Source organism: Pipistrellus hanaki (assembly GCF_964339955.1).
Source record: "Pipistrellus hanaki genome assembly, chromosome: 18".
In the NCBI taxonomy this organism is placed as follows: Eukaryota; Metazoa; Chordata; class Mammalia; order Chiroptera; family Vespertilionidae; genus Pipistrellus; species Pipistrellus hanaki.
In genome coordinates this window covers 6759411-7047768 of record NC_140520.1, presented here as the reverse complement: position 1 = coordinate 7047768, position 288358 = coordinate 6759411, and the positions used below count along the sequence as shown (strand labels likewise).

General features: G+C 42.7%; 1 protein-coding gene and 1 long non-coding RNA gene across 2 annotated transcripts; one reads left to right on the top strand and one right to left on the bottom strand.

Annotated features, from left to right (window-relative positions):
* Positions 1-84722: 84722 nt before the first annotated feature.
* Positions 84723-231232, bottom strand: COL11A1 (collagen type XI alpha 1 chain). Its single transcript, XM_084866080.1, has 67 exons — positions 230736-231232; positions 207764-207931; positions 205439-205652; positions 202092-202254; positions 189923-190051; positions 183524-183640; positions 182847-182939; positions 180480-180734; positions 178872-178934; positions 177456-177497; positions 176212-176274; positions 175462-175536; positions 174331-174417; positions 172154-172210; positions 168291-168344; positions 165684-165737; positions 165505-165558; positions 165175-165228; positions 163527-163580; positions 163365-163409; positions 161769-161822; positions 161029-161073; positions 160706-160759; positions 159968-160012; positions 157782-157835; positions 156534-156578; positions 155349-155402; positions 155224-155268; positions 148797-148850; positions 146857-146964; positions 145490-145543; positions 141495-141548; positions 141330-141374; positions 141140-141193; positions 140994-141038; positions 138038-138091; positions 134195-134248; positions 129728-129781; positions 127555-127662; positions 127072-127161; positions 126753-126806; positions 121048-121155; positions 119171-119278; positions 118084-118137; positions 116567-116620; positions 115971-116078; positions 113405-113458; positions 111667-111720; positions 110380-110433; positions 105628-105681; positions 104558-104665; positions 104270-104323; positions 103731-103784; positions 102798-102851; positions 100480-100533; positions 100201-100308; positions 99487-99540; positions 95608-95661; positions 94613-94720; positions 93822-93875; positions 93693-93728; positions 93539-93592; positions 92075-92324; positions 90768-90880; positions 88900-88968; positions 87500-87733; positions 84723-86418 (listed from the first exon to the last, which is right to left on the bottom strand). Exons 1-67 carry the CDS (start codon positions 230839-230841, stop codon positions 86272-86274), a joined length of 5424 nt encoding a protein of 1807 aa, XP_084722206.1. The 5' UTR covers positions 230842-231232; the 3' UTR covers positions 84723-86271.
* LOC311612817 lies at positions 229219-230716 on the top strand. The gene is made up of 3 exons (XR_014793358.1): positions 229219-229561; positions 229872-229904; positions 230258-230716. It is a non-coding gene; the product is annotated as an uncharacterized lncRNA (long non-coding RNA).
* Positions 231233-288358: the final 57126 nt, after the last annotated feature.

The following is a 288358-nucleotide window of genomic DNA, read 5'->3' as shown; positions in this document are numbered from 1 at the left end:
CTGAATAATCTCTGGAACTGCTGTCACCTTTGTGGCAATTTTTATGCATATTTTATCATTACATTGGTAATTTTATTTATGTCTATTTTAGGCTCTAGAATTCTCTGAATTTGTGCCTCCATCAATTTTATCCAATGAGTTTTCTACACTCAAACTTATCAAAATGGAATTTCCTAAAGCCATCCTTTCTTGCTATTCCGTATGTCACTAAATTATTTTCATTTATTAGGATTCATTATATTTTATGATATTTTGAGGAATTTGGTTAAAGGAGATCAAAGACAAAAATTTTCCTTTAAAAATAGTTAAGCATCTTATTTGTAACAACTTGACTTACAAAAACATATACAATGCAATTAATGTAAGTGGTGAATAGATTATACCTGAAGCTTTAATCCTAATAAAAAGCAATGTAAGGGAAATAGATGAATTCATTTTACACTGAAAAAAAAAATCTGCTTACTCAGGCCAAACCATAGGTCTTATTTAGATTGTTATTGAGAGGTCAGTGGGCTCTGCATAGAATTATTGCACTGAATGTGAGAAGCAATATTATAAGATGCAATTCTGATTATACAAACCATAATTAACATTGATGATGAATAAAAAGGGAAATTTTGGTTAGCTCTCTAATCAGGTCAATGCTAAGGCACATGTCCAAAAAACGCGCCAGGGAGTGTGAGACAAATGCCTGACAGAATCGTTTCAAATAATGCCTACTATTTCCGTGGTAAGTCAACACACAACACAAAGGCTAACTTGTTTTATTATATGTAAATACCAAACATGTAAAAGGGGTATTAAAAACTGTGCTTGATTAACATTGAAATGGGAAAAGAGCTTGGGGGTAAAGTCTATAATGTTGATATAAAATGGTAAGAATGACGTCTATGAAGCATTTTACTACATCCTTCTATTCTCTCAACACTTGGAGATGTGCCACACTGTTACTCTCGTGTTTATAAAGGAGAGGGCTAAGGCATAGAGCTTTAGGTAACTGGTCCCAGGCCACCCAGCTGCCTGTGGCGGAAACAAGATTTGAAGCATGGGCATCTGGCTCTAGGCTCCCCACTTTCCTCTCAGAGAATTTAGGATGGTCCTTTAGATAGTTTTTTTTTTTCTGTTCCTAAGCAACAGAGGATTCATTTCAAGCAGAGATGATTAATGCTTAATTAAGTGAGAAAGAGTTGGGGAAAGGATAGTCATTTACAAGTAGTTTATAGACAAACACAGATGAATCACATACCCCAGTGAGGGTGGACCTTTCGATGTCACTATGGGGCCACCATGGTTATGTCTGAGAAGCTACAAGAAATCAGACAGTTGTCGCGAGATTGGAGAATCGGGTAAGTGAGTCAGTACCTCTCCTCTTATAAAGAAGCAACAAAATCACCAACTGGAAGCCAAGAGTGTGAGGGGAACCTTTGACGGAAATCTGGTGACAGCCCTTAGGGCATAGGTGAAGAGCCTCTATAAATTCACGAAGAAAGACTGTGCCAATCAAACAGAGTGATTTTTAATATCATCTAATTGCATTTAATAGGTGAGCCAGTTATACCTCTTGAATTTTAGGAATTATTTAACTGGAGATCTTAATGGTTATTTTTCTGGTCATGGTAAAAGAAATTATGACTCATATTTAGAGTTTTTAAATATATTTGCATTTGATTAAGCAAATCAAAGATATGATGGGTGAAAAAGGGGATTTTGTAATGAGCCCTCACTTTTCACTGTTTTTATATAATCTCAGGAAAAGGATTCTCAACTTTGCTTACTTTGCAATCTGACAATTTAAAAAACAAACAAGAATCTGCTTTTAGAGAAGTGTGTGTAAAGGAGACGGAGGGAAGTACAAATGCAGCCCTATCCATGACACTTGTCTATCCTCTTGGATGGCTTGGGATGGAGAAGTGAATGCCCTAAGGCAGTGGTCGGCAAACTGCGGCTCTCGAGCCACATGCAGCTCTTTGGCCCCTTGAGTATGGCTCTTCCACAAAATACCACGTGCAGGCTCTCACATATAGTGCGATTGAAACTTCGTGGCCCATGCACAGAAGTCAGTTTTCGGCTCTTAAAAGAAATTTCAATCGTTGTTCTGTTGATATTTGGCTCTGTTGACTAATGAGTTTGCCGTCCACTGGTCTGTGGCCAAAGCCACTAAGGACGTGACTGTAGGAAGCCAGGCAGGCCACCAGCCAGGGTACCAGGTGACCATCAGTAACAGGAGGGAGGTGGGAATTGTCGGTAGTACCGCATAGGTCTCATGTCCATGGTGGGACATTTGGAGTGGGTGGTAGAGCGACGATAAAGATGGCAGTTGTTCTTTCCCCAAAAAAGGACCCATATCTGCCACTCAGGATGTTTTCTCCATAAATCTCATTTGTCAGAGATCTAACGTCCTGTGTTCTTCCTTCTACTACAGTAAAAAACAAAACAAAAACCCACCATTGTTCCCTCCTGGGTTTCTGTCTTCTCAACTATTGTATAACGTCAAATATATGTTCTTAGTAGCTTCTTTTCTTCAAGTCCCAGGAAATGAGGACATAGGCCATGGGCGGGTCCTCCTTTCAAATATTATATCTTCCTGCTAATTGCTTCCAGCCTGGCTGGACACACTCCCTGCAGGGCCTCTTGCCAGGGAAGAGGTGGACAGTGAATTTTCCAATTTCATTCTTCCCCGGGGCACTCCCATTAAGTGTGCCTAATGAACAAAAGCATGAGATTGTTAGTCATCGCCTGTTCCTCATCTTCCTAAAAACACAAACGCATTTTGGAACCTCCCTAGAGATTTTTTAATCAGGTAAAATTGGTTCCTTTCTTGCAGACATTCTACATATGATTAAAGCATGAAATGATTAAAGAATAGAGATTATGTTTGTTGTGTTTCATTTCAGCCTCATACTTTTTTTCTCTTAAGATTTCATATCAATTACTTACTTGTTGGTATATACAATTTTTTAATTTAAGTACAGAAGTTTGTACCATCTTTCTCTGTCATAATCACATTTGTGTTTAAAAATTTTAGATATCTTCTTAGTTTTGTTTTTAGTTAATATAGCAATTCTTAGTAGGTTGTTAAAAATATCATGAAGGCAACAGAAAGGAAGTGTATTAACTCAACACCCAGAGACCGTGTCCTACGGCTCCATATTTCAAGGTTTACTGGAACACACATACATGCATGCCTAGGTGGGTGTTTGTGTAGTAATAGGAATACATAGGTGTGTGATGTCATCAGTACACACAGACTCAGGTTGATGTTCACCAACGTTAAGTATCATGACTGATCTGATTGGTTTTGTGGACCAACCCAACTAACTGATAATGTAGAAAAGTTTTGCCCCAAATTGACTTCATCACCAAATGGTCTCTTTCATTAATCCTGACAATATTTCTCAGAATTCTTTAAGCACAAAATGTTAGGAAATGGGCTGTAGAAACTAGTTGTATCCAGTCACACAGGTTATGCTAATCAGCTTTCCGTGAGCTATCCAACAGGAATTTACTGGTTGCCTACGTGAGACCGGGCCATGGTTAGTGTCTCTCCAATAACTGAAGTAAATGATGAAGCAGCAATTGTAGATTTACTTAAATCATCTAAACCAGTGGTCGGCAAGCCACGGCTCGCGAGCCACATGTGGCTCTTTGGCCCCTTGAGTATGGCTCTTCCACAAAATACCATGGCCTGGGCAAGTCTATTTTGAAGAAGTGGCGTTAGAAGAAGTTTAAGTTTAAAAAAATGTGACTCTCAAAAGAAATTTCAATCATTGTACTGTTGGTATTTGGCTCTGTTGACTAATGAGTTTGCCGACCACTAATCTAAACGATGCACCATCGTTTCTTCAGCAATGTCCGTAGTAAGGCTGCTGGGATGTCGAGTACTGGACCCGCCCAGGTGTTTATCGGTAGCAAGTGTCACATAATCAGGCCCAAACCCTGGGGAAACACTGGGCAGACCTCTCCAGCAGGTGAAATTGGTGAGGGAGCCTTGGAGTGGATGCAGGAGAGAGTGGGAGAGTCCAGTTGCTAAATAACAACAACCAGACCAAAGTTCAGGAGTGAATGAAACAAAAATCAGGCAAATTTTTTATATAACTGGGTTGCTCTGGACTTAGTTTTCAGTGAAGAATTCTAGCTTCAATAGCATCCATAGCCACCAAGACCCTTTGTTTATAGGAAAACCAAATTGGCATCGGTTTGATTGTTCACTGTGTCCTCCTCCATTTAGTCTTTGAATTAATATTTATAGGCACACTGCAGAATAAAAGTGAGAATGATTGGACAGTTATTTGGGGCCAGGCATTGTGCTAAGCACTTTTGTTTACATTATCACATTATATTTTAATGCCATGCTACTGAGCATCATTAAGGATAAAGACTTAAGCTACTGATGGGTTTACAAGCAGCTATAAAGCTCGGTCTCAACTACCAAGAGGCCTATAATATGGTTGGAACGGGAGAATATTGACATAAAACCACAAATAATTCAGATTAGTCTCTGCAAAGTGCTGCAAGAATAGTAGTTAAGGAAACACCAGCAATGATAAGAGTTTAAAGTTGTAAATATTTGTCGAGTTTCAGGGAAGGATTCGAGGACCCGCTTCGTGTTTGCCTTAAGTGCTACAATATGTTCTCGTTTTCCCACCTGTCTCCTACCCCCCCGCCCCCCCCCCCCCCCCCCGGAATTTTCTGGAAATCCTTCTGAAAGTTGTTCTTTTGAAAAACAATGTTTTTCCTCTTCCACTAGTAAACCCATTGGTTTTACTCTTTTTAAACCCATTCAACTACCTTACTTCTTACACCCAGAGGAAGTGACTCAGAATGTAGAGATCGCACAGAGTCAGGACAGTGAACTTTCCATGCTTTCCCTATCTCGCTGATAATCTTGTTAGCACCTCTCTTAGTCTGAGTATTGCATTACATGGCATTTGTGTTTTACTTGGTTTTTAGTATCATAACACCAGGTTCCTTTCACTCTGGTTCCCCTGATCCCTAGAACAGTGGTCGGCAAACTGTGGCTCGTGAGCCACACGAGGCTCTTTGGCCCCTTGAGTGTGGCTCTTCCTCAGAATACCAGGGCCTGGGCGAGACTATTTTGAAGAAGTGGTGTTACAAGAAGTTTAAGTATAAAAAATGTGGCCCTCAAAAGGAATTTCAATTGTTGTCCTCTTGATATTTGGCTCTGTTGACTAGTGAGTTTGTCAGTCCAGGCACAGTCAGGAAGTAAATGGGCCACTTTCCTAGTAGAGTTGGCGACTGAGAGGGCAAGACATTATTCTACTCCTCTTTCTCGGCTGGTGATCTCAACTGCCTTTTCCTTACCCAGAGAGCTAGTTCTTGGATGTCTGAATGTTTGGAGATCTGGGGCCCTCATGTGCCCCCGACTGTCATTTGCTGTGAAAAGAGAGGCGTATTCCAGGAACAGTCAGCTAACCCAGGTACCAGCCAGAATGGGGGATCCATTCTTCCAGCTGGCTTCTGTGTATGGACGGAAAGTTACACTTCCTCATTTCTTCTGGAAATGGGCATGTTGATCAGGGAAGCAGAAGCTGGAAGGGATTGCAGAGACGTGTGTGTTTCAGGGTCCCTCATCTGATTCCAATCCAAATCTAACTTTTCATGCCAGGGGAGGCTTTTAATGACCCTCAGAGCCCATTGCTCCCACTCCTTCTGCCTGGCACGCACAGGTGTGAGCTTCCCTGTGGGGAGAGAATCATGACGTCACCGAGCATTATCGCTGTCCTGATTTCTAATAAAGAGGAGACTGGCATCAGGGAAATAATGGAGTCCTCACGAGAGATCACGCCAGACCTCAGAGCCATTACTCACCGCATCCCACTTGTTCAGCCACGACCTCCACGGCTCCTTTATGGCACCGAATTCTGAGCACCCATTACGCGGAGCATAATTGCAGCTGAGGGAAGCAGAATAGTATTAATCAGGGCTAATATCGCAGTGGACTCTGACCCACAAGAATAAATCTAATAAATGTGTAGGCTCCCCCCCGTCACATAACGAGTTCTTCCTCGTGTCATTGCTCAGGGGGGCAGTGGGAAACCGTAAGAGGAATGTTTAAGGCACTTAATGAGACGCAATAAATAATTGTATGGTTTTAATTTCCTAATCATGTGAATGCCCCAAATTAAGAGTATGCGTCAAGGTACATCCATGGAAGCCTGCCCGTCCCCCGTCCTCTGGAATAATGTGAGAAAAGAGGGAAAGCGAGAGAAATCAGATAAAATTGAGTAAAGAAAATGTTAGGCTGATGATCAGAGAAGCAATATCCAAATGATGAAATCAGCCGAATGGTGAAACAGCCTGTTAAGTGAAGTGGACAGAAGGACCGTCTCTGGGGCCATCAGGACAGACCACACTAGGCATGTTACCAGAGAGAGAAGCGCTCCGGCGGCTCGGCTAGAGAAACCTGGGCCAAGGAAGTCTCCGATTCCAAGCAGCCCCGGCCTCTGTCTGCCCCACCTTTTCCTGGCACCATTAATCATCGGTCCGGTGAGCTCAGATCAGGTCTGTGCCAATCCTCCTCTATGAATCAACCGATTTTAGTCACAGAAGTAGAAATACTTTCAGTAGATGCACCCACACATCCCCACACAGAACATCAAATAAGCAGGGACATAGTGAAACCAATTGATTAACAAGACCATGCTATCAATGAAAAAAAACAATCTTTTCAATGGTTTTGGCCTTTGAATGTGGTTGATCACTCTTTCCAGTGGCTCAATATGTGACTTAGTTTACCCAAATCTAAGAGACTGATTAAAGCCTCACATGAAATAATTTACTAAATATATTGTTGAAGATAATAGAAGAGGAGATATCCAAGAGGCAGGTTATTGTGGTTTTCTTTGGGGATCAAGACTGAGAACTGTAAGTGTACAATGAATCGGGTCTTCCTTTTCTCTTGTGTATTCTCTCATGGAATTTGTAGTCTTCATAATATGCATACATCATCTTACAAAGATATAAGAACAGATATCCAATCATGAATAAAAACTACAAAAGAATTCTTGGGGGAAAAAAAGACAAATACTTTAAAAAAGATCTATCCCCTCCTCAGAGAGTCCACTAGGAAGTCCATTTTCAGATATGACAATGTGGAAGCAAAATTGATTGTGAGCGATTATTTGAAATCAGAACTATCAGGATACCTTGACTTTTCTAATAAAAATAATTTAATTCACTAAGCTGAACATCCACATTAGCAGCCGACTTTAATACCTTTCAAGAATCTAAAACTTAGTTTGTCTTTGTAAGTATGTAACCGAGCCTCTCGAAGCATTTGTGTGTGTCTTTCTGTGTGGATATGCATCAAAGTGGTTAGCACTTTTCCATCTAACTCTCGTCATCATCATCATGTCTTTTGTCCAAGCAATGTGGCAAGCTACTGTCCAGGGTCATATTCATAAAGAGATCTAGATACCATAGAACAATAAATGCTTTCTATCACAGCAAAGTAGAATACTGGATCGTTTATGGGTCATCACCCTTTCATTTACTTCTAGGAGGTAAAACATACTGGGTTTAGCTCTTTCTAAAATTTCCCTTTTTCCCGTTGGACTTGGAGTTCAGGAAATCTTTGGAAATATCTAGGATGTAATAGGGGGAACTTCAGGAAGTACATTGAAAAGTCTGAGTGAAAGGAAGACTCCCTCATTGGATATTTTGTCGGAATCGCATCTGCTCATCTGGCACATCTGCCAGGTGCTTAATCGATGCTTCAGGATGAATAGAAACCAGGTGACTAGATTCTCTAATGAAGCCCTTAGATGTCAGGGAAGGAAGAAAGCCTTCGAGATGCAGGAAGACTTTTTCATTGTTGTTTTAACGTGGGATTGATCCCCAAAAGAGGGAAGAGAAAGCAGAAACAAGATGCTATTATGAGGAACTGGCAAGTCACACCGAAAACCTAAATTTCTCCCCACACACTCGAGACCATGTCCCATTCCTGGGTGCTCAGCTCCCTTCATAGATTCCGCAGTGCTGACATTCACTGTTTCCACTTAGCTTCCTGCTCTCTTCAACCTTCATTATCTGCTCTTGACTTTGTTCCCAAAGTGTTGACTGAAACTGTTGTCTATTCCTGAGGCTCTGGTGCTGGCCGTTCACTCCCCGCCTCCCCCCCAAATGGACTGTGCCTGGCTTTCATCACTTCTGGGTGATGCCATTGGGGAGATGGTGGTTTTCTTTCTGCCCCTTTCACTTCATCCTTACATGATTGCCCCCTTTCAAAACCTCACTGCCTACCATTCCACACCAAGGGAATTAACGGCATAGGTTAGAGGGCAGCGGCTGTGTGTCTCTGGAATCTAGAACACTTGAGAGAATAAGAAACGGCCAATATGTTTACCAATATGAGTAGGTGAACACTCCTACAATGTCCTGTTGTCATAGGCTCTTCTCTCTGAAGCTGCAGGCAAGGACATCACACCCTGCAGAGGGCTTCTGTGTTAGAAGCAGCGAGCCTAGCTCCGCTCCCTTTAGTGATTTGACACAAACGATAAAAATGTTCCTGCCTGTGCAGGCTTCCCCATACACATTCCCAGGGCAGGACAATGGCCAGGACTGTCACTCACCCTCTCACAACACAATGGCTCCCTCCAGTGTTCAACACTCAGCACATTGTTGGCAAGAGTTTGGGTGGCATTCCTACACCTGTACTTATGACTGGTACCCTGTCTGCATCAGTGTCTGCTGCTAGGAGTGAATTTTTTTTTTTTTTTAATTGTAGTGGTTAAAGTTATGTAGGTTTCAAGTGTATTGGAGTAATCAGTTTTTAAAACAGGAATTTTTTAAGGATCTCATGTTTTTTGATCTCTCTAGTACTAGAGATGATCTAACTTGTACTAGATATGATCTAACTAGTACTAGAGATGATCTAACTAGTACTAGAGATGCTGAGTTACCATTTTGTGTGTAGCTCAGGGTAATGCCATGGTTTCTTTGAGGAACACAGAGATGCCATAATCTCGTAGCCAAAAGATGCAGTAGGAGGGAGAATGAAGTCATCACAGGGTATCAAATCGGTTGAATTTTATTTTTCAACTTACTCTAATATTTCAAAGTGCTCACAAAGGCATTGGTTTAGAAAGTAACTGTTAGTGAGACCTCAACCTCACTTTCAATCCTTAGTGTCCACTGCAGCATTTTAGAGTTAACAAGCCTCAGCATGGAATGGAGGCACCTGTCACCTCCTCCTCAGGCCCGCTAACCCGGAGTGAGAAATGTATTCATGCCACATGGTCCTCCACCGGCTGCCTGGACATGGGTGAGGAACAGGTATGCTTTCGGGGTGTCCAATTTGACCAAAACACACCCCTCAGGGAGTCATTGGCCATCAGGTCAGCTCAGCGAGGATGAAAAGCTCAACTTTTTTGCTCACCACCAAGAATGTTGTATATCCCATTATCCTATAGTAGTGACTCAGTGAAGGTTGGTGAAGACACTGAACATCACTGCTAGGAAATTTCTTGGGGGAGATTGAAGAATCGCTGCATGTAATCTGAACACCAGACATCTGGTGTTCCATCACACAAGATGCTAGAATTATCTGGGATCTATGGTAATGATTTAATTGCCAATGACCAAAGTCCATTAAACCACCTACCAACAAACAAAGCAAAGGTATGGGTTCTCCTTAGCCAGGCATGGGTGAATCCAGGAGTTCAATGGGCTTTCTCAGGACCTTCTGCCTCTACTTAGTTTTACTCTCAATGACGGCAAGATGCAGTCTTCCACAAACATCACCTTTAGAACGTAAGATGTTTGAAGAAAAAGAAAAGCAATTTGATCCTGCTCACATTTGTATCCAACCTTCCAACATAGCGATCTGACTTATTTTGGTCAAGGCCTCAGCCACGAAAAAGCATCGTGTCTGAGAGGAGGAGGGTATCTGACTGAGCGTGTGGAATACAGGACCATCCCTATAAAAAGGAAGCCCAGGTAACTGCATTTTCCAGATTCCCTGCACTTGGTAGTAGCAACCAGGCAACTGAAATGCAGCCAATAGAATGTGATTAAGAGCAATGTCACTGCCTGCAGTCCATGCTTTGGATGTATCTGCAGCTGCACGCAGCCAGTTACCCTATTTCTCCAGCTGCTTACATCAGAAACCCAGGAGGCTGGGCACTTCCATGCCTATGTGACTCTCAGACATCCGGTTCCATTGTTTTCATTCCGCAGTAACTGTAAGGTGAAAAGATGGAGTTAAAGTCTTTATGCTGCATCTAAATGTGAAGTGATTCCTCTTTTGTCCTTGAAGAATAGTGTTCGCCTCAGCTTCACTGAGCACACTGTCCTTAGCAAAGATAATCCATCAGGCTAATGAGTATCTTCCATGTGTATTGTAGCAGGTGTGTCTTAGCCCATGCCAGTCACCCTTCACCATGGATAATCAATGACTTGCAGTGCACTGCTCACTGCATTGGATCTCAGAACACTGCACCACCTTCTGTAGGCAGTGCGCATGAGAAAATGCAATGTTGTTCAGCAGCTTTGAGTTCTCCATAGATTTCAAAGCCAGTTGTAAATATTGTTAATTATAAAGTCATGCTCAATGAATTTTCATGGTTTATCTGCCTCTTGTGGAGTGTGGCAATGGAGTGATTTTTTCTAGAAATTGATTTTTAATATGTGAAAGCGATTTAACGTGCCATGCAAAATGGTGAAATTCGTGCATATTGGCGTAGAAAGTGATCTTTTGGAAAAAGTTAAATAGTTAAACCGATATATGGGTATCAAGTAATTATTTTGCTATATTTTAAGAGTTTTTTTCATCATACTCTTGAGCCTCCCTCCCATCAGATATGAATATTGCATATCTTCACTCAGAGTGGTGTTTTACTTGGAGTGAATTTGTAAACTAGCAGTATACGCTCCTCTCAAGTGTTTTAGATTACAAAATAAAACTCCAAAACTGTATTGAAAAGATTAATAATGAAACTTAAGGTCAGAGCACTTGACTTCTAAGGCAAGGAGTGGCTGCTTTAATTTTGTCCCTGATATAAATATGAATCATCTTTATATCCATTCTGAGACAGCCCCAGGAATCTTCACCCATTAGACTTTTCTAGATTGGAGGAACTCCAGAGGGCAGGGAGAGGTTGGGGGTTGGATCCCTGGACAGGCCACATTCAGGAATCAGTCAATGAATGCCTAAAAAAGCGGGCAACAATTTGATGTTTTTTTTTTTTTTCTCTTCCTCTCTCTGCCTCGCTCTCTAAAATCCATCAATCATGAAAATTTAATGTGTGGAGAAGTAAAGCCTCTTAGAACTAGCAAACAGCACACTTCTCTGATGTGATACAAAAAATGGAAAACCTTCCCTTAATGAAAAAAAGATCAGAGGCCAATAATTGTCCTTATTGCACACGTGCAGCTGCCAGAACTGTAGTAATTATCACAAGGGGGAAGTGAACTGCCATCCGTGAGGACAACTGTGAACCTGACATGGAGACTGTCTGTGAAGTTCATGGCTGACCCGTGGTATCTCCACAGCCTCACAGAGGTGTTTGTGTATTCCCTCACCAAACCCCGGCCCCGTCCCCGGCTCCGGAAGCTGGCAGCGCTGGGCACCAGAGGAGAATCAGCAGTCACACGGGGTGACATGCCGTTGTCAGCATCGGAATAAAAACTTCACACCGAGAAGGAAGCATTCTTTGTGCAGAGGAAGATGAAAGAAAGCAAAACCATGCCATTTTCTCTGAAGGAGGCCGCAGTGTGTTCGGAAGTCTGAATGCAGGCACACAGAGCCGCACACAATACAGAAAACCGTATAGGAGAAGCATGCTTCCATTGTGATCCTTGAGTGATGTGGGGACTCGGGGAAGGAAGTCAGCACGCACCATGGAAGCGTTCCAGAATATTCCATGGGTAGATTACGAAATCCTTTCCCTGCTTTACCCGAAGAAGAAAAGGAATGCAGATGATGAGTGGGGGAGGCAGAACATAGCAAAGGTAAATGCTTGAAGTATTTTACTTTAATAGGTTTAATGGTTCTTAAAATTAACTCTGAGCTCTGAAATACTGCTTCCCAAACCGCTGGAAACGCCGGCTTCTCTCTGGAGTGGATCCAAGTGCAGATAGCAGCGAGGATAATACGCAGCCACACATCTTAGATGGAGCAAATAAATAAAACGAATGTTCGGAGAGAAGAGAGCCGGTGCTGTTAAATGCTGTGTAATTTCAAGCTCGCCGGCGAGAAGGACAAAGGCCAAGGGGAGGCCTGCGGAGAGTGGAGGAGGAAGAGGCCGGGCATTCACAGCCAGCAACCCCGTCTCCAGGCTCCTAGACTCATGGGAGGCAGGAGCTAACACCCCACGAGAAGTTTCAAGGTGAAGGGCCATCACACACGCTCTTCACTCCTCGGAATTTACTGTTGAAATAATTGAATAATAAAAAACAGAGAACACATCTGTGGTGCGAGAAATGATCACATTTCTTACAAGTTGTCCTTGTAGGCCAACGTGCCCATGTTGAAGACACGTGAAAAGCACCAGGGGAGCCCGGCAGGCATGGCTCAGGGATTAAGCGTTGACCTATGAACCAGGAGGTCAGGGTTCAATTCCCCGTCAGGGCACTTGTCTGGGTTGCGGGCTTGATCTCCAGTGTGGGGCGTGCAGGAGGCAGTCATCATTGACTCTCTCATTATTGATGTTTCTATCTCACTCTCACTCTCCCTCCCTCTCTGACATCAATAAAAATATCTTTTAAGAAACCCCAGCAATCTCACATTTCATTTTCCTGGAAACCAAAGCATGATTGTGATTTAATGAGTTATTTCTTTCAACCATTCTGCAGGGGAGTCTGGGAGTGCTCACATGTGGCATGCCGTGAAGTGACTCATCAGGCGCTGGTCTGTCCACGGCCGTCATAAAAGTCTCCCTGAGCTCAGTGTCTTGCTATGCATGCCATAGTCTCGTGTTTGTCAGTCACTGCAGCCGGTGTTTTAGTCCTGAGACAAGTGACTTGGGGCAAATTATTAATCCTTCCAGAGCATACGTCTTTCTCCATGTGACACTGTTTAATTATATCCCAAGGATATTTGAAGGATTAAAATAAACGCTACACTGTTTACGAATACACAAAGCCCTGTGATAGAAAAAGAGTTGTTATTGCCAGTCCTGCTTTTACCGATTCTACCACCAGTGAAAACGCCCTCAATGGCCCTGCCCCCTGCTCTACAGAATGCCTCTGGGTGGTCTCACATGTATGCACGTTCCCTGTGGCCAGGGAACTTTTAATGAGTTATTTCTCATTAAACCATGCCCATGTGACTTGGTTCTCCTGGTTTCCTATGGCAGCTGCTTCCTAGAAACATCCCTAGGGATCATTGTGAAGCCTCTGGATTCTGTGTGCAATGATGAGGAAGAACAATAAGTGTCCATTTCTCCTACCTTCCACTCCTGGGCAGGTAGGACATGGGGAAGGGGTCTCGTTTTCACAAAGAAATAGGCAGGCAGAGTCTCAGGAAATTCCTCCTCAGAACTGCTTCCTCGGCCCTTTTAATATTTTCTCCCATAGCATAAGCTGAGAATTCCCATATAGGAAAACAATAGGTGTAAAATTACTGTATTGAATTCCTCTTTCATATTATTGTGTGGACTTATAAAAATGAGGTGTGAATTAGTAACAGCCCAGAGAGCAGATAGCCTTGTTGCTTCATTGTGGTGGAAGTGTAAGGTTTGTTCATTAAGGAAGCTGCGGAGAAGCTTACATTTCAAATATCTCCAACAGGACATCCCCCGGAGCAGTAGCTTCAACTGCTTGATTGTACACTAGAATCGCTCTCCAAAACCTTGATGCAACATCACCCTTGAGGCCAATGAAACCAGAGAGAGAGGGTGGCATTCCAACAGGAGCTCACTCACACCCCTTACCCCCCGTACCTACCCCTAATTCTGCAATACGTCTTCGTATATACTGAGGAGTGTATACGAAGGCAAGCCCTCAGTGGGGACTACTCCATGGCAAAGTGTAATTATATGTTTCAGTATACTACCCTTCATACATCACTAAACCCTCTTCGGATTATCCTAAATGCATGAGCCATCTGTCTTCTGTTTTGACGGTAACAGATATACTATTAATTTCACTGCTGCGCTGCAATGACAAACACAAATATTAAGTGGAGGAGGAGGGGGAGAAGAGGAGGAGGACTGGGCATCTTCCTATATATAATAGTAAATCGCTATTTAATAAGTCTTAATGGAACTTATTTTCCTCTCTCATTGGCTGTGACTTCCATTTGAGAGCACTCTCTGGCCAATGGGGAACTAAGACTTGAAACAAACTTTCGAGCCCATCAAATCCAATTCACTCATTTTCTAGATGGAGAAAGTGGGCGGGACTTTGGTTCCCAACCATGGCTGCAGTGGTTGATAGGCATTTGGCAGATCCCATCCCCTAGCTCTGGCTCCTCCATGGCAACCAGAGCCTCTTAGGTGGTCTTTCTCCCACCTGTGACTGCAGTGAAGTAGACTCAACTGAGCAGGCAGAGCCTTCTGAGGTGAAATCATAGCTCCTGAAATTGCTCCATGATCTCCCTCTCTCTGCTCCTGGGATCTCAGAATCTCCTTTCCTGCGCCCTCTCCTCCACCTACGCCTACTTCGCTGTTACCTCTTAGGATTCCTATGTGTGTTGAGGTCTTTGCCCTGGGAAGCTCTCTCTGCAAACGTCTCCATGGATGACTCCTTTGGTGACAGGCGTTGTCACTTCACAGGGAGGACTTTCCTCGCCACTCATGTACAGCAGCAGCCTTCATGTGTGTTGCATATTCTTTCCCTGTATGCTGCGAAATTTTTAAAATCCACCCTCATAACAATTTTTTATAGACTGTATTGTATTTAGTCATTTATTTATTTATTTATTTTCTTTTACTCTATTCAAATGTAGGCTCAGTAAAAGGTGGGAATTTTACTTTGTTTTTCTGCCTTATTTATTACCAAATTCCTTGTGCCTACAAGAATCTTTGACACATAAGAGAGGGTAAATACGTGCTCGTTGAATGAATGCATGAGAGGATGAATGATTTATGGACTCCTGTTTGTATGATGGGATAGTCAATGCTGATAAGCGATTCGATAGTTTTATTGGGATATCCGTAAGCATACTCAGACTCTGAGAGTCCGTTTCTAATTTATTAGAGTTTCTGTTATCAGCAGATCAAGATGACTCCATGATGGATTTACTAGTAACCATGCATAATACCAAAGAACAACAACCCCAAATCCCCTGCTTTCCTATCGATTAAAAAAAAAATCAGCTGAAATACAGTCAAGCAAGAGAGGGTAGGACACACTGTCCAGTTGCTCGCCCATAGATGATACTGAACGTTCTGGCCATCACAGAGCAGGAGGGTAAATTGGCGTGGACTTGTGTTTTATGTCTCAGCCTCACCATTATGTGAATCTAATTAGGGTCCTGAGCTTGCTTTAGAAAGCGGTGCTAGAGGAGGAATTCTGTTGTTCTCTGGGAGAAAAGCTCAGGAATTCATGTGCTGCTTTTCACTAGGCAGACAGAGACCTAAGGGCTGCTGTTGCTCGCGCATTTCCTAGATTGGAGCGTCAGAGAACAGCATTCTGCTCAGAAGAAACAGCGATTAGTAAATATTAGATGCAAAGTGGCAGCTCCTGCCATCTGTGTACATATTTCCACTGCGTTCTGGAAAGAAACCCATTACCTAAAAGTGTTTACCAGTCCTCCTTGTACAGAGCTTGGATTTATCATATTTTTAAAATGTCACGAAAATCGTGTCTGCTTTTATCTGCCTTCCTGACAGCTCAGCGGAGTCCCGGAATTTTAGGAAGTGGGCCTTTTTCTTTCTTTCTTCGTCAATCTTTTTATTTTGATGCGATTTCAGGCTTGCAGAAAAGTTGCTAGAACAGGACAAACAATTCTGACTAGCCTTCAACCAGATTTCCTCAAAGTTGGCCTTTTGTCAGATTTGCTCTTGTTTCATCTTTTCTGCATTCTCATTTTCTCCTCTCTCAACTCGTGTGCAAATGTACACACACACACACACACACACACACACACACACACACGTTGTTTTCCAAATCCGTCAAATTGTAGACACACACTCACTTGCTTCTATTCAAATTTGTCCCTTTAATTGAGGCTTCCTAATCACGGTAGTGAGACGGGAGAAAAATCAAGGGCTAAAAAAAGGGTGTTTTCATGACACATTTAAAAAATAGGACAAATCCAAGCTCTACAGAAGGAGGATTTGTAAACACTTTAGATAATGGGTTTCTTTCCAGAACACAGTGGCAACAAGTACACAAATGGAAGAACGTGCCACTTTGCACAAAATATTTACTCAGAGCTTTCACAGCCGAGTACTATGCGGGAGGGCAGCTCAGTGATGTTCCTGTTCTTGTGTGTGCACGAAAGACATGGATGGAGTATTTTTTCCATGAAGATACACTTAATAAGGTTTCAGTCATGCTTCTGGAAAAAGCCCTGAGCCACCTTGCTCCCCAATTATACTGTCCTGTGTGGGCTCCCACTGGGTCATTGCTTATCCATTGGGTGAAATGATCGTCTGAAAACCATGCCAAGCCCAACTCTGAGTAAGAGAGAAGAACCACTTGCAGATGAGCCAAGTTTATGAGCTACCGGGCACCAGGAGGATCTCGTGTCTCCCTTTGCCTCGTACTCTGTTCCCTCTAACTGAGCTTTACCTGCCGCCAGATGGGCAAGAAGTTAGCCGAGACAGACCACCAAGATCCTGTACTTGATTCTGATCAGCTCCATTTGATACGAGTGTGTGGTTTTCTTATGTGCTGTGTGTCTCCCAAGAGCATCGCTAAAAATAACGATGGTAGACAACTTCTCCCAAGTTCCAGGTTTGTTTTTAGATGCCAACATATGGCCTCGACAGGCAAACAGTCCATTACTGTCACTAATGCTGAATAATTTTGTTTTATGTTTTAAAAAAGTACATCACATTTGAACTCGCATCAAATCCAAGTTGGTCAGAATTTAAGGCTGCACAAAACTGATGGGACCAGCATTGATTTCCTGGAACTACTGTTACCCCCAAACATGCTACTCTTCATATGTATTTCCTCGGATCTATAGCTTAAAATGATAGCTTACCCTTTTTAATAAAAGTGCTATTTTTTAAAAACCGTTTCAAAAATATCTGGGACTGAAGGTCAGGATGTGTAGGACCGCAGTGATAAAGAGAGCCCCTGACAGCAAACCAACAGTTAGTTCAGAATCACACGTGACACTGAACTAAATGACAACAAGTCAACATTTAGTTCAGCATCACGTGTGTGTGTGTCACATCTTTCAGAACCTGATGTTGACTGTACATGGTGAGAGGGCCGGAGGAGCTCCTTGGCAAAGACAATGGGTATCACTTCCAGGTACCAAATGAAGCCCTTCTTCATGGCACTGGAAACGGACAGTTGTCAATTTCCTTTCACTTGGTCCCTCCATGTGACTTCAGAAACCTCATTAGCTGTGGGCTCATAGAAAGGGCTGCTTTTTATAAGCCCCTAGACCAGTGGTCAGCAAACTCATTAGTCAACAGAGCCAAATATCAACAGGACAACGATTGAAATTTCTTTTGAGAACGAAACTTTTTAAACTTAAACTTCTTCTAACGCCACTTCTTCAAAATAGACTCACCCAGCCCATGGTATTTTGTGGAAGAGCCACACTCAAGGAGCCAAAGAGCCGCATGTGGCTCGCGAGCTGCAGTTTTGCCGACCATAGCTCTAGAAAATGTAAATGAATGAAATGTAATACATACTAATGGAGAGTACTATAAGAGGGTGTTGATAATTATCACATTTCGGTCTAGCAAGTAAAAGAATACACATTATTATGTGAGCGATTCCATGGAATAAAATAAAAAATGGTCCGGGGGCAGGAGGGAGAAAAATGACCTCAGAACAAGACACTGTGAAGTCATTTATTGACCAGACTTTTAAGAATATTGGTGATGTCACTAAAGCAAACAAGCACGTTACGTGGAAATGGGAGCAATAGGGACATAGAATTTCAAAACAGGTCCCATACAGGTAAAGGCCCTTGGACTGTTAACATGGACATATTCTTATGCCTTTAAATGGGACATAATTGTGTAACTAGAGTTTCTAGGATTGTCTTCTATTGTAGGAGAAGAGTAATGGTAAGAGGATGTTGATATTGGAAATACAAGGACAAAATCGAGGGCAGGAGTAGCACTGCGCTTTGGACTTCACTGTGTTGACATTGATAGTCTACTGTGTAAGCTGTTCATGAGTTTTTAAAGGGATCAGGATAATATAAAATTACAACCATAAAGTAGTACAGTAACCCTCCAAATTGCAGATGAAATTGGAATGGCCAATTTGATGTCATCAATGGCAATTAGTTGGGATTAATTATGTAACTTTTTGTAAAAAATCAATATGCTATTTTATAATCTCAAGATGAATACATTTATAATGTAGCCTACTACTTTAAGGTCAAGACTTAGCCGAGGCATTTAATTGGAAATGTTGGAACATGTACCTGGACACATTTGATGCAATATTGATCTTGAGCCCTTTAATTAGACATTTTTATTATATAACATAATTACACAATAGTATATCTTTCTAATTCTCTCAGGACATCGAATTTTACTTTTCCATTGGTCTCTCATTCTACAATTAATTTTTCCAACCACTTTTTAATTATTGTCTTGAAATATGAAAATAGTTTTCTGAAGACACTATTTAATATGAGCTATATAACTGTCCAGATTTTTGAGGCATTTGAAGCTCAGTCATAAAACAAGTGTTAAAATAAGCTGATATCCTAAAAATAATTGTTTCATGTTATTTTACTAGTACACTTGCCACTGACTTCATGCCCACATTTCCCCATGTTCTGACTGAAGAAGAACAGTATGTGGGTACTGTGTGAATAATTCAAGACATCCCAGTGTCTGAAGGGCCAGGGCTTTGCAGTGTTTATAGTCAGCCATTGCAATAGGGGACCCTCCCTTCTCAAGGTCAGGAATGGATTCACCTCTGAGGGCCATGCTCTCCTGTGCCAGTCACCTGCCCCTTGGAGCTTTGTGCTGTGGAACTCACCCTCATGTCCCAGGCACCTGGCCTGTCTTCAGGAGCGCCTGCTAAACTTTCTTCTCATGTTGCCTGACTTCAGGGTCCAAGCTGTCACCGTAGGTTAGATACCTGTACTGATCTGCAGCACCCGTCATCCCTCCAACCTACATTAAGAACCTGACTTTGCCCGGACAGTGTGGCTCAGGTTGAGCATTGACCCATGAACCAAGAGCTCAAGGTTTGATTCCCAGTCAGGACACATGCCAGGGTTACAGACTCAATCCCCAGTAGGGGGCGTGCTGGAGGCAGCAAATCAATGATTCTCTCTCATCATTGATGTTCCTATCTTTCTCTCACTCTCCCTTCATACATATACTAGAGGCCCAGTGCAGGAATTCATGCACCAGTGGGGTTCCTTGGCCTGGCCTGTGGAATCGGGCCACAACCAGTTCTCCAACATCTCCCGATGGGTCCCAGATTGTGAGAGGGTGCAGCCCAGGCCAAGAGAACCCACTGGTACATGATCAGGGCTGGGCAGGGATGCGGGAGGTTTGCCAGCTGGGGAAGGAGTGAAGGAAGGCTCCATGGCATGTCTGGCTCATCTTGCTCAGCTCTGATCTGCCAGACTCCAGCAGCAAGCTAACCTATCGGTTGGAGCATCTGCCCCCTGGTGGTCAGTGCACGTCATAGTGAGCGGTTGAGCGGCCTTAGCATATTTTTAGCATACTAAGCTTTGATTGGTTAAACAGCCCACTGGACTATCAGATACTTAGCATATTAGGATACACACATATATAGGACACACACACACACACACACACACACACACACACACACACACAAATGATTTCACAGCATTAGTAGATGCCAACTTTGGCTTCTGCCGAGATTTTTCTGGGTTAAATCTTAAAGGTGTTAATTCTCTGCTCTAGTGTCTCCCTTGCTCCTGCTTTTTTTTTTTTTTTTTTTTTTTTTTTTTTTTTTTTTACATAACCTCGTTGCAGACTATGACCAAGGTCTCTCCTGATCCCTACCATTCTTTGCCATCTTCTCTTTGCTGTGGAGATACTGATCTTATTCAAGCCAAACATCTGACTACTTGCCATCTTCTCTTTGCTGTGGAGATACTGATCTTATTCAAGCCAAACATCTGACTACTTGACCATCTCATCCATCTAATAAAAACAAATCTCTTTCTCAGTTTCTTCTCTGAATGTTTGAATAGGATATACAAATTTGATTGCTCAGTGCTCAGATGTACAACTATATCCATGTGTCTCTGTTCTTAATTTTCTTATTCCCATTTGCCATTTTTCAGAAATATAAATGGCATACTGAGTCAACCTTTATTGAATGACAATAATTTGCCCAGAACTGTGTCAGAACTGAGAGATTGAAAAGTATAAGATGTGACAGTGAAGTGACTAAATTATGAAATCTACATAGCAGAAATATACTTGGAATGGAAGGTATATAATCTATAATTATACCTAAACAAGTTGTAATATTTTACCAATGAAACAGAAGCTGTAGTTGTCAAAATTTATAGCAATGTCTATACAATTCATAAAAGTCAAAATAATTGAACTGTAATGTTTGGGGATGAAATAGCTTTGATATCAAATAGAAAAAATTGATTGGCAAAGTCACTATGCACTTGTTTTGCCGATCACCTGTGAAAGTGTAAAGATATTTCATACATTGAGGAACTAGTTTCTACATCTGAAGCTCATTTCATCCTCTTTAAGACAATCGGAGTGATGATAGTGTCTCTCGTTTCAATGCCATGTTCAAACTCAGTAAAAGTGATATTTTCTTACATTAGGTTTGAGGTTAGAAGATTCACACTCTTTTTTTTTTTTGCCATTGTTAGTACTTTAACAGTTTTATGAGTTGCATTTTTCATAGATAGCTCGCCATATATTTCACAACTTAGGTAGCTTGTTTTATTATTTGGTAAGTAAAAAAGATTTATAGTACTAGGGATCAAGTAAGAGGAACACTGTTACTTAAGATTCTGAAATAAACTCAAGTTAGGACACTCAACAGCAATGCCACACTCAATTCAATAAGCTTTTAAAAAATTTATCTTTATTGTTGAAAGTATTACAGATGTCCTCCCTCTTTTCTCTCACTGACCCCCTCCACCCTGCACCCACCCCTCCCAGGCCTTCCCCACACTATTGTCTGTGTCCGTGGGCTCTGCATACATGCATGTAAGTTCCCGGGTAATCTCACCCCACCCCTACCCCACCCCTTCCCTCTGAGATCCGTCCGTCTGTTCCATGCTTCTGTGTCTCTGAATCTATTTTGTTCCTCAGTTTATTCTGTTCATAAACTTGCAAGGTGTTTTTATGACCCAGACGATATAAATGCTGGCGTAATGGACTCCAAAGCACATTGAAATTGCTTAGAGAACAGCGAAGCTGGGGGAAATTTTCTTTGTAAAGCTTTTATAATTCTGGTGCACTCTCATATTTAATGGGTTTATTCTTCTGAGTGATAAACCAAATGACCCTGGCTGCTTCTGTTTCCCTGTTTCTAAGCTATAAATTCATTAGCTATGCCAGCCCATCTTCCTTTAGAAGCCTATCATTTTTAAAAAGCAGTGTAATTGCATTTATGTATGCTTTTAAGAAAGAAGAATACTTTACAATATTTATTTTACATGCATATAAAACTTAATAATAAACAAACTAAATATAGATTATTTTGTTGTCATATGATGAAACAGGGTGATTAAAATGCTGCGGACAATTTCACATGCTGAAAAACATACATTGTTAGTACATTTCCTGATATATCACATCCACCGTTCAGTAACAAATGCCAAGTCATGCCTAAAAGTAAGAAAGCGGAGACCTGAAGTGAGTTGAACACGGATGTGACATAGACTTTGTCATTGTCACACATTGGAAATAACGGAGATGAACATGTTGAGGTCTTCAATGGAAAAAGCAGGCAACGGGCAAGGAAAACAAACAAACAAACAAACAAACAAAAAACGGGGAGCACAAACAGAGGAGTTATTATGGAAGAACACATTGCAAATAGATGTTAAAAATAGAAATTGTAGATGCTATTTTGAGTTAGGTAAAAATTGCAGCACACAATTTGAAACTATGATGAAAATCATCAAAACAATGAAAACGATACTTATTGCTTTAACGAGCTAGTGAAATGAGTGAGTGTTTGGCACAGACGGGGATCAAAGGATAAAGCATAAGAGAGCTATAGCCTCGCCTGCTGGTAGGACCAATTCAGTGGGTCATGTTGTGTCTTCGATAATATGACATGATAAGGCCAGTGCAAGGATTAAAAATTCTGGGAAGTTTAAATGGGCTATATTCTGTGTGTGTGTGTGTGTGTGTGTGTGTGTGTGTGTGTTTCTCCAATTCCTTTCCAATTCATGTACTTTTCATCACCATAACAAATACCATTTCACAATAAGTATATAAACTTTTTATAATTTATATTTTATTGTTGACACTATTACAAATGTCCCCCATTTCCCACCTCCCTTTTGCCCACCTCTACACAGCCTTGCCCCCTCTGCCCTGGCCTTCACCACCCTGTTGTCTGTGTCCGTGTCCATGGCTGCGCAAGAATATATATATCCTTTGGCCAATCACTTTCTTTCAACCCAGTCCCCTCCTTCCTTGCCCTCCCCTCCGGCATCTGTCAGCCTGTTCCATGAGTCCATGCCTCCAGTTCTATTTTGGACAATAAATATTGTTGGTCATTTTCTAGAGAGACAGAAGGAGAAAGCTTTTGGGGCTTGTCATTGAGCAGGTCCCATCTGGTGCCTGTGTCATTCGCGTGGGCTCTGACCATCTTGTGAGTGACAGCACCTGCCCATCAGCCCTGTGAAGCCCACAGATGGGATCCGGCGTACCAGGCATGCTGCTGCCAGGTGCTGCTGTTAAGCCAGGGGTGGGGGGCCTTTTTCCTGCCAGGGGTCATTTGGGCATTTATCGCCTCATTGGCAGGCCATACACATTATCCACTTGAAAATTAGCCCAGTATGCTGAAACCAGTTTAGCTCAGTAGATAGAGGGTCCCAGATTTGATTCTGATCCAGGGCATGTACCTTGGTTGCGAGCACATTCCCAGGAGGAGGTGTGCAAGAGGCAGCTGATCGATGATTCTCTCTCAACAATGTTTCTAACTCTCTATTCCTCTCTCTTCCTCTCTGTAAAAAATCAATAAAATATATTTAAAAAAATAAAAAAATAAAAATTAGCCTGCTCTATTTGGCCAAACATTTAGTGAACTCACCCCTAATGCCTGGGCAGGGCCAGACCAAATGATTTCTTGGGCCTTAGACAGCCCGCGGGCCAGGTGTTCCCCACCTCTACTTTCAGTGTATACGTCCTCTTCACCAGCTAGCATGCTCCCCCCAAAAAAGAAGAACCGTTACTTAACTGAGAGGGAAGGAACTCAGTGCTCATTCTCCATGACAAGAAGATAGCTAGCGCCCCAAGGAAAAGCAAAGGCCCGTGGTTGGCCAAGAGAACATGCTAGAGAAGGTGTGACACAGTGTAGATAGATGACCATATAACTATCATCCATACTGAGACACGTGTTTGGGGAAACAGGAAGCCATTCGTGTGCCGGCTAACAGACACGGCTGGGGCACTGGGTCACCCTAATGTTCCAGTCTGTTGGAGGAGGCATTGTGCAGTGTTAAGGGTCTATAACCGGTGATAAGAGGCTGAGTACATTCAGATACTCGAGGTTCCTCAGTCCTCCACTTTGTATGTACACGTAGGATTCTTCAGACTCAAGTGTGTCGTGTCCTGTCCACCTCTCTGGCACACACATGCCGCACTTATGTCCACTCGAGTCCCCTGCTTTGTTTGCTTAAGGACTCCATCCACTTGACCCGGCAGAACCTCGGTCCCAATTTTTAGAAACCGAGGTTGTTGGGAATAGCAGAAGAGGTGGTCATTAGAGTCATTTCTGTCTCAGTGTTGTGTGTGCTCGTCCACAGCTTCCTGGAGAAATGGCAGGCACCACTCTTTGCTCGTTAATAGGTGAACAGAGAAGAAAAGGAGAGGGCCTGGAGAGAACCGTGAAGGCGTCTAATCCAGTGGTCGGCAAACTGCGGCTCGAGAGCCACATGCAGCTCTTTGGCCCCTTGAGTGTGGCTCTTCCACAAAATACCATGGCCTGGGCAAGTCTATGTTGAAGAAGTGGCTTTAGAAGAAGTTTAAGTTGAAAAAATGTGGCTCTCAAAAAGAAATGTCAATCGTTGTATTGTTGATATTTGGCTCTGTTGGCTAATGAGTTTGCTGACCACTGGTCTAATCTAATCTACTTTTCCTACAAAGCCCTTCCCCGGCCTACCTCCTGGCTACTCTGCACTTGCAGTTCAGTGTTCTGATGACACCAGACACCATGCAGGCAGTGAGGCCTCACATTCTCCTCTTCTCTTCAGATGTTGAGAACTTGACTTCTGTTATTTATGCCTGTACCTCCCCCTTTGAGGAGACCCGGAAATGAGCGTCAAACTCATCTCTGTGTCGCTTGATTTAAATCTGTTTTGTAATACTTCTTCTTCCTCCTGATGCTCAGCGTGATAATCCTGTTCAAATTGACTTCTTGTCATAAATGGTGCAAGGAAACATGGATCAGTTTAAAGTGCATTTTGCAGCTAAAAATAAATAAAATTCCCTGCTCACTCCTTGGCAGGAAGTTGCTGATTCTATGGACGGTGACATAAAATACAGCCTCCAAGACTTGCTCCATCAGCTTGAACTCCCACCACTTCACTCATCATGTGATCGTATTCCCTAAAAGTTTCCACGGCACCATTTTGGGCTCAGTTAATATTATTTTCTGGCATACACCCGGCACAATACTTGTCTTCATCAAAATTATATATATGCACGATATTTGTACTTGTAATTCTGCGAGAGAATTAACTCCCAAAGATAACTGCCATAAAGAATTATGGGCTAAATCAGGCATGCTAAAAATACCACTTTTCTTCTGAGGTTATGGATACACATGTCAAAACAACTGGCGGAAAGCGTGACGTCTCCGTCAATCATCCGGTTATGTTTGTCTGCGTGATGCCAAACAGCCAGCTTGATTGATAATTGTTCCCAACTGGCTAAATCGACTTATTGAGCCATTGGAAGAACAGTCATGAAGAACAAAGCTGATCATGTCGCAGCTCTGCTTAAAAGTCTGTCTGTAACGGAGCGGCTAGAATCCAAAATCATTAGCTTGATGGAAAGAGGTCTTACAAGAATGTGCCTACACATTGCTTCTCCAACTCCAGTTCCTCTCAGCCTTCCTCCCTTCCCTAACCATTGCACCATTGACTTTTCACCTGGAAAAGGCTTTGTCCCTCTTTAAATCAGGGCTGGGGAACCTTCTTGGAGACAAGGGCCATTTGGGTATTTATCACATCATCCGAGGGCCATACAGAATGATGAGTATGTAAAGGAAACTTAGAGAGTGTGTGTAAAATGTGTGTGTGTGTGTGTAAAACCTGCCCAAATCTTATGTCATTCATGTTTATTTAGGTAAGAATTCTCAAATACATTATTATCCTTTCAGATTAATTTATGTTCTTTAACTCATGATGGAAAGCAATCTTTCAAAACCTACCTGCCATAGAATTCGACACAGAGAAAACAGAAGTATCTTCCTACTTTTAAAGTTTATTCTTACAACTAAAGTCAGGATTGGCACTAACATGTAAAAGCAGCCAACCCTCAATCGTCAAGATAAAAAGAGGAGCTTCTCCCAGCTCTGCTGTAAGATGAAAGTTTAGACAAGCGTTGTCTTTTTATGCCCATGAATTCAGAGGAGGCAGGAGGTGTTAATTATAAAATTATATTCTGACAACTGAATGAAAATCAAGCAATAAATCTTGAATATAAAACTGCCGAGGGGGTTATTAGTAGAGAGGAAGGGCTGCAGTCTGAAAGGAAAGAAGTCACAATGCGAATCTCTAATGAAGGGACCATATGCTCCATTGCCTCAATATTTTCCTTAGAAAATACATATAAACTAAGGGGAAAAACGTCAAGTTGAAGGTAGGGTACTACTCCTCTAGGGCCTTATCAGACCGAGGGCCTTATGAAACATACACTTACCGTTAACAAGTGGAAGGGTAATTAATGCCAGGATTTCTGTTTCTGAACCAGAAGAAAAACATGAGATATTGCCAAATTGAATTGGTTCCAGGGGCTATTTATAAAGAGAGGGATCTAGGAATGAGGATTCAAAGACTTAAGACAAGTAATAATAATGGTATTGATAGTAATGCTACCGGTAATTATTATATTACTAGAGGCCCGGTGCATGAAATTCATTCAAGGGGCTCGGCTCTCGCAGCCCAGGCTCTATTCAGAAGGTGATCCAGAAGGTTGTTTGGCTACCCCGTCTAATTAGCATATTATGCTGTTATTATTATAGATAAGTAAATAAATAAAAACAAGGCTGATCACTACATTATTTTTTTGAATTAAACTAGTGCAGAATGTCTAAATTAACACAATAAAAAAAGACAATAATACAAGCTTTAAAATCGGAAATGAAGAAATAACACTGCTATTGTTCTCTAACAATATAGGGAACAAAAACAAACAAACAAACAAACAAAAAAACTACTGATGGACAAACTGTGAGAATGATTTGAAAACTTTAAAAATTTGCTGATATGAAAACTTCAATATATAACAATAAATCACAATTTTAACATTAGCAGTGGAACATGAGGATAAAATTTCAAAGATAGTATGAATCACAGCAGCGGAAAAACAGTAACGGGGAAAAATTATAAAATTATGTTAAAGCAGTCTCCAAAGGCTTCGCTGGGGTTCATGAATTTTTATGAGTCAGCGTCTTGTTTTGCTCTCTTATTTATATGACTGGAGACCAGGAACAGAGGGTTCCTATCTCCAGGGCTCCTCGAACTTTATTGTCCAGCTTCCCGAATTATTCAAAGACCATCACGTATTTTTGGCTACCGCTAAATCAGTTCTACATAATTTCAGCTGTGTGGAGGAGCATCTCGAGTTCTCTTTGTAAATTAGTGTCATACTTTATTATCGACATATAATTACTATAAAATGATGCATACTTTGCCAAGCTTTGCAAATAATTATGCTTTCTATAATAGGCATGGAAATAGTGCATACAGTTAGTAATTATAGCTAAATTTTGGTGATTATAAGTGACAGATGTCTGTCGCTTGTAATCATTTCACTTGACATTTTCAATGATCAGAGCTCTATTGATGAGGGAAGTGTAAGGGGGTCTCAGATGCCAAATCTCATTATTTCAGGTTCATGTATAACTGTCAGGGCCTAACCATTCCAAAGCCACAGAAAACCGTTCTTTGGTTAAAATGCACCGAGGAGGTGCTCCTGGCAATGGGAACAAGCTAGCACCTCTCACAATGTAAACTGGAAAAAAAAGAAGAGTATAATCTATTTTTGGGGTTAGTGTATAACTTAACTTATACTTCTTTGTATCTTGTCATCAAGAAATTTAGTTTTTCTTTAGTCTGTTTTCCAAGAGGAAAAAGAGTTGCCAGTGATTTCCAAATAATTATCTCCCATGGCCTGTGACCTGTGACCTCACAAATATGTATGTCATTGAAAACTGCCCTCGTTGGAATGTTTTGTCCTTAAACACTGAATTTGCCCCCAATCTTGTGAGAATTAATCCGCCCAATATGTCCTCATGAATCTTGTTTTTTAAAAAATGTATTTGTTTTTTATTCTTGAAGCTATACCCTCAATAATAAAGATAAATCTATTTGTTAACTTTCAGTTCTTCCTGAAAATATTGCTGTGAACTGATGTTTATTGTATAACCAACAAAAGGAAGAGTATATACTTACTACAGTTTAACACGTTCATTATTTGCCCTACATGTCTTAAAGCTATAACTCAGAGTATCAAACAAGGGTAGGGATAAAGGTTTTCTGAATTGACAGACATTGCTGTCCTGGGTAGCACCATTTCCCTTTTGTTTAACAATTTTCTCAGCAATTTGCAGCCCAGTCCTTTTCCATTCATTTCTGGAGGGAGATGATCCATAAAGAGGGTCAGAGTTGTCTTTGACACCTGCTCAGAAACCCATTTTGTACCCAGCACATCCCTAACCTGTGAAGATTATTACAGATTGCCTCTCTTAAAAATAAAAATCACTCTAAATCTACCCAGTTCCCTTTTCCTTTAGTTTTCAAAAAATGTTACATTTTGAAAGGAAGGTAAATCTAAAGTGAAAATAAATTTCTTCTCAATGTTACTGAGCAGAAAAAACACAGGACATGTGTTATGAGCATTGAGTATAAAATGCAATGTAGTTAGGGTTGGAGAGTTTATAATTCATTATTTAAAAAAAAATTTAACATCATTTTCCAATTTCTCTTTGAAACTTTTCTATGATTTCCATGTAAATGTCTTTTAGACAGCACGGTGCCTCACGAACCATCAAAGCTCAACTGAGTCACATATTTCCTTCTCCATGTTTGACCTACCTGATCCTTTTTTAAACATAATAGACATACAGTAAGCTGCATATGGTCAAAGTACATCATCTGATAAATTTTCACATCCGCATACACCAACATGCTCTTGAGTAGTTCAACTCCCAACCCTCCGCATTGTCTCTCTCTCTCCAGGTAACCATTGACCACCTCTGTTTTGAATTTCTATACGTGGAATTAAACATGTGATAGTATGTTAGCCGATAATGTTAAACCAGTATATATCCGTGATAAACCTGTGTGAGCTGAGGTTGCATGTGGGTGGTCAGGTAAGGCCAGAGTGAGCATGGGATATGAATTAAAGACCTGGCACGGTGAGGGTGCGAGCTATTGATATTTGTGTATCTGTGGAAAGAAGGGTGTGGAGGGAGACTCAGTTGATGCAAACACTCTGAGGCAGAAATACGCTGGATGTGTTGTTCTTGGACCCGCAGGGAGACCCAAAGGGTTGTGACAAAGTGAATGATGTGGAGGACAGTCTGATAAAAAGTCAGAGACGTGCCCTGGTGTCTTCGTTTCCTAGGACTGCCATAATCAAGTACCATAACCCGGGTGGCTCACACAACAGAAATGTATTCTCTCATCTTTCCAGCGATTAAAAGTCCAAGATCAAGGGCGTATCTGGGTCGGATCCTCCTACGGGCTGTTGGGTGAAGGATCTTTGTGACACTCGACACCTAGCTTCTGGTCATTTGCTGGCCATGTGTGATGTCCCTTGGCGGGCAGAAGCATGGCCTCAATCTCTGCTGTAATCTTCAAATGGTGTTCTGTGTGTGTTGTTGTGTCTTTGCCCAAGGATAACCGTCGTATCGAATTAAGGGTCCACTCTACTCCAGTGCCACTTAATCCTTGATTAACTAATTACACTCGAGGTACTGCAAGGTAGGACATCAACCTATTAATATTCCAGGGACATCATTCAACACACAATAGTAATTCAGCCCATAAAGTGATGTAAACACACAGAGAAGAGATAGTTATTCTTAAACTAAACCCGTTATTTCCGAAAAGAGAGGAAGAGGCAATGGTTCTCTGTTCGTTTTATAAGGACTTCATAAGCCTAGTACCCAAGTCAGACAGGTAGTATTACTAGGATGGAAATTAATGGGCCGCAGCCTCCCATGAACACACATAGGAAAATCCTTAAATAAATCTTATCCAAGAGAATCCAGCAATAGCTAGAAAGTTGAGTTTGTCCCGGGGAGGCCGATAGAACTTGACACTAACGTATAAATCATGATAATTGATCAAAGTAATAGCCACCTTTTCTCTATTTCAATAAATCAAGTGAAAGGTTGATACAATTTAGCAAACTTTCATTTAGCATGTCATATTGACTGGGATTTCTTCATTCTAGCAAAGTCCATGACCAGAAGGCTAAAGATGCTTAGCAGTGAGACACCGAAAAGGACTTAACAGTAAGACATTTCATGACAATCCGGAATAAGGCCACGGTGCCCACTTTGGCCTTTCTGTTCATCAGTGTAACAGAAGTCTGGGCCAGTACAATGCGGCAAGAAAAGAGAATAACATGCACAGTGATCTGACAGGAAGAAGCTACGCTTTCGTCTGCAGAAAGGACTGACTGTATGTGACATGTTAGAGCAACTTTGCTTATAATACCTCCCTCCGGTCTCTAAATTACTTAAATGTTCAACAGGAGGATATTGGGCCAATTGTGGCATATTCCTAGAATGGAATGCTATTGGGCAATGGAAACAATCAAACCACACACACACACACACACACACACACACACACACACACTCCATTGAAGAGATTGCATTCTCTCTCCTGTCACATACGCTTCTATATTGTTACGCCTCTAACAATACTTTCCATTTCCCTTTAGAGAGGGAGAAAAATTAAGTCGGTCACTGTCTTTCCCCCTGGCAGTAGCCCGGCTTCTAGAAGTTCAACATCTGCTAACCCGCGACTTCGTTCTGATTCTCCCTGCCTGGTGATCGCTCTGCATTCCCCTGGAATCTGTAGACAGGAAGTGCTCTGGAGCCTGGGTAATCAGAGGGAGGAATTGTTGAAAAACAATGCTCTGTGCTCTGCGCGACCTAATGAGCCCCGCGGTGCATTCTGGGAGTCTGTGGCTGGTGCAGATAACAAGCCTGGCAACTCTGCCAGGCACAGACAGGTCTGCGGGGAAGGGTGTGACGAGCCTCAAGATTAAAATAGGTCTTTCTGTTTGTAATGGACAGCGTTTCAAATACCCTGGATTTTTATTTATTTATTTTTTTTTACATCACGTGACATACAGAAGATTATGTAGAGAATTTAGAAATCTGCTATTTGTTTCCTTGAATAGACAGGGGAATGTGATTCATATTTTATTGCCATTTCAGTAGAAATAAAATTAACTTAGCCCCGTGTTCCTAATGTAAAATAAGTCAGAAAAACAAAACGGTTAGGGGCCAACATTGAAATAAATCGTCGTTCTCAAACCATGAAATAGGAAATGGACGCAAATCAGATACATTCAAACATGAAGCCCCAAGAAATTGTTCCTCATCACTTCCTTCAGTCTCAGGCAAAAAGGTTTCTGAGTTACTTCCTGTCATACTATTTTAAATTTGTATTTATTATGTTTAAGAGGAGGAAAGGTCTTACTTTCTTATTTTAATTGAATTTATTGTGTAACCATTGGGTAATAATATTACATAGGCGTCAGAGGTAGAATTCTATAATACATCAACTGTATATTGTATTGTTCACCACCCAAGCCAAAGTCTCCTTCCATCTCTATTTCTATCCCCCCGTTTACCCTCTCCCATCCCCACCCCCTTTTTCTATGGTAATCACCATACTGTTGTCTGTGTCTGAGTTTTTTTTTTGTTTTTTTTTTTTTAAGTTTGGTACATATAAAGTAGAAGAAATTGAATATTGTTTTATTTTCTGAGAATTTTAGCAATATTCAATTAACATAAGTACTTATTCCTAAAAACCAATCAAAGGTTTCATTTCAGAGATTTCACTAATCTAAATCACTAACACTGTCTGGAGATGGGGAAGTGTTTCCCACCCACATACAAGAGGTGAAGCCTTGGTGGTTTACAGACACCCCAACCTCGTGATGCAGAGAGGGCACCGACCTTCGTTCTGGGGCTCGGGGGCGGAGCCCAGGACCAGAGCTGCTTTTCTCCCTGGGTGGCACCAGCTTTTCAGTGGTTGGACCACAGATGAATCAAAGGTACCAATAACAAATGAAAGACGAACAAGCCGGCCTCGCCGTTGGCCCTCTCCCAGTGGCTTATAAATCTCTGTAATGACTAATCCATCATGTCTGTGGTTGATCAGCAAGTGGTCAGACCATAAAACCAAACTCCCCAGCCCCACTGCTACCAATAGGACATCAGATGAGTGAGCAAACAGAAACCTAAAGGCAACCCAATGTCAACAGACAGGACCAGAAGCAACGCTAAGAAAACAATGCAACAGACACTATAGAGACATCAAAGTTGAAGTGCTTTTTTCTTGGGGATCTCACCCCTGAGAACCAGGAACAGACCCACCTGGGCTCTGACTGTTCCCGAAAAGCACGCCTCGGACAACTGGTTCCTACCAAGTGAATTCGTTGGGCATCTGGGCAGGCAATTTTCAGAAATGATATGTAATGTATTTTTTTTTTTTTTAAATAAATACGCATCAAGTATTTGACTTCACATATGAATTAATAAGGAAACCAGTAAGACAGAACCGATGCAAAGGAAATTTTAAAAATATGCAACATGGTTTTATCACTAGGGTAGCAGTCGATTAAACATCACTGATAAAATCAATTTCTATGGGAAGAATTAGTTGCCTTGTTATAAAATCTATACTTACAGACTTGTGAGCTATCTCCAAACAATGAAAGGCTGAAATAACCTGGGAGGCTGACCTAGACATGACATCCATGGTCTTTTTGGGTCCATGTCAAGGCTTTTACCATGTTTTCCTACATGCTTTTTACCATAAGTAGGTAAGGGTTAAGAGGAGGTTTCTATTATAACCAAAGAGCTAAAAGAAAACAAATGGGATTTATAGTATAATTGTAAAATTTATGATAATAATAATAATAAAATATATAATTATAAAACTTTTGAAGGTTCTCTCCAACCTCTAAATATATGGTCTAGACAAGTCCCAACCCCTTCTCTGGCTCTTCATTCTACTCCTTGTTGTAGAAAACTAAAAAGGAGAGAAAAGAAAATGTCAACACCTGCATATTTAGGAGGGTGAACATCTGAGTTTTTGGAGAGAAAAGAATTTACTTGGCTTGTTGAGTACCGTGTTCAGTTTAGTAGAACCCAAGGTAAGGATGAGCTATAACTTTGAGAATTACTTTGATTAGAAGGTAAAAGTCTGTAAAACCTATACACATTTTTACTCAGACATAAATAATATTAACTGATAAAGATTTTTAGTTAGGGTCATATTAGTCTATGGAATGTTAGCCAATACTATACAGTAGAGGTAAGCAAAAGACATTAAGGACACAGAAAAAATAGAAAATGTGTTTGTTAATCATATCTTCATTGTTTTCAAAATGAAGCTGAGCTCTTCCCATGGAAATCTTGTCATTAAATATTAAGAATAATAAAAGTGCAACAATTTCTTGTAGCAGTTATGGTACATGTTTCTCCAGATACAAATATGCTCTGGCTACCAATCAAATTTTGGACACAAAGTCCCATTATAATGTCACTGTGGAAGGGAGGGGGCCTGTAAGGCTGGCATGGCAAGAGAACCAAATGGGCAGTGTGTGGATATTATGATTTAGTGCCCTTGGCCCCTGGGAAATCCTGGAGGTGAAAGTAATCACGTCTTTCACAATAATGGGCAGTGAAGTGAATGCTGTATTGATCTTCCTAGAAAGTTCAATTCTTTTGTGAGGATAAAGGAATAATACCAATGGTATTCATATAAGAAAAGTGTTAGGTAACATTAGAAGATCAATTATATATGTTTAATATTGTATATTGGCCATTTTTACTATTTTATATTATTGTAAGTAAAAATGATTAACTTTCAGTTTGACATTAAAGTCAGATTTTTCCTTTTTGCAACTCAGAATAAAGATATATGCTCTTAAAGTCTTTGTACATACACTGATATATTTTTGGGTAAATGTTTTTTTTTAAGTAATTTTTGGACTAACTAATTTGTTTTGGTTTGATATCAAATGAGAGTAGACAGATACAAGATTTAAGCTATTACTCCAGGAGTGGATGCTGAAGTAGTTGGGCATATTCAGAGAATCCTAAGTATTAAAAGATTATCTGCCGTGCAAGGACCGATGAAGATGGAAAATAAGAAAATAGAAATGCTTCTTGTGGAAATAAGGAAAGAGACTTTTCCTCTCTTCCTTTTTCTTAGAGCATGAATTCCTTCATCTGATTTCTCTGTCTCTTTGAAATGTAGAGAAGTCTTTTTAGAGACTGCATAGGCCTCTTGCCAGGCTTATGACCTAGGAATGTACTTTTCCTAGGAGTCATCTCTTTGAGATTTAAACATCTTGGACACCATGCTCCATGTTGTAGAAGTGTACGTCCTGTCATAAAGCTATGAGGTTTGCCCAGCCGCGTGGCTCAGTGGTTGAGTGTTGACCTAGGAACCAGGAGGTCATGGTTTGATTCCCAGTCAGGGCACATGCCAGGGTTGTGGACTTGGTGCCCAGTAGGGGGCATACAGGAGGCAGCTGATCGATGATTGTCTCTCTTCATTGATGTTTCTCTCCTTCTCTTTCCTCTTTCTAAGAAAAACAAACACACACACACACACACACACACACACAAAAACCAAAACCAAAACCAAAAAAAACCAAAAACAAACAAAAAAAACCAACACACACACTCATAGAAATTTGTTTTTCCTGTGGAAAAAGGTAATTGGCTAACCCAGATGGCCATCCCATTACTCAGTGAATTTAGGATGAGATAGGAGTGACAAATGGTGCTTTCCTGGGCTCTTCCTTGAGGACTATCATTGTTATCTTGAGGATAGGATGTGTGTGTGATGGTTGGAGATACAAGTGCACCCAGGCATCTGGAGAAGACGGGAGGGGGTGGGTGTTGGGTACAGTGGAGAGGCTAGCTTCTCATCCCAGCAGGACTATTGGATGTTATGTTTTCCACCAGGAGGCAAAATCTGAGACCCAGTTATCACCATGGTCACATGCTTTGTCCGTCAAAACATAATTACACTAGAGGCCCAGTGCACAAAGTTCATGCACTGGTAGGGTCCCTAGTGGCCGCTGGCCGGGTACGCCCTCCCTTCCCCAGGCTGGCCCCGCCCCCTGGTTGAACTCCCAGATGAACTCCCAGTGGAAGGCACAATTTGCATACTAGGCTTTTATCGTATAGCATGCCTGAGAGACATTCTCCTTTCTGCATATAAACCAGAGAAATCAGCCCGGGGTCCCCAGGTGCACAGAGAAGTGCTAAGCAAGAGAAGAATAAAAAACAGAATAAGGAACGAGCTCTGTCAGCAAATCTGTGACTTAAACACCCGTCTCTGCTCCAGCCTGTTTTTCGGTTGGCCAACTGAGATTTTCTGCCAGCATGAATTTCAAGGCAAGTGTTTGTACCCACGCATGCGCACAGTCCGCCCCCTGGAGACCTGCGTTCTGGTGGTTACCCCAAAGCCCCTCAGAAAACACACTCTGCCCTGAGTCCCAGGGTGGCAGGGCTGCCTCTGCCCCACCACCCGGGTGATGGATAGCACCCTGTGCAGCTCCAGCCACCGAGCCTTGCCGGGAGCTCAGGTGTTGAAGAAAGATGAGCTGATGCGTAGAGGAGCATATGGTGTTATGCTCCCAAGAAACGATTAAAAATGCACCGCTCCTTGTGAAGAAAGGCTTAATTACTGGCGAGGCAGCATCGTGCAGTGTCCCTATAGTCGTCCCCGGGCGGAGAGGCTCAGACTGGGAAGCGTTCTGTCTGTGATTTTGAAAAACTGGACGTTGGCAGGGATGGCAGGCTCACCAGCAGGCCACCGGGAAAGCTATGAGGAGGCTGGCAGAGCGCGAAGGCTGCTCCATTTCATGCTGCTGTGTGGTTTTTGAGACACAAATGTCATGCCGGGCCCCTGCCATTGATATCTGAATGAAAAGACAATGTGCATATATAGTAAATACTAGCAAGCATGCTGGGACATGTTACCGTCTTGTTGCTACATGAAATCAAGCGTCAGGAGAACTGTGTAGATACAAGTTGGCCAGTCAGAGGTCTAGTTTTAGCTACTGTGGTTCATTGAAGGCCAGTCAGCTGGAATCAAGTGTAAATCCAGACACAATACAACTGGCCAAGGACTTATGCTATGTGAACTTCTGCTAATCCAGTCAGAGAAAGACAAGGACCATATGATCTCACTGATATGTGGAAGCTAACGAGCAAAACAAACTAACCAAGTGGAGATAGACTTATGGATACAGAGAAGAGGCTGCCAGCTGTCAGAGGGGAGAGGCGGGGGCTGGGTGAGAAGGGTGATGGGACTAAGAAAGAATAAGAAGACTGCCAAAACCAGTTTGGCTCAGTGGATGGAGCGTTGGTTCGATTCCTATCAAGGGCATGTACCTTGTTTGTGGGCACATTCCCAGTAGGGGGTGTGCAGGAGTCAGCTGGTCAATGTTTCTCTCTCATCAATGTTTCTAGCTCTCTATCTCTCTCCCTTCCTCTCTGTAAAAAATCAATAAAAAAAATATATTTTTTTTTAAAAGAAGAAGAAGAAAGACTCACAGACACAACAGGATGGTGACTGCCAGAGGAAGGGGAGGTAGAAGAAGGCAAAAGGGGGATAAATGATGATGGGAGGAGACTTGGGTGGTGGACACAATGCAGTGTACAGGTGATGTATTATAGACCTGCACCCCTGACATCTGTGTAATTTTATTAACCGTCACCCCAGTAAATTCAAAGGGACAAGTAAATAAAAAGAAAACAGTCAATTGGGTCAAAGAGGCCACTTACTGATTTGTTGACGTATCATTCGGATGCTTCACAGTAAGGCCTAAGGCAGGAATCTGCTTCTACATTATTTGCTTAATCCCTTCATCTTGCTCTCCCAGCCCTCTAGTCCCTCCCCCTGTCAGCTGTCAGTCAGCTCTGTAGCTATCAGTCTGTTCTTGACTGTAGCTCTGATTCATTGCTAAGTAAGATTCTGTATTTATCATTTAACTGCACATTCGATGCTTTTCAAGATTGAGAGTGCACGCACATCACACATGAATAGATTACTTTTATTTGTTTGGATAACTGGCTCGATGAAAGAGACTCTCAGTTTTGAAAATATAATGTTTCATAACTGAGAAAATATGGTACAAAAACCTCCCGTTATCCCGGTTGTCATTTTGCCTCTCATCCTATCCTATAGTGTCCCATTTTCTATTTCGTTTCTAGCTATACCCAGGAAGATATGGAAAAGAAAGTAAGGTAACATCAAAAAGCCATCAGATTGCTCTAGCCAGTTTGGCTCAGTGGATAGAGCATCAGCCTGCAGGACTAAAGGGTCCCAGGTTCAATTCTGGTCATATGAATTGGGTTGTAGGCACATACCCAAGTTGCAGGCTCCATCCCCAGTGTGGGGTGTGCAGGAGGCAGCCGATCAATGATTTTCTCTCTTCATTAATGTTTCTCCTTCTCCCTTCCTCTCTGAAGTCAATAAAAATATTTTTAAAAATCATCAGATTTAAAAATGAACAATAAATCTGTCATAAGTGCTTAATTCCAAACCAGGAAATGATTTGTTCCCTTATATGGAAAGAGTGGGGGAGGGAAGGCACCAAAACAAAGCAATTCCTTCTGAACCACCGCCAGGCCAGGTGTCTCTTTGTAAGGACAGAACCGCTCACACTGATCTCTGAGCCAAGACAGTTTCCAACTCCACCCCACAGATGCTGCTCCTGTTTTCACAGACATTTAAACCAGAGGACGCCTTCCTCTTTTAAATACGCTGTCAACCAACTGTTCTGGTGTCACCTGGGCCAGAGCTGCCCCCGCTCACCCCCAGTCAATGACACAGTCAATTGAGTTGGGGTTTTATTTCCAGCGATTGTATCACCCCAGGGCACTCTGACTTAGAACAGACCTCTGATGCATGGCCAACGGGGGAAGGGAGATCTCTTTGCGGAGGCTGGCTTCATGTCAGTGTGGGAGGCTCGAACCCCTGGCCTTGGGCTGCCACACCCTCAGAGAGCAGGCCCCCCCATGCCCTCTTCATCAAGGCACCAAAATGACAGCTGAGAATGTGCCTTCGAAGTTTAATTCAGTCAAAGTGACCTTGATCACTTGATTGGGTGCTATCAGCGCGAGTGTGTACGAGTGTATTTATGCATGCCTGAAGCAGGAGAGGGGGAGAATATATCCTTCAAACAGCTACCCCCAAAGAGTTCTGGGATTAGGAAAGAAAATGAAAAAGGCCGTTCGGCTCATTAATAATTCAACAGCTTTCTGATTTCAAAATCCCCTCCAGTCAAAATCCTGCCGTCCCTTTGTTCAGACAATTCTGAAGGCGTGCAGGCCGGAAGGCCTTGGCAGGCCGTGTGTGAAGACGGCCTCTCTCATTTGGGGCAAAGCTGCGCCTCCGGATTTGTATGGAAAGCCCCTCCTGCCAGCTCCTGCGCACCAGAGCTCTTTCTGTTCCCGGTTTTCCTACCCCTGGTGGCCACGGGGCTGGTTTCCTGAAATACCTTCCGTGGCTCAGATAAGAACCATATGCTCAGCACCTATAGAGACATCGTGTGACTTCCAAATCATTTTCCTATTAACAAAACCATCCTCTGAAATATTTAAAATAAACCGTTAGCTTCCTAAACTTGTAAAAAAAAATAATAAAACCTTCTCACAATTTATTATATTGAAAATCAAGAGTACATGTTTTTTACACTCTTAGTTGCTGAACGTGGCTGTGATCTTTATTTTAATATGCACGGGGCAGAGTCTATGCAAATCTTTCAATAGCCAAGGCTCTGTGTGCATTGCACACATGTCCCATGGAAAACATTGAAGAATCCTTTCTATCGACAAGTGTTTATTGAGCACATATGTGCCAGGAACTGTGCTGTGCACTTGACATTCTTTAATGAACAGGAAATGGTCTCTGCCTGGAAGTAGCTTGCTGTCTAGGCGTGTTTCACAGGCAAATAAGCACCTGTGGTAGGGAGTGCCTGTCTTTATACGGACAGACAGACTGTCAGCTGAGCTGGGTGGGAACTTAGCCCGTCTTGAGGAGGGAGCCCAGACCCCCCAGAAGAGATGCCTTGTCTACACCGAGTTCTTAAGATCATTAGATTTAGAATCGCCAATAGCAGGTGGATGTAGGCTTGAGAACAGGGGGTGTTTATCGTGGGAATAAACTTTGGGGGGGGGAGGTTATGTATATTTAAGAATGCTGAGGTGATAAGAGGTTATTTTGCTTGTGAGGGCCTTCCTAGCACTTCATAATATACCTTGTTATTTATGTGTAAACACACAGCCTACAATGATACACAGCGCATTTCCCAAGGCTGTGGGGAAGCCAGGATGTGGTGCGGGAGGGAGGGGAGCCGAAGCTGCTCTGGAAGTCTGAGTCTCCCTCCAGGGAGCTCCCCTAGCGCTGCCTGGTCCTCCTCACTTCCACCCGGAGCTCTGGGCCTTTGTGTGGCTGTATCTTCCCTCCCAGATCACCAGCCTTGGGTGTGTGTGTGTGTGTGTGTGTGTGTGTGTGTGGTGGGGGGTACAATCTACACCAACTGCTTTTTTTTTTTTTTTTGCTTGTCTGCCAGCCCATTCTGGGGAATTATATGCAGCATAGAGATTTGAATAAGCAGGTGATTGCATATTAGATACCGTAATTCATTTTTTAATGTATTTTGATTGATTTCTGAGAGGAAGGAAGAGGGAGAGAGAGACAGAAACACCAATGATGAGAGAGCATCGTAGACCCCCTGTCTCCTGCATGCTCCACACTGGGGATGGAGACATGTGCCCTGACTAGGAATTGAACTGTGACCTCCTGGTTCATCAGTCAATGCTCAACCACTGAACCACACTGGCCAGGAAGATATTTTATATTTTTAAACGAAGAAAAACTTAAATACAAGGTGTCCCCCCAAAAAAGCATGCACACACTTTAACAGCTGATAGCCCAATTCTGAATAAACTCAGCCTTCGTAGTCCAAGTGTGGGTACACATGTTTGTGGGGACACCCTATGTATTTTCAGATGAAACTATTGTTTTTGCTTTCACTTCCCCAAGTTCCAATAGTAGATATTTGAAAGCTACCCTTCCAATTTATTTTCCGCTTCTCTATCACTTAATGCCCAGCTCTACCTAACTCCTAAGGAGGAAGCACCCCTCAGCAGCCCCCCCCGCCAATGGCCATGTGGTCCCCAGCTCCCCTCCAGGCTGGCATCGCAATCCTGGTGACAGCCTCTCCGCCCGGCTGGGTCCTGGGCACGTCCCAGCACCTGCGGGCTGAGCCGGGGCCGCCGCCGTGTCTATCTCCGTCTCTGCGCAGGGAGCTCCTGTCCACGGAGAAGCCACCTAAATCTTTGGAAATGCCCTCTTTATCTGTCAGACCCGGGCATGCACACAAATGAAACCCCGCAAATAACCACATACATCACCAAGTAATACCGGGGTGGGCAGCTGGGTGAACATCGGCGCTTAAACAAGTTTCTAATGGGCGTCTCGCTGGCGCCTGTATTTTGCCATCAGCATGCAATGCTGACCGACCCAGAGACGTGACGTGGGGATGTTTTCCTTGTAAATATGTGAGTGTGCAAAAGCAAAGCCGCCGGCCCTTTAACTGGGAGGTTTCTGGCCTTTTAAAGACCTCCTCATATTGTTTTAGACTCTTTTTCTACTTGGTTGGAATTTTCCAATCTAAAAGCTTTGGAGGAAAAGACCCTAAAAGTCTTGTAAAAACAAAGCCAATTCTAGATGCAGCCCGGAGGCGGGCCTCGGAGGGGTGCCTGCAGGGCTGTCATTCCCTCTCGTGGCAGCACCGCTCAGCACCGTGCTGGGTCCCCGTCCCCGTCCCTGTCCCTGTTCCTGTCCCTTCCCTGTCCCGGGAGCTTCCTTTCCTACATTCACTCCGGTGGCAAAGGCTCAGGTAAAAGCTAGAAAGCCAACACAGACCTGATCTAAACACTCGCAGGGCCTGGCGGGAGGTGGTCTCAATTCAGCCCCATTTCTCCACTGTATCTGCAACTGCATGTGATAAGCATGATGCCATGGGGGTTCACACGAAATCCCCGAAAGCCGACTTGAACCCCGGTGACTCTGGAATGCAGACGTGGGTGGGCCGAGAGCGGATCCCTTTCCCACTTAGGGCCCTGCTGTGCTCCTGCTGCGGGCCTGCCAGCTACCCGCATCCAGGCACACCCCTCCCTCCCTCCCTTCTGGCCTACAGCCCTGGTAGCCGAGGCAGGTGTGCCCAGGGTCGGCATCCTCAGAGCCCAGCACCGCGCTGGGCAGTGAGAGGTCAGGAGAGGTCAAATGTGTGAATGAACGAAGAGTAGGATGTCATGATTTTATTCCCATCTTATTAAGGAGCACCCATTTATTTATTTTAAAAAAAATATATTTTAGCACTAAACCTTGGCTACAGGGTGTGGTGCAACACACATAAAACGAACGTGGTGCTTTTTAAAATTTAATGTAACGTATTACCTCTCCCAGTTGCAGGGTCCCCGCAAATGTGAGTTCTGGATGAATGGTTTTCACGAATATAGTCCCTCACATGGAGGAGATTGAGTTTGGCCAGTGCTCTGCTGCTAATGTCCGCCTCTGGATGGCTGTTTAACGGAGGAATTGGATGGCTGAGAGCCATAGTAACAATTCCTCTTTATGCATTGTTATTTTATGCAGCAAATACCTGTGTGCTGCCTAGAAAGTGTATAAATAAAATATCTCTATTTATTTTTTATCATAACAAGGTCACACACATCTGTTATGGAAAAATGCTGAGAGGGAAGAAAGGAAAGAAGGAAAAAATTCACGTAGATTCTCTTGGGGAAAAGATACTGGCCAGCGGGGCAATTTGCCTTTCACTCTTTACACGGTTTTATACAGTTTAAGTCATAAAACACTTCTCTACGCTACAAAGCAATTATTTTCTCATCGTCTTCATTCATTCTTCAACAAATATTCTCCACCACCTACTATGTGCCAGGTCCTCAGTGAACCAAAGGAACCATGTTGTTTGTTTTTTTACCTCACCTTCTCTTCAGCTTGAGCCCAGGTGCCAGATCTTCAAATGAGTACTTCAGGTTCTCTCTGGCAACCCAACTTCTAATTCTTTCTGCTCAATCCCCCCTCCTGCATAATGCATATATGTGCAAACATGTACACACACATTGCAAACATGCACACACATCTACAAACATGCACATACAGGTGCACACGCACAGTAATATACAGTAATGTATATATTTTTTTATATCACTGTTTGACTTGACTATAATGATCCACACTACTCTGGTCCATTTATTTCCTGAGACCTTTTCTGTCTCTCCTCCTCTCTACTTCTCCAAGCAGAATGTTCGCCCGCATGAGCAAGAGCCTGTGTAGTTGAGCTTTCTCGGGTGGGGTCGGGTCATGAGAGCAGGGAGGAAGGAACAAAGAATGCAAAAGTTAGGGAAAAAAATGTGCACTCCTACCCACGGTGAATGAGCATGCTCACGTCGTCACATCCTTGCCCTCCGTGACATTTTTATTCTAAACATGGTGGCTAATGCAGTCAATGATATCAATGCTCTGTGTGGTTGGCACAGTTCCATCTTCTTACGTTTGCAGGCCCGTGGAGTGCCACCTGAATCCAGTTGCGGTGTGAAGTTTCCTTCCAGATGTGCACACAGGTTTATTTTATCCCGTCCAGTCAGGGAGAGGCTGGGCTTGCTGTGTGTTCTTCTAAAAATAGGTTGTATTTCTGGTGGAACCGCTCGCTGTCTTCCAATTGTGCTCTAGGTCATATCATCAAGCTAATGCCCGGGAAACATTTGTAGTTTATTTTTTTTCTTAAAGTAGAAGTATTAGGTAATATGAATCTGGTAGAACTCATGGACTTCCTTCTCTCCCAAGAAGAAAACCTTTATTACTTTTTAATATCACCTTGCTTATTGCTTTTTGGTGCATTTGTTTTAGGTTCGGGGAAGGGGGAAGAGAGTCGTTTATAGTCATTACTCACGGGGACAGATGAGCTTGGAAGTAGGCTTTTATAGCCTACTTGAACTTAATGGATTCCAGCTCGCGGAGTGAAATAGAGTTTCGCTGTGGCGTTTACACTGGCATTAAGTCGGGAGACGCGCCGGGCTCTCCTGATGGCTGCGCTTGCCAACATAAAGTGTGATCTCCCGTTCTGTCTGGCCCGTTACCAATCGCGCCCAGATAAAAACGCAGCTCCTCTCACTAATAACATCTCCGGGTGTGGACAGGAGTGTCTCTTGTCAAACTGATAAGGAGTGAAGTCCCTTCTGCACAACCCTTGGTTTCCATGCAGACCTGGCGAGAGCTGGGTCGGGCCACCACCTACCGCTCCCAGGGACTTGGGCTGCTTTCTCACGCACAGTCTGCTTCTGCTGGGATTTGAGTCAAGTGACTGCGTGATTGTCACCTATCTCCCTGTGACCTCACCCTTCTTCTCTGAACATCAATTAAAAATAAAAGCGAGTGAATGCAGAATGGATGAGTGAATAAAGGAATCCAAAAAGGTAACGCTGAATGACAGTAGCAACACATATCTGTTTCATGGTTCAAATAAGCAAAACACGCATGTAGTGTCAGAACGTGCGACTCTCAGGGCAGGGAAGAATGATTGGAAGGGGAAGCATGTTAGAGGAATGGCAGTGAAGGTGCCCCAAGAAGACCAGAGAGGAAGGGATGAGCTACTAACAGAAGGAATCAAGGCCAAAGAGACACCCGTGCAACCACGAGGGCATTGGTAGCTCAAATCTGATCAGAAAACAGGCGACCTGCAAACCCCCTACACCCATCTTCATGGGGAATTTCCCCAGGAAAGGTAGGGTTCAGTCACCTGGTAGGTTTTGTTTATTACCTTTGTATTTTCACTGTCTGAAGATATAAACACCAGAGAAGTGGGCTTTCACAGCCCCACCCTCCACTGTGTGTCAGACCTCACCGGACATGGATGTGAGTCAGAAGCCAGCCTGCGTCCTTCCCCATGGGCCCGGCGATGGGTCAGGATCTGGGGGATGAAGCAGAGCATCTGGGTCCTGTTTCTCAACCCCCTCAGGAGGTGAGAGAGAAGCTCCGAAAGAGACCAGCCCTCGGGGTGCTCCCACAGGGTGCTCGGCCCACCGAGTGGACTCCTCATGAGCGTCCCCCTCAATCTTTCCTAAACGGGGGCGATCCAGATGTGTAGTTCCCTAGTCATGATTGCTCCCCACTGAAGTTCCTCTTATTTCCTCTCTTCCTGACCGATTCCCATAATTCCCAGGCTCATAGATTTGTGTTTGAAAAGGACAGTTTCCTCCCGGATCAATTTAATACGCACTATTTATATCAGCAAAATAAGGGCTCTTTTCACCCATCACTTCTGAGTTTTGGGGCGTTAGGAAAGAAATCCTGGGGTGAACTAAGAAATGGAAGCGGTGTGATTCTTACCCGCTCTTCACCAACGAGCACGTGGCATTTGGCTTCTGTATCTCCCCATGGGGCTGCAGTTCTCCCCACTCTTAACAGCTGAGCTGGAAAGGAAGAGACGGGGTTGCTATTGCAATGAGCATCTCCTAGGAAGCAGGTGCGCTCCTCAAAGATAGTCATCCCGTGAAGTCTTCTTCCATGTGGTTAAATCTAGTAACCACACCCTCTTTCAAGACCCATGTGTTAACAAGAGCAGCATTATTTTTTTAATGCAATTCCTTATTTCCCTGATGGAAGCGTTTCTTTTCCCAGCTCTCACCCCACCCCGAATGTTAACACTGGCCCTGGGCAGGCGGAGATGCTTTCACAAAAGTACGGGCGTTTGCCCTTTGCTGGCCGGGCCCCTCCCTCCACGTCTCCTTCCTTGGTACTTTGAAGATGGATGACTTCCCCCAATGGCCATCGCCTCTCTCCAATAATGTGCTTTCACTTTGGCTGGAACCATTCTTTCACAAGATTCACTAGCCCCGTAGTAAGTTCTCCTGGAAGTTTTAATGAGGTCTGACCTTCTCTTTTATGAGCTGTGCTCAACTTTTTTGTGGCGCTGCCAGGGGCGGTTCAATAACAGGTGAGCTTCCCCGCCGGGCCGGCTGTATTTCAGCGGCAGTTGAAGTGATCTCCGTATGTCAGGCCGTTAAATCTCTAAAACGCCCCGTGATCTTTCCTGATGAAAGCCTGTGCCTCCAGCCAAAAGGGTTCTCCCTCCCCCTTTTATGGACCGTTCTGCCTCTTTGTTCTGGACAGCTCAGATGAAATAGCGAAATAGACTGGCCCCCCCTGCCCCACGCTCATGCATGGCCATCAAACATGGAAATACAGAACTTGTCAACATAAAATACTCCCGTCTTGAGCTTTGCCACCTTTCCCAGGAACTTGGAAATTTAGTGCTTCCAAATGGACCTCGGGGGGATTGTTAGGCTGTGAGTTCAGTGCCTGGAAATATATTCACAGTTGGCAGTGTTCTTGAGGTCTCATTCTAATTTGTTTCTTCAGCATCCTCCACCCGACAGAGGACTTTTTATTAGACGGTGGCAGACATATGGTTTTAATCCAGACCCCTTTCTCTAAATCTGAATCATTTCAGACTTCCTACTGCCCTCAGAAACCAACTTAACCAATGTCACCAGCATTTCGAGGAAGCTTGTGCTTAGTTGGTTGTGCTTTATACTGACATTGTGCTCACTTATTTGATATTTATGAAAAACGAACTGCGTGTGTACTATGCAATCAGTTGGATAATTGGAAAAAGGAACTCTAAATTTACCTTGGAATGATCCCACTCTCTGTGCTGTTAAATTGTCTTTCTATTTTCTAATTGCACAATTCCTGGCATGTGTATAATATTATGTTATACTAGAGGCCCGGTGCATGAAATTCGAGCTTGGGCAGGGTCCCTAGGCTTGGCGGGTAATCAGGGCTGACCTGTGGGGTCACAGGCAGGGTGATCACAGGGCCCCCACTGGCACCCACCTTGGCCCACCTGGGGCCTGCAGGCTGGATGTCTCCTGAATTGAGTGTCTGCCCTCTGGTGATCAGTGCGCATCATAGCTGCTGGTCGTTCCACCAGTCATTCTACCATTCAGTTGATTTGTATATTAGGCTTTTATTATATAGGATATTTGATAAGGACTTCAATCCCTAAAAACAATTCAATGACTATCAATTGATCCTCTGGCTTTTTAAGTTACCATTCTGTGCCTCAGGATAGCTTAAAACTGTTCATATTTTGAAAAGTCACATTTGGTTTCTAGATGGCATATCTCTTCATCGTGTCCCAGGTTAGCCCTCTATCATCAACCTACAGCTCAAACACTGGAGGCTCAGTGCCTTCTGCTGCTCGAGTCCCAAGAACTCCATGGAAGGGCTGCAAGGCAGCTTAGGTCTGTGGAAGCATCATGTAACTTACCGTGACCCTAAAGAGATGGAGAAGAGACATATCATTTTATATGATAAAAACATATAAGTAGAATTTAATGTAATTCTACTTATGTAATAAAAAATATACATTCTACTTCATATAATTCTACTTATATAAGTAGGTTTCACATAATTCTACTTATATGAAAACTAGGTAAATTATCCCTGTAATTCAGTACCTATATGTATTTACCAATTTACAGCTGAGATTATGAATTGTTTACATACATCAATTAACATTGAAGTTGATGTAGATACAATCTTAGGTATTTTTTTTTAACTTAAAAAAAATTTCAAACAGACTGATGGTTGCTAGAGGGGAAGGGGTTTGGGGGCTCAGTGAATAGGGTGAAGGGATTGAGAAATACACATTGGCAGTTACGGAATAGTCACAGGGATGGGGGTACAGTGTAGGGGGTACAGTCAATAATATTGTAATGAGTATAATTTTATGTCTTTAAAATGAAATACCACTTATTCTAACAATGAGACAGAGTGAGTTTAAATGTGTCCTTTCAAGGATAATCTTTCCATGTTTATGGGAGAGTTTTAAGCATGTGAGAGGCACAGTATGTTACATTTGGACCACTAGGGTATTGATCCACACACATAGAGATGTGTTTTGGAAGTAAATATTTTCAGTGTTTTTATATTCATAAAAGCCTAACCAAACAGGCTCCCCTCCTCGAGAGAGAGTCAAACTGAGAATTCACGAACTGCCTTTGTCAGCCAAGGTCTCTATATATCTCTTCCCTCTCTAATTGCAGTCAAAAGGCTATGGGTTGTATTTTTCACACTGAAAATCAATAATGATAAAAGTAACTAATAACCAGGAAGTTTGGAAATATGTAGCTACTGCTTGAAAGAAAATATTTTCAACTTGCCTACACATCTTAATACTCCCGAGTTAGTTGAAAATCTGTGTGCATGTTCCTAGAACATAAACTTGCTTATACATCCTATATCATAAGAGAGAAATATGCCAATTATTGGTTACGCCCTGAGGCATAACAACCAACCATATAATGACCACCAGATCACAGGCTGCAGGAGGGTGGGGCAGCAGGCAGAGAGCTACAGGAGAGCAGCAGCGACCTACTGGTGCATGGATTTGTGCACAGGGCTGCTAGTTTACATATAAAGCACTAGAGGATGACCTTACAAAAGTGTACCTGGCTTCCAGGAAGCCTGGAAGGGTTGTTGGCCAAGGCATCGAAACTTAGGCGTAGTCTGGGCGGGAGAGAGGGCAAGGGGTTGGGAACATATGTTGTAAGAACATGAGTCAGGCACTCATCTTATGAAAATAGACTAATGTGCAAAAATACAGGCAAATAGTCCATGGGATCTAGATTCAAGTACTGGCTCCACACAACTGAGACTTGAAGTATGCATTCCATGGTCCCAGAGCTCAGTTTCCGGGCACCATCTGTGGGAAATGGAGAAGCGTCCTTTGATTTAGGCCTAAACTCCCAGCAATAATATGGTCAGGTTCTGGGAAACAAGCATCTGCTCTTACTACATAATCTCTGGAACTTTCTATAGGTTATGTGAAGGGTTATGTGGAGGTTTGTCGACTATTTTGTGTTCACTTGTCTGAGCAATCTCATTATGATGGTGACAACTTCAGGGTTTGGTTAGACACATTTCCAGTCAAACACTGTGAGGACATCTTAACTTTTTTCTCCTAGTTTTATAAGACAGGACAATACCACCAAATCTTCACACCATGAGGCTTTTGTTCAATAAAAAAGTGTTGGCTATTTCTGTAAAAAAGCCTTCTCATATTTTATGATCTCCAGTGTGCCTATCTCTCCCCAGCTTCTAGACCCAAGATCATTTGTCTCAGGGGTAGCAGAGAGAAGCCACATAGGAGACCCAGAGTATAATTTTTCCAAATTCATGACCTCCCTTCCCTCTCCACCCTCACTGCTTTCCTTTCAGCCTTCTTCTTTCTGTCTCCTCACCATCTCCCAGGAGCAGAGACAGCATCACTTGGCTGCGTAAACTGCTGAAAAGAAATGCTAATTCTTAAATATAAATGAGCTGGGATATTTTTAAAAACCTCATAAGGGATTCAACTCCTTAAGGTTTTCGTTCTCAATTAAGATGGTTTTTACACTAGCCAATCTCATCTTCAAAACATATTTGTAACAGATGGATAATAATTTTTTTATTATGTGCTGATTCCATTTCCACTATAGAAAGTCAATGTCCACTGAGGCCAGATCCTATTTTAATTGGTTTTGTTGGTAATAAATTATTTATTAATGAGGAATAACACAGCTTCCAACAAAGCTCACTGATACCATATTCCTTCTGGGATTCCAGTGTTTTATTTTTTATTTTTTTCATGGGAGGATTCTGAGCTAAGGAATGCAAGGCTTTGAAAAATTCAGTGCAAACAGAATAAAAGCGAGGATGACTAAGATGACTAGGCATAATTCTACTTCTTTGTAGAAGGCAGGCCTGGAGCAAAGAACTGTGATCCAGAGCCCTAGAGCTCAAAGAAAGGAGGGGTGGGCGTAAGTGGGGGGGAGAACAGGCTGGGTGGAGGACACCTCACTGTGGGTTATTATCTTTGTTATCTCACTGATTCTCAAAGCACAGTATTACTCAATGCTCTTTTTTTTTTAATGTTTTTATTTAATTTATTTAAAAATAATTCTTCATTGTTAAACGTATTACATAAGTCCCTTTTCTTCTCCCTAACTCCCCCTCCCCCACTGCCCCAGGCCTTCAGCCCCAGGCCTATTGTCTGTGTCCATAGATTATGTATAAATGCATACAAGGTCTTTGGTTCATTACCTCCCACCCACCCACCCACCCTCCCCCACTTTCCCTCTGAGATTCCTCACTCTGTTCCATGCTTCCATGTCTCTGGATCCACTCTGTTCATCAGTTTATTCTGTTACTTAGATTCCGCATAGGTATGCAATCATGTGATGCTTGTCTTTCTCTGAGTGACTTATTTTGCTTAGCACCATACTCTCCAGGTCTCTCCATGCTGTAGCAAAGGGTAAGAGATTTATCTCTACTGGTTTTAGAGAAAAAGTAAGGGAGAGGGAGAAGGAAACATTGATCAGCTGCCTCCTGTATGCCCCCTACTGGAGATCTGATGGAGCCTGCAACCTGAGCACGTGCCCAGATCTGGAATGCAAGGGATGATGCTCAAGCCACCAAGCCACACTGGCCTGGGCCGAGGGTTCTTTAGGAGAAAATGCAGGAAAAAAGACATTTTCCCCCAAAAGAAATAGAAAGGTCCAAGTCAGATTGGTATCCCAGAGGATAATATTTTAGGACAGTCTTATTTTGGCTACATTTGAAATAATCAATGTGAAGTGGCTGGGATGAGACTGTGAAGGGCCTAGGCTGGCGCGCTAAGACATCTGGACTTGCTCCAGACCTCTGAAAGCTCTTCCATGGCTTTAAGCTGTGTCGCTGAATAACTTCATCTTTGCTTTTGAAATAAAACTCTGACAGTGAGGAGGATGGGCTGGTTAAAGAAGCTCACAGAGAGGAGACTGGCCAGCTGGAAAGTGGTGACAGTAATGCTCAGTGAGAGGTGGTGACAGTCTCGGGCTGATGAGAAGAAGGACTCAGGAGGCGTTTTACGGTCTATTGTTAGGGAACTAATTTGACCCAGGGCTGGGAAGTTGGGGATTTTATAATTTAATACTGTCTCAACTTTTTTTTTTTTTTTTTTTTTTTTTTTTTATGTTGATCTTGGCTGTGATGGATGTTTTCCTAGGATCAAAACATGGAAGGGAAAGCCAGAACTCGAGTCAAGGTTTTCTCAGCTGATTCCCATCGTGAAGACTAAAATGTGTTATTTAAGCTAGCAAATAATTTTTAAAATAACATTTATTGTCTTCAGAGAGAGAGAAAGGGAGAGGAGACATAGAAACATCAATGAGAGAGAATCATCCATTGGCTGCCCCCTGAACACCCTCTCCTGGGATTGAGCCTACAACTGAGGCATATGCCCTGGCCAGGAATCAAACCATGACCTCTTGGTTCATGGGTTGACGCTTAACCACAGAGCAACACCAGCTGGGCACAAGCAAATAATCTCATTTTGATCATAGAACTGTAGCTGTGGCTTAGATTGACTAATGGCTAATGATTTCTCTCTGTTTCCCAATAAAAGCTGTCATTACAGGCATTCGGTAAAGGCTGTAAGCTAGGCTTTTGTGTTTTAGTTTGGTGAGTCCAGGTACATTACGACTTGTGTTCTTTATTTCTGAGGACCAAGGTACATCAGGAGCATTTGCCAGAGCCCATTAGGCATGATGGGAGAGGAAAGAACAGCGCTCATGTCTTGACAAAGAATGTTTCCTTTGATTTTTGAAGACGGCCGAGTATGTTTCAAGTGTCCCTGTCCATTAATGGACTCTCTGAATCCCTGGGATGGTTCAGACTTTGTTTACATTTTCTAGCTAAGAGCCATGCTTTGTGCTCAGCTTCTTTGCACTAATGTCCCCGAAAGAAAAGAGGAGGGGGAGAAAATTAGAAAAGAGGGAATGCAGGACTCTGGGAAGAAGGAACCGATGGGGGTGAAGAGCTAGGTGGGCTTGTAATTTGGACAAATCAGCATCAATGTGCAGTACCATCCAAGGCCCATAAAGACACATTAAAAATATAATTTCATTGACATAGGGTTGATTCTGCCCCTATTAATGTTTTTCTTTTTCTTCCTCCCTACACCCCCCTCCACCCCCTGTCTCTCCCCCACCCCCTGTATCCTATTCTGAAGTGTGGAAACCACAGGCTAAGACATTGGTCGGCAAACTCATTAGTCAACAGCGCCAAATACCAACAGTACAACGATTGAAATTTCTTTTGAGAGCCACATTTTTTAAACTTAATACTTCTAACGCTACTTCTTCAAAATAGATTCACCTAGACCATGGTATTTTGTGGAAGAGCCACACTCAAGGGGCCAAAGAGCTGCATGTGGCTTGAGAGCTGCAGTTTGCCGACCACCGGGCTAAGCCATCAGCCATCCACCAAGAACGCAAACACACATCTTCTCATCGGTACCAATCTGGCCTTGAAAGCCAGTGCAGCTGGTCTCCCTTCCACCCAGCATTTTGACATTTGACCTCTACCTCCATCTCATATGGTCTACGTTGTACAGGCCACTTGCAACAACAGAAGATTCAGGAGGGATTGTCAGCCAGAAGAACACTACGAGTTTGTGCAATTAAAATAAAAATTCAGTATCTCTTTAAAAAAGACCAACTGGATTCATGTTCATCAGTCATCTCTGCTGAAGACTAATGTTTGCTTCACACAAGAAAAGTCATTAAAACTGACAAATTAATTGCCCAGAACTTGAATTCATATTGTGCCCCAGCTGGCATGATAAACACAGCGTTTTCCATCAATTTCTTGAGAAAACATCTGCTTGGTGGTGAGGGTTGCTAAGAGAGTGTGTGGACTTAGGGGAGGGCGGTCCAGCTAGCCACCGGGTGCTACGGGCAGGGTGAGGAGGGTGATCCGCTACCCGGCCCACCCAGCCCTCAATTCAGAGCCAATGAACCCGCATCACCGGCTCCCAAAACACAATTAGTGGGTGCGTGTTTTCCTGGCAGCAATTAGTGGCAGGCGGGCATCCTAATGAAATAAAGTTGTGATTCCCACAGGGGCTATTTATAATAAATGTTACACAACAATGCGAGCTTCCAACTGTGCCCGTTAAGAATTGATTAATAACGAAGCTATTAAGCCACATATTAGGTTACATATTGTGCCAATGTAAGGGATACTGCTAATTAAGTAATCATAATCGCGCGCATGTGCCACATCTAATTAACTTTTTACATCTCTCTAAGTGCTTGCTTCAGGATCCGCGGTGTCTCATTGGCCATTGCCTGCGATAGTGGCTCCCAATAAAGGAGGTTGCTGTGGAGACACGTGGAGGGTTCCATCAGAGAAAGTGGCTTTTCACAACTATTACTTTGGGCCGGAAGTCTATTCTTGAGGGAATGAATTAGTGTGAGGACAGGTGGAGGGTTGTCAAGTGCCTCTATGCAAATGAAGTTGGGAAACAGCTTTAAAACTTCCAAAGAAGTTGAACACTACAGTCTGAATGCCCAAGAGGACTGCAGTCTGTTGACCTGTTGGTGTGTGTGTTAGTGAACAGTGCACCCTCTGATCTGGGAAGAACCCTAGAGGTTCTTGACCTTGGTCAGAAGGGAAGGCTCAGTGGGCTTGTCTTCCGTGTCTGTCTCAGAGAAAATGGCACCTTCAAACTAGTTCCACCTTTACAGGTAAATGTTAGCATCTGTCTCCATTCAAGCATCATTTAAAGTATTATTCCATCACCGAACAGTAGCTTCTATAATGGATGGTTCATCATCTCAAAAGTTCGTGTTTACTAGTTCTTTAGCTTAGTTGTTGGATAGTATTTTACAATGAGTAACATAATCTAGCACGCTCTTTACCATGAACCAGAAGAGCGAATTTCATTGTTGACACTATCAAATCAATCACAAGAAAAAACGAATTTTGTTGTTGTTGATGGTGTTTTTCTCATCACTGTACTTCTGCATGGAGTTGCCTGGAATTCTACTACCAATTTACCAACAGTTCAGTTCTAATAACTATACAAGGCATTGAATGTGCACTGTGTTCAAAGTACTGTCCAATGTCTTAACACAGGACATTATGACTAATGCTGCACCCAGTAAGACAGGTCTTACCCTCCTCAATTTGCAGATGAGAAAATGGGGAATGAGATGCTGAGTAACTTTTCCAGTTCAAAGACGAGCAGACGGCAAAGCCAGGGCACCGTCGCAGACTATCTAGCTCTAAAGGGAACCTTAGCAGCTACGTCAAACGTCACCTCACCGGTTCATCCATGGCTTCCGTTCTTAAAGGACCCGCTGCCATTGATGTCTTATTTATTGACAATAGTGAAGATTCTACTAAAACCACAGCTTTTCATGAGACTTGTTTTGTTTGTTTGTTTGTTTGTTTGTTTTGAACACATTCAGACCCTTGGAAAGGGCTCAGCTATGTAGACTTTAATTGTAACATAGTGCTAGATCCTCTGGGGGAGATAGTCGAGGCAAAAAGAACAGAGGGAGAAAACGGAAGCAAAGCATATTCTATCTTGTGTACAGGGGGATATTTCCCACATTATCTGATGAGTTTCTGCATTTCTTTACCATAATAAGGCAGTTTGCATGAAATCATATCATGTGTGCCAAAAATATAGTCACAGACAAAAGTAGTGAGAAATAAATATCCGAAAGTGTAGCTTGCTATTTATACTTTCGTATTTTATTTGCATGTGATTTTCCACAAGAAAATTAATATTTATCATTTTATTTTTACCTCTATATGGAAAACATTCAATGATCCTCAAGTCATATTCGCTTTAGCATAAAATAAATATTAAAATGTGACTTTTGAATAATGTGACTTTCGAGATTGGAAGTATTCGCTTCTTCGTGTTGAAAGTATAACGGGGAAAAATGTTCATTAACATAGTGCCATTGCCTATGCAGACTTATGTTTTAAATTTCATTTCATACATAGAAAATGTGCAAGAAGTCAAGAGAAATCTGGGCCAGTCATGAGCATCGGAACCTCCCTGTGTACTGAAATGTTTAGAATGTCAGCGGTAATGAGCCAAAGTCAAAGCAATTAAGTACAAATGGAGGAAATCACAGAACTGCTCATTACTGGTGTGCTACTTCCTGCCCAGCGATCAGATCCTTAGATCTGCTTTAAATTTTCTATTTATATGTAGTTTATGAAATGGTGGTTTCTGATTGCTCGATTTCCATGAGATACATATTCAGTTGCATAATTATTACACTTAAGAAAAACTCTGCAAACTATATAAAAATGCAAGAGCACTTTTAACGAGTACTAATTAGTTCTGGTACTAATTCCAACGTGAATATGGCGGTTCCGGGCACCAAGGAGCAATTCTCGCCCGGTGGGTGTCCCATAATGCAACTCAGTGCTACCTGGGAATAGCATCAGATTCCCCAGGTGAAGGGTTCAAGGTTCCCCCTCCTTCAGAAACCAGCTGCAAAGCCAAGTTGTTACCTGTACTTCTGGCCAGCCAGCTACAGATGGGAGGTCCCAGAACCTCCTCTTTGGGCTCCACACACCTGTCACAACGCCAGGCTATCCCCTGGACAGTCCATCAGAGGTTCCAAACCCCGTCCTCAGGTTCACTAATTTGCTAGAGCAGTTCACACAGCTCAGAGAGAGAGTTTGCCCAGCAGATCAATGGCTTGTTAGGAAAGGGTGATTTAAGCTACCCGCTCACTCTCAGGTTGGGTAGGAGAGAGAGAAGCCACCTGCTCTTAGAGGTCTTGGTTGGGGAAGATGAGATCTTGTGGTTTATTAGCTGGCTGCTAATTGCTGGGCTGTTTGTTTAACTGTTTGTCTCAGTTTCCCCAATCCACTTGCCAGGGAATATTCTCAGCTTCTTCCTAACCCGCCTCAGTATGATGTATAATGTGTAGGTATAAAGCGTCACTGGATTTTGTAGACCTAGTATGAAAAACAGAATGTAAAGTTTTCATATTGATCATATATTGAAATGACAATATCTTGGCCAAACCATTAAAAAATATGTTATATTTAATGTAATTTTACTGGTTCTTTTTGCTTATTGTAATTTGACTACTAAAAATGTAGAAGTCTGCATGTAGCTTACATTGCATTTAGTATATTGAATAGCACTGGGTTGGAATGTTTGAAATCCATTGTAGTTACGGCCAGGTGAGTTTCAATGGATAATGGAGAATTAGCAGAAGACATGTTAAATAAAATGTCTTCTAAATAACCTCCTCCGTGTGAAGTCTACCTTAAGGTTAGACCTAGGGGAACTATTTGAGAGAGCTATTTGTGATGAGGTAAAAGTGATGTGCCTGTCACTTGTAGAGTTCAAATAGGGCCGCCTTCCCAGGCTGTGACATCCCTCCCTGTGCAGAAATGCTGCTTGTTTTCGGGAATCCAAAACGTATTTGGAAAACTAAGCCTCTAAGATGGATACTAAACCCTCTTTACAGCCCAGTTATCTTGATAAATTGATCCTAGGACTCATTAATATTCTACCTCTAACGGGTTCTGGGAAATAAGATACGGATGAGGGACAGATGAAAGCGGCTCTGTTATCTTCACTTCCCACACATTCCTTATTTCAGCCTATTTCCCTGTATCTGTTTATATATGTGGTTAGGATATGTGGTTGCAATGAGAATCTAATAGCATTTCCTGTTTCTAGTTTTCAAGCCCTATGAGCACCATATATTTTTATATCCAGACTTAACAGAGATATGGCATATTGTGTTGCCTTTTTGCTGTGGCCGACTGGAATTAGTCATATGAATTTATGGGGAAGACCCTCGATGGCAGTTTTTAATATGCAGTCTAACATGTACTTCAGTTTCATATTAAAAAGTACACAGATAATTCATGAAAACAACCCTAGATGCTATGGAATTCTAAAATAACTTCTTAAAGCACGTCCTGTATTTGATCCGGCTGGGCACCGTACTGTATGCTGTCTAGCAAAATGTGCATTAATATCTCCTTGGAGACTATCAGCTGTGCGTCACTCGTTACTGTTCTCTTGCTAAAGGCGTGATTGTTATAGAATGACTGTTGGCAAACACGCGATGAATTAAGAGTTCTAGAAAATAATGATTGTCCCGTTTTAACTGCAGGAGGGTAGCGCATGCCTGTTGAAGTCACAGGATCCCGGTCTTGTCCTGGGCAAGCAGATGGAAGAAGAAATAGCATCAGACACTTGGAGGGAAAGAAACTAGTGACCTTCCCCACCCAGGGCGGGTCCTAGCTGGTGATGGTGCAGTGAGCAGAGGTGTGTTCTTTTAATAGTCAAGCCTCTTTTGACCTGACAGTGGGCCTGCAGCGAAGGGAGGGTCCACTCTGGCCTCCCTTGACAATCCGCTGGGAAAGAATTCAACCATCAGGCCCCTTGACCCCCCTGGGGTGGACTCAGTCCACACTGGAAGGCGGCACACCTGCATGGTTTGAAGTTCCCGGGGTCGATGTAAATAAGTAATAATGGAGGGCATTGGCCAACACTAGGATGCAGACTCTCCTGATGGTGCCTCCATCTGGGCCTTCCTCAGCTGCAAGGGAGGCTGCCCCTGCATCTCCTGGGGACCCGAAGCCGGAGTTAACGCATCCTTATTATTTCCCTGTTCATAGTGTAGCACCAGCTGCTGTGGCCTGGGGACGGGCGCCCCCTCAGGGAGTGTGGGACCAAAACATAAAACTTCACTGAGCATTTCCTGCACCCTCAACTATGAACTCCCCGAAAACATCTAATGCCCTTGATGGCGCAGGACTGCTCCCCTGTATTTTTAGCTCTCATGCTCATTTACTCTGCCAATCAGCCCCTGTTTCACTCATCTATTTATCAAGCACATCTATTTATTTATATTTATTAATGGTATACAGCGATGGTTGTAAAGAACCTGCTATTATGTATGTAAATGGGTGTCTGCAGCCTGATCCCTTTTCTTCATTGTTATTTAAGGCAGAAAAGGTTAACTTAGAAAACCAGGAATGCCCGATTCCCAGAGGGCCCACTGAGAGTAACCCCAAAGTCCCAATGAATGTAACTTCTATGCTAATGAGCTAGGATCCAGGAAGAAGAGCCCAGGAAATGCCAGTGTATTTAATTTATAAAGATTTTACAATATTGCCACTTAGGATGTATTTTAGTCCAAACGGCTTTGAAGAATGGAAGTTCAAGTTGACTCAGACGTGACCCTGGGGAGTCATTAATAACCCAGGACAGTCTCTCTTAGAGTGACCTGCTCCGATAACCGGTGCCCACACTTCCAGTAAGCCAGGCCACTCCGTTCTGCTATGTGATGATGGGTGAGTCCTCAGGCCAGGAACCTGGGAGGGAACCTGGAAACAGATGAGGCTGCGACCGGAAGTCGATGATCTAGTCTCAGCTCTTCCACTCCCTGGGCCTGCAGGGCCATCCTTTTGGCTTGCTGGTGTTCTCAACCAGAGACTGCGTCGGAATAAATCATTTAAAACTCTCTTGAGTTTAAGAATTTTGGACAATTGTAGGATATTGTTTCTCATTATTAAAGAGAGTGACATAGATTTCGATCCAATCATTGAACTTGAAGCTACTAGCAATGCTCTTGGGGAATATAGCTACAGATAAGAATGGTGACTGTGATGCGATGCTAACTCTGTACTGAGCCATTTCACACAGGCCTCTGCTGTTTCCCCACCTGGTGTCTCCTGCACCTGAAGGAAACACGTGTCACTTCCTTGCAATTGCTCCTCCTTCTCCAGGCCACTGAATTCTCAGGAGATGTTACGTGATTCTGAGGAAGTGCGGATTGAATTAGAGTAGTAATCTAGTAAGAATCAAAGTTACCTCCTGTGGCTCTCTTTGAGAATAATATTTTGTCATATATATATATATATATATATATATATAATGCTACATATATATGTATGTATATATATATATATATATATATATATATATATATATACACACACACACACACACACACACACACACACATTATTTGGTCAAGATAAAATATCATTATTACATTGATATTTTCCTCTGTTCTCAGCACCTTCGTTACTAATCCTTTACCTCTATGCTGTGTGCTCTTTTAGATAATATGCCCTACATTCTGACTGACCATAAAGAACTCAATTGTATTATTTTCTTAAAACGCATGTGTGTTTGTGTGTGCACACCGTTGGTGGGAGCGCAGACTGGTGCAGCCACTGTGGAAAGCAGTGTGGCGCTACCTCAAAAGATTAAAATTGGAATTGCCTTATGGCCCAGCAATCCCGCTTCTGCGAACATATCCTAAGAAACATTTAAAAAGGTTTAAAAGCATGATACAAGTTAGCATCATTTATGTATGACCACGTCGTTATTCTGGTCACAAAATTAATACCTAGCTAAACCCACATGCAGAACACTATGAGGCGTGATATGTTTTTGAAGTTATAGAGAAATTAAAATAATATTCCTATCGCACTCCCCTCACTGTCATGGAGAGATTGTCATGAGAGCTAGATGTATAAAAAGTGAAGGGATCTACTTGAATGCACAACCATTGCTAGCTTTCCAAAATGTTTCCAGACATTCTCTTGCCATATGTAGGCAACATATTTTAAAACATAAAGAGTGAAGCAAATATGTGGCTAATAGATTGTGAATATAATTTCAATAGAGGAACAAAGTAGAAACCTTTGGCATTTACACCAATGGATAGATTGTTATGGCCTGACTTGGAAATTATGAAATCAATTTAAAATTCAGACAGTGTTTCCAGAGGCAGAAGAAATCTGTAGGGAATTTTGGGGAAATCTGCAATAAATTCTGCTTAGACTAGAGAGATTTAATTAGAGATTTTTTTTATCTTAAACCTGCTGGCATGTTGCCAGTTAGTCATTAGGTTTTATCCCTGCTTGGAAGCCTTCCTGAAGAGAAATGCTCTGTTCCCTGTAAGGCTGACATTCTAAATCTAGAACATTAAAGAGAACAGCAAAGATTAGAAGCACAATTTTCACATTTTTAAAACTTTGGAAATTTCTCTGAGTAGAACAAGCAGGTATTGAGAATACTATTCTTTAGTCCCTTGGTTTTTTGTTCGTTTGTTTTTTGTTTGTTTTTGTTATTATTATTATTATTATTTTTTACATAACCAAGACCAATTTATCATCCTATTCCTAGCAAAAGCTAAAAGCGGTTTCATCTATGTTTTGCATGCAACTCTTCATGTAATCCTCAGCACAGGACTAACTCCAGACTGAATATTATGCCCAGGGCACGCATTTATCATCGGCCTGCTTAAAAAACAAAACAGGAATATTTTTCTAGGTGTTCTTGCAAGAATTTTATGCCTCCTCCCTTGAACTATTTCATTGAAATGCCTCAGGATGGCCCGAGAATCTTCAGTTTCAACGAATCCCTCCTGCCTTTTCTCATTCCCAAGGAGATTGAACCTTTTTTTTTCTCTAAGCTCCACAACCCTCTATGTGTGCGATGTCTATTGTATGAGAATTGATTGTTTACCTAAGAAACATATAGAATACTATAAAAGAACTACGACAAACAAGAACTCTGTAACCGATGGAGCGCTCAATGGGCCGTGCAGTAGTAAAAATAATTCTATCACTACAGTGTTGCTGATTTCCCCCATCGACATAAGGAGTTCTCAATTTTCATTTTTTTAAAAAACTCTTTAAAATGTTTTACTTCTAAGTTAGATGTGAGATGTCGGAAAGAAAGCATTGCCTGTTGCCATGAAGAATAATGTTAGTTGCCAGTCCCTAACGTCCACTTTATCAGTTTGAAGAAATTCCCTTCCAGTTCTAGGCTAATGGAAGTTTTTGTCCGCAGTGGATGTCAACTTGTGTCAAATGGATTTTCTCCTTCTATGGGGAGAATCGCATGGATCTCCTTTTTTTCTAGCAGTAAATGTGGGGTATGAAGTTAGTTATCCTTTGAATGTTGAGTGTCTGCAGATCCCACAGCTGCTCCGCACTCGTTTGGAAGTGGTACCCTTTCTCCACGTGTCTCTAATGGACCCTCTGCTATTTCGTTAGCATCATGAGGACTGTTGGTCTACAATGTTCTTCTTCTTTTAACTCTGTCATTTGTTGCTATTAAGGTAATGCTGGCCTCCTACATATGAGTTGGGAAGTGTTTCATCCTGTTATTTATTCATTTGGGTTTTTCAAATTCCTTTTATAGATTGATAGGTATTGAGCTGCCAGCCAACAGATCCACTAGGAGTTCTGATCTATGAAAAACTGTCAAGCGGAATGGCTTCCCATTCTTCTCCGGGCAGATCGTTACACTTTATTCTTGGCTCTTTCCGTAAGGTGCTCCTTGATCAATTGCACATCTTTTGTCATCCTGCATTAAAAGTATTGGTTTCAGTTTTTCCACATCGAAGACCTGTATTGACAAATATGATCATTAGGTTGAATGAATTTCCCAGATATTTGTACGTATCAGCTGGTACTTTCTGTGTGATATCTTTTGGGTTCTCCACAATCATGACAAAGATCAATACTCTACATATTACAACAATTTGTCTTATAGCATTTCTGCACCATTAATTTAAAAGTTGTGCTACTGTGGACTAGAATTAGGGCAGTATCTTAGAATATCCCAACAGGGTTCAGTATAACCAGGTTCAGTGACTATCCGTTATCCGGACTGTAAGAAGCTCCTCCCAATTTTGTCATTTTCCTTCTGAAGGATAAACACCAGTGTGTTTGGTGGAAGCTTTCCAATTGTTGGTAAAGGCATTTTTATTCTAGGTTATGTGCCATCCTATGTGTAAAGAGATTTTAGATTAAGAAAGCAGGATTTCCACAGAATAGCACAAAACAAAAACAAATACAGGGACCATTCAAAATTATGTTGAAACTGCCATAAGTTCACTTTCACAAAGGTAGTCCAGTTTTCAAGGTAATGCTTTAAGCAGATATTAATGATTAGTGACATTTAGATGGTAATCAAGAGTCCATCACTGTGACTAAAAACAGACCGAACTTGGCAAGGTACAAACACTTATGATCACATCTTTAATAATTCAGCTATTCATTTCCACACACTTCGGCTATTTCCAGATTCCAATACCCCAAAGATTGTGTACCATGCCTTATATTTCACCAGAATAGCAGGTGTGCTTAGCAGAAATCACGGAGAAATAGCAAAGCCCATTCTTATTCCACAAGACAATTTCTTTTTTTTTATTCCATTGGCCCCTTCTAGCCCATCCCCCCCTCACCCAGGTCTCCACCACCCTATTGTCTGTATCCAGGGGTGATGCTTATATGTTTACAAGTTTGGTTGATCTCTCCCCACCCACCCACCTTGCAATGTATGTCTTATCGTAAATTACATAAGAAAAAAAAACTTGAGTGATAACGAGGGATGTGTTATGATTATGCTCAGCAAAACAGCAGAATGGGACAATTTCCATTGTCACAAATATACATAAAATTAAAAAATGGTTCTGTGGGAATCGGAAGATTCTCTGTGTAGCTGCTTCAAATTGGCTTATTCATTCATTCAGTTAATGTTCCTGAACTCCCTGTATGAGATACACTTAGCCTGCTTAGGGTTGAAGAATAAATAATCATCAGTGCTTACTGTGAAAAATTATATTTATAGTATGCAGTTGCGAAACGTGACGTTTTAAGTGCATTAAGTTTAAATCCAGTTAGGCAATTTAAAAACGCAGTTGCATTAGGATTTGTAATTGTGATAATGGTGAGAGTAAATGAAAACATTAATAAATATTGATTTCACTGTAGTAGAAACAGATTCAGGTGTAAAGGAGAAAGGCTGAGGTAACATGAGGGTAAATGTTTGGAAATCTATCAGAAGACAAATCAACTTAAAGAAGTAACTACTGGACTTTTAAGGCCATTGTAAAGGCTTATGCCTGATTCCATCAGTTTGTACTTCCAGCGGCATGTCAAATTTCAGATCAGAAGTATGAACCTAACACTATATTTTCATAAAGATCAGATAATCAGTAAAAGATAATAATTGGCAGGCCATTTTTATAGTATTATTTGTGAAACTTGTAGTACATAATCATAAGCACCTATTAGTTAAATCTTTCTCAATCTCTATTCTCCTCCATATCTGTTTTAATTTCAGGATGTTGAATAGTATCCATATTTCACCCCGGTATTCCTCATTTCCATGGCACCCAGAATTGCACAGAACAAAGCCCTCAAATTAGAGATGTCACTAGTAAGTCATACAAAGTATTTTTACAGAATAAAGAGGAGGTCCCAAATGTCTGTAGCAATCAGTTGATAAAGATTTATTGTAGTGTGGACAGTTTGATGCTTAAAGCAAATATTGATAAACCTCAAACTCAGAAACTAAGTCCCATGTCGATAACGTTATTAAAATGTGCTGTAACTCAAGAAGGAAGGCTTAGAGGGAACGGTCAATACTCAGACACGGACAAGAGGATTACTAGAACCAATCAGCGATATCAGAAGTTTGCAGATAAAGGCAGCGGTGGTATCAGGGGCTGCACATTGTTGTGGACTTTTGCCTTTGAAATGTCAGTTTTATTGAATTGTTCACTTAACAAGTCCTTATGAATGTCCCTCAGGTGCCAAGTTTCAAGTCAGAGCCAAACCAAATGCTTCCATTAAAGACAGTGTCAGTAGAGTAGAAACTGAACACCTGACATATTAAAGGACGACTGGTGACTAAAGCAAGGAATTCTATAAGAGCACAGTAATAGGCTGTGATTGTTCATAAGCACAGGGACCAAGCGCTGTGCTTGGAAATGACAGAATCTGTTTTCATGGGAGCCTCGGAGAAAGTCTTTGTGGGGAAGTGATGAGGGAGATAAATATTGAGTGCAATGTGTAGGGACATTCACAGAAGCAGCCCATTAATGAGTCTCTCTCACATCGAGGTTTCTCTCTCTCTCTCCCTCTCTCTCTCTCTCTCTCTCTCTCTCTCTCTCTCTCTCTCTCTCTTTCTCTTTCTCTTTCTCTCTCCATTCCTTCCACTCTCTCTTAAAATCAATGGAAAAAAATATTCTCAGGTGAGGATTATCACATAAGTGAATATAGAGGAAAAATGAAGTTAGGCCTATCCATCCATCCATCCAAGCTTTTTGCCCATGTCATTGCAGCATTCAAAAACTATTAATCTGAGTCTGTGATTCAATTCCTGTGACTGGTCACCGGTGGGCAAATACACTTGAACCTAGATCTGATCAAAACAACCTAAAATTTCATTCTCTTCTACTCACTATTACTGCAAGGCAAGCATGGTGAGTGGAGTCCAGTGTGGTCAATGCCTCGCAAATCATAAAGACGCCTTTTGCTAGGAATCCATCATTTAATTCTCACAAGCCATGAGAAAGGATTTCTGTTATTTCCTTTTACAGGTGAGCAAAGCGAGACGCTGAGAAAGTAAGTCCCTTGACCAAAGTTGACTGCTTATTAGGTCACTTAGGTTATTTTGAAATCACTCAGTCAATGATTGATTGGTCATCATTGTGGCTAATGACTGGTGTGCAAAAGAAACTGGATTTAAACATAAGGCATCCCGGAGAGAATAACTCGATATATGGGCCTATGATCTGTTATTATTGATAGAATACCAGTAATAAAGTAGGTGCTTATGTGTTGATAAAATCCTTAGGCAGCTTAATTTGGTAAAATAGGAAGCTTTGCCATATAACCGTCTTTCCGGAGGTACAATGTGAAAAATAGAAAGCGGAAACCTTTCTCTCCTCTGCACCAGTTATTGATGGCCACCAGGAGAGTGCCTACCTGTGAGTTACCGCCTGCCAGCTTTATTTTCTAAGTTCTCCAAAAACTGCCCATTTTAATTAAGTTTAAAGGGCCCACCTGGAGCCATAATGTGAGATGAGCTATGGCCAGTCGCATGTTAAGAAACATGACATGCAGCCACTGTGGCCATTTTGATAGTTACTCAAGGCAGGGAAAAGTACAAAGTACTGTGTTGTAACATCTCTCTCATTGTTTATAGATTAACTTCATCTTTGCATATGTCTTTAAATTATAATGAACAACAGGCTGAATATATTCCCAACAAACTTTTAGATTAAGTGAATAATAATAGCATATCCATAATAATGATTATGGCAGCATTGATGATTATGATGATTTTATTTGAAGCAAACCTGAGGACAGTTAGAAAAAAAAAAAATCCATGATTTTATTTACTGTTTTAGCTCCATTTTTCAACTCAAATACATAATGGTGATTTGTTTGTGTCATTAAAGTGTGTTGACATTTTGGTAATTCCAGGGTTGAAGAACTTAGGTCCTGACTCCAGATGGAGAAATAAAATGTTTCTCTTTTCTCTGTAAACACTACAGAACATCTCAAATGCTCTTTTTTAAGATTGAGAATAGACAAAGGAGGCCATTAAAGCAATGAATCTTCAATTATTCAGTTATCATTTGATGATTTTCTCATTCATTCCACTGGTTATTTGTTTTTTATTTAAGCAGGAAATAATTATTGTGAAAAGCTGAAGCTAGATGCATTGCTAAGTTGAGCTGTCTTAGGGAAAAACCAGATGTGGAAAACAAACATTTCATTCTAGGAAGATAAATACTGTTTATATAAAGTAGCAGGCCAAAGAATGAATTAAAGAAAGGAAGGTCAACTCTGCCTTTAAAAATCAAAAGAGATGGCCCTAGCCGGGTAGCTCAATTGGTAGAGCATCTTCCCAATACTCCAAGGTTATGGGTTTGATCCCCAGTCAGGTCACATTCAAGAAACAATCAATGAATGCATAAATAAGTAGAACAACAAGTCTCTCTCACACACACTCTCTCTCTCTTCTCCCTTCCTCCTTCCCTCCTCCCTCTCTCTCTTTAAAAATTTATTAAATAAATTAAAAAAAAATCAAAATGGATAATACAGAGGCAATGTCTGATCTGATTATTAAAAAGTGAAAGGAATCAAACACACTATATAGCATGCAAAGAACTCCAAGAACTCTCAACAGTGGTTCCATTTGGTTCAAAAATGTATATTGAAATGTTTAATTTCATAAATACTTATTGAATTGTTATGATGAGAGAATATTAAGGAAAAAAAGTTCTTGCTTTTAGGAAATTTAATCTAAAAGGTTCACCAAAGAAGTAACTGAATAATTAAGAAAATAATATGGAAAAGCTACCCAGAATGATGCCTAAGATTAAAAAGTCCTATTAAAGCAGGAATACTAAAATCTGTATGCGGCGGGGGTAAAGGAGTCACTGGAGGGTGAAGGTAGGTCTCTCCTGCAGCTTCCGGGAGCGTGAGGAGGAGAGCTGCCCAGACCAGAAGCAGCCGAGTCAGTCTGTGTTGCTGGAGCATAACGTTTAGGGGAGATAGTGAAAGTCAAAGAAAGTCTGATGACAACATCTGCATCAGTGGTTCTCAGCCTTTCTAATGCCGAGACCCTTTAATACAGCTCCTCATGTGGGGACCCTCAACCATAGCATCATTTCTGGTGCTACTCTATAACTGTAATTTTGCTACTGTTAATCGTAATGTAAATACCTGTGCTTCCTGGTGGTCTTAGGCTCTACAGCAGTGGCTCTCAACCTGTGGGTTTCAAAAATAATTTTATGGTTGGGGGTCACCACAACATGAGGAACTGTATTAAAGGGTTACGGCATTAGGAAGGTTGAGAACCACTGAGCTAAGTGCTTGCAAAGGGAAACTCTGCCTCAGTGCAAGTTCCTCAGACCTCTCTGAGCTGGAATCATGTGGCCCCCAAGGGACTGCGCGCATAATTCATTGCATTGCCTGACCAAAACACACCCATTGCTTTCTGATGATGTTTATCTCACCTTATTTTCTAGTTTTGTGTATATTCTGTAATTCCTGCCACATAGTAGCACACGGATATGATTTACATATATGTGTACATAAATATCTTGAAGGTAGGGGAACAGGGTGGTGGAGGAAGGTGATCAAGTCAGATATTAGCTTTGGAAAGCTGCTTTTAAACATCAGTGAGCAAAGGGCACTAGTGAGCAGACTCAATAATGATAATACGGGACAGCACGCCAGGCCCTGGAGTGATTTGGCTTAATAGAAATGGAGATAAAGCATCAGATTCCAGAAATAATTAGGAGGGGAAGGTACGAGTCCTTGGTTAATTGCATGACCAGCTCACTTGCTGACCACACCGTAGGGGTCAGGGGCTCCATGCCTTGGACGCCTTATGTAATGTTCGCAGCCATGAGCAGGTGGCCATTCTTCTTCTTGTCCTCATCAGAGCAAAATGAAGCTGAGAGCTGTTAAAAATTAACCCAGAAGGCAGCCAGCTGGAAAGTGGCAGCACTTGACTGGAAAGCCAAGTCAGTAAGACTCCAGAGCGAAGCTGTTAACTGGGTGTCTCCGAGGAAAACACTCAGGGAGAGGCAGGGTACGGACTCATAGTGCAGGCGCTGATGAGAGACGGCTACTGCCCAAGCCTTCCCATTTGGCACCGTGACAAATGCTACTGAGTCCTCATGAAGCACATTCCCCAGCTGATAAACACTGTCACTCATTTCATAGCGATTTTTATGTGCATCAAGCAGTCTAGGTCAGTTTAAAACTCTGCTGTATTATTTGCACATGACCAGCAATCATAAATTCTGTAATACTGACATCTATAACATGGTCAAGTTTTATTCGGACTTTAATAATGTAAAAACAGTTGAAATTCTAATTGAAAAAAAATCGATGTTGGGAAGCACAATCCTAATAAAAACAAATAATTAGAACATAATTGGACAGATGTCTATTGTATAATAACTTTCAGTTTTGGGGGAACTCTAGTAATTATGAATATAAATGAATAAAGATATCGTAGCCTACCAAATTAGTCCACCGTTTTTTGTTTGTTTGTTTTTTCAAGCATAACATTACAGCTTTTCTAGTTTCTGAATACGTCTAATATTGGAGTTATTTTCATTTGCTTTTATTCTAGAGTGTTTTCGTTTTTGCATCCAAGAAAAATGATGAAGTATTCCTAGATTTTAAACATCTGAGTTTACCACCTGATGACTCAGCAATGATGGCTGTGATGTCTCTAGGCAATAGGGGTTTTTAGCTGCATTATACTCTTATGGGACTACTGTCATATATGCAGTCTGTTGTTGACCCAAATGTCATCTTTAGCATCTTCAGTCTTATGACCAGACTGAACGCTCAGAAAAGGATACCTCCAGTTGCTACTCTGGCAATAATCTCAAATACCATGGCTGTTCCTGCAGAGTTAGAAATGACACGCACTGTCTACCCAGGGAGCCAAGGAATTGTCTCAGCAGCCCGTGAACCACCAAAAGGGTTTACCAGACTGCAGCCAGAGGCCAGGACAGTGCCCATTGCTTGTTGTGTCATAGATTCTTCAAAGATGCCTGCAGTCACGTTGGCTCTCTGCTCTAATGAGGCTCAGGGCAGTGGTGATGGGCAGGTCTTTAATCTCCAGGGACAGATCCCAGGAGACAAGGCTTTCCAGGCCAACTGGCCATAATCATAACGATTAGCACATGATCACTCCTCGCAGTGACCTTCATCTTGTCTCTGAGAGGACAACTGTGTGTTTTCTAAGGGCTTGTAGCTTGCTTTTACCAAGTGAATGCATGAGACGTGATCTTCATAGTGTATATAGTCAAGGCCTGGCATTTCGCAGAAGGAAAGAAAACAACTCTTTGAATGGAGTACCTAAAAATAATACAGGGTTCACTCTTTATGCATTTCATGTAGTACCTGATAGCTGTCTTTTACCAAAAAAAATGATTTTTAAAATTTTTTCAATTACAGTTGGCATACACTCTTGAATTAGTTACAAGTGTACCTCACAGTGATTAGACATTATTTAACGTACTGAGTCAATTCCAATAAATCTTGTGCCCATCTGACACCATATAGTTATTAGAGTACTAGAGGCCCAGTGCACGAGATTCGTGCACTGGGGGTGGTGTGTGGGGAGGGCCGTCCCTCAGCCCAGGCTGTGCCCTCTCACAGTCCGGGAGCAGGCCTAAGCCAACAGTCGGACATCCTTAGTGCTGCCGTGGAGGCAGGAGAGGCTCCCGCCATTGCTGCTGCACTTGCTAGCTGTGAGCCTGGCTTCTGGCTGAGCAGCACTTCCCCTATGGGAACTCATTAACCACCAGGAGGCAATTGTTGCATTGAGTGTCTGCCCCCTCGTGGTCAGTGCGCATCATGGTTACCAGTCATTTTGCCTTTTGGCCAATTTGCATATTAGCCTTTTATTATATAGGATTGTTAAAAATCCCTATTAAATTCAGTAGTTGCAAAATCAATCTCTTCTCAGTGAACCCCCTGCAATAAAAGGCAAGGAGTCAACATTAGGCATAAATCACTATAAAGCTAGCAGCTAGAGACCACCCCTAACATTTTATAGAGCTGAAAAACTGTAATATTCTTCTAGATCAGAAGGAGTCATAAATTTCCAGCTCTGGCCCTTCTACATCTTGGTGCTGGGATTACAATGGCACTTGGAGACTCATATTAAACACAGAATGTAAAAATAAGGCAGGGGCATTGTTTGCAGTTCAGGTGGAGGTCAAGGTGAATCTGCTTGTTAAGTATTTCTGTTGTGAAATCACCTATGAAGTAAGGCCAACGTGAATGAGAATAGAGAAATAAATGCTAATCTACAGAGAAGCAAATGGGAGCGTTTCACGGTACATGGACAAGGATGTGTATTGTGAGAGACATAAACAACGTATTAGCAGAAAAGCAGAGAACACATCACTCCCGGGTCTTTCAGGTCCTTTGTACAGAATGTTTCATATTTTGAAAGGTCCTCACTGACAAGTGAGATGAAGTCAAGCGTGTGAGGGTTTGGACATTGCCTGTATATCAAATGTAATTTTATGTTGTGATTTTGCTTGAAGATCAGTTAAGGACAAATTAAAAGAAGTGTTGCTGACACAGCTCACGTGTTGTGTCATTGATAAGACAGATTTGGGGCCACAGGGAAAGTGTTTGATGCTTAGCACTGTTTTGTGTGCAGGTTGCTACCCTGCTAGGTTTAAGCAGTAAGCTAGTCCATCTCCTATTTTATGGATTCATCTCTTTCATAAACTAAACTTTAATATCAATAGATCTGGAAGTAATCCTTGCATATCTATATTTTTTCCAATTTAGAAGGCTACTATGGAATGAAAATGAAAATGAGATAGCGATAGCACCTAGCATGCTAAAAGAATATTTTTAAATACAATATTGGGTAAAGGAAAGAAAGAGAGTCAGATATTTCTGGCTGAAGGGCACATTAAGGTAACTATTGTTAAGAGAAGATTGGCTATGTTTATCTAAAAATGAATAGTCTTCATTTTTTACTAACTATATCTATGTCAATAAGTCTTTTAAGGAAAATGTTATAGAACCAGAAGCTAATAGTAGGTTTTTTTTTTGTGTGTGTGTAATTAACAATATCATGTCAATCTAAAACTTCAAAAAATTGGTTAAATAAGAAATAGCATGTTTATATATGAAGGCTAAAGGGATCACTATAAATTAGGTTGTAATAGAATATTTTTAGAAGTGTTTTGAAAAAAAAGTCAACGAGTATGAAGTTGAATAAAGAGCAAAAAATGTTTTTCAAAGGGATGCTCAGAAAACATTTGATAAGATTTAACAGCTATTATCATCATCAGGTAATAAAAAGCATGAATTGTAGAGTAACTAATTGTTAAATCATAACACATTAAAGCTATAAACCTTCCTTTAATAGACACAAGCAAAAGAAGAATTTGGCGACATATAACTCAAATCCAGAGCATGAGGGGAACTCTAAGCCATGATAGACCGCTCAGTAGGAAAATACACAACAGACCTTGACACTCTACACTAGGGGTGTTGAACTCAATCAGAGAAGGGGCCAAAATCTAAAATCCAGCCTAAATCGCGGGCCAAGTGGTTTACTGAACAGTCATAAACTGACAATGTCATAAACTGACAGCGGAGTGCAGTGATGACAGCGCGGTGCGGGCCACATTGCAAGGCCTGGCGGGCTGGATTTGGCCCGCGGGCCTTGTGTTTGACACATGTGCTCTACACAGAGGGGACAGCTAAACATTGTTTGAACATGCATAAAGAGATTCTTTTGAGTTGTCAAGCAAAGACAAATTCAAATAAAAAGGTTACCTGCACTCTCCTCAGAATCACTGACATTAAGTAGAATGAAAATTCCCAGTGAATATAGGGGGTAGCTAGATCTTTCGTACACTCACAGTGCAAGTTAGAATTACTTCCAGGTAATATTTGGCATGATTTCATAAAACTGGAAGAAAAAAAATGGCAGTCTCAGGGCCTAGAAACCCCATTCCTCAGCACAAACCCAACAGAAATTAAAACATATATTCTCCAAAAATGTATTTATGTCGCCAAAATACAGTTTTTGTATTTTGTCTAGGAACAGCCAGTATTCATGAGCACTAAAATGAGTAAACTGTTTTATGCATTCAATAGCATATTCTACAACAACATATGTGTACAAACTTGTGTTGTCTGAAGCAATGTGGGTGAATCTTACAAATCCATGAAAGCTAAGGAGCAAGACGTAAATTAATGCACAGCGTGGGGGTTCAAGTGTGCACTGTTTGAAAACGGGCAGTATCAGCTGTTATATGAGGAAGTAGAGTGGTTACCATTGGGGAAAAGAAGCGTTTAGAAAAGGTCGTGGCTCAGGGATTGAGTATCAACCTATGAACCAGGAGGTCACAGTTCAATTCCCAGTCAGGGCACAGGCCTGGGTTGTGGGCTCAATTGCCAGTGTGGGGCTTGCAGGAGGCAGCCGGACCATGATTCTCAGTCATTGTTGTTTCTCTCTCTTCCTCTCCCTTCTTCTCTGAAATGAATAAAAAAGTATTTTTTTTTTTTTTTAAAAAAGAGGTCATAGTTTAGTCTTCTGGGGTTATTTTACTATTTTATTTATTGTTCTGGATATAGATGAACAGATTTGTTCAATTTATAACAATCCATCAAAATTCTACCTTGTATTTATACAACAAAAGCCAAGATATATATGTGTGTGTGTGTGTGTGTGTGTGTGTGTGTACTTCATAGTGTATATAGTATACACACACACACACACACACACACATCTTGGCTTTTGTTGTATAAATACAACAAGAGTCTCTCTCTCTCTCTCTCTCTCTCTCTCTCTCTCTCTCTCTCTCTATATATATATATATATATATATATATACAAAGGTTTTTGGTTTTTTTGAATTTGTGTGTATGTGTGTTAGATAAGAGGATAAATGATTATAAATTGAGTATGTTGGTTCAATCAATCCATCCAGTCATAGAACCTACTAACTTGTTACTTTTATTTAAACAACAACAAAAGTATATAAGGATGCGTTCTTCCGCAGGAAATCTTTAAAGAGCGGTTTTGCAGAAAGAAAATCTCCTTTCCGGCTCCAGGGCCAGCCTTGGGGACGGGCCACACAGCCCGGGGCTGCCTGGCTCTTAAAAGACAGACCATTGACAGTCTGCTCCCCTCCTGTCCTCCCAGGAGAAGGGACAGTCTTCTCTCTCCCCGTGAAAACATATTCATTTTTTAAAAATAGATTCATGTATTCAGAGCATCAAGAAAATCATCTCAGAGTGCATTCTGAAAGACCTACGCCTTTCCAACCTACGAAAGCGTGTCCAGGCTTGCTTTGTCCTTCAGTAAATACGTCACCTTTATCCTCCGCCGAGATTTATCATTCCTGAAGGTCACCCAGGTACTGGCCCCGGAGGCTGCGAGCAGCGTTTAACTGTAACTAAAGATAGACTGTGACCTTTCCAATGGCCAAGAGGCTGTGCACACGCTCAGCCTGGGGCTTCAGGCTGCACTGAAGCTGCAGGGGGCCGGCTCGGACCCGGGCTCCTGGGCGCATCCCTATGCCACATGCCCCGAGAAACTGGAGGGAGATCTCCCGTGACAGCCTGTCTGCTGCCATTAGTACAATCCACACCGTCCTCAGATTGTCAATGCCGGAGTCTGTGGGAACCACCACAACAGCATGAAGTTACTTGAAATACAGTTTCAGGTGAGACAGAGAGAGCTGAGAAACGGAACAAATCAGAGGGTGGGCGGCGTGGCTGCTGGGCTGTCACCACATAAACCTGCATGATGGCATCGCTCCCCCTTTGATATGAAATCTCCTGGTAGTTACTGTTGGGGTGTTTTCCACGGGACAGAAATCAACTGACCTCCCACGTCCTCGCCTTAAGTCACGATGGTGAAATACTCATGGTGAATGCCTGCGTCCTAACTGAACTGGACCCGTTCAAAAGTTACTTCCTGCCCAGTTAGTAGGCAGTTTAATAGACATCTTAGCCTCTCATTCTCATATCCTAGCAATCAGGCCCCGGATTCTTTCTTCTCTCAGGCCAGAGGGGTGTTTACAAAGACGGGGAATGGGAAATGGAAGTGACAGCTTGTAAAATTTTATATTTCCCATTTCTTTCCCCGCAATTTAAAGCTAGAACCACGAGGCAGACTCGCTAACGCTATTATCTCGGCCCAGGCTGGAGAGTCCAGGGGATTCTCAGACCCTGGCAGGCGGAGAGCAGAATAGCAAACCTCGTTATCTTTCCGGGTTTAGTCTGAAACACCTTTGCCGGGTGAGACTCCCGAGGTCTCCTTATCCAGCGGGCCTCATCAGAATAATACAATATTGTTCCTACTGCCATTCGGTTTTCTCCATTATTGTTTTCTTCATCATCCATTTTCAAAACCGAGATAAAATGGGCTTTTCAAATGGCCCCTGGGTACCTACGTTTGGCAAGGTGGCGCTGAGCATCCAGTGGGCTGGCCTTTGCGGGGGGCTGCGGGGAGGCAGGGTACCTACCGTATTGACTGTATTTGAGCAGCTGAACAGTATCCGGTCCGAAAGGGTGCCCTGCCCGACATGATGACTCAGCCTTGCTGATAGAATACCATGTTCTGTTGATGATGAGTACCGATTTAAGAATATGAAATATGAAAAATACATACAGCTAGGGCTTGCTCCGCCGCAGAAGTAATAAATTATAAAAGGTAATAGGCTACTTCTGCAGGAGCGTTGGTAATGAGGGCAATGGCATCGTCTCGGAAGAAGGAAGTGTTTTAATTTGGGTCCATGAGAGGTACGGTGCGTGCAATCCGTGACCTCGGGCACCTGTGGAGAGGCAGATGCTCTCATGAAAGCTGCTCAGGAGTTGTCTTCTTGCAAAGCAAAAGTGGGCAGAGCCACGAGCCCAGTTTGAGCTTGTTTGCTGAGCTGAGCTGAGCTGAGCTAGACATGAGCCTGTTGAGAATATAATAGTCTACCGCGATGGGCTTGCTCGACTTGGGCCTTGCTTATGAGACTTTAATGCCAGGAGCTACATTAAAGTTTGTTCAGCTAGTTCAGTCTTGGGGGAAAATCCAGGACACTTTCGGAAACGTGCATTTAGTAAAGGGGAGACCTTGGATTTTCCATAAAGGGTTTAACTGAGCCTACATCTTAAGATGGGTTCTCTGCTGACATAGCTGTTGTCATTGTAAAGTCACTGCATATACTGGTATGTACATCCCTATTGCCTCACTTGTCCTAGTTCAGGAACAATGAGGAGACAAGAATGTTACGCTGCTTAGGGTCCTTCACATGGAAAGAGACATCACAAGTAAGAGATAGCTGATGAATAGAGAGGAAAGAACGAATAAGATGTTCATGAAATGCCAGGGACCACCTAGATTCCTCACCTAAAGCTGAAATCACTTCCTGTTCTACTTGCCCCATCTCATCAATCACACACTCTCATGTTCTTTCATATTTATTTCATCATTTCAGTTCAAAATTGTGGATCTGTATTTAATGTTAAGTTTTATTTTGTCTTCTCTAAACCAGTAGCCTCATGACATGTTTCTTTATCAAAGGAAACATTCCTGAGTTCTTTTCTCTCCCCGTTGCTGCTGTTTTCTCTATCACTTATAGTCAACAGCATTCTCTAAAGTATTCTGAAGACACTGGCCCTTTAAGAGTCTCTTCAAAGAAGAGGGCTTTCTGTGGTTCAATATGTTTCAGAAATGCCATTGGCTTTACCTCATTGTAGAGATTTAAAACGCTTGTTAGCAAGTATGTCTCCCAACAAAGGAACCTCTTTGCCTGGTTTAATCCAAAATTTCCAATCTTATTTCAACACGGCAACTTAGAAAAAAATAGCTGTTATAACCTCTGAGGACTAGCATTCTGTGAAACACATTTTGAGAAGTGCTTTCTGAAAAGATTTTAATGACTTTCTATCTAGTTCCCTGGCCTTACGGCAATCATGCCAAAAACCCCACACATTGTATAACTTCCCTGTTTAAAACATTCTGTGGACAAAAGTAAGTTCAAACTAATACTCAAAGGCAAGTACAACCTTTCTTCAAGCTATTTTTTTTTTTTTTAGATGAAAATGCCACTATTTTGTAGGGGAAAAAAACATTCTTGCTGAAGCCAAATAAATTCTCTTATTACTCTTACCAAGGACAAATAATCTACGTTCTCTAACCTCAGTTTCCTCAGATCCTGTCTCAGAGCTAAAACTGCACCATCCAATCCTTCCTGACTCATATGCCCGCGCCTGAACCCTGAAGCTCACTCCATGCAGTGAACTTGGACTTAGCCTGTCCTTTTTGCATATGTTTCATATATATTTGATATCTTTCACTTTACTCAATGGGCTCAGAGAAAATATACCGCCATGATGAAGGACTATAGCTCCGCATCCCAGCCAAGATTACTTAATAGGCATTTGATGTCAAGCCAATTATTCTTTTGTGTTTCTCTTTCCTCATATTCAAAATGCAAATGCATATTAGTTGGCAGGATTATCAGGAGTATTAAATGAGTACGTATGTGTGTAGGAAAAACAGAACTACCTAATAGGTAGCTATTATGGAAAAATAGAACTACCTAGTCTTATGATTAATATAAGATTACCAATTTATATTAATATCTAGCCTTTATTTTTCTTTGTAGTGTGTACAAATGTCTTCATGTTAGTATCCAGCTTTATGTGTTCATAGGCTTTGCTTATGGAAAGTATTTCTGAAATATTTTTATGGAGTCAAAAGTATCAGGACTTGGATGCTGAGATATTGCACGGTAGTTGACTTGTCTGGTGGCATACCGTTGTTTGATAAATAAGTCCAGGAAAAGTTCTCTAGACCAAGACCTATGAGATCCAAATTTCCATCAAGGAAACTTGAATGTCCTTCCTTGCCTCACAAGAGCTAACAAGAGCTCTACCTTTAGGTCAAGGTTGAATGGCAGGAGGTGCTTGGCCAGAGTTGATGTACCTATACAATGGAATTAGGATTCTGTTTTCCTCATCTTGCTAATGATGTATGTGATCTGTGCCAAGTACTTGGCAATATTGGTTAATTAGCAAACCCATTGTACATGATTAAAGGCACATTAAATATGTCATTTGTAATGTAGGCTCAGGGCTGCTGTTGCATTTTCGCTCTAATGAGTTAAAGTATTTAAGGAAACGATGATGTTGGGCTAAAGTGATTTCAACTTTCCAAAAAATCAGGAAAAAAAAAACACAGACCAAAAGTTTTTGAATTAACATAATCATAGGCTTTCCATGAAAAACTCATTGTCTTTTTAAGGGGAATTAAGGAATTGCATTTACCTTCGTAATTATATTTTCAAAATACTAATGAAATTTGTGATAAGAAATAACCGGTATAATCATGGAAAAAGGCCTGGTTTCATTATAGCTGATCCAAAGTTTGTTCAACTTGGAGAATGAGAGGAGCAGCAGGAAAAACAAAACAAAACAACACACAAAAATAAACACCAACAAAACATTCTTACAAGTCAGGGACAAACAGCTGAAATAAGACATTAGCAGAGTGATAATTTAACTGTGTTATTACCCAAGTTCAAATGCCTTAGAAGGAAGTTATTTTAACTCCCTGCATTCAATTCAAATAGATAAAGATTGTGTCACCTCATAAACAAGTGCATCTGACTTATGAAGCTGTTTTAGAGAAAAACTTTTTAATTTTCTAATATCAGTAAGTCAGCCCTTGAGGAGCTGTCAAGAGCTGACTTGGTTGCTTTCTATGTATTATATTATGTCATCTGTGAATAAGGACAGTTTTACTTCTTCTTTTCTAATTTGGATGCTTTTTATTTCTTCTTGTCTGATCACTATGGCTAGTGCTTCTAGTACTCTATCGAACAAAAGTGGTGAAAGTGGGCATCCCTGTCTTGTTCCTGTTCTCGGTGGAAATGAGTTTAGTTTTTGCCCATTGAGTATAATGTTGGCTGTGGATTTGTCATATAAGGCTTTTATTAGTTGAGGTATGATCCCTCTATTCCCATTTTGCTGAGAGTTTTTAAAAAGAAAGGGTGTTGGACTTTGTCAAAGGCTTTTTCTGTATCGATTGATATGATTAAACTCAGTGGTTTTTGCCTCTCAGTTTATGTGATGTAGCATATTTATTGATTTGCAGATATTGTACCATCCTTGCATCCCCGAAATAAATCCCACTTGGTCATGGTGTCTGATCTTTCTAATGTAATGCTGAATCCAACTTGCTAGAATTTTGTTGAGGATTTTAGCATCTATGTTCACCAGGATATTGGCCTGTAATTGTCTTTTTTTTGTGGTATTTTTATTTGGTTTTAGAATTAGGGTAATGTTGGCTTCATAGAAAGAGCTTGGAAGTATTCCTTCCTCTTGATATTTTGAACTAGTCTGGGGAGGATAGGTTTCAGTTCTTTGATTGCTTGGTAGAACTCCCCTCTAAAGCCGTCTGGACCAGGGCCTTTCTTTGCTGGAAGATTTTTTGATCACTGCTTCAATTTCTTTGGTAGTTATTGGCCTATTCAGGTTTTTTTTTATTTTTATTCTTCCTGATTGAGTTTTGTGAGCTTGCATTTTTTTCTAGGAATATGACAATTTCGTCTAGGTTGTCCATTTTGTTGGAATGGATTTGCTCATAGTATTTTTCCATAACTGTTTGTATTTCTGTGGGATCGGTTGTTGCTTCACCTCTTTCATTTCTGATTTTATTTGGGTCCTCTCTCTTTGCTTCTTGTTGAGCCTGGTTAGAGGTTCATCCATCTTTATCTTTTCAAAGAACCAGCAGACATGGGCTGTAGGTCACTGTCTCAGGGACACTTAAAATTTATAATATTCCTTTCTGAAAATATGTACTATCCAAATCAGAGGTTCCCAAACTTGTTTGTGCCGTAGACCCCTTGCCATGTTTTTCGGTTTTGGGTAGACCCCCTACTTACCTGATATTGATTTTTTTGTAAATTTCTAACTGTAGTGAAGTTTAGTGTTAAAATTTAATAAAAAATAATGTACCTACTTTTCTCCGGCATTCTCAAACAAAATAACACTGATTCACTATAATTTGTATGATAAACTACCAGTTTATATTTTTTAAAATATTTTCTCAGCACTTTCCTATTCAAGATTCAGGAAACGAATGAACGTATTTTTCTCACATTCATATTTATAGAGTGACGAATTGAACAAGTCGGTGCAAGTTCGCGAAGCTTTGAGACAAAAATTGGCAAGAATGTTTACTGCGCGTATGCTTGTAACAAGATGATACTGGTATATCATTATGTGCAGGTTTTTATCCTACAACTTACACAATTTTATAAACATATATAATAAATTTTTTACTTCATAGGTACTTTTATAAATAATTTATATGTTTTTATATTATAAGATAATATGATGTAAGTAAATAGGTACTATCAGTGTATGTTGAGATCCACTATCGTGGACCCCCATTTTCATTTCATGGACCCCCAAATTTTTTTTTCGCTGACGTAGCCCTTGCAGGTTGTCATAGACCCCTGGGGGTCGATATAGACCACTTTGGGAATCACTGATCCAAACCAATATTACCTCTATCTTTCCTTATGATTTAAAATCATAATAATGAATGGGCCAAAGTAAGTATATTGTTCTATATTTAATATTATATTTTTAAGATCTTTAATATTAATTTCTACAAAAAATTAGACAAAGGATATTCACTGTTATGAAATCAACACACTTTATCATTAAGCAAACAAACAAGCGAACCAAAATTATAATGAATGGACCATGTTCTAATTTAATACCATCCTACTGGGATCTGTGAGCCCTTTATCTAAATATCTGCAATTAATCAATACTAACCCAATGACATTGTTTCTAAATCTTAATGACAACAGCAAGCATGCACAATCAATTCATTGCCTATAATAAAGTGAAAGATTCTAAAATGAGATCATTAAATACAAATGAAATGATTTGAAACAATTCTAGGAATTCTGACTTCTGTGTAAAACTTGAGGAAATATGGATTGAGTTTTATAAACACTTTCCACTGTGGACATTCAGTGTATTCAAAAAGCAAACTTCCTTCTCGGCACTCCCTTTAATTGCTATTCAGGGCCTACGTCTGCACGCTCCATTTTCCTCCTGGGCTTCCTTCGGATGAAAAGGCAGTTGTTCAACAAAAATGCTAACAAAGTGTTATGATGAGCCCTTCTGTGGGGATTCATCCGCTGCTAGTTCAGGAACCATTAGAAGCGCTCACGTGAGCGGCTCTGCACCATCTCCTGGCTTCGACTTTGTTCCAGCAATGTCCTCTGAGGAGTCATCACAGACACAGGGGTTCCTTCCCAGGCTTACTACTGTGGACTCTGAGGCCTAGAACATGTACAGGACTTGACACCATAGTACATGTACATGTTGACACCTACACATGTAAGTTCATGCTTTCATGACCATTCACTGTGTCCATTGCAGTCATTTTTCCTTGCTGAAGTTGGGGGTTTCATTTTATTTTAAAACACACATGTGGGATAAGAAAAAAGATAATTATTAGTAAGCCTCTCTTTCCAAAATGGAAACTCACGTAATGAGATGGACAGTGAGCAGCAGTGAGTGCGCAGGGAGAGGGATGTTGGGGGTGTCATGGAGTGGATAAAGGCGTCTTTACAAGTGAAACAGGAGTTTGAAAGGATGCCCTGGAGATAAATTAATGCTTTTTTTTGGTCTGAAATATTTCTGCTGAAGTGTTAAACCATCAGTAGATTGCTCATCACACCCCCACTCCATTTCGGATGTCTAGCTCTACTCTGGAATTTGAGATTTGCTAGAATCAGAAATACCCTCACCGTAATCATAAGGTGAAAATAACTTTATATCACCGAGTGCAGTAGTATGTTTCACAGAGGATAAAGGACAAGGTCAGTTTTGTATTATGTCATGAAGAGAAAGCCTCATCAGCTCATAGCATTGACGATTGAAGGTCAAAGTCAGGATGCATGGGTAAGACAGCAGGTGTATAGTGAGTGCTGTAGTGATCAGGAATACCAGGTTTGCACAATTTTATCTCTGTTTTTAAAAGGCAATATAGCCCATCTGTTATATAAGATATTATAAACATCACACTCAGTAGATAATCCTCATGAGCCCAACTACTTAGATCAAGATCCTACTCTGTTCTCTTGCTGGGGAATAACTCGGAGCCCTTAGTCAACAGCGTATTTTACAGCGTGAATCTTCCCATGATCAATCTTGGGTGGCTGGCTTCTAGGCATGTTCTCTATAAAATGGTGCATTTCTGCCAAAACTGGTTTGGCTCAGTGGATAGAGCGTTGGTCTGTGGACTGAAAGGTCCAGGTTCGATTCCGGTCGGGGGCATGTACATTGGTTGTGGGCGCATTCCCAGTGGAGTGTGTGCAGGAGGTACCTGGTCGATGTTTCTCTCTCATCGATGTTTCTAGCTCTCTCTCCCTCTCTCTTTCTCTCTGTAGAAAATCAATAAAATATAAAAAAATAAAAATAAAATAAAATGGTGCATTTCTTTTCCATGGCAAAGTGCATTTCCATTTAATCTCACCCTTTATTTGCAATTCTTCCTTGTCATGATCATTTCTATGTTTATGTATTTTGTCTCCTTGGTCTCTGCTCCACTCACCCTGAGTTTCTTTTTTTTTCTTCTTAATCCTCACCCAAGGATATTTTTTTCCATTGATTTTGAGATTATAAGGGAGGGGAGAGACAGGGAGAAAGAGAAACATTGATGTGAGAGAAACACATCAGTTGGTTGCCTCTGGAACGTGCCCAAACAAGACCAAGGATCAAGCCTGCAACCAAAGTACGTGCCCTGACCGGGAATCAAACCTGGGACCTTTCAGACCATGAGTGGAGGCTCTATCCACTGAGCAAAACCAGCTAGGGCTCCCTGAGCTCCGTTAGTGGTGGATTAAGGGAGCTTGCTAAGAGCAGTCATTGCCAAGGGCAGTTGAGTACAGCTTTCCTGGAAGATAGAGCATCTGAGCCAAAGCAATATCTCTATAATCTCAGAGCAAAAGACCATCCTGATGTTTCAAACTGGAACGAGGGAAGCTCAGGTCATCCCTCGGCAGCCCCCTCAGTGCAACTGCCTGACTCAGCGCAGAGTTTGCCGAGGGGACCGCATTAGCATCATCTCAGTCAAGATGAAATGCTTAAGGGATGACTGCATCCAATATCCCTAAATGGCACTCATCCCCATAAAACATAATTTTATCTCTCGGTATTAATTCCATTTGATTTTATCTCCTGTAGCATATGATCAGTAAAGAAAATACTTGTATTACACATTTGGTATAGAACTTCTCTTGAATCAGATGAGATCTCTCAAATTTACTATAAAAACACATCAGCCAGATCATGAACTATTCACATAATTATTTTCAGTATGATCTCATATTAACATTGCCATGAAATCAAAATGGAATTTTAATTTACCACATATTCATCAGTATTACTGCTTAGACCAATAGTAGTTTAACCCTTTAAAAAAGAAAACAAAAGGTTAAAAATTATGACTTTGGCCCAGCTGGTGTTGCTCAGTGGTTGAGCATCAACCTATGAACCAGGAGGTCACAGTTTGATTTTCGGTCAGGGCACATGCCCAGGTTGTGGGCTCCATGACCAGTGGGGGGCATGCAGGAGGCAGATAATCAAGGATTCTCTCTCATCATCAATGTTTTTATCTCCCTTTCCCTTCTTCTCTGAAGTCAATAAAAATAGAATTTTTAAAAAGTGAAAAAATCTGACTTTGGGTTATATTAGGGTTTTTGTTGTTTTGTTTTACTTTATTAATGCATTGTGTAGATCTACAAGGCAGAGGGGCATTTGGTGGAAGGTGTCACGTTTAAGGAAGGAGCGTTAGGTTTAGGTCTGAAAAGGGGCTCCCTTCGAAGCATCCCTTACAGAAATGGATGTATCTCAAGCTTCGAGATCCATTTGTACCCCTAGGTCACATGTGTCAAACACAAGGCCCGCGGGCCAAATCCAGCCCGCCAGGCCTTGCAATGTGGCCCGCACCACGCTGTCATCACTGCACTCCGCTGTCAGTTTATGACATTGTCAGTTTATGACTGTTCAGTAAACCATTCGGCCCGCGATTTAGGCTGAATTTTAGATTTTGGCCCCTTCTCTGATTGAGTTTGACACCCCTACCCTAGGTGCTCACTGACAGAAGTCAGGGGAGCCCATGGGGAATAGAGACACTATTGTAATCGACTGTAATTCAGAAGTCCACTCCGATCCATCAGAAAAGCGTTCCACCCCAAGGAAACACAGCCGGCGAGGGATGTAAGGGGAAATGTGGACGAGGAGTCCTTATTTCCGAAATTATGTACCAATCAACTCCTGGTTTGCTTATAAATAAAGGAAAACAGCAGCGCCGATGCCTGCTTAAGCTTTGCATACAAATGCGTGTGCTGCCAACCGGCTGCAATTTATCCTCCTTAATTCCAATTAGCTCCTCGGGCCTCTGATACACGCAAGCGGCTGCTTATTGGGGTGTGAGGTTCGCAGACACGGCACCCAGTCCCAGCAGCTGCTCCGGCTCCCCTTGGAGAAGCCCGAGGATTACTTTGCTGATTGACGTTTGTCCCTGTCTGTCCGGGCACCGGCTGCCTTACAGACCGCCCCCCCCCCACCCCCCCCCGTCAGACAAGCAGGGGCGTGGGAACGGCCTGGAAGCCCAGGACAGTGTGGCCTTCCCAGAACTGGCAGGGCGACCTCCCAGCAGCACCTGACCTCCCGCACCTTGCTGCCCCTGTATATTTACTGTGAAATGTCATCAATTCCTGGTCATCTGCTTCCATACAGGAAAGGACGGAGTGATGGAGCACACAAGGTCCCCGCCCGCTTGGTGAGCTCCTGTGCCCTGAGCCCTTGACCTCATTGTGTTTAGGAACCGGGCGCCACCATCTCATGGGGTCACCCTCTGAGGTCTGCCTGCGCCTCCTTGGTGCTTTTGCTGTGGAGTTTGGAGGGCCATCAGTTTGAGGGGAAATTCGCTGACAGCTTGCAGATTGGTGAACACATCCGAGTGCCCAGAGGGCAGTGCCCCGGCCAGGCGGGGTCCGCAGCACCGAGCCCAAGACCCTTCTGAGTCGCACCCTCGCCGTCTATGGGGCTCTCCTGGGCACCCTGTCTGAGGTCATTGAGGTCATGAGTGGAGCCCTTGCGATGACATCAGTGCCCTGATGAAGAGACACTAGAGTTAGTCTCTCTCTCTCTCTCTCTCTCTCTCTCTCTCTCTCTCTCTCTCTCGGCCATTCTGCATCCAGAACTAAGGAAACAGATGGCTGTTTGTCTTTCTGGGGCATTGGCTGCCTTGGGAATTGTGGGTAAATAAGTGTTAGCGGCAGAAATGCCACCAGGAGGGAATTATCTAACGGGGCCTCATTAGGGGACCAGGAAGAGTCCTGAATGACCCCAGTGTACACTTTTAGGAGGAAAAGCTAAGGGTCTGTGACTCTTTCCTCCCTCTGTTCCCACCCTGACCAACCTGCCCCTGAATGCGGGGGAGGGGTTTACCGGGTAGAGAATGAATGAAGTTCCTGTAGACTTGCTGTGTACCCCTGGCCGCCTGCGGGGCAGGCCTCTGTGGCGGGCAGTGCCACGGACCCTGCAGCCCTGCCTCCTCGGGAATCACCCGTCACACGTGCACAAAGTGATGCTGGAGAGCAAAGCATCTGAGACCCCCAAGCCCCCGGGACTCCTCCTCCTGGGCCGCGAGCATACCCCATCCCAGGGAGAGGGGCCCGGGAGCCGTCTGCTGCGTTGGGGCTCCCGGTTACTTAGAGATGCTGCTGCGCTTTCTGGGGTCCGTGGGCATCCTTCCTGGAGCTTGCGTTTGGCGCGAGGCTGCTGGCTGACAGGGGCGTCTGTGATCATGCCGTCTGCAGAGGGTCCCCCTCTTTCTAAGAGTCCGTGAGGAAGGTCGCTCCTGAGTTTTTGGCCCCATTCTGGAAGGGAACGCACCCTCTGGTGGTGACGGAAGTGGGAGGACACGTGGAGGGGGACATAGCGCACTTGGCTCTTAGTCTACATCCATGTGCTCGGGTCTTGGGGGACTCATTCATTGTACAACTACACAGCATGCAGAGGGCTGTGCACTAGGACCCCACAAAGCTGCGCTCAGGGTCCTGCTCTCTCACAGGCTCCATCTGAAACGCTGTGGGAGCTCCTAGAAGCGGGGTCACATCCTCAGGAGCCGGGGAGACCTGCCCACTCCGTGCTCCCTCTGGCGCTCCCTTGTGTCCGGTGGTACGGAAGGACCCACGAGGAGGGACTGGGATTTATTTCTGGGGGTTGTCGGTCATGCAGGGTGTCCCCAAAATATGCACGTGTAAAGGCAGTGCTTATTAAAATACATACCATTTTCAAAATGTAATCGGATCAGCTGCTAAGGGGTGTACACGTCTTTTTGGGGGACACCCTGTACTTATATGGCTTGCAGTTAGTATTTCTGCATAACGAATGCCAGGGATGAATAGCAATGGTTTTCCAGAATAGCCCTATTACCCAGTTATGATACCAAGAAAGGTCTGAGGGCAGAGTTTACCATGGCGTGTGTGTTGTTTGGGACCCGGAACCTGAAACCTATGATGAGTGGGCGAGAAGGCAGGTGTAGAGCACACAGAACGGGTCTGTGCGGAATCCTCACGCTCATATAGGGAGCATATGACAGAACTCTCTCTAGATTGAAAAGGATCTAAAATCTTAAAAATACTTAACAAGATGCAATTTTGAAACATCTCTTGGCTATTGATAATGGAAATATTTTAAATCTAATGCTAGGGGGGAAAAACTTATTCTTCCTATAGAAATTTAATTATACAATTTCCTATGAAGAGGCACTCAGAAATTGCAGCCAAAAAATTAGAAGTCCTTCAGAGAATTAGTAAACACATTGATATTTTCCAGGATTTTCTGATTGTTTTTGGTGTTGGTCCATTTCATAAATGAATACTTTTTCTGTAGTGTCTGTACTCATTTTAAATAGTGCCTTCCGTATTGGTCATTTTCATAAAGAGAGGCCAAATTTTATGTACATCTGGCCAAGAACCCGCCAATGCCTTGAAGTCAGTGTTATTCTTCATGGTCTATGCGTGAATAACTTACACATAGAATATGCCTTTTCTATTTCATTGAGCTTCCTTTTGGCTAGATTAAATCAATAATAAGGGAGGAAAAATCCGATTCTAAGCAGAAACCTGTATCCATACATAAAAGGAGCAGGAAATAAGTTCTATTGAGTGCCAGATCTGAGGCTATTTTAGGTGGACAGCTCTCCCAGCATAGATCAATATGCACAATAGTCTGATTGCCATTCATTTATTAAATTGTCTGAGGTAGGGAATCCCTCTTCACTAACAATATTATTTCAGGGGGGATTTAAAGACTTTCAAAAGAAGTTCTGAAAAGACTTTTAATGCAGAAATTGTTAATATGTCAGGAACCTTGCAAAATGTTTACCTATGAGAAGTACCTGTGCTGAAACTTTAAATGTAGCCTATTTTTATTTTGCAAATAGAGTAGTACCATGTGGTGATACCATGCAGTGATATGTTTTAGACAAGTGGCAATTTAAACAACTTTTCTGAGGATAATATTGTTTTTAAAAAATGTGAAATAATTCCAATCTGGCTGGTCAGGACACAGAATCGGAGAAAGCAATTTGGAACCGATTTAAGAAAGAGAAGGACCAACCCAGGTAGACAAGACTTGAGTTTATTTATACGATTCATAGCTCCCTTCTCCAAAGGACATTTACAAACTCAATTTCAAAAATAAAAGAACTTCTGAAGGACACACGTCCACGTTTCCATGTCAACATTACAGGCATGCGCTTTCGTGATAAATTATCGGTTGGAAAGGGTCCAGTGGAATCTGGCATCAATTAACTTAACACTTCATATAAGCAATAATAAAACATTTATCTTCAAGTCTGACATATATTACTTAGAATAGATACAAATTTCAATTTGTCATTTTTAAATTTTACTGCTATTTCAAGCTACCTGAAAGAAAATACCTTAGTGGGGGAAAAATGTTTTGATTGTTGTTTTAAGTATGACTTTTAAAACAAGCACTGTCCACCATATATATGTACTTTAGCAATTAGGTAGGTCTGATAATGCACGATATTATCTTAAAAGAATATTTGTTGGGCAGGTGCAGGTAAAACAATTTTTGGAGACTCTTATATTAATATACAACTCAGAATCCAATTCAAGAAGCTGATTTGTTTTGAAAAGAACAACACTGAACATATTCATAAATAATTGCTTAGCTCCCCACTTTGAATATTAACCTGCATGATTGAAGCGCACCGAAGTGGTGAGATAAGGCAGTAACAAAGTGGAACAGCTGACTGATGGAGGCATCCGTGTGTTTTTAAGTAGCTTCTCAGACATATTTTCCTGTCCGAAAATAGGAACTTGCTTGTTTTCCGTGTGAGATCCTGGACTGTGGAAAGAAAGAGTTGAGGTATAGCACTGCATAAAGCATTGAAATGTGTCTGTCTGGCTGGAATCTGTCCACATGACGGTCAGCACAGCAGAGACATCGATGGGTGTGCGCCTCGGCAAAGTCTTCAGGTGTCTGCACCTCTGAGAAATTTGATGTCGGCACCGAATAACGGAACCCCTCAACGGTAATATATACAAAGGCATTTTATTGTTCGTCGAAGACAGGGAATTAGAGCCATCAGAAATGACAACTTTATTTTTTTTTCATAATACATATATTTATTGCCATCATAGTTCTGCGATTGTCATAAAATTCGAGCCAAATGGAAATCAGACACACGCGCAAGTTTTGGACACGGACACATAGATAACAGTATAGAACTGTACACAAAATAATTACAATTTATTAAACACACTGTTTTAGCACATCCTTCATGGATGGGAATGAGCACCATATCTTTTATGAATATATATTTTTCTCTCTTTTGTTTTCTACAGCACCAAAGAAATCCAAATAGGAAAAGGAGAGGTGAAAATTGGGAATCAAGAATAAGGCTTGTTTCCATCTCAGCCACACTATCTTTTTTTTTTTTTTTTTTTTAATTATTTTCAAAGCTTTTGCCATGTGATTCTTCCCTCACTGATGAGGGCATCAGTACTTCCTAACGGGTACACGTATACGTGACGAGTTGTTTTCTATGCCATCCTTACTCAAAACTCGCATGTGGCATCAAATGGGTGGGTGGCACCAAGGTATGTTTCCTGTTGATTTCACATGTTATTCGTCCTAATCTCAGCCAAGAAAGCAGACGGGGCCAACTTCGAATCCAAACTTCTGGTTCTGATCACCAAAGTCATTAATCATTACATCAACGATAGGGACTTGGTCAATTCTCGGTGTATTGATTTCAATCACAGTCTTTTCGTAGCCTTTTCTAGACTGTAAAGTTAAGCAGAAATTGAACAAGTTAGGCAATCATTTTATAGTTTTCACATAGATGTTATTTTTGTCTTAAGCTTCTGAAGGGAGGTAGGATGATAAAGAGTGGAAGCACAAGTTTGCCATTAGTGAGGTCATAAACTCTTCTTGCTATCACTTATGTCATATGTGATTTTAAATATTGAATGCTGGCACCTCCATTCCATATTCAGCTATAATTACCCAACTATAATACTCGAATAAATTGCACGGTTGAAGAGAATCTTACTGAATTGATAATTACTGTTTAATAGGAAAACTAATGTTGGTATTGGGTTATACGCCTACATAAATAATATATCCTTAGGAGTAGAATCATAAGATATAGTCAATTTTTTTTAAGGAAAACATGAATCTAGGAATTAAAGGCGAGAGGTGAAAGCAGTCCCCTGGTGTATATGAAACCTGTGAATAGTGATCAGCGCATTTCTACTGCAGAACCCAAAGCACTCACTTCCTCCTTCCCAGGAGCTGTAACTGTGCCTCCTCTTCCGCCATCAGCTGAAACTGGGCTTTTGGGGGGTGTCTATGGGCCATTTTCTTATATGCAATTCCCAGGGTGATAAAGATACTTAGTTTTATCCTCTGAAAGGAACAGTGGCATCTACACTGGTATCATGTAGTGCCAACCAGCAAGCCCTCATCAATAAGATTACCTTCCTTTGTGGCTTTAAAAACATGTCCGCCTGCCCACCTGGCATGGCTCAGTGGTTGAGCCTTGACCTATGAACCAGGAGGTCATGGTTGGATTCCAGGTCAGGGTACAAGCCCGGATTGTGGACTCCATCCCCAGAAGGGGGTGTGCAGGAGACCGCCGATCAGTGATTCTCTCTCATGATGGATGTCTCTGTCTCTGTCTCTGTCTCTCTCTCTCTCTCTCTCTCTCTCTCTCTCTCTCTCTCCTTCCTGTGTGTGTACCAGAGGTTTCTAACATAATGTATGTCCACATGTCAGTGGTCAGCACCAGATCGTAGCCAGGGCATTGCCCGTGGGACAGGGGGCCACCGGAGGGCCCTGTGCCTTCCGTGCCCAGGGCACTTACCGCACAGCCGTCGTGCAGCGCCCTGATGTACGGGCTGTTGTCGTGCGACATCTCCTCGTCGTTGGAGCCCAGGAACCGGAGCGCTTTGCCGTAGCCTCCGGTGGCGGCGTCGTACCAGGCGGCGGACTGGTGGCAGTGGTAGGTGAAGTTCTGCCGCGCGGACGCCGTCAGCAGCTTGAGGAAGGTCATCTGCACCATGTTGATGGCATTGCCTTCCACGTCCAGGTAGGAAAGCTGGGGACACAAACGCCACAGACACGTCAAGACCCTGCTCCCCTGCTCGGTCCTAAAGGGATGGCATCCCTGTGGGCGGGGGCCCGGGCCGCCGGGAGCTGAGGGTCAGGGGAAACTGAGCCGGGTCTTAGGAAATAGGGGCTGTGAGCACAGCTGTCTTTGAAAAAAAAAAAATTACTTTATTTCTAGGCTTCTCTTCTTCATCAGAAAACAGTTTTGTTTCCAAAAAGCCTTTCCTTGCATTTGTGTCTTCTTAATAGTAAAACTAAAAACTGAGGAGCGACGTGAAGTAAACTATGTTTACGCTGTCTGATTTTGCAGACTCCTTTAACAATGTCATCGTGTACCAACTGGAAGCAAATTTTTAAACGCATCCCTGCAGCTCCCCTGGGGCCACATTCTCTCAGGCAGCTCCGTTCTTTACCATTCCACTCAGACCCGCCTCTTGTCCATTCTCAGCCAATGGACTTCCTCATCCCGTACCCCAGGCTCAGGGCCAGGGCATGTGTTGTCCGTAAACGTTTGCTTGGGATTTAGTAAGGACAATAGTCCTAATGGCAAAGCCTTAAATTGTCTTATGGGGTATAATCAAAATGGCTGGGCTCAGCTGAGACATATAAAATAAGATTTTTAGAAAAAATAAATTCATCCAGATTATATTGAAATGAAATCTTGTGGAAGTGAAGAACACAAAATGAAATTGTCAGAATCGAAGATACTAAGTAGATATATTCTCTCTCACTCTGCCTGATGTTTCTAACATACACCATTTTTATGATGTCTAACTCAGCTAACAAAATGCATATCTTCTCTAAAGTCTATGCCACAGTAGTGTAAGAGCCATAGGTCCTCCTTCGTATAATCTAGACCAGTGGTCGGCAAACTCATTAGTCAACAGAGCCAAATATCAACAGAACAGCGATTGAAATTTCTTTTGAGAGCCAAAAACCGACTTCTGTGCATGGGCCACGGAGTGTCCATGGCATTGTACATGTGCGCCTGCACGTGGTATTTTGTGGGAGAGCCACACTCAAAGGACCAAAGAGCCGCATGTGGCTCTTGAGCCGCATTTCGCCGACCACTGATCTAGACTAGCACCATCAGTGTCTGAGACAGGAAAGCTGAGCCTCCTTCAGGAGGCTCCAGAGAGGGAGGGAACAACATACCAGCTTTCCTCTCTTAAACTCGCTGAACCAGCTCCCTGGCTTCTCCTTCGGCCACGATGAGATCCGCACCTGTTGGAAAGAGCAGGAAAACCAGACAGTCAGTAAATAGCATGAACACATCTGTATACATCAGGGATTTTCAGCAGGAGCATGACGCTACACAGCCTGTCTGGATTACGCTAGGCGATACAGAGGGCAAACTTGGAGATGAATCCTGGGAATTCTCATTTAGTGAAGACGGGTCGCTTCTCTCGTTTCCTTTCACTGCTCAGAAGAAGGGGAGATAACCTGGTAAAGGGAAGGAGGGGCTGCAGGGAGCACAGCAGGGACTCCCAGCTGCCCCCTCGCCAAGGATGCCCTCAGTGCCACGAGCATCAGCCGCTGGCAGGTACCACCCGCGTTCCGTAGCCAAAGTCCAGTCCTGAGAGTATCCCGCCAGCAACGGAGGCGGATGCTACAGAACCGTCCTTGGCGGGAAGCGAGCCTGGCCGTTCCCTGCTGGGAAGAACGCTCTGAATGTCTCAGAGATCCGCGTTTATCGTTTTTGCTTTGCAAAGGCGGGCAGTACATCCGGCTCGCCGAGGCCTCACGGGAGGGCACTGGAGTCAGCAGTGTAAGGGGGTGCGTTTTCGTCTTTGCCACAGGTTTTTGGGGTGCCAGGAGCTCTGTGATACTTCCGAGTGTCATGCAGGTTTTGAAAAGCAAGTTTGCTTTGTCTCCTGCCCCTACTGCCCACCCTGCATACCTCCCTCAGGAGAGGAGCTGCACAAAAAGCCATTGTTTTGACTTAGGGAGTTTCTGTGACTCAGACACACGCCATTTCCTAAGAAAAACATGGTTTATTAAAAAACCATAGAGGCAAAATTTCCCACCTGTGTTGTGTTTGGAGACTATAATTATGCCAGTGAAAACTCTTTCATTGTTTTAATAATTAGCTCTGAGCTTTAAAGACAGAATTCAAATATATTGATACTGTTAGGTGAAAACCAAGAAATGAGTTTGGCCCGAGCTGGTTTGGCTCAGTGGATAGAGCGTCGGCCTGCGGATTGGAGGGTCCTGTGTTCGATTCGGGTCAAGGGCATGTACCTCGGTTGCAGATACTCTCCGGCCTGGGCCCTGGTTGGGCTCCTGTAGGAGACAACCCATCGATGTGTTTCTCTCCCTCTCTCTTCTATTCTCTCTGAAAGCCAATGTAAGAATATCCTCGGTTGGGGGGCGGGGGGGGTGGGGAAGAAAGCAATGAATTTGAAGGGACTAGACATTTAAAAAGTGTGCGTGTGTGGAGAAGACTCTTTTATGCAGAAAAGGAATGCTTATGGAACTGTATTTCCAGCCTCAGGCACAGCTGTGAGTGCTACCACGCGGGGGGTGGCGTGAAGGCTGCTACCCACGCACTGAAACCTGAGGACCAGCGGGTCGTGGGAAACCCTAGACCAGGGGTCTTCAAACTACGGCCCATGGGCCATATGCGGCCCGTAGAGGAGTCTGATCCGGCCCGCCAGGTTTTTTGGGCAGTGAGCGCAGCCGAGGTGTTACAGTAGGAATTAGTAGTTCATATAGTCCGGCCCTCCAGCTCTCTGAGGGACCGTGATCTGGCCCCCACTTTAAAAAATTTGAGGACCCCTGCAGACTGTTAGAGAGCACACAGGTGCGACAAGAACACGTGGGTACAATGTGGGAGAGAAGCATTTGTTAACCCACACGTCACTGGGGCGCCTTATTCATGTTTACGCAGATGGAATGCTCTCATTCCTCTGTTAAGAAAAGCAGATGAGTGAAAACATGACAGGATCATTTTCCCGTTTGGCTCAATATTGCAACAACACGGCAGCACTGTCAGCAGTCACCGCCGCCGCGCCGGCACTCACCCCTTCGGACTTCCTGTCTGGGTAAATGCACGTCTCGCCGCCCGACGTGAAGTTGCAGTAAACCTTGAAGGAATCTCCTGAGCAGCCTTGGTTCGGATCGATCCAGTACTCACCTGGAGGCAGGGAACAAAAGGTCATGGACAAAGGTCATGGCGCACACCTGCGGGTCTGAAATCAACTGCATTCTGTACCCAATTTCACTAGAGAAAGAAGGTAAAATACATATCCACCCCTCTCTCCCCACAGGGATTTCTCGTACTCGTTCGGTCATCTTGGGGTCTATGTCCGAAGAGGTAAAAAGTGATCCTCTGGTCTTGTCTGCCTCAGAGCTGTGCACGGACCCCGGGTCCTCTGCCTGGACGCCTGTTTTTAGTCCTGTCACGCCTCTTCCTTCCGGGTCTCAGCTCCCCTGTCACCTCCTCAGACAGTAACCTTCTCCTTCTCACGTGCAGCGAGTCGCACGCACCGGGAGGCAGATATATGCTCCACCTCACACCCGCCGGTATTATTTAACACAGAAGGCAGCAGAGTAAAACAGCCGCCGTATATCTTCTTGGTTTACTCATGGCTAACAATGGAGCTGGTGGTAGTAGCTACTCAGCCTGAAGGATTACCCGTGAGCATTGCTTTATAGCGACAACTCCTTCCCGCAGTCAGTGTCCTCCTCCTCTGCCTGGGCCCCCAGAGGCAGTTGGGTTCTGTGACTTAGATAACGGATTAGCAGAAGGCGGCCTCCAAGTGGCTCAGAACACACTGTGTCCTCTGCATGACCGTGACGTTGGCGTTGGGTGGGTAAAGATGATAAATAGGTATGGGCAGTTGCTCTGGTTATTGGTGGAAACACATTTTTGCTCCAAGCTATCCTAATTCTTAAATACTCCGCTCGTTGGATCAAATATGATTGTTACTTCATCCTGTTGACTTTACGCATATTAATGTAAAGTAAGTTAGGGTATAGGATATAAATAATTATAATGTAACACGCACATATGTGTGCACACATAAGCTCCATTCTGTGACTGCTATTACAAGGCAAAGTGCACCTATATTATCTATAATCATCCCAAAATGATCTTGCCGTCATTTAATGAGCCCTTATTTAACAGACACGGGTTTTCAAAAAGCAGACCTTGCATTAAGCAGCATAAGTGACTTTTTCTGTCTACGAGACTGGAATGAATACATTGTAGGCTTGCGTTTTACTCGGAGACTGGATTATACGCACTTAATGAGAATGAACGAGCGGACGCCGCGCCCCGGGGCCGGGAGGCCCCGTGCGTGGGCTCGGCCATGCGTCACGGACGTACCGTCGGGGAAGTCGGGGTGGCTGAGCTGTAGGTCCTTGCACGTGCGGCCGGGGTTGGTCTGCGTGCCCATGGGGAACTTCATGTGCTCGATGTCCTGTTTCAGGGAGTTGAGGGAACCGAAGATCTCCTCCATCCCGTCCGAGTAGTCGAGCGTGGCATCCCCCGCGTCGGCCTGCATGCCCTCAGTGTGCCGCCTCGTCTTCTTGGGGGACAGGATGGGCAGAGGCTGGATGACCTCGCCGGGGGGGCCCTGCGGGAGAGAGGACACACAGGCCGTGTTGGCTGCGGCTGGACGGCCCGCAGTGCTGAGTTCCTGTCGGTGACGGGAACTGCGTGGGCACTCACCAGAGCCTGCTCTCATGCTCTCGTTTATCAGTTAGTCCTCATCGTGGGCCGTGTCCCCACAATTAGCTTTCGGCCCCGGAAGACCGAGTGCCACGTTAAGGCTCTGGTGCTGTCTAAGGAGGTGTCTATTGTGCCTGATCATTTATATGAAGATACTTCAGTCCTTTACAAATACACCTTAGCTGTTTCAAACATCTATAAATGAACAAACTCAAAAGGAATTGCACCAGACTCCACTTTACACGAAATCGTCGATCCATATCGTTACGGGTTGGATCGTGTCCCACAGAAACTCACATGTGAAGTCTGGAGTACCAGCACCTCGGCATAAGACTTCCATTTGGAAACGGGGTTGCTGTGGCTGTAATGGATGAGGGAACTGGGAGAGCATCTGGGTGGGCCCTAGACTGGCCTCCTCAGGGGGAGGGAAGACGGGGCACAGAGACCGACCGGCCTAGACAGAAGTCAGCCTGAAGAGGCGTTGGCAGAAGGCAGCCATCTACCCCCCCGAGGGGGGGGGGGTCTCCATCAGACCTGGCCCCCAGCCCTCAGAAAGAACCTGCCCACACGCTGGTCCGGGGCTTGGGCCCCTGGCTGGGCAGTGAGACGCTGTGGGTGATGCACACTAGCCCCCTCAGCTGGGCAGCGAGCCCAGGCCAGGAGCCTTTTGCCAGGAGCCGCCACTTGGTGGTGTGAAGCCTGTTCACACAGGGGCTTAGGGGGTGATTTTACTGCTTTTCTCATCTTCAGATGCGGCAGGAAAACAATGCCGCCCTCTGACTGTTTGCTCTCAGTGTCAGATGTAAATGGGGCTTTGTGGCAGCCCGTCAGCTGCTTTCACGGAAATCTGACATCAAAACATACGATTCTCTTAAGAAACGAATAAGAGCAGGACTCTCCGAAGAGAGAGAATGAAAGCATCTGTATTCGCACAGCGAAGCCAACGCGGGGACAAGCCTCGGCGTGCAGACAGAGAGCTTCCCCAGATATGGCTGCTGTTCCCCAAAAGGCAGCCGCTGGCAGGATGTTACCCCCCTACCCCCCGCCCCCTCCCACGTTTGGAGGCATCCTCTCGGGACTCTATGAGCCATGGGGCCCCCCTCCCCTCCACGCACTCACCGGAGGCCCGGGGGGCCCTGGCAGGCCGCCGTCACCCTTCTGGCCGGCGGGGCCCTGTGGGAAGAAGGAGAAGGAGAAGGAGAAGGGACGAGGTGAGCGGAGAACCAGGCGCGGGGCCGCCTCGCTGAGAAGCGCCGAAGGCACGGGTACTCACCGTGGAGCCTTTGTTCCCCTTGGGACCTTGAGGGCCCTGGAAAGGCAATGGGAAGGCGCAGATGAGGAGGGCGTGTGTCTCTGGGGCATTGGCACGTTTACGTCACAAAGCTCTCCCCCTGGTACTTACCGGCAAGCCTGGGGGGCCCGGGGGCCCCATGGGACCGGCAGGGCCCGGAATTCCCTAGAGAGAGAGTCAGCTGCGTTAGAGGGTTTTTCTCAGTGTCACATTGCCTGGTTTGCACAGCACTGCACAGTGAGCAAAAACAGTGCAAGAAGAGCTTCCGTTTCCCCTTGTCTATCTAAGAAATCACTCGGCAAGACAGTCTGTTTTGTGTTTTTTCTACACTGAGTGGCCAGATTATGGTGATCTCTGAAAGCATAATAATCTGGCCACTCAGTATATATATTCATCTCCCCTTCCTCGCCCCCCTCCCCTCCCGCCCCGTGCATAAATTCCTGCATGGGTGGGGTCTGGCCAGCGGGAGGGGACAAGGGCAGTTGGCCAGCCTGCCTGCTGGTCGAACTCCTGGTTGAGAGGACAATTTGCATATTAGCTTTTTATTATATAGAAATATACACTGAATGACCAGATTACTATGCATTCAGAGATCATCATCATCTGGCCACTCAGTGTATGTTGCTTCAATGTCTACATACATATTTATGTTCCTGCAGCTTTCAGAATAATGATTTGCAAGTGCTGGGGATCAATACATGTTAGTGCAATTAACTATTGAACTGCAACTTCTGTGATTCGAACGTGGCATGCTTTTAATTTATGTATCCCAAGGTGAAATAAACTTTTCTTTGAAAACAGCACCGATGCAAGGAGATTAGAATAAAGAGGCTCTAAATGCCCTCCTTGGTCATGCCATGTGTGTATCATGGGATGGACAGGAAACTGATGTCTTTCCTCACCCCGTCGCCCTTCGCTCCCGGAGATCCCTGGGTCCCGGGCAGCCCTCTGTCACCCTTCTCGCCTTGTTCTCCTGGAGGCCCGATCAGGCCAATCAAACCAGGATGCCCCTGTGGAAGGCAGAGAAAGGACATGTTAACGCTACAGAAATGACAGCCAGGCGGTCCATCCTAGCCATAAAATAACTGCGCATTCAACTTATGAAACAAGACGAACTTTCTGAAAGGATGTGGGATGAAGACCCTCTCTGCCCACACCTCACAGGATCTCCTCCTGCTGACACTGACCGTGTTGAGGGCTGGGAGTACTGTGGCATGAAATGCTTTCTAAAAATAGCAGCTTCAGCGTTTCCTTTATGACCGGGAATTCCCTCAGCTACGAGGCCAATAATAACCAGATGTGAGATGTTGGTGAAGTAAACAACTGGGGACTCACTGTTTTAATAAGTATCTTATTTTATGCGAAATGACTTCTATTCTTCAGAGACTGTGCAGTCTTTGAGAAATATATGGAAACTTAAAAATAATCCAAAAATATTAATGCCATTCTGAAAAAGGCTTATTTTACAAAAAAAAAAATTATTTGGTGCCACTCAGTATACACTTTAGGAGATCACGTGACTATAGGAGATCACGTGACTATGTGTAAGATAGTCTGCTCAAATTTTACTTCCACATTTAAAGCTCAAATACGGGCCTTTTGCTATTCCCTGCGCTTACTTCTGAATTCCTATTTTGGCATAACCTCGTGCTTTCCCCATCCGGTTCCTCCGGGGGCCACGGAGAAAAGGCAACTCTGCATTCTGGCGCCTTCTTCACTGTGACTCTGTGTACTGGCTCCTGTGTAAGTCCCCCTGGAGAGCTAAGGCCTGTTGGTGCTTTCCTTGGTCAGATCAGTAAAGACAGTCTTTGAAATTTCCCTTCTGGTGATTTTAATCTGCAAAAGTATGGTCTCTGCTACTAGAATATCAGAACTGTATCAACACAGACCGTCTCACCTTCTCACCCTTGGAGCCAGGGTCACCTTTGAGACCAGGTAATCCGGGGGGTCCCTAGATAATGAGAAACAAAAAACACACAGAGCGAATCATGTTACTCTCCACAGAGCAAGTCTGGTTTTGGTAACTCTGCCGACTTAATTTTGACCAAGATTTTGACCAAGTTGAAAAAACAATAATGACCAGCATTTATTTTTCAAAATTCCAAACTATTTTGTACGTTTTAAAACTCTATGGTTGAACATTTCACTGTAATAATAAAATACATTAACGATCATTTTGATTACGTAAATATGAAGACAGAAAGGTAGGTTTTCAGTTGAGAAGAATATATTTTTAACTGCACTCATTTAAAAGAAGAGATTTCCAAATAACATCTATTCAATCAAATATTTTAGCATTAAACTCAAATTCAAAGATGATGCTATTTCCGGTAACATTTTAAAAACCTCCATGTGGAGTACACTGAGGGGAAAGGTCGCGGTGGGGGCACAGCTGGCGGGGCTGGTGCCTACTGGGCATCGGTGTTCCAATGGCTGCTCCCCCAGCCTGAGCCCCTCACCCACTAGCTGGGTACACTTCCGTCCATCACTTCTCACCTCTGAGCTTTATTTAGAAAGGCGTTCTAATAACAACCGTGTCAAAGGCTTGTTGTCATGAGAGAAAAGCCAGTCCTACAAAAGCACTTTTTTTGCGTGTGCCTAAACCGAAGTACAATGTAAATATTTATTATTATTCCTTTTTGCTATCATCAGCTTCCTCACCGCATTCTAACAGTACACGCGGAAGTGCCTAAAAGGGAAGAAACCCTGGGAATTCTAATCGCGCGGGCTTAATGAGAACTACAACAGACATTTATTTGTGTTTCTAATGCATTTTAAATCGTTCTATGAATATTATTCATGAAGGAGGCACAGGAAATTCTTATTTAATACCTCTAAGCTAATAATCTCTATGCAATTACAATATCTAAGGAGGAATTTGCCAGGCAGAAACCAGTTTCTAATCATTTTCATCCGCTGGAAATGGCAATCAGGGAAGATCTGATGTGAGCAGTCATTATAAATAACCCTCCGAACCGGGAACACGTCAGAATACTAGCTCTGCCTTTAACGCTGTTATTCCAAGTGGACATCGTCTCCAGTTCCCCTGTAGGATATTGTAAATTGAAAAACCCTAGAGAGATGCATAATTCATAAGTGATGCTGTGGAAGAGAAAACGGGGCCCGTGCTTAAGCGTCTGGAATACAGACATTCCCCCTGCAGCGCCGGGCGTCCCAGACGGCGTGCTTTGATAAACATCGCAAAGCTTGCTGCCAGACACCGCGATATTGTGAAATAATATTTAATTTGGTAAAAAGCAAGTGTTGTGTGGAGCATGCTAATCCCTATGGAATACTGCACACCTTGACCTGTTTACAGAGAGTTTAAATGTAGCACAAGAAAATAATCAAACGGCAGCTTAGTACCCGGGCTACCATGTACTCAGGCCTTTGTGGTTGGAGAGAGAATGCTATTGGTTCTTGTATTGATCAGCCTGTGAAAGAGGGACTGGGAGGTAGTTCTAAGGTAAACGTGCCCAAAGATGATTGCTGAGCAATGTTTCAGCGACCCTGGAATGAATAAGACACGTGAAGGCTTAGGCCCAACACAGAGATGCTGACCTGCCTTCAAACACTAAAGTAATTCATGAAGCCAAAACCGGTTTGGCTCAGTGGACAGAGAGTCAGCCTGTGGACTGAAAAATCCCAGGTTAAATTCTGGTCCAGGGCACTTATGTTGGTTGTGGGCACATCCCCAATAGGGGGCGTGCAGGAGGCAGCTGATGTTTCTAATGATCTCTCTCCCTTCCTCTCTGTAAAAAAAAAACCAATAAAATATATTTAAAAAAATAATAAAATAGTTCATGAAACGTCTGAACGTACAGAATAGAGGCTGTGACTGTCCTCATGTTACAATAAGGAACTTTCCTAAAGTCATCCTGCTAGTCATCGGCAGCGCTGGGCTCCAGGCTCAGTGACCTTAACCAGTGACCAGGATTCGCTCAGATCAGAACAGTTGCCCACAAAAGGGAACCTCCACCAAAACCGGTTTGGCTCAGTGGATAGAGCGTTGGCCTGCGGACTGAAAGGTCCCGGGTTCGATTCCGGTCAAGGGCATGTACCTTGGTTGCAGGCACATCTCCAGTAGGGGGTGTGCAAAAGGCAGCTGATCGATGATTCTAACTCTCTATCCCTCTGTCTTCCTCTCTATAAAAAAAAACAATAAAAATATATTTAAAAAAAAAGGGAACCTCTGTTAGCTGAGCCTGAGAGACCGCTGAGTGGCTGTGAAGGACATCCCAGAGAAGCCTCCTCTTGCTCTGCCCTTTTGAGGACCAGGTAGCATCTTCCCTAAAATTAGACATCACAGTCAAACACTGTGAAAAAGCAACGATATGTCTTTAAAACAAGCAGCTGGGGGTGGGGGTGCGGGGTTCGGCACCCACACTCTCAACTCGGACCCTTTCCCGGTCACTCTGGGCCTGAGTGGGTGTGAGGTGTTCCGCCCCTCCCTCGCTCTGTAAACGCACATCCGCCTATGAGCCAGCAGTGCAGACTTCTGCGAGCCGCCTCCGGGCGGCCTGGCTGATGGTTTGTTTTTAATACAACCATTTAGCCGGAGGAAGGCACCAGCATGATGTTTATTTCATCCGGGAAAAAGGTCAGAACGCTTACTGGAAAATTCTGAAATAAGAAAAAAACGGCTGGCGGATTTTAGGGTGACATTAAGGCAAAGTGCTTCCTCTGTCCAGGCTCATGCTCTGCAGTGAGGAGCACCCCGTATTCATGGAAAATACTCCCTGACAGTTGGGGGTGGGTGGGTGGAAGATTGCCCAGGACCTGTGAGGCTGAGTGCTGACTTAATCATCTTGTGCTTGAAGTCACTCAAGACTTGGTAGCCTGTATTCAGTCACTAAAATAACGGATCTTTAACTTTCCAGAGAAAGTGAAAAGACCCTCATGGTAGAGGAAATTGTGGTGACATTTTTACTCAAAGGACTGACCCCAGTTCCCTGAATAAAGATTGTGAGACGCCATTTTGATGGCTTTCTGCGTATATGTCAGTGTCTCCGAGATAGCTGTTCAGCGTTCATCTCAGCAAAATTTAAGTTAGGATACGGAAATCCTGGCCTGTTTAAAGTACTGAGTGTCTCTCGCAGAGCGCCGTGGTGTTCTGTTTGCTGTTTGCATTAATCCCTTTACACATCACTAGTTCTGGGAAATGAAGTGCACATGTCTCTACCATGACACATAGAACCTGTTGTGCAGCAAGACTTTCAAGGCCGAGACCGGAATTCTCGTTTCCTGCCCAGAGGCAGCAGTGAGGCCGGCCTGGCTCCTAGAATAGCCTCCGCCTGTGAGCGCTAACGGGTCCAGCAGTGCTTCACGCATCTGCCGAGCACGTCGCATGCACGTGGCAGCCACACCTCTCTTCCCCGGCGGGGGTTCGTGCTTCTCTCTCAGCTGCGTGCCTGGCTGACAGAGAGAACATTATCTGGGGGAGGAATCCCTGGCGGACTGGGCCACGCTGCTCTTTCCAATGCAGGCGATGGCACGCGTTTGGGGAAGAGCTGCCGGGCTACAGGTGGCATTGTATGGGGCGTGGAGAGATTTTTTTGCATCCAGAGCTCAGAACCAAGGAAAGGTCTCCTAATCACGGGGCGTATTTTCAAAAAAACCTATCCGGATTACTTTCCTCTTCTCCTGCATGAGACACCTCCTTGAATGTTGCACACAATAGAGAGCAGTTTATAAGCTAGCAGTTTATAAGGAAGTTGTAGCTCCTAAATGATTTCGTTTCTGAAATTCTCCTTCCTAGCAGGAAGGTGCTACTCACCAAGGGACCCGGCGGCCCGTCTTGGCCTGCAGCTCCAGGGAGACCTTGTTCTCCCTGTGGAAAATAAGCAGGAATGATTTCTTAAATGAACAGAAACATATTTATTTTAATTTTGGAAGAAAGCAAACATTGCCTGTGGAGTCCCTCATGTGGAGAACTCCTACAATTAATTGTAGGTAATCTTGAGTCTTCTCCCTTTGTGTGGTATTTGTCTACAGTAGGGGTGTCGAACTCAATCAGAGAAGGGGCCAAAATCTAAAATCCAGCCTAAATCGCGGGCCGAATGGTTTACTGAACAGTCATAAACTGACAATGTCATAAACTGACAGCGGAGTGCAGTGATGACAGCGCAGTACGGGCCACATTGCAAGGCCTGGAGGGCTGGATTTGGCCCGCGGGCCTTGTGTTTGACACATGTGGTCTACAGGCACACACACACACACACAACACACACACACGCTGGGTATAAAAATATGACATCTTTGTGATCTTAGGGTTTCACTTTCTACTCTGCCTTTATGAGTTAGAATTTCACCATGAAATAAATAAATAAATGACATACTGAAATATTTAAAATTCTCATCATTATATAATATTTCCTGAATTCCCTTCAAATCATCCACACTCTATTTTATAAATTAGTGCCGACACAAACATTTTCATTTAGAATTGTGTTGTGTGCTTTTTAGACAATAAAACATCGCGGATGCTCACCACAGGCCCGGGGATGCCCCGGAGGCCTTCTGGTCCCGGCTTCCCGGAAGGGCCCTGAGGACCCACTGGGCCAGTTTTCCCGGCTGGACCTTCGGCCCCTGCTTCCCCCTGTTAGAGAATACAACATGGGACTAGTGAGGAAAGATGTCTGGTTATTTCATGAAAAGTGTTGTCTAAAAAAAAAAAAAAGGGGGGGGGTCAATCTAGACGTTGGGCCATGTATGCAAAGCTGTGTAGGCATGAGCTTTGCATACACAACACCTACACAGCTGACCTTACCTTGGCGCCCTTTTCCCCTTGCCGTCCCTCTGCACCTGCAGCTCCCGGAGGACCCTGCAAACATAACACAGTTAGACTTCCTCTGCACTTACGGGGCCCCCTGTGATGTAAAAAACTCAGCATCCCTAAATCTTGCGGCCAACTGATGTCGAGAAGAATCATTTATGTTGCATAACCTAATATTCAAAGTATCAAAGAAAAGTTTTGAGCTAGAAATAAGACATAATCACCATGATATTTACATTTTCTTCCTAATAATTGCACTGCATTATTCATGTCTTCACTTTCAGTATTTCCTAGAAACCTTTCAACTCTATACACACACAGCTCCAGCTTTGATAGCCTGCCACAGTAAGATCTACACATACACATCCATAATAAACTTATTCTTAAGACCTGTACGACTGACGATTACTGTGGAATATTCATTCCATTTCCACTAGCTAATTGAATTTTTATTATTCCTTTAACAAGCGTGCAATACCAGGTGATGCAATTTTCTGCACCAGCTCAGACACAAGTCCTGAAAGTTTAAATGAATGATCTCAAGAAAATTGCATTCATTTTTCCCCAGACTCTCTTGTTTACTTCAATTTTTGCAAGGAATTGTGCTCAGAGTCAGGGACTGAGATTGAGGTTGGGGAAGAGAGGGGAGGTGGTGCTTTGTAAGGTTATGATGTTCCTCAGCCCCAGAAATTGCTTTTCAGCAAAATGCACAGAACCAACTTGGTTCTGGAACAGCTGTGAGGCTAACCTGGGTCTTAGCATCTCATGGCTTACTGACAGCAGCTACATACCCGTCTGGTTCCTGAAGGAAATACACATTCCTTCTCAAGGATTACCAATGCATGACAGGGTGTGCGCGTACTACAAATGACAACTTAATTCCCCTCCTTGTTCAATAACTGTTAGAATGCTGAATGCCAGTATCGCCGCCTCTTGCAACATTCTGATCAATATTCCATTAGGAAGGCTTACGTGAAGGATCCACTTATAGGAAAAAAAAAATGATAATAGGTGTGAACACGTCTTGCCATTGCTACTTCGGCACTGGGGTGATAGAGCCTCATGGCTGTTGATCTATCTTTCTGGGTCTCCGGTGTGGGGATCCCAAGGGGAGGGGACATGTTGACTGCCACAGAATAGACAAAGCTTGCTTAAGCTTCCATGTTCTGGTGATGGAAGGAACGTAGAGAGGAGGAAGGGAGAAGGGGCACTGGGTCAATGAAGAGAAATTGCATTCCAAGAAGATATTTACCAAATAAATATAACCCAAATTCATTTCTGTCAAAGAGGAATGTCTGTAAATATCAACTCAAATTTATGTTGCTGGGAGACCACAGGAAAACCTACTTACACTCCGTCTACGAAGGTGGGTTGTGTGACAACGCCCCTAAAAGAAAGCTGCCGGAGGAGAGCAGCTCCGTCCTTTTGGATTTCTTAGGGAGACCGAGTCCAAGAAATGTATTCGGTGTTTCCCCTCCACCCACGCACCACGGATGTGGCAGAGACATGAGGAGGAGCAGGCATGAAGCTGTGAGAGGCGGGTCTGCAGAAACTGTGTTATAGTGTAGAGGGGGGAGAGCTTAGTATAAGGTGATCAGACGTCCCGATTTTTAATAATTTGTCCCTCATTCCGTGGCGTTTTAAAAAAGTCCCGATTTTTGGAAAGAAAATCGGGATTTTTCAAAACGCCATGGGATGCAGGACAAATCGTTAAAAATCGGGACTGTCCCGCCAAAAGCGGGAGGTCTGGTCACCTTAACCTAGTACCTGCTGTAACCAACATCACAACACGGCCTACGTATTTATACTGAGTGGCCAGATGACGATGATCTCTGAACGTATAACCCTCTGGCCACTCGGTGTGTATCTCACTGTTGTCTTTTGTTGAGGTCCTTCCTCTGCTTCCAAATCTGACGTCTGCGGATGGAAAGCGATCTACCGTTTTATGCTGATGGCTCCCGAGCCCATCCCATGGATCCTGCATCCAGGTTTTCACAGCGTCTTAGGTGGCCCTGGCCCGTAACATCCCTTCTCTCCGGGATGCACTGGTGCTGATGCCAACGATCCGGGACACCCAGTCAGAAGGCCTGCTCCGCCCAGAGCTGTCCTTCCCGGTGACGGCCTCGGCCTGGTGGCTCAAGTGGGATCGTTGCCTAGGTGTTTTGACAAACTTGAGAAATCGCCCTCTTTCTTCTCCAGGATGCACATCCCTCAGCATCCTTCTGATGCACCGCTTACGTATATAGCGTATGGGTTTACACACAGAGTGGATAATGCATGGATGGTTCCAATAAAGAATTTTAAACACTTACTCTCTTCCCTGGAGGACCTGGCGGGCCTGCCTCACCGGAGGGGCCAGGGGGACCCTGTAAAATGAGAAAAACATTGAAGCCACGGGTGCTGGTTCTCGGCCCACAGCATCTTTCAGAATCAGGACTGAACCCAAACCTCCTGCTCCATCTCCCCTCATCTCTCTCCTGGAGAACCGCGGCCCTTCTCCCGATGCCTCACTGCCGTCAGGTAACTGGGGGGGGGGACACCTGGTCAGTCCAGTGAGCACTTCCTCAGAGCCGGAGAGAGCGATCAGAAATACCGCGTTCTTTTAAAATGTGTTAATTTCTCTGACTAGCACCCCACAGACGTGCCAACTATAGAATCCTGTGGCGGTGATGCCACTCAGATGGCACACATCTGTGAAGCCAGGACAGTGCCTCTCTGCCCCTCCCTGAGCCACGCCAGCATCACTACACGCAGGAGCGTGAACCAGCCCGCAGTGCCATTGGCACCGAGTGAGCCCGAGCCGAGGGCAGAGCTCCGGGGGCGACGCTCTGACACAAAGCTGTGTTTGGGGAGCAGCTTGTCTCTGGCTCCTGCTGAAGCTCATCCCACACATGGCCACAGCGCTCCTGTCATCACAGAACCACCGCAGCCGGCACAGCGTGGGGCGTGATGCACAGGACACGCCACACCCTGGCGTTCTGCCCCTGCCTATTAGTGACCTCCACATAACTTACACTAACACAAGTGGACAGACAGCTGAACTTAATGCTGTCTGGCAGAACCTGATGTGACTTTTTTTTTTGGCTTAGATTTCTTAAATCACATCAAGTTAGAAACACTTCGTGTAAGTTAGCCTTTTAGCTGGAATTGAAATATAAATCTTCCAGAACAAATGGCTACTTCTGATTTTCTTAACTGCCTCGAGGTGAGTAAAGACCAAATAAAAGCAGAGTGTGCTTGCTCACCGGCTGCCCGGGGTCTCCGTCCTCGCCCTTGTCACCGCCGACGCCATCTTGACCCTGTAACGGGAACAGGAAATGAGCACTCTATTTCTCACTGTCCATCTGCTCCCATCAGAAATAAGGGTATAGCAAATTGTTTTGGTCCTTGAGCTAAGTGATGACCAGAAGGACATAGGATTTTGTTCTTTCTGTTGTTCTTTTAAGAATGGAGGTCTCTTTCACTCTTCCCATAAAGATCTGTGAAATTGTGACCACATCGAATTTAAAATATAGTGTGCTCTTTTAAAAAAAAATATTTTTATTGATGAAACATATTACAGAGGGCCCCCGGTTTCCCCCCATGGACCTGTACACTGTACCCCTCTCCCCCAGGCCCTCACTGCACTCTTGTCTGTGTCCATGGGCTATGCGCATAGCATGTAAGTTCTTTACTTAATCTCTTCCCACCCGCTCCCTTCCCTCTGAGGCAATTCAATGCTTCCTGTGACCATTAGCAATGGACACGCCGGGACCCCCCACCCTGTACTTCCCACGCCACTCACCGCAGGGCCGGGCTCCCCGGGAGGACCGGGATCTCCAGGAAAACCGACAGGACCCTAGAGGGGGTTTGCAGAGGGAAGGAAATAAGTGAAAACTTTTAGGAACTGACATCTAAGAGGTGAAGGTCATGGTAATACCACATGAGAACGTCTCTCTTCTTCTCTTAAGCAAGGTCACAGCCGGAGGCTGTGTTGGCTTTATGAAAAGTCAGTCTTGTGACCTCTCATCTTCCTACGGACAGCTCCCAAGTAGCCTTGGCTTCGGGGCCATTTGGAAGGGGCGCAACTTACCGGGTTGCCCTTGGGGCCGTCGTCCCCTGGTGGCCCCTTGGCACCCGGAGGTCCAGCCGCGCCGGGAGGCCCCGCTTCCCCTTTCTCTCCTCGTTCTCCTTTGGGGCCCTGCACACAGGAGAGAGGGCGGTTACTTACAAGCTCTAAACCACACTTTTCCCGTTTCCAGGTGTTGTCATCACTAAGCCAGGCCCGGCTCTAATGCAGTGATGCGAGGACGCTGACGGGGAACTTGGACTTGGGAGACACGCAGGCCTGCACTGAACTCGGAGCCGTGATCTCCTGGCTGCGCTGCCAGCACTGTGTTAGGCTTCCCAGTCTTCCCATGGAAACCATCGCCTTTCGTGACCAGAGGAGGAGGGACACGAGAGAGGAATGCGCTAGTGGCAGCCCACGAGGTGGGCATAAGGCGGGTGCAGCTTCTAGAGAGAGCTCACGAGGGCCCCGTCCTTGAATGAGAGTGCCCGCTCCACGCTCGTGCTCGCTCCTCGCTAGAGGAGAGCCCCTGGAGCCTTTGCACCTGTGTGCAAAGCAGTGTCTTAGCCTGTGCGTGTCGGGTCAGAGGACTCTGGCCGCAGGGCGGTGCCTACTGATTGCCAAGCTGTGGCACAGCTCCACCAGTGTCTGCGGCTGAGCTACGTGCCTTCCAGCCACAACCAAAACCTGCCCAGACATTGTCCAAGGCCTCCTCGAGGGGGCCAATTCACCAGGCTTCACTGGACCCGAGTGAGAACAGGGCCATCCTAACACAATTTAAACTGGGTGTTTTTTGTTTTTTTTTATGTAACCATGTTGGTCTGTTTCTTTCTTTTGTGGACAACCCACCACAAAACCTTAGACCATCAATAGCTCAAATCTGAAGGCTCTACCTTAACGCAAATGTGACTCGTGCAATTCCTACATTAGTCAAAACACGCAGAGGATATGAAATAGTCTTCAATGGAAACCCTCCGAGTGTCTGCTTTTCTTAGTGGAAAGGCCAGGCAAATAACTGAACTACAGGAGGTGGGTGACGTGGCAATCTCAGGGGAGCCCCCGGACACCCCCCTGGAGGGAAGGCCCGCACTTACCCCCGTGCCTGCTTCTCCGGGCGGCCCTGGGTTTCCTGCTTCTCCAGGTTCACCCTGAAACGAAGAGATGGGATGAGCATCAGGACATGGAAGAGAGGGCTCACATTTGTAAAACCGCCTTCTGTGAGGACCATGGTGTCTGAGACCAGCCCTGCAATCATTCTGGTCTCTAACGGCAAAGAAACCTCCTGTCACTGCCTTTTCTTCCTCAGGGAGGAGGCCAAAGCTGCAACTCTCACTGGTTAGTCACCAGGGAGAACATTCACCCGGGGTCCCGCCACCCTCACTGGATAGACCGTCGCTGTTCCCAGCCCAGCGTATATTTGTGCTATGCCAATGATCATATAATTAAATTTATAGGTTCAACAATTCCAGGCATTTTTGTACCAAAATGTGAATTTATCACTGACAAATAAGCAAATCCTTTGGTAGTATGATTCTCCTGTAAACTGTATGGAGTAGAGGCCTAATGAGCATAGAAACAGACTGTCTTTGTAAGCTGCATAAAGGTACAGATACCAGTTAAAACTGCTCCTTTTGAGGCTGTACGTATTTTACATTTGGATGGTTATTTTTCTACCTTAGCACACTGATAGCTAAGCCTCCAAGACTAATAGGTTTTGGTTAGGAAAGTCTGTTACTAATTCTTTGGATGTAAAATGTTGGCAAATAACATTATCAGTACATTCATGTGCCATGTTTATCCACCCGATCAGAGGTACCAGCAAATTTTGAGGCAGAAATGGTTCTAAATTTTTTTTAAATATAAGGCCTGAATGCTCTTTAACATTTAACTCTGCTCTCTCAAATATTCCCATTGCTCATCCATTTGTTTGAAATGCATTACATTAAACAGAAACAGAATCCCAGGGGCCAGGCTAGCTTGTGTATATATAATAATTCCTTCCTCAGTGAAAATATGCACATATTTTAACTTCATGAATTATCTGCATAACAACGGAAAATATCAAGTACTTTCATTGTGTATAAGAAATTTTCTTCAAGAGGAATAGCAAATATTTCCAGTTTTTAAATAAATCTTACAAGTAATATTTAATGGAATAATGTTTTATTTATATTATTTACAAAGAAATGAATCATTCAGCCATCTGAGTATGATGGAATGATATATGTGATATTTCTGTCATTATTCATATCTTCAAAATAAATCTTTGGTTTGCATTCAGATAAATGCTTTCTATATGGAATATTAGGGTCTACTGCATGAGTTCACTTCGATGTGAAATTTAAAACGGTCAAACTCATACAAGGAGAGAGAAGAAAGGTATGTCACAAAACACAGCTGTACCAGAACATCAAATTGTACATCTTATATATAATTTTTATCAATTATAGCTCCATGAAGCTGGGGAAAAACTCACAGGACATCAGGCCCTGGCCCGAAAGCTCAAAGTTTGGTTGGTCAGGGAATCGACCAATGAATGCATAAATAAGTGGAACAATAAACAACAAATTAATCTCTCTAAAAAGTACACAAAGAAATACAGGAAATCTATTGACCATGAACAAAATATCTTCTTAGCCACCATGTTAACCCCTGGTGAGACCACAGAAATTGGAACTAGAGGGAAAATAACTATTTTTCTAGTCACCTTCTGTATATTTTGTTGTTGCATCTTAATCCTTATCCACTATAAAGTTAAACTAGATTCTTAAGGATTATTTCCATTTTTGTCAAATGAGGAAAATGACAGGTAGCAAAGAGATGGGTTTGAATAATTGTTAAAATTTAAAGTAAGTTTTCACCACAAAAAATCTCTTCATGTAGAGAACAGTGCATCTGCATTCATTTGTCAAAAGCTCATATGCAAATTACCTTTTGTGTAGGAGAGCCAGGTGTGCACAAAATAAGTGAACAATTATTTAAGAAGAAAGTAATGTCGTGCAAATGTTTGGTCATGTCCCATTTAAAATCTTTTGAATAGGACAAAATTCCAAGTAAAAAAATAAAATGTTACAAGTCTACATCAAATAGATCAATCTGTATTTCTAGTATCAACAAGGCTACCCCATATTCATTCTAGAAAGTCATAATTAATATGCAGTGATACAAATTCTGCAGAGAGCGAGGTGATCAATTTTAAATTATTACTCAGCATGCCGCCATTTTGCCTCATTCTGTGACACACTTGCTCAGGTTGAGAGCACATGGCCTGCATGCCTTTTGTCATAAAATATGCATCCCATCCCCAGGCCCTGTACTGGTCCCATCTCCGCTCTGAGGAAACCACTCAAGTGCAGAAATCCATCGGTAGCAAATATGTATTCCGTGGAATCAGGCTACACATTTTTCAGCAGAGTGCAGCATGACTCCCGGCTATGCTTTTCTTTCCCTTTATTACTTTTTTTCACTGAATTAGTGACTGGAAATAAATTTTCCAAAATAAAAATGAGGAAGCACTCAGCCAGAACCAAAGCTGATATCAGAAACCTGTAATCTACAGCAAATGGCATTACTCCAGATGCTGAGAAAAATTAAAATCAGAATTTCACTTCTACCTGGCTGTCACACAGAAGCCTATTTTGGGGGAAAGAGTGAGAAATGAAACTCTCTGTGATGGTGACACTGGTGGGTCGGCCACACCTGAGTGGTAGGAAGTGGAATCGATGCCCTGGCCATTGAGTCTTTCTCGAGACTGGGTGTGGGCCGGGTGACCAGTCGGGCTGTGAGCGCATGGACACAGCATGGCAGGGGGCCTCGCAGAGCTCCGAGCATCTGGCACCCATGTTTCCCAGGAGTTCCAGAAGGAAAACCATGTAAGAAGCAACTGAAGTGCTTACAACGGTTCCCACTGCACTCCAAAGCTTTGCAGAGCAAAGGGCAAGGCTGAACAGGCTATTAAGAGGTTTTAAAATGTGCTCTGCGGGCAAAACTCAAAGCAGAGACTAGACTTCACAACTCTCTAGTCAGCATTAGAGCCAAAGGGGGGTGGGAGATACAAATGCAAACTTTTAGAGAAAAGTCACGGGTGACAGATGCATACGTAAAGGTGGTTTGAAGTACAGCCCTGGGCTCAGGCAATCAATGCTAACCACAAACCATCTCCTCAAGCCATTATAAGCAGTAAAGGTTACGTTTGGAAACTATTCAGTTTATCCAGTTGTTTGTCGCACATTGAATGTTCTGGTCAATGTTTAGACCAAACAACGGAACCTTTTCTGATGACATTTAATAACTCCCTTCCATGTGTTTCCATGTGTTTCCATGTGCTCCCAGGGCAATGCAAAGAGAAGGAGGACAGTTGTGTCCTCACCTGTGCGATACAGGGACACCCTCAGATGGTGGTTTCTCCCGCCATTGTTCCCATGACAACTGGACTCCGTGAAAAATGATCTTTTAATTCCACCCCCTGCTCATCGGCACCTTTTCAACACTAAACTCCCAACATAAGAATATAAACAGAGATAATCAGTCTAAAAAAGTAGATTATTTAAGCAGTAACACTTTGATAATAACTTTAAAGTGTTTCAATGTAGTATTTCTATGTAATAATTAAGAAACTAGTTGAATAATCATATAGGCCTGCCCAGGTAAGCTCAGCTGGTTAGAGCATCAACCCGACAGGCCAAGGTTGCTTGTTTGATCCCTGGTTAGGGCACCTACAAGAATCAATAATTGAATGCACAAATAACTGGATAAACAAGCCAATGTTACTCTCTCTCCTCCTCCTCCCTCTCTAAAATAAAAATGTAAAAAACAGTCCTATAGGGTTAATTACATTGAAAATACTAGAATGTAGGTGTTGAGCAGAAATAAACATCCAAATAATATATTTTAATTCTACCACATTACTTTTCTGAGTATTAAAATTTTAAATTAAAACAATTTAAATGCAAGATATGGCATATAAAACTTTTTTTAGATCAAATAATGGAACTTTTTCTGATAGCATTTAAGAACTAGAAAATTCAAGAAATTTCTGTTGTTTCTACTGGATAATATTTTATGTTATGAAATTTCACTTTTGGCCACCAAAACTGCTATTTTAGTTTTTACAGAAAGCACAATTGATGTCAATGTTTGGAAAATTCTATGAAGAAATGAGTATGAATGCATCAATAATAAATCAGAAGCATTTTCTAAATCGTGTGCCATTTTCACGAGGAGGAGGAAGAGGAGGAGACTTTTAGATGTGATGGTGCTCAAGAGAAAAGGAAGCTATCCCGGATGTTATGGCACATGCCAATGACTTTACCAAGCGCCAGAGACAGGACACAGTGATAGCAATGAAAATGGAACTCCACATACGACAAAATGAGTAATTCTTTTGTAGTTGGAAGGATTCTGTTTTCCCTATTATGTCATTGTATCACTGATATCTTCTAATTTCAGTAAAGAGTTTTGTTACTGACACAAGTCTAGTCAGACATACCTAGGTCAGAGTAGATCTTGATTTAGTCACTTTCTACTGATAAAACCTTGATGCAAACACTGAAATTATCCAGGCTTCAGCCTTCCTGGTTTAGACATGTGGATAATAATACCCTTATCACAGGGTGGTTGGGTTGATTAAAGGAAATACTCCATGTATACCATCTGTGCAACACCTGGCAATCAAAAACCATGGCATCTTAAGTCCTTCTACCTCTCGTATTGAGCTACTGGAGAGGATGACTTGGGGTTCATCTAACTGTGTGTGAAACACTCAGAAAGCAGCCCTGGGAACTGAGCCAATGTTACCCATGCCCTCTGTTCTTGCCATTGCAAACTGTAAATCATTACATTCTGACCTTGTCTCCGACACCACCCACGGAACCAATGGATCCCGGAGGTCCTTGTGGTCCCTGCAGGAGAGGAAAAGTAACACAATTATAATGGCATAGTAATAAATCATAAGTATATACCTAGTTCTTCTTAAAGAGAAGTGTGTGCAAGGATTTCCCACATCATTGGAAGAATGGGACAAAATCATGCCCTTTACTGAGTTGTCGAATTCACTGGAGAGCAAATAATTTAATGAAACTGATTTTTAAATGCACCAGAATTTTCAAGTTAAGACTCGAGATTTTCCAACTCTAGTCTTGCCAGCTGGTACACAAAACGTAAATTCATCCTTCCATTCAGCGAACATGTCCTATTTAGAGGATGATTTTTGTGATTTTTTTGTAGTGGATCAAAATAAGGCTCTGGTGAGGAATTAGATGATCCATGCCAAAAACAAAGTCAGCCACCACTCAATTTCAAAATTTCATACGGACAATGAGAACCTAAAAGCATTTTTGGTACATCTGCTCCTGGTACATTCTGGCCAGAATTAAAAGCAGACATAGAGCAGTAAAGTCAAGAATAGAAGACTCGTTCTTGGTGAAAAGGTGAGGTCAGAAGTGTGATCACCTCAAAGCCTATACATTTGTTATTGATAACAAGATAAATATGACATTACATTTCAAAATCCTACAATATTGGAACAGTGAGTTAATTATCAAGCTCTGGGGAGATTATTTATACAATTCAGAGGATACGTTTTACACAGTGAGAGGTGCATGACATATAGGCACACGTTACTCAAACATATTTTATGGAGTGAAAACACAAATGCAAACTTTTAGATATTAATAAAAGTCACCGGAAACATGCATATGTAAAGGTGGTTTGAAGTATAGTATTGGGCTCGGGCAATCAAAGTTAATCACAAACCATTCCTTAAGCCATTGTAAGCAATAAAGGTTAAACTTTGAGATAATTCAGTAACACTGAACAGTTGTCATATATGCAAGGCCCAGTCTTAGTATGTTGAATTGAACAAATGTGGTTATTCTAATAAAGCTAGTGTTTCTAATTCACCTATAAGTAATTAATGTGCACTTTGCACCTGTTTTTATATTTATGGTGATTAGTTCCCTAAAAAGCCTGTTTCTTCTCTTGTAAAATGACCTGGAGTAAATAGGGATCCTTGAACTCTGCACTTAAACATTTAACAGAGTGGTTATCTCCCTTGTACTGCAGACATTGGTCATTAAATGATAACAACACCCATACAGCTTCCAAGTAATTAACATTCATTTCCCAGTGCTTACATCAGCTCCGTTGGGACCTTGGGGACCTCTTGGGCCTGGGGGACCGGGTGGACCCTGTAAGAAACGGACATTGATGTTTGTTAGGTTAGTGAAGGCCACAGTTCATGCGCTTAGAAAACTTAAAGGTCTCAGCCTGCAAAATCAGTCAGTGAGCACCTCCGGCTCGTAAGATGTTTTTGATGGACACAATGCCACATTAGCGAATACTTCTTTATACGGAGCAATGGGGAAATTAAAACAGCAGGGAAAACATTTAAAAAGGCGCCTGGCCAGTGTGGCTCAGTGGATGGAGCATTGTCCCATGTACCACAAGGTCACATGTTTGATTACCAGTCAGGGCATATGCACATGTTTTGGATGGGGAGTGCTCTCTCATCGATGTTTCTCCCTTTTCCTCCCCCTTCGTCTCTCTCTAAAAATAAATGAAGATATATTTTTAAAAATTTAAAAAGCCTATTGCTACTATCTGATATAATTAATTCATACTACAATTAGAAATAGTTTATGCCAGGATATGCCAGAATGCTGGTGTGGAAAAGGAACAAAGCTGGAACAAGAAATGGCGCTTGAGTAGCTTTCGAATTCTTACTAATTCTATAGAGAATTTTAAAACTTGTATATGTGTTCCATAGGTTAGAACTGAAATACGATTAACTGCCTCATTGTCTTTCCAAAATGATGGTTCTCTCTCCTTGTTATGCATTAAAATGAACTTGGCCGCTTTTAATAAAATATGGATGGCCAGACTCGGTAACCTCACACTTGTGATTAGTCAGGAGTGAATACCAGGGCACTGGTATTTTTTTTTTAAAGGTCGCAGATTATTTTAATATCATGGTTGAAAAGCTTGTCTACTCCAGCTTTCCCATAGGTCAGGGAGAATGCATTGGTATTCAGAGAGCCAGCAGTCACATCCAGAGGATGCTCGCTTAGTGCCTGATGCTGCTTAGAGTTACTGAATCAGCACCTGTATGTCCCCTGCTTTTAAGTTTACTGTGATGACAAAAAAACATTTCTTATTTGAAGAAAACAAAATCTACGTTCAAGTGTAAAATTGTCCAACATGTATTTTAAGGAAGTAAATATTGGAGTAATCTTTATTGAAAGAAAGAAACAATTAGGAAGTGTATTCATTATATTTCATTATTAATGTTAATGATCTTACCTAACTGTTTCCTTACCCAGTACAGTGCTTACTAAACAAACGTATGTATTTCACATTTTCAGATGAACCATGAGAGCAGAGAGCCAGAATTAATCAATGGAAATTATGCCATCGTGTTTTAATTAATTGAGAATTCCTTATTAAATGAAGACTTTCAAAATACAATTAATTTTAATACTGTGCTAACATTTGCTAATTATTCAAATCCTTTGAGACCACTATCTGTTCTTTATTTACGCCACATGGAAGTTCAGAGCTCAATACTCATAAATAACTGAAGTGTGACAATTTATCTACACCTCCGGAATATACACAGGGAAATGAAAAATATACCACCCAGTGAGAGCCCCAGGTGTGTTCACCATTATCCCAAAGTGAGAAAGAAAAAATAGAGGTTCAACATGAGAGAGACGCAATGGTCCCAGGCGCAGGTTGGGTAGGGGAAAGAGAAAGCATCCATTTGAAAAGCCATAGCCTTTTAGGACAACTCTGTTCACATTAATAACCCTTCAGGACATATTAATAACATGGAAACCCATCAGATCTGTCCGATACTTAAAATTCAAAACATACCATGGGACCGACATCTCCATTTTCACCTTTTTCGCCAGGTGGACCTGGCAGACCCTAAGAAAATGGAACAGAAAAACCACAAAAGTCACTCATTTATTAAAAAAGAAACACTTGGCCAATTTCTGAAATACAACCAAAAGTTAAATATAAAGTTACAACTTTAAAATGAAAATTAAGATTCAGAAACTATCATATAAAAATACTTATCATATAAGAATTGACCACACGTGTTGAGATCTTATATCTACACTTACAAAGAACACGTAGGCTTTGTTACCAGAACTCACAGAGCAGGTTGCACTCCGATGTCACCTGGCTACACCCTCATGGGAAATTACTGTCCTTTGCCTTGAATTTTCTCACATCTTCTTTGGGATCCCCAAATTAAATGATATATAAATGGGAACTGATCACTTTATTTTCAGAACAAGCCCAGCTCTGCATTGCATCGTTTCTTTATGTGTATGGTCATCCCTAAAATTAACTCCCAATAGAAAAATATGAACCTCTCAATGGAAAAAAAAATTGAAAATTTTCTTTCTTTCTGATGAAGTCTGATTATAGTTTGAGTTTATTAAGACGAATGTTCTTGTTATTAAAACTAATTGAGACATAACGGGTTGGGTTCTCTTGTTGCAGAGCTCAACCTCCCAAATGACAAGGGTGAATCGGTTTCGGTGCGTCCTAAGCTTTTCCTGGGAGTAATTTACACAGGAAGAGACTCTGTTTTAAGGTCTGTCAGTTTCAAATCATTTGCCACTAAAGTGATGACATGAAAAAGTGAATTTAGGCCAAAGACCTTCCTTCTATGTCTCCTTCATATGCAGACAAGGAGTAAACTTCAAACTGAAAAAGCAAGTCATTTAACCAGAGCATTATATCATTATTATTTAGGTCTATTATAATTGCTAATATCTATGCTGCCATGAAGACTCAATTAAAGGATGTAGATCAATTATGAAAATGTTAATCATATTAACATCTTTTCAGATTCCTGATTTAAAGATGTAGTCATGGCAAAATAGAATCAATTTCTTAATGCATCGATTTCTTGAGTCACCTTATCAAACAGCACATTTATCAAGTTGTGGAAATGAAGGTAATTTTTTATTTAATATGTTATAAGTATAAGCTACCAGCCATCTTCTTTAATCATGAAAACTAAATTCCTGAATTACACCCTTATAGAATTCAGAGCAATCTCTTAAATGAGAAAGCGGAAAGGGAATGGTACCATAGCCATTGGCAATCTAATTTTTAATGTCTTGTTGTTTTCAAATACGTGTTTTTCACACATTGATGTGTAATACTCATGACTGCTTATTTGTTATTGTCTAATAAGTATAAAATACTTAAGCAGTAATATGAAAATAAAATCTTTGCATTTTCCAAATTTAAAAGGATTTATCTTGGCATTAAAATAAAAGTGGAAAATGATATCATGTTCACCGGTAGACATTCAATGAGTTTTATAACAATAATAATTATGATAACATAATTATATAGTTTACCATGTAATTTGTATAATTATATAGGTAAACTACTTAAATATTGAACATCAATACTCTGGGACTTCACTTGTGAAAATAAGAAAATGAAAATTATACAAATTCCACTTCTGATTACTTTTCTGTAGCCTTACAGATGTTTAAGTGCAGTGAATAGATGATTTAATTTGAACATTTCTAAAATTTCTAATGTGGCATAATTAACATTACAATGGTCCTTGAATGTTACTTAAAACAAAATTTTGTAATCAGAATATCTGTCACCAACCGGTGGTCCATGAGTTATGAAAGGTTGGCAACCGCTATGCTAGAGCATCATGGGCAGGTGCAGAATAAGTATGAGGAAAAGGAGAACACACTGTTCCCATGTGAAGCCCTGAGCGCCAAAGGCGGCGGTAACCAGATGTCATCCCAGTCCACATGCTGTCTGAAAACTCCTCACTGAGACTTTGTATCATAAATGGGTGCTGGATTCACCTAGGTGCTGTTGTTCTAAGTGTTTACAGAAACACTTCCTCTTCTGAACGTGTTCTGTAGGACGTACATCACAGCTTCAAATGTGACTTTAAATGACCCGTTCACTGTTGTTTTGCTTATGTTACCCATTACTCTAGCATTTGCTGTTGGTATTTTCTGATGGTGGTTGTGATTGGCAGTTGCTATTGCTCAGAATGCTTTTAATTTTTGCTAGCCATCTGAAATACCAATTTTCCTGCTATGACATGTATGAAAACAAAACAAAATGAAAAAGCCCTTCTAACAATTTCCTGCTGCCGATCAGACTTAAACAAGATTCATTTTTCAAACACAAGCATAAGGAAAGCAGATGGAATATCTAAGATGGGCTAAATAAATACCAAGAACAGAAACGGGGGCTGATATAGCTCCAGAAAAAGGAAAATTAATAGGTAAAAAGAAGTTGAAGTTCAGATATACATAGAAGAAAAACAGCCCTTAGGGTCAGCCAGGTACCAACGTTCTGCTTTGTTTTACATCCAACAGAAAACCTGGTGCGCAGGAGGAGGAATGACAGAGGACACAGGCAGAGAGCAACGTACCTGAAGACCAATGGGACCAGGGGGTCCCGGGAAACCTCTTGCTCCTTCATCCCCTTTCTGTCCAAACATCCCCTGCTGGCCTCTGGGCCCTGGCTCCCCGTCACCTCCCTGGAGGAGAACAAGGAACATGATCACAAAATGGGAAGACCATCATGGGGTACAAGTCATCATGAAAGTATAAGCGCTTCTAGTTGAATCCAAGCTGGTTTGGACAGGAGTGAACGAGAAGCAAAGCAAGTGGATTAAACTTCCACGCTCTGCTGCCAATATCCCATTGTTTGTTTTGTTCAGATTCTTTGTTTCTGGGGTATGGCTGATTTTCATTTGCTTGCATGTGCCAAGTGAGATAAAAGCTTTGTAATAAGGGGGAAATAACGCTCAGCACATTGACTACAATGTACTTCCCAACTGGGTAGGGACTCTTGTGAGATGAAGGCTTTTGTTTATAAAGATCAGCTTGGTTAGCTGCTAGATCTTTTACATTTCAGTCCATAGTAAGCATGCAAACAATATCAAATAGTCCGGTTATGCAGCAGTTCATGAATTTAATCGGGGACTGTAAGGATTTAGTTGGCTGGGCAAGGGGGGACACTTACCGCAATTCCAGGGGCGCCGACGGGACCCTGAAGGCCTGGGGGGCCAGGAGGACCCTAGGGGGAGAGAAGAATCAGGAATTCTGACACTGAGGCCAGGAGGGTCTCAGAAGTATAGGGTGGGGAGTTCTCTACGCTGGGTGATAAAAAGAAGTCTTTTCAATGTGGCTCAGTCAACCATTTCTGAGTTTAGTCCTTGAGACCACAGGTGTGTAGCTGCAATCCATTCTACATCAGCAGGTATGAAAGCCACTCCTGTCTGTGATGCTGCAGATATTTAGAAGTGGGTTTCTGTGCTAACATAAATAGCGGTGAAGTTTCACGTCTGAAAGTTTTGAATGAGGGATGTATGAGTCAGAAGGAGCACATGGAAAGTTCACTAGGGGCTGTCATTCTAAGTGAACAGTAGGAGGTGAGGGCCCGCTACAGGGGGATGTAGTGGTATATGGAAGACTTTGCTCCATATGGAAACACGTGGAACTGAGCATTGTTTAGTCAGTATCCCAGCACTCCTTATTGTGAGCAATAGACTTGAGTAGGCTTATTAGTCTTACACGCATACATGTTTCCTGCTACCTTACTTTTTATATGTAAAAACTGATCAGGCCTTATAAACCATCCAGGCATGAGAGTGTCATGGGGTTAGACAGCTCCTCAGCACAGCCACTCCGAGCTGGGAAAAGTGCTTAAAGCAAAGTTCCAGGCAACCCGAAACCCTTCCAGGTGTGAACGAGGTCAACATTCTTTTCATCACAAGACTTCACTTGTTTCTAAACCTCATGAAAATCTGAGCTAATGATGGCAGGTGAATTGCTCGTTGGGGTTACTGCATAGATCTGAACATACTCTGAGGATGAGATTGGCTGTGGATTTGTCATCTATGGCCTTAAGTAAGTTGAGGTATGTTCCCTCTATTCCCACTTTGCTAAGACTTGGTATCATAAATGGGTGCTGGATTTTATCAAATGTCCTGTGTGCATCTACTGACATGACCATGTGGTTTTTATCCTTCATTGTTTGTGTGGTGTATCATGGGTATTGTTTTACGGGTATTTATTCTTGCATCCCCAGAATAAATCCCTCTTGGTCATGGCGAATGCTCTTTTTAACGTATGGCTGTATTTAGTTTGCTAATATTTTGTTGAGAAGTTAAGCATCTATGTTCATCAGGGATACTGGCCTATAATTTTCTTTTTGTCGTGTCTTTATTGGGCGTTGGAATTAGGATAACGCTGGCCTCGTAAAGTCTGCTAGGGAGTCTTCCCTCTTCTTGATTTTTTGGAATACTTTGAGAAGGACAGTGGAAAGGGACTTTATTAGAATTGACTGAATTCAAAGTAATATGGGATATAAACTGTAATTGAAAAATAAAATTTAAATACAAATAGAATAGATTGAATCCCAAATGTTATACTGCTAATAGGATTATCTTCCGATAGAGAGCACTGACGCTCTATCCGTGGTAATAGCAGAAGGAGTTAAGTGAATAATGCCCCCTTACCACAAAGCAGGAAACTCACATTTTCTCCTTTGTCACCCTTGCTGCCTTTTTGTCCGGGTTCACCGATTTCACCCTGTATCGGAAAATTCGAGGTAATGTTTATCTGGAGTATTCCATACCAATGCATCGTCATCATCACCATCATCATCTCCCTATTAAATCTGACATTTACGTAATTGCAGGCTAGCCCTTAATGTCCCTGTTTAAATTATAAAAGGCACGTTCCCTCTGCTTCTCACTTTCTGGAATTGACTACAACACAGACTAAAGTCAACTCAACCTGGAAGAATATTGTAACAGGATTTTTAATTTATAAAATGCACTTTTTCTGAGAAATTACCACGATTGTCTGATAACAGAAGTACATTGATTTATTTTAAAATGTATAATTACATAGTAATGAAAAAGTATTTTTTCTCCTACTTTCCAAAATGCTAAAACGTTGCACATTATCATAGCATTGTTTCACCAGTGTTGCTATAGTGCCTCACAATAACATTAGACAGTATATAAACTCGGACACATCACAGCTATACGTTCAGAATGAAGAGCTCAGGACCTTTTACGTTAGGAAGAGAGAGAGGTGCCAGATGACCAAACATGTCTGCAGCCCATTCCCAAGTCCTTACTCCGCAATACCCAAGACGCAAGGGGCTGGGTAATACACAAGTAATTGATTACGTTAATCTCACATTCATTCCAAAAGCATATGTATTTACACACAAACCAGCAATTTGGGCACCTGCTATTTTTTTTCTCATTCTCTTTGTTCTTGTATCTATTCCCTGTCCTTGTTTCTATCCCACGTATTTCATGGGAAGCTTACTAATCCCCAATCTTGGAAATAAAGCTTTGGAGCCCATGTGAGATGCATGAAACTTCAGGGGAGATACCTGCAGATTGGGAGTCTAACCTTAGGTTAACGCTAGGGCTACAAATCCATGAAAATGCCATTTGCTCACTGCCCACCTTGGCAATAGGTTTTGTGACCTTCCTTATATTTTTAGTAGATGTTTCATGCATATTCTACAAAGTGATGTAGAACTACAGTTTCACCTGATCCTAGTCATTGTCACAGGATACACGAACGAAGAAAGGGGACTTACCTTGTCTCCGTCTTCCCCAGGGGAGCCGGCGGGCCCAGCCGGCCCCGGGAGCCCCACCGGGCCTTGCACTCCGTCCCTGCCGGCGGGGCCTTGGGGCCCTTTCTCTCCCTGCAATTGAAAAGCCAACAGACCGTCACTTGGTTGTAAGGAACCTACACGTTAGCCAGTTGCTACCATTTTAAGGAGCAGCACTAGGGGTCACACTCCAGCTTCTGTATTTGCAAAGCGATTGCCTAAGGTTCTCAAGAAAAACCCATTTTGTCAAGGAGGACACAGAAAAAGCCATCCCTTCCTTCCCAGACCGGGATGCTCTCCTTGGTAACGAGAGAGAGAGAGAGAGAGAGAGAGAGAGAGAGAGAGAGAGAGAGCGCGAGCGGGCGATGGTCCGCAGGTATGACTGATTCGTCTGAGAATTTTTATTTCGAATACACATTTTCTAAACAAGTTTCGCATATCCGTAAATCGGATGCTTGATGTTTGCAAAACCTCGCTGAGCCTTTGTTTGGACTCTGAGGCCAGACACTGCTGTTAGGGCTAAAAATCCATGAAAACTCATTTGCTAGTGCTCTCCCCACCTTGGCAATAGCTTTGTGACCTTCCTTATATTTTTAATAAACTTTGCATGCATATTCTACAAAGTGATTTAGAATTACAGTTTCATCTGATCCCCACAAAATATTGTTGCCATCTTCCTTTCTGGACAAAGGGGCATGGCCTTGTTTTAATATTCCACATGTTTCTGAAAGCTAATAGTTTACAGAACACAATCATTTTAATTTGGAAACCTTTGAGTAATATCACAGACAGTTACATGAGAAAATGTTTGGACAATGAACTCGACGAGCTTAATCTAAAACTAAGTCTTCATAATTAAAAAAAAAAGTATTTTTAAAATTATAGGTTTAGACTAGATGACATATTTCAAGACTGACATGTATACAAAAGTATTAAACTCATTTTTGCGTATGATGTCTGATTTTCATCTACATTTACTGAATGAGTTTGTGTTTTCATCTTGGAGGATGAGAGAAAGCTTTTATTTTTTAGAATATTAGTATGGTTCTGTCAAAAGCAGAAAACAAAAAAAGGGAAGAGATCTTGACACAGCAACAAACCTAGTGAACAAAATATAGCTTATGATCACAAGCATAAAAATTTAAAGATCCAATAAATGTAAGATTAAGTAGCTGGCTAGATGTTTCCCATCTCATTCACTGTAGACCCCAACTCAAATCGCATGAGAAGAGCCACCACTTTCTATTAGTTTCACTTGCATGAAAATGACTGGAAATAAAGTCGTATTGCCCCAGCTGGTGTGGCTCAGTGGATAGAGCGTCAGCCTCCGGACTTAAGGGTTCCAGGTTCGGTTCTGGTCAAGGGCATATGCCCGGGTTGTGGGCTCGATCACCAATGGGGATGTGCAGGAGACAGCCAATCAATGATTCTCATCATGGATTTTTTTTCTTCTCTCTCCCTTTCTCTTTTAAATAAATAAAAATATATATTTTTAAAAATAAAAAGTTGTATGACAAGAAGAGAAAAAAGTGCACACTGTTCTAAAATATAGCGGCAAGATATAGTTTTAATCAAAACCCCAGTTTTATTTTTTTTCTTAAAGGAGCCAAATCAGAAGCCTTTTACATTAATAATATCCAATTCCCTCACAGAATCAGGGTTTCACAAAGTGTGGAAAAATATCAGCTCATTTCATTGAATTTGAAATATTCTCTCTTATAAAAATAAAGAAGTGTGTTTCTATGCAGGGCACATAGGCAGTGAGAATGCAGTGGCGTGTGAAGAGCTAATATCCTTGAATAAAAAGTAATAACTTTTGCACGGCGGCAGGGTAATATGTTTTCCTCCTTGAAATTACTTACAGGAGCACCTTTCTCTCCGGCTGGCCCAGGGGGGCCCTGGGGCCCTGGACGCCCTGGCAATCCGATGGGGCCCGCGGTGCCCGCCGACCCCCGCTCCCCGGGGGAGCCCTGGACACGGGAGAAAAGACACGGGTTACTAGTGACGGGACAGGGGATGCAGGCTGAGGATCCAGGAAGCTGGCGGTGGGGTCTGACAGTCCACAGGGCAAAGGTCATTTTTAGACAGTTAACAAAATCCCCAGCAAGAACAGCTGTGCTCACCAGTTCAAAGATCATGTCTAGTCCAATACTAGAGTTAGGAAATATTGATAAGATAACATAATTTCAAAGGCATATGTACTTAATTTTTTGAAGATGTTATCTATTTTTTCATTTAAATGTAAAATTATTAATCAATTAGAGATATGCGTTAGTCTTTTTATCAAGTCTGTGAACATAATGGCTTTAAAAAGTATAGGACCTATCTAAATGTCCTCATGTGTAGTCAATAGAAATTTCCCAGATTTGCAGGAGAAAAAAAAAACCTCCAGTTGAATGTGTATTTTCCTGAAATGATGTGGTATAAAAATTAAGACAAATATATATTTTCTTAATTGGATACCTGCTGACCGGCAAGTACATGAAAATAACTCATGGCTTTTACTTAAGAATGCTTTTTTGCCAAAACCAGTTTGGCTCAGTGAATAGAGCATCAGCCTGTGGACTGAAGTCCCAGGTTCGATTCCGATCAAGGGCATTTACCTTGGTTGAGGGCACATCCCCAGAAGGGGGTGTGCAGGAGGCAGCTGATAAATGTTTCTCATCAATGTTTCTCTCTCTCTCTCTCTCTCTCTCTCACTTCCTCTCTATAAATAATCAATAAAATATATTTTTTTAAAGAAAGAAAATAATGCTTTTTAGTTTTATAATGAAGTATGTTTAATATTTAAAATCAATCAAATATTTTCATGTACATGAGAGAAAGAATGCTGATTTGAATCAATGACAATGCCCATAGTTGGTAGATATTATGTAATATTTTTACAGTACAAAGCTGAACTAGTTTAATGACTCCCTTGGAGAATTAATAATATTAAACTTCAGACTGCCATCTTGCCTTTGAAAACTGCATTAAAATTAACAATGAAAACTTATTACTTTTCTGTAGTTAAAACACTGCTCATGATAATGCCACAGCTCATTAATTTCAAAACAACAGATGAAAACTTTTTCCATATGTATTTGCTCCCAAAAGTACAGCTGCAATTTCCTTTTCTGTCAGTTATTTCAAACATTTGGTACGTCTAGCTATTTTTAATATCAGCATGCTCTTCAATGATTTCATTATATACATCTATAGATGAAAAGGGAAAATCTCTAATGATACGTGGCGATTAAGCAAATCACATTAAAAACTTGCAAGTCTCATTAGAATATCCCCAGGCTGACTTTGAACAGAATAAACCTATCAATCTTCTAGTTGCAGCTGAATCACTAAAGAGGTCCGATTTTTTTGTTTAAAAATGGAATTTAAACCCAATAATAAAAAGAGAACCCATTTACACATTTCAAAAATGTGCCTGGGAATACAAGATGTATGACGGTGGGTATTAGCCCTTGAACAAACACATTCAATGCATTTTCCCCCATAAAGCGTAGACATTTATAGTGGTGGGAATTACTGTGTTTCTCCATTACTGGCTATAGTAAAAATGGAGGGCTTGATAATTGTCAGGTAAATAACTGCATCTGAAACGAACATGTTTGGGTTTAAACGTAGCTTAAATTCTACCTTCACAAGGGTAGAATTTTTGCGGATTTTCTCCTCACCGATCTCCAGCAATTCTAGTCATTGCTGGCACACAGTAGGCCCTCAGCAGTGTGTCCACTGTGTGTATGGCCTTTTCCTTCCCAGCCCTGGAACCACTAGCCTCCTCCCATCGTGAGCAAACCATTCTCTTCTCTCCGACTCCCTCTTCTTGCAGATTACAAAGAGTTTAGACCAGTGAAGCCAAACATTCTGATAACACGTCATGCAATGCCACCAGTTAGAGCACGAATTCTGAATGATGAACTCCAAATCCTGTACTACCTCAGCCTCTGCCATCGAGCCGCACTGCCATCCCCACCCTTCGCTCCTTCCTGCTTGGATGTAACAATATCCCGAGATCTACCTGGTCCCCTAGAGAAAACCTGCTTTAGCTTTGAAACTACCATGGCCCGATTCCTCCGCAGGTGTAACCCTTCTAAGAACTCCGGCTTCCTTGTTTGAGGAGTAAGTGGAGGCATTGAAAATAAGGTCCTCTGGAAGAGATGCAGGGGAGAAAATAGAACGAATAGGAACTGGATAGGAAGATTTATAAACTCAGGAAAAGTGCAGAAGAGATATTAGCGCGCAGTGAGGAGATGCAAGGCTGCAGGGTCAGGGAGGGTCCTGAAACAGGAGCCCGGGGAGGGGAAGGGGAAGAGGATGGACTGCGTGATTGTGTAGCTCGCCATCCAGCCCCCGCAGCTCTGCCCCTCATCCCCTTCCCTCACATGGCCTCCCGCTTCTCCCAGGAACAAAGCAAAACAAACGTGGTTGTAAAACTCCAGGGCTTGTATGAAACACACTACTACATCTCTTTGAATCACCTCGTTTTCTGAGAAATGATGTTGGTAATAAGGGGGATGCCATATCAGGGAAAAAAAAATGAAAAAGAGGTTATTTAGGGAATACATTTTCCTTGATGGTGCTTTATGATAACACAGGTGGCAGAAGCTATCTGAGAATTCGCTCGCACAACCTATTTGCACATACTGTGCGTTTGCATAAACATAAAGCACGGCCCGTTTGCGCTCAGCAGGGGGGCGGGGAGGCTGCCTGCCCTCCTCGCTGGCAGTCCAGCCCCGATGCTTTCTGCTGGGCACACAGGCAGATGGCTATTTAGCAGGCGAACCTGAGGCAGAAAGCACACCAGTGCCTGGATGGGCATCTATTGCCAGCTCTCAGGTGCAACATGGTGCTTCCAGGAAGCATGCGGAGCTGCCAGACTTCAGAGGCCCGAAGTCACAGCGTCCTGTGGGGATAATTTTGTTTGTCATCAGTGAGAGTATTAATAAAATGTCTCTCACCTGGTCAGCGTGGCTCAGGGGCTGAGCACTATGGACCTATGAACCAGGAGGTCAAGGTGCCATTCCCGGTCGGGGCCCACACCTGGATTGTGGGCTCCATACCCAGTGCGGGGTGTGCAGGAGGCAGCCAGTCTATGATTCTCTTTCTTTACTGATGTTTTTCTCTCTCTCTCTCCTTCTCCCTTCCTCTCTGAAATCAACACAATATTTTTTAAAGAAAATGTTTCTCCATACACATTAACTTCCAGCCGCCAACCTTCAAGAACATGACACCCCAGTTCTGTGCTCAGACGAGCTACACGGCGGTAAGCACTTCCAGACTCTGCTTAGACTGAAACCTAGCTTTTCTTTCATCAAATGATCTTTTATTTATGGCTCCAATGCCAACATCATTCCTTTAGGCAAAAATCATTTTTCTCACCTTGCCTTCTTTGGTCTGTCTTTTAATATATCACTTATTTATTATTTGTTATTTTACCTATTTCCTACCTGGCTTCCTCTGAAAGCCATAGCTCTTTGTAGGAAATGCCCATTTAGTGGATCTTGTCCAGAATTTTAAAATACTTGACTGCGATAAAATGTAATAGGTAATATGAAAGTATATTACATGTACCGTTTCATATAGTGAGCTGTACTCAAAAAGTCATAAAGCAAAGAGTTATCTCTCTAGTGTGTCTGTTTTGACTGATTTCTGTAAGCTGAAGCACAAAGATTCTAATTTTCATAATTTATGAAAATACAGTAGTATATACCTGGTAACTGATTGCGAAATTACAAATGTTCTCAAGCTAGGATTCACAAGAGATTTTTCTGGGGGTATTCATATCGAGGGCCCCGCCTACAGCGATCTCCTGTCCTCAAACAGAACCCGTGGTTGATGCAAACCTAGGCATCACTGTCCCCCTGCACATGCCCCAGGGGCCTCCCAGCTAGACCAGGCCGAGGCCAGGAAACCCCCCCGTCACAGCGATGGGACACAGCCCGCTCTGGGTTTCTGACTGAATGGATTATAAGGAATGAGAATGGGTGTCCAAGGATTCAACCTGCCCATTTGCTTAAGTAGTTTAATCTCTGATTCATTTAAATTAAGTAACTTATAAAGAGCACAGTGAGCTGGAATATGAGCTCCTCTAACTCTCTTCCTTTTGACAGCTGCTCCCAGGAGTCGGGAAGAATCAAGAGGACTTGGACAAATGAGACTGAGAGGAGAGAACTGAAGTAGATGTCTCCAGTGAGAGAGGCACAGCGGAAAGGAGTCTATGCAACGTGCTAGGGTGCATCTTTGTCCTCAAAGGACTATAAGCTCAGGCTCCTCATTTACCTTCTCTAAGCCTCAGGTCTCTCCCCTTTAAAAAGGGAAAAAGAGTATCTACCTGGCAGGTTATAAAGACCATGAAGATAGTGACTGTAAAGTTCATAGCATTAATAATTGAAAGAATAAACACTTGCAATATCATTTCATTTTCTATGTCATTTACCCTTCACGTTCTTTATTCACATTCTTTCCCCCAAGAATTCAATTTAGTACCTTTTTCCTTCATATGAATAAGAGCAAAATTTTCATCCCTCTCTAACCCTAGGTGTCTCAATCCTGCACGTCCCGTTACTTAGTCAATACCCCGAAGGTAACGTTAATAAAACAGACTGTGGTGATTGGGATCAAATTGTGATGATAACTTATTGATCACGTAAGGATTTTGGATTCTGCAGGCAGCATAGGACCGATATATATATATATATATATATATATATATATATATATATATATATATCCACACACACACGCACACACACACAAAGGAAGGGCATAGTTAAGGGTGTGTTTTCACCTAGAAACAATGGGAACCACTGGCTGAGAGGGTAAGAAAATGAAGACAAGGAAATGTTGCTTAAACACAAATAAGCAAGGAAACAAAGGAAAGAGATTGACAAAGGCAGTGGTCGTAGAAATTACGAAAAGGGGGAAACTAAGGAAACATTTTGAATGTGGAACTGGAGTGACTTCCACATGTGTAAGGAAGTTGAGAGACAATTTGAGGCAACTGCTAGCTTCTGAGATTAGTGAAATAAAAGAAGCAAGAAGATGGTAGTTTGGCTGTTCTTGTTAACCTTTCAGGATACAGGTTAAGAACCAAGGTGAATTGATGGAAAGTCATATTAGATTGCTTTCCTAGGGGTTGACCAGGTCTCTCAAAAAAGAAATCTGATATTTACTTGTTTACCAATTATTTGATGTACTTGCATTAACTAAATAAAGCTATCAGGAGAACATACACATGGATATACACTTTCCGTGCTTCTGCGATGTCTAAATAAGCATTGTAACATTCAAGTCTCATCGAGTACTCAGCATCAGACAAATTACAACTTTGGAGGCAAGACAGAGCCTTTCCCTCCCTACAGCATGGAGGGGCAGTACTGTCGGTCCTCTGAACTCTCTGTTTCTGCACTCATTAGTGCAAGCAATTAGCAGCAGCCCAGCGCTGGCTGGCTTGATTGACACGTGCTTATTTCCTCTCCACACGCTGTGGGATCTCAGCGGGAGAATAATGAAAGGAGAGCCGTAATTTGCAGCCACGGCTGGCACGGTTGTTTATCATAATCATACTTACCACTGGACCTGGTGGGCCCTGGGGACCCTCTCCTCCTTTCAGGCCAGGTGTACCCTGGGAAAAGCGGGGGAAAAACCAAGACAATGAGTCGATGTGAACAGAATATAAATCCGAGGACACGCATGATGGGTAAAATGAGGGTGTTGGGAAGTGTTTTTAGACACACACACACACACACACACACACACACACATGTATTACTCTATAGATGATCATCCATGCATATGCTTACATGTTTCCCTTTCATTAGTCATGATCTTTATTTAGTTAAAACAAAGCAAATGTTCCTAACAAGCAATGCCATGCATGGTGATGGTACCTGAGCTCCAGGGAGACCTCGTTCGCCTGGGAAACCACGGAGACCTGCCGGGCCGTCTTTCCCCGAGACGCCTTGAGGACCTGGGTCGCCCTAAGGGATATAACGTACATCCGTCATAGGGGGTGGTTTCTACCCATGTGTCCACACACCAAACTGTAGCTCCCCTAACCTATGACTCTCATTTCACGGTGGGAAAACGATGGGAAAGGCCACATACATTAAAATAAAGTAACCTGACTTATAGATATTTCATATGTACATAAATGGATGGTTCTATAGTCCATGGAGCAAACTTCTTATGTCATTGTTCGGTCATGCCTTGAAGTTCAGCAAAGTGAACATTTCAGTGACATTTCTTCCTGACATTCATTGGAATACTCCACCACCGTGTAGTTAGTGCAACCATGGACCAGGGCTACGGAGCTAGAGTGACAGCAGATGGATGCTGTTGGCCAAGAAGAGCATCCATCTGAGTGTTCGTACCTTTGCGCCTTCTTTTCCCGCCGCACCAGGAAGGCCTTGCTCACCGGGCGGCCCCGGAGGGCCAGGATGCCCACGTTCGCCCAGGGGACCGGTCTCGCCAGTGGGCCCCTCAATGGAAAGGCAAGAACTCGTTAGATCGCTCTCTCAGTTTTTGCAAAGATGACACAAACCCCACATAGTGCATCGCTCTCATTCATTTGCAGGACGTTTATTGTTCTCAGAGACTTTCAGGACGCCCTATAGAACACTTCCCACCAAGTGCTGGTGGTGCCGTCAGACGTGTACTCCTAGGATCAGAATGTCCAAGGGAAATCTATTCAACATGGAAAGAGCTGCCCTAGCCAGTTTGGCTCAGTGGATAGAGTGTTGGCCTGCGGACTGAAGGGTCCCAGGTTCCATTCCAGTCAAGGGCACATGCCCAGGTTGCAGGCTTGATCCCCAGTGGGGGGCATGCAGGAGGCAGCCAATCAATGATTCTCTCTCATCATTGATGTTTCTATCTCTTTTTCCTCCCTTCCTCTCTGAAATCAATAAAAATAAAAATTTTAAAAAATGGAAAAGAGCTGCTCTCTTTGTTCAATACCAGAAACCCTCATTGTGAGGTCAGCCCGACTGCTGTAAAAAATTAGGTTCCTAACTCTAGTCTGCCCCCTTCTCTTTTTGTCTCAGGATTCAAAGAGGAGTGAAAGAGGAAAAAGCCATTGGTACCACATGGTCCTCCTTGGAATTTCCCTGAGCGGAGCCCGCCCTGTGGTTAACCTACACTCATCTGACCGAGGCTGGCGAGTGGCGGGAACCCTCAGGCCATGGGCTTGGGCTGGCCGTTCCTCTGCCCGAAGGCTGTAACAAAAACCCGCTGCCTGCACTGCTGCAAATGCCACCATGAAAAATGCCAGGCCATTCCCGTGTCCCCAGCGCAGCCGCTCTGCGTGAGAGTTTAATGAGCTCGTAGGTGGACCCAGAGGACGGAGACCAGCGCTCTGTCTCTGCGGAGAACAAGGCGCCGGGAAGGCACGAGAGACGAAAGATGCACAAACGCAAAGTGCGCAGATGCTGTGCCTGGGGAGGAGAGTCTGACTGCAGATGCTAACGCAACCTGAAGATGCAACTGGTTCTTACATTTTAGCTTCGGATAAAGAACCAGATGCCCCAAGTTTGAGTGTACATTTTTAGGTTTAAATTCTTTTAATTACATAGGGTGTCCCCCCCACAAAAAAATGTATACACATACTTTGAATAATTATGAAGGCAGCGTTGTTGTTGTTTTTTCTGTGTGTGTGTGTTTTTAATAGATTTTATTTTAAAAAATCGAGCTATCAGCTGTGAAAGTGCATATACATTTTGGGGACACCCTGCATATTGCTGCAAGTCCCCAACTTACCATCCATATGCAATCATTTCCCCCAAAGGAAATTTTCCTTCCATTTTTTATCAGAATTTAACAGTCAGGAACGGAAAATGGATCCTAATTTAATGGCCATCCCCACTGGGACACAAATGAGCAGCGATTCGCACAGCTGTGCCAAGAAAAAAAGGGGCTGGCCAGGACTGCCATCAATACTGCTCCTTTTAAATCACACCCTTTGTCTTAACATGGAAATGTGATTACATCTGAAAAAGGCCCCTGGTTTTTCTTTCTCGAAAGGACCAATAAAAATAATCCAATGAAGATGCACACTCAATACATCACCTGCTAAGATCATTGTTATGAAGACAGAAATCTTAAGGAAAATACAATATATTACAAATGTTACATTTTTAGAATAAAATTGAGTCAAAGCATTATATTTCTAATCCACTTCTAAATGTGATTTATACTCAGAGGATTCAAGTCATTTTGTAACTTACTGTAAATTCCGGAAAAAGGGGATGGCTGACCTCGTTAACAAGGGATTGTGGGTTTTTAGCAGATGCTGCCATGGATGGACTTACACTACACTGCGAATTTTCTGACTTATTTTTATTACTTTTCCTTCTATTTTACTCATCCGGTTTAGTTAGAAATCACTTTAGCTAAGCATTAATTGTGGAAGTTCATTTGATGTAAGATGCATATATTACAACGCTATCTGAAATACAAAAATACCTCATTTTCAATCCTAAGAAGCTGGGCAGAGGTGAAAACAGAAACAGGCAAGTAAGATGGGTTAGGGAACAAAGTATTGGGATATACCTGTGGTCCAACAACGCCCCCGGGCCCAGGAGGGCCGGTCTTGCCTTGAAATCCCTAGAGAGAGAAAGCACAATCCATTAAAGCTCTACAGGGTCCGACGCATGAATTGAAATTCCCGGGATGATAGAATACTGCTCATGAAAAGAAAGTCACTGTTGGCTACAATATTTAGCGTGTCATCACTATCCTGCTCTCTAAAATTCATGTGCATTATTCCACATGACAGTCCAATGGTGACCTTCACTAAGCTCAGAAGACAGAGAAAGACCCTGGAGTGGAAACATGGCCTCAGCCCACGGTTCAGGTCCAAAGAGATCACTGTCACCCAGCACTGCTTATGGGCAGAATCAATGACTGACGATTGTTAGACGTTCTCCCAAACAGGCCCGATTCTGAACGCAGACATATAGCTATAGTCTGTGATGTCAAAGCGCTTCTCCTTCCTGCATCCCAACAATCGTGTAAAATAAACAGTGTAAAATTATATTTATAGAAAGAATACTTGAGCCCCGCTACTGTGGCACAGTGGTTGACCATCGACCTATGAACCAGGAAGTCTCTGTTCCATTCCCAGTTAGGACACATGCCTGGGTTGCAGGCTTGATTCCCAGTAGGGGGCATGCAGGAGGCAGCTGATCAATGATTCTCTCGTATCATTGATGTTTCTCTCTCTCTCCCTCTCCCTTCCTCTCTGAAATCAATAAAAAATATTTTAAAAAGGTATACTGTAAAACAAGAATACTTGACATGATTAGTAAACATCTTAGCATTTGATCAGTGTTCTTTATTAAAAGCCCAAAGAATATATTTACAAATGTATCTTGCATAGGATGAGTCATTAAGGTAAAATCTGGTACATGTCAGCTGCATGTACTGGCGAAATCATGCCTTTGGGCTACATTCTGATATCTGTATTTCTTCAGACTCATGGGTTATTCATTCTGCATGTCTGTATTGTGGTTGGCACATTTCTTTCTCGTGTGAGTGAACTTAATGTTTAACAGTTGGAGAAATAAGATTCAAAATACTGAGAGAAAGACCTTCCGAAGAACTGAATTAAAGCATCTGGTATTTGCCAAGTTTTACTCACAAGAACATCACATGGAGATAATAAGGCCAGAAAGTGCCCAGCTGGTGCGGCTTAGTAGCTGAGTGTGTACCTATCAACCAGGAGGTTAGGGTACATGCCGGGTTGAGGGCTTGATCCCCAGTAGGGGGCATGCAGGAGGCAGCCGGTCAATGATTCCCTCTCATCATTGATGTTCCTCTCTCTCTCCTTCTCCCTTCCTCTCTGATAATTAAAAAATAAGGTCAGAAAGCAAAGGGCAGCCACAGGTGGCCCCTCCCTCCCCATTTCTATCACAACCTTCCAGGCCTGTAAGAACGTAACTTATTCTGAGCATCTCTAAGTATGTCCCATGCCTTTAGCGCCAACGCCTGGTGCCCCTCTGAATGATAGTGGTGTTCACATGGTCCTATCTTCAGTAGCCCTGCTCAGCTCCTGCAACCTCACCCTCTGGCTTCCTTCCTGGAGTCAATCAGTCTCACTTTTGCTCTTCCTGTTTGGCTGCTGCCTTCTATTTTTCCCAGTGATAACTGTCTTTCCCAAAGAACCCACCTTCTCACGATGTGCCCAAATAGGACCCCTTTATTTTGTCATTTTTTGCCACCAACTATGATTCAGGCTTCGTTGGCTCCGGGACTCGCTTGTTTGTCTTTCTGGTGGTCAGGCACCTACAGAGCTCTCTTTGTAACAGCTGGGTTCAACTGAATCTTATTTTTTCTATCAGCTTTTATCATCCTACTTTCCCATCCGCGCATAGTAACTGGGAGTAGGAGGGTGTGGGTGGTCTTAGCCTTGGTCTCTAAAGACCCATCTTTGCTCTCGGCGATCTCCCCCGATTCCTCCATGGCCGCCCTCCCAAATCTCAGCCTTCTCTTGAACTCTTGGCTGACGCTACCATTGAATTGATGACTAAACCAAGATCAGCAAAATCTTTAACAATTTCACTGTCCTCGTTGTCTATATTAGGATCAATACAGGACTTGGCACTGTATTTCTGAAAGAGACTTAGGTTGTTTCAGTATAATAGAAACTATTTCTAATAATTCCCAGTGGTCTTAAAAAGATTTGGATGGTAAAATGTCAGATTGAACTGGCAATTCAAGGATTTCTGACTGATGACAAAATTCCAATATTAAAAAAAATCCATTTTGCTAAAATAAGGTGACACATATATAGCAATATACAGCTACTCTAAATTCTTGTATAAGGTAATCTTTTCAATCCGTCAGAGTGTGTGTACACACACACACACACACACACACACACACAAAAAGAAAGGTTCCTGGCAATCGGATTATTCACTATTTCTCTTAAAAGTGGATTTGGCCCAGCCAGCATGGCTCAATGATTGAGTGTCGACCTTTGAACCAGGAGGTCATGGTTCCATTCCTGGTGAGGGCACAAGCCCAGGTTGCAGGCTGGATCCCCAGTGTGGGGCATGCAGGAGACAGCTGATTGATAATTCTCTCTCATTGATATTTTTCCCTCTCTCGCTCTTTCTCTCTGATATCAATAAAAAAAAATATTTTTTAAAGTGGATTTGAAATCTGAAGTACAATTTTCCAGAAATAATGCTAGCTTTTTTCTACGAGAAGCTACTCAATGAGAACACCTATTAGTTAATATGTTATTTTTCCTCTTTGTTTAAATTTAAATATATAATATGGTTACTCTGGAGAAAAGCGGAATCTCTTATTAAATTGAAGACTAAAGGGATTTTATAATTAAAATTCTCTAGGTATCTCTCCCTTAACAGACATTTTGGGAATATTACAGAATTATTCCCACAAAGCTCTACCAGGACTTGGTTAAAAATGATTGACGGCAATATTTAAATGAGAATGCATTTGCAAATTTGAATGTAGATTTTTCTTTAGAGGGGGTATATTTTATGCTCCTCATGTAGCTATCTTTCCTGGGAGAAAACTCAACCAATTTTACTCTTTGGTCTCACTAAATCATTCTGAAATGTATTTTTGAAATACAAGACTTTGAAGTTTATAATCTGACCAAAGCGGAAAAGTTCTTACACTAAGAACTGTCACTTGGTGAATGACACAAGGCTATGCAGAAAATCATGTTTTCAGATTTGTTATCGTGGACTGTGATGCGACTTCAAATACATCTTTGTGCTCACAGAATGCCCTAGAATGTTTTGGAGCCTCATCCTCAAAGGTAGTATGTGTGGTTGTTTCCTTAAGAACTCTGGGCCCTAACTGGTTTGGCTCAGTGGATAGAGCATTGCCTACAGATTGAGGGTCCCAGGTTCAATTCTGGTCAGGGGCATGTATCTTGGTTTACGGGCACATCCCCAGTAGGAGGTGTGTGGGAGGCAGCCGAGTGATGTTTCTCTCTCATTGTGTTTCTAACTCTCTATCCCTCTCCCTTCCTCTGTAAAAATGAATAAAATATATTTTTTTAAAAAGAAATCTGGATAAAATTAACCAACAATGAGAAGCAAAATAGGATTCCAAGTCAACAAGCTAAGCCACGATGATTTGTTTAAACTCACATCCCACTGGCATAGCCGGACACCTGGTTTTGTGATGGTGGCAGAGGAAACCCACAAACCCAGCAGGGTCTGTAAAGCATAGCTGAGCTTCCAGTGTCCCCTCTGCCCTAACCATGTACTTAATGTCATACTGTTCATAACTTTAAAATAACATGCAGTTACATGTTCCCATTTGTATGTTTCTACTGGAGGCAAGAGGATGCATCTGACTTAAGTTCCAAACCAATGATAGCCTTGTGGTTTCAACAGCAGAAAGTACTGCATCCTTTTGCTCTGGAGAGAAGAATGTGTCATCTGCGTGGCTTACTTTACTGTGTTTCCTAGAGTGGAAGGGTGATAGGGGTGGCTGGAAGATACCTGTAAACAAAGACTTCAGTGAAAGGGCCAAGGTGGAGGCGTCATAACGACAAGCAAATCAACTAACATACCAGACCCTCAAGTCTGTTCTTTCAGATGTTTAGATACAAACATGGTTCTATTTATGCATTTGCATTTTAATAAGAGTTTCAATAGGCCCAGTGGCGTGGCTCAGTGATTGAGGGTCAAACTATAAACCAGAAGGTCACAGTTCGATTCCCAGTCAGGACACGTGCCCGGGTTTTGGGCTCAATCCCCAGTGTGGGGTGTGCAGGAGGCAGCCGATCAATGATTCCCCTTCATCACTGATGTTTCTATCCTTCTCCTCCTCTCCCTTCCTCTCTGAAATCATTAAATATATATATATATATATATATATATATATATATATATATATATATTTAAATAATTTCAATAGAATAAATTTCTCCATTGTCCTTAACCTGGTAGTTGATAAAATAATAAAGAAGCTTTCTGTTAAATGATGAGGTGCTAGAGATGGACCATTTCAATCAGAAGGGGGGGCACTTACAGTCTCTCCACGTTGCCCGGGGTGCCCTGGCAGGCCGTCCTTCCCAGGTGGTCCCTGAAATCACAAAATGCCACATGCGATAAACATGTATGACTTGTACAGTCTCATGCAATATGTGTGGGGTGTGTGTGTGTGTATATATATATATATATATATATATATATATATATTAGTATATATATGTTTTAGTATATATATATATATATATATATATATATATATATATACTAAAACATATATATATATAAATTCTATCTGAACTGAGACCAAGAAAAAATTGTACAACCCTAATCTGAACATTTTACATTTAAATTCTCTTCATTAGTATTTACCTATTTAAAAGGAATATTGACATATATTTGTTTTTATTTTTGCAAAAATGTTAGTTCTTTAGTACTTGAAATATGAATATACTTTGCCCTCCTTTTGCTGATCAATTTTCAACCCAACAAGACTTGGAAAGGAGAGAGAGACAATGCCCTCTAGTGGTGATCAGAGCTTCTAACTGACAATGTAAAGAAACACAAACTACCTTCTAAACAATGGCAGTTACTTCTCAATTGCTTCAAGAAAAGAAAAGAAGGTACTACATGCTCAATTTTAGACACTCTCAGGCCCAATTTCCCCAGTCGCATTGCTCAGATTTTCTCAGGAGCATCATGCTTGTTGAGCGCTGGAGAGCAGGGCTACTATGCTGTCCTTTTTTGCACAGGATGCTTATCTTTGTCATGAGGGAAGAAATAAATGAAGCAATTAACTAAGCACTTAAAGTAAACAACTCTGCGAGGTGCCTATGTTTCAGACACTCAGTGGAAATAGATGGCTTCTTTAGACTGTGTTAGGAATTATTCATCTTCCTCAGAAGCCATTCTAAGGATCAAGTTCACATTTCAAAACATGTCTATTAGAGGTAGGCAGAAAGAGCCTTGCCAGTCTGGATAAATGAAGAAAACCACCATTTTAATAACAGTATTTTAATGATGACAGATATACTTCTCATGACATGTTAATCATTTAAATACATCTCTATTTGTTTAAACAAATGCGCTATGTACATTTGTACATAAATCTACTCTGCAGTATCATGCTTTTTCTATGTTGAGTTGACTAAGGGGCTTGTTTAGAAATAAGCTCATTTTCACAATCACGTCCTTCCCTGGAACGAGCCTTTTTTCCTAACTCGGCTCTAGCCCTTTGGGAAGAAGTTTCCTGGCCTCGCCTCTACCCATCTGCTCCCTGGTCTCATCGCTGGGGACACAAGGGTCACCAGGTGAGCTAACAGCCTCAGTTAAGGGCTGCTGTTGAGATATTTCCCGAGATGATGGCTCGTTCCAGGACTGGCTCATGTTTTCCAGCGATTCTGATGCCACGCTCCCCCCAAAACCAAAACTGGAATGTGTTTAACCAAGGCCCCCAAAATGGGATGCATTTAACCACCCTTCGTTCCAAAGCAAACTTTACCTATCTATATATTAGGCAACGAGTTTTGCGTTTTCCTCTTCTGTAAATAGAATATATCTTATAACAGTCATATTATAGATCTTCATCGCCTCACGTTAAAAATTACCTTAAGTGGAGAAACTGCTGACATGGACATGACATTAACATTCTAAACATGAATATCCCAAGCACTCAATCTGTAATCCGCATTTGTACACGTGCATGTGTATATTGTGTCTACACAGAATGCATTTCATGATTACAGTGAAGATGAACCGATTAACCTGCAGGAAGAGGAGGGTGCTCTTCTTCCAACCCTCCAACCACATGTCTTCCTTCTCTATCAACTGGATGAGGGCATTTCTTTCCTCAACATCACAATAATGCAAACCGGAGAAACGAGGGGTGCTTCTATCTCATGCTCTCGTTTTGCTGGCCAGAGAAAGAGTATAAAAGCACTCTGCTCTGCAGTGAAAGCCTTGCTCCTTAGCACTGCCGCATCTCTCCAACCAGAGTGCGTTCTGTTCAAGTGGAGGCACTTCCACATCTAATGCCTCGTACGGACAGAACGCACGCATGCTCAATGGCTCCAAACTCGTTGAAAAGGCCCGAGAGAATAGGCTGAGAAAGTCTGAGGGAGAGTGTGCCAAGTGGCTTTCTCTGGCAATAAAATTACATTGCATGAAGGGAAACAATTCTTAAACGTGTGCACAAAAATAAATGGTGTGATAATGTGGAAGTTACACATGACACTAGTTTTTATGTTGCTAAAACAATGATGTATGCACATGGCTTCAAAATACTCATGAAAAGAATCCTGTGTGAAGTTATCACCCTACATTTAATATTAGCTATTCGCATGAATCGGTTTATAGCAATGCAGATAATCTGCTCTTGATCTGTTTGTAGTAAAACTGTAGTGTTAAACTAATAGTTAACATACTTGTACATGTGTCTGTGTAGATTGTACATACTGCCTGAAAGTTACTGTAGAAGGCAAGAGACTGCCTCAACATTTACTATTCAAGTCAGTATTTCACAATAAATAATTGATCTTCTGAAGATGTGAGCTGAAGTAACATTTGAAAGTGTGAAATAGAGGGTTGTTCAAACTCAATAAGAACTGGAGAACATATGTAATTATTTATAAATTATTTCAACATGTTTTAAATATATAATGTAATCACATATAACGTTTACTTAAAATTTTAACATCTTAATTTAGAATGTTCTGAACAGTTCCTTTTTGCGAGACTTGTACTGAAGGCACCCAAGACCTACTGAATCAAAATCTACATCTTTAACAAGGTGCCAGCATGATCTGTGTGCACATCAGGTCTAGACGAGAACAGTGGTGAACAGGTTGAACCTTTGTCAGAACTACCTGGAGACTTTGCTAGAACACCCAAGGCCCCTCCCCTAGGCTCTGAGCAGGTGAGTGAGGCTGAGACAAAACTGCATTTCTAACAAGTCCCAGGAGAGCTGATGTGCTGGTCCAGGGACCACACCTTCAGCCCAGCCTCCTTAGACAGGTGGTGCCTGGGCCAAAAGCTATGTCACCCCAAGTTTGTATGTTAAAACCCTAACCCTTGCCTGAACAGTGTGGCTCAGTGGTTGAGTGTCTACCTAAGAAGCAGAGGAGATTACGGTTTGATTCCTTGTCAGGGCACATGCCCAGGTTGCAGGCTCGATCCCCAGTAGGGGGCATAGAGGAGGCAGCCATTCCATGATTCTCTCATCATTGATGTTTCTTTCTCCCTTCTCTCTCTCTCTCTCTCTCTCTCTCTCTCTCTCTCTCTCTCTCTCTCTCTCTCTCTCTCTCCCTCTCCCTCCCTCCCTCCCCCCCTCCCTCCCTCCCTCCCTCCCTCCCTCTCTCTCTGAAATAAATATTTTTTTTTAAAAAAAGACTTAATCCTTAAGGTGCTGTTATTGAGGGGAGACGTTTGGCAGGTGGTGCAGTCATGAAGGTGGAACCCTCCTAAATGGGATCGGTGACTTACAACATGTGCCCCGGAGAGTTCCCCCATCCCTTCCGCCAGCAAGGACAGGGAGAAGTCTGCGACACACACGTATTTTGAAGGACACATCGGATATCACAGTTTTTCATGCCATGAGTGACATTAGTGATGGCAGAGGGGAGAGAATAATATTCATGTTGTTCTAGTGTTTGATACACTTTGAAATAATATTTAGTAAGATACAATTACATTAAACCAGAAATACTCAGTAAACATCACAAAGTGAAAATACCTGTAGAATTTGACGTTGTTCATTGAAACTTTGTTTTTATAGGAATTGTCATCAATATGTGTATCGAAAAATGATTTAAATATAAGCTGTAACTCTCAAAAATGTCAATATATTCTCAAGTGAAGAAAGACAGAGAAGAGCTCTCACACTTACAGGAGGGCCTTTAGGTCCTGGGAATCCAACCGGACCCTGAGGTCCTTGCGGGCCCTGAAAGTCAAGAGCAGGGGGAAATGTGAGAACATGCTTACAACATGCTTACAACACGTCTTGATGCTACAGAGGAAGCACAGTGGTGACCTCAACCATAAAATTGTTTTTGTTGCTACTTCATAACTGTAACTTTGCTGCTGTTATGAATCGTAATGTAAATATCTATGTTTTCCAATGGTCTTAAGCAACCTGCTATGTCTCAACCTGCCGAGACCCACAGGTTGAGAACCGCTGCTATAGAGCCTAAGACCATAGGAAAACAGATTATTTACATTACAATTGATAACAGAAGCAAAGTTACAGTTATGAAGTAGCAATGAAAATAATGTTATGGCTGGGGGTCATAACATGAGGAACCGTATTAAAGGGTCGAGGCATTAGAAAGGTTAAGGACCACTGTTTTAAATGGACTTTCTCAATATTCTGACTCTATAGTCATATAAACTAAAAGGAAGCAAATAAGTGGTTTCCTAAAAAAAGACCAGAGAGGACGCCTTTAACTAATCTCTGCACTGAAAGCAGGCTACTTTGGAATATTGTACCTCATTTCACTCACTTCCTCAGACAAAATAAAGATGAAACACGGGGTCTTTCTTTATAACATTCCACAAGAGAGTGCTGACATATGCTTTTTGAATTAATCAAAAGACTTTCCAGGTGGGGTAAAAAATACATACAGACTCTGCAAAAATAGTATTGAAACTCAACGAGAATTGCCAGATAAAATACCCAGTGTCTAGTGAAATTTGAATTTTGGGTAAATAATGAATAATTTTAGTATGTCCCTAACATTTCAAGGGGCATTAATTATGTCACAAATTATTCACTGTTTATGTAAAAGTCCAATTTAATTGGATGTCTCACTTATTTCACTTATTTTGATTTTGTTCTGTTTCGTTTTTGCCAAATCTGGTCATCTCAGATCCAAATGAATGCTGTATTAACCAAGTCTTCACTAACAGGCACCCCTAGGCTTCAAATAATTGAGTATGAGTGGTCATATTTAACTTGTAGGATATCCTATATCTGTATGTTATTTCTATCAGTTTTCAGTTGTGTGCCTAAGATGTAACTAAACAGTTCATTATAAAAAGTTTTTACAGAGAATGAGGTACACTAGGGAGGAAATGTCCACCAACCCCACAGAATACAAGAAATATGTTCCATATATTTTAAACATGTATAAATGTTTCTTGAAAATTGTTCCCAGCTCACTTGAAATTTTTTTTTGGGGGGTCAGCCTTTAATTTTATCTTCAAAATATCCTCTTCCTATTCTTGAAGAGTTTTTGCAGTTACACTTAAGCATGCGATTGGGTCTGTGTTGTGCTCCAAAATAAAATTGTAAAGACGTGGCTGATCATGAAATTTTGGAAAGCACAAGTAATACGTAAAGAAAAACTAGTTTGTGCTTTAAAGACAAAATTCATAGTTGTGCTTCGATTTCTTAAATGCTTCTACTCCATTTAGTGATTCAGCATCCTAATTAATTTGACTGGATCTTATTAACATGACTTGGTCCATTAAAAATTTCAAAATGTATGTATCATTTATGAGTTCAAAATCTACAGGATAGACTTAATTTGAGGATAGTTCAATAGTAAGAAAGATTTAGTGGAAAGTTTAATTAAATTAAATAAAAGCCAAAGCTGGAAATGACTATAAATATTTATTTTTTTTGTCTTATCTGACATTTGTCACAAATACCAACTTTATTCAAAAAAATTACTTATTCTCAGTTTTAAGTTACACACTGTAGGATATTTTTGTGAAACTTCTTTATAAATTCCAAAAAATGATATAAAAATATATATATCTGATTGCATTAATACTAAAAATAATTATAGAATGTTTAAAATGAGTCTAATTTCTTTCACAGTAATTCAATTTAATATTTAAAATTCTTTCAAGAAGATAGCTTTTCAAAATCAGACTACAAAAATGATCCTTTTTTGCCAAAAAACTAAAATAAAGGGCATGCTTACTCATTTGTATTTATTTAGCTTGATTTTACATCAACTGGAAATAGTTTTTCTGTTTACTGGAATAGATGTTTCATCTTGATTTGAGTGCATATGGGTTGTGACTTAATGGCCATGGGAAGCTTGCATTTTGCCAGCATCATGCTGCTGGCCAGCTCATGGACACAAGGAATATCACTGAGTGACATAAGCAAAGCGAAGAAGACAGAGGTCTATGCGCCCATTTAAAGAAAAAAACATTTGGCTTCAGTTTAACAGTGACTCTTGAACCAATTGCAGGTGTTATTTCTCTCCTTTCTGTGACAAAAATCAGTAGCATATAGCCTGTGTTCAAAAGAAAGATAAACCCTAGCTGGTGTGGCTCAGTTGGTTGGGCATTGTCTGGTTCAATTCTCTGTCGGGGCACACACCTGGATAGTGAGCTCGATCCCAAGTGGGCATGTGCAGGAGGCAGCCCCATCGATGTTTCTCTCTCTCCCCCTCTCCCTTCCTCTCTAAAAATCGGTAAACATATTTTTCCAAAATAGAAAGATGTCATAGCCAGTTGGCTCACTGGATAGAGTGTCAGCCTATAGACAGAAAGATCCCAGGTTCGATTCCAGCCAAGGGCACGTACGAAGGTTGGAGGCTCCTTCAGGCCTGGGCCCTGGTCTGGGCTCGTGCAGGAGGCAACCAATCGATGTGTTACTCTCACATCAATGTGTCTGTCTCCCTCTCGATGAAAAAATATTCTCGGGTGGGGATTAAAAATAAATGAAAAGTAGAAAGATGAAGCTTTCTTTCAGAGGAGTCAAAGAATAGGCATGTTTCAACTCTCGTTGGATTTTGTGCTGCAGACATAGGTTCCCTGCCCTAGAAACGTGATCACTTGCAAAATCTTCCTATCGATTCTATGTGACGTGCCCGTCTCATACTTACCCTCTCTCCAGGAGGGCCTGGGGGGCCATCGCCGCCCGAAGTGCCCTGCCAATAACAGAAGGAAAAATGCAGTGAGATTGCTGCTCCCAGCACCGGCTCCGACGCAGCCCTTACAGCAAAGCCCACCAAACAGGCGCTGACAGTACCTTCGGGCCTGGCTTCCCGGTGGGGCCGCGCGCTCCTCTGGACCCTCGAGGACCCTGCAGGGAACAGAAGACCATGTGGTTCTCGGGCCCCGCCACGCCAGAGGCGCCGGAGACATTTTTATTTCCGGAGAAAAGCATCTTAGAACATTAAGTCCGCAATGAACACGTGGACTGAATGTCAGGTACCCACCGTGGGACCGCGCTGCCCGCGAGGGCCCGGCTTGCCCGCGATGCCCTGCCAAAGACAGTGGAGACAGGGTCAGGTTAGCAGGCACAGGGGACCGTCTGGCCCAGAGGGGTCCTCGGGCAAGAACATTACACTAGCGCGTCCGGGCAATATACTTAGGCATCGTACCCGTGCACCTTTCTCTCCGTTGGCCCCTGGGAAGCCGGGAAATCCGGTGGAACCCTGCGGAGATGAAAAGGAAGCACCGTGAACTTGGCAGCTGACATTTAATCCACAAGCAGGATGTCTCTGAGAACTTGGTGCTTCTCACAAGCTGGTTACATGCAAATGAAAAATGTATCTTGAATGCGCCATACAAACTCCACCCACGTACTTAAAGATGACTTACAGGGGCGTCAGCAATCCTGGGGGCATGGGAAGCATGAACAGATAAAACAGACTTTCAGTTTTTTGCTTTCAGAGAAATCATGAATCAGATATGTCATCTGTCATGTTAGAAAACAGCAACCACAGGGCATGTTAGTCAGTCAGTGGTTGACTAACCACTTCCTACTTGCTTCAACTCTGAAGAGGAATTCTATGTTTCAATATGAATAATCACATGTTAAAATGAGCATTGTATACAATCTTGTCCTGAATTAACACTCTGGGATGAGTGTGTCTACACAGCACTCTCCATTGACTAATTTCATGTCTTTAGACCCGGATGAAGTCACAGTCGCTGAACACCTCCCTCCACCTTCGCCGTGTGACTGTGATCCAGCATCACAGTCTCGCTCTGGGCATTTCAAAAACATAAGTTCAAGACTTGTCTTTGTCAAGCATTCACCTAAATACTTCAGGGTGTGGTGTTACTCATTCTCCTTGAACGTAGTTGTTTTTTCTTCTGTGAAATGAGGGCAGTCAACATCTTACAGGTACTAAAGAATTTGGGGGAGGCTGGAATCAAGGAAGGCAAGGTGTAAAATTGACAAGGTGTAAAATTGAGGTGGCTCAGAGGTAGAGCATCAACCTATGAACCAGGAGGTCAGGGTTCAATTCCAGGTCAGGGGACATGCCCGGGTTGCGGGCTCAATCCCCAGGAGAGGACGTGCAGGAGGCAGCTGATCAATGCTCTCTTATCATTGATGTTTCTAACTCTCCTCTCCCTTCCTCTCTGAAATCAATAAATCACTATATATGTTAAAAAATGACGATAGCAATAAATAATGGCTAAGGATATAAGCACAGTAAAAGCATTATGTCATTTTCTCTACAAACAGTCACACTTTATAAATGAAATATACTCTAATTCCCCCATTTCTCCTTGTGCACATGTTCAGACTTCTATATGCTCAGAGATTCCTGAGAACAGGACTGTGGCTGTTTGCCTCCGTATTATCTCATTTAAAGAGCAGATTAGGGCTCCAATCCGAGCTGTTCAACTTGCTAATTATCAGACCCCGGGACGGAGTAGAAGAGGACATGCTTCCACAAACTCAGGTTTCCTGTTTAGACCATCGTGGGAATTCAATGCAACAACGAGTGAGATGTCCATCAAAGAGCAAAAGGCGGTCCTAGTGCAATGAAAGGAAGTGCAATGAAGCCTTCTTTGACTAGAATACACTTTTTGATTTTCTTTAACGCACTCATTTGGATTGAAGCACCTCTTAATGTTTCTCCAAGTGATACATGGCTTCTCTGTATTAGAAAAGCCTGGAGCGATGGCTAACATGGCTGTCAGATCCCAAGCAGACCTCTGGTTCAGGAATCCACATTATTAAGTTTCTCCAGGTCAGTGGTCGACAAACTGTAGCTTGAGAGCCACATGCGGCTCTTTGGCGTCTTGAGTTTTTAGCAAAAGCCAGCTGAGGAGGACCCTAATTAAGTTAATAACAATGTACCTACCTGTATAGCTTAAGTTTAAAAAATCTGGCTCTCAAAAGAAATTTCAATCGTTGTCCTGCTGATATTTGGCTCTGTGGACTAAATGAGTTTACCAACCACTGCTCCAGGTCTTACATACAAAATGGAGGCCATCAATTACCCACGTCAGGAAAGTGTGCAAAGCCCATGGTAGTTGATGGTCAACACTAACCTGAACGCCAGGCTAAGCTATTTCTATGACCCATTTCCCAATTTATCTCTTCTGCTCAGACCATGTCCGACCAGAGGACAAATGTCAGGATGCATAATGTTCACATAATGGGAGACATGTCTGCAAATTACATTTCTGAAGGCTTTCAGAGCCTCTTTTCTTTCTCTACGGAGAAGCAGAGAGTTGTGTCTGGTACAGTATTACTTTAGGATATGCTGGGAATTTGATAAGCAACTGTAACTGAATATGAAAATAATTTACTTTTATCAGATTGTATTTAGGAACAAACATTCACTTCTGTCCCGAGGGGTCTAGAGGAGTAACACATTTCGAGAAACCCCACGAAAACAAATGGCTCTTATGCATCCATTTCATTTTTAATAAATTTATTTTCTTATATAGCTTCTAAGAAATTTATGGGAAATAGACAAAAAGATTTAAATATATTTAAAATTCCCTGCTTCCACATAGGAAAGTTATCTTTGAAGTTATCTGAAGTTATCTTTGATGTGCCAATCATTTTTGACTGTAGAGCCGAGAAACATAAATGGTTTCTGAGCACAGAATAAAATGTATGAAGAAAAGTTATAGAGAATAATAAAGACTAAAATTTCAAACTCAAAGAATATTGAACAGAGAATTGACCAGCGAAAAACAGCAAAACATAAAGATGTCAAACTCATCAAAGGAAATTCAAGTAACATGAAAGTTGTATTTTTACATCAAAGCACCAATATGAATGACTGTATTCACCTTCCTAATTAGATCAATGATTCTGGGAGTAACCGCAGAGAGCTGACCTCACAAGCTGACTTTTGAGAAAGGCTTGGCATTTGAAGAGAAGGAAACTGAGAGGCAGGACAGGGGAGCGGGGGATAGGAGATAACGGGACAATTCCTGATCAGTGCTTGAAACACAGCCACAGACGGGAATGATGGCTGCATTAGTTTAATGTCAGAGACATAGGACTCTCATTTTACTAGATCATGTTCACCTCCTACCACCGAGGAGATATGAATTATAATATGTATAATACGTATTTTCTAGAAAATAATTTTTCTAGAAAAATTACAAGACCACACAGTAAGCCTAAAATAGTGTTGTCACATAACGATGCATGCTTATTTTCACGTTTGTGAGGAGAAGGGACATTTCTCTCTCCCATTGACTATTTGAGAAGCTTCTTAATAAATAAATGTTTGGGGATTGTTATATAATTAGGATTTATTTCTACCTGTTATCCCTGTCAAGCCTGAATGGGTCAAACAGAGATGGATGGTAGATACACAGATAGATACACAGATAGTTAATCTCATGTGGGTTTAACAACCTTAATATCAATAAACCAAGATGTATATATTAACTTACTTAACCATTTTCCTGTATCTAGTCAATGCAACAAGTGCAGCCCTAACAACGTTCTATCATTAGCTTGAGAAAAATTAGCACACCAGGGTAAACAAGTATTTTTACAACCATCTATGTTTATCCATAACATAGGTATACTTCAATTAGGAAAACATAGCATTTGGGTGGTGGAGAGGGTTGAATGGTACCCCCCCCCAAATATATATTTGACATGGAAACATGGAACAGATGGACAAATCTCAGAGGGAAGGGGGGTGGGGAGGCAGGAAAAGACTAATGAAATGTACACACATGTATGCATAGCCCCTGGGCATAGACAAGAGGGTGGAGAAGGCCTGGTGGGGGGGGGGGGTGGTGCGGGGTGGAGGAGGTCAATGACAGGGGGAGGGGGGGCATCTGTAATACTTTCAACAATAAAGATAAACTTAAAAATAGAAATAAATGCATTAGATAAAGTAGATAGACTTATAACGGGAAACAACTGCACTGGAATACAGTTATCAAAATTATTTTTAAAAATTGTGATAGGGTTATAATCTATGTGCTTTTTTGATAACACACTTTAGATTTTGAATGAGTGGAAGTGAAATTTCAAGATATTTTCATATTATATTACCCTCCCCCCCAAAAAAAAAGAGAGAGAGAAAGGTAACCAATTTTAACTGTTTCTACAAAATGTTAGTAAATAAATTCTAAAAAACCAAGCTAATTATTTTACCTTTGGACCTTGTCTTCCTGGATATCCGGGCAATCCTGGAACACCAAGTTTCCCCTAAAGTTAAAAAAAAAAAATAAAATAAAAATTAAAAAAATTCTAGGTTGAATTATGCTTAAATTATAATTTTAGTCATTTTTCTAGAAGAACCACGTATTTGTACACTACAAAGTAAGATCTGAAAGTTTCCGCCACACTTTCCCTCTATTTCTTCATCCTAAGAGGAAAAGGATGCTTCGGACACATTTCTAATCAGCCAATGGCTACTCGCTCCCCGTGGTGGCTGAGTGACAGTTAATGATGTTGATGAGAAAGTCCATCTTTTGATAAAAGTATTTCAGTTCTCACTATAAATATAAAGCCAGCATTCACAAGTTCTTTACACTTGTCTCGCTGAGTAAGTTAAATAACTGTATTAAATCCTGATCCATAAGGACACATATGTAATACCTTAATTAATAAAGAAAATTTAAAAATAAAATAAAATAAATAGAATTAAAAAAAGAAAAAGAAATTCTGACCCAATTTTGAGCAGTTTCTCTTTTTTTTCTCTCAGGTATCTGCATCAATAAGTATATATAGGTTGCAAGTTATAGCTAAGTAGTGATTTCTGTGGAGTGTTATCTCCTGCAGGTGGTCGCTCCAATATACAGCCATGTGGAGCGCAATGAGATTACATCTCCATCTAAAAAATGCTGAAACCAACGATACGTACCAGTGGTGTCCAAAGATTGTGTAACAAGTAAGTACTTGGAGGATTAAAACGCTATACTAACAAAAAAAAAAATGGCCCCCCTGGAAAACCATTAACTTAAAAACCATAGATGGAGAGGAAACCAAATTAAATAGATGAATAAATGATGTTTGTGGAATTTTACTGTGATTCATTTTTCTTAAGATTTTATAAAAGCGCACTTTATAAAGTAATGTGCCAAAGTCTTACACATTAGAACCATATAGTATCAGTCTTCCTTACGTACATTTAGACAAAATAAAAACAAGTCCAAGTTACTATGTACTACATTAAAAGACGAGCAGTACTTAACGAACGAGGTATTTTACTAGATGAAGCACGGTCAAAGATTAGGATTAGGATGTCTGACCTTGCCGTTACAGACTGAACTAAAGAGCTGTCCGATTCCAGGTCAGCCCTGCACAGATGGACAACAGACAGGCCAGCCCTGCGGGCACTGGGTGATGTGTGCAGAGAAGGAAATCACTTAGCAACACCTTCCTGTCACTAAGTGGCTCATAACTATTTATGGACATGCTTGGATTTAGTAGGATCCTCTACATTCTCGGCACAGATCATTAAAAAACACTTTTGAGTAACCATGGAGCATTTTCTGTGGGCTTAGTTGCTCACTGACCTTCTCTCCGGCTTGACCAGAAGGACCAGGGTCCCCTGTGGGACCTGCTCGACCTTTAGGACCTTCAGGGCCATCTTCTCCTCTGGGACCTAATTGACCGACTTCTCCCTGAAATGCAGAGCAACAACATTTTTGAAACTTAAAACAGACCAGAGACTGAGTGGCAGAGAGTACAGCCTATCACAGTCACCTTCTTTACCTCCTGGCCTGTCTGCTCATGTTTTATCTATGACAACAAGGCTTGGGAGTGTTTGACGTTAGTTAATTAACAAACAGTTGATATAGTTTGACGCTGGACAACCTACAGAAGCCCATGCTACTATGTGTCATATTAAATTGATTTTTATGCATCTGTGTTGCATAACAAAAGAGAGAAAATAAGATTCAAGGTTAGATAATATAGGGTGGCAGGAGTTGCCAGTCCCATTATACCACTTTGTAACAATTATTTTGACCTACATGCAATTGAGAAGTAATATATGCAATAACAGATGGTGTACCATACAACTTTCACTAAAAACCTGTATAATTTTTTAACCAGTTTCCTCCTAGTAAATTTAAAAAAAAATTCTCTGCCCGCCCCTTAATTGCCTAAAATAAAGACTTAAATTTGCAAGGGAGATAAGAGATCAATCTAAAGAATTGTGTGCATGCATATAAGCGTAACCAATGGACCCAAAACTCTGGGGGGTGAGGGCATGTATGGGAGTGGGGTGGGGGGGGCAATGGTAAGATATATACATATATAATACCTTAATAAAAAAAAATTTGCAAAGGCAAATTTTTTTGCAACCAGGAAAGACAGGAACTTATCACTGGAGACAATGAGTCCTTTATCAACAGGGAGGGAGCCAGAGCAGATGGGGGGTGAGGGGGTGGGGTAGGGTGGGGTTGGTGTAGGTTGCTACAACAACACATTTTACTAAAGAGCCCTTAGTCTCCCTTTTACATGCCTTCCAACTATCTGCAGTCCTAGGAACTCAAGTCCTCTTCCTGTGTCTCATCACTTCTCTAAAAATGACTTGTTCCTTTTCTAAAAGGCTAAGTAAGCCAAAGTGCCAACCACCCCTTTGAGCTACTACTAGTTTTCGCTGAGTGCTCCCAGGTTTAAACATGATGCACCAGCCAGTAAACTTCTCTTTATTTTCTCTTGCTAACCTTCTGTTGTCAGGCTGATTTGAAAGGACTCCAGCCAGAGAACCTATCAGGATAGTAGGAAAAAATAACTGTTCCTCTGACAACAGCAACTTCAGAAATCACTGTTTGGAATGTTTTTTAAAATTCTCCATTTTAGACGTGGTTTTCATCTGCATGAGGTACTAGGATATGAAAGTTGTAGCCACCATCCTGGGAACAGGCTTTATATGAACTTTAGGGAATCAAAATGTTCTAATTTGCTTCTTTTGCAGATTGATCAGCTACTGTTATATTAGTTATTAAATAAATCTTCCCAATAAAATGTTAGTCTATTTTAGGTGACTCACATTTTTGTTTGTTTTCTAGATACTCATTACCAGAAAAAAGGTTTTTTAGTCAAAAAATTCAAAACCACCATATAGTACAAATTCATACAAGTTGCAGGTATATAGTTTCCAGGCAGCATAGCTCACTATATGCAATTAAATTGAGAAGAAATCCATTATGTTACTTCTTTCAAGCAATTTTAGCATCGATTTTTAAAAATGTCTATAAACAATATGGAAACTTAATAGAACATCTAAAAGACAATTGATTATATTATCTTCACAAAGATTAAAATACCTAACTTTTATATAAAAACCAAGTGAGTAATATCTTGTGTAATACTTTTTTATTTTTCCTGTGCTGATACTTCCAATGTTTAACTAAAAGAGTATGCACACATGCACACAGAGACACACACACACTCATGCACATTCACACACTCATGCACATAATTGTATGTACTAGTTTTCACTTACTCTGTCCCCTTTAAGTCCCATGTCCCCTTTGAATCCTGGGAAACCATCTTCACCCTAAAAATATAAGCAAAGAACAGGTGTTTGAATATAAAATCTGGCTAAGTACAATGTAAATACTGATAATTAGTGAAAATTCTGAGAAATGTGCATCCTCATTGTAAAACTTCCTCCTCCTTATTCTAACCCTTTCCCCAGTATCCTTCCATTTTACCACAATTAGTCAAGTCTTTAAATAATTTTTCAAGTTAATAAATAAAATAATTTTTAAATTTTGGAAATATTTTACAAATGTGTCCATTAAGCTTTCTCTATTTTATGGGGGATATAACTATTCTCTTATGACAACATGTATTCTGTGCTACTTGAAGAAAAAGTAAATATTTAAATAATTACCCGGTTAACTTTGGATTCCAAGAACTTTGAACTACCAAATTCAATGTGTTTACCCTTCACTTACTGATTTATACTGAAGAATTCTGTATCATGCATTTTGTAGCATGTGCTTGAGATAAATGCTTTCTAGCTCAACTTGTCCTCTGTCTAATCACCTCGGTATGGGTGGAGAGTAAGCAAATCAATATTTTCCTTTATCTGTAAATACAGATTGCTCACTGACACATCCTATGCACAGACCAGTGTTGCTGAAACACAGGCATCCAGTAGCCAAGATGGGAGACATTTTGGCTATAAAAATATGTCCTATCACTCTTTAGTGAACTCTAAACATTTAAGAAGCATCATAAACAACGTGATCATCTCCTAATTTCAGGAAAAAGATTAGATTCCTAATGAATCATTATCCATATATTTAAAACAGTAATTGAGCAATTACTGCTTTCAGAGTACTGTGGAGTATTTGGACGTCTTTGTTTTACCAATAAAATGAAGGTAGAATATTTGGGTTCATTTTGGTACAAATGGAGTAAAATGATTGTTTAGAGAAAAGATGTGCTGGTGAAGATGATGATGATGGTGGTGGTGGTGGTGGTGATAGTGATGGTGAAGACGGTGGTGGTGGTAGTGATGGTGATAGTGAAGACGGTGGTGGTGGTAGTGATGGTGATAGTGAAGATGGTGGTGGTCGTGGTGGTGGTGGTGGTGGTGGTGGTGGTGGTTGTGGTGGTGATGGTGATAGTGAAGTTGATGGTGATGGTGATAGTGAAGTTGATGGTGATGGTGATAGTGAAGTTGATGGTGATAGTGAAGTTGATGGTGATAGTGAAGATGATGGTGATAGTGAAGATGATGGTGATAGTGAAGATGATGGTGATAGTGAAGATGATGGTGATAGTGAAGATGATAGTGATAGTGAAGATGATAGTGATAGTGAAGATGATAGTGATGGCAGTGGTGGTGTTTTGTTAAGGATCCCAGAGCAGGATAGGGAAACTGAGACAGGCAAGTTAAACAAGGCCAAACTGCCTTGGCAATTTGCAACCAGCTTGTAGCTAACAAGCCATTACCTCCCACAGCCCAGGACTCAGAGCAAATGGTTAAAAGCCTCCATAGGGAGAGAACGCAGAAAGAGCATGTTTACTCTCTAAGATAGGGGTGTCGAACTCAATCAGAGAAGGGGCCAAAATCTAAAATCCAGCCTAAATCGCGGGCCGAATGGTTTACTGAACAGTCATAAACTGACAATGTCATAAACTGACAGCGGAGTGCAGTGATGACAGCGCGGTGCGGGCCACATTGCAAGGCCTGGCGGGCTGGATTTGGCCCGCGGGCCTTGTGTTTGACACATGTGCTCTAAGAGAAGCCAGCAGCCTCAGGGCTTGGCAAGCTAGAGTTGCCAGGTGCTCCTCATGAATTCTGGAAAGGCCACAACAAAGTAAAAAAATAAAATAAAAAGGCCCTGAGAATTAATCTGCACCAAAACAGTCAGCAGAGGAGTTCTGAAGCCACATACAGGAGGTGTACACCAGGAGGTGTATGAGCCTTAGAACCCCACCCACCCTGCTCTTCAGTCTAGCTGAGAGCCATCTGAGCTTCATTCCCCAGGTGTAGAGGTTTGCTGGCTTTGCTTCTTTTAATCACTTTAGTAAACTGGCTTTTTGCAATACAGTCAAAGTTTCTCACAAAAATTCATTTACAAGAGAAGACAAGGACCCAGGCTGGGGACCGCCCTCCCTGCTGGCTCAGGGCGCTGTCCTGCCGGAGAACACCTCTCTAGTGTGGGTGAGAGGGCCTACAACCGTTTTGGGGCAAAAAGGGGATTGGGAGAGGGGAGATTGGTATCTTTCCAAGTCAAGAATCGGCTGGAGCTGAAACCGATTTGGCTCAGTGGATAGAGCGTCGGTCTGTGGACTGAAAGGTCCCAGGTTCGATTCCGGTCAAGGGCATGTACATTGGTTGCGAGCACATCCCCTGTAGGGAGTGTGCAGGAGGCAGCTGGTCGATGTTTCTCTCTCATCGACGTTTCTATCTCTCTATCCCTCTCCTCTCCCTTCCTCTCTGTGGAAAATCAATAAAATATTAAAAAAAAAGAAAAAAAAAGAAAAAGAATCGGTTGGACTTGCATAGTTTGAGAAAAGGACATTTCCAGGCAGAACAGAGCTGGAAACACAACTTCCACATCTGCTGCGAAGGTGACCTCTAACCCACAAAACCAGTCAAATCAAGTTCCACTGTTCTCCAGTGCAGGTTCTCAATCTTCCTGATGCCGCGGCCCTTTAATACAGATCCTCATGTTGTGGTGACCCCCAACCATAAGATTATTGTTGTTGCTACTTCATAACTGTAATGTCAAGATCCACAGGTTGAGAACCGCTAGCAGGGTCGCCTAAGACCATCGGAAAACACAGATATTTGCATTACTATTCGTAAAAGTAGCAAAATTACAGTTATGAAGTAGCAATGAAAATAATTTTATGGCTGGGGGTCCCCACAACATGAAGAACCGTTTAAAGGGCCGCGGCATTAGGAAGGCGGAGAACCACTGCTCCAGTGGATGCCAATGCCTGATCATGCCCTAGCCCCCATCCCCCACCTCTTCCTCCCATGTGAGCTCGATCTTGCTCAGCTGGCTCTCTTCTTTTTGGCCTTGAATCTCCTCCTTCCCCGACCCAACACTGGGGCGCTGGGGGCTAGAAACTCTGAATGATCTGCTTTTCCATTTGTCATCTCGCCTCGGTTTCCACTCTCACACACACACACACTGCGAATCTTGACCTTCTCTGTCCACCTGGGTACACTCTGCCCTTCTTTCTTTAAAAAAAAAAAAATAATCCATTGCATGCATTACAAGTTACTAAACCCCCAGGTGCACCGTGGCTGTGAGCAACAGAAACGTGCAAAGGCCGTGCAGACCGGACTCAGCGGCAGCATCTTGCTCATCTGGCCGCCGAGCATCAGGGAAGCAGAAACACACACCACGGGAGGAGCCCACACGTGCAGGCAACAGGACACACAGAACATCCCCCCTCAAGACCATGCAACAACAACAACAACAACAACAAACGTCCTGCCCCCAATATATCTCCTTTCCCATTTTGCAAACAAAACAGATAAACCAAACAGAACAAAAAGCAGCTGTCACCATAGCACTTTTTTTAGGCAGCACCCCTGGCCTTGGCACAAACAGAAGCCCTTGCCGAGAGCGCTTAGCATGTCCAACCGCACACACCATGGCGGCGGCGCGGAGGGTGCCAGTTCTGCACCCAGGCCAACGCCCTGTACCCGTAGAGGCTGAGGAACAGGACGCCGATGACTCCGCCACTGTCACAATGCTGGCACAGCCAGCTTACCCCCGAGCCCCGAAGGGCCAAACCTTAGTTTCCAGATACAGAAACGCACGGCGGGAAGCACGTCTCTGTGCAAGACTGACCTTCAAGCTGGGTCTGAGGCCGCCAGGGCGCGTGCCAGGACCTCAGTATCCCCCTAGCTCACCACTCTGCCCGGAGCCTTTATAATTGCCACCCTCCACCCAGCCCTCAGAGGCCCCAGGTCTCCTTCATTCTCCTAAGTGGTGACAGGCGTGCTGTTAACCCCTGCAGCTCCGGGGCCCGCTAATTTCGGACCCTCCATCACCCGGCTGTCCGACAGGCCTTTTCTAACGGTCTTGGCAGGCTCTGCTCAGGCCCAGGAAACACCAGGGCATTCTGGGCAGGAGAGCTGGACCTGGAAAGGGATCTAACCTGGTATCTTGCCCAAGGCTAAGAGTTCCCACTGGTGTGGACGTCTCCTTTAAGACAGAGGCGTGCTGTTTCCAGCACCCCGGCCAGAGAATCAGCTGCGGGGTCAGGGCTCTCCCTGCGCCAAGGCCACTGGGCAAGCAGGCACTTAACATGCTGACAAGGCCCACGTGACTGCCTACTGACCACGTCTGTCTCCATCACCTTCCCCCAGCGAGCGAGGTGGCCACAGGGGCCCAGTTCCCGGGGAAAGACTGCCTTGGGCTCCCCATGAGGGCCAGGCAGGGCGGGTGGGGGTTGTTGTGTTTTAAGGGAGAACACAGTGAACTGATGCTGTTTGTATCACCTGCGCTTTCACTACGTTCACAAGACACAGGTGTGATGACGAATTCTTAGGTGTCCATACGGTAAATGGCTTTCTTAAACAGCGGACACTATCAGATTCTGAGATTTCCAGTCTAACATGGTCAGGTCTCAATGAATCTTAAACACAAAAACCCCAAGTTTGAGAAGACGTGGAAAGGAAAAATTCACCCATGTCCTTAGGGAAAAATCTGAGTCCAAACAACAGTGGTTTTTATTCTTGCCCCTTGACCTTTGGTTAACAATGAATGCTGTTGTATGTAAAAAGAAAATAGTTTTGACTTCTTTTTTTTAAAAATCTCTTATAAGAGAAACGATTGATGATAACCCATACTCAGGAAAAACTAATTAATATACATTAAGATTCATTATGATTTAATGGTTCTGTACAGTTTTAAAATAAGAATTCTTATCATTCTAAAAACGTTTTCTTCAAATGTATTTAAATCTATGTAAGTAATACCCAGTTAAATTAATATGTGGTGTGAATAGAAGAGATAGCAAAAAAATCAGTGCCTTACAGATTTGTTTGGACCTCAGTCTCACTTTACAGACTTAGAATAAGCCTCTGGGAAAGTTGACATGTGTGGTTCATACAACGAGAATCAGAACTTTCAACTCCAAGGTCACAATAGTAATTCTTTTCCTAGAGGGTTACTTGTTTCTTCTCAGACCATACAACAATCTCAAATTATCTTCCTGCATATAAAGCAGTATTCCTTTATTTTTTTCCTGATGAGACTTCCCACAGATAGCGCATCATCTGTCATTTTTAAAATATATATTGAACAGCTGATAGCTCCATTTTGAAAATGAAATGTATTTTAAAAACATGTACTTTATAATTATTCAAAGTGTGTGTATACATTTTTGGGGACACCTTATAGTTGCATACCTTGACAATGCCTCTGGAAGTTACCTTTTTTATTTTTTTCAGAAAACTAAAGTAAAATGGATATAATAAGTCCATCTCCTGTTATCTATTCCTTAGTAATATCAAATCCACTCAAAGTCCTGCTGATAAAATGACTAAGGAAATGAAAAGTCACATTGAAATCAACATTGCTATTTCATATACTTCTCACCAACGTTTGATAAGAAGCCCTATATCTTTAAAAATATAATACCGTAGTAAGAAAACTGACTCTGAGTGCTATAATTCAGTTTCAACATAAGTGTTGCAGGACTGTTCTTTTTCAGGTGGGTTGGGGGCTCTACACTTACATTAAACATTTATATTTTTAAATGTCAATGTTAAGTTCTTTGTCTAAAGACAATTAAGCTATAAATGCTCCATAGAAGATTCCACATTCCTTCATCCACCTTTGCCTGGTTTTAATCCTTATTTCCTTCTCGTTAATATTTCATCTTTAATTCCTTCTGATCTTTATTTCCTTCTCCTTAATACTCCATCTTTCATTCCTCCTGGTTTTAACCTTTATTTCCTTCTAATTCTTGTGCTGTGCAGACAGTATCACAGGGGAGTCTTTCTCTGCCCCTGTGCTTTTCACTTTCATCTTCTGCTCTGAGTTTCAGTGTATGGATTTGGGGGATTTTAGTCGAGAAATAAACACTCCTCTGGTATGCATATAATTAAATATGGAACATGGAACAACCCCTGCATAAAATATATTTTCTAAAGGCCAATCTTATGATTTAGAAAAGTTAAATATATGTAAGAGAAAAAGGAATGTAGGATTCATTCTGTTTATAACATACTTGTTTTTGGTCTGTAATTTGGTCCTCATTCCAGGTTATAAGAATATATATATATTTAAGTTTTCTGAATACAAAGTGTAAAATTATATTCACATTGCCTGGGACATAAGAAAGCACAATATGCTATCTGGCGAACAGATTACCTTCAGTGAATTTGCATTTTTGATATAATTGATACAGGCACTGACACCACTGAGGAAATTATAATTTACCTTTTCACCTTTAGAGCCCTTGAGACCTCGGACACCATCTGCTCCCTGTGGAATGAATTAGAAAAAGTAAATGACTATAGCATTTTCCATTGGAATTAAGTGATGTGGGAAAACATAGCATTTACCTTCACTCCTCTGGGGCCAGGATAGCCAATAGGACCCTGGGGGCCAGGAGGACCCTGAAACACACCCATGGCAAATTAAGTAAGAATACATTCAAAGTCCTGGTTATGTTATAATTTTACCAAATAATCTACAGGAACCTGCTCTTTTTCTACTGTTGACAAAGATTTCTTGGGTAGTTTATTTCTAAAGTCAGAAATGATAAATAAACCATGGGACTAGCCCTACTTATCCCAAACTTGCCATGTCATATATTCATGCTAAAAATAAGATAAATATTGTGACTATGTGAAGTAATATAATAATTATATAATTAATAGCTAATTTTCTAAACCTGAAAAAAAATCTGATTCCTCAGTGGCTACAACAGTCAATTACAGATTAACCAAGAGGATCAATCATTTCTAACCAACAACTCCGTATAAATTTGTAGCGTTCACATCATTAAGAATATGATCAAAATGATGTCTTTCCCACAGCTGGTTTCATGGCACCAGTGTACATAAAGGAAACAATATATCATATGTAATATACAATTTCTGCAGGAATGCTGAGTATTTTAGTAAGAATCCAAAACTAACAACTCTAAATAAGAATGATCCTGCCCTTGCTATTACAATCCAAAATAGTATTAGTATAGAATATAAGTTTTATTTAGATATTTTGATCATTGTTGCTTTTACAATCCATCTCCACTTCCTTAAGAGTCGCCAGAAAGTATTAAGTGATGCTGAAGTTTGAGTGACATAGACAGTGTAATGATGTTCAGTAGTTCTGGTCCAAGTTAACGATCATAATTCATGGTCATTTACTCCACATTGACTACATATGCAGAATACGAATTTATTTCTGACCATGAGAACATTTTTTTAAAAAAAACAGCAAATGCAGTCTAACAAAATGGCTAATACAAAATTAAAAGTTACCTAATATGTATCTGTTTATTATATCCTGAACAAAAACAATTCTAGAAACTTCCATATTTAAATGGTAGCAAACACTCTTTTGGAAATGAAGACATGTTTACAGGTGGAGATGAATTCGTTTCTGGTCCTTATTGTCTAACAGTCATGTCCCTAAGCAATCATGTATCACATATGTGCCACATATGCATCGCAGAGATGATGAGTGTAGGCATGTTCCCCAGCAGAGGTGAGGGGCATTTCCATGGATACTGAGTAACATACCAGAGCACCCTTATCTCCAGACTGGCCTTCTTTCCCAGGATGACCCTATATTTAGCAAAAAGATATACTGGTAAGATGCAAAATTAAAGGCAGTTCATGATACTATTACATTTTATTTTAAAAATATTGAGACATCACTTGTTATGTTTCAAAACAAAGAGAACATTTTGCATAGTGTGTGCATGGCCTTAAATGACATTGAAAACTGTGGCCTTTGGATACATGCAAGCTTTGTCAGCTACGTGATCTATTTGAGAGAACCTGGGAAAAACACATAAAATGATACATATTCGTATTCATCAATAATTCAAGCTCAGCGTCAATGCGTCTCACATTGCATCTCAGATTTCAGCCTGACTTCAATTTTGCATATTGATCAATTAACCAGACATGCATCTTCAAAAGGGAACTAAGGCATGTGGGTGGGATCTTGAAAATACAGCAAGATCATAAATAATACTAATAGTGTTAATAATCAAGTTATTGAACATTAATAAATAAAAACATGCAGCTTCATCACAATTATAATCAATAAGCACAAGTAGAGGCTAAAAGACAAATGTACCATAGCTCTGAGTGAGAAGCTGCAAGACATAGAGATGGAAGGATATCTGACTTTGGGTGGTGGGCACTCCGGGCAATACATAGATCACGTATCATAGATCCACCCCTGAAGCCTGTATGATCCTGTTTACCACGGTCACCCCAATATACTTAATTAAAAAAAAAAAAGTCTGAAGAGGACAAAAGAATATCAGTAACAAATTCTTAAGAATAACTGTAGTGATTACAGAATTCCATCACTGATTGCTATGCAATCAACTTTGCCATTTGTTTTAGAAAAGGAGGGAATCCCTGGAGCCGAGCAAATTAACGAATGGTGAGGAAGCCCATGGGACTCTCGAGAAACATGTGCTTTGAAAGGAAGAGAGGGCAGGGTGCTTTCTGTGGAAAGAAAAGGCCGCTGTGAAGAAAGGTGTGACCAGAAGGCTCAGGGCCTGGGGCAGGAAGGGGCGTGGCGGGCCATGGGACACTCCGAGCTGGAGCACCAGGCTCTCCAAAGACCACTGCGGACCAGTTAGGAGAGGGGCCAGGCGGAAGTGATGTGAAAGGGTGCTGGAGCTCCATGTCTAATGTCTGGCTCACTGTGCTCGGATTCCTGAACGCATAAGCCACCTGTCAGGCGCTCGGGGAGCTGGCTGTGAGGGTAACGCACAGAGGCTAGGGGGGCAGGGAACCGTTACTCACAGGAGGCCCGTCAGCACCGGGGAGGCCCGCGAGCCCGGGTTTGCCTTGAGGTCCCTGACCAAACAGAGAGAGAGAACGTGTTAGTCTGAAAAGTGAAAACAGGGAAAAGGCTGACTTTGTACATAGGAATCTACTACTAATAACTATTTTTAGTTTAATATTTTTTTATTGTTTAAAGTATTGCAAACAGTAGTACATATGTCTTTTTCCCCCAATGACCTTCCCCCAGCCTCTCCTCCCCCCCAGCACATGTCCTCACCCCCATCCCAGTGTCTCGCGTCCATTGGTTATGCTTGAGTCACTGGTTTTTATACATAAGCCACGCACATGTAAATATTTTTGAACACATGATGTAGAAGAAATAGTACGTAGAGATCATTAAAATCAAACTCAGCAGATATAAAAAGGAACATGCTAATGTTGGGCCTGCTTAATAATCCCAAATGCGTCTTTTATTTTATTTTATTTTTTATTTTTATTTTTTTAAATCAATTTTTTATTGATTTTTTACAGAGAGGAGGAGAGAGGGATAGAGAGCTAGAAACATCGATGAGAGAGAAACATCGACCAGCTGCCTCTTGCACACCCCCTACTGGGGATGTGCCCGCAACCAATGTACATGCCTTTGACCGGAATCGAACCCGGGACCTTTCAGTCTACAGACCGACGCTCTACCACTGAGCCAAACCAGTTTAGGCTCAAATGCGTCTTTTAATTTAATTTTTAAAAATCTATCTTTATTGACTGGCAGGAGGCAGCTGGTCAATGATTCTCTCTCATCGTTGGTATTTCCATTTCTCTCTCCCTCTCCTTTCCTCTCTGAAATCAAGAAAACGTGTTTTTTTTTTTTTTTTTTTTTTTTTTTTTTTTTTTTTTAAGGACAAGGATCTAGCAGGAATCCTAGGTGGTGGACATGGCCGAGGTGTTTCCATTCACACCGTGTTTAGAAATGCCATGGCATTCATGTAGACTGATAGCAAAGAGTTTTATACAAGACCTGACTGAAATCTCTATCGAACCTTTTACTTGAGCAATTTATATTTCATAATGAGGGTAAGGACATCGCATTTAAATGTTTCCCTCCCCTTCACTACCGTGCAGTCACATGTAGCTGAGGAACTGAAGATTATGTAAGAACTATTAGAAAGCAGGAGATTTTCAGTGAAAGTATTTTGACTGTCACTGAAATTGTCATTTGCTACCTTATATCTTCAGAACAAAATGCAGAGGTCTAATGCAGACTATTCCGTTCACTGTTACAGATGTAATACTTCTATGCATGACAAGGACCCTGAGGGCATTACTGCACAAATACTTCATTGTTGCTACCTATTTAAGGGAACACTGCAGATATTCAAACTCTTGTACCAGCCCTGGCGGGTAGCTCAGCTGGTTAGAGTGCTGTCCCCTTATACTACGGTTGTGGGTTCCATCCCTGGTCAGGGAACATGTAAGAACCAACCAATGAGTGCATCAACAAGTGGGACAGCACATCTATGTTTCTCTCTCTCTACCTCCCTCCCTTCCTCTTTCTCAAACTAATTCAAAAGTTGATTGTGGCGTGACTGTAAATGTACTAAAGATCAATGACTGTAGACTTAAAGTGAATGAATTTTTATAGCATGAAATTATACTCCCATTAAAGCTATTTTTTAAATTATATGCTCAGAGAAATTAAATCTGTATATAAGGGGCGGGAAAGGCATTAGGAAGAGCAGCTGACAGTGCTGTCACTGCAGGGGACAGAGAGCAGCACGGGGGGAGTCCAGCAGAGACGATCAGCAGGAAAAGACATCGCCGTAATTAAAGATTCACTCTTGTTTGATGCAGACATTGGGTTATTAACAAGAGCACCATTTGTCATTTATATCTAAGAAACGGTGGCAAGGATAACTTCACCATTCTCCCTTAATCAGATCTTGCCACAAACCCTCTGTCACCAGCAAACCTAATTACATATCTTTAAATAATGAGAAAGAAGGAGATCCAGAGAGAGAGAGAGAGAGAGAGAGAGAGAGACTCACTTTCAGTTCGGGGTCGTCTGAATGACTCCACACTGTCCCCTCATAGTTCAGCCCAAGATCAATTCCTAATGGCCGAGTCCCAGAGACATCTTACCAAAAACACCCCCTGAGGTGGACAGCCCAAAGCACCCGCCAGGCATCCCTGGACCGACAGAGACTCACCTTTTCACCGGGGGGACCGATGGGGCCTTGCGGGCCCGGGAGACCCTGCATCAAAAGAAAGCATGCCATGCGTCAGATCACGTGGCGGGAACCACGTGGCGGGGACCACGTGGCAGAGCTGTGAGTGATGAGCCCTCTTCCACAGGAAGGGGGTTAGGGGTCTCTGCTCTAGCCCCTGCATTCCCGGCAAAGTCCTGGGACACTCTGAGCTACTCTGGGCAACAGCCCGGGCTCTCTGCATCCTGCCCGGCCCCTCCTGCAGGTGTGGCTCATCTCCCTGCACCCCGAGCACCAACGGCTACCATTTCTCTTGCAAGAACGAGGCCTTGGCATGTTTGCTCAACGTTTTTGTTTTTAACTTCCTTTCTCTGTCGCCATTGACATTCATGATGCTCTTGCACGAAGTCCGGGTGCACGGCACAGCGGCCAGACCATCGCACACGCTTTGCAAAGCGCCCCAGCCATTGCCCCGTGCCCACGGCCTCCGCTGGCGGTGCTTGGCACCCCTGCGACTGTCCGGGAGCTGCCACGTGCGCCTCTCACTCTCTTCACCCTGTCCACCCGGTCCCCCCCTCCTCCCCTCCGCTCAAGTTTTTCTTTTTTCTTCTCTTTAAGGGGAAAGGGATTCTGCTCCTCCTCTCACGCTGCGGAGCGCTGGGCTGTATGTGGAAAGTCTGCGGCTGGGGAAAGACACCTCCTCACCCCACGCCCCCAGAGGAGCGGCCCGCCCCCACTCACCTGCGGCCCGGGGTTCCCCTGCTGCCCCGGAGGCCCGGGCTCCCCCTGGGGACCCTGCGGAGGAAAACACACAGAGACTGTAACAGCCGTTTCACATCACACGTTTGTGTTTTGTTGTTTTTTTCTTCTCAGTTAAAAAATAGTCCCCACGTCAAGTCCCCCTGAAGACAGTCTGGAAAATCTTGCAGACCGTGACCGCCTGCGGCATCTAACGGACTTAGCAAATGCCGTCAGAAATCTCCATTTCAGATCTGGCCGCAGCAGGAGGCTGGGAGTCCCGGGGTTCGGCAGGGATGCGTTACCGTAGGGACATTTTTACGTACCATGTTGCCTTTGGGTCCTTGGGGGCCATCTATCCCCGCGATGCCCTTCAATGAAAGAACAAAATGTTCATCAGCTTAGATGCTACACGGGAGCATCAAAAAGACTAACCTTATCATCGCACCGCGCCCTTAGCTACCCTAGGGAGCCTGGGGGACTGAGAGTCAGCTCAGGGTGAGTGAGATGAGGGAGGAGAGAGCTGTGCTCTGGCCATCGGTGCTCACAGAGGAGAAAACACAACAGTAGCCCCACTGGGCCAGGGATGTGATGGGGAACATCACAGGAGTTCAAATCCACTCGGAGGAGGAGCTGCTGAGACTGGCTAGCAGCAGGCTGGGTCTTGGAGCATACACGCTGTGGTTGCTTATATATATATAAACATATTTTATTGATTTTTTTTCAGAGAGGAAGAGAGAGGGATGGAGAGTTAGAAACATCGATGAGAGAGAATCATGGATCAGCTGCCTCTTGCACACCCCCTACTGGGGATGTGCCCGCAACCAAGGTACATGCCCTTGACTGGAATCGAACTTGGGACCTTTCAGTCCGCAGGCCAACACTCTATCCACTGAGCCAAATCTGTTTTGGCTGTGGTCGCTAATAGGTAAGGATGCGCTACAGCCCTGGGCGGGGAGCTCGGTGAGCTGTCTGCTGAGGGCTGTCCAGACCTTAGGGTTTTCTCGATTTGAAAAGTCAAACCCAGCCAGCTTCCCCGCAAGCCGGGCCCGGGAGCAGTACTCACAGGCTGCCCGGTGGGTCCTGGCGTCCCCCGTGGCCCCAGCAAGCCCCGTGGGCCCTGGAAGGAGACAAACAACAAACACAGGCACAGCCCCCTGAGAAATGGCTCCCAACAGGCCCGCCTCTGAAGACAGCTCCATGCCAAGTGCAGAGTAGAGAGACCGGGGCGCCCTCTCTGAACTCGCTGGAAGTGGTATTTAAGCCCATTTTCCGTGACACATCCTTATGTTTATAGGGATCCGGAAGCCGGAATGGATGGTGGGGAGTCTCTGCTACAGAAGCCGTGTGTCTTTGTTTCTGTGGATTTCCGCAGGAACCACTTGGGGTATTTTTAAAATGAGACATAGCTTAACGCTTTACGTGGGTCACCGCTGGGTCATTTCTGACCGGAATGGCAGCACAGATTGTATTCAACCTCATGTTTCTGCTACTCACGGAGACGGGTCCCTGTTCCCCTCTGTCTTACATCTGTGTTAGGTCAATCCTGAGAGAATATTCCCGCAGGGATAGAAGCTCCGGTCACTGTGTAGACAGGTGACAGAAACCCTTTCCCTGAGATGTTTTAAAATTTATTTTTGTTTAATCCTAATCAGTGATCCTCCTCTTCCTCCCCCTCCTCCATCTGCTTGGGGTTTCCTTGCTTTGAAAAGTCAACACAGTAGTGCAGGGTTTCTCATATTCTCTCGGCTCCCATGTTGTTGGGTCAGCAGGCTCTATGAAGTGGCAGATCATTTCTATGTAAAAGCCCAGATAAAACAGGACACAAGGGAACCGTTTTTTGTGTTTTTTTTTCCTGAATGACTCCTTGCACAAGAGTCATATTCTTGTATTAGGTGTACGCAGACACGCCCCTGCATGGGCTTAGCGTGGCCTCCGATCTGGGTCTTTGATGAACTAGCATTGGGTAAAGCTTCCCAATTCATTTTCTTTTCTTTTCTTTTTTTTAAAGTATATTTTATTGATTTTTTTTTTTTTTACAGAGAGGAAGGGAGGAGGATAGAGAGTTAGAAAGATCGATGAGAGAGAAGCATCGATCAGCTGCCTCCTGCACACTCCCTATTGGGCATGTGCCCACAACCAAGGTATATGCCCTTGACTGGAATCGAACATGGGACCTTTGAGTCCGCATGCAGACGCTCTATCCACTGAGCCAAACCGGTTAAGGCCCCAATTCCTTTTCATTTGTAAAATTCAGTGGAAGAAAGCAGAATCTACAGCACTTTATTCTTTTCTCTGGCTTACTGAGCACTTCCTGTTGTAGTGTTTTACTGGTAATAAGCTTCATTTATCCTAAATGCCCAAATGGGCTCTGGAGCTATTACTGATGTTTAAAAAACTAAACAAAACAATGAAACAGCAACCAAAACCAGATAAGGGTTTTTGTCTGACAAGATGTTCTATTTTACATATCTTGTCTCTCCAATGTCTAAGAACTGATAATGGAAAAAGCGCAATGTGTCCTTTCATTTTCTGACTTAATCATTACCTGGGTGATTAGGTAATTAAGAGTCACCTGCCTTTCCCATTGACCTTACGAGAGCAGCCCCACTCAGTATTCCTCCACACAGGGTGTGATTTACAAAGAACGGAAGTTGCTTACAGCTTCCCCTGGAAGGCCCCGGGGTCCAATTTCTCCGTCTTCCCCCTGTCATTGCAGAATGAATGGGAGAGAAGCACAGTCAGACAATGTGTCATTCCTATGTGATTCTGTTCTCTTAGGTTTAATCCGAAACATTTCCATAAAAAATAAAGTTTCATGTACCCTCATTCCGTCTTCCCCGGGAGAGCCGGGAGGGCCTTGGGGACCGCGTTCACCCTAGTAAATAAACACAAATGTCATTCAAACATGAAATTAAGTAGACGGTTTTAGAGTAAGGTGACCAGACGTCCCGCTTTTGGCGGGACAGTCCCGATTTTTAACAATTTGTCCCGAGTCCAAATTTGACGCGGGACAAATTGTTAAAAATCGGGACTGTCCCGCCAAAAGCGGGACGTCTGGTCACCTTAGTTTAGAGGTCTGTTCTGTAGCTCCCCTACCAAACGGAACAGAGCCTTCGGAGGGAAGCCTTAAGCTTCAGTGCCCTCCTCAGAGCACCTCCCAGGTAAGCCAGCATTTGACATGAATGGGTATCACAACAGCATGCTAGGAAAACATTCCCTTGATTTTCAAAACAAAAAAAGCTTCAATTAAACACTCAGAATAATTTCCAGACATGGGATTATTATAAGGTAAATGGTTAAAATATTATTTTGCTGAAAATTATTTCAAACATGGATACCCTGTGGTGATTTTAATTTCATTTAAAAATTTTCTGCTTCTAAAATAATTCATATGAAATCAGCACAACTCTAGAATACTAAAGGAATTTGGGATTTTTTTTTTTAAAGCAAAATTATGTATTTCTCTTGACATGTGGTATGCATACATTATCTTGCTAGGCAACCAGTCTTCTTCCTTCCTTTCTTATTTCCTTCCTTCTTTCCTCTTTTTTTTTTTTAATTTCCTTCTTTCTTTTTAAAATATATTCTCCAATTTACCTAAAGGTTATGCTACCTTCATTCTTAACTTCTAGAAAAGAAAATTGTAAAGATCCAAAACTGATCTTTTTTTTTTTTTTTTTTTGAGAGACTGACTCTGCTTAATATCCCACTAAAAATACCTCCTGGATTGCTGCTTACAGTGATGTTTATTTAGCCCCACCCAATTATAAGCTCCTGCGCTGGGTTGCAAGGTTATATTATAGCAAAGAAATAGCTGTGGTGTCTCTGTCTACCAGAACCCTCTTATTTAGTATAATAAAAGTGTCCAGGATATTGTTATACTAATAACAGATTGTCTACAAATGTCTTCTTTTGAGTATATTTCTGCAAGTGGAAAATGGAAGGCTAAAAGAAAAATTAAGGCAATTATAAAAAAATGGAAGGCAAAATTAAATCCGTAAATTATTGTTCTTCTATAATTATATTTTCTACATACATGTAAATAAAAATTCCATCTCAACTTATGTTTATATAAAATGAGTATTTTAAAATCTAAAAACAAAGAACTTATCTTGTTACTAGAAGCCCGATACACGAAATTTGTGCAAGGGGCTTGGCCCTCGCAGCCGTGGAGGCTTGGCCTCACAGCCTCGGCATCATCCAGAAGGTGGTCCAAAAGGACATCTGGAAGGTCGTTTGGTTGTCCGTTCTAATTAGCATATTATACTTTTATTATTATAGACTGCATATGTAACTCTATTTTTCTTTTTAAAAATCCTTAATTATTTTTTTATCATATAGGTGTCATCACTAACTGGATTTACAAATAGTATATTTTCTTCTATCTTCCTAGAGTTTATCAATTCTAAAATACTTCCTAATATTCTTGTATTATCTCTATATAAAAGTAACAGAATGGTATATCTTACCCTGTGACCTTTATCACCGGGTAGACCTGGAAGTCCATCAAAGCCTCGATCCCCCTATAAAATCATCATCATCGTGAACATTATCATCATCATCTAACATCATTATCATCATCATCACCATCTTCATCATCACTATCATCATTTTCACCATCACTATCACCACCACCACCACCACCACCACCACCACCATCATCATCACATTTTAAGTTTCTGTGGGATAATCTCACTGTGAACTAGTCTTTTATATCAAGAAAGATATTTTAAAACACAAAATTGTGAGGGCTGAAGGGACATACAGGATCTGAATATATAAACAGCCCAGCTCCTGACCTTCGACCCAGGTTCTCCTGGCATGCCTCTTCCTCCATCAGCACCTGGACGACCCTGATAACGGCAAAAACATGATTAAGCAAAAGCTAGAATTTTCTGACTAGCACAGAGGAGAACACGACAAAAGAGCCGATGACTCCGGCATCCCTCCAGGAGCCCCCTATTGAAGCCGAGCTTACCCTTTTGCCAGGTTTCCCCGTGGGACCAGGTGGCCCTTGGACACCGCGAGGACCCTGTGCCAAAGCGTCACAATTAGTTCATTTTCTAACATTCTTCACCAGTAAACCCAATCTCATCCACAGACACGGTTCTAAGAGTTTATATCCAATTGACTTTACCTTAATCATTTTTTGAATATCTTTTTCTCTTTAGTTTATGTCTTAATTGGTTTAACACAAGACAATCAGTCCAGATGAACTAAAAATGAATCCATTTTTCTAAATGACTTCTTGCAGGAGAGTCGTATTATTTTATTAAGCTTATATAAACATGCACCTTAGTTTATACAAAAGGAACACAGTGATATTTTAAACAACTTTAAAAAAAAATCCTTATTCTTTTTTTTTTCCCCCCCTCAAAACCTGAGGGTTTTATATTTCCCTGGACTCAAAACCCTCCTAACCCATCCATCCCATTCCTCTTTAGTTTCTAACATCTTTCCCTTCATTTTTGGCAGTTCCTCTCCTAGGTATTCTTTCATTTCGCTTATCACACTGGATTAGAATTGCCTATTTTTCACAGTTGACTCTCCCATTGAGTTAACTGTTGCAGTTCTGGACTAAATCTGTCTTCTTCTCCTTTATGCTCCTCCAGCTCAGCGCCATGCCTGGCACAGGTTTTTCTCAATCACCCGTAGAATGTCAGAGGATGCCTGGCAATCCCTAATGCCAATTACTGGCTGGCACCATGCCTCGCAGAGTGAAGACTGAAGATGCTCAGTGTTTCTCTCCTGAATCAGTACAATGCAATGTTGCATCTACCTGTGAAGTCTCCTGTGGAGGTCGATACACATCTTTTTTTAAAATAAAATTACAAAACCAATCATAGATCAAATGCAGTTCCAGTATCATTACATAGGCTTCTATATTTAATTAACCACAAATATTTAAAGTTAACTTAAACAGTATGCATATAATGTGGTAGAAAATGTAGCTCATTTGAAATGGCAAATAATTTTATGATCACTGTAAAACACTGACTATAAAATTATAAAGTTAAAGGTGTCTAACACTTAGATGTTAAGAGAATGGAGCTTTTAAAAAATCATTGCGAGAGAGGACTCTACCCTGTACCCAGCTGGCAGGCAAGGGGCAATTAACAGCAGGACAAATCTTGTTAGTTTTTAATGAATATGATCATTTAAATGTGCATCTTTTTGGAATCAAGGAGTCAAAAAAAAAAATACAATACAAAACCCTTGAAATCTACTGCAGTATTTTCAGATTCATCTATATATTTTTTTAAAAAAAGAGCTAAGTTTGATCAAAAAGTTCTTAAACTTTGCAAAATATTAAACTCCTTAGAGTTTCATGGAGTGTCATTTCAATATTTTTATGCAAGTCTGGGTTAAGCTGCCAGTGCTTCCAGTCCCTTTATGGGCAGCGAGGACCGAGCATCAGAAAGAATGCTGCCGCCACCGCCGCCTTCTGAATCACCCACATGCCTTTCCCAGCCTTCTGTGACTTTGTGCTCATGGCAAAGGAAGTGAGCTGTGGTGCACCCACACAGGGGTCCTCAGCCACAGACAGGAGCGAGTCATGGATCCGCTCATCACCCTGAGGCCTCTCAGAGGCCCTGTGCTGAGTGCAGGGAGCCAGCATCAGAGGCTACGCTTGCAGTGTGTGCTGTCACTGACAGGGGGTCCTGAAAAGATGCAACCGGAGTGATGAGGACCAGGTCAGGGGTGTAGGGTGCTAGGGCTAGAGAGCACATGTGACTGACTGCAAGGGGGTGGCCCCAGACATTTTGGGGGTCATGGATCTTCATGATTGTGGTGGTGACGGCAAAGAACAGGATAGGTGTTAAACGTCAAGGTTACCAAACACTATTTTGTAAATGAAATGACTTTAAAAAGAAGCAAACAAAGCAGTCAGTGGCCACTTGAGAGCTACTGCACTTGGACCTGAAGTTATGCTTATTGGGTGCATAAAGAAGCATTTTTAAGAAAGGAATGCATTTTAAAAAAAATCGCATTTTGTTTTTCTGCTTTTTAGAATAGGCATCTTTCATAATGTGCATGTATTGAGTGACTCTATTTGTTTATCTTCTTTAAAGAAAAAAACAACACATTCCATTTGGCACCAGGCAAGTAGGATCTAAGAACTTCTACAAAATTTGGCTCCAGATGTTTCCATTTCTCTGAGCTGCCTCAGCTCTACAGCAGCCGTGGAGTCAGCTCCTGTCAAATATGCCAACTGTCCTTGCTGAGAAACTAGACTACTTACTCTTCCCAGAAAGCACCTGGGCTGCAGGCAGGGCCGCTACCAATAAAACCATCATTATTCTGCCCTGCTATGTACAATCCCAACCAGATTCACATTCTAAAGGGCTAATATGACAAAGCCCCTTCCCATCCTGGTTTACTTTCTTTTAATATTTGTTCAAATTCATCAAGTCATTGGCAGTCAACTGGCCACTGAGGATTTCCCAGTGAAATGAGCTGATGGGAGCGTCCAGAGAGTGTCAGCATTTCTTTACTCTTAAAACAAGCGGCAGACACTTCCATTATTCTACTGGACAACAGCAACAAGTCAAAAATGAAATAAGTGACATAAATTGTTTTTTACCTGAGGACCTGGGTCACCACTCTCACCTTTGGCCCCCGACGAACCAGGCCCCCCCTGGAGAGAAAGAGTGAGTATGGAGTCATTTAATTGGGCAATTCCCTACCCACTCTTCTCCCACCATTGTCACCTGGGATGACTAAACATAATTCAAATTATACCTCATCCAATTAGCATGACTGTATTAATAGGATAACATCTCCAAGTCCTTTGAGAGGCATCTCCTCCAACTGCATCCAGTGTGAGCTCCATTGAGGAGACTATTTTATGCATAACCACACAGAAGTCAATTTCGTGCAATCACATGGAAATTGTCCTCAATGTGTGCACCATCAAGGCACAGTGACACACGGGTGTTATTTATCATCGCTCTTACGTGAATCCTACAGGCACCACACTCACGGCATCAGGTGTGTGCTGAGTGCGTGTGGCAAACAGCTCTTGCTTTTACACTCAGACATTTACCAGACGCTGCATGCTACAGCAGCAGAGCATCAAGAACAGAGACTACTGCTATTATCACAATTGTCCCGGGATAATTCTAATGTCTATTCTTCTCGATTGGCCTGTGATTTTTCTATGAGAATGAGTCCTGTGACAAACACCTCTTACCAACACGTACAGAATGCACAAAGTGCAGCAAAAGCCAGGCACGTTAACTGGAATAACAGAAAACCATTTTGTAAAGGTCCTGTGAGTTTTCCACAGAAGTAGTAGGTTCTCCTTTTCAAAGCACTCATTGGCCCTCTCACTAATGACCCATGGGGCCCTCAAAAAATGGTAAAGTAGCCAGGCCAGCATGGCGCAGTGGCTGAGCATCGACCTATGAACCAGGTTCGATTCCAGGTCAGAGCACATGTAGGCTCCATCCATCCCCAGTATGGGGCTTGCAGGAAACAGCCAATCAATGATTCTCTCTCATCATTGATGCTTCTATCTCTTCCTGCTTCTCTGAAATTGATAAAAATATACTTAAAAAAAGAAAGGGCAAAGTAAAGCCACCACTTTGGGGCAAAACTGCATAATGCCCTATTGTTTTGCTTCAATCCTGGTGTGTCAAAGTCAAATCAATAACACATAAAAAAAACAATAAAGACCAGTTGGCTCAACCCCCTGGAAAGGTTTGGAACATTACATCTGAACCTGGTGGCCATAGTTCCTACATGCCATTCAAATAGACTTTGTGTGTCTAAGAAGGGAAGGGTTCATTTAAATCAAATTCATATTTGATTAACAGTGCACTGAATCAAAGTAGGAAAAAATTAAAATTCTGCTGTCTGAAGATGTTAGCTACCTAGAGCCTCCTGGTGGCTCCAACATAAAATAACTATTTATAGGACTCCTGAGAAATAGGGCAAGTCAGAAACATGAACATTCTAACCTTGAAAGGGACAAGAACAATGACTTTCAAACTTCTAATTAAGAATTCCTTTAACCAACTGTCTTCCAAAGAAAAACTGGAGTTCTACATTAACTCGGATTAATAATCACTGAATTGAATGCTAGGGCTGTTGATTTCGTTTTAATTAATTTGCTGTATTATATCCTCTGTATATAAGCGTTACCTACTCAACGGATTATAATTACTGTGCCCAAACACTTACTCAGAAAATTGTCATGCAATAATTAAGAATAACAGGACGGAGGGGAAAATATTTTCTATGTTTCCTGTATATTTTATAAGCTAAGCCCCATTTGTCTATTGGGGGGAAAAACACACACAATTGAATAAAGAAATTTTTCATTGAAAGAATATACATAGTTGTCTTAAGATATTGATGCACTCACTCTCTATTTCTTTTTTAGATTCTTAATGTATAAAATTTTTTGGACTCTAGCGTTAACAGATATTTGAAAGTCTGAAATAATTGGGTGTTTTGGAGCGAAGGATACTAGAAAAAATGGTAAAAAGAAGCAACTCGACTTTTTCTCTCTCAATACTTACCTTTAATACCTAAGGAACCTAATATTTCCCATAACAATGACGTAAGTAGTAAAATTCATTCATCTTGATTGTAACATTGAAAATGCGTACACAGTCATTAATGGTTTCTTTCTGCCCATGCGACATGACCCTTAATGGCTGGTGAACAGAAGATGCCAGTTTTCTCTGCTTTTTACTGCTTCTGCTCACTGCCGCCCTTACTCACCACATACCCACTAGGCTGTGTTTGTCTGGATGATAAGTAGGAAAGTTCTTTTGGAAAAGACAGTTAGAGGCCCTAGACTAATATTTTTTAAGTAATATGTCTCAGTGTTTCCCAAACATTCTTAACTGTAGGAATCAAGCTGGTGAACTCTTTAAAATTATAGTTTGCCACTTCCAACCCTGAACCTGTATCATCAGAGACTCAAGTTCAGGGTACAAGAGCATATATTTAATGAAATATACAGGCAGCCCTTCTGTGCCCAAATCTATAAAGCACCAACATGCTTCTGATTTTTGTTCATCGGGTAAATTGGAGTTCTCACTAGGTAGCCATTAACTATTAACATAACTATTAATTAACTATTATTATATTAATTAACTATTATTATGTTAAGTAGCATGGAATCTTCCATGTTCCTTATGATACCGTGAGAGGCAGAATAGTAAAAATACATGATAACACTTAATAATGCATGTAGAATTAGGTATAATATAAATTCTGTGGGACATATAGTCAGAAAAAATGTTTCACATGAGCTCATATGATTGAGTGTAAAACCCTTCAAAATATATAAAATGTTATGGAATTTCAAGATTGAATTAAGAGAACTACAAATACATATAAAACTATATAACAAACTCCTCAATATAATACAAGTAGAAAACTTATTCTCTCATCCTAATAAGAATAAAAGAGATTAAACAGAAGACAGTGTACTTCATTAAACTTGAATAAAATAGTTTTGCTATGTGTCCACTAAGTAAATCCAAGATAAGATTTTCACATTCAAGTCTATAATTTCTATAAATGCCTATTTCAACAAAGCAAATCGAAAGCATATAAAATCGTATAAAAGCAGAGTATACATGACTTCTTATTTTGAAAAACAAATATTTAAAATACAAATAATTGCATTAATTCTAAAACCAATAAGAACTTGGGTTGAGATCCTACAGTGTTCTTTTTTTCTAAAAAAAAACAACAATATGGTTTAAAAAAAATCTGCATTTTGTGGATTGCTACAATGCTTACTATTTAGTAAGTTTCATAAGATTTGAAGATACTTTTAAAAATATTCGTCATATATTAGCAAGCTAGTAAGGAAAATCAAACACTTATTTTCCAAGAGTCTCTAAAAGACAAATAATTTCTCCAACTGTCTGGATCACTGTGTGGAATACTGAAGGCAGTCTCGAGTGTAAGCCAGGTCTCCTGTTTGCTCCTAATATGACGGAATAATTCTCACTGGCCTCAAATACTTTTTCTTTTATTACGGAAAATTCTGTTTAGCATAAAAGCAAGTCTCAATTTAATGTAAAATTGAATTTTAGTAACTCTAAATATTATGCAAGTATATTACATTTGCATGTAGAAACAAAAATATGTGACTATATTTTTCATTGTATTTACTTGATTTGAGAACTTTTCACTGAAACAAACAAAAAAAATCATTTCCATCAAAATTTACTGAGGACTCCATTCTAATAGATTCTTTAAATGGAAAGAAAATTAAGCATGAGTTGATATATATATATATATATATATATATATATATATATATATATATATATACACACACACACACAAACACACACACACACACACACACACACACACAGTGTCACCAGCCAGAGGTATGAACCTGCTTGGACAAAGCTGCCCATGGAACTGCTATTTTAGGGATTTAAACACACATCATCTTATTGGGGAACCTACCACAGGACCTGGTCTTCCGGTTAGACCCATTGGGCCAGGAGGACCCCTCAGCGCAATCTACAAAATAAAATACATCAACGTTAGGAACGTCCTACTGGACTCGCCTGTTCAACCACAATATTCATTGGCACAAGCAACCCTCACATGACAGATGGCCAACACAGGCATGATAGCTCCATGCTAGGAAGAGTGCCTGGTTACTGAAGAATTGCTAGCTTCTAAAATGACCTAAATAAGGATCAGACATTTTTTAAACCTTTGGAGTGTATACAATCTTGTATCACGTACTACTAAGATTATTCAATAAAAAAACGGTTAAACTAGATCTTAGAATAAGAAATCTAATATCTGATATAGTTTTCTACTCTGAAGTGTACTTTAGAACAATGCATAGACCTCTCTTAAATGCATAGGTTCTGCCGGAAGCTGATCATTGTTTCACTAGTAGAGAGGTGTGAACGGGGAATCGGGAAGGCTGGTCAACCTTAATTGCTCTGAAAGGTCAGGGCCAATCACTCATTGCTTGGTTGAGACATTGGTAGTTGCAGCAGCCTCCACCTGTTAGTCTTAGGATTGGCTATTATTGGAATTTCCTGCCTGAGGGACAGGTGTATCCCATAATCTTAATAAAGGGGATGGAGAAGCCAGAGCGAGGAGTAGTCCTCTCTTGGACTTCTGTTTGGCCCCCATTTCCCAAATTAATGTTTTTCTAGTCTCTTCTCATTTGTGTACGGCCTCCAAAACCCGAACCCTGAACTGGAACCCTGAACCATTCGGGACGTGAAAATACTTTTAGGTAAACATTGTCTAGCCATATTTTAGGAAAGACTATGACAATAAAAGCCGGGTGAAAAAATGCAAAATTGATCAAAGGAGTAATGGCGATACACTTTTTTTTTTGACATGGGAGACGGATTACATGCACTACTGACATTGACAATTAGAAATGTGAAATTAGCATACTTGAAAAGCTGGAACAAGTAGAGTACAATGAATAAATATCCGATAGATGTTAAATTAGTATGGTGTGCGAGTTTTGAATATTAGTGATTGCAAAGGTGAATACTTAGATTATCCAAACGGATATCCAAAACAATACAGTAATAGAAATAATATGTAAAATCGTATTAGAAAAGTGCACAAGATGAAAACGGTAGGATCTCCAAAGTTTTGCTACTGACTCACCATGAGATTTTTGACAATATACTTCTTAATCCTTGAGATTAAATATCTGAAAAATTGGAATTATAATGCTTGCTACCTATTTCCAAATAGGTTGCAAGGACTAATAAAATGGGGAATTCAGTGGCCTCAAAAAATGTTTAAACTCAAATAATTACCTTAAATTTGTTCAAAGTAATACAATTTACAAGACAAATTGTAGGAATCATTAACAAATTATTTTCAATATTTTATATGTGTTTATAGTAAACAAATATTTAAATTGTTCATTTCATTATCTTTATACATGATGTCACCACATAATGGCATAGTTCTAGTCTAGGTGAATAGACTGGTACATATGTCAACAAATATTGATAATGAATTTAATCTTATGTTTTCAGATATTTTATACATTCAGATTTATGATGATAAACAACGTTATCACATAGTAATTTACATCGCTTAGCAGGTGGGTACCCACAACCATACCAATTTAGCCCTTTTATTTCCTTTCTTCTTTAAAAAAAACAACTACAACTACACTATGACTTAAAGCTGTTTCCCAATCCCCTCTTTGATTTACTTATGTATAATGTAATTGCAATAAATCTAATTATTGCTATGGTAGGAAGAAGTGAATGTGACAGATAGAGAGTGCTAGGCAGAAACCCACCAGGACTCTTCAAAACAAATTAAAAAACGTGTGTGTTATGGCGTGAGTATTATTATCAGAGTTATCTAAGGCAACCGTGCCAAGGCCAATCACTGAATACTCAATTAAGGAAAAAAAATCTTAGTGGACAAAAGATATAATCTTAGCATTTTTCCATCTATATTTAATATTCTACACAACAGTAAGTATTTTGTTCAAAATAATAGCACCCTCCAGATGAGGGAGCGCGCGCACACACACACACACACACACACAAACACACACACACAAACACACACACACACGTGCGCACAATTTAGCATAGAATCGGGTTAGGGGGAAACACGTTCATTCTTCTTACCCGAGCCTGCTGGAGGATGGCCTGGGCCTGCGCTTCCTGAGCAGACACCACTGGGCCTTTGGATCCATCGCCGCCACCATAGCGAAACTAAGCGAAGGTCACACGAAGAAACTCAAAATTAGCCTTTGCCAAATAAGGGCCTTAACTACTAGATAAAAGCCACTGACTTGGGAGAGCGGGGATTTACAAAAGTCCGAGGTCACTCCATCAAGAATCATGATTCCTAGATTTCTTTTTTTTTTTTTTTTTTTTAGAAAGTCTCCTTCTGTCCATTATGCAAGTTCTCTAGACCACGTTTTACCACTCGTAAAAGAGACTAGAGACTTCTTTCCACTGTTAAATGCCATAACTTCTGGAATCTGTATCAGACGTTTTCCATGTGCACATTTGGTACCCATGCTGTTCATCCATTTGCAAAAATCCCAAATGCAAGAAGTCTGGGGTGGTCACAGGCCATTGCTACTTCACTGAGTAAAACTTTGGAATCACTGTGAACACAGTGGACTCGTTGAGATATGTTTATTTTGTTTACCTTTTCTTTACTAAAAACCGATCCTACTGATATTCCCCATAAAATTCTAAAGCTTCTTTTAAATTTTAACTTAAAACTGCACCATGAGCCCATTTCTCTCTTCATAATTATTACTTGCAATTTTATTGCATTTACATAAATAAATCATTTTCCCCAGAGAGGCAGGGCAGCATTAAAAGGAGACTCATGGTAAAGCAAATAACTTTTGAGCAATGAATAGTGACATAAAGAGATATCTGCTTTCAAAAGTATCAACTATTGTCTATATGGTGAGAAACATATATTAATATTATGTTAACACGTGAAATACAGATTAATCATATGACCAGGATAAAGCACATGATTGGGGCTATTAAGAAAAAACTCTCAGCTTTGTTATCAAAAGTGTAATCAAATCCTGAAACCTTAATACTAAAGTAGAGATCGATATTTACTAGATGTCCTTTTCAGTAAAATTTATCATAATTCCCAAAGGCTGCTTGATTTTCTACCTCATAGGATCATTTCTAGTTGACCACTCTGTACTATGGTCCAACAACATTTTCAGACACAGGATGACAAATGTTAAGTCCTCTCCATAGCAATAAGAAAGAACATACCGGTAACATCAACATGGTACCCGGAGGACCGGGTAGGCCATCAGCCCCTGGTAAGCCAGGACGTCCAGGAGGACCCTAGAAAGTAAATAAAATCCTCAAAATTAATAAATGAATGAAATAATCAAATTTATTAGAAACTGAATAACTTCCAATAAGTCTACATTATCTTGTTTGCATCTGTTCTCTCCTCCTTCGTTAATCTCCTTTTAATAAGAATACCTAGGAAGAATTGTATTTCATTATACCAGTTAACGTCATTTTAATAATGTGCAAAGTTATAGGCTACACAAGGATGGTAAAAAAAAAAACAAACAAAACAAACAAACAAACAAACAAACAAAAAAACACCCCAAAAGCAGAGGGATGGGATTCTGCATGAAGAGTTTGGGGAGACTTCACATAAAAGTTCTGTTCCACCATGTGACCCAGGATGTGATGGTGATTATTAGCTCAGACCCTACCAGCCTCCCACTAAACAGTTCCTGTGGCAGTTCCTAGAAATGCTGTCTGAATTCACATTGAAGAACTGAATGTAAAGTAACAGGCTCAGGTCAATATGGAAATGGATAATACGTTTTCTCACTCATTATCACAGAAATAACATACATGTTCTTTACCTTCATTTTTAAAAGCATAGTTAGAAAAGTTAACCTAAACAGTGCGCGACATTAAATGTATAAACACCACCCCACCGCAGTGAGAAGAATAACATGTTAAACTTATGGGATATATTGGAGCTCTTTCACTTACCCTATCGCCAGGGTCGCCAGGGGGTCCAGATGGGCCTTGTAGACCGGGAGGGCCCATAAGACCCTACAGAGAGAGAAACCAGCATCTGAGTCAGACTTCTGCTCTCATTAGGATGCAGGCAAGTTCATCCATCCGAGCAACATCAAAGAAGAGCTCATTTATCATTCATGACCATACAATTGTCTCTCAAACAATCGCCCCATTTATCTTCCTATGAACAGACAACATATAGGGACCACTTTGTGGCTGTCTGGACTCTTCCTCTAAGAAGCTGCTCTCCCGGTAGAGGCAGACAGTCCAGGGAAACACAGGGAAGGAGAACTCCCCAAGGTCACGTCCCTGAGGTAGATGTTGGTCCCGGGTCTTATGGAAGAAATGGTAGACTCCTAGGATTAGACTCCTAGGATTAGACCTCAAGTATGTGAGAGCAATGTGGAAATGTAGGCATCCTTTAGCCTGGAGGCATTCTCATAGTTTCTTTTATGGGTAAAAATATTTAAAGCCACAGGTAACAATACTTCTTTCAGATGATGAGATTTTAATTAATCCCACAAAAGACAGAGGATGTCAGAACAAAGTCAGGTCAGCACAACTACTGGAGAATAAAAACACGGGAGTGCTGTCAGCCTCATGGGGAAGGATGAGAGAAGCTGGTAGTCACTCCATCACAGACAAGGCAGCTACACTCCCTTAGGACCCTGGGCCCCATTCACTGAGATATGTCTACCTCTTTTCCATAAAAATTGCCACGGCTTTTCTTTTACTTGCATAATTTTCAGATAGAGGTTGGAAATGAGGTTGGATGCAGAGAGATTTAAGCAACAAAAATGTTTAAAACAAAATATATTTCCACTGCTCTCCAAAGAATCTCAGAGGGAAACCGGGGGTGGGAACAGATCAACCAAAGAACTTGTATGAATATATACATAACCCGGGGACACAGAAGATGGGGGGTAGCGACCTGGGCAGGAGGTGAGGATCGGCTAGAAGGGGCCAGTGGGGGAAGAAGGGACATCCGTAATGCTTTCAACCATAAAGGTGTTTATTTGTTTGTTTTTAAGGAATATCATTTGGATAGCCAAATCAGAAAGCAATTCAAGGCCCAGGTCCTCTAACAAATATTCGCCTCTATAATAAAATACTCAAATTAGTCGGAAATATGTCAATGCAATAACATAGCAGAAATCTTATATCTGATTATTTTTAAAAATCAAGACAAAAATAATCATAAAACATTTCCATACCGCAGGTCCGGCTGGCCCTGGTGGTCCTTCGATCAGCATTCCCTGGAATAAGGAAAAACAGGCTCTTTTCTAGGGAAAGTGTCACTGGTTCATCTTTTACCTGGCTGGCTCTACGAAAGCATTTTAACACGTGAATTCTCTTTTCCTACCACATAAAACCAATCGCAGACACTTTTGCATGAGGAAGGACAGAAACTCAAATGATAGAAGACATGGTCCCGTCCTCAGAGAATCTATGGACTAGTTAGAAAACATATACATATTCAGATCAGTAATGTGGCCAGGGGAATATGCTAAGTGCTTCCAAGAAGAGGAAAACAAAGGCATGTGACCAAGTTGTCCCCGGCTCCCGGAATAATTTCAGGCGGATACTGGTTGTGTGAATGAAAGAATGGAAGTGACACCCAAATACTTTAATTCAGAAAAGGGGAGGAAAGTCCAGACAAAAGAATCTGAGATAAACATGAGATAAGCTCTTAAGTACATAAGAGAATATAGTACTAGTTATGGATAAGAACCCAGTTCCGAAGCATTCATGATTCTACTGCTGAAAATTGTTTTGTCATTTTTAAAAGTTGGTTGTAAATGTTCATAACAAGGGCAGTCATTCGTAAAACATACATTTTTTAAGTCTTTAGTTGAGCACGTGGCATGCTTTCTCAGATTTTGGAGAAATACAGTGGATAGCCAATAATGTCTTTGTATGTGTAGCACATTCACTTTTATTCACACACCATCTTTTTTTAGTGTTTATGTCATTGTAATTTCTGAAAGATATGCATGAGCATGAGCCAATGATTGGGCACACTGCTTCAGTTCTAATGCAGGCAGAGCATCAGGAACACTGATTTCCGGAAAGAATATGTTTCTTACCAATATCTTGATTGGTAAGAACATTAACATCATTTTAAAAGTCATGTTTGGAGTGAACTGGAGCCTTTTTATTGGGAGGTAAGGAACTGAGTTTTTGTTTTTTTTTGTTTTTTTTTAATCTTCACTTGATTAGCTAATGTTATTTGGCTATGAAACTTATTTGTATCTATGTCAAAAATATGTCTAAGAATGTCCACTCAGACAGAAGAGGATAAATAACTGGCCTGGAATCCGGAAGAGCTCAAGTCTAGTCACAGCTCCACCTGTAAACATTCACACCGAAGAGAAGCACATAAACTCCTCTAATCTCAGGTTCTTTGGTTGTAAAATGAAAGAATTAGACTAGACACATTTCAGCCACTTTCAAATCCCAAAGTTCCATGACTCTATATTTTTTGGTTTATTGAGATTGCACTTGCCAGAAATGGCCTTACCAACTCAAGTTATCAAGGACAAACTATATACACATGTGGACAACAGATTTTTCAATGAACATAGTGAAATAACTACTAACCTTTACAATGTATTCACACCAGTACTTACAGGTTCAACCACCGCTGGCTCTCCTTTCTGTCCCTTTTCCCCGTATCCGCCATGGCCATTTATCTGTTGAGTGAAAAATTCAAGCAGCCTGTCTTTAAGTAAATAAGGCCATTAAGTACTTTTAAATATATATATTTACACCATGCATATATATATATATATATATATATATATATATGCGTGTGTGTAGTATATACATACAGTATATATGTGTGTGTGTGTGTATATGTGTATATATATGTGTGTGTGTGTATACACACACACATATATATAAATACATATATATATACTTATATATACCTAATAGTTTCAGAAAGGCAGGAAGAGGGAGAGAGAAATCAAAACATCAATGATCAAAACAGAATCATTGATCGGCTGCCTCCTGCATATCACATACTGGGGAGTAAGCCCAGAATCCGGGTATGTGCCCTGACTGGGAATCAAACCATGACCTCCTGGTTCATAAGTTGATGCTCAACCATTGAGCCACCCCAGCTGGGCTAGTATTTTTAATAAGGAAATTATCTAAATGAATTTAAAATAACCTATTAAAGTGTGTTCTTTAAATAGCAATCTATTCAAAGTTTCAGTACTGAAACTATAACATAAACTATAAAAAGCATAATGGACGTTAATGCTGAATCCTCAATAAGAATGAACAATTGCTTCTTAAAAACAGAAAGATAAGACATCTGAAGACCTTAATGATTGTTGCAAGGCATTCATCAAAAAGTGTCATCAGCTGAAACCGGTTTGGCTCAGTGCATAGAGCGTCGGCCTGCAGACTAAAGGGTCCCAGGTTCATTTCCGGTTAAGAGCACGTACCTTGGTTGCGGGCACATCCCCAGCAGGGGGTGTGCAGGAGGCAGATGACCGATGTTTCTAACTCTCTATTCCTCTCCCTTCCTCTCTGTAAAAAATCAATAAAATATATTTTTCTAAAAAAGTGTCATCAAATTAAAGTTAATAAATGAGTAGGGGAAATTGGTAAAGGTGGTCAAAAGTTTAAAATAATAACAATATAATAATAAGTATGGTGCATCACTGAACATCACCAAGATATAGTCTAAAAATCAGAAATTTCACTTACTACCCAAAATAATTATGACCACATTTTCATCATATCAATGAAGAGAAAAATCTGGATACAGTTCTATTCAAGATTATAGTTTCAACAAAGACTCCAGCTTTGTGGCCAGAGATACAACTGGGGCAGGTCCCCAGGAGGAAGGGGGGGGAGTGTATCAAGATGTCCTAGCTGTGATAAATGTTCAAAATTTATGAGAATTCATGCTGGATTTTATTTATTTACTTTTAAATGTTTTTATTTATGTTTAGAGAGAGAGGAAGGGAGAGTGATAGAGAGAGAAACATCGATGAGATAGGTACATTATCGATTGGCTGCCTCCTGCATGGCCCCTACTGGGGATTGAGCTGTAATGGAGGTACATGCCCTTGACCAAAATCGAACCCAGAACCCTTCAGTCCACAGTCTGGCGCTTTATCCACTGAGCAACACTAGCTAAGGCAGGAAGCTGCCTTTTAAACCTGGAAAGACATCAGGATGAACATGGACACACAACGACACAGAGGGTAGCACGGACTTACACTGGTTTCTGTGATATCTGTTTCTGCCGGGACCCCTGGGCCAAACTCTTCATTAGTGGGGCTCGTTTGCTTATCTTCATATTCTTTATATTCATAAAAATCATATTCGCCTAAATCTCCATCTACCGGAAGGTCAGAGTCCCTGCCGTCTATTTCTTTGTTCTCATACAGTGTATCCTCGGGGTTTTTCCTCTGGGCCTCATAATCCTCTCCGGTTAGATATTCTTCCGTAAACACATCTTCCGTGGGACTGGGCTATTTATTTACGTCGCAAGGAATCGAAGAACATGAAGGTTAATGTTAGTGAAGCGAGGTAAGCATTTGCAATCACAGTTCCGTGGGATGGGATGGGGGGCAGCGGTTCGAATGCTGCCCAAGTGAGTCGGAGCACTATTTCTGCCAGGATCGTGGAGAGAAATAGTTCTGTACATGGGTATGTACAAGGATACATGGCTTTCAAACGTGTTTCCCAAGAGTTCCAAGGCAAATATTCACATGGGTTCCCCATGTGTATTTGCTTGTTCCATGGAAAAGAACCCTGTTAGTCAATTTGGTATTTACGCTAGAGTTTAAGATTTGAATAATAAGATATGCTTAGTGAATAATAAGATATTGCTTAATTTTCAAATCTCGCAGAACATCCTTATGTGATACAATTAACCGCCAGAAAAGCCATGTAACGTTGACTCTGGATCCCAGAAATGAACTATCCACGCCAATACTGAGACCTATCATTGCGATATGTAGGTGGAGTATCTGGCATGTAGGGAAGGTTCATATCTCCAAAGCGTTCATTAAAGCCACTATAATATAAAATACATCCTCACAATTTAAGACAGTCAAGTTAAATATATCACTGTCAGATCTCAAAGAGTAGAGAAGAAATATTCACTTAGAAGTAAAAGTTACATCAATAACACTACATCGGAGATCCAGAAACATAAACTTAGTGTAATTTTCATTTTCTCACGAGTAATTCCCTAAGAAGAGTAAAAATCTAAATCATATTTATTATGCAATTCTTGGCCATTCTGATTTAGATGAAGTTGAAATTAAATAACTTACTTTGCTACTTTTTGAGTTTCATTTTAAAGTAAATTGTTTTCTATTATATAGTGAGTCTAGATCAGTGGTCGGCAAACTCATTAGTCAACAGAGCCAAATATCAACAGTACAACAATTGAAATGTCTTTGGAGAGCTACATTTTTTAAACTTAAACTTCAAAATAGATTCGCCCAGGCCATGGTATATATTTTGTGGAAGAGCCACACTCAAGGTGCCAAAGAGCCACAGTTTGCCAACCACTGGTCTAGATGATAAGGCAATATTGGACAAATAAGTAGATTACACAAAGTCATGTGAATAAGAATGTGGCTGAAGTGTAGCCATTGTTAACTAAAGGGAAATGTCCAGTAGACACAGGAATTCTTAAACAAGGAGGGTCTACAATTACCCAGCAGCCATCACTGTGTTCAGAGCTGAGAACTACACAACTGGATGGGTTTGCGTAAATAAATAAACATCTTGAATCAAGATACCCATTTTGGGAAACGATTAATTTGGACAAGATGAAATTGATCTGTTCTTAGGCTAAATTGTCATTGTTCTAGATCATGCATCTGCATCTAATGTACCACAGTGTGAGTTCCCTGCAGGGACACGGGTCCCATAAATTTTCTAATAACTCAATTATTCAGCCATTGTTTATACCAGGAAAGGGAGGTATTTTATAAAGTTAAACAGAACCATACACTCATTTTTGCATGATCAGAATGTGCATATGATAGGAAATTCAGAAAGGCTGCTTGCTTTGTACCTACAGGTCCTTAAAAATATTTTCGCAGAAAAGAATGGGAAAGGTTAAAATGTGTTATTTTAACCATAATCAACACTGCATCCTAACCAGTGCGGAGCTGTAAACAGCAAATACTGCATTTGCTCAGAAGGCGGCTGTTAGAACAAGGCCTGGTGATGCTCAGGTGGGCGGACTCTGATTGCATCCTCGGAGGACACAATGTCCCTCATGGGTTCTCCTCGGGGGAGGAGATGCTGTGAGTACCGCTCCTCACCATGTGGAGAAGCTGGGGAGCCCAGGAGCATCCAGGCAAGGAGAGCAGCCCCTCGGCCAGATCAACGTGGCCTCTGCAAGAAGCTGGAGCTGTGGGGGCATGAACTGACTCTGACCATGGATGACCCGTGTTCAGGAACAGCGAACCTTTGTCCCTGTGCCTCCCACCTTGGTGAGACGATAGAAACCCAGGCCTGGCAGAAGTTCCCTGTGTGTTCCTCCAGAGGGAGGCATCTCGGGAGAGCAGGGACCGCTGTCAGACCTGGGGCTGAGCCTGCGCCCTGCGGGGGAGCATTACCTCGTTGGTGCCGGAGGCCCGCCTCGGGGCCTCGGTCTGGTAGCTCCCCATGGTCCCGTAGTTGTATTCTTGGAAATCTTCCACGATGTTTGCCTGATAACAAAGGCAATGGAAACGCAGTTAGTGGAACTGAGACACGACCCCAGATCTTCTAAAATCGGGATCTAGCATGATGGGGTGATGGGATTAGCCAAAGAGGGGGCTGGTCTATTGGTATCATCATCACAGATCTTCCTGCTGGACTAGGACAGATCTTGATTGCTTTGGCTTCGCTACCTGGACCCCTAGTCTGGCTGAGGCCGCTGCTTGGTAACTTTTCTTCTTCTTGGCTGCCAATTGGTCAGATTTAGGGGGTGTAAACTTTTTGGGCTTTTCCTTTGACTTAGCGGCCACTGTCCGAGTCTTCTTTTGGAAATTGGATTTCTTCTTCTGGAAAGCGCGGCGGGAGAGGGGATGGAAGACATAAATAGAAAGTGAGAAAGGGAGTAGAGGGCTCGGTGAGAGGAAGAGGAGGCACCCCAAAATGGGGCCTCAGGCCTTCGGGACAGCGGCTGCCGAAGAAAAACCACAGTTACCGGCTCCCGGAACTCGGGGGGACAGAGGGGTGGCGGGGAGTGTGAGGAGCTGTGCGCGCTGCGACCTCAAGGTCCCATGCACAGGCGCCCCGCGGTGTTTACCTCGGTTTGTGCTATGGTCTCCTCGGCTACAGTGGGGGTCTCTGTCACACTGTCAGCCTCTTTATAGTCTGCTTCCCCATACTCATAGTCATACTCCATTACATCCTCGGGCGCATACTACACCGCAGGGGGAGAAACATCAGGCACTGTGGTTAGTCGCAGGTAATACTGGTAGTCAAGGAGGGATCATCTTCTTAACGTTTACTGGGAGGAAACGTTAAGAGACAGGGAATCCGTTATTTGGTGTCACACGCAGTATTATACTGTCCCGCACGGAGTATAATGACCCAGCCGTGACGAAGCAGGTGTGCTACGAGCAGGATGGTGGTTAGGACTGTGAAGAAACTACCAGTTTTGCATGTTAATTACTGACGATTAATTCAGACACAGCGATTATGTATTTGGACACAGTTGCTAAATGTCCGTGTTAATTTTGGTTTGTAAAAACTTACTCCACAAGGTTTCTCCATGAGAATGTTAAGGTAGTCTCAATGGCGATTTCTCATTTTCTTAAAACTGCATGTATAAAAATAAAAAATAGAGAGACTAGGCTTCTCAAATATTAAAGGGTTTTGGTATTTATTGTGAAATGGGGGTAAGGTGGGGGGGGGAGAAATACAAGGGACATGGAATGAGACTGCGTTTTATTGGGGATACTAGAACCAATGGAAAGATTAAATTTTACATTTATTCAGAAATCTTGAATTTGCTATTTACAATCCAAATGAGCATAGAATACTTGAAAATCATACCTGCTTATATTTAACACTTCGTTTAAATTGTTAAATATACTGCCTATGCATCTACCAAAAATGGGCATGCCATTTAGATACCATAAACTACTAAACTGAACTGGCTTTGTAAATAGTATTTTACACTATTTTTTTGTGTTCAATAAAACGTCAATTTAACAGACTAATTCAGAAGAGGGGGTGTGTCCCTTAAAGCCAAAAGTCTGTTATATTATAAAGTAGGTTTTAAGAATACATGTTAAAAAATTGACAAATTAGTTTAGCTGTTTTGACTTATGTAGAAGCATTTGTGTAATTAAAAGAAAGTATGTATGAAAAGTTTAGCTTCACAGAAAAGCTGTCTATTGCATTCCTTTCACTTTAAATCGATACTGAACAGGTCTAGTAAAAGCAGGCCTTCACCGGTCACCTGATGAGCAGATGCGCACGGCTGGGCGGGGCTTAGCACACGTGGAAACCCACCCCGTTCCACCTGCCGCAGCAAGTCCAGCCCCGGGACCGCAGGACCAATCAACCAATTAATGCTGGTGATGCCGTGTGACCACGTGCTAATCATTTGCTAAACGTGGTTTATGAGCAGTGACACTTGGATTTAGATGTGTAGACTATAGTTGTAGATATGTCATATTTTGTTATGTTGGTGAAATTACTACATTTTGCCCCTCAACAAATGGCCTATTCGCGAAAATGTGTTGAAAACAACAGTTAACTTGTTACTTTAATTATAAACAAATCTTGCTTAAAAGCATTTTTCCATTAACAAGGTGTTAATTTTCACATATGACATATGGACCGGAAATTTTGTCCATTAAATCCAAAGTCCATTAAATCGAGATCCACAAAATTGAGGATTTACTATATATATATAAAAAAATGTGTTGAAAAGAGCTATGTTCTTAGTAGAAGGATATGCGAGACAATAATGCAAATTGAATGATGAGGAAAATAATGTGTTCACCTTCACAGATAAAATCTCTTATCAAACTTTTAAGCTGTAAAGAAGAATAGAGGTATTGTGAAGAATAGATTCATAAATGGTTTTAATTAAAATAACCAAGTACAGTAGGGCCATATATAGTATAAAATATTAAGCACCAAAAGCAACAAGCTAATACTAATATAGTCTATATGCTTTTTCAGTGCTAAATACAAACTATTGGGGATTTCTTAAGTATTCTGGTTAGAAAAATTCCAATTATATCTCAACCGAACCTCTCTTGGCATTTCAACTGATCCTTTTGAATCTTCCCCGAACAAGTCCTTAGAGCAGTGGTCCGCAAACGGCAGCTCGCGAGCCACATGCGGCTCTTTGGCCCCTTGAGTGTGGCTCTTCCACAAAATACCATGGCCTGGGCGAGTCTATTTTGAAGAAGTGGTGTTAGAAGAAGTTTAAGTTTAAAAAACTTGGCTCTCAAAAGAAATTTCAATCGTCGTACTGTTGATATTTGGCTCTGTGGACTAAGGAGTTTGCCGACCACTGCCTTAGAGGACTGTGACCACTGTGGCGACACTGCACATCTGGCCCTTCCTGAGGCACCCTTCCCAGAGGGACCTCTCCTCGCTGGTGCAGCTGAAGGTCATGCTGAAATAAACAGGGAGCTCCAGCCTTCTTTACGATGGTCAAAACTCCCACTTAATTAAATTAATAGAAACGGAATCATCATTTTCTTTCTCCAGCAATATCTTCAATGAATATGCATTGGATGCCTTATAACAAAACTTTAACTAGAATTTGGTAAAATAGAAGGGTGCAGGTGTATAGTACATTAGACATTTTTGTTTCTGCAAGCAAGACAAAATGTCATTTCTAGGAAAGTTAATGTGAGCATTACTAATAACATGGTCAAATTAAATAATTAAGAACTGAATTAGATATAGATGCAGTAGACATCATGGAGAGTGGCTATTATTGAATGAGTCTTGTTGAAATAAGAAATATCAGGGTTCTGTCATTACTAGCTTCTAGTTGAAACTAGAACAACAGCCAAAAAAACAAAAACAAAAAATCGCCAGTCTACTTTATCTACATTATGCTTTAGAGTTTTATAATTCAGTATGCTTTTCAGAATCATGTGCATCTATAATGAATTGTAAAGACAAAAAGCAATAAAGAAAGGCATAAAGGGAGAATTTAAATGTGTCTTAAAGCCTGGTATTCAGGCTTTATATATATAAAGAGATTAGCTAACGCTATTGTCTGTCTATCTATCTATCTATCTATCTATCTATCTATCTATCTATCTATCTATCCATCCATCCTACCCACATATCCATCTATAGATAAACCTGTGCCAAATTTGCCAGTTATCTTTAGAGCACGGATTTCCCTTGTAGGAGTAAACTTTGTCTAATCTCCATGATTCTACCCTCTGTTTGAACTCTTTCCAAACGGGACCGAGCAGACTCGGTTGTGACTGTAAGGATGTAGGAGGTAACACGCTCACCACCCTGAGCACTGATGGCATCTCTTTCCTGGAGCTACTCGGGTCTCCCTAATTGAAAAGCATCACTGCGTTTGTTATTTTTATCTGCACAACACCCCCCTGAGCAGACTTAAGGCTTAGTTGTCTACATGAAGCTTTCCAACTATGGGGTTGGAGGATGCCTTAAAGACAGGTGAAGAAGAGAGACCCTATTGTGATCTACCAGGTGAACCTGTGCAGAAAGTTAAGCAGTAGTGGCATGACTTGCATGTTGTCTGTGAGCAGCTGAGCACGAATGATTGTCAGTGAGGAAATAGGGTCTCCTGGAAATGTCAGCAAGTCTGTTCTGGCTTCATTTGGTAGAAAACAGTGGCATCGGCAGATATCTGTGCACCCGTGGGAGCTGGGATATATGACACATATTAAATGAATGGAAAATTAAGGTACTACATTTGGGGAAGTCAATTATTTTTTTAAATTTTTTAAAGATTATCTTTGTTTTTCTTTTTTATCTTTTAACTGTAAGACCATCAATTGTCTACTGGATATAAGGCATTATAGTCTGTGTAATATCAATAGATGAAGAAAGAACCATATATAGATTTAACATCAAAACCATCATGATTTTAATGTTAGTTATTCTTCCATATACCAGTAGAGGGTATTGTGTAGGTACAAATAAAATTGAAGTTTGATGATGTTATCACTATATTCAAATCTATCTACATATTCAAATTTTTCACTTTTGTGCCAAACACATAAAAATTTAACTAAAAATGAATAAGAGTTATTCAGAGGAAACTAACTAGTCTAGATTACAAGTTAGAAAAAGCACAGTTCAGTTAACTTCTAAAAGAAACTGACATATTTATTAATTCAAATTAAGAATAATAAATATGCAATGTCACACATTTACTAATATAAAGTACAACATGTATGCTTGGTGCTCCACGTTGTACTTTATTTCATTTTCATTAGCAAATACCTTTGCATTCCTATTTTGTACAGGTAGAGCAAGCATCAATTTTTAAAGTATTTTTGAAATATAATGATATATTAGAGTTCAAAATTAATATAAGAATTGCTTACAGACTTGGTTAGCCAGGTTTTCACATACTAGTATAAAATGGCTATCTCACTGAAGTATCAGTGTCGCTTAGAATTAGAAAAAACCAGTGGCTGATGTAGACTTTTCGTTGTGACATGTTCAGCAGAGAAACTAGTTGGAGATGCTGTAACGCATCACCCAGGAGACTTCCGGCCAGGCTCTGCTCCAGCGATATGCTGCTTTCATCAAATGCTTGCAACAAAAACAAGTTTGAGTCCAGTCTTGTGGGCGCAATCCCAGTTATGAGGTGTGCAGGATATTTCTCTCTCTCTCTCTCTCTCCCTCTCTGAAATCAATGCATACACACATATATACAAGTATATATGTATGTATGTATGTATGTATGTATGGAGTATATACATATATATCAACACATTTGACATCTGTCAATGTTAAATAAATATATGTATAGACCATTAAAATAGAAAAAGGTTTACTATTTTAAGTGAAGTCACGTTTACTTTTAAATGAACTTAAGATAAAAAAAGGATAAACAGTCTTATTTTGATTCAAAAGAACTTAGCTACCTGGCTAACAGCATTAAAAAAATGGGAATGTCACCTCAAGGTAACATATTAAGAATGCATACTTTATTCTTAAAAAAAAAAAATCAGAGCCATATCTGTTGCTAAAAATATATAAGCCTTATCTTTCTTAAAACAGGAACAAAATAAACTTCATCAATCGTGAACACATATGCTAAATGTCATACATTACTGTATAATCTGCAAGGTATAAAAGCACTACGGCTGATGGCTATTTTACCTATCCTCTTGGGATTCAGAGAAATCTGTTTTAAAGACCACGAGGGAATAAAAAGCAGGAAGCAGTTGAGAATGGGTAAACAAGCAAACACAAGCATCCAAGCAATTTCTCTTTTCTTTCTCATATTGACCTTCCTTTCAGCTTCTTAAGACTTTTTCCTGTTTTGAAAAAAATTTAATATTAAGTCATGGAAAAGATCATTGCAACAGAAATCACTATCAGACTTTAAAAAATAATGTAAAAAATACATATTTTCAATATTTCAAAGGTAATATTCAAAATAACTATTTAAAACTAAAAGATAAGAGCCTTAGCCTGTTCTAAATAGTAAAACTCAAAAGCTGGCACCTACTAATCGTGTATTCAGAAGAGAAATGCTGTTTGAGCTACTTTCAAAAACAAGGACAATTTTAATGTTTTTCAACTTCCACAATCCCTTCTAAAATTTAATACTTTCAATTTGAGAAAAGAATCTAAATAAATACCTTAGTTTTGAGAGTAGCCAGACTAACTTCCAGTTTGCTTACTTTTTGATTTCCAGAAAATCCACATCAATGAATATTACTGAAAAGTCTGGAGAAAGGGTACGCTGTCTGTATTTCTTGTTCTTCGAGGTAGTCAATGCTGACAGAATTGCTCTGTATACTGACTTAGATACGTGTATTTTTGGTCTGAATGAGAACAGGGTCAGATTTCATTGTGATGAATTTTCTTGGGGAAAAATCGCTTGGGAGAATGGTTTTACACCTGAATTCCAAATAACGTGACATAACATGAATAAAGTACATGAATAGTTTAATTACCACAATCAGTTCATATTGCTTTTCATTTCATTGTAGTCTACATCAAATTTTGTGAAAGAAAATACTATAATATATCAATGTAGTATAGCCTACCAGAAATGGAAAGAAATGCCCTCACATCCTACAAACTTTAAGGTGGCTCTAGTGTCCCTTTCTCATTGGCAGGCATTTCTCAAGGCCTGGGAAATGGGGGCTCCCCAGAGCCCTGTCAGTCTTATCTCAAAGCAGAGTTAATGACTGAAGTGCTAAGGGCAAAAATAGAGCTTTTAGAAATTATCTTTTCCACCCCCTCCAAAAAAATGCAATATGCTTATATATGCCATATACAGGGTGGTATGTCTATTTTTAAGAAACTTAAATTAAAAAATACTTTAATAAGAGGAAAAAACACCAAAAGCCATTTTGAGTCAGTTCTTTCCAGCTATCAAGCGCTATTAAATACAAAATGTACTTTAATGAAAATGGAATACATAGGGATGGCCTCCACACTGCAGGACTGTGTCTCTGACACTGAAGGGAGGCCCCCTGGCCCACCGTCTGGTCCTCACCTCATCGATCTGCGGCTCCTGAGCCTGCGCGGCCTTGGGCACCGAGGAATCGCAGTCCGGGCTGTAATGCTCGCAGTAGTCATAGGCGGCTTTGGGGTCACTGACGATTAGTAGCTGTTGGATGTCCCCCTGCCCAGAAGCAAACAAGATGTGGTCAGCATATTCAAATATACAGAGGTCTAGGGCAGTGGTTCCCACATGGGGCACACACCCCATGGGGCGGGGAAGGGGGGTAATTGTAAGGGGGGCAATTCGAGAATGAGTTATTAACTGTGAATTTCTTGCATTACTTAGGGTTCTAGGGAGTCTCATATCTACACTAACAAAAGAGTAACATGCTAATTGACTGTACCTTTGAGATGTTCACCAGCCAATCAGGAGTGAGTATGCAAATCAACCCAACAAAGATGGTGGGTTAATTTGCATTTGCAGGCACTGAGTGGCTGGGGGTGGGATGGGATGCTTGCATCATCACCATGGCAACAATGCAGGTGTTCCATGCCACCCCAGACACTTGGGGCCTCTGGGCAGTGTGGGAAGACAGAAAGGTGGCTCCAGGCCAGAGCACAAAGGTGACTCCAGCCAGAGCAAAGGCAGTGCCAGCATCCAGGGGAAGGAAGGCCCCTTCTTGCATCACCCTTCATGCATTGGGCCTCAAATACAGTATATAAGTATATATTGTGACATATTTATGCATTTCAGTTCTCTATTATATGTTTTGAAACTTTATTTGCTATTTTTTCATATCACTTCATAGCATCATTATTTCTTTAACTATTTTTTCCTGATTTCTTCCACAGTACTTCAGTTCTCCTTTTGTTCTTTTATTTTTCTCTTTCATGGATGCCATGTTCTTTGGAAGCTTGTTTAGACTAAGTTCATGGCCTTTTAGGATTCCTCCACATGAATAGGAGTTCACTTTTTTGAATAATAAGAACTATAGTATATGTCATGGGTGGGGAGCGCGAGGGGAAGGAAGGCATCAGGATGTGAGAAATGCTAGGTGGGGCATGGCGAACAAAAAGGTTGGGAACTGCTGGTCTAGAGCAAGACTTACTCAAGATCACGTGTGGTGTATTTCTACATATCTAAAGAAGAAAAATCATTTACTGCTCATTGTTAACAACAGTCTTATAGGACTGAAAGTGACATTCACACCTCTTCCACTACAGTTGACGCTTGAACAACACAGGCTTGAGCTGTGTGAGTCCACTTGTATGTGGATCTTTTTCCCAATAAATATGTTAGAATATTTTTGGAGATTTCTGACAAATTTTAAAAATTCTCAGATGAACCTTATGATTTTTTTCAGTAACATTTCCTTTTCTCTCACTTAGTTTATTGTAAGGATGTAGTATGCTAGTGACCTGGTGCATAAATTGGTGCACATTGAAAGGAAATTAGTTAGAAGGTGGCCGGATGGGTGGGACTGGGTGAGAAGGACCTGACACACTCTGGAGCCAATCTCCCTGGGTCCCTTTCCTGCCAAGTGCACCTGGGGTGGCGCCGTGGCTCGAAGGACATCTGTGGGGTCTCTCCAGCAGGTGGGGTCCCTCTGCCTGGCCTGCAGGAAGCAAGCCAAAACTGGCTCTCCGACATCCCCTGAGGGGTCCCAGAGTGCAAGAGGGTACTCTGCAAAGTTGCTGTCATACAGTGTGTGGAATGCAAACACAGCGTGCAGTAAACCAGATTCAGGCCGACAGTGCTCCAGCAACATCATCCACGGCCAAAGGTGGAATTGCATGGCCCCATAAGGAATCAGGCTCTCTCCTCTCTGGTTTAGGGGTGCATCACCCAAGAACCTCCACTGCCAAGTCACTGCAGCTCAGCAGTTCCTGCGTTCAGTGTCTGCCCCCTGGTGCTCAATGTGTGTCATAGCAACTGGCCAGATAGCATATTAGCCTTTTATATATAGAGATAGTACACCTGCCATACAAAAATATGTGTTAATTGACTGTATATATTCTTAGTAAGGCTTCTTGTCTATATTAAGCTATTAGTAGCTAAGTTTTGAGGGAGTCAAAATTATATGCAGATTTTTGACTGCATGAGAGTTGGTACCCTTAACCCTGACATTGTTCAAGAGTCAATTATATTCTGCTCTTGAAACAATCTGTTTCCACGTGGGTCAAATTAAACAGGAAACTAGTTTGACATCAATCTATGGGTCATGACCCTATTAATTATATGAAAGCCTAGAAAAATCCTGAGTGAATATCCATTTGACTCAGATTTTGGACCTTGTAGATTTGAGAATAGGAACTGGATTCCCAGAATTCCTGAGGTCATTCTGAATAACTTCAAAATTACTCCAGCTTTCTCTGCATTCTACATTTTATTAACCGGTGTTATTTAGGGCCTGATGAAAGTAAAGACATTAAGATGTTAAAGACTCGTAACACTGAGCACTAACAAATGCCCCCTTGTCTCCTCTTACTTGCCTGTGTCTCCCCATAGTTTGCTGACCTGAGTTGCAAATCCTCTGCTATTTCTGAATAAACTCAATCTGAGTAGCTAATGGCCATGTTATTTTATTTTTTAAGGTGGACAACACCAACTAATCAATTTAAAGCACTGAGAAGCCACACTGAATTATTATAAATAATCATAAATAACCATGAGAAATGTGAATACGAAAGTCTTCATTAAGCTGTATTAAAAAAAAAAAAAAAAAAAAAAAGAGGCCTCCTTGAGTAATGGTATCATGAAGGGTTTCAATTAGAAATCCTGGTTCTGGAATTTTCTCCCAGTTTGCCACTAACTAGTTGGAATAATGCAAGTCACTCAACATTCCCTATCTCATATACACATGAGGTACTTTTAAAATGCTACATTTTTTAAGAGAATTATGGTTTCCTAAGCACTTACTATTTTAGTCAAGGCACTTGACTTCATTAAATGGAACCCTGCCCACCTTTCCACTGTAAATTCTCATTGCAGGTGGCAGATTTTCAACCATAAAAATCATGACTGAAAAGTCGCTGGAAAGTGCAGTTAAAAATCTGCTCTTTGCCGCCGCCCAGCAGGCATTCTCTAGTGCTTTTCTGTTAATCATATGACAGTCTGCAGGTAAACAAACGCATCCTGACAGGGTGAGGGAACTGTACACATTTAGCTCCCATAGCCACAGAAAACCCCGCAGCTGGAAAAGGTGAGGTGACCCGGTAAAACGGGCATCTGGAGCACACAAGGTGTGGAACGCCACCTTCTCCTCCAATGACCTGCAAAGCTGAGAGCTGAGTGGATGCGATTACCTTGCCTGGGCAGCCCTGGAAGCCAGGTCCATAGGATAGTGTTTGCCTACAGAGAACCTGGGTCTAGAGCCGTGATTGGCAAACTGTGGTATGCAAGCCACATGCGGCTCTTTGTCCCCTTGAGTGTGGCTCTTCCACAAAATACCAAGGCCTGGGCGAGTCTATTTTGAAGAAGTGACGTTAGAAGAAGTTTAAGTTTAAAAAATGTGGTTCTCCAGAGAAATGTCAATCGTTGTCCTGTTGATATTTGGCTCTGTGGACTAATGAGTTTGCCGACCACTGGTCTAGAGCAAAGCACATGTAAGAAAACCTGACAGAACCTACCTATGCTGAGGAGGTACTGCTGAATGTCATGTGCACTTCAAAAGGTTCCTGCCTTGTTTTTATTAGACCAGTTATATAAGTGACTGTGTACAGCATAGTGTACCCTCCTTTCCAAGCTAAAACAGAATGCATGTATCTAACAATGTTTGTTTGGCTTGTTTTCACTTTTGTTTTATATACATACATACATACATACATACATACACAAGAACTTTTTTATTAGTTTTTAAATACATTTTTGTTTATTTCAGAGAGGAAGGGAGAGGGAAAGAGAGAGATAGAAACATCAATGCTGAGAGAACATCATGGATCGGCTGCCTCCTGCACGCCCCACACTGGGAGCCGAGCCGACAACCCAGGCAAGTGCCCTGACCGGTAATTGAACCGTGACCTCCTGGTTCAATCACTGAACCATGCCAGCCGGCTAACAATAATTCTCTATAAGGCTCAACTGTTTCTATTTTCTCATAATTACATCACACTCTATGAGATACACCAGTTAATAAAAATTTAGCTTTTTGGTGCCTATGTAAGAAATCACCTTTGTTCAAAAAGTGTCCTATAAGATTGGTTTGCTGCTTGGAGACCACTTGTCAATGTGAGGCGTCTACATTTTCAGCCTCAACACCTCATCTTTCGGTGAGGCGCACTGGTGGGTGCCCAGTTGAAGTCAGTGCCCAGTGTGGGCATCCCCTGAACTGTGCACCACAGCAGGTGGTTCCTTAGAACTGGCACTGGGAAGCCAGCTAAAGGCTGGAGAGCTAGGTTCCCGCAGGGGCTCATCCAAGTTATAATGAAACACCGTTCTAGAAAAGAATGCTACTCGACAACCTTGCTGTATTGGAGGCCTTGAGACAGCGCCTGGCACCTCGCCTTCATGCACATCCTAACGTTAAGGATTCAAACAATCAGTCTATATCACTTGCCTGGAAAGTACAGTTTGTACCAGAGCACAAAGGTACAGTTTCTAGTCTGGGATCCTCTCCTTACTCAGCCAGTCTCCGCTGTCCAATCAATAAAATCCACTCATATACAAACTCCAGAAAGCAAGGCCCTGTCTGTTTCGTTCTCTAAGCTTCCTCCCTTTGTGGAATAAGCCTGTGGACAGCGGACACATGATAAATGGAGCCCCGGGCAAAGAATTTATTAAATACTCCAAGCCTCGACTTCAACACCTGAAATGAAGAACACTATTATTTATTTGTCTTGCATTTCCTAGAGCTTCTTTAAAATTTAATATGTACTTAAGCAGTTTGTAAAGTGTAAAGTGTATATACCTATTAGGCATAATGATTTCAGTATTTGAGGGCAATTCAAGGGGAATACATCTTTAAGTCAAATTTCTAGGCAGTGCTTATATGGACCCTGTAAAACTTAAAAGATGCTGCTGGACACTCCATCTGTGGACGTTCTAAAAATAAATTCCAAGTGATTGAGATTAAGGAGCCTTAAAGTCATGATTCTATAAGGAAAAGCAATCAGGAAAAAATACATAATATATGAGAAAGAAAGGTGCGCTGCTGTCAAAGCCATTGCCTAACAGCATTCTAGAGTCTTTCCAGAAGGTGCCTGCTGGAGGCGAAGGCTTTGGTTCCCCTTTGATATCAGAGCCTGGTTACATGGGTGGGGGTCTTGGGAGGAGTTTTCATTTGTATATTCAGGAACACGACCAGCATTAAATCTTAAACAGGGCCCGGGCTTCTCAAGGAGCACCTCCCACTGCCAGAAGACTAATTGGAAACTGATGCTTCCTGTCTACCCAGACTTCTGAATCCGCCGGGGCGTTAGCTCTCATCGCAGTCCCTCTCTCCCAACATTCCATCCAGTTAATGATTCCTCTCAAGAATTTTGTGTGGAAAAGGAGAGCTGCCAAGATGCTTAGAATTCTAGGGTAACTGAAAAATGCATCATCGATTGCGCGGAAGGAGGGAAACCACGTAATCAGAGACAGAACCGCTACCCACACAGTCCTTATATTTAACCCACAAGCCAGCTTGGGAAATGAATTGTAAGAAAGTGGATAGTGCTCCTGTGTTACTAATTCAGCAGCTATGTACCAAGTATCACAGAAACTGCCTAAAGGTGAATAAAACATGGCCACCAAAAGTGCACATTTGTCTTACACTTTTAGGCAAGGATTTTTACTGAAAAATATTTACCAGCAATGCTCTATTTGCCCCCACATAATAAATTAGTTAAATTAAATGTTCATTGTTTTTAACCATTTAAAATTTTTTAATTACAGTAGACTTACAACATCAGTTTCAGATGTATACCCAGTGATTAGACTTTATAACTTACTAGAGGCCTGGTACACGAAATTTGCACACTGGGGGGGGGGGGGGTTGTCCCTCAGTCCAGCCTGCACCCACTCTAATCTGGGACCTCTCGTGGGGTGTCTGACTGCCCAGAGGGATCGGGCCTAAACAGGCAGTTGGATATCCCTCTCACAATCCCAACTGCTCACCTGCCTGCCTTCCTGATTGCCCCTAACTGCTTCTGCCTGACAGCCTGATCACCCCCTAACTACTCTGCTGCCATCCTGATTGATGCCTAACTGCCTTCCCCTGCAGGCCTGGGTCCCCGCCCCCCCCCCCCCCAACTCCCTTTCCCTGCAGGCCTGGTCACCCCCAACTTCCCTCCTCTGCTGGCCTGGTCACCCCTAACTGCCCTCCTCTGCAGGCTTGATTGCCCCTAACAGCCCTCCCTTGCAGGCCTGGTTCCTCCCAACTGCCCTCCCCTACTGCCCATCTTGTGGTGGCCATCTTGTGTCCACATGGGGGCAGGATCTTTGACCACATGGAGCAGCCATCTTGTGTGTTGGAGTGATGGTCAATCTGCATATTACTCTTTTATTAGATAAGATAGAGGCCTGGTGCACGGGTGGCAGCCAGCTGGTTTTCCCTGAAGGGTGTCCTGGATCAGGGTGGGGGTTCCCTTGGAGCATGGGGCACCCTGGGTGAGGGGCCTGTAGTGGTTTGTAGGCCAGCCATGCCCCCAGCGACCCAAGTGGAGGCCCTGGTATCTGGGATTTATTTATCTTCTACAATTGAAACTTTGTAGCCTGAAGTGGAGCCAAGCCTTCTGCTCGATCTGTGGTGGCAGCCATTTCTGTTGGGATTTATTTATCTTCTATAATTGAAACATTAATTATAGAAGTGGAGGCTTAGGCCAGCCAGGGCTGCAGAAGCTTGACTTCGTCCATCACTGGGGGCAACCCTAGCCACCTTCTCTCTCCAGCTCCATGGCTGCCACCATCTTTGTTGGGATTTATCTATCTTCTATCTGTTGAAACTTTGTAGCATTGAGTGGAGGCTTAGGCTGGCAAGGGCAGGTGGAAAGCTTGGCTTCCTCCATTACCAGGGAAAGTCAAGCTTCCCTCCTGCTCTCTGTGGCTGAAGCCATCTTGGTTTGGTTTATTTGCATATTCGCTCCTGATTGACTGGTGGGTGTGGTTTGTGAGTGTAGCAGAGGATGGTCAATTTGCATATTACTCTTTTATGAAATAGGATTAAGAGATCATGCTTATAAATCTCATAGCCACCTGATACCACACCACACATAGTTGTGAGAATATTATTGACCATATTCCCCAAGCTGAACCTTATATCCCCATGACTATTCTGTAACGATCAATCTGTACTTCTATATATCTTCACTTTTTTTTTCACCCATCCTCTAAACACCCTCCCATCTGGCAACTATCAAAATAGTCTCTGTATCTATGAGCTTGTTTCTGTTCTGCTTTCTTCATTTATTTTGCTTTTTAGATTTAATTATTGATAGATATATATTAGCGACTTTTCATTGTTCATATTTTGATCTTTCTTCTTCTTCACTCTTCTTCTTCTTCTTCTTCTCCTTATTATTATTATTATTATTATTATTATTATTATTATTAAAGAAGATCCTTTAACATTTCATGGTATTCTGGTTTGGTGGTGATGAATTCCTTTAGCGTTTTCTTGTCTTGGAAATTCTTTATCTGTCCTTCAATTCCAAATGATACTTTGCTGGGTAATCTTGGTTGTAGGTCATTGCTTTTCATCATTTTGAATATTTCTTGCCAGTCCCTTCTGGCCTGAAAAGTTTCTGTTGAGAAATCAGCTGACAGTCTTATGGGAGGTCCCTTGTAGGTGACTAACTGCTTTTCTCTTGCTGCTTTTAAGATTCTCTCTTTGTCTTTATCCTTTTGCATTTTAATTATGTTGTGCTTTGGTGTGGGTCTCTTTGAATTCCTCTTGTTTGGGACTCTCTACCTTGCCTGGATTGTAGGACTATTTCCTTTATCAGGGAAGGGAAATTTTCTGTTATTATTTTTTTTAAGTAGGTTTTCAACTTCTAGCTCTTGGAAAAATGGTAGCATACCTGGTCTCTTGTCTCCTTTCTTGCCACCTTTCTTTCAATGCTATACCCCATTGAATTAATAAGTGCTTAAAAGTATGCTTATTCATTCATTTAGACAATAATACATTTAAGACACTATTCTGAACACTGAGTATATATAGCACAAATCCCCTGCCCTCTTGGAGCTTACATTCCAGATGGGGAAAGAGAAACTAAGAAAAATTAAAGAGTGTTAAGCACTGTGCAGAATATAATAAAGCATGATAAGGAAGACATGTCAGAAGCCATGTCTGAGATGTGTCATGTAGTTATATAGGACTATTTGTACATGCCAGCCATAAGAGCCCCTCTTAGAAATAACTACATATATATTGTCTGAATAAATAAAAATAAAAAGTCCCAGGGAGATTATCAGAGGGAATCAAAAAACAAGGCCCAAGTATATGATATCCACAAGAAACCTACTTAAACTAGAAAGACATATAGATTAAAAGTACAGGGATGGAGAAAGATACACCATGCTATCACTAATCAAAGGAAGTAAGAGTACCTATATTAATTTTAGTTCGCATTGACTTCAAAGCACAGAAGGTTATCCAGGTTAAACAGAAATATTATATGATGATAAAGAAGAAAACTGTCCAAGAAACTAGCTACCTTTAATGTATATGTGCCTAAACCGAGAACATCAAAACTATGTGAGGGAAAAACTAAAACAAGCCAAGAAAATTTTAATTAATCCAATATTATAGTGGGAGAGTTTAACAACCTTCTCTCAGACATGGACAGATTCAGCTGCAAAAAATTAGTAAGGACATAGTTGAACTCAACAACACTATCAATCAAGTGGATATAATAGAATTCCATAGACTACTTCATCCAACAACAGCAAATCGCACATTCTTTTCTATCTCACATGGAACATTCACCAAGAAAGACCACATTCTGGGCCATAAAACACACCTTCAATAAATTTGAAGAATAAAATCCTACAGGATCTGCACACAGATGTTTATAGCAGCTTAATTCACAGTTCCCAAAACTTGGGAGCAACCAAGATGCTCTTCAGTAGAAGCCCTAATACACCATGTTACAGCCAGATATTATTCATCACTGCAAAGCAAGGAGCTATCAGGCCATGAAGCACATGGAGGAGAGATAAATGCATATGACTCAGTGAAAGAAATCAATCTAAAGACTAAAAACTGCAGGATTCCAACTATGTGACATCTTGGAAAAGGAAAAACTACAGAGATAGTAAAAAGATGAGTGGATGCCAGAGTTTGGGGGTAAGGGAGGGATGAACAGGCAGACCATAGAAGATTTTTAGGACATGAAACTACTTTATGAGACACAATATTGGTGAGTGCATTTGCCAAAAGCCATAGAATGTACAACAGGAAAACTGTTGTATGTCAATGCATGATTAAATTAACATAGAATATATACCCATATGTATGCATACCAGTATTTTCAGTGCCTTATATACATCAGCTAATTTTTTAAATATAAATATGTATGAGGGAGATTCCATTACTATTCCCATTTGAAGAATAATAAAATTAAAACATACATAAAGCAATTACCCAGAGAAATGTGATTAAGCTAGACTCTGAGGTTCAAAATCAGATTTTTCTCATTCCAGAATCAATTCTTATATTCCCTCTGCTACACTGAAATTAAAGAATCCTAATCATGGGCCTATATATTCATTTGGGAATTTTCATATAAACTAATTTGTCATTAATTTACAAATGTTTTCAGGGTTTGTTTTTTTTTACCTGTTAAATATTTTGTTCCTAAAAGTATTCAGATTGCAATTCAAATAGGATCATTTTTAGCATTTTTGCCAGAATAGCACTATTTCATAAATGCAGGGTAGTATATAGACAAAATTATATACACTACACAAATTTGCATCTAAAATAAAATGACACTATTTCCAAAAAAGTGAAAATGAATTGCTGGTGTTTTTACATCTTCTTCTTCATTACAACTCTTGATCCAACACTAAAGTAATGCATACATGGCACCATTGCTATCTCCTGTCAGTTCTAGTTTAATTTCTACACATTCAGTTGCAATGACTCAGAAGTCTACATAGGAACCATAATGTAAAAACCAAAAGAATTGAAATATAGTTGATTAAATTTTGGGAAAAGATATATTAACACCATATTTGGGTATGCTGAATTAATTTCACAAAAGAAATCAGAAAATTTTATTCTGATGAAAAAAGGTATGTGTTTTACAAAATTATATTTAGCCTGTAAAACTAGTTTACAGTTAAAATAAAACTTTTCACCCTGGCTGGGTGGCTCAGTTAATTGGAGCTTCACCTAGTACACCCAAAGTTCACAGGTTTGATTCCCAATCAGGCCACATACCTAAATTTCAGGTTTGATACCCTGTCAGTGCATGTAGGGGAGGGAACTAATCAATGTTTCTCTCTCATCCTTCTCTCTCTTTAAAATCAATTATAGATAAACATATATATCCTCTCTAATAAAAGAGAAACATGCAAATTGACTGCAGCTTTGCTACACCCACAAGCCACACCCACCAGCCAATCAGGGCGAGTATGCAAATTAACTCAACCAAGATGGCAGTATAGATACTCCTTGAAGGAAGATTCCTGCAACAGGGCTTCCTGCCGTGGTCTCCGCTGCCCCACCTGCTTCTCTCCCTTCTCCCCCACCCCGCCTGCTTCCCTTTTTCTCCACTGCCCCACTCCCTTCTGCAGTGCTTGGCTTCTTTCTATGCTGTCTTCAGTCTTCGCTCTGTCCTGGATATGCAAATTAACCACCATCTTGGTTGGGCTAATTTGCATACACACCCTGATGGGCTGGTGGGTGTAGCGAAAGTGCAGCCAATTTGCATGTTTCTCTTTTATTAGAGAGGATATACACACATATATTTAAAATTATTTTTAACTTTGCAAGACTAGAAATTAAATTGTTTACAATATCCACTCCTCTAATAAGTCAATATGTAATATTTGTGTGCAATTAAAGCATGATACTGGAAGATGTGAGAGTATATGGTTATATACTGCCTGGATCAATTTATGATTTCACTTAGTATGATATAATGTGCTAAAACATTGTGTTTAGAATCTAGGATTTAAATATCAGTGGAGAATATACAAAACACATGGAATCCCAAACAAATAATCTGAAAATGTCACCAATAACAATTATTATTAAACTATTAGAGGCCCAGTGCATGACAAGAATAGTCCTTCCTTCCCCCGGCTGCCAGCACCGGCTTCGTCTAGGAGGACATCCGGTCTAATTAGCATATTATGCTTTTATTATAATAGATGCCACAGGAGAGGTATAAAAGCACGGGAATGCAAGACTGACACTCCGAAGTTACACTGTTGTTTTTTTTTTATAAAAATACATACTCTCTGTGTGTATGTGAGGATACATATGTGTATGTACATATATGTGATATTTAGATTCACACATCAACAAAAGGCAGCATAACTTGCACGTAAAATTTGTCTATTAACCTGTAATATCTTGCACAGCTTTACCCTGTTCCACTTTGGAAAGGAAGTGGCCCAGAGAATGTGCACAAACAGCCATCAGAGTAACGCTGAGGTCTCAGGCGTGCGCCCTGCCAGGGGCCAGGCCCCTGTCTGTGTGTTTGGCTCACAATTAACTAAATGACCAGAAAGCACCAGCCAGGGTGCAGGGCCTGGAGGGTGAACGGAGAGAATGTGAGGCTCTAACTGGAGAATTATAATCGGAAGAAAGCTTTTACAGTGACCTTCACATCATTTTTAAAAAGGTCTCTGAACAACATAAAGTTCCCTTTGCCATCTCTCTTGTGCCTCGCAAGCCTCCACAAAGAGCCGAGAAAAGCGGAATATGTGACTTGCCCATTTTTCTCAATCCATCTCCCAGAGAAGGAAGTGAAGAAAACATCCCTTTCTCTACGGGGAAGAATAGCAGGCACTAAGCGGAGAGCCACGGGCCCTTCCCCGGAGAATAGCGAGCCTGTGCTGGCATCACCCAATCTCTGTCAACGGTTCCCAGGCGCTCCGGTGGCCATTGTCCACTCATTCTCTCCCCCAACAATGGCCAACATCAGCGCTGCGCCCACAGGGGACGAAAGTAGGTCACCCTGCAGAGCGGCCAGCCTCCCTTTGGGCGCTTCTTGGTGGTGCCTGCCATGAACTGGGCACACCTGCCTCAGCCAGAGCCAGCCGGAAAGAAAGCCCGGCTCGTCTTTACCTCAAACACTTCTTCATCCAGGATCCGCGTGCCGAACACCGTGATCCCGTTGGTGTCCACGATGGCGCGCTCGCTCCTCCCCAGCGGCTTGGTGGCCTTCTTCTTGCAGTCCACGATCATGGTCACCGTTTTCTTCTCCACGCTGATGGCTACCCGATGCCACCTGCAAAAGCCCAACCATAACCCTCGAGTGAGTTCCCAAGACCTGGTTGCTGAGCCATCGTTCACGTTGAAATACAGTTTGGCTCAGTGGATAGAGCCTCAGGCTGCGGACTGAAGGGTCCTGGGTTCGATTCCAGTTAAGGGCACATGGCCGGGTTGCGGGCTCACCTCCTAATAAGGGGCAGGAGGCAACTGATCAATAATTCTGTCTCACCATTGATGTTTCTCTCTCTCTCTCTCTCTCTCTCTCTCTCTCTTCCTCTCTGAAATCAATAAAAATACATTTTTAAAAAATGCAGTGCATTTGAAATTGGGAAAGTGAGCTGAAATGGTGCCAGATGGAGGCTCACAGTTTACCGGGAAGGAGCTAAGGGCCCTGGGACACAGGTGGATATACATGTGCATGTACATATATGTGATATACAGATTCACACATCCACAAAACCAAAAGCATTGAAAAATAGCTGAGTAAATTTTAGGAAAAGATATATTAACATGTTATATATTAACATTTATTGTGTTTAGAATCTAGGGCTTAAATACCAGTGGAGAATATATAAAACACATGGAATCCCAAACAAATAATCTGAAAATGTCACCAGTATCAATTATTACTAAACTACTAGGGGCCAGATGAATGGCAAGAGTAGGCCTTCCACCGAAACCAGTTTGGCTCAGTGGATAGAGTGTCGGCCTGCGGACTGAAGGGTCCCGGGTTCGATTCTGGTCAAGGGCATGTACCTTGGTTGTGGCACATCCCTAGTGGGGGGCGTGCAGGAGGCAGCTGATCAATGATTCTCTCTCACTGATGTTTCTAACTCTATCCCTCTCGGTAAAATATCAATAAAATGTGTTTAAAAAAAAAAAAAAAAAGAGTAGGCCTCCCTTCCCTGGCTGCCGGCACTGGCGGTGCTCAGCAGGACGGATGTTCAGCATCCCTGCTATCCTTGCTGAAAAGGAGGGGCCATCGGGGCCTCCCTGTGCATGTGGCCACAAAGGCTTCATCTCACCGTGTCCCAGTGAGGGCATTTGCAAAGAGACTGGGGGTTGGAGAGGGGGTAAGTCATCATTGCCATCTTCGGAAATGCTTTCTTCCAAAGTGGAATTCCACTGAGAAAGAGAACATCTCCTGTGGTCCCTGAGGCCGGCTGCAGAAGGGGTAATGTCCTCTCACCGAATGGCGGCTCCACCTGGAGCCCCGGACATCCTCACTGGAAGACACAATGTGCTCCTCTGTCTTCATTCACGTTGATTTCAAGCGCTTTTGCTTTAATTTTTTCCATTTTAATTTCAAGACAGTTAGAGATCACTCCGGTGGGCAGGAGCCAAGACGGAGACACAATCCCTCTCCTTCTTCCCCGGGCTGGCAGGAGGCGGGCACGCTGAAAGCAAGCCCCGTCGGCATGTGTGTGGGGAGAGAGCTAACTCAGGGCATGAGGACGGGCGGGAGGGGAGAGAGGACCAGCCCTTTGGAGACGTGCATGCCCGCCTGGTCGTGTAAAAGGGGGTTCCCTTAGCAGGAGCTGGTGCTAGCATAACCGGTGGGTGAAGCTCACTAGATGGCGCAAGCGGCTCTGGCTTATATTTTCTTTTCTTTTTTTTCCAAATGCAAAGTGCTAGATGAATATTCCAGAAATGTCTAGGATTAGGTCCTTAACATGGCAGGAGCCTTCCTAAAATTCGACTTGGCAGGGCTACGGATGAGAGCCAAGCGTATTTCCACATACACGTAATCTCTGGTCTTTCCACAGCCCATTCAGCACAGGCGTCTGCTTGGTTTGAATTGAGCAAATATTTAGATGGAGGAACCTCTTCATACTGTGAGGGTGAAATTCACACACGTTTCCGCTAAGACATCCGAGTCCTCGCTTCAACCATTCTCACTAGGGATGTGCTTTTCATGAACAGAAAATACTTATGATTTCAGTTGTTAAAAGTCATAAGCAAAACTCTAGGGAGGGACGGTATGTACGGGGGGGGGGGCATTGGTATATGTACAAAAATAATAATTTAATTAAAAAATATATATTATAAAAAAAAGTCATAAGCATGTATCGGAATGAACTCCTCTCGGAGTGAGAGACAATGTTGACGGCACAGAATTCAGAATGCAGCGTGATTTTCGGAAGAATGGTATGGTTATTGGAGAGTCTGCCCTAATGTCAGCCATTAGCTAAAACTATGGCCTGTCTCTGCTACTTTCCAAATATGTGATCTCGTGCCAAGGACCTAACCTCTCTGTTGCCTTATCTGTAAAATGGGTAATTACCATGGCTTTCTTCAAAGAGCTGTGTATGAAATATTTAGAGAAGTATGTAGCGCATGCCAAGTATTACATAAGGCTTCCTTCCAATGTCCCTCCGTCTTCATCTGATTGGTACATGGTAAGGAGACCATCGCTCTGCTCAGAAAGCCTACAATGGCTTCCATCTCACTCAAAATAGAGCGCAGAGTGCTGACAGCACAGCAATGTGCTGGAGCATCTGGCCCCATGTGGCTGTCCGTCCCCACGGTCGGGCTCTGCTCCTGGCAGCTGCCACCCTGGACCTTGCTTGGACCACCCGGCCACCCCTGGATCTGCTCCCCCTCCTCCTGGAATAGCAGCCTTTGACCCTAGGGTGACTTGCCCCTTCTCCTTCACAAGTCTCTGTCCTAATGAGGTTTTGCCTGAGTCCACTTCTTAAAAAGTGCACCTCTCCCTCCATTCCCTAAACTCTCCCCTGCTCATTTCTCTCTCCCAGGTATCACCACCTGACATATTATTGATTAGTCATTTTTAAAAATAGATATTTTTATTTATTTCAGAGAGGAAAGGAGCGGGAGAGAGAGAGGAACATCTATGATGAGAGAGACTCATTGATCGGCTGCCTCCTGCACACCTACTGGGGATTGATTGAGCCAACAACCTGGACATGTGCCCTTGACTGGAATCGAACCTGGGATCCTTCAGTCCACAGGCTGATGCTCTATCCACTGAGCTAAACCAGCTAGGGCTTATTGGTCATTCTTTACTGTTCATTATTTGTCTGCCCGGACGGTATACTGTGCGAGGTTGGACATGCTAGCGTGTTCTCCCTGTCCCTCTCACTAGGTGTAGAAAGCTGTGTCAGGTGATTAAACACTTGCTGGATTAGTCAAGCCAAAGAGCGGCTTTGGGCTGAGACACAGGGCGATGGAGCACTTACTTCCCATCGGCGATGTTGACCGTGCGGAACAGGGGGTAGTCCTCGGGGGCGGGCTTCCCCAGGTGGTCTTCAAACAGGAAGACGGGCGACCTCCCGACCTCAACACCGATCTGCTGAATGCCATGCTCATTGTAGATAGATAAGAGGAAAGACTGAATGCCTTTTTTGGGTTTTACTGTAAATAATATTGAAAAGTCTTCTGGGAAAGTTCCTCCTAAGAAGAAAAGTCCAAAGAGTCAGATTCTGAATTTCCAAATTGCTCCTGGATCACCCCGTTATTTGTCAACTTTCTGTCTGGCCTTAGTAAGCCTCCAAAGTTCACAAAGTGATAACAACACAGGCTTAAAAGCAAACAGAGGGGACCGTGGCCAAGTAGTTCAGCTGGTTAGAGCATCGTCCCGATACACCAAGGTTGTGGGTTCGACCCCTGGTCAGGGCACATACGGGAATCGGCCAATGAATGCATAAACAAGTAAATCAACAAACCCATGCTTTTTCCTCTCTCTCTCTCTCTCTCTCTCTCTCTCTCTCTCTCTCTCTCTCTCTCCCTCCCTCCCTCCCTCCCTCCCTCCCTCCCTCCCTCTCTCTCTCTCTCTCTCTCTCTCTCTCTCTCTCTCAAGTCAATTTGAAACATTAACAACAAATAGAGAAGAATCTCTGCTAAGCTTTTTCTGCAATACTTGTTTAAGCTATATCAAGTTTAAAGCAACTCATTTAAAGCAAAGTAATGCAATAAAATTAAATAAAAAGTTAGGAAGCAAGACCATGATGCCAAGTACAGTGTCAAGCACAGTAGTGACTTTCAAAGCACTGGAGTCCCACTGGCTTGTATTTGCTGCCAGGCTTGTATTTGCTGCCTTTGCCTTGTCTGAGGCCATCCATCATCTCTCTAAAGAGGCAGGGTACCAACCCGGTGTGAATACATTCTTTCAGCCATCCTTTTGAAAGGCAGAGTCTCTGATCAGTTTTTCCTATCACACAGCGCAGTTCCACTAATAAAAAAAAGCATATGTCATTCTAAATCACAACTGTGAGACACTTGGCCAATTTGATAGTAAATTCAAGATGGCAGACTGTCTCCTTCTCCCCTCTCCCAGCATCATATCCCAAATACCTCGCCTGGGGAAGATCTGTATCAGTGCTTAGAAAGCATTTAGTCAATGAGTGTATTAGTTAAATGGGCAGCATAAATATATTTCACACAGTTCAGCAAAGAAAATGTATATAAAATAAAGTCCACACAGAGAGAGGCAGGGGAATTTTAGGAAATAATATATTTATATCAGACTTAAAAAATTACAATTTAATCATCCAATCTGTACAGCAGTACCTTTGAATACTGTCACTTTCTAATTAAGGAGTAAAGGCTGTTAATTTTAAAGTATTTCCCAATTTAAAATAGAGCAATAACCTTAAAGATTATGGTTAAAAAAGAAAATATGGATAACCAAAAAAATCAGGATTTAATGTCAATCTAACCTAGGCAACCCATCTTAGATGGGCAACCATCCTAGAAGATGCTTATTAAAACTGTTCAAAATTCATGTAACATTATATTTAAAAGAGTTTTTCTTGGAAAAAATACTTATGCGTGTCAGGAAGAAAACGTTTGTACAAGAAAAAAAAATTTAAAAATATAACTGTTCAAAATTTTTCACAACTGACAATCTATGTCAGAGAGAATTCCCTAAGAATATAGTTCAACAAACAGAACTGAAACCACCTAGTAGATGAGATCGTACATGGGTAGGCAATGAAAGGTGAAGTTGCTCCTTTCTCCCCAATAAGTATGTTCTGTGTGATTCTATGCAAAAGTGAGCTACATAGAATGTTGGCTTCAAGTTTTGTCATCTTGAAATAAAATAGCTTTACTAGGTTTTCTCTTAGCATATCTTCTGTGAATGCGCTGAGTTAAAATTGGCAATAACTAAATTATTAGTCCAGAAGGCGTGGTTCAAGCGGTTGAGTGTCAGCCTATGAACCAGGAGGTCACAGTTCCATTCCCTGTCAGAGCACATGCCCGGGTTTCGAGCTCAATCACCAGTAGGGGGTGTGCAGGAGGCAGCTGATCAATGATTTTTTTTCTCTCTCATCATTGATGTTTCTCTCTCTCTCTCTCTCTCTCCCTCTCCCTTCTTCTCTGAAATCAATAAAAGCATATGTTTAAAATCATTATTTTCCTTGTTGCCTTGGTGACCACCACCTATTTGCTGTCTGATATATAAAAATGGCATGTTCCCCACCATAGCTGTGCATTTTAAAGTAGGATAAAAAGAAATTGTGAGAAGTAACATAGCGGTAGCCATAGTGATGCAGTGAACATACCTGAAAAGAGCTGTTTTGTCGGGGCGCTGAGCTGAGCTTGCTTTGAAACTCTGTAAGCAGTATCCGACCCTTTCGAATTCTTTCTGTTTGTGCAAAAGCCTGTTGTTTTTGATATTCCCTCTGGAGAATTGTGAAAATCTAGAGCTTTTAGTACATCAACTGGAGCAGCTGAAAAATAAGTTAAAAATAAGAAAAATGTAACTGAACAAAACAATCGAATATAAAAATTAGTATTTTTTTTTTTAACAGAGGAAATCGTTTGCGGGTCCACATACAAAATCTGTGTATCGCTGTTCTGCTTCCCTAACATTTGGGTGGGGAGCTGAGGAGTGGGGAAGCAGGTAAAGTCTAAACTAGAACATTCCCAAATGCAAAAGGTCTCTAGCAGGAACCAATCGATGCCGGAGCAAAGCAGAATATTTACTTTTATATAAATATTTATGTGTGTGTGTGTGTGTATAGATTTAGAAGTTAATATGACTTTGTAGACATTCTGATACACCACAACTTCAAGTTATAAAATCTCTCCTTATTCTAAATAATTGCATTGTTTGGCACTGAAGTGAAAACTAGCCATCTGTAATTTCCCATTAACTCTCACAGATTTACCATTCAACTCTTCATAATCTAAACAAAGGTGATTTTGAAGATTCAAACTCAGAATAAATGTTATGTATAAATGCTGCCAATGAGCAGTTACTAACTCATACTGTCTGCACAGAGATAAGATAGTAAAGAATAGCAACAGAAAGTAATGCACTCGTTTTGTGTGTTTTGTGCTATTAAATATTTGCAAAGTACTCTACAGAAGCCTACACTTGCATGGATATGTGTGCATCTGTGTCTTGTGTGCCTGCCTGAATGGATGGGTGTATAGTTTGCTGACTTTCACCACCTACATTTGCCAGAGTAACTGTGCGGACATTGCTTCATGCTTCGATATTTAAAGCCCCTGGAGATGAGTAATTCTGCTCTTCCCCCTTTTATGTAGTCTGAAGGTGCGGGGTCAGGACTATTTGTCAGCAGAAGCATAAAATTTCCAAATCCAGTTCATTCCAGCTAGCCCCTGCTGCCACGAGGTGATCAGTAGAAAATAAGTTGGGAACCTTAAACTTCCCCTTCAGATAAACATGATGCTGTAAACAGCTGTATTGGAATATAATTCACATACCAGGCAATTTAAAGTGTCCGAGTCTCTGGTTTTGGTATACTATACTATTCATTTATATACGTCATGATTATATATGTCATCAAATTTGCCACTTTAGCCACTTTAAAGTGTACAATTGAGTAGCATGGTTATATTGACGTTGTTGTGCAACTGAATTTTTTTTTTCCCCCGAAACTTTTTCAGCACCCCAGACAGAAACTCTAGGTCCATTAGGCAATAACTCCCCATGTTGCCCTCCTCCAAGCCACTGGTGACCTCTACTCCACTTTCTGCCTGTATGAATTTGCCTGTTTCCAATATTTCACATAAGGAATAATAAAATATGCCTCAAAACACTAAACATAGAAGTGACCAAGCAATTACACTCTGAGAGATATACCCAAAGTGTTGAAAGCTGAGACTTAAACAGATACCTGAATGTCAACGGTCATTGCTACACTCTTCACAATTGTCAAAACGTGGAAATAACCCAAGTTTAGATCGATATGTGAACAGAATGTGGTATATTCATGCGCTAGAACATAAGTCAGCCATAAGAAGGAATGAAGTTCTGATACATACTTCAACATGGATGAACCTTCAAAACACAGCAAGCTACGAAGTAAGCCAGGCATAAAAGGACAAATGAATATTTTTAGACATTCCAATTTCCTGATCCACCACCAAGTCTTATTTAATTCACTGAGCAAGAAAGACCAGCCACCATGAGCTGTAAGTGTTATGATATAAGCAGGCTTCAGAACTGTGTTACTCAATATGCTTACATTCTATTGGCTCTCTATCTTTATTCAAAAATTATAAATTTCAGAGAAGCCCATGTGCCGGCCAGTGTATCAGTGAGTCTGAGACGTCTTCTTATTGCACATGTTTAGATTTTAATGAAAAAGACTCTGTTTATGCCTTGTAAGTAAGTAGGAGGCTGTATCTCCACTGAAGTAGATTTTGCAAAGCCCTGTTTTGTTCAGACGGGAAAGAAATCAGTTCTGCTTGAAAGTGAGAACCAATTATTATTGCTTTAAAAACTTTCAGTTGTTAGTTTAAAAAAATGGCATCGCCATCACATTTCAAAACATCCATTTGCTGTTTCTGGGAGGACTTAATGAGAATGAAATTGGGGCTTGCTTTAGAGTCAGGAGATATCATCACCACTGTTTTTCACACTCAGAACGGACAGGGTGACTGCTACCGTGGTGTTCTTTGAAAATTACCATTTCCATTCATATTCCTTACAAGAGCAGCCAGTCTGTTCTAGACTTGCCCCATGGACGATGGCATGCCTGTGAGTCGTGCAAGTCTGGTCACGTCCTCAGTTAATTAAATTCTGGGTGGTACCGACTTCCTGTGTACAAGCCTGTGAATGAGCTTCATGTACTTTGCCTTTGATGGCATAACTAATGTACTTTCCTCTCATGATAGAGACGTCTACTTACTCCATCAAGCGTCTGAATGAACATCAACATACAATCCAGGAGAGCACATACACAGTGTCTCAAATATTTTTAAAAACACCTTTTCCCTATGGAAATCAGGCGTTTTCAAGGAATCATGAACTCTATCAAACCGGATACTTTTTAGCTAGGCTTTGGAATATGCAGAGAACAGTAATAGCAGCGAAGAACATTTTTTACCATCGCCCTGCTGGCGATGGCCGAGATTTTAGGCCAATTGGGACAACTGAGCATCCTTACTTTTCTGGGATGACAGAACTCGGACCACAATACCTATGATACCGCCACGTCCAGAGAGTCTAGTGTGTGCCAATCCCTGGGCTGACTTTATTTATCTCAGGCTGTACCCTACAAGCCATTCGGGGCTCTGTTCTTATCCCCGCTGTGCAGAGGAAGGAACTGGGAGCCAGAAAGCAAATATCCAACCGAGGCTTTTCCCATCCCCCCGTCCTCGTGGCTGTACCCCAGAAACAGACACGCTGCATAACGAAAGGGAAACCGTAAATATCATACACTAGAATAATCTGGAGGCCAGTCTTTCCCGCCTGATCTTTACATTGGCTTAGCTTTACTCTGGAGGAGACTGCTTCTGAAAGCCACAGCGCCTTATCTGTTTACTTTATCTTATCTTCTTGCTCGGAAGCCATTAGGAAAGGCACATCTGAAGAGCTGAAAGACTCTGGGGGGAGACGTGGACACAGCCATAAAGGCTGTCATTCTTCTGAGAAGAAAAGGTGGCAGCCCCCGTGGTCATGGTCCCAACTGTATGTTGGTAAACAAGACATAAAATGGACCACGACAGACGTGCCTTCTCTCCAATTCTCTTTGCACGGGGTGACCCTCTCCAGGGGCAGGGTCTCGCTCTGACCCCTGCCCACTGCGAGCACAATGTGATGGAAACACACTCCCTCTGCAGGCCTCAACCAAGGGCTCTGTTTTTCCTCCTTACGGGGTTCTTTGTAGAGACACACAGTATGAACTTCTTCAAAAACCAGTTAGAAAATAGGGACATCTAACAGATGCCAACTGGATTGTTTTTCTAAAGTCACCAAAATGTAGCTCAGTTAAACAAGTCTTAAAGTTTTTTATTTTTCCTTTTCAAGTGAAATCAATAATAAAATCTGCCTTTTATTTGATCTCATCATCATAGCATTCAACAAATTCTTACAACATGTGTCTAAGGCAGTACGATTCACATAAGGAATCATAAAATATGATTCCTTTCTAATATCTGTTTTCTGATGGTCTTAGGATCTACAACAGCGGTTAGCAGGGTCGCCTAAGACTATCAGAAAACACTGATATTTACATTACGATTCATAAAAGTAGCAAAATGACAGGTATGAGGTAGCAACAAAAATAATTTTATGGTTGGGGTCACCACAACAGGAGGAACTATACTGAAGGGTCGCAGCATGAGAAAGGTTGAGAACCATTGGTCTAAGGTTTTATACACACATGCGCACACACAGGGAAACTATTCTTCATTTTTTATTATCTAAACTGCAACTGTTTAAAGATTAAAAGTAGACATTTACTTTAAGTGAACTCAGTATTTCTACAAGAAGTGAAATTTCCATAGTCAAGGCAAAACTTTGTTTCTATGCTGCCAACAGAGATGGTACAAGTCATGGTTCGCCTGTCAGATGGATCTGATCAGAAGAGCATTTTGTTCGAAACCTTTTCCTGGCTTCTATGGTAGACTTCCACTGCTTATTCTATGGGAGATGGGACCTCAGGGCCCTGTATGCAACTACAATAGCCATTCAACTGTTTTCCCTGGTTTTCTTTTTCATTGTCATTAATCCTCACCCGGGGATATTTTTTTCCATTAATTTTTAGGGAGAGTGGAAGGGAGAGGGAAAGACAGAGAGAAATATCCATGTAAGAGCAACACATCGATTGGTTGCCTCCTGCTCTGGCCCCGACCAGGGCCCAGGATGGGGAGGAGCCTGCAACCAAGGTACATGCCCTTGAACAGAATTGATCCCAGGACCTTTTGGTCTGCAGGCCAAAGCTCTGTTCACAGAGCAACACCAGCTGGGGCTCCCTGGGTTTCCTTATTCATCTGCATATCACAGCTAGAGTGAGCTGGCAAAGCTCCGTGCTGCCTGTCAGCCTGCTGCGAGAATCCCTTCAAAGCAGCGGCTGACTAGCAGGTGTATGCGCATGCCGTGCATATGAAATCCGCAGTGAGCATCTGTGTGACTTGGATACATTACTGAGAGCCTTGTGCCTCAGCTTGCACATCTGTAAAAGAGCAATAGAAGTGTAGAGCTAAAAGCATGTTTGTGAGTTGGTATTTGTAGCGCTGCCTCAGAACAGCAGCTGGGAGGACTCCTGTGGGCGAAGACCGCCCTGCTGTCTGGTACACGAGCTAGGAGTGGCTCTACATTTTTATCTGATTGAAAACAATTCAAAGAAGCATAATATTTTGGGACACATGAAAATTGAATGAGGTTTAAATACCAGCATCCGCAAATGAAGGTTTTTAGTGCAGGAAGCCACAGCCATTTACTCATAGGCTGTCCATAGCTGCCTTCCAATCAGGACAGAGCTGTGTGGCTGTGACAGAGACCGGGTGGCTCACAGAAGTTCAGCTACCTACGAGCAGGCCCTTGTGAGCTGAGTCCTGAAGGATGAGCTGAGTCCTGAAGGACGAGTAGAGTAGATAGTTCTATTGCCCTCCTCAATGGAGAGGAGGGCAATAGAACTATCAAAAAATGGCACCACGAACATGAAAGTGGTCATGGCTGCCAGATGCGACATCAACACTCAATATATTTAGGAGCTCAAATTCTCCCTGGGGGCCCCAGGGCTGAAAACTCACGTCTCTTCCACAAGTATTCTTAGCCACACACTCCAATGAGATGTCTACTCTAACTCCTCAACCCCAAATATTATGCTCCTGCCATAATAACCACCTCCCAGCTTCTAATATTCTTATTCCTTTACTGGGGATATTTTTCAATCTTTCCTCCATTGGCTAAGGAGGATTGGCTGATTTTTCAGCCCTAACTGTCATCTGAATCCCCTGGAGAACTTGGAAACTAATGCCTACACTGACTGGGGCGGGGACCAGACATTCATGAGTATGTTTTTGTATGTTTTTCAAGTTTCCCAGACAAGTCGAGTGAGTAGCCAGAGATGAAAGCTGGTGCATTCAGACTTGACCAACCTGTGATCTCAAGCCAAACCTGACTCCCTTCAGGAAATCATTACTTCTCCCTCCCAGGCTGGGTTATGGGACCGTCTCAAATGACCCCAAGGACCCTATATTCCCCTTGGGTAACTCCACACTCTACTTGGTTGGTTTGCTTAATTATCTCTTTTTCACTCTAGGCTGTATGTTCTCAGGCACAGTGTATGCCTAAGTTATGGTCATGTTGCCCTGTTTCATATTTATACCACCTAAAATTTCCTCTCTTCCTTTCTCTCTCTCTTCTCTCTTCTCTCTTCTCTCTTCTCTTCTCCTCTTCTCTTCTCTTCTCTCTCTCTCTCTCTCTCTCTCTCTCTCTCTCTCTCTCTCTCTCTCTCTCTCTATCTCTCTCGATCCCTAAGCTTCTGAACTTGTAATTCATAATTTAATGTTTGTCTCCCTCGGTGATTATAACCCTCTGACAGCAAATCTCTGCACTATTGACATTCACTATAGTATTCATAACCAACATAGCAACTGACACAGTAAATAATCAATATTGATATATGTATGTATGCATGTATGAATGAATGAATGAACGAGCAAACCAGCAGCTACTTCCTGCCTCAGACCTGAAGCTTCCGTCCCACCAGGCTGAGGAGGAAGGCCTGGAAGTGACTGTCACAAAGAGTACCCTGACGAGCTTCCTAAGTCTGGTTGCTCCCCTTTGATTCAGGGGTGGCAAGAACACAGGTCCAAAGAGGCTCTTCTAACATATATATATTTCCTAGGGAGCCACTTGCCCATACCTTGCACCTCACACTACAAGCCACATATGAAACATATCATGGAGAGAAATAAAAATAAGATGAAACAAAGTTACACACACACACACACACACACACACACGCACGCGCACAGACACACACAGGCCCAAAGTGTGGACAGCCAGGAGCGCCTCTGTGTTTGTGTGGTAGTCAGTGCAGCGCTGATCAACATGAGGGAGAAGAGACTAGTTACTCTAGTCTAGTTTAACTACCACCAATACCCTCTGTTTTTCAAAATCACGGCGGCTCTTAATAAAGAGGAAAACACAGGATTCCTCAAAGCAAGTGGCCAGACAACAATTAAGAGCTTAATGTCTGTGGCTGGAACTTCTGGCGTCCAGCGCAAGCCCAGCATCTATTGTCAGATGCTGGGCGAGACACTTACCCCACTAAGATTTGGCTTCTTCAACTTAACCTCAATTTGAGAATTAAATGGCATAAGGCACTTTAATCTCTGACACCTGGCAAGCATGCAATAAGATAACATCTAAAGGCACTGTCTCTTCAAAATGTCACCCTTTGGTACATCTCTACCAGTCCCAGTGAGCACACCCGGAGGTACCGTCCTCTCATTCCTGTTCTGCCTCCTTCGCCGGCCCTGGGACCCTCTTCCCCATGGAGGAGAGGATAGGACCGGTTTCTCTCCTGGGAGGTCATTACATGTCATCCATGAAAACTGCAACGCTGAGCAACCTCCCAGCATGCTCTTTTTTTGTCTAATACATTTTATTGACTTTTTTATAGAGAGGAAGGGAGATGGATAGAGAGTTAGAAACATCGATGAGAGAGAAACATCCATCAGCTGCCTCCTGCACACCCCCTACTGGGGATATGCCTGCAACCAAGGTACATGCCCTTGACTGGAATTGAACCGGGGACCCTTCAGTCCATGGGCCTACATTCTATCCACTGAGCCAAACCGGTTAGGACTTTTTAAATTTTTAATTGATTTTTAAAGAGAGGAAAGGAGAGGGAGAGAGAAAGAGAGAAACATCAATGTGAGAGTGTAACATTGATCAATGTGACCCCTACTCTGGACTGAGCTGGAAACCAGGCATGTGCCCTAACTGGGAATAGAACCAGAAACCTTTTGGTGCATGGGACGACGCCCACCCAACTGAGCCACAGCAGCCAGGGCTCCCAGCGTGTTCTTATGTCACCCTAGGTATGTACAACCCCAGGAGGCCTCCTAGATCCGTAACAGCTTAAACAACCCAATGAGTCTCAAATCTATGTTTTCATGCTCACTCTCCAATACCACCCTTGACATTAACACACTGACATCCTTAACATCTCCCCTTCTATATAATTTTCTTGGCATTGCATAGGCATTAATATAACTGTAGCCTTAACACAGTAACCCTGATATGAGCTATGTATTAAAAAGTTTTAAAAAACCAATATCTTCGTGTCTTTCCTTTGGTACTATTCCTTTTATTTATTTCAAACACATTCATGCTGCATAGCTTGTATTATCAACCTACATGGAGTATTAAGAGATAAAACACATTGACCTGAATTCATATTTACAATGTATGGAAGTTCATCTTTCAATGACTAAATGGCACAAATAATATCCATGGAAATCATGTACATTTCCTATGTCCCAACACAATTTTTTTTTAGCAGGAAAAAAAATTACCAGACTTTTTGTGTGTCTTCTGTAATCTAATCTTTGTTGTAAAAAAGAAAAAAAGTGCAAAATGAGAGAAATAAGCTGCTGGAAAACATTAGCAAACTGTAAGCATATAAGAGTAGAGTTGTACAGTTTACATTAATGGCCAGTGTTTAGAGTTTATTTCCCCCAAAGGGGTTCTGTAACAAATTTAAATGCTTTTTCCATTTTAAGCCTATGTTTAGAGAATATATTTCCTACAGAAAACAATATGAAAATAACAAATATAAGCATCCCAAGGCTCAAGCTTTTAATGGGCATCTTGGAAAAAAAATGAGTTTTTTACATTCAAATAAAGAATAGCATCAAATTGAGAATGACTTGGACAAAGACAATAGGAAGCAGAATCCTGGAGTTTTAGCAATTTTATGGTTAATTTAACCAAACCAAACACCTAACAAGCCTATTGGAACTAGCATTTCAGAAAAGGATTAAATATAAATGCACAACTCTGTGAAAATGCCATTTAAAAAAAACCAAACAGTTACATAATGAAATTCAAAACTGGAAAGGTCATGGGGAAAAATACACAGTGAAATTCAGTGTGTGGCAGAAGTAGGTTTACAGTTGTTCCTATGGGAAATAATATAATCCATTACAACACAAGAATAAACTCTTGTGTTTCACATACACCTGTAAACCTACTTAAAAAAAATAATATATATATATATATATATATATATATATATATATATATATATATATATATATATGTTTTTATTGATTTTAGAGAGACGGAGAGGAAGAAAGAGGAACATCATCAACAGGCTGCCTCCTACACCCCACCTACTGGAAGTTGAGCCTGAAACCCTGGCATGTGCCCTGACTGGGAATCAAAACTGGGACCTTTAGGTGCCTAGGACTACGCCCAACTCACTGAGCCACACCAGCCAGGGCTGTAAACCCACTCTTGCCCCCAGCCTGTGCTTTGAAGCGGAATTAATGGAGAGTGAATCCCATCAACATCAATTGCAGTCACAGCCCATTCTGTTGAGAATTTTTTTCTAACTTGGAGATATCCAGAAGTTGGGAGAAAACCACAAAACCCAGAGCCTGAGATTCAGCACTGACCGGAACGACACATGGATGTGCTTTATCAGCGTGTTCATTTCCCTAACGGCATCTCATCTGTCACTGCTTTCTCCGCCTCCGGCTTGGCGTATCTCCCATCTGTTCCTAGATAACTCCCATCACCGCTCTGCTGAGTCAGGAGACCAAGTACCAACTCCAGGCCCACATCGACGCGACTAGAACCGCAAAACAACTGAACCTGGGTGAACCCATCAACTAAGCAAAGTGGTTTATGTATCATGAGGAACTAGGTGGCCATGTTGACTATGACTAAATATGTAAAATGAAATGAAAAGCCGTGGGGGTCATTTGGGTAATAAATATGGCCTACAGGCTTTCCAAGTAATTTAAGGCAATGTTTGTACTCCAAAATTATCTCATTCTCCATTTTATGTAAATTTAAATAGGACATTACTTTTTATAGGTGACAAATATTTGGTTAGCACAAAGGAGAAAAATAAATCAGTGAATGAGTATAGGAAAGGTTGCAGAGGAATGGATATCAAATAAGAAAGATAATTAAAGCTCCAATAGGAAGAGGATGTTTGAGCACAGTCTAGAAAGGCCTCAGAAGCGCCTGGTGTTGTTGGTTTTTTGGTTTGTTTGTTTTATGTTTAGATAAACTCTTATTGATCTCAGAGAGAGGAAGAGGGAGAGAGAGAAACATCAATGATTAAAGAGAAAAATTGATTTGCTGCCTCCTGTGCTGGGGATCCAGCCTGAAACCTGGGCATGTGCCCTGATCCAGAATAGAGCCGTGACCTCTTGGTTCATGGATGGATCGCTCAACCAATGAGGCACACTAGCTGGGCAGCCTGCTGTTTTTACTGAAAGGCATTCTGAGCAAAAGGAACCTGAGACAGGCGTAGGCCCAGATGCTGGAGGAAATGCAAGGAGACAAGTATGTCTCCAGCAAAGGAAACAAAAAAAGTATAAGGGATGAGGTCAGAGAAACAAGGATAAGAGCATAGATCCTGTGGGATCAAAGTGTTGGGATTTTATTCCAGCTGAGATGGAAAAGCCCTGGGAGTTGAGGAGATGGGAGTCACATGAACCAACTGATTTTCTAGACCCCACTATGGCTCTGTGTTGAGAATGGACTGTGGGAGCACCAACGTGGAATCAGAGAGCAGCCAGGAAGCCACTGCAATCTTCTATGTGTCAAACGGTGTGATCTTGGATGGAGAGATCAAGTACTAGGTGAGGGTGTAGATGTTCTGAACATGGAGCAGACAGGAGATGCTGACAGGCTGGGCGTGGAAGAGGAGAGATAAAGAGCCTGAGCTGCCACTGGGTGTTTTAGGTCAAACATCATGACTGAGACTATTGTCATCAGCTGAGAAGGGAAAGGTGGCGAGAGGAGCAGGTTTCAGGGGGTAGTTCTGCAGTTGGGTTCCGGCAGGCTAATTTTGAGACGCCTTCATAAATGCCTTTGGAAATAGCTGGGTAGGCAGGGGAGTGAGTATATGAGTCTGAGGTTCAAGAAAAGATCTGGGGTAGAAATAAAACTAAGGATGTGGACAGTCTGTCAATGTTATCGAAAGCTATAATTAGCTTAATGATATGGTTATTTTTAAAACTTTATTCTTCATTATGACTTAAAACTATATGTAATAAATATTTTTTGTTCTCTCTAATAACCAGTCTAGAGATTGTGGTCACTATATTAATCCTCAGAGACAAGAAGGACTGTTTACAATTTCTGGCCTACAGCATGCTATCATTTGGGTTATACCGAGAACAAGGTTGAACAATGCTGGGCTATCTCTTTGCTTATAATGGATTTTATCAATGTGTCCACACATTCGGGTAACACAGTCCCCCACAAAATAGGAGGATTATTCGTTCATATTTTTTTCAAGTCTCTGAGGGCCATCAAGTGTGACTTCCATGTGCTAACTGTCAGTGGGTTGGCTCTATTGTGGGTTGGCTATCTCAGAAAAAGCAGCCTGGCCCCAGTCCGGCTTGTTAGAGGATATACAGGCGCAATCAACTGGAACCACCTGGTATGGTGCCCACCCTGCCAACTTAGCACCACCACCTGTGGTTTTTAATTAGTCACGTGATTCCAGAAAAGTCTATCCAGATGGTCTTGTGTTATATGGTCTCGGCCCACTCTGCTACCTCAGCGCTCTCCTAGGGACAGACATCCTCCCGGAGAATGAACTGGCCTCCTGCCTTCCATGTAGTCACGCCCCCTACTGCAGCACCCCGAAGAGCGTCCTTTGATTTTCATGGTTATTGAGCGGCCTCCATCCTGAACTGTCTCTTATCATAAACGCTTCCAGGAAGTGTAAGTTGAAAGTAGAAATAGCATCCCAACTCTGACAACGTTTTATTTGAAAAGTAATGGCATTTCTGATTTCTAAGCGGCCAAAGTTAGGAACACATTTATTATAAAACAGAGTTATATGTCCAATCCAACGGTGTGACGGTAACGTTGAAGGCTAGAGCGGTTCACATTGACATGTATTCCACCAGCTGCCAGGAGAGGAAGGGCTTTTGGGAAAGCACTATCTGGGCCACAGTTGATCTCCTCACATCCGTTTTTGCAGAGCCGCTGCTGTTAGACAGCAGGAGACTTACTGATGGAGTGATTTGCGCGTCGCAGATAAAGAACCTTTCGCTGGCTCCCGGTGCCCTGTCCGGAACCGAGGCACAAGCCCGCTTCGCGTCCATGTCTTTCCTGTGACAGAAGGTCTGTCCACCCCTGACTGCGTATAAAATGACCTATGGAGCCTCGTGAAACACCGCTCGGCCTCTGTGCAAAATTGCCTGCGTGGAGACGCACAGGGAAGGACAGGAATGACGGTGAGAGGCAGCCGGGCCGCTGCCTCATCTTCCTGCCTCAGTGGCATTGCCGCATCAGGAGCGCATTAACGCAGTCAGCCGATGTGCATTGCCCGTCTGCCGTGCTGCAGGGAGGGAGCTTGAGGCCAGATTGCTTATACAGATTAAAAAGATGCTTTCCTTTTAGAGCCGATGCTCTGTGATGAGTATGCCAGCTTGGAGGAAATCCCCCTGTGCTGTGCGATGTCCTGCAAGGTCACCTACCCCAGGCTTGTTGGTGAGGAGAGGTATTCCTCGGGAGCTACTGCCTAAATGCTACTCGAGGAAAAAGCAATGGTGAGCAGGTGGGCAGTGTTCAAGGGGCAGATCCTAGCTTGCTTGGAGGCAAAAAAGAGATGGATGTTTACAGCAAATCAGCAAAAATCTGTTTAATACACTTCTGTAGACACTGGCAGTGATTGATGTACATAATCTTATATCACAACTCAGGTCTTTAATTAGGTTATTGAAGAGCAATTCATTAGAGCTATCACCAACACCTTCACTCCATTCAGCAAAGACTTATCAAATGCTTACCACGTGACAATAGCTGTTCTACGTGCTTTCAACACACTCAATAAAATAGATAAAGATACCTATGCTGGTGGTCTTATTTTTTAAATATATTTTTATTGAATTTTAGAGAAAGAAAAGGGAGAGGGGTGGGTAGAGCAATAGAAACGTCAATGAGAGAGAAACATCACTGGGCTGCCTCCTGCATTCCCCTTACTGGAGATGGAGCCTTAATGCAGGTATGTGTCCTGACCAGGAATCAGTTGGTGACCTCTTGATTCATGGGACAATGCTCAACCACTGAGCACACCGGCCAGGCCCTATGCTAGTGATTTTAGTGTGAAATTGCAATGGATAGAAATAGAATATAAAAAATATATACATTCTTCCAAAACAATTCTACAACCACTATCTATCAATCAATCATATTCAGCACTTGAAACTATATACTCCTTGCTTAAAGATGGTACTTTGTAATAGAATTATATGTGTAATTTACAAATTACTTCCTAACATGAAGAATGTTTACTAAAATAATTATAAAGCAATAAATACAGATGGGCTGCTCTAATAGTTATTAAACACAATCAGACAATCCCTAATAGCATACAAAACAGATAAAAAGCTCAAAAATGAGTATGTGCTAGACATTTTCCCAATTATTACTTTTATAGATCTCTTTCTTGGTTTAACATTCCTGTTCACCAGTAGGCAAGTGAAATGATGATTTATGTTGGGGCCAAAGCAAAAACACCACTCCCTATGTTCCTCCCTCCCGCCCCTTTCTCTCAGATTACCACGTTAGAACAAACGACAGTCCATCAGTAGCTTTAAATATTCAGAGGCATCTTTGGAGAGAAAGTGTAAAACGATTTGCCAGATGCAGAAAGCTAGAGAGAAGGTCTAAAGCACTCATTTCTAGAGCATAAAGGGAAAGGGGTGCGGGCTGATGACTGCTAACAGCAGGACAGGCGGCGTTCCTCCACCACTCCAAGACCCCTGGGTTTTCACCTGTGCCAGCCCGAGGGCAAAGCGAGAAGATAATTAATAATCTAATTAGTGGCTGTGTCACATGCTGTGTATTCTGGCATCTTGGTAGACACCGGGGGACAGAAATAAAACCAAACCACACTCACTAATTCCCAGCAACTCCTAGAGCAAGGGTAACATATGAATGATTTTTAAGGAAATGAAAATATGGTGTTTTCCCCCCAAAAATCAACAGGCATCTTTCAGTTTCATCCTCCCAGGAGGTGACATTCCAAACAGCTTCTAGAGAATCAGATCTGACACCTTCACACTGAAGGGAAGAAGCATGCTCCTATCCATCAGCCCCCAGAGTGGAATAAGCCCGGTGTTCCGTGCAGTGAGTCCTGCTTAGAACAGGAAGCAGTTTGCAAGAGTCCCTGTGACTTCGCGCAACCAAGCCAACCCCAGTCCAACCCTGGAACGCCAACAGGTTAACAGCTGTCTTTCATCAAAGGAGCAAAACGACAGGAGCTGGCTCTGAGCAACCCCCCCTTTGTGTTTCCACCGGCATTAGGACCTAGGTGGGCCCATAAATAATAGCAGTGACCTGGCCTCCACCATGGAATTCTGTGTGCAGGAGGAGCAGCTTCCTGAATTATAACACCCCCCTCCGCCAGGACCTCTCCTATAGCTCCTCCGCGGCACTGAAGTTCTGCACACAAATGGCATCCTGTGGACTGGGGTGCAGCTGCATGCACCGTGTTCATCTTAGACCTCACGGTGCCATAATCATAAGTCAGGGAGGCTGAGGAGAAGCCTCGGGACACACGATGACGTCCACCTGGGCCGTGATCCGAAGCAAGGTTGTTGTGGGTGCAAACCCAGGTCCTGTCCCAGAGGAGCTGTGTGACCTCGGGCAAGTAACTAACCTCTCTGTTGACTTCCTCATGGGTGAAAGGAAGATTTTAATCTTAGGGTACTTCCAGGGCAGTTGTCAGAATGGAATGAGAGTGAATATGGAAAGAGCTTATACAATGAGCATGTGCACATAGTGTTGGCCCTTACTGTGATGTGTATCTGCCTGGGGATAGGACGCTGCAGTTCAGCCTCATTTATTTTTATTTTTATTTTTATTAATATATATTGTTACTGATTTCAGAGAGGAAAGATGCGGGAGAAAGAGAAACATCAATGATGAGAGAGAATCATGGATAGGCTGCCTCCTGCACGCCCCCTACTGGGGTGGTTAACCATGGCGGATGCGCAGGGTAGATGGGGGTGGGGTGGGAAGTGGTCATGAACCCTGACATTTGGAGGGACCATTCTGAAGGGCACACTGACTCCTGCTGCTGCTGTCTGGACAACACAGTGATCCTCAGAACCAGCCAGACAGGTTGAAGGCTCATCAGCGCTCAGAGAGGCCTGGCGGCAGGCAGCAGGCTGAGCTCCACTGCCGGGCCTGCCAGAGAGAGAAGGCGGGGTGCACCCTGGTGCCATGGCTCCTCTCTGCAGAGCTGTCCAAGCCACAGGGACACACGCGCGTCCGCGTCCGGGAGCCTCTCAGCAGCTTCGCTGGGAATTACAACAGGCGCCCTTTCAGGAAACGGTGCAAAGCTGAGCGAGGCAGGAGAGCCAAGTGCCTCCTACAGTCCAGGGTTCGCTCCTTCGTGCCTGGATGTCAGGCCCCCTTCAGACAGAGGAAGGAAGCGTCTGGTGACACCCTATGCGCGTTGGGTTCTGTGAATAGGTCCCTGTACAGTGCGGGGCCCATTCAGGAGCAATTAAATTTGGTTAAAATAAGAAAGAAATGCTTTTTAAGGAGAGAGAGGAAAAAAAAAGAAGGTTTGAGGGGATTGCAAAAGTTGATTGTGCTCAAGCACTTTGACACAGGTTTGGTTTAGTTCTCAATTATCCAGTCGTATTTAAGCTGGCCTCTTACTCTGAAATATGATAACCTTTCTTTTCTCTGGGTTCTTTCTCCCAAATTAATAGCACTGTCTCTAATTCCATGCGCAGCAAGCAAAGAGTTTGTTTTACCAGATAACAGTAGGCCTGGGGATCGGCCAATGTCTAAAGAGCCATTGGCCAACTCCGTGGCAGGCCCGGGACTGTAACTGATAAATAGACAGTCCTGGCGAAATCACTTTAAAATTGACTTTCATCTTCTCTCGCTGCTGGTATTATTCAGGGTGGGATCCAACACAACCGAAAGCAGAAATGAACAAATGCATGAACCTATAAAAATTAAATCATATTACGATTTCGAAAAGAAGAAATAACTGTATTTGACGCGTTCTGACATGGGAGGCAGTTTGAAATGAAAACGACAACAACGAAAAACAACCCTCAGGTTCTGAATTAAATTTGAGATTAGAAGGGAAAAAAAGTCCAAAAGTAAGGAAGGCATCGTAGCATACTAAAAGCTACACTGAAAACTGCATTGAAAGTTGACTCTTGGGTGAGAGAATGTAGGGACCATGGCAACATTTTATAGCCTCTGTGTGTACCTCTCTTTCTTCTTTGCTAAGGAACAAAACTTCAATGGTCAAGGAAAAGAAAAGGTTGGTTTCCTCTCAGCGCTCCCAGCTCAGCTCACGTTTCCCCAGAATTAAAGGAGGGAAGTGAAGGAGTAAAAGCCGAAACGACAGGCTCTCAGGCCTTGAATTCCTAATGATCCCACCACCCACCCCTCATCATTCTCCAAGGGAGGAGGAAAGAAAAGTGCACTTAGGGCACAAGAGAATCCTGGCCTTTGCAGACCTAGATGCAATCATTAACAGGTATGCAAAACGGTGGGGCAGGCTTGGCACTTACAAAACCCTGTGTGTGAGTGACCTGTTAGGTACACTAGGAGTATAATTGGCTTCCATGGAGTCTTCCCAGGAGCCGAAGGACAGCTACTGCTTTTCCCTAAATACAGGAAAAGGCTACCTGTGGTGGACATACGAACTCTGCCATGATGTCACCAGCATGACACATATTATGGTTGCCCATTAACAGTGAGTACTGCCACCTGGCTGGCATGGCTCCGTGGTTGAGTGTTAACCTATGAACCAGGAGGTCACAGTTCCATTCCTGATCAGGGCATATCTCCGGGTTTTAGACTCTATCCCCAGGAGGGGGTGTGCAGGAGGCAGCAGATCAATGATTCTTTCTCATCATTAATGCTTCTATCTCTCTATCCCTCTCCCTTCTTCTCTAAAATAAACTATATATATATATATATATATATATATATATATATATATATATATATATATATATATATATTAAAAGAGTGAGTACTTCCTTACAAACTAGCCCTCTAGGTATCTATTCCTAAGGTAGAAGGTGTTCTGTTGTTTCATATATTTAGACAATCCAAAGGAACAACTTTAATTAGAATGAGCACTAATAAGTGCTTTCCTCTTATTTTTCCAAGTTTGACCCCTTGTTTTTTAAAAAGAGTTTGTCTATGAAACATACAACCCATATCAAGTAATAATCAATTCATTATCTGCCTTAATAAAAGTCATATAATTTATCCTATCTAATAAAGAGGGAATATGCTAATTGACCATCACTCCATCACAAAGATGGCTGAACCCACAGCTGAGGCCAAGTTACCATAAGGAGCCTTAACAAGCAATCAGCAAGGACCTGAGGCTATGCCCTCCCCCGCCCCCATGGGGCTTGACAGGGGACCTCAGGCTGCGCACCCCACCTGGCAGGGCTTGACAGGGGACATCAGGTCACACTCACTGCCCTGACATCAGGCTGGGGGACCTCAGGCCACATCCCTTGCCCCAGTGCCAGGCCAGGAGACCTGAGGTGACATCCCCCCACCTGGTGGGGCTTGACAGAGGACCTCAGCCCGTGCCCCCCACCCAACAGGGCTTGATGGAGGACCTCAAGGTACATCCCCAGTGCTGAGTTGGGGGAACTCAGGCCATGTCCCCCATCTGGTGGGGCTTGATGGAGGACCTCAAGGCATGCCCCCCACCCTGATCTGGGCTGGGGGGACCTCAGGCCACGCCCCCCCACCCTGGCACCAAGCCAGGGGACCTGAGGCTATGCCCCCTGCCAGCAGGGCTTGACAAATGTAGGACTGGCCAGGTTTGGATATAGCCCCATTGCGGAGGGGGGGGGGGGGGGGGCAGGGCGGGGGGCAGCCGAGTCTGGGTCTCATACGATTTTGAGGTACATGTGGGTGGGTGGGGACTTGACTCTGGGTCCTGTGATGTGCCCCAGACTCTGACAGGAGGAAGGTTTTCATATACATTTTACTAATTTTCTTTCATCTCTGACAATTCTATTGTAGAGAAAGGGCAAATAGCAATATTAAATAATTTCCTCTAATTAATCCCTTTTTAATGGGCATGAATTTCATGTTCTGGGTCACTAGTATAATATACTAGAGGCCTGGTACATGGAATTCATGCATGGGAGGGGGTTGTCCCTCAGCCCAGCCTACACCCTCTCCAATCTGGGACATCCCTCTCACAATCCAGGACTGCTGGCTCCTAACCACTCGCCTGCCTGCCTGCCTGCCTGCCTGATTGTCCCTAACCAATTCTGCCTTCCAGCCTGATTGACCTCTAACTGCTCCCCTGCCAGCCTGGTCGCCCCCAACTGTCCTCCCCATAGGACTGGTTGCACCCAACTCTGCTGGCCCAATCGCCCCCAACTACCCTCCCCTGCTGGCCTGTTCACCCCCAACTGCCTTCCACTGCAGCCTTATCACCCACTACTGACCTCCTCTGCTGGCCTGTTTGCCCCCAACTGCCCTCTCAATGGCCATCTTGTGGTGGCCATCTTGTGATAATGTCGCACATAATGCCACCTAGGTTTTTATTATATAGGATATATCATCCAATCAATATAAAATCAACATGAAAAGCATAGAAATCTGACATGATTTGCCTTATGTGAAATACATATATAATTTTCTAAGCTTCTTCAAAATTCAAATTTGTACCTGCCTCTCCAGTAACAACTCTAGAGAGGATCAACACTATAATCTTAATCCAGCCACAAATACTTACAAAATATACTTTACAAACTATTATGCTTTCCATTCTGATACAGATAATCTTATAGAATCAGATAATTAAGCATAGTAACAATACAGCTAAACAAAAATCACCTTCCTCTGATCTTAGGAAGTTGAGGAATTTTTAAATCCATCCTGTTACTATTTCCTCTCCACTTTTAAATCAGTCCTTCTCACTGAACCCATCTTCTCACTAAGCACTCCAGCGCATACATTTAAGTCATTCCGTAAAGGCTCAGACTACTATTTTGTAGTTATTTATTACAAATCATCACTATTGCAGATCTTCCCCTACTCGTTTAGAAAAACCATGGCTAGTATAAGAATGTTTTTTATGAAAATGAGTATTCAGCTAACCACTTTTCTGTGCCTCAGTTTCCTTGCAGTAAAGTAAGAAGGTGGTATATGAGAAGGTGGCATTATTATTTCTATAATAATTTCTGTCTAGCATCCCCTTAAAAAATCCCTTAAAAGACACCTTTTTCTTTTTATTACAGACACCATCAGCCAAACTTAATTTGAGTCCATTTGTTATTATTAAATAGGACTCAGTTCAGTAAATTAACCAGAGTGAAATTTGTCCCAGAATAAACAAAATTTTTACAAAAAAAAAAAAGGCAGAGGAAGTACTTAGATTTTTTTTTATAGGAAACCTACCCACAAGTCTGAAAAGGGGTTCCTAGTTGCCTTGCTATGTTTTAGGAATAACTTAACATGAATGATGTGCTCCTTCTAATTTAGTCACAAAGACAGACAAATATAGAACCTAAAAAAATAATAAATACTGTGAGCAATCATGCTATCTAAATATATACATTTCTCATTTTACAACTTTTTGATTTTGTCTGCAATGATCAGAATATACTCAGAGAGTGATTTTGATAAAGTAGACTCTGTCAAGTATTGATTATGGGGTCAACAGTCAGTTTAGGATATCAATACACTTAATTGAAGACATGTGGACAGTTTTGTGAACGTCCACTTGTGCATATGCCACCCAACCCGAGGCTAGCTGTGCACAGCACGCAGGATGACGCTTCTTGGAAGATACCAACTTTTCCTTATTGTTTCTCTAGTGCAGACGTTGTCCATTTTGAACAGAAAGTAACAAACGAAGAGACATTATTAGTACTCCTCACGGACACTGCACTGACTATCGGAAGTATATCTGATCTCTGAGCTGGTTTCTGATTAAGCAACCACAAGCCTCAGCTGGATCTCTTTGCAAAGATGGATCAGCTTGGCCGCGGGAGCCAGCACCATTTCACCTGCTGATCCCGGGCACTCAAGACAACACCAGCTGCAGGGCACACTGCCCACGGCGAGAAGCTCTGGGAGTTTCTCATAAAATGAATCCGCTTCTTGCAAGAACAGTCTTGGCTTCACCACCAAAGATCGAATCCCATATTAATTAGCAAAACATGATTCAATTCGATGCTGTTTTTCTTGGTACTTAATCGTACCTTCACTCATTGCTAAAACTCTTAAAAACCTCCTATCTTAGCACCACCACAGAGCAGTCACCACAGAGTCTGAGGAAACCTCCAGTCCTGTCTATAAAATGTAATGAGCTGACGGACAGAGAAGCCCCTTATATTTCTGAGATGAAACATTTACGTTAGCCACAGGCTAAAAATGGAAGCTAATGTAAATGAATATATTATCAAACTCTTTTGTGCTGGATCATAATAAATACCACACATTTAGAATGAGCATGTTAAAGATCACCAAAGGGTAAGGTTTCTATGTGCCAAGTAAAATGATGCCTGTGTGAGAGCTTAAATTTTCTTTGAATCCATCCATCCCGGAACTTTTCTCTGTAAGACTAGACGCTTCAGGGTCCTAACTACGCTTCCTGCCGGGTCGGATGTATTATAAACCCGTAACTCTTGAAGGCTTTACTATTTTTAATCCCAGGAATGTCAGTTTTAGATGAAAATAGGCTGCTTTAAGTCATCTTTGGGTCAAGCGACCCAATCACACCGCTGCATCTCTGAGAAATCTATACATCAGAGTATAATTCTAGCACACGACACTCTTGCTTAGAAATTGGAACAAAATCGTACTCACTGCTCACTCACTGGCACACCTAAAGACCAGTCTGAGAAGGGGACACTGGGTTCACGTCCCCCCGTGTGATGATTCAGGCCAGCGTTTCCTTTCAGGCATTAATATACCACTGGGTCCTTTCGGAAGTTTATTAAGAAGCTAGAATGCCCACGAGTCGGTTGAAATCATTATCTAGCTTCCCACTACGCAGCAAGCACCTAGCACCTTAGTGGTTGAAGGAATACCACATTTTACAACACGGCCGTCTAAGCCATCACAGAACTTTCAAGACAGTTCATCAGCAAGGACAGGCAGAACAACGTGTTCTGTGCACTTGGCTACGTCTTACATCACTTGGCTTTATAACAACAGGGAAGGTTCTTTTTCCATCAGGATTCGCGGTGGTACCCGGATGTTTGTTTAAAAGTGTTTCAGGTAAGTAGCTGAATGTGGGGATGTGACCTCTCTGATGTCCATGGGACTTAAAGGAAAAGATACATCTCCAACCCTGAATGCCTACAATGGCATCCTTAGTTTATATTTCACCTTTCACTGAAGAGAGTCGGAGTGTCTGTATTTTTAAAATAAATAGGTGCCTGTAGAATACTTTTGTGATGGCATATCCCTTCCTCCTTAAGGAGGATTTTAAGAAGTAGATGCTCAGATTCCAAATAATAAGCAAAACCAGCAGAGGGCAGAATGGCGGGCAGAATGGCCAATCTCGCTGGGGACCAGGTACCCAAGGTAGAATGCAAACTTGGGGTGGATTCCATTTCCAAATACTCTGCTCCGTATCCTTGGAAAGGGAGGAGGGGACCAATAGACATCACAGGCATCACTTCTTTAAAGCGCAACTAGGGTCCTCCGAGGCGCGGACTGTCTGCCCGGGGACGAGTCCCCGCGTGGAGGAGGCAGGCACCCACGCCACGCGGCCCGCTCGCTGCCGCTGCCGGGGAAGGTGGAGGCCAGCGCGTGGGGAGGGAACACAGACCTGGTGTCCAGGAGTGCGGCCCTCCGAGAGCCCCACCGCCCGTCAGGCAGAACTCAGATCTTGGCACCCACTGGCCAGACTCAGGTTTCCGCTAAAGCTTGCGCATTGGGGGCTGACAATTCCTTCCTCCCTCCGCCAAGCCTCGCCACCCTCCTCCTCACCCCACTGCCCCTGCGCTTTGAACAAAGCTGGCTTTTCTACTCGCAGCACTCGGGCTCCTGCACTCCGGCGGGCTCCCGCCAGCCAGCCAGCCAGCCAGCCGAGTCCAGGGCACCTAACGGACCAAGCGCTCCGCGGGGAGGGCGGGGGCAGGGGCGGGCTGGGCGCGGGGGGGCGGTGGAGGGAAGTCGCTCTCCCTCCCCGGGTTCTGACAGGGCTGCGGTCTTCCCGACAGGTCAGCTCATGGAACAGCGGCGGCTGGTGCCACGTAGGAACTTTTCCTTACCTCTCTCCTCCCGCCCCACCCGCGCCCCCTCCCCGCCCTTCCCAAGCCTAGGCCTCCGCCCCCAGCCCGTTCGCCGGGCCAGTTTCATCATTCTCCATGAGAACTGCACGTCCGACCTGCAAGGAGTGGGGAGTGGGGGTCCTGGTGGAGAGCCTTCTCCCGAGTTGCCACCCCATCCCTAAGAACCTGCCACTTCCCCACTGAAAATCTCCCCCAAATGCCCCCCCACGCACACACGTGTTCTGTCTTCTCGATTCCCCAGCACCCCCCCCCCCCGCCCCCGTTTCTCATAGCCCTGAAAGGAGGAAAACAGCCCGTTTCTCACTTTATTCCAGACAAAGAACTTCGCCAGGTTCCCTTGAGCCCCTTTTTCCGTATTTTCGGCTCAGCTCAGCCCTAAATAAAGATCCTTCCACTCACTGGGATCTGGAGGAGCCAGAAGACGTGCGGGCTGGGGGCCGGGCTGGAACAAAAGCCTGCACAAGTGCCCTTGTGTGCAGGGCAGGTAACATGTCCCCTCTCCCCCAAGGCTCCGGCCGCGGCCGGGGCACCTCCGCGGGCTCCGCGCTGACAGATCTGTGTCCCCGCCACCGCTTCTCCCGTTACCGGCCCGCCTACACCCGCCTCGCCCTCCGGCCCGAGCTTCCCAACCTGGCGGTGGCAGCCGCAATCTGGATCTTATTTGGGAGGATGGTTTCTTGGGGGGCCTGGGGGGCGCCTGGGCAGGGGGAGGGGGAGGGGCGCAGAATGAGATCGCCGGACGGACGGATGGCGATCGCCCTCCTCCCCCGGTCCCAGCCCCCGCGGTCTTACCTCCTCTGACCTCTCGGGGCTGGGCGAGGAAGGTCAGCGCCAGGGTGGTGACGGCCAGGTCCCAGGGCCACCGTCTCGTCTTCCAGCGGGAGGGCCACCGCTCCATCTCCGCGCCCCGCACTCGCCGCCGCCGGGAGCTCGCCCCGCCGCCCACCAGCCCGCGACCCGCACCCGCTCCGCGTCCCTTCCAGGTGGCGCAGACTGTTCGCTACACAGCCATCGGGGAGGGAGCAGGCAGCAAAAAAATTAAAAAAAAAAATTAAATTAAAAAAAAATCAAAGGGCTTTTTCTTTTCGAATTGGATGGTGTTTTGCTTCCTTCCTGTCCCCCGGCCCCCCTCTTCTCCCTCTCGCTCGGCCCCCGCCGGCCGGGACCCTCCGATCCGTCCTCCGCGGGGCCCTGCCTTCACTCTGCAGGCGGGCGAGGGGCTTCCTCCAAAAGCCGGAGACGACTGCGGGCCCCTAAAGGCTGCATGCCGTCAGGGGGCCGGGCGAGGGCTCCGGGCAGCCCCCTCCCCCGCCCACTCCCCGGCGCCCCCCGCCCCGGCCCGGCCCCGCGCGAAACTGACAAGCCGGCCGCGCGCCGCGCCCAATCACACGCCGCGCGCGCGGCCCGAGCCCGCCCCCTCGGCCCGGCCCCGCGACCGCGGCCGGAGCAAGCCCGGCCCCCGGCCCCCTCCCTCCGCCCCGGCCCGCAGCGGCGGGGGGCGCGCTGGGCTCCCGCGCCCCGGGAATGAAAGGAATGGCCGGGGAGCCCGGAGCGCGCGGAGTGTTCAAGGAGCTTCTGTGTTCCACAAAAACAGCCACTTGTCTCCCCGGCCCGTCTGCTCGCCCCGGGTCGGCGGCGGGGGAGGGGAGGAGCCCGCGGCGGGTCCCCACCCCGCTGGAGTGCGGGCTGGCCGCCGGCGTAACCTTATCCCTGGGCACAGATCTGCAGCTTCCAGCAGACCGGGGACCTGGGACCTGGGACCGGCGGGCTCAGGCTCCGCGGACTCCCGGACGTGTGTTGTTTGGCTGTTTTTACACCGAGATTTAGAAGGAGGGGCTCAAGGTGAGATGGAGGCACTCACACAGGTCAAGGCACCCATGGTTTTCAAGGCAAGCTGTCCGCTGGGACCTGAAGTGGACAGGTGTCTCTCGGAACTGCCTCAGTTCTGCACGGGCTCCACTGAGAGGCTGGGGACTCTGATCCGAGGCAGGGCAAGGAAGAGCCGCGAGATGCAGGGGCGCTGACAGTAAGCGCCTGGGCAATCCAGCCCACTCTGTCCTCGTCCCCGTGAGAGGGTAGAATGGGAGGAGAAAACACCTGGAGAGCAACCAGCAAAAGGCCTCCGGAGCTGGAACCATGGCCCTGCACAGTGAACCATGGGGGGTAGCGGTTGGGGGGTGGAAGGGTGTCTCAGGTCCTTCACCCTTGCTCAGAGGAACCCGCTTACAGCTTACACCTTGGATACAGAGTCCCTGACTTGCCTCCCCCCCCCCCCCCCCCCCCCGCCCCTTCCCAACTCTAAAATATGGCTTCCTGTTGGCTCCTCCTGTTCCTTATTTCCTAAGGTGTCTCTCTCCAGTTTGCTGGACCAGAGCCCAGCAAGGTGCCAGCATACAATTAGGCACTCAACAGAGGCCTGTTGAATGGATGAATGGCTGTCCCCGCGGACAGAGGCTGGCAGCTTTGGCCAGGACCTGGGCTGAGTAGTTAAGATACTTCAGTGTAAGAATCCCCAACTCCATTTACGAGGCCCACTTGTCCACTCATCTTTCGGAAACAACTCTCTGTTCTTTATGGAACTAGACCTCGTGACCCATCAGATGAAGCAGGGGCTCTAGTTATGTGGTGTAAGAGTTGGAAGGGGCGCAGAGAAGAGAGTGAGGCCCAAGATGGGATTCACAACATACACAGGAGGCCATACATGTGAAATGAGGAGAGCCACTAACAAAGCCTTCGATGGGGCAGTCACTCTCAGTGGCAAAGAACCATTCCATATCGAGAAGGTGACTTCTTACTTTATATTAGGGATGCTGCCGGAAGCACGTGTGGGATGCTTATGTCAGCTACGGAGACGTATCAGCAACGAGCTTCTTGGAGGATGACCTCAAGTCGCTAATTGAATGAAATGATTCAAAATCAGAGTGTGTTTGAAATTGGAATGCACGGTTAACAAACGAAAAGTTTATGGTGGGAACGTAGGTCAATTTGCAACCTTCATTATCCTTCATCTCTTCAAAATGAAAAAAAAAAAATACGTGTGTTTTTGCCATGTCCACACTTTTTTGAGACCCTATTTTCCTATCCAATAGTTTGTCCATTTGTAAACTTATTCTAAAAGTTATTCCTTGCAAACTGGTGGAATTGCAATGTTTAGATAGACATATCTGTGAGATTGCCAAAATGGGAGACCCACTCAATGGCTAGAGAGAGTCACGTGGTGTGTAGGAACGTGTCAAATGGTGTTTCGAATTGTTTCTCCGTCCCTGTCCTGATGGATGGAGCATTTCGAGGCCGGACACTGTCCCAGGAGGTGAGAAATGAGGCAGTCAGCCTAGCAAGCCCCGCCTTCCAGTCACATCTCAGGCCTTCTCGCCACTGAAAGGGTCCTTTCAGGCAAAGGGACGTGGGTGAATAGAGCCATCACCACCTTCGGCTCGCTGTACTCTGTGGTCTAAATTCCTCTGGCCCCAGCCCAGCGACGCATAACCTGGGTCTGAATTGACGCCTCTGGGAGGAAATATAGTAGATTCATAGAAAGGAATATTAATGGTGCCCAATCCCGCTAGCCTGTAGCCAGCAGCCAGATCGAGAGCCCGGGAACCTACCTGCCCATGGGTGTCCAGGAGATGAACTCATGGAGAGGAAAGTTATTGCCAAACAAGAGATGGAGGACAGGGCCTGGCCACTGTGACTCAATGGTTGAGTGTCTATCTATGAACCAAAAGGTCAAGGTTCAACTCCCTGTCAGGGCACATTGCTGGGTTGCGGGCTCCATCCCCAGTGCGGGGCCTGCAGGAGCAGCTGATCAATGATTCTCTCTCATCATTGGTGTTTCTCTATCCCTTCCTCTCTGAAATCAATAAAAGATAAATGTGTGTTTTTTTGGTTTTTTTTTGTTTTTGTTTTTTTAAAGAGAGAAATGGAGGATAGGGAAGCGGAAGAGACCTCACCACCTTCAAACTTGGCATGGCTTACTTTCCAAGGGCAATTTTCACGCCACCTTTCAGCCCGTCCTTGTTCACTGTTTACCCACAGATTCAAACGTAATAGAATGTGACGGTTTCCTGACGGTCTTATTCCGCAGCACAATTAGCTCTATGACACTTCCTACTTGGGCCTGTTATAAACAGTGTCTGAAGGACTTGCGCGGCTTTCTTTGCAGAATTCATTCTGGCCGCAAGCCGTGCAGAAAACGAGATGGAAAGAGTTTAAAGAAAAAAGCAGTGGCTTCCTTGGGAGCAGTGCTCTACGTTGGCTTCTCCGCACTGGCTTGTCAGGGATGCTGAGAGTCAGCTGGTGACTGATTGGGAGGTCCCTTAGGGAAGTTGAATGTTCTGGACAATTTTCCGAGCTCACGGAGTTTTGCTAACCATGGGGAAGAGCCACCAGATGCTCCCCCAGGCTTCAATCTCTAGGCATGGGGGGACACAGAGTCAGAACCAGTGTTTAAACATGGAGACCTTACTGAGAGTGATGAAATAGTGGAGGTGGAGAGAACTCGCTAAGGAAACATGGAGCCGGTCCCTCCTGCCTCACAGAGGGACCACTGTTTATGGTAGAAAGTGGGGGTGCGGAGGGGACAGGGGAGTTCATTTCCAGAGTCTAGACCAGCTCCCAAGTTACTCTACAGTATGAAGCATTTTGGGTAAGTATTTTTCGGCACTTTTACTGTGAAATAACATACAGAATGTAGGGCTACAAACTAAGCCCACTTTCCATGATAACAAAAAATTTGGGGTGGTAAGTTTGGTCTGTTGAAGTTTTGAAAGAGTCTACTGACCCATCCTATTTAAAAGAACCTACAACAACAACAAAAACGTTTTAAGAGGAAAAAAAGGAGACATATGTACTACTAAACAATAATAATAATAATAATAATAATAATAAAAGACCTACAGTAAAATCCATTCTAAGTGCCCCTAACAGGCAAGAAATATACGGTCTTTGTACACTTGGGTGCATCTCACTTTAAAATACCCTTTGTGCCCTGGCTGGTGTTGCTAAGTGGTTAGAGCATCAACTCATGCACAGAAGGGTCAAAGGTTCAATTCCTGGTCCTGGGTAGGTACCTGGGCTATAGATTTATCCCCGGCCCTGGTCCAGGCAGGTTTGGGAGGCAACCAATTAAAGTCTCTCAAATGAGCCTCCCTCCCCTGCTCCCATCCTAATCCCTCCCTCCCTTCCAGTCTCTTTAAATATCAATGGGGAAAATATCATCAGGTGAGGATTCACAACAACAAAATAACAGTAAACGGCCTGTTGTTAGCTATGCTTGCGGGAACTATCACAGACCTTGTTTGTAATTGTCCGGAGGCGGAAGGGAGGAACAGCGAACAGAAAATGGCTCAGGGTTAAACACTCAAATATTTTGGGCCCTTAGTCAAGACAGTTTTACTCTCTGTATCCTTTCTTCTCCTGGACTGAGTGGCTTTGGCCATTGGCAAAGATGTAACCAGCCTTTTTACAAAGTGGTACCTAAGAGCATGGACGTCCCCATCCGTAGAAGTAGAAGATGGGATTTTAAACACTTCAGGGAGCCATGTGCCATGACCGGAGGAAGGACCACAACAACATATCCCAGTGGTGTTTTGCTGGGCACAGCATTCCAACTAGCATGTGAGTAGTGATACCTTCATTCACACCGGGGGCTCCCAATAAAACAAGGGTTGCTAAAGGAAAGGATTCTAGCTACTTTCAAGGGATTTGTTTCCTCTTAAGAATTTGCTCAGAACAATTTGACCAATGCTTTTTACAAGTTAATTTTGGTAGTGAAATAAGACTAGACAAATAGCTTTCTTTTGACACCTTTCATGAAATAAGTAATAAAAGGCAACCAGATGACCAAATCTGTCATTGCACTTTCTAAAATACACAGCATTCTCCTCTGCTTCGACCACATTCTCACAGACCAACTTACCCCAATGGCACTTGTCAGTGTTACTGACTTAGAATAAAATGGTACTTTCAGCCATAGGTAATGTGTTTTGTGCCTCCACCATTTGTACCAACTCATTTAATTCTGAAACTAAATGCATGTGCTTTAGAAATTGGAAAATCCAAACAGATTTGTGAATTATAGGCAATATTTCTGTTATTTTTATATAACAATTTTAAAAAAAAATATACTTTATTGATGTTTTACAGAGAGGAAAGGAGAAGGACAGAGAGTCAGAAACATTGATGAGAGAGAAACATCTGTCAGCTGCCTCCTGCACACCCCCTACTGGGGATGTGCCTGCAATCAACGTACATGCCCTTGACTGGAATCGAACCTGGGACCCTTCAGTCCACAGGCCAACGCTCTATCCACTGAGCCAAACCGATTAGGGCTATATGACAATCTTATACATTCTCTTGATGTCATGAAAAAAAAATGCCAAATAGGAGATTTAAGTCTGGTGAATAGGGTTAAGTATCGAAATAGATCTTATTTTTAAAACATCTGTGATGAATAACTCCAACTTAATTGGTTTTGCAGATTCTCAGTGTTTAGCAACCCTCCCAATATTCTATCTTCTGCCAGTGCCCATGCAGTCCCATCATTGCTCATTTAAATGCTGCACAAACAATAGCTCCTATTTCCAACGTTTTTACAGTCATCTATAAAGGCTGGAAAATTGCAGATGGATTTAAATTACTGCAAAAGAAGAAGTATTCCACAAGAAACTGTACTTTTGAAAGCAAACTAACTTTTTTTACTTTAATAAGAACTTCTTACTAAAGGTACTTAAGGGGTTTGTCTTGTCAGTCTTCAGAACATCTTCAAATCATAGGAATGTGGCAGTTTAATATTTTCACTTTAAGGATGAGGTTAGGGGCACTCAAAGTTCAAACTAGGAACACAGAAACAAAACATGTGAAACATTTTATTTTCACATTTCTTCTCTCATTATTACAATTTTTTTTTTCCTTTCTTGATTTTTAGAGAGAGAGGGAGAGGGACAGAAAGAGAGAAACATAGATTGGCTGCCTCCTACATGCCCCCTACTGGGGATTGAGCCTGAAACCCAAGCATGTACCCAGATCAGAAATCAAACCTGGTGGCCTCTTGGTTCATGGGTTGATGCTCGACCACTGAGCCACACTGGCCACACCTGCTCTCATTACTTCTTTCTTTATAAGTAATATGTTTTTAGAATATAGTTTTGTATTTTATATTATTTTCTTTACAGATTAATTAATAAAATGAATGCAATCCCCACGATTACAAATCTTAAAATCAGGAAACGTAACATCACTGCCTATATGTATAAACAAAATCTATAAATCTGATTAAAGACTTACATCTTTGAATAAATTTCTAAGAAATTTTAAAAACCTGTTTTGAAAGGTAAAGATGAATTATTTTTACCCCAATGCCAATCTTCAGCTTTTATTCTCTTCTAAGATGTTTAAATAAATTCTATAACTTGATATGCTTCTGCAAATGAAAGCACTACTGAAGTTAACCTGGAGGCATTTTATGCTTTCCAAAAGGGAAGAGAAAAAAGACATTCAATATATTAAAGAAAAGAAATATAATCGGAATTACTTTAGTATTTATCCAAACCACCCAAAATATTTGTTTTTAAAAAGACTTACATAGGCCCCGCAGGTGTGGCTCATTGGCTGAGCACTGACCTAGGAACCAGGAGGTCAGTGTTTGATTCCCAATCAGGGCACATGCCCGGGTCGCAGGCTCAATCCCCAGTGAGGGGCCTGCAGGAGGCAGCCAATCCAAGATTCTCTCATCATTGATGTTTCTATGTCTCTTACCTTCTCCCTTCCTCTCTCTGAAATCAATAAAAAAGCATTATTTTATAATATATATATATATATATATATTAGAGACATAAACTACGTTAAAGAACCCAACAGCAGTATCAGAACTGAGAAATACAGTAACTGCAGTTAAAGCTTGACTGTAGGAGTCAAACTACAGATTGGACCCAGCTGAGAAGATTATCAGCAGGCTTGCAAACAGGTGATCTGAAGTTATCTATTTAAAAGAGAAAGAAAAAAAAAAAAAAAAAAAAAAAAGAGCGAACATAGCCTAAGGCAGTGGTCGGCAAACTGGGCTTGGGATGTGGTTTGCCGCTCTGTTAACTAATGAGTTTGCCGACCACTGGCTTAAGGGGTGATGGAATTAACTGAGCAAATTCGGCATAATTACAGGATTCTCAGAAGGAAAAGAGAGAAATAAAAAGGGAGTGGAATTATATTTCAGGAAGTAATAGATTTATATTAAGAAATAATAAAATAAGTTTTCATTTTTAGTCTACATCTAGACCATTTTTCGAAATGTCTGATGTGTATATGTTGATGTTTATAGAGAACACACAGGTATACTCACATGATTTATGTCTGTATATATTCAAACATGACGCAAGGAGGTCAGCATGTGAGAACATTCCCCACCTCCTGAGGATGTCCGAGCCCCGGAGTGGTACCCACACTTCGCAATAGAGCATCTCCTACAACCTGTCTCTCCAATGTCCCAGCAACTTTTGTCACAGAAGCCCCAGGAGGTTCTCCTCTAGGACCTTGGCCAGTTTGCTCTGGGAGGGAGGACTGCTGGGCGGGGTGCAGCTGGGCTCAAGGTTGGCCTCATCTTCTTCCTTTGCTACCTACTTTGCTGGACGAGGTGGCTACCACCTACCATCATCCAGACACGCATGGCTGTGGGTTCTGGTCCCCTCCTCACCACACCCTTCCTGGGCCGTGCGTGATGCATCTGTATGTTTATAATAAAGATGGAGCAAAGTGGTACCGAGAGGTGCCTGCCTCCTGGGTCCCCAATATCAAATGGGGTCCTCCTGCCACTCTGCCCAATCGACGCCCTGTCTTTCCTTCGTGAGTACACTCCATTTTCCTCGAACAAAATGGAAAACTCCTTTCTATGCCTTCAGGTCCCTCGGGAGGAGTCAGAGATGGTGGGCAGCAGCTGTGTTTTTGGACACGACTTTTGCTGCCCCCCCTCCTTGGAAGCAGTGCCCTCCGGCTCCAGGCTATGGGCCAGGGGGCACAGACCTGCAGGTGGGCCTGTGTGCTGGAGTAGAACTGGGTGGTGATGCCAGGGAGATGGAGTTCTGCTTCTGCCCTTAGTTTACCTTCCAGACCCAGGTGTGCTACCTGCTGGGGACAGAACGACACGCTCATTGCTGACGGAGTGCCTAGGATGTGTTCAGAGAGGGGCCTCCATCCATGCAGAGCAGCACCGCCGAGCTGGTGCCTCTTCTCACCTGCACAAGCCTGTCCCCTCCCTCTCCTAGGCCCGCAACTTCTGAGGAAGGCCGACCTTCCTTGGCTGCTCTCAGGGGAATGCTTGGTGCAATGTCATAGTAACTACCCCATGGGCGGTTCAAATGCCCCCTCATCTGGCTGAGACCACGTGGGAGGGAAAGGTACACCCAGAGCCCTGGGAGGGAATCTGCCTGAGAACACCTTAGGTGCGATCACACTATCTACCTGAGCACATGGGAAGAAACCCATGGGTGCTGCGTTCCCAGCAAGGAAAATGACCTTGCCATTCCAATAGCCAGGCCTGTCCTGTCCTTTCAAATGTCTGCCCAGCCCTTCCAGAGACTTCTATGACAGAGCAGGAGCTGTGGTCCTCAGGAGACCGCCTCGCTGAAGTGGACTCCAGGACCCATTCGTGGTTTCCTGGCATCCCTATCAGCACTAGAATACAATAACTCAGTATCTATCAGTGATAATGTACTTACTGTGTAACATGTAATATGTATTATTTACATCTATGCTCCTGTCTCCCCACTCGAATAAATGCTCCCTAATTACAGGAAAAGCACCCAACCCAAAAGAAATAAAATTGCTAAGTGCCATGCAGTGAGAAGTGATCATTAACTCCAGGTAGATATGATATTAATTCCTCAGAATGATAAAGCAGGCACCTCACTAACTTGTGATTTCCAGAGGGCTGTTTCTGAAGAAGTGGCTGTGATTAGCCTGGAAGCGGGGTGCTGAGGAACCCCCTCTGGGTGGGTCAGCTCCTAGAGGTATCTCAGGTGAGCTCTTTCTTTGCCTAGGATGGAAATGGAAGGATTCCAAAGAAACGACAGAGCAAAATCAGGTCAGGAGAGTTCAGGAGGCTGAACAAACCTGACTTCTCCAGCAGACAGACACCTGAAGCAAGGGCTTTATTCTGCCATTCCTCAAGCAGATGAAAACATTTTAGATGCAGGTTTAGAATGAAGGCATTTCTCATCTCCCATCAACTCAAATACTGTGCTCCGAGGACCTGGGAATGTTTGGTCTTTTCTACTGATGTTCAGTTTCTCCGGGAACAACAATTATTGTTTGCTTGTGACAAACTCACAGCACAAGCATATGACTCAGTTTCCTCCAGCGTGAGCCATCTCAGAGTCCTTGTGAATGGTTTGAGGATTCTGCCCATAGCCGTGTGCTCAGCTGGTTGCGCTGGAAGGTCACTAGTTCGATTCCTGGTCAGAGCACATGACCAGGTGAGGGTTAGGTTCTGTGCCCGGCGGGATGCATGCAGGAGACCGCCAATTGATGTTTCTCTCTCACATCAATGTTTCTCTGTCCCTGTCTCCCTCCTCCTTCCTCTCTTTCTAAAATCAATAAAGACATCTTCTTCTTTTTTTTTTAACAAAGTAAAGAATAAGTTGACGATTCATAATCGTTTCTTTTGCACAGTATCCAAATCATATCCACTTTTGATGGCCTTATTATTCAGCCGCCTATCCAAAACACACAAAAATTTCACACAATAAAATATAAATCACCTTTAATTCCACACTCTGCATACAATTAACTTTCGAGTGTATCCCTCAGAATTCTGCTTCTACTCATGTTTATTCACCAAGCTTTAACTTGTTTGTATATAAATCTGGGTCGAGCTGTGCACACTGTATAACCTGTTTTGTGATTTATCTAAATAATTTTTGCTCAGGACATAGCTTATTTTCCTTCAATGACATTTTAATTACTGCTCAATATCCCATCACTCCGATGTATCAGGATTTTATGTAGTCTATAGTTCCCGAAAACTACAGGATCTAAGCAGGGAAAGGGATACGGAAAATTCCACGCAGAAGGATGTGAGTTTAGAGATGCGGTTCCATCGCTCCAAAGACCAGTTATTATGGGACAGCGCAAATACAGGGTGGGGGGGTGGGGGATCTGATCATGAAACCAAACTGACTCCCTTCCTTGCGACCAACACCCTATTTATGGGAAATTTGCATTTCAGAGCCCCAGGAGGAGCAGAAAGAATGAAAGGGGAATTCAGAGCTCGGAGAGCCCAGCTGCTCTGAGGTGAGGACAAGAATGTGGGTTTGAAGCACCAAAGTAAAGGGCTCCAGGCCTGAGCTCTGGGGAATCAAGGGGCTCCCCTAGAATGACCCTCCTCAGGTTCAGGACTTGCTGAGTGTTGAATTGCGAAACCCCACACCTTTTCTTCTGCCACCAAAGCTTTTCTCTCCAATATTGCATCCTTTTCTAGATGAAAAGTCTTAATTTGAAAAGACTTCATCATTTTTTCCTACCACACTTTACTTTTTTACTCTTTATTGTTGAAGGTATTACGTGTGACCTTTTACTTTTTTACTCTTTACTTTTTTACTCTTTATTGTTGAAGGTATTACGTGTGACCTTTTCTAGCCCCGCCCCCCAGCCCGAGGCCTGTGTCCACTCCTAATTTTGGATGGACATTTATTTTTTATTACTGCAGTTTCGAAGAGCTTCTTCCCAGCCCACAGTTCAGTCCTGGGAGAGTCACATCCATGTTGCTGACTCTATTGCAGATGTTCCTCATCCACCACACCCCCTCTTTGCCTCCTTCCACCCAGCCCTGGCCCCTCCCAGGCCTTCTCCACATGACTGCCTGTGTCCACGGGTTATGCATGCATGCATGCGTGTAAGTTCTTTTATGGTTCTCTTCCGGTCCTCTCCACCTGCCTCCCCTCTGTTTTATGCTAGTCTCCTCGAGGTATCCACGCCCATGATCTTTTGCTCTTTGAGACAGCATGGATGGACCCAGAGACTCTTATGCTAAGTGAAACAAGCCAGTCAGAGAAAGACAAGTATCACATGATCTCACTCATATGTGGAATCTAAAGAAGAACAACAAAATTCTCCTAATTTAAATCAGTGTCATGAAAGCTATCTTCTCAGGAAAAAAAAAAATAGTGAGCACATCTGCAAAGGCAAACAGCTGGCCAGGCCCCCTGTCTGCAGGCTGGCTGCCCACACACACAAGAAGGGACCAAACACGATAATTAGTGTCACCTTGGGCGTGCGTGCGGAGGACCAGCCCTCCTGTCTGCCTGCACGGGGCCAGGCAAGGGGCTCCAAACAGGAAACTCGCGGGGAAAAGAGGCTCTTTCATGAACTGCCCAGTCTCTGGACACCCAGCTGCCTTCACCTCTGAATCCTGTGTTTGTAAAAATGCTAATTCACCTTCGCTCTGGAAAAATAACAACATCATGCAAATGAGCCGTCTGATAGAACTCAACATGGCGCAGTGCGTTTCCTCTTTGGGGATAATCTCTCCTTGTCAGAGCTGGTCTGGCCGGAGGAGCTGAAGAAAATAGGCCCTTATTCATGATCTCCCTCTCTAAAAGATTCTGTTGCTTCAGAGGCAAAAATAGTCGCATTCCGTGCACTGATGAACAGTTTCCACACTTAGTTTTTAGTAGCCTCAGCATAAAAAATAAATAAAATAAAGTAGGTAGTAAAAAAAAAATGAAACGTGGGTTAGTCATTTCCATAAAATTTTAAAAATTATTTTTTTGGTTTAATGGGAAGGTTTTTGAATGGGAGGGGGGAAATGCATTTTTTAGGGCATGGCCTGTTTTTAATTTGCCATCCTCCTTCAGTTGACTACCAGCATGAAAAGAAACCAAAGGACTATTTCACACTGAACGGGCTGTAGGCAGAGGGAGTGGTGTTCGTGGTTAGAGTGGGCTTGGAGCTCGGCTTTTTGAGTTCTATTTCTGGCCTAATCCCTGGCAAGCCCCGTGGCTCTGAGATAGTTGCTCAAATGGCCATATAAGGGTTGGCACAACTGAGAACCTGGGGCTGTGAATGCTCCATGCTTCAAAGAAGAGGTATTGTATAGAGACTCCCATTCAGTTCCCTACATTATTTGAATGAAGCCTGTATTTGAAATTTATCACCTGACCCCACCTCTTGGGAGAGAATCCTTAAAATGTTTTATTTCAGGTTTGTCCTCATGAAGTTCCCTCCTATGATGTCTAGGCTCCCCTGATATTGAAATTGTGCCCACCCCTCCATGCCCAGCCTGTACTGGTATCTCACGGTGTCCCAATCACTGAGGTCTGTTAGGTTGGAGAAATCAGAATCTGCTCTGGCTAGCTTAGGCCACAGAGAAAATGACCTGAGCATGTTCATGAGTCTCTCTCTGAACCCAAGGAGAAACTGGCCAGCCAAGCTTCAGGGACTGTGGGGATCAGAGTAGCATGAAATGTTCCATTAAGGAAATGGCAACAGTGTGGCTCTGCTCCCATGATTCGCTGCAGCCTTTCCTCTCAGCCCTGTGTGCCCAATTCCCCAGGGACACCTGGGATGGACATAGGAACACGAAGAGTCCACCCCGGAATCAGTCCTCTGTGGCCTGGAATGGAGATGGCTCTTATTCAGCATAATGACCTCCAGCAGCCATGTATGTATGTATGTATGTATGTATGTATGTATGCATGTATGTGTGGGAACAAAGACAATATTCCAGAAGCCATTCCTGGGCAGATAAAACTACCTTTAGGACTTAGTTAAGTCCTAGCTCTTATCTATTATATTCTTGGATTCCTTGTCTGTAAAATGGATGTAATATACCTATCCACCAGTATGGCGAGGCTAACCGATGTCACGTGTTTACAATCTTCAAAGGGCCAACGATTCCTTGATCAGGATGTCTAACCTTCATGGCGAACATTCAACCATTAATTTACTTTGAAGCCTGACCCCTTTGAAATGGTTGCTTATTTCTAGTCAGGGGTCTCTTAAGAATAATCACCTGTTATTCACTCACTGCCCATTCCCTTACTGACTCTGTCTCATTCCAAAACATAGCTGAATGGCCTCAGTGGAAAGCTTTTCATTTCTGAATGAGCATATCTATCCCAAGTTTACTGAAAGCATTTATTGCTCAATGAGCATTTAAAGTTCCAAGTTTATTCAGCATATGCTTCTGTGAAATTCTCTCGTTATGTCTTTAATTGCAAAGGACACAGATGACATCTAGTGTTTTTTAAATTATATTTGACACAGCTATTAAAATTCTTTAAAATGTACCTGAAAAAAGGATACGCATAATGTTAGTCATTTGAATGTAAGTGATATTGTGCCTTATGAGTACCCAAGAAAGCAGTGTATTGGCATGAGAAACAATGAAGAGGAAAAGGCTGTGGACGGGAGTACTTTGTAAATTAAAAATGGCGCGTGAGAGATCAAACAAGGCTAATAATGAAGGCATATTATTGGGAACATCTTCCAGCTCCATCCCTCTGTCTCTTACCCTGACTTTGTATACTTTTTGAAATTTCAGTTTTTTAAATCCTCACAAGAATATGTTTATTGATTTTAGAGAAGAAGGGGGAGGGAAGAAGGAAGGGAGGGAGGGAGGGAAGGAGAGAGGGAGGGAAGAAACATCAGTCGGTTGCCTCCTGTACCAGTCCTGACCAGGAATCAAATCTGAAACCTAGGTATGCGCCCTTACTAGGAATCAAACCCACAACCTTTTGGCGTACAGGACAACACTCCACCCAACTGAGCCATCAGGACAGAGCTGTAATTTGTTTTTAAAGTGATATAGATGATCTCCATCAGAACTTCCGAAACACCCTTATTCTACTGTCTGAGTGTAATTTATTTCATCAGAAAAGTGCATGTATTTCTAAGTGGGTCTACCTTTTTAAAAGTGGGAAATGGGCTTACATAAAGAAGAAGGAGGAGGAGAAGGAGGAGAAGAGAGAGGGAAAGAAGGAAGGAAGGGGAAAGGAAGGCAGGGAGAAGGAAGGAAGGGAGGAAGGAAGGGAGGAAGGAAGGAAGGAAGGAAGGAAGGAAGGAAGGAAGGAAGGAAGGAAGGAAGGAGAATGATGGATAGTCTGAGAGGCATTAGAGTGATGATTCCAACAGGTAATTTGTTATGCTTCTCTTGACTTTTGCAAGGTGAGTGATCTGAAGGCAGTTCAATGCCATGTTTGAATTGTATATCGCAAAGAACAAAACTTTTTCAAAGCCATTGCTGCACAATGGACCATCCCAAAATGCAGTGGCATGAAACATTCGCCGAGTTACTATGCTCACAGCGTGGTGCCTCAGAAATTCAGACTGGGCATGGCTTGCAGGGCTCGTCTCTGCCCAGGTCTAATGTCCAGGATGAGAAGATTGAAACAGAACGAGCTTGACTGGCTTGGGATTGGAATCACCTGGACAGATTTTCGCTCATTTATCTTGTGCCAGGGCTGGGATGACTCCAGTTTGACTTTAGCTGGAACTGTCAACCAGAATGTCTGTGTGTGGCCTTTCTGTGTAACAGGGGCTTGTCAGGGTGGTGAGACTTCTTACATGACGACTCAAGGCTGCAGGGAGGAGGGCACCCGACCACAGGACGACGGGGCAGCACCAGCCTTCGTCACATGCCTCCATCTGCACTGTATTCTATTGCTTGGAGGAGTCACGAGCTCCCCTAAACTCAGAGAGGAGACACAGACCTGGCCAGGAAACCCCACATCGTCCTATACACCAAAAAGGTGCAAGTTCTGTCCCTGGTTGGGGGGCATACTAGAAGCAACCCATTGATGTTTCTCTCTCTCTCTCCCTCTCTTCCTTTCTCTACAGTCAATAAAAACAGACCCTCGTATAGGATAAAACAATAAGAGGCCACATAGACCCTATATCATGATGGAATAAGCTCAGGAAATGTGTGACTGCATTTGAAAGCTGCCCCAGACGTGAACCTAACAGGGAAAGGATGTCCTTATGGGACTTTTGAGGTGTGGAGCGTTTGCAACCCAAAAGCTATTGTGAAACATCTCAGAACACTTTACGAATTATTTACTCAGTGACTCAGTTCCACCCATTCTGAATTCCAGGTTCATGTCCATTGGAAATGCCAATGCTTTTTTTTTTTTTAATGAGCAAACTGAACTAACAGTCATAGATAGAAAGCAGACAGACAGCTCTGGGGCGGGGGTGTTAAAGATGGTGGTGGAGAGATTGAGAGAGAGAGAGAGAACACTCAGGGACTCAACAGACAAAAGTGTGGTGATTGCAGGTGGGAGAAGGCTAGGGGGTAAGAGGCAGAAGGTGTATAGTGGGGAAGGGGGGATAAAATAAAAAGACGTGCCAATGCTTTTGACATTCTCAATTGCCCTCTTTTTGACAACTCGCAGCCAGTAGTCTTAAAAGTGCACAGAAGCAAGCATTTTAATCTAAAGTAACAGTTTAAAGTGTAAAGGATTAAATAACCATTTCCACTCTCTCCAGTTATCTGCCATAGCGGATACCTGACCTAAGGGACGAGATTTGCATTGAAGAGACCACGAGGTGACAGGTGCCTGCATGTGTCCCGAGAACAGAATTCTTCACGTATTACAGAGCGCCGTCTCCATGCGTCTGTTTGGACTCGCCCTTCTCATGTGTCTTGGAACGTGGAAACGCTCCCCTTTGGGGAGCCGACAGCACAATGGCATCTGGGGCAATGGGGTCCCGCTCCACTTCAGCAGCCCACAGAGCACAGGGTGCCCTGGCAGTGGATGGGAACAGGGAGTGGTGGGCATTTGGCCTGGGTGAGTTTCTTCTCAAGGCATTACATCTAGGATGGGATTTCACAGCTCAAGAGGAATATCACGGAATTGGAGAAAACACAGAGACATGCTGCCTGCTGAGGTGCGGAGAAATCTGCTCATTACCTCTCGGGGAGAAAAGAGGAGCGAAGGAAAGTAAATACGCGTCACAGCACCAGCGTCACTTCTTCCTAACTTGGGAGGAGGTAAAAACACATGTCAGATCTCAGAACACACGCTCCTGAACAGGTGCTCTCAGAAACCGTTCCATTCAGCTGTGCTTCCTCCTCAACATTGATTTTTTCATTCCTTCCAAAAGAAAAGGGGGGGTGGGTGGAGATCTAGCAAGCGGAGCAAGCCATGTCCATACAGTTCTGGAAGCCGGGACATGGAGGGGAAGTGGTGCTCGGCTGAAAGACTGGGGCAAGCCTTAGCCGGTGTGGCTCAGTGGATGGAGCGTTGGCCCACGGACTGAGGTTCCTGGGTTCCATTCTGGTCAAGGGCACGTACCTCGGTTGCGGATTCCCTGGCCCTGGAAGGGGTGTGGGCAGGAGGCAACCAGTCTATGTGCTACTTACTCTCACATCCATGCTTCTCTCTGTCTCTCCCTCTCTCTTCCACAATCTCTTTAAAAATACCAATAGAAATATATCCTGGGGTGAAGATTACCAAAAAGGACAAACAAATAAAAACTTAAAAGCCTGGAGCAAAATAAAAGCCGGGTCGCTGGGAGGTGGTGGGAAGGAAGGGTTTCCTGCCGAGGAGTCGCCAGGGCTGGGGGCACAGAGCGAAGGTCCCTGCCAGGGGCAGCGGGCAGCCGGGAGCCCGTGAGGAAGACGGGCTCTGAGCCTGGCCCCTGACAGCGGCAGAGACCATGGGAAGAGGCAAAAGCAACCCCTTGGACATGAGCATGGAGCACTGTTCTTCAGAAGGAAATGCTGGGTGATCAGATCCATGTCCCTGTACAGGCCCTGCCCCTCTGGGCACAGGGCACCAGGGGTGGCGGTCTGGCCCCTGTCCCTGCCCCTGCTCCTGCCCCAGTTCCTGCTCCTGCCCCTGCTCCTGCCCCCACCCCTCTGGGTTCTCCAGAGCGAGTGTGGGCACGGGGCATCGGGAATGGTGGTCCGGCCCCTGTACCAGCCCCTGCCCCTGCCCCTGTCCCTGCTCCTGCCCTGCTCCTGCCCCAGCCCCTGCCTCTGCTCCTGCCCCAGCTCCTGCCCCTGCTCCTGCCCCAGCTCCTGCCCCTGTCCCTGCCCCTGCTCCTGCCCCAGTTCCTGCTCCTGCCCCTGCTCCTGCCCCTGCCCCTCTGGGTTCTCCAGAGCGAGCGTGGGCACGGGGCACCAGGGATGGCGGTCTGGCCCCTGTCCCTGCCCCTTCCCCTGCCCCTGCCCCTGCCCCTGCCCCTGCCCCTGCCCCTGCCCCTGCTCCTGCCCTGCCCCAGCCCCTGCCCCTGCTCCTGCCCCAGCTCCTGCCCCTGCTCCTGCCCCAGCTCCTGCCCCTGCCCCTGCCCCTGCTCCTGCCCCTGCTCCTGCCCCTGCCCCTGTCCCTGTTCCTGCTCTGCCCCAGCCCCTGCCCCTGCTCTTGCCCCAGCTCCTGCCCCAGCTCCTGCCCCAGCTCCTGCCCCTGCTCTGAGTGACAGACTGCTTTTCCTCGGAGCCAGTTTCCTGTCTCCTGCCAGGGCTGTGAACATGAGGCCTGCTAATGTGTGACTGGCCATTACAGTAAAAATCACCCCCTCCTTTTTTTGTGATCACCAGTTACAAGTCAGAAAATGAAGCGCGGCGAGGGCAGAGGACAGGCTCCAGGCCACCGGCTGACACAGAGCAGAGCCCGGAAGGGAACGATGGGATTCCAACAGCAAGAGCAGATCTGCCACTGAGTCCGTGCTGTGGAGAAGGCCCCCCCCACCCTCCACCCCCCCCCCCCCCGGGACTGCGGGCGGGGTTACCTGTGTCTCCCCTCCTGTGGGAGCGGCCTGGCTCCCGGGGCGAAGCTATGGAAGGTGACCTGTTCCCCCTTCAGAGAGGCACGCTGCCCCTTCCCTGCAGGCTAGTGAGCCCCTAAGTTGTCTCTTTAAAGTCAGCGGCGGCCTGGAACTGCCAGCTTCCCCTAAGTACCGTTACAATATGTTCCTTCTTTGGAGATTTTTCCGGTGGCATTTAAAACCAGGAGGTACTGGGTGGGAAGAGATCAACCGAAGACCTGTATGCATCTGCATAACCCATGGGCACGGACAGTAGGTGATGAGGGCCTGGAGTGGGGGGAAGACTAAAAGGGGACAATGGGGGAGAGGGGACATCTGGAGTACTTTCACCAAGAAAGATCTCTTTAAAAATTAAAAAAGAAAATAAGACAAGGAGGTATTAAAGCCACGTGACATTAATACTAGCCTTTATGGTCCTTAGCTTCACAACAGAGTGGCAAGTGTGTAGGCCAAGCAGACAATAAAAATCAAACTGGAAGAAAAGAAAACCACAACATGGTTTCCAACATGTGAAGCTGCTGCCTGGACCAACATCTGTCTCCCCCTCTCCTGACTGGCTTCCAGCGCGGGAGCCACAGGAATTGACTGCAGGCGGACAAAGCCGGGCGTGGGGTGGCAAGCTGGGCCAGGAACGCACTGGGCTGCTCTGGGAAGCCTCCGGGCAGCGGGAGGCTCGCTGGCTGCTGCTGTGTTGTCATCTTTCCCAGGATGCCTGCGGGAGGACTCGGGGAGGAGGGACAGTGGGTGTAAAAGGGAAGAGAGAGGCTACATTTCCTTAAAAGAACCTAGAAAACATGTTCACCTGAGTAACTTTGTGTGTTTTTAAAAAAACTCAGTGTGCTGCTATAAAAAAAAGATGTTTCGCTATTCAAAAAATTTTATTTAAAAAATCCAAATGTATCTTGAAACCCAAAACTCTACCCATCTCTCCCAGCTTCTCAGAGCAGGCGAGGGGTCCCCAGGCCCGGGGACAGAGCAGGGATACCATCATACGGGTCTGTCCTCCACCTTGGAGACTCCATTTTACAGACATGGAAACTGAGGTTCTAGACATCTGACTATCAAGATACACAGTTAGTAAGTGGGCTAGTTCAGGTTCAAGTCCAACAGGCCCCAACCACAATGTTTCTAGTCCCTTATGCTGGTCTCCTACTACAGTAAAAGGGCCTGCGGGGGAGATTAGGACAAAGAGCACGAAAAAGTCATAACCTCCAAACCCAACTGCTCCTTATGCTGAAGTTTCCCACAATGCACCCCATACAGTCCCAGAGACTCAGAGGAATAATAAAAGAGAAATAGAAATTCCAAATTTTCTTAAAAGAGCCAATTAGGGCCAAATCAAAGCCTTCAATAAGACATTTTTAGCTCAAGTCTTCTTCCATTTTTTTTTTTGTTTTTTTGTTTTCTCACAGGAAACAAATCATGGAAACGAATGTAAGGAAATGGGTCAGTAGCTTATTTGAATTGTTTCAATTTAGAATATACACTTGGTGGATTGAACTATAGACTTCAGTTTTACATTGAGAATAATCATGATACTACACAACAGGCTGTTTCTCTTTCAAACAGGATACTTCTTAGATATACAGGAAAAAACTACCCAAGTACATAGGGAGAGAAATCCAGGTTTCCGATGGAGGGGGGGTGGCTGACAGCAGTCCTGCGAGAGGGCCTCCTCCCCAGTGTTTACTACAGCCCGGCTCCCAGATTCCTCCTCTTCTTCCTTAAATCAAAATTCTACGGTTGTCTTTTGTTATGAGATTTTAGACATTTGTTCTAGGTTGTGGTCCAAGTGATACTAAAACGAAATGTCAATTACCTTCATTTTTTTTTTTTTTTTTTTACAACAAATATTTGGGAAAAACTGGATGCTTGGCAGCATGGGTCATGGATGGAGAGCTTTCATTTGTACTAGCTGTTTAGAGTCATGTACATAGTCACTGTGTGGCTAGGATGCCATCAGGAACAGAGGTTTCACTAACACACAGAGAAACAATGGCAGCCCTGGCAGGCATGGCTAAGAGGTGAGAAAGTTCTTTCACTGGCACTTCTTCAGAAGGTGTCTGTGACCACGCCCTCACCTCAGGGCTCTGACACCCCAGGCAGGTGACAGGGAGCCCAGCAACTCCATCATCACAGCCCATCACACCCTTGAAACAAACACTGCAGCCTCTCAATTGTGGTTTACCATGTGTGAATGCAGACACTGATTGACGGGTGGCTACATAATTTAGGTGCCAAAGAATAGCCATTATGCCATATAGACTCTTATCATTAACGCTGCATTTCCTGTGCTTCTTTGGCAGTAGCTGGGAGACCTGCTCTTAGAGTGATTCTGCCAAATAAAACCTTCAACGGTACCCATTCAAAGCCTCCTTGTTTGGTACAGTATGTTCCGAGCTCAGAAGTTTATTATAAACTAGAGGCCTGGTGCACAAAGTCTCATGCACCCGAGGGGGGTGTCCCTCAGCCCAGCCTGTGCCCTCTCGCAGTCCAGCAACCTTAGGGGGACATCTTAGCTTAAACCCGGCTGCTTAAACCCGGCTCAGGGCTTTTAGAGTGTGGTAGAAGGGCAATTCTGGCTGAGCAGTGAGCAGCACTGCCCCTATGGGAGCACTCTGACCACCAGGGGGCAGCTCCTTCATTGAGCGTCTTGCCCCTGGTGGTCAGTGTGCATCATAATGACCAGTCATTCCACCATTCGGTCGATTTGCATATTGGCCTCTTATTTTACAGGATTCCTAGCTTTGTGTAAGTAGCGTACCTATACACTATGTCTTCAATGTTCTCATACTGCACTGGCCACTCATTTCTCTCCTCCTGGCCCCATATTTCAGATGCAACATTTTTGCTTGCATAGCACGTAAAATTTTTACAATATTATTCATCCCCTGGTTCATTTTACATTTTATGTAAAAATGACTGGTTTAGGTCATGGCGAAGGATATGTTTTGCTATATATTATGTGGTGTAAACTTTAGTGTTTTAATCCTATTTTATTATACCCTCAGAGTAACAGGAATAGCTCATTCAATTGATAGAAAATGTCACCACGGAATCCAACTGGCAAAGCCAGCCCTCATTGTTCAACCAGTTAGCCAAATCACATGTGCTTCCTGTCTGAGAGTTAGACTGTATTTTTAACATGATAAATGTATCTGTGTGAATATATGTTCATGTGAAAACTTCCCCTCACTTAATTCCAATCCTAAGACATTCCAGTCCTAAGATATACAGCTAAGGGAGAAAGTGAGGAATGGCAGAGAACTCTGCCCAGAGCGAGTCACAGGAATAAAACTAGACAGAGGCCCCAGGAGGTCTGCGCCTGTTTTCATGGGGAAACACATTCCTTTGTTTGATTCCTAGGAGATCTGAACGCTTCTCCATAGGCAGGGGAACACCTCCTTTTGGAACGTGGTAGAAGGGCGATTATGGAAAGGGGTCTGAGATGGGAGAGCTGGAAGCCTAGACATGTAGTGCTCTCCTGGGAAGAACAATATTGAGAAGTTGAGGATTTGAATATCATGTCCTTTAATGCTACTGATTCTGTCCACACTCACTGAAAAGTGAGCACGTATCCTTGGCGTGTGCATACCCAAGTTTGAAGACCAATTGGAAGGTCAGTAGTCTTTGATTTTTCTAATTCAAAAACATATGCAACTTTTCAAAAGTGGATATAAGGAAGGCCAAGGAACATATGAAAACATGCCCAGAGTTACAAATCATCCAAGAGACGCAAATCAAAACTACTATGTGGTACCATCTCACATCTGTCAGGATGGCTGTCATCAACAAATCAGCAAACGACAAGTGCTGGCGAGGATGTGGAGAAAAAGGAACCCTCGTGCACTGCTGGTGGGAATGCAGACTGGTGCAGCCACTCTGGAGAAGAGTATGGAATTTCCTTAAAAAACTAAAAATGGAACTCCCATTTGACCCAGTCATCCCACTTCTAGGGATATATCACAAGAAACTAGAAACACCAGTCAGAAAGGATATATACACCCCTATGTTCATAGCAGCACAATTCACCATAGCTAAGATTTGGAAACAGCCTAAGTGCCCATCAGCATATGAGTGGATTAGAAAACTGTGGTACATCTACACAATGGAATACTATGCTGCTGTAAAAGGGAAGGAATTCCTACCATTTGGAACAGCATGGATGGAGCTGGAGAGCATTATGCTAAGCGAAATAAGCCATTCAGAGAAAGATAAATATCACACGATCTCACTCATTTGTGGAATATAATGAACAACATAAACTGATGAACAAAAACAGATCCAGAGACAGAGAAGCATGGATCAGATACTCAAACCTCAGAGGAAAGGCAGGGGATGGTGGGGGTAAGGGGAAGAGATCAACCAAAGGACTTGTACACATGCATATAAGTCTAACCAATGGACAGAGACACCAGGAGAGTGAGGGTATGAACGTGAGTGGGGTGAAGAGAGTAATGAGGGGATATGGACACATATGTAATATCTTAATAAAAAAATAAAAAACATAAATACACATAATATATATAGTTCTTAATCTTGATCAATTGTTAAATTTTAATAATATACATTCAACACACATCTAGACAGTGCTGTTCTAGTTGCTTGGCTTATGCCCATGTGGTGGATTGTATTAGGATGTCCAATGATCCACACAACCTGGGAAGAGACTTGTCCGTGCTCAGACCCCTGTGTACCCCTGTCCTAATAGGCTAATTTCTCCTTCCATTGATGGTCTTGCCCACATGACTTATTCCTGCAAAGGACGGTGAGTGAGCCCGGTGTGTGCCTCATTCAAGCAGAGGCTTTCACAGCTTTGTGAACGTACTGGTCACGTGCTCTGCTGTCCACAACACACCCATCCCAGAGAATGGCTACTCCTTCCCTGTACCTGCTCAACCGGGGCTGGGAGATGCTGCCAGCTCAGCAGCACCAGCAGGGGCCAGCAGGGCCTTGGCGGACCCACAGCTCCTATGCAGCCTGCATAAGAAAGAGTTGTTTTTGGAGATGCCACGGAGATGTGCTAATTAGGGAGCATTTACTGCAACAAAACCAATACATTTGTAACTTTGCAAAAACAAACAAACAAACAAACAAACAAACAAAAAAGCCATGTGGCGTCTTCGTAAATTCAGCAGCTGGAATTAGGCAAGACGAGGACCATGACATGTTCTACACCATGTCCATGCAGACCTCATGTTGGACCTGTAGGCCAGCTAGAGGTGCCCGGGGAACATGGCTGTGGGAGACTCTGAGACAAAGAGGATGGCATACACAGATGTAAGGTGATGGTGCTATAACGTTAAAGGAAGTATTTAGAACAACATAACAATTCTGGGCTTAGGAGAGATTTGTTACTTTTGGAAAGAAAATTCCATGAGCCTATCAAATCAAACTGTACATTTGGAAATCAATTTATCATATGAACCGAGTAAAAATAACAAACCAGATAATCATTTTACTTAAAGGAACATTATCATTCTTAATAATAATATTTGCAATATAAAAAGCATACCGATAGCCTCCTTTATGTTTTTATAGCTCACAAGGGCTTTATGAATCAATTATATCTCATTAATCCTATCAACGTTTGTAAGAAGACGCTTGCTGGAAAGAAAATTGGAGTTCACACATTCAGCGAATGGAAAAAAGTATAACCTATGTCTTCTGGCTCTAATGTCAGAATTTCCCTGCCGCTGCACCAGCCTGTGCCTTATAGAGAAGATACAGATTGTTTATCTAGTGATAATGAATAAAATCTTACAATCTTATTACTTTGTAATAAACTTACTCACAATGACACATTACAATGAAGTATGTACAATTCCTTATAAGGAGTATTTCTATAATTACGCACATGCTTCGGGTTTGATTTGTAAATTTAATTTTCAAAACTATAAGCGCATGAAAGAGCAGAGCCCTTGAGGCAGTGTGGGGTGAATTACTTGGTAACCAAAGAATGCTCACATTTGCGAGCCTTTAAAGTCGTGTACATCTGCGTTTGCAGTTCAGGATTCCCGAAGTCACAGCATATAGAGTAACATCTTATTTTATATAATAAGCAAAACCATATAAAACATAAAAGTGGGCAACTGATGTTATTCTACTTAAGTGAAAACATCACGAAGGAGCCACAGAGGCAGAGCTGCCAGCCCCTCCGAGGCACATGAGAGGGGTGAGCAGGATATTCAGACAGCTCTGTCAATCCTGAACTCACTCCTGTCAGATCTCCTAGCAAATCTGTTGTGGAGAACAAACCGGGTTAGTGTGTGAAGGTAGCAAAACACTAAAAGGCGAAATGAAATAAAGTGATAAAGTGTGTTTTTACATAGACACCAAACCAAAAATTAGCAACCAAGAAAATTCTCCTCCTCTGAGTCGGTCCTTCCTCTTGGTTGTGCCATTTCAGATCTCACATGACATTTAACTCTCTAAAAAAATTTTTTTTAAAATGTATTTTTATTGACTTCTGAGAGTGAGAGACAGAAGCATCAATGATGAGAGAGAATCACTGATCGGCTGCCTCCTGCATGCCCCACACTGGGGATCAAGCCGGCAACCCAGGCTGTACCCTGACTGGGAATTGAACCATGACCCCCTGCTTTATAGGTCATAGGTCAATGCTCAACCACTTTGGCAGGGCTTGACACACACATACACACACACACACACACACACACACACACACACACACATATATATATATATAAAAATATATTTTATATATATATATATATATATATATATATATATATATATATATATATATAATTTTGACACATTACAGTCTTAAGCCTGTGACCTTCCAGAGAGTTTAGCCGAGCTGGTATTTATTGCCACTGAGAGAAGGGGATAATTCAATTTTTCAAATATGATTTGGAAAAATGTCAGGGCAACCTATCCGCAATCTCAAATCTCAAATGGAGAGTGTCTTCAGAAAGTTCCACTCCCATGAGAAAAGAGGAAGACCATGTGCGATTGATATTTAATGAATAAAAGCATTTGTCCAAAAAAAATCTATTTATATATTCCACAGTGTGATTTCATTGGGATGTAAAAGCCCAGTAACTCTTCACATTTCAAAATTCATTAAGCCTGGAGAATTTTTGTTTGTTTATACCCTGGTCCTGTCTCCTGCTCTCAAAATGACTAGTTACTAAAAGCCAGCAAAAGAAAGTTTGTTTAGATTTACCTCTATAATAACAAGTAGCTGGCTAATAAACTAACTAAGAACTAAACTGGGTTCTAAAATAATAAAAATTTTAAAAAAGGAAGTTAACAAGCCAAGCTAATACATTAAGATTCCTAGCTGAGGTTCAGGTCACAGGGTTAAGGTCACAGCCATCTATCCCTCAAGTTAAGGAGACTGACAGCTGGAGCACAGGGGCTTTGGAAAAAGAAAGATTTGGGTTTGAGTTTTGTCTTCTGCCACTCACATGTGATGCACAGGAAATGGCGTCCTACGTCTTTGAGTCTCACTCCCCTGGGCTGTAAAGGGCTTAATAAAGACGACCGATTTCATAGGATTAAGTGGCTTACTGTCTTATCAACTATTTGGCACAAAAATATGAACTAGTCAATGATGTTTGCTGCCTGGCCAGTGTGGCTCAGTTAGTTGGGTATCATCCGATGCATCAAAAGGTTGTTGGTTGGATTCCTGGTCAGGGCACAGGCCAGGGTTGCAGGCTCAAACTCAAGAGGGGGCATGAAGGAGGCAGCTGATCCATGTTTCATTCTCGCTTAGATCTTTCTCTCCTCCCTTCCTGTCTCTGAAAAAAAAAAATCAATACAAATATTTTTTTTAAATGTTAGGTATTTTGAGTTCTGAATAGTTCCCTGGAGGATGGAAAAATGTAAGATTTCCTAATGACAGTTCATTTTGGTTGACAGACACCTAATTCAATGACTTTAGGGGGAACAGTAATTGGGGGGGGGAACCCCATCAAAACATTGATGAATTTTATGAAGAAATGAACCCATTCACATGCACATTTGAGGCAATTATTTTGAAAGTGTTTGTTGAGTTAAATACCAGAGACATGAATGGTTTTTCTATAAGCTCGTTGGTAGGGAACCTGAACACAGTCAGGGGTGCACGTTGATTTTGTTAGATAATAACAATTGTTATGGGCCTATCAAATTACAAAAATTAGTAAATACATTTGATAGAAAATTTGAGGTGCAGAAAGGAGAAAACTGGATTCATTTACTATAGGTTGTGATGGTTTTTAAATTTATTTTTTCAAGAGCATTTTCCCATGTCATTAAATGAACAAAATCCTCATATTAATGTATATATAATGAATCCAATACATTTTGTACAAGTTGCCTTCCTTCTTTGAATCCCAGTTTCCTTGTGATGGTAATAACAACCCCCAATGGCTTAGTGTGAGGACCCCAAGAGGCAATGCTTGTGAGAAAGCTAGAATGGCAAGCTATTGATAGAACACAGTGTACAAATGTTAGCTACCATAGTCTGTCCAGCCAGAAGCAGCAGGGAAAACGTGATGGGCTGGAAACTGGCGAAGGCGCTGGGGGTGGGGGAGGGGGGGGGGCGTGCACAGGGAGAGGAGCTCTGCCTGCTATTTTATAGCACTTTCTTACTTCAAGAGGAGGAATAGGTTTTCTGACTGTGTTTTGTTTAACTTATGAGTTAATACTGTTCCCAGATAATTAGGATAATTACTTCAAAAAAAGAAGTTAAAAGGAAAGTCAAGGTCTACAAATAGAGAAGGAAAGGGAAGAAGTGGGAAGATTTACATCAAATGATCACCCTTCTTAAAGGATTAAGACATATTCCACAGGATTCACTTGAAAATTTAAAAATAGTCCTACTTGAAATTTGATTTCTTGAATCTTTTGAGATGTATTTTGCTTTAGAAAGAATCAGAAAGCAGGGACCATCCTTCATACCACCTCTTCTCTTGCTATTTGTTTTTACTAAATTCAGTAGTCCAAAATTGTGGGAGGGGAAATATTTTAATTTTATAACTGTGGGTGATTGTCCCAAAGAGTTTGATACTCTCAACGAATCTCATGATAGCGTTCCTATCAGAGTAAAACACAGAAACACTTTAGGATGGTTTCCGTCTACTACCTGGGAAGTGATGCTTCAGAATGTTGAGTTATGTCAGAGAGCCACAGACTCTGCGTACCAATCCGCTTTATCTTGGCAAAGTTCATATGGCTAAGAACAAATCTTGTGTATCCAAAGTAAACCATATGCATGCATTGGGTTGAATGATGGAAGAACGGAGTTCTAGGAACCAATTCTGCTGGTTTTGCTACCTCTTTGGGCAATGGCCGACAGCGAGCCACTTTAATCTTCTGAGCCTCAGTTTCCCTTTTGATAAAATAAGTTATATCATCATTATTAAACTCTAACATTGTTTTTCTAAGTGTGAATCCTTCTTGCACATCTCGATTACAATGATGTAAACCCTTCTTTTACACCGTGGAAGGACAGCATGAATGGGCTTATGCTGCAAGGTAAGTCCTGCCCTGTCTTTATGAAGCTGCCTGCAGTCATTTGTCACTTCAAACGGCATTGACCACAAGCTCTCCTCTCTCTCTCCCCCCACCTCAAGCAGGCATCGCATAAGCGTTTCTGATTTATGTGGTCCTCGCTGACCTCTTCTGCAGCTTATCTGCATTTCTTTCATCACCACCGCCTTTCTTCTTTCAAATCTTCTTTTAAAGAGACATAAGCATGGGTTGCCAAGTAAGCTGAAATTGGCTTCAGTTCCTGAAATTACCACTTGGCTCCCACAATTATATTAATTCAACATCCTCTGCAGTTTGTGTAAAAAAAAAAAAAATCACCCTGAAAGGTAAAAGTGATGACTTTTTCCCTCCTCCTTTTCTGAGTATTTTAGAAGAAAGAGAAATGAAGGGATGCCAGCACATAAACAGAGAAAACAAGGATGCTCTGAGCTCCGGGGGTTTCCATTCTCTCCGAGGAAATCTGACTGCCCAGGACAATAGCAACCAGCAAACAACGGAACCTCACACAGCTGGTGAGTCAACAAGTGTTTACAGAGGCTGATAAGCAGCCAGCCGCTGCTGGGGTGTGTGGTCCAGAGCAGCAGGCGGAGCTGAGCGCCGAGGCCTGTGTGGCCCATGCTGCCTCCGCAGGGCTTTGCTTTGACATCAGGCGCTCCTGCGAAGAATGCCTGGTATGTTGGCCAGGGATCAAATCAGTCAACGACTTGAAGACCGTGCGGCTTCCAACATGCACACTAATAAAAGCAAAGAACACGGGGCAGAGCAGAAACAGAGATAATGAGCCTCATTAAATGAGAATTCGCCGCGGTCTGAATGGACGCTTGTGCCTGAAGAACTTTGCGAAGGAGACAGCAGGCAAAAAAACCCTCTGTTGAGTTCGTTACCTGGTAACGTCACTTAGCTCCTTACCAAGTGCCTATGTGACACATGCCCAGCTCCCCAGAAGAGCTATCCTGATCTATGGGGAAGAAAAGAAACGGTGAGCCCGGCGTGACTCGGTTGGTTGGGCATCGTCCCATACACAAAGGTCATCGGTTGGGTTCCTGGTCCTGGCACATGCCCTGGTTTCTGGCTCAAATCCCCAGTAGAGGGCGAGCAGGAGGTGGTGGATCGATGTTTCTCTCTCTCCCACACTCCCCCTCTCCCTTTCTCCCTCCCTAAAGATCAGTAACAACATACTTAAAAAAAAAAAAAGAAAGAAAGAAAGAAAGAAAGAAAGAAAGAAAGAAAGAAAGAAAGAAAGAAAGAAAGAAAGAAAGTAGTGAGATGAAACGTTGAGGAGGATCTTTCAAAAAAGAAGCAAGAGTTAAAGGAGCTACATGCAGGAGGTCCTGGTTATTTCTAAACAGCCAAAAGGGTTCTTCCGACTAGAAAGTGGTTGCCTGGGTTCAGACAAAAATGTGGCTTTTTTGTGTGTCTTTTTCATAGCATTGTCTCTCACATCAGCTGCTCTGAGCAGTGGTGGCCAATACAGACAGCAAGAAGCCCCAGACGAGGAGGGGAGAGCCATACTCCACCCCAGAACGCATGCCCGCCCTCCTGGCCGGCTCCCGGAGTGGGGCGATGTGCCGGAGGGAGGCTGCTGGCGGAGGGGAGGCCGATGCCCTGTTACTGGTCCAGGGAGCCACCTGTGGACGGGCCACCTCGGGCAGTCACCCTGGTATTGCTGTCGGCACGCTTGAGGTTGCTGGTCTCTGGTTCCGGCTCCCATTCTTCATTAGCCAAGACAGGTCTGGTCGGTTTCCTTTGGTTGAGATTCATGGGTCCTTATTCAAGGCAAACTCCCTGGTGCTTTCCCCAAGAAAGGCAGCAGTGGGGTTCAAGTGTGTCCCCTTAATGGGATGCTAAGTTAACTGGCATGCTGTGTCACAGCGAATTAGATTCTTGCATTCCTCCACTTCCTATTTCTTTTTCTTTCTTCAGACTATTTTACTTTGAGCTTGCATGGTGCGGAATAAAACAGTGATGCCTTTTACAGGAATGTGTGTTCCTGTGAATACAGACAGATCCCACACTCCATTATGCATGTTATACGTTGGCTCCTTCCAAACGTTAAAAACGGTCTCTTGATATTTACTGTTTAAGAATATTTGTGAATTAAATCTGTTACTCTGAGTTTAATCTCACTGTTGAGCTTTAAAAATATTCATTGGAGATTTACTAATTTCTGTAAAATATGTATTAATGGTAGCTGGGAATTCAAGGTGTTGTGTATTATTTTAAATTTTAAATATTTGTATTTTTTATTGCTTTTTAAATATATTTTATTAATTCTTTTATAGAGAGGAAGGGAGAGAATTAGAGTCAGAAACATTTATGAGAGAGAAACATCGATCAGCTGCCTCCTGCACACCTCCCACTGGGGATGTGCCTGCAACCAAGGTACATGCCCTTGACCGGAATTGAACCTGGGACCCTTCAGTCCATAGGCGGACACTCTATCCTCTGAGCCAAACCGGTAAAGGTGTGTTGTGTATTTTTTTTTTTTTAACAGATTTGGATATTGTATTTCTAAGTCGTTTTACTCTGCCTCTGTTTTCCTAAGGCCTTTGTCAATACCCTAAGCGCATCACCTAATTTGAAACAGGCTTGCTGCTGTTTTCAACTATATCCATTTTGTGGGTTAAATATACGAGATAGAAATAACTGTACAAAATGTGAATTTCTAGGCCTAGACATTCCAAACTTGCCCATCACAGCCAGGAATGTGAATTAGTCTGGGCAGGAATGATAAACTTGGGCTATTTAAAAGTACTAGTCAATGGCTGTGAATTCTGAATTTAGAAATTCATCTGCTTCATTCATGTGAAAGCTGTGTGAGGACCAGTGGATCGAAAGGCATGGGATGGGCCGAAACCAGTTTGGCTCAGTGGATAGAGTGTCAGCCTGTGAACTGAAAGGTCCCAGGTTCGATTCCAGTCAAGGGCATGTACCTTGGTTGCAGGCACATCCCCTGTGGGTGGTGTGCAGGAGGCAGCTGATCAATGATTCTCTCTCATCAATGTTTCTAACTCTCTATCCCTCTCTCTTCCTCTCTGTAAAAAAAAAAAAAAAATCAATAAAAAATATATATCCGTTGGGATGGAACGAACCCCAGCACATATGCTTGCAGCATGTGACATGTCACAGGAGACCAGACCCAAGAAGTAAGTGATGCAGAAGGAAGTGGGGTTCAACTGGCTCGGTCCTCGGCCAGTGGCCAGTCTTTGGTGCTGGCCACTTTATTTTAGTTGGGAAGGAAACAGGAAGTGAGAGAGAGGGGACCCTCGTTTGGTCAAATGGAAGACAATCATATGTACCTGCAGTCATGAAAACGGCAGAGCGCCCTAGGTCTGCCATAGCCTCCACACTAACCCACCTTCCTTCTAGACAACCTCACTGCCATGTGTTACACTGCTACCCCTGTGGGCAGAGCGATGGGGTGACAGGCTTTCAATACCTGGAGGTTTCAGGTGACAGACGGCTCCATGGCCGCCCACATGATGCGGGGGAGCATGGAAGGAGACACACTCTGCTCTCACCCGGGCTGTCTTTTAGGGGAACAGTCACACAAATTGAAATGCTGTGGTCACAATACACCTATGAAGCACATTGCGCAGCATTTGTGAAATGTCCCAGACCTTGGTCAAGGCAGGAATATATGAATGAAATAAACAAATGAGCTGCAGTATGTATGTATACATAATTAGTCTTTTACCCCTAGCTCTTTTTTATTTTTATTTTTATTGATTTTTTACAGAGAGGAAGGGAGAGAGAGAGAGAGCTAGAAATGTCAATGAGAGAGAAACATCCACCAGTTGCCTCTTGCACACCCTCTACTGGGGATGTGCCCGCAACCAACATACATGCCCCTGACCGGAATTGAACCTGGGACCCTTCAGTCTACAGACTGATGCTCTACCACTGAGCTAAACCAGTTTCGGCCCTAGCTCTTTTTTTTTTTTTTAAATATATTTTATTGATTTTTTTACAGAGAGGAAGGGAGAGAGATAGAGAGCTAGAAACATTGATGAGAGAGAAACATCGACCAGCTGCCTCCTGCACACCCCCCACTGGGGATGTGCCCACAACCAAGGTACATGCCCTTGACCGGAATCGAACCTGGGCAGACGCTCTATCCACTGAACAAAACCTGTTCCAGCACCCCTAGATCTTAGGAAGCATAAAGTAAATAAGATTGCTATAGTTACATGCTGTTTAATAGAGGGACACATAAATGCTCTAATGATGTTTCTCAAACCAAACATGAGGTAGAACACCCAAGACAGTAGTGTATGGTGATACACAGCAAATGCTAGCAGTAGGGCTAATGTTATTTTGCGTAAGAGAAACAATATGGTTTGATGTAGCATGGTTAGCCCATGAGTCCGTCTACATTTCTATGTGCTGCCTCATTTCCTCACGCAGGTGGTCTGGATAGAGTTAGATTCCCAGGGCAAGGACAAGTCGACCGGCTGAGGTTCATGACCAGGCGACATGCCCACGATCACACAGGCAGCACCGTGAAGATCTAACATGAGAATTCAGGGTTTTTACTCCAGACTCCATGGCCCCTCTCCATCTCACAGGTCCCCAGAGCTGTGACTCAACCCCAGTCCGGCCCCTGCCCTGCCCAAGTATTGCATGTTGGCTGCAGCCTTCCCCATGGTCTCTGAGTTCTCCCTAGACCAAGGAGGGGCCAGACGATTGATCTTACTGATGATTGATTGCAAAAGCCTGATGCCGGCACGCTGGCAGGCCGAAGTGGTTTTAAATTCCATCAATTTACTCATCCCTGTAATGAAAGCCCGTGAAATCTACCCCGGATCATAAAACCAAAGTGACCCGGCCAATTCCATCTTCTAGTGCAAAGAATTCACATACCAGTGCAGAAACAAACAATGAAACCAATAACTATAATCAAGGACAGACACTAATAGATAACTTTTTTGGGTTTTTTTGTGATTCTTTTGGTTTTTGGAAAAAGCAAAGATAAACTCATAACACTAATATTTAATGGCTGGCGGTAAAGGAATAGCTAAGAAGCACAGGAGAATCCTGGCCCATGTCTCAGTTGGGTGGGGCAGCCTCCCCTCCCCCCAAAAGTTTCAGGATCGATTCCAGCTCAGGGCACATACCCAGGTTGTGTGTTGGATCCCTGGTTGGGGCCCATGTGAGAGGTTGCCGGTTGACGTTTCTCTCTCACATCAATGATTCTTTCTTTTCCTCTCAATCTCAAATCAAAGCTATATCCTCATATGAGGATTTAAAACACACACACACACACACACACAGGAGAAAGTGTGGTGGGGCAGGCAGGGCCAGTCAGCATGCTGTGATGCACACTGTATTTTAATGACATTATTCTGATTGTATGAAATAATACCCACGTGGATTGTACTATAGTTGGGAAATTATACTATCTAATAAAAGCATAGTATGCAAATTGTCCCCTTGACCAGGAGTTGTCCAGGAGCTCGACCAGGGGACGGGGCCAGCCAGGGGACAGGAGGGAGCCCTGGTCTACTGCTGGCAGCTGCGAGGGATCCTACCAGTGCAAGAATTTCGTGCACTGGGCCTCTAGTATTTGGAATAATGTTCCCACACCTGTGCTATTTTAACTGAATTATGGTTAGCAAACAAAACACTCCACCTACCAATATATATTATTATAAAAATGGTATATGTGTGTAATTAAAAATATAACCAGGATCATCCCTAAGTAGATATCCTTCTTTCTTCTTCAAGGGACCACTGTTAATGGTTTCCAGAAACCAATTTTCAAGGACTTGCGTTTTATGCTTCCGAATTCTCCTAACTCATGTGGCAGGAACCTGGACAGCATGGCTGTCCCTGGGAGATATATCCCATAACTATTCCTTGCAACTAGTCTTCCCACACTTCCTGCTCCTACGCATTTGAGGAGAGGTACCAGCTCAAGGGGGGGGGGGGCGGGGGGGGGGGCGGGCAGGAGCTCCCTGCAAAGAAGGAGACGGTATATTTGGACTCTAGTCCCATCACTGTCAACCACTGCCTATACCCTTGGGGAACCTGTGATTCAGGCCCACCCAGCGCTCAGTCCATGAGGAATAGCTGCAAGAGAGGCGGGAGGACAACCTCGGAGCCTGAGGGACGAAGACCTGCGGTCTTGCCATTGCAGACGCCGGCAGTATGGCAGGGGAGGTAAGATTGGTATGCAACAGCACAGGCTATGTATGACTTATAATGAAAGCAACACGAGTGAGATGCCACGGGAGCTTGTCAGTGGGGCTAGGACAGCGGCGGTGGCTACCAGGACAGGCACGTTCACATACAAAACAGGGACACTCCTTGGCACTGCGAAACACATCCCCGAAACTCCTTCTGGTGGAAGAGTTTGAAACGGGGCTCAGACAGCAGAATGCAACTGTGATTTCCAACCGCAACGACTCTGACCTTGTGGGGATGCCGCGAAAGGTCTCTTTTGTTCTGGGAGCTCTGAGTTAACACTGAGTGACGGCTGTCAGGAGTCATTAGGCCCTGTCGGTTTCATATGCATTCAAATATGTACTCTCCCGTGGACCTTGCTATTTCACATTCCCCAGCCTGTAATTTTTGACCTAAGTATATATATTTTCAAATGACAGCGTGTAAAATAGCCCTTTCCTTATTTAAGGCGCAATTACGATGCTCCAACTACCTAGTTCCCAGCCTAAACTCTCCTGCCATTTTTGCCCCCCCAAGAGAAGGCAGCTGCCTCCGGGCCCGGAGAGAATCCTCCCCTTTAAGGCCACGAGGCTTCGGTATTAATAGAATCCCAGCATTCCGCGGCGGTGGCTGAAAGGGGAGTTGAGAAAGCCCATTTTGATTTCGGCTGTTTACTCTGATTTTTAGCAGGGGACGCGAACAAGGGCCCACAGTTCAGCCCTTGAAAGCGTGGTCCAGGCTGCGAACCGCAGGGAAGTCCGCCGGCCGCCTGCAGAGAGCCAGGGAGCCGGCGCAGGGGTGTTCCTGACATTTTTCAAATGGCTTTCTACACAGAACTCCTCTATTGCAGTCCTTGAAAGGGGTTCAGTAGTCGCAGAGGGAGCCTGGGAGGGGGGACGTGGCTGCTACCAGGGCAGAGATGTATCTGGTGGGAGGGTTCGCGAAGGAGAAGAGACAAGAGGGAGAGAAGGGCACAGGCTGGTGGAAAACGCGAGAGGCGGCATTTTTCATCCTCAGAATGACTCACTGGAGAGTTTACACAAAACCCAAAAGCAGCATATTAATAAAATTGAAAAGAAAGGAAAGATACGTCATTAACCCAAGGCCTGAAGTTTCCCTGTGAAAGCAGAACAGGGTGGCACGCTGAGAAAGGGTGCGGGTGAGTCTTCTGACAGCACCATGGTCCCAGAGAAGCAGCAGCCCAGGACCCTTCCTCCGCACAGATCAGCAAGTGGTCAGAGCTGCACGTGCTGTAAGGACTGAATTGTGTTTTCAGGAGAGGCTTGGCCTGACATGACTTCCTTATGGAAATTACTGATTCTTGGAGAAGCACTGGGCACTCATATGCAGAAATAAGTTCCTACTCCCTTACAGATGTGATTTCTCCCTCTCACCATGGCAGGGTTAGGGTTAGGGTTAGGGTTAGGGTTAGAGCTAGGGCTAGGTTTAGGGTCAGGGTTATTGTCAGGGCTAGGATTTAGGGTTAGGGTCAGGGCTAGGGTTAGGGTTAGGGTCAGGGTTAGATTTAGGGTCAGGGTCAGGGTTAGGGTTTAGGGTCAAGGTTAGGGTTAGGGTTAGGGTTTAGGGTTAGGGCTAGGGTTAGGTTTAGGGTCAGGCTTTGGGTTAGGGTTAGGTTTAGAGTCAGGGTTAGGGCTAGGGTCAGGGTCAAGATTAGGGTTAGGTTTAGGGTTAGGGCTAAGGTTAATTTAAGCCATTAAGTGTGTGGCAAGGTGATATTCGAATAGATAATACCCTATTCTGTAGTGCTGGGCGTCTGGTAGTGTAATGATGTTTCCTGATAAGGCAGCCATGCATGGTTCCATTCCACAAATTCTTATGCAGTGCCAGTACTCTTCTAGTTACTAGAGATGTGATAAGAAACAAATGAACAAGATTCCTAAGCTCTAATGGGGGACATTTAATGCCATTTGACGATTATCATAGAATAATTACGAAACTGCAATTGCATCGTCAGGGAGTCCCAATGACCTAAGGCAGGCAGGGGAATTAGTCAAAACTCCCTCAGTGACTCCAGATAGGTTCTTCCCAACAGCCTCTTGGCAGAGGGGAAGGGAGGAGCTGGGTTCTAGCTTTTCCCTATGTGGGTTCTATAAATGCCCCCACCATGGTCGATGTTTAGATGCCAAGGTTGGGGGACACAAAAGAAATCGGAGGTAAAGTCTCCCCCTCAGGGTGCTCACAGGGCCCTTCATGCAAGATTAAGAATTTTAGAATTTGGCCTCGCAGGAAACTGAAAGCACTGAATTATTACTGGCCATGAAATATCAATGTGTATTTTGAAAATATAACCGTTCTTTGGATAAATTCATTTTGAAGAGCCTTTGAATGTATGTGAGGAAACCAATTCAGACAATGTTACTAATGTGTGTGTCAATTCCTTCTTTTATAAAATAAAAACAATAACACTACCCCATTGCTGGAAGCTGATCATTGTTTTAATAATAGAGAGCTGTGGGCAGGGAATCCGGAGGGCTGGTCAACCTTAATTGCTAAAGTGTCAGAGCTAATTACTAGATATTGGTAGTTGAAGAAGCCCCCACCTGTTAGTCCTAAATTCACGGATTGGCTTTTATTAGTTTCCTGCCTAGGAGATATGGGTGTATCCTATAATTTTAATCTTTAAAAGGGATGGAAAAGCCAGAGCTAGTAGTAGTTCTCCCACTAGAGTTGGACTACCACCTAGCCCCCATTTCCCAAATTAAATCTTTTCTAAAGTCTCTTTTCATTTGTGTGCAGCCTTCTCCAGATCCCGAACCCTGAACTGGAACCCTGAATCATGCAGGACGTGAAAGGGGCTTCCACAACTCAGCAAATCGTTTGGGAGATTCACTTAGTAAACATAAATTGTCCAGAAAGGTAGTCAGTACATAGTAAGTGCAAAGAAACTTTAAAAGATGTGTTCTCCTTCTGTGTTTCCTTCCTCTACTGGTGATTTCCTTATTCTCGTACAGAACACGGGAAGAAGCCTGTGATGGAGATGCGGTTTGGAAGTGTCACCACACGGATAGGGTTTAAAGCCCCCCAGTTTGGGCCTGGCCTGTTTGGCTCACTGGATAGAGTGTTGGGACTGCCAGGCCCCAGGTTCGATTCCGGGCAAGGCCCATTGTCACTGTTCAGGGTCCTTTAACATCCTCTTTGATATCTCTTAATGCTGGTCCCCATCTCTAAATAGCCCCTCCATTAAACCCTTTAGAGTTACTCTTCTAAGATTGCTATTTCTTTTCTGATGAGGCCTTAACTAGTAACATGGCAGGAGGGGCCCTGAGAGATCACTGCAGATGACTCATCATCCTTGGGCGTCCACCTTTAATGCTAGGGGACACGAAAGCCTCATCTCAGCTCGTCTGAAAGGAACATTATTTAAAAATAATTCCCTGTGTGTGCAAAAGCGGGTTCCGTGACCAACAGCAGAACTTGGGGTGGCCGTGGCTCCTGTTATTAGCTGGGAGCAGTGGGCCCAGCTGCAAGCTGAGGGAGAGCGGGGCGGACCATAATCAGAGCCCTGCGCCTCAGTGTGGGCTGGGCAGACAGGGTGGGGCTGAGCCACGCGTTTGCTTACCTTGGCTGATTGGAGGTGGGCAGGGCTGAAAACCCAGAAGCAAGCCCTGGGCTCCCAGGGGTCTTTGTCTCTGTGGGCACCATGGGACTGGGCAGGACACCCCTGCAAGCACAGAAGTTAGCGGTCAGGGGCACAGGTCAACAGCAAAGCAAGTCAAGGATTTAATACTGTTCTTAGGATCCTTATTTTGAGTTGACAATATCCACCTTAAACTCCCATCCATTAAAGCTATCTGGCATCACACAAAGTGTTGTCATTATTTAAATAAACAATAAAAAATGTTAAAGTCTCCTCTCTAAATCATCTTAATTTTCAACTACTTGATTTTTTAAAAATAAATTATGATTCTTCAATCGTAAGCTCAGACTGCCTTTTTTTAAGACATTTTGGCAGACCGCCTAAAGTAAAAGCTATCTTTTTCCAGGACCATGAGAAATCAGCATGATTTTATAAGGGGGTTTCATTCCACTATAGATGAGATAATGGCAGAGATATTAAAGTGTAAATTTTCTTCAAATTTAATGTTATTGTATAATAAAAAAGTTGTTTTATGTATTTATCACATGAAAATGTTAATTCACAATCAATGCATTTTATATCAATGTAGCTTTACAGATAATAAATTGACTATCAATGTTTCTGAGATTGCAAATAAAATTTTAATGGCTGCTTTTTACATTAGTGGCAATTTTTAGTCAATTGACTAAATAGAAATGATTTATAAATTATTTTTAAAAGCAAATTAGCTCATAGATGATGATATTTAAGTAATATTGGAAAAGTTAGCCAAAGCAGTTTTTAATAACATGATGAGTTATTTTTCCCAACAATTTAAACATGTTCTTTTACTCCATTAAGAATCATAAAAGAAAATTAAAAGTTTCACTTTCTCATATATTTTTCTCTGATTAATTTTTCACATGCCATAACATTTACTATTTTAAAGGGTACAATTTAGTGGTTTTAGTCTATTCGCAGGATTGTGCAACCATCACCATGACTTAATTCCAGAAAACCTTCATCATTCCCAAAAGCAACCTCATACCCAGTAACAGCCACTCTCCACTCCCCCTCCCCCGGCCTCTGACAACCACCAGTCTACCTCCAGTCTTTGTGGATTTGCCTGTTCGGGACATTTCCTATAAATGGAGTCATACTCCTCTGTCTGGCTTCTTTCAGCTGATACAGCTTATGATTACTTCATCCCTTCTAATGGCTGAATAATAGTTCATTGCGTGTGGACACACCACGTTTTGTTTATCCATCATCCATCACTTGATGGATGTTTGAGTTATTGCTACTGTTTGGCTATTATGAATAACACTCATATATCTATGTGCAAATCATTGTTTGGACATATGTTTCAGTCGTCTTGGGTAATTATACCTAGGAGTTATTGTCCTGGGTCATATGGAAAGTCTATATGTAACTTTTCTTTTTCTTAAATATATGTTTTATTGATTATTTTACAGAGAGGAAGGAAGAGAGTTAGAGAGTTAGAAACACCGATGAGAGAGAAACGTGGATCAGCTGCCTCCTGTACACCCACCACTGGGAATGTGCCCGCAACCAAGGTACATGCCCTGGACCGGAATCGAACCTGACACTCTCTCCACTGAGCCAAACAGGTTTTGGCTATATGTAACTTTTCAAGGAACTGCCAATCTTTTTTTCTAAAGGCGCTACACCCTGTTATATTCTGACTAATAATGCATGAGGGTCCCATTTCTCCATTCAACTGTCAACACTTGCTATTTTCCATTGTTAGATTATAGCCATCTGATTAACTTGTAAAAAGCAATGTCTTTATTTCAGAGAGAGGAAGGAAGAGGGAGACAGAGATAGAAAAATCCCTGAGAAGAAACATCAATCAACCTCCTCCAGCACGGCCCCTACTGGGGATGGAACCCAAAATCCCAGACCGGCCCAGGCCAGACGGGAATCTAACACGCAGCCTCCTGGTGCATGGGGCTTGGGGCAACGCTCACCCACTGAGCCACACTGGCCCGGTCACCTGAGAAATTTTTGACTTTCATGACTTCTTAAGAAGAATGGATAAAACGTGCAAGTGGGAGGATGAGAGAAGTAAAAAATGACTTTTATAAGAGGCCAATCTGTTGCTTCAACCAAAACCGAAAACAAAACAATAAAAAACCAGAACCCGTATAGTGAAGTTATCACTTAGTTGATCCGGATTCTTAGGAAAGCCATAGGTGTCATATAGGGTGTGAGCCTGCAGAGCGGAGCGTTTTCCTCTGTTTTGCCTCAATGGCATGGCACCTGCCATACAGCGCACTGTGTCCTGCCCCCAGGCTCACACACCAGATACTTCACACACCTCCGTCTTCTGACTGCTCATTCCTTCTCCCAGATTTCCATCGCGGCCCGCATTCCTCCTCTAATCTCGCTCTACTCATCTGACTTTGAAGTTGAGCTTTCTCATTTTTAGGGTTTGGCACTTTCAAGGAGATATTTTGGCCACATCCAACTCTTTATTTCTCTTCAATACAGTAATGCTTTAGTAACTGATAATAAGTTTGGAAGTTTTTAAAATCAATATCATTTATTATGGGGAGTGAAGATACATTTTAGTGACACTCCTTGCATCCATATTTAGGCAAGGAGGGTCAGCAGAAGTTGGCATGGACCCCATGGGGACACACCCAACAGGAACAGACCTTACTAGAGCAGCATGTGGTACTGCTTATCTATTCTACCCACACTGAACACCAGAAGTTTAAGTGTTTCTAATGCTCTTGTCTGTTAGAACATCCAAAAAATATTCTTTATTTTGGCGTTCTTTGATTAAAAATGCATTATGAAGCAAACACGTTGCTGAACAGTTCATTATAATTCTCAGATTCCTTGACAAGTGAATGACATTTAAACAAAAATCCTTATAAGATTCATTTTATATATTCAATGACTGTGAGATGGTAACTTTTTAGAAATGTAGAAAATCTCAAAATCAGAAGCGACTCCCTTCCTTCCTGTTTGCATTATCTGCAAATCACTGACATAACTGTTCTCTATTCCTGCTATCCATACTTACTTTTACATTTCCTTGGTATATATCTCGCTCGCTTTCCCTCCCTCTCTGGAGCATTAAGAAAGAATTTAATGCTCTTGACCTTTTAGAGGGGAAAGAACAGCTACCATGTTAATACACATTCAACAAACTCCCTGTTGGCGTGAAATCATTCATTGTGTGTGTGTGTAATAAACTTCAGACATCATGGATGATAGTACAACCCCATGTTTCATGTTTTTCCCTAGTTAGCCCCAATAGTCTCATTATGTTGAAGCCACTTTGAACTTTTTTTAGGCTATGGCATCATAAGGCCATTAACTTTGAATTCATCATATAACTACAACTATGTAAGTGAGGAAAAAAATGAGGGTAGTAATATCTGAAATAAAAAAAAAGTAAAAATATATATAAAATATTGGGAAGGGAAAAAAAAAACAAACCCATAGATACTTGATTGGAATTACAAGTGAAACAGTAAAGAATCAAGGATTCCTGCAAGGTTTCTAACCTAAACAACAGGAAGTATGGAGATGCCAGTTACAGGTGCACGGGTCCTAGAAAGAGAAGAAAATTAGGGAAGGGATTCTCCTACTTGAGATAGAGATGTTGACTTAGCATAATCCAGCAGAATGTGGAAAACTTGACTCTCTGTTTAGGAGAGGGTAGACTTCCAGATAAGTGGTCAAGTGTCATCATTACGGATCTGTTTAGATGTAAAAAGACAGAGTCATAAGCAGAGAGGGTTGGAGCAGATGTCTCCAAGTTATTTTGTGTCATGGAGAATTTTGGAATTTCTAGTGAAGACTGTGGACCCCTGCTTAGAATTCTGGCCTTACTTGCATAAACGGAAAGGTACAGGTTCCAATTTGTTGGAAACAGAGCTATCAGAGTAACTTAGGCTGTGATATGCTAATGAAAGTACTTGCTTATGAACGCATTAGATAACAAGATGTAGTGGTGGGTTTAATAACTGTGATAATTTCAACGTAATGCTGACTCTAAACAGTATCTAAGATCAGAAGAACCATAGCAATCTGATAGGAACCACCTGTGTTTTCCCGTGGCGCCAAAGCCAGCACGTTGCTAACGATCATAGACACCAGCCAAAACACGACTGTACCATCTTGAGCAAGTCGCTTCCCCTCTCTGTGCGCCATCTCTCTTTTCCTTGACCCTCACAGGATAACTGTGAGGGGTTAACTGTGTGAAGGTTTGGAGGGCGGCCTGGTGAGTGCTAAGTACTATGCTAGGAGTACTTATCACGTAAGTATGGTCAAGTAAACCCCCTTGCAGACTGAGCCATGCCATCAATTTCAGCTTGCCTGTATCTTAAAGGTCTTCTGAGCTAGTGGAAAAGAAAGATGTTGAGTGGAAAGATAGGAAAAAAGACAAGGAAAACTAGGATAATGCAAGTCACAATGAAATGAGTTTCAAAGGGATACAGTTCAGAGGAACAGGCTACTTGGAAGTAAGTATGGAGAACAGCTATCTGGGCTGAGATTGGCAGTCAGTGTATTATGGGTGCCTCCTGGAGAGGACCTCATAGGTGGGTAGAAGCAGATCTAGACATGAAGCTATTTGCTAAATAGACTGACAGTGAACAAAGACAGTGAACTGGATGACTTTCTTCAATAGTTAGCCCATGAGAGAAAAGAGATTGAAAGTTTATCAGATTTAACAGAACTGACCAGAGCACCATGGAAGGTACAGTAGAGATAGCCAGTGAGGACTGAAAGGGTGGAACTTATAAAATAATTTTTTTGTAGGAGTTCTTTCTATATTTTGGATATTAATTATTTCTTAGCAGGCACATGATTTGAAAATATTATTCCCATCCCATAGTTCAGCTTTTCACTTTGCTGAGTGTATCTTTTGTTCTGTGGAATCCTTTTAGTTTGATGTCTTCCCATGTGTTTGTTTATTTTGTTGCTTGTGCTTTTGGTGTGATTTCCAAAAGATCATTACTGAGACCCACGTCCAGGAGCTTTTTTCCTGTTTTCTGCTAGAACAGTAAATGTTTTAAGGGCTTCGTTTTGTTTATTTGCATACACATATTGAAGATCTGGCACATAAATGATATTGAGCAATTTTTTTGTTTTTAATAAATGCCTTTTATTTTCTGGAAGTACCATGTGTTTGAGAAAAGTCTCCCCTGACCTTGGGCTTTGATTCAAGTTGAAGCATCCATCCCAATTCTGGCAAAGACAATTTTGTTATAAGCAAATCAATTCTGCCTTCCATTTCCTCACATGGTCTCCATCATGTATCCTTCTCTTTACATCTCATTTATTTCCTGTTGGTGGCCTGCAATTATCCCTTTAATTTGGTCATTGCAGTTCTTCTTCTTACTGACCCCTTGTAATACTGTCCCTGAGTGCAATTCTATTTTTGATGGGCATCGTGTTTTGTTTACTTTCCTGCCCCATGCAATTCCAAGTGACTTCAGGAGCTCAGCTCAGAGTAAGGCAATCTACTTAATTTTCTAATGGATCAACACTGGATCTGGCAGCAAACATAAAAAATGAGCAGAAAGAAAAAATATTACATGTAGCTATTAAGGGTAGAAATGACCCACTCTTGTCCAGAGAAAGTCTACCACGTGAAGGAGTCAAGAGGTACATAAAGTTGGGTAGAGGCTGAGATGTGTCAAAAGATATAATCTTTTCTAAGACTGCATGTAGGTGGACAACCTACTCTCGAATCCCTTTGAACAATTATTGAAGAACCGGAATAATCCATGGCTGCCAGGAGGAGCAAAAAGAATAGGTTTTAATAAGGAAATCAAATTTTAGATCAACACAGAGGCAACAGGTCTATATTTTGACCTTTAAAAAATAATTTTATATGCCAAAACCGGATTGGCTTAGTGGATAGAGCATTGGCCTGCGGACTGAAAGGTCCCAGGTTCGATTCCAGTCAAGGGCATGTACCTTGGTTGTGGGCACATCCCTGGTAGGGGGTGTGTAAGAGGCAGCTGATCGATGTTTCTCTCTCATTGATGTTTTTAGCTCTCTATCCTTTTCCTTTCCTCTCTGTAAAAAAAGCAATAAAATATATTTAAAAAATAATAATTTTACAAAGGTAGTTCAATTCATCATGCAGGTATGTTTGCTGGGGATTTTGCATGATAGAAAACTTACTCTGTGTCCAGTATCATATTTGTGCCTTTGTCTTATCATTATTGATGATGTGCATGGGAATACCTGCAGACTATTCCATTAGTGATCTCAGAGGCCCTTCCAGGATCTGTTTCAGTTTACAAGATCCCAGCTTGTCCTTGCGATGTGGCAGGCACTCCTTTAAGTGCCTTACCAACGCTAACTTATTAAATCATATGACTTAGCATTTAAATTTATTTTTCCTGGCAGGGTATGTGAGGATCCCAGACAGTAACTCTTCTGGAACATTTCTGTTAATTGATTTAAACCAAACATACTAAAAATAAATATACTTAAGTAACAATCAAATGCTGCCGTGGTGGACTATTGGTATTTATCCACATTAGCAACCTCTTTGAATCTCTCCTGGCACACAGAGAAGGGACACATGTGAATAGATTCACTTATTTATTCATGGCTGTATGCATACCTTCATTTATTCAAGAAGCTTTTACTGAGTATTTGCTATGTAAAGCAATGTGTTCAGTGATATTTTTTCTTAAAAAGAAGAAGAGGAGGTAGAGGAGGAAGAGGAGGAGGAAGAAGAAGAGGAGGAGGAGGAAAAAAATAGCTCATATAGCCCTGGCCAAGTAACTCAGTTGGTTAGAGCATCATCCCAATACACTAAGATTGAGGGTTTGATCCCCAGTCAGGACACATATAAGAATCAACCAATGAAGGCTTGGATAGATGGAACCACAAACATCTCTCTTTCCTCTCTCCTCCTCCCCCTCCTCATTTTTCTTCTCTTCTTCCTCCTCCTCCTCCCTCTCTCTCTTTCTCCTCCCCAATTTCTTTCTCTCTCAAATAATTTTTTAAAAAATTATAAAGCAGATATAAATAGGATAACTTCACATTCACAAAGTTTATAAACTAAGGAAGTATGTTGAGGCAAAAAATTCAGATAAGAAAGCAACTAACAACATGAAATACACGAAGGGTGGAAAGCACACAATATTCAGCCTTCTAATAAACATGAAAGCAGTGCCCGCGGATTGTGTAAGACCGCAGAGGAGAGCACTCAGGCTGACTAGGTTCCCTCCTGGGGATGGAATTCCTCACCGTCCTCCAGGCCAAGAGGGTGTAGCACACGGACGGACTTCAGCTGGCCCCGTGTCCCTGGGCTAAAAGGGATGTGCTAACAATTGTCAGGGGAAAATCCTTTGCTAAATATTGAGAAAATGTGACCTCTCCAGTTAAAGGAAACTTTGTCTACCAGTTTCCAGCTGCAAAACTGTCTACCAGTTCCACCTTTTTTTGTTTGTTTTACTGTTTCTGAACTTTGATGGCTCTAAGGGCTAGAAGTCTATTTCATCTCCAGCTGGCAATAGCGCTCTGCCCCGTTTTCCAAGTTGGACGCCATGCTCCTCCCTAACGAGTCTACCACATCTCCCTCTCCTGAGCTCCTCTCTGGACCAGAACTGCATTCTGAGCGGGAGGCCCAGCAGGCACCAGGGCTCTCGGTCCTCGGGCAAAGCTTTCTGAGTCGCTACTTTCTTTCTGTTCCAAGAGAGAAGTGTCTCGAAAAAGTAAATAAAAGATGAGCTTTGAAAGCCAGCTAACCTTGTTTTCTCCTCTCTACTCCGTCACAATGAAGACACCAGCTCTGTTCTCAGAGGGGTGAGGGACACAGAGGTGGGAGGCCCCACAACTTTAGCCTGGCTAAACCAGAAAGCAGCAATTATGTTTTCACATAATCCCTTCTCGATTATAGCAATATTAATTGCTATAATATTAAAATATTAAAATATTTTAGTGAAATATTTAACTAAAACATTAAAACTACTAATAGCCCTACTGGTGAGGCTCAGTGGTTGAGCGTAGACCCATGCACCAAAAGGTCACCCGTTAGATTCTGGGTCAGGGCACATGCCTGGGTTTTGGGCTTGATCCCCAATAGGGGGCTGTACAGAAGGCAGTTGATCCCATGTTTCTCTCTCATTGATGTTTCTCTCTCTTCCTCTCTCTTTCAAAACAATAAATATATATATATTTTTTAAACAAAACACTACCAATAAATAAATTTTTGAATGGAGAAGTTGCAAGTGGTTAGCTGGGTTGCAAGTTATGAAACTTTCTCACATTTGCTGCTCTTACGACAATAACGTGACGGAAAAGTTTCTCTGATGCTTCCGTTCCATTCAAGCAGCTCCGACAGGAACAACTTTCAAAAACAGACTGAAAATGGCATCAAAATAAACGTGTCATGAAAAGCTAGTTAAAAATAGATAACTGTAGCTTCATTTGAAGACATAAGATGGTGTTTGGATTTGCTTGTATTTACCATAACAGGAGTACATATCTTCCATGTAGTTGATGGGAGTGGAAGAAATGAATTCTGACATACTCACTGTGTACAGTTGTTCTTTGCTTACTCAGATGCCTGGTATAAATGGGTTGGCCACGTTATGCCATTGGCAGCACACAAGACAGTTAAACGGATACAGAGAGAGAAGGTCAGAAACACTGGGTGAGACCCGGCCTGGATATAGACATGGAGCCTCCTCTTGGAGGCCTGGGAACCATACAATGTGTGGCTTCTGATTTTTCAAGGACTTTCTATGCCCTTGTCTTCCTTATGGAACCCAGAATTCTGTAGAAACTATGCAGGTTGGTGGCGTTTGAAACAATGAAAAAAAGCACGTGTTAAAGGGAACGTTTCTATATATTTTTACACATCAGACCAAAGGTAGATTAAATATTCTGTGATCATCTCAACCGTGTTAGTCTCTGGAGATCTGATTCTTTAAATGAAGCCTGGCAAAGCACCAGTTATTGATTAAAAAGCAAAACCAAAACAACAACCCACTCCCCCTGCATATCAGCTTGAATTTCACAAATGCATGCCACGTGATGTTTTCATGATCACATAGCTACTTATCAATAGAATAAAATATGAGGCTTCATCCTCATACCCACTGGGGAAATGGTGAATGAGAAATATTTAAAAATAAAGAGAGGCAGAGATAGAAATAGTAAGAGACAGAAAGTGAGATAGATAGGGGGGTGGGTACCAGGGTTCTAAGACTGCTCGGGCCAGTGTGAAATGAACCCAGGCATTGGAAGGAGGCCTGGGAGGCTGGGTCAGGGCCCGTGCATGTGGGAAACAGTAAGCCCAGCAGCATTGAGGTTCAGGAGGATATTCGTTTTTTATTAATTTGCAGCGTTTTGGTGATTCCTTACCTCATCCACGTCTTGGTAGGAGTCAAAAACCACCTCTCTTTAGAAAAGCAGAGCGGCCCTGGCTTTCTTTCCCAGCTAGGACACAGCACGGGACCACTCTACCAACCACCAGACTGAGGCTCCTATGTGGGCTCCTCATCTCCTTCTCTCAATATTCCCTTCTCTTCTCTCTTCCCTTGTCTTCTCTATTCTCTCTTCTCTCCTCTTTCTCTCTCCCCCCCTCTCTCTACTCTGCAGTAGCAATTTCTACAAGGCCAGTTCCTTGCACAGAAGGTTTTGTGATTTGTTTTTCAGTCGGAGCTCACATTCCTTGGATCTTTGTGGGATGGTCGGAGGCCTGGGGAAAGCATGTGCTCCTGCGAGAGGTTACAGCACAGACTGTTTTCACAGGCGCAGCCTTGGCCATAACACTCCGGGAACTGCTCACAAATCCGTCCGCCTGGTCTGTTAAACCAGGCCCTAACGAGGCTTGTATTTAAAGGGCCATTCCCGTGTCTATGGGCATGTGTGGTCTATGGCGCTGGTTGGTGATCCTTGTGAGAGGTCTAGGATTAGGCTGTTTAATAAGATGTAAGGTGGGAATGAAGCAAATACGAGGCAAGGGGGAACGGCGGTTGCCAAGCATGCGCTTTCTGGTTCTCCACGGCAGCGGATGCGTAGCTGCAGCCTCTTCTCCATGTGGTACATCGAACAGGCTTTTCCCCTTCAGCGTGGCTTCAGATGGAGTAGAATATAACTTCTGGAGTTATCTGCACCCGCATTGTGAATCAGAAACCACAAACTCATGTTTCAGCTTCTCTTGAGAAACTTCTTTGGTACTTAACTTTTGGCGAATGATACTTAACTTTTGGCGAATGATACTTAACTTTTGGCGAATGATACTTAACTTTTGGCGAATGATAACTTAACTTTTGGCGAATGAATGTAAGAACTGATTCAGGTTGAATGTTGATCCATGAACCAGGAGGTCATGGTTCAATTCTTGGTCAGGGCACACGCTCAGATCGTGGGCTCAATCCCAAGTGTGGGGTATGCAGGAGACAGCCAATCAATGATTCTCTCTTATCACTGATGTTTCCATCTCTCTCTCCCTCTCTGAAATCAATAAAAATATATATTTTAAAAAATAATTGATTTGGGGTTGGTGCTTACGAATGGAATTGTTGTGTCCTTTGGCGCCTTAATTTGGAAGCTTTCCAAAGTGGTTGCACCAATCCACACCGCAGTCACACCACCCCCTTACAGACCTTTAGCAGACACCCCACTACCTCGCCATTCTCCGAGCTCAAGGCTCCAGGATGGGAAGAGCTGCAGGATTAGTGAATAGGTGGATTCCAGGAGGGAGGTGCTTGGGGAGAATATGGGAGCTCTGCCCCCTTGCTCCATCCCTGCCTTGTACATGGCTCCCATTCACTGTTCCAAACTTCTACCCTTCCATAATAAACCGATAAACTAGTAAACTGCTCCTGAGAGTTCTGTGAGCCAATCTAGCAAATTGATCAACTCCAAAGAGGGTGTCCATGGAACCTATAACCTCGAGCCTGCTTGTCTGAAGCACAGGGGCAGGGTGGTGGGAGCGGCCTGGGGCCGGAGCTCCTATCTTGTAGACTCTGGTACTGTCCGCAGGTAGGCAGCGACAAGACTGAGTTGCATTTAGGACGGCTGGTGTGTGAGAAGGGCTGGGTGGTGTGGGGAAATCTCCCCACACAGTGGCATTGGTGGCCAGAACAATGGCAGGTAAGACTTTTGCCCAAGTTGGACCTTGTAATTTTTAGCAGCCAGTGATTCAGAACTGTTCCTCATTCAAATAAAAACATCACAACTGCAAATCATCGATTCCATTAATTTAATAGATTAAAAAACAAACAAACACAAGTCAGACAATGCAAATCCTCTCTTATAAAACCCTATGGATTATAGAAGCTTTGTACTGATTTTTAACCTACCATATCTAAATGTTTTATGAGTTCCACAGGAATAGGACTATATGGAAGCAAACTAACATTTTTTTTTTTTTTTTTTTTTTTTTTTTTTTTTAGCATTTATAGCCCATCATGCATTAACTACTCTAGGGGCTCAGCCCCGTCACCTAGCTCACTCCTCACCCTACCCTAAGACACCCGCAGGTTAACACATTCAGACAGAGACGGACTCAGGGATGCTAAGTCACACTTAATGGTAAGTTACTGTGTAAAGGCAGGTTCTTCCTCTACAGAGCTCGTTTTTCTGTCCCTGAACCCAGAGCAGTGACAGGGAAATAGAGGACCCATGTTCAATAGCATTGAATAAATGAATGTGACTAAGCGGCCTTGTCCAAAGGATGCTTCAGATAGAATCCCGATGAAATCCAAAGTTATTAACTTGTTGCCTACAAGGCTTTCTCACGACCTGTGTCATATATCAGATCATACCATCCGTTCCAATCCTATCAGATCAGACATCCTATTGTATGATATTTTAGGACACGTTCGCTTTGAGTTGTATAAACCCTTTCCAACTCCAAATCTCTTTCCTTCCCTGTCCTCTAGACACATGACAGAAGAACACGGACGCTTTCTGAATGGTGGTCGGTGCCAAGGTTGTGTGGCTTCTCCTGACCGCGACATTGTCAGAAACAAAACTGCCCCGGTAATTTCCCCTCAAATGACATCACGGGATTTTCTACGCAAGGCATACATATCTTTGGACGAGGGAGGCAACCCGAAGAGAAAATAAATGTAGGGAAATTACATAGTGCGCTTGGTAAGATTTGTATTCAGCACATTCTGAGCCCACATCTGCCCCTCAGATGTCTTCGCACAATATCTATGGCTCTTTAATGACTGGGTGTCCAGATATAAAATAACTTGAAAAAACTGATGTACCATTAAAACTCTTAGAAATTCCACGAACGATATTTTACTCCTGATGTGATCCGATGATTATATTATTATTTTCAAAACAGAATGAAAACGTATTCTAGGCCAGCGGCGGGCAATCTGCGGCTCGCGAGCCACATGAGGCTCTTTGGCCCCTTGAATGTGGCTCTTCCACAAAATACCACGGCCTGGGCGAGTCTATTTTGAAGAAGTGGCGTTAGAAGAAGTTTAAGTTTAAAAAATTTGGCTCTCAAAATAAAATTTAAATCGTTGTACTGTTGCTATTTGGCTCTGTGGACTAGTGAGTTTGCCGACCACTGTTCTAGGTGATTTACACTGACCTTGAAAACATCTTAAAAGTCAAACGTGAAAACCATCTCTAACTAAGGCCTCACGTAAGCTCCAGCTGTGGGCCCTCTTGGTAGAAAAGGCATCGCTCTCTGAGTATTAACCATCACAGCAATACCACCCCAGGAATGAATAAATTCGGGAAGGAGGGCAAATTGGCCTCCCGACTCTGTCACTTCAATTACTGTCTCAAGGATGGTCCTTGAACTAAAAGCATCAGCAGCTCCTCGTGACCAGCACTTCTCAAATCAGAATGTGTTTATGACCCAACGTCCATTCAGGAGGTGGGTCTGGCATAGAACTAAGGTTCTGACTTTTTAATAAGCATCTAGGTGGAACTGAAGCGGCTGGCCCGTGGTCCACACTGGGCTGCCCAGGTTCTCAATGGTCAAGGCCAGTGGTCTGCAAACTCATTAGTCCACAGAGCCAAATAGCAACAGCACAATGATTGAAATTTCTTTTGAGAGCCCAATTTTTTCAACTTAAACTTCTTCTAACATCACTTCTTCAAAATAGACTCGCCCAGGCCGTGGTATTTTGTGGAAGAGCCACACTCAAGGGGCCAAAGAGCCGCATGTGGCTAGAGAGCCGCAGTTTGCCGACCATGGATCAAGGGTAACTACTGGGTATGCTGAATTTCTGCCTCCCCACAATGATGTGTTTGATGATGTACACTCTTCTGTATGTATGTTTGTATAGTAATTCGGGAACAGCAAATATGTACTGAATATACATCTGTGAGATAAAATTTAGAAGTAAAATCACGTGACAGAAAAGACTTAAATAACTGATAAAGTTTTTGAAGCATGAAAATCAGAAGAATTCACCAGATCACTGAGGAGGGAAATATATGTATGCATTAAAAAATGGCACATGTTTTGTTGATTAATTCAACTTTTCACTTGATAGCCACATCTTGCTGATGAGGAAAAAAATTATGGTTTCATGGACAGCTTGCAAGGAAACAATCACTTTCAACTGTGTATAAATAGCTTATTCCTTTTCATAAGGGAAAAGTAGCAAAATCAGGATTTTTACAGTTATTAAGTTGTCAAAAATTTTGAAATCTCAATCTCAATGCATTAGGATTGTGCAACTGTCTTTGACAATTCCCCACTTTGAATGAAACGCTGTTTTTAGGATCTGATTGATTGGATGCCTACTAGGCGTGGCGTCTCCTGAGTGGGCAGCATTTTGAAACCAGAACATTGCCATGTCAGTTCAATATTTGCAACAGATGCCTGTGCAAGAGGCTTTAGAGCTTTGGTACAACCCCTTTATTTTAAAAAGGAAAAACCAAAGGTCAAGGAAGCTGGGGGATTAGTCCACGTCCCGCCCAGCTAGTTAGAAGCAGGGCTAGGACTAGAGCCCACAGTGCTTGATGCCTGAGTTTTCCTGATTTTTCCATAATAGTCTGAATTTTCAGCTTATGTGAGTGTGTGTTTTCCAAAGCCCCGAGAATAATAACGGTGATGATGAAAATGTGTGCAGCTTAAAAAGGGTCCACCTAGAATGATTTATTTTCCTGATTTTTTTGTGTGTGTGTATTTTTCCCCCCTGTTTAAACACAATAAAAATATTTACTGAAGTATACACATAGACGGTGATAAGAAACAGTTGTGATGGCAAGTTATCCAATAAGGACAGATGGAAGAAATGTACCTTAAAAATGAGAGGGTATGGGGTCTAAATTAAAAAGCAGAAATTCAATGCACTTATTTAAAATATGGATTTTCCTTTCTTTGTGTTGAGTAGCATGTACTGTCATCATTAAACTGGTTTGGACAATATGAGGACTCTGGGGCCTCACTGGCCCCTCAGAGCCGGGAAGCCAGCCCTTGCCCAATATCCCACCCCATTCCTCATGTGGCCAGAGAATGGGGACTCGGGTGTACCTTATTAAGCTGAATTTATGCAAGAGCTGGCCTGCTCACAGCCTGGCTTTGTGGTTAAAAGTTCTCCAGTACCAAATTGCTCTCCTGGCTAAAGTTCATGGCAGCTCAGCACTGGGTGCAAGTCCATGAGCGGGAGTAGGGGTGTTGCCGCAGGCTGAGGCTCCAAGTTTGGCAGAAATGGAAGAAGCCCAGAAAATCCATTTGGCTCTGAGGTCAGGCCTTTTCAACGCAGCTGACCATTCTTTGGGTGATTCCTCCCAAGGTTAGGTTCATTAAAAGGTTCCACAGAAAAAAGAATTACCTTGAGCCTTAACTATAATAGCTTTTAAATTCGGGTGTTTAATGGAATCTCTATGCTTAGTCATTAGACCCGAACTTGTAGAAGCATGTGCTTTCTCAAAGATGCTTACCCTGCTGATAGTATCTAATAGTTAATTTTAGTTCAAGCTATTGTTACAATAAAAACCTAAGGAGGCAGGCAAACGGGGCTGCTTAGTTGCTTTAGCCAAACAGTCCCTTAGCCTCTCTTTCACAGAAGCGTGTGTCAGAGTAATCCATAGCCCAGGGCCTGTTGGTCAGTCCAGCATTAAGAACAGATTTTTAAATTTGTTTGCCTTTAACTTTTCAAGCATGTCGACAATTGTGGGTCTGAACAGATTTCAGTATAAACTATTCACTGTACTAAAATATAATCTTTCCTAAGACAATGTCAAGGGGAAGACACCAGTCCAGAATCTTCTTCCTACATATTATCTTTTGCACTTGGGGTGTGCCGCCTGACCGTCCATTACAGCAAACCTCAATGGGCACGACCCTGGAATTTAAGATATTTTAATAATTCTCAAGCTCAAGAAGAAAGAGTCTGGTTCCAATTCCCTTATAATTGGAAGTCTCTTTGGCTCTTAAGTAAAATTTTGGTTGCCAATAGTCTTGATAAAGGGGTACTGCCTAAATCCACGGGTACCAGCATGAGAACCCTGGCTCATAATGTGCTCATGTATCTTGATACACTCCTTTCAGATAAGTATAGATATATATTTTTTACTCACAGCCTTTTACATGACTAAAGGGGAGGGAAAATCTGCGTTAAAGGTGATAATACATACATTTGAACAAAGTACACTATTACTAACTTCTGAGTATCCACTTCAAATCTGGAAAAAATAATTTGATACCCCATACCTACTTTAAATAGATAAGGACAAGGATAGAGCTATCACTTTTACTTTATAACACTGAAAATAACTAAATTTTAACAACTGATACAGAAAGAAACTCCATAGAGAGGAAAGATGAATGTATGACTGTTATAAGAGAGGTGATATTTTTGGTTCCTTCACTGATCACTGACTAGTCATAAATTCAAAAAACTTTTATTGAGTATCTGCTTTGAAACTGAAAAGACATTTTTCTCTGCTTCAACTTCTCTATGTATAAATGTAATCATTTACAACTATCTCTTTAAGGTTTTCTATATATTTTAAATTCTCATTATACTTATGCAGTTGAGGAAAACAATGTTTATTGAGTCTGTACGATAAATTAGAGGCAAATTATACCCTTGAATGAAAAATATCTGTTAAAACCATCTAAATATTTCCATATTTTTAGTTATATATATGTAAATATAGATAAAAATATGTCAAAAATATGGTGTGGCAGACAGAAAGTCTAGATTTAGGCCTATATGAACATTCAATTTATTATTGAAAAAATTACCAAAATATTTAAATGGGAACAAATATTTTCAACAAATGGTTCTGGGACAATTTGATAATTATATCCAAAATAAACCAAAACAAGCCTCTGTTTTTACCTCATACAATACACAAAGATCAATTCAAAATGACTCATAGACCTAAATCTAGAAAAATTTTAAAGGAAATCATGAGAGAAAAATCTCAGTTACCTTGAGTTTGATACATATTTCTTAAACACCACACAAAAAGGACAAACCATAAAAGAAATAAATCTCTAAGTTGAATTTCATCAAAATAGAAAATATTGCTCTTCAAAAGACTCTCTGTAAATTTTTGCAGAGAGCTTAGGTTGTGGCAAAGAATGATGCCCACATTCATGGAGGTCTCTTAAAATGGCTTGAGTCTCTGAAGGGGTTGGAGGGATGGGGACTGTAAGTCAGGTAACATATTTGCAAACCTGAAACCATGTGCTTTTATTTTAAAAGCCCTATTTAAAAATCAGGATCCTCTTTACCTCCACTTCATTCTTCTCTTTCTCAGCACAATGACAATACTGTTCTAACCACTAAATATTATGCAACATCTATGTCATCTCTAAGAAGATCTTAAGAACAAGAAAAAAGTTTATTCTTGGGGTGAGTTACATGTTTGCGTGGCTTTCTTTTAAGATGAGCTAGGGCAGTGGTCGGCAAACTCATTAGTCAACAGAGCCAAATAGCAAGAGTACAACGATTGAAATTTCTTTTGAGAGCCAAGTTTTTAAAACTTAAACTTCTTCTAATGCCACTTCTTCAAAATAGAATCGCCTGGGCCGTGGTATTTTACGGAAGAGCCACACTCAATGGGGCCAAAGAGCTGCATATGGCTTGTGAGCAGCAGTTTGCCACCACAGAGCTAGGGCATGTATAAATCTTGAAAACACATTAATAAACAAAAAAGAAATACCGTATTTTCCAGCGTATAAGACTACCCCCTAATTTTACAGTTAAAACATAGGTTTAGGCCTATATTTGCTGTATAAGACTACCCCCCACTTCCGAGGCAACACCAGTTCTTTTTTTAATAGACCGCATCTCTGACTCTGGCCAATCTGAGCAGGCTTTTTACTAGAACACAGTGTAGCTTCGGGTACAGAACATGTATAATTTGCATGCATAAAAGCCTGCTTGGATTGACTGAGTTAGAGAGGCGGTCTATTAAAAAAGAACTGGTGTTGCCTCAGAAGTGGGGGTAGTCTTATACAGCAAATATAGGCCTAAACCTACGTTTTAACTGTAAAATTAGGGGGTCGTCTTATACGCCGGAAAATACGGTATATACATAAAAAAGAAAAGGCAAGTCCTTTGGTGGAGAAAATATTTGTCAAACATACCTGTCTGGGAAAGAATTAACTTTGTACAAAAAATGTTAGGTTCTGTACTGGGTTGAGTAGTGTCCCCCCAAAATTTACGTCCATCCAAAACTTGTAATTGTGACCTCATTTGGTAATAGGGTCTTTGAAGATGCAGTGCAGTGAAGTGGGCCCTAAATCTAATAGGACTGGTGTTTTTACAAGAAGAGGGAAATTTAGACACAGAAACACAAACACAGAGAAGACCAATAAAAACAAAAGCCCTGGATGGTGTGGCTCAGTTGGTTGAGAATTGCCCCATGCACCAAAAGGTTGCTGGTTAGATTCCCAGTCAGGGAACATGCCCAGGTGGTGGGCTTGATCCCCAACCCCCAGTAGGGGGCGTGCAGGAGGCAGCTGATCAATGCCTCTCTCAGATAGATGTCTCTCTCTCCCCCTCTCTCTCTCTCTCTCTCTCTCTCTCTCTCTCTCTCTCTCTCTCCTCTCTAAAATAAATTAAAAACAAACATAAAAATACGTATTCACACAGGATGTCAAAGCTGATTCTTCCACATAAGTGTGCGAGACTTGTACACAAATGAGCATGGCGGCTGTGCTTGTAATATCCCCAAACCGGAAACCACCCAAACGTCTTTGCACAGCTGAATGGATAAACAAATCTTGATATAACCATACAATGGGGTACTACTCAGAAATAAAAATGAGTTACCGACATAGGCTATGACATTGATTAGTCTTAAAATAATTAAAGAGTATGTAAGGTATGATTCCATTTACATAAAATTCCAGATAATCCAAATGCATCTATCAGCGCAACCTGAGGATACGCAGGGCAGATGGGGAGGGATGAGGAAAATGCAAAGGGCCTTGAAAAAATGTTTCCTGGTGACGGCGAGAGTTCGTTATCTTTATTTATGGTGACGGTTTCATGGCTGTGTACACATGTGAAGCTTATTGTTGAGCAATGAAATGTCAATAAAGCTAAGAAGTGAATTCGCTGAGATGAAAGCCCTGAGATAGCTGGGGTTTGGTAGGACGGTGCCGAAGCCAAGCTAATTCTTCCAGGTACAAAAATGCCACCCAGAGGCGAGGACATCCTGGTTTACCATGGGAGGAGGAGAGAACGGATCCAGGAGGTGGGACTCAGTGAGAGACCTTCCTCTCACAAGCAGGCGCAGGGAACGCTGGAGGCCTTCCATCTTCTGAAGGCTGAAGCATGGGAGCAGCCACATGGGCAGGATGAGGTTAAAGTGGGAGTAGAAAGAACATGAGACCTGCAGTTCATTTTCATGGGTGTGGATTCTCTCTCCACAGTTATGGGGGGGCTTGCGAGGGCTTCTAAACATGACATGATCCATCTATGCTACTGTCAGACAGGTTTGAGTTGAGGAAAGAGAAAAACAGCTTATTAGTCATCAGCAATATAGGTGTTTCTGAGAAAGGAAAATGGAAAATTCTGCCATCAATTGAAATTCAATTTTCTTTACTCTTACCCCAGTTCTTTGAAATCATTGCGTTTGTTTACAATAGATTTCACTGCGTCTGGGAGTCTTCCTCTTAGTAATATAAACGTTCACGGTATCACGTTCCAACGAAGAACATTTTTAGTTAGACTGGTTTTCCGTGGTCTGGTTTTTAGATTAAAGACATTCTACCGTGCTTCCCCTAAAATAAGACATCCTCTGAAAATAAGACCTACTTACAGGTTTCCTTCTGAGTGAAATATAAGGCATCCCCCAGAAAATAAGCCCCCCCCCAAGGCTAAACATGAGAGATTTGGTCCACTGATTCTGAAAGAAATGAAGTCACAAGAAATTCACCAGGAAATTCAGGAGTTGGATTATTATGATGATGTTCCAGAAGATGATGACATGATTGTCATTGAATAAATGAGTAAATTCTTGATACTGTAGGATTCAGTTTGTCTGGTTTGTGTTGACAATTACCGTACTACCGTACCGTAGACAGGTAATAAATTTCCTTTATTTTCATTTAACAATAAATGTGTACCATATTCTTCTTTATGAAAAAATAAGACATCCCCTGAAAATAAGACCTAGTGCATCTTTGGGAGCAAAAATTAATATAAGACACTGTCTTATTTTCGGGGAAACAGGGTATTTATTTTTAAATCTTAAATTCCTCTTTCAAAATGACAAACATTTTAACCCCAACCAGGAGGAGAAAAAAAAGAATAGTATAGAATAATTGTTCTTTTAAACCCACTGTATTTACCCTCTGGTTATACTTCCTCTGCTACTCCTAGTAGTCTCATCCTATGATAGCGAATGCTAATATGTCCTCTTACTTATCCTTCTTCAACCTCAAGTATGCAAACAAATACATATGCACCTACAGGATTTGGGTGCTGTTTCCATTTATAAATATTATCTGTGCATATACTGTACATGCAACCTGCTGTTCTCACTTACTACATCATGGACATCCTTCCGGTTTGTGCATTTCTACTTTTACTGTATAATTAAAAACACACAACATTGATGTCCCGTTTCATCTAAGAATTATATACAGTCCTGTCGTTAAGTGGCTTAAAAATTAAACCCTTTCCAGGTTTGGCATTTATCTGCATGTACCTGTATGTAAATGCATGTTAAAATCCATCTACTAAACAACAAATCCTAAATCTCTCATACATGTAATGAAGTATTACTCAGCAACAAAAAGGAATGAATTGTGCTATTTGCAACAATGTGGATGACCCAGAGGGTATTACGTTAAGTGAAATAAGTCAGAGAGACAAATTCTGTATGGTTTCACTCATATGTGGAATCTATAAAAGCAAAACAGCCTGGATGGTGTTGTTTAGTGGTTGAATGTGGACCCTTGAACCAGGAGGTCAGGCTTTGATTCCCAGTCAGGGCACAAGCC

Excerpts from the sequence above, each read along its gene's own strand:
- COL11A1 (XM_084866080.1), bottom strand. The coding sequence starts at position 230,841 with ATGGAGCGGTGGCCCTCCCGCTGGAAGACGAGACGGTGGCCCTGGGAC. Across the intron at positions 177,498-178,871 it reads AGCCAGCGGTGGTTGAACCT|GGAATGCTGATCGAAGGACC; the intron begins GTAAGTACTGGT and ends TCCTTATTCCAG. Across the intron at positions 146,965-148,796 it reads TGGGACTTAAAGGGGACAGA|GGAGAAGTCGGTCAATTAGG; the intron begins GTAAGTGAAAAC and ends TCTGCATTTCAG.